This window comes from Saimiri boliviensis, chromosome 11 (genome assembly GCF_048565385.1).
Source record: "Saimiri boliviensis isolate mSaiBol1 chromosome 11, mSaiBol1.pri, whole genome shotgun sequence".
Lineage (NCBI taxonomy): Eukaryota > Metazoa > Chordata > Mammalia > Primates > Cebidae > Saimiri > Saimiri boliviensis.
In genome coordinates, this window is record NC_133459.1 from 114,665,113 (window position 1) to 114,914,041 (window position 248,929).

Here is a 248,929-nt window from a genome sequence, read left to right on the forward strand (position 1 = left end):
AACTCTCCACCTGATTCTTATTCATGCTAAACTTCTCCAACACTCCTAATAATAAAAAGAAAAAAGCATCGATTTTTGGCTTCAAAAATCCTAAAATGAAAATGGAATTCTGTCCCTTACTAATACTCTAACACTGGATTCATTGCACAATTTGTCTAGGCCTCAGCTTCCTTGTATATAAAACAGACAAATCCATGCCTGCTCATTTTAACCAAGAGTTGCTTTAAAAAATTTAAATATCAAATGTGATGGCAAATGTTAAAGGAATGTGGTGACTGTAAATCTCTTGACAAATGTGGGGTTTTATTATTATGTACATAAGCCCGCAAGCCCATCTACCCTCAGGCATTTGTACTTTTCTGTACCCACTGCCCTCAATCCCCACCCCTTCATCCCCCACAACTACCACCAATGCTACTGGGTGGGTAAAGACTTGCCCATGAAAAGCTCACAGTGAGTCTGATCTGATTTTGTTCAATTTGGCGCAGAGCCTTGGCATTGGAGACTGCAGCTGGTGATGTGCTGTCATGATATATGTCATACCTGTCCTCGCGTTGGCAGGAAAGACCCTTGCCACCAAGCATTTCAGACTAGGATAATGGCACAACAGAGAGGCTTGCGACACTTAGCCCAGAACACTTCCATCATTCTTTCTATCCCAAAGTATTTGTTACGTTTTATGCAAACGGTACATGTTTGCTTGGTGTATGCAGTGAAGAGAACACTGGGTTTGGAGTCAAAAGAAAAGGGATCCAGCCCCCAAGTTCAGTAGAGGACCCAGAGAGCTCACAGTACCACTCTGAGCTTGCCCTTGCTATCTACTTCCCAAGGGGGTGGGAGTTACCTAAATTAACATACGTGAAAGCTCTTTGCAAAAAATAAAGCACCGTGTAAGAGAATAGGACATTGTTATCACAATCCAGTTCCTCAGTAGGTCAGTCACTCAATAAACAGCTGACAAATATTTACCGAGACCACAAAGTACCTGGCTCTGTGCCAGGCTCTGGGACACAGCAGTAAATGACAGAATAAATCCACACCATGTGTGGCGCTTATATTCCAATAGAAGAACAGAGAAAACAAACACAGCAACAGTAAAACATGTAGTCCGTCCAGTGGTAGTAAGTGCTTTAGAGAACAATAAACAAGAGGAAGCTGGAAGGTAGGAGGAAAGGGATTATAAGGTAGGAGGAAAGGGTAGCTAGGAAGGGCACTGCTGAGAAGGTGCATTTAACCAAAGACTGAAGGAAGGGCTCGAGTCTGCGTCACGGCCGCAAGTTCAAATCATGCTCAGAACGTGTTGAGACCAGTTCTGGCCGTTTGGTCTTCATACACCCATGATTCAGAATACTTGCAGAATTTTCCTTATTTCTAGTCTTTTGTACCATATTTGGGATAATTAGCTGAATATCATCAGTGCCATGGATAATTCATGCAAAGGCGCAAGCCCAAGCCATGTGAACGGCCTATTTGAAAACTTTTTTTTTTTTTAACTGAGGCTTCTGGGACAGTGGCTATTGAATAAATGCCTCTTCTGCCCACCCCAGAATCCAGTGACGTTTCAGCAGCATGAAGATGGGAGCCACATGCTATACTTATAGGCTAGAGATAAACTTCATGTCCTTCTTATTTTTATTGTTAACTTTACTGTTTTGATTCTATCATTCACTCCTATTTGCCGAGCATCTACTATAGGCTTAGTATTTTGCAGCTCTAATGAGAAGAGGAATTATTTTTTTAAAAAATGACTATAGCACTCTCACATTGCAGAGGGAAAGGATGCATATTTAGATATCTAGGTGAATTTTCCATTTCTGCAAAGGTGGACTCCAGAGCCCAGTGTGCAATGTGAGTATTGAGTATGCTATGTAATCAAGTAAGAGAACATTTTTATTTTCCAGTGGCAGATGTGGGGTTTGGGGTTCAGGGAACCCAGAAATAGGAGGATCTAAGAGAAGGTGATAGGGACTATGGGAGCAGGTCCCAAGAAATGGAGGGTAGCCAGAGTTGAAAGAATGGGAGAGTAATGAGAATTCCCTGGGGCCAGAATGGGCAAGAAGTTTAAGAACAGTAGAAATTAACATTTTATTTTAAATGTGTTTTCTATTCCATGCTATAGCTGTCCTCCATCACCAAAACCCTCAGTAAAATCTGCTGTATACAACCTTCCTATTGTCTTCAGGGAATGAAGGAGAATGGAGCTAGATCTGCAACAGAAGCTGCAGAAAACAAGATGGCAGCCCAGGTCCCAGCAGAAGCCAGAGTTGGAAACAAGAGAAGCAGACGAATGTGACCACCCGCCACACCTACCCACAGGGAATCCTAGGGACTGAAATCATTTTGTGTTTGCCTTCAACTTAAGATAGGTCCCAGAGAATTGGAGGATGTGGGGACCAGGATGCCTCATTGCACAACTCCAAGAGGCACATTACAGTCGGTGGGTGTACAGGAGGGCGCGGCACTCTAGTTACATCCACATCATCTCATTTAATCTTCACAACCCTCCTGGAAGAAAGGCATCATGATCCTTGTCTCACAGATAAAGAAACTGAGACTTCGAGAATATGTCATATGCACAGTACTGTATGTCTATTAGGGGGAATCAGTGTTAAGACTCAGTTCATTCCAACCTCAAAATCCACTCCAACTTGTATGTGACCTGTTTCTATGAAGTAGTGAATGCAAGAGGGTCCCCCACAGACAGTGCCTCCCACACTCCCTTCCATCTTAAGATCCTCATGATTCTAGGTTCCCCACACCTCAGTCTCCATATCTGTCCCTAGAAAATGGAAACATTCTCTTACTCAATTTTATGACATATTCAATCCTTCCATTTCACAGAAGGTTCTGGAGTCCCCCTTTGCAGAAATAAATGTAGCTCTGTGACTTCCGAACTATACTCCTCCACCTAAATTCAGGCAGCAAGAACCTACAGAGACTTAAAAGAACCCCAAAATCCAGTAATTTTGAAACACCACATCGCAGCTTACCCAAAAACTTTGCCTGCTTTTTATCCAGACCTATGTGCGTGTAAATATGTGCACATAGGTCTGGCTAAAAAGCAGGCAAAGTGAGGCAGAAGTGTAGAGGAGTTCATAAGTGAAGGGAAATCACGGCCCAGGAAATACTCTGCTTGCTTTTTTCTGCCTTAGTCTCAAATTCCAAATCCTACTCCATTTAAAATACATAACTCAGTTTTTGAAGACAACTTTAAAAGATCATTGTAATCTCCCGTTTCCCTTTCCCCTATGTAAGCTACAAATGCAATCAATTTAAAACATCACCAAGACTGTAGACTGACTGTAGCCAATCAACTCTCAGCACCAGAGGAGTCCTGAAAGCAAGTCTTATTTCCCGAGCTTTTCCAAACCTTCTCCATTAACTTGTCTCCCCAGTAACGTCCTCAGTATCTTCCATTCTGATTGCAGTTAGCACATGAGCTCCAGGCATCAAATACCAGCCTTCTCGACATTTTCATTTTCATGTTTATCTCTTCCTTTCCATTCAGTCCTTAGACCCCTCTGTATGTGACTCAGCCTTCAATCAGGACAAATGTTTCTTTGCTTCTTTGATGCTGTGAGTCCGGTGGAAATCAGGTGGCTGCAAATAAGTGTTCTATGGCTTGTCACTCTGGCCAACAAACAAATAATTTAGACTTGTGACAAGCTGATTAGGTAAGATAAATCAAAATCCACCATGTGCCGGAGCACTCACTTTGAAGGACTCCCTGTCATTGGTTCCAGAGAAGCTTGTCCAGGCTTTAGTCATGATCTAAAAGATTCTTCATCAAGCAAAGACAGAGGATGCTATTAGTGGTAACTGAGAAGATGGACACATCCTTCCTCTTGCGAGGCTAGCTCAGTTATTCTTAGGCCACCCAAATAAAAGTACCAGATCTTATATAAGCCCTGATGCCTGTTCTCTGGAGGAAAATCTGTTTTTGATAGTTCAAGTTTCCCCATTTAAAATTTGCAACATAAAAACAAGTAAGAGGAGAAGAAAAGAGTGCTTTTCTTTTCACACAATGCTGTTAACAATCTAGTTATTTCTCTGCTATAATAATCCAAGCCATGATGTGCCTCGCACACCATGGTGGCATTACTGCGGGGACCCTCACCTTTATCACCTGCACAGATCTTTTCTATTTTATTTCAAGTTAACAGACAAGTCATTGTATCACTTATTTAAGGAAGTTGCTTAATGAAGGATACATCAAGCGCTTTGGAAGCTGAAAGAGTTCCTGTCTCCAGAATTCACTGGTCCTCTGGTCTGTGGACTGCAGTCATCCCAGAGCTAATCAGAACTTGTGGGGAGTTGATCTTTTAGAAACAAAACTATTTAAGGCAAAAAGGACATGTGTCAGTTCATGATAGTGAAAAGCCTAGGGTAGCTCTAGAACGGCAAGGCTGGATTCAGGTGTTCCAACACTGCCGTCAGAGAGCTGTCTCTCTCCAATTCCATCTCACCACTGCACAGCGAGAAAGCTGCCAACAGCTCCACATTCATTTTCATCATTCATAAAGCCTACTGGAAAGAGAGTCTCTTCCCAGAAGTTCCAAAGAAAACCTTAGGATTGTGTATCATTGCCATAGCTTAAGGAGGTGAAATGGCTGGACCTGTGCTCATCCGGGAGCTGACAGTGAGGTTCAAGACTGAATCACAGAAACTGCAAATCATAGAGAAACGTCCCCAAATGTAGTTGAATTGTTGTTACCAGAAAACGAGTGAACGGATACTGGGCAAACAAAGACAAGAATGAAGGTGGACAGCCGACCAGCCAGCAGGCACTGGCTCATTTCCAGCTGACCCTAGGATTGGTCAAGTGGTCCATGCTCGGTGTTTCAGAGGCTCTGCAGAACCAGCTCACTAAACAGAGGAAGGAAACAGTGTACACTACCCAGCAGTGACAGAAAAGAAAGGCATCTTTTGTTGAGGAGTAAAACTGCACACCCAGCCCCAAACCCACCACCATTCCGCTGGTTTTTCTCCTCTTCCCTCCAGCCTGCTCTCCAGCTCACCCCTCTGCATCCCAAAGCTGCCAAGTAGGGTTTTTTGGGTTTTTTTTTTTTTGGTTGCTGTTTTCTCTTTCCTTCCCATTTGTCCTTGAAAATCATCTAAATCTAACATTCTTTTAAAGTAAATAGCCTCTTGTGGATAACTACTGGTGAGTTCAGCTATACCAATAACTACCAGAATTTTACATTCAGAAATATAACACGATACACATCTGAAACCAGTCATGTCAAAATAAAGTTTTATGTGCAGCACCACCAGAGCAAGGATCAAGAATCAATGGGATAACACAGATTTCTAACTGTATAAAATTGGAGGAGACAGGAAAAAAAAACTCAGCAATTTGCTTCAGATGCTGTATCTCCTTAAAGAGGACTCTAGACCTCACAGTCCCTGGAGGATGATCCCAGTGGCCTCCTGTGTTGAACACAAAAGAATCAGAATGTTCCTTCCTCAAGGAAGGCAATCATATACTTGTTGAATGGTTACTAAGAAAGTCCAAATGCTAAATGACAAAAACATAGAGTTGGCTATTATGGTGAAGATTCTAGCTACTATAGGCAGTTTAAGAAGGATGCTACATCATAGGACTGCTCAGAGTTATTCAGGAAGGTCTGCCTCACAATATGGGACAAATGTCAGTGTTACTAGTTATATCTGATAGGATTCTTTGATGACAAACGATTGAAACCCATACTGGTTAACTTAACCATAAAGAGAGTTATCAAAAAAAGGCTGCAATGTGGCCCACAGAACTGAAAGAATAGCTAAAGAATGAATGAATACAACAAGGGCAAGACCTCTCCAAGGATCAAGGCAGCAGCAGAAAATTGGTATCCTAGCAGGGTGCAGCTTTTCCATCCAGATATCACTGCTTAAGAGTTTAGTGTCCCAGAAGAGAAACTGATTGGTCCAGACTGGGTCACATGCCACTACCTGGTTGTCAGGGGTGGTAGTTTGTGGGGTGTGGAGAAGACACTTAGATACCTGGATTGACTGTTCAACCAAGACTGCACCCAATGTGGAGAATGTAATTCCAAATGAAATCAGAGTACTATTACTTGAAGAAAAGGGCAATGGTGCTCCGTAGAGAATGAAGGAAGAAGGAAGGAAGGCAGGAAAAAAGGAAGGAGAAAAGAGAGAGAGGGAGGAATAGAAGAAGCAGAGAGAGACAAGAAGGATGGGAGAGGGAGGGAAGGAAGTTACTTAATCTCTCTATATTTTAGTTTCTGTTCTATCAGATGGAAGTAATTACTGTATCTTCTTCCTAGAAGTGTTACGAATACCACGTAAAGCACTTAGCACAGGGTCTGAAACATAGTAAACGCTCAATAATTTCCGGCATTTGTCCTAGATGGGAAGCCACAGAAGGGACACTTGGCAAAAAGAAACAGGAAACGACGTGCTGCTCTGAAATAATTGATAAATTATTTGTTTGTTATTAACTTAACTTACTGAAAATTATTAAATGACTAATTATCCAAGGGATATAGCAGAGCAATAGAAAGAGATACAGAGTGCAGTGTGTCCCCAAACTGGAAAAACTTAGACGCGTCGTCGGATATAAGCAACGTTAGTTGACGCAGTTGTCTACCCATGAAAGTGGGGTTGTTATCTGAGTTTTCAGCAAGTATTTTAACACATTGGTGAGTACTCAGTCCAGGTAGAAAGTCCTAGATGACCGACATCCGTGAGATGTCCAAAGAATAGCCGCACATTTAATCCCGCAGCCTGCTTGCACTGGCCATTAACATGCCTGCTCTGCGACACCAGCACAAGGTTCCCAGGTCTGTCACGCTTGGCATCTGCTTAAGTCTGCTTGGAATGATGACAGTCAGGGTCCCATGCTGACTGGCAATCCCTTCCACGCAGCTGCACTAAAGGAAACCTCCAGCAGAGTGGCGGTGTTATTAGAGGCAAACCAGCCGTCAATTTGCTCCGTTGTTAGGTTCCAATTACGCACAGCCAATTATGGTGGTGGAGGAGGAGAGATATTTCAGGTAAGAACCCTGAGTTACACATAACCTCCATCGAAGCAAGCCGACCTTCTTGGAACAGTGTTCCTTTGCTGGTACCTCAGCCACGCAGACTGTTAACTAGCCAGTCCTTTCTACGCACAAACCTACGAATATACATGATATGCATCTGACGAGCATTTCCCAGCAGGCAAGTGTATTACTGAAAACGGAGAATTGAGTTGAGCTGAAATGAGAAAGGGGGAGGCATCCCCATCAGCCTGCTATGTTTCCATCACTGGTAGTGGCTGCTCTGTTCCATCCCAAAGGGGAACTGCTCTCTTCTGCATCATCATGTCATTTTTTATTATGCCAGCAAATGATAAGGCAAAAACCCATCATCACAAACCAGCCTGTGAAAAACTAACTAACAATATGAAGTTGAAAATGAAGAAGAAAGTTTTGCATTTCCTTTCACCTGTAGGGGAAAAAATGATGAAGCCCAAAGCAAGTTCCTCACCATTCCGCAGTCCATCTTACTTTAAAATACACGGCATACAGACTGAACAGGAAGATTTCTGCTATGCACGGCAATTGTTCCATTTTCTGTATTTCATAACCTGCAATTTTGAAGCCATGCTTGGTACACACGCTTGTAAAATAGTCATATCAGATAAAAGCAGAGGGATGCTAAACTATTGGAAAATAAATCAAATTCTCAGCAAGCCGTTATATCCATCATGTTGCAGCAAGCGCACGTATAGTTTAAGCTCTGCGCGCACAGTCTATCCATTGTAATGATTTGGGGTCAGGATCCTGCCACATGCATTTAGCATTCACTAAGAAGTAAACCCAGGAGTATAGCAGGGAAAAGTGCCGAACTATAGCTTTTGGTCCTAGAAGTTGCCCTGGGTGCATTTGTTTGAGTACAGCCATTGTATTTAAGCAGCAAGGCAGGGAAGAATTAACACATGCATAGAACGTGACCATTTCTAAGGAGCTTGCATGAGCGTTATCTCACTTGATCCCCAAAAGAAACTCAGAAGATGAATGGAGAAAAAGACTTGCATGTTACAGTAGCACAGACACATTTGGAAACATCTGTGAAATGTTGAGTAAAAAATCTGAAAACCCATCCACACCTAACCCCATTCAAAACTAGGGTGGGAGTGTTAGAGTGATAACGTTTCGGCAGTGTCTTGTCTTAGACAAGCATATTCACATTTCGCCACAAGAAATATTCCAAGTCTTTGATTTTTTTCTTTTGACACAAACATAAGGCTAGTTTACTAGACAATTGCACAAGACTTTGTGAAGCTTTATGTAAGCACCAAATACAAAAATTATTCAGAGAGAAACCAAAACTTACAAATATCATTAAACAGAAGAACTACATATTACACTGTATGCTAATATGGAGTATTAAAAATATTTCAAAATGTTCAATGTAAAAAAATAGAAAAATTTAAAAGCCACAGATTTTACTTGAAAATATATATATAAAGCTTCAAATTCCGTGTCTGAGTATCACAGAAAAGCCACAAGGCTGCATAGTAAGTCTTAACTTCACCAATACAGCACTCTCCCGGCTTCCAGTTTCCACAAGCCTCCTCTTCCTCTCAGGACGAATTCTTCCTGATTTTTTTCTTCCCTGCTTGCCAAGACGCCAAATTTGATCATCCAAATCATTTTCTTTCCCCTGCTTTCCACTTCGTAGTACTTGTCCTTCCCCTTTACCATTAATTGAAAACTCAACCCCGCAACCATGCGGCAAACTGCACATTTCACCTCTGGAGAGGATCACAGGATTCCATAATCTGGCCCCTGTATTAATCAGCCTGACTGCTACCACAAAATATCATAGACTGGGTGGTTTAAACAACGAGCATGCATTTCTCACAGTTCTAGAGGCTGGAAGTCTGGGATTGAGGTGCCAGCATGATTGAGCTCCTGGCGAGGGCTGGCTTTCTGCCTTGCAGATGGCTGCCTTCTACCTGTGTCTTCATGGCCACAGAGAGGACACTCTAGTGTCGCTTTCTTTTCTTTCAAAGGCACTAATCCCATCATGGGGAAATTCACCCTCATGACCCAGTCTAAACCTAAGTATTTCCCAAAAGCCCCATATCCAAATACCATCATACATATCAAACAAGGAGACTGAACAGAGAGACAAACTGAAAGAAAAGGTCTGAGACATGGAGCAGACAAGAGCTGCCTGGACCCTTTCACCTGCTCCGTCCCTTGAAAGCTTTGGCCCCACTGGGATAGCAGCACTCTCACCTTCCTGGAAAAAAGTGCTTTTGATCCCTTATTTTAGAGAATAAGAAAAGTCATTTATAAGTTAGAAAATTAATAACAAGTAGTTTATATAGCAACTTTAGTCAAAAGGGATTCACATCATATAACAAGTCTTTGAATTTGAGAATTTTTAAAATATATCCTCTTTGTGATTATTGTATTCAAATGTGAAATATTTTGCTTACATACTTAAAAATATGCCATGTAAATTATGTTAAATGCTTATGGTAAATATTTGCACTGGAAGGAAAAATCTCTAAGAAATTAGGGCTCGAAATGTCATACAGATGCAATAAACACATGCCAAGTGAATAAAGTGATAGTGAGTATTAATTTGTGCTAAACCTAATGCTACATCCATACCTATTCTCTCATTATGATATGATTTTGCTGCGTCCCCACCCAAAATCTCACCTTAAATTTTAATCCCCATAATCCCCATGTGTTAAGGGAGAGACCAGGTGGAGGTAACTGAAGCATGGGGACGGTTTCCTCCATGCTGTTCTCAGGATAGTGAGTGAGTTCTCACAAGATCCGGTGGTTTTATACACGTTCGGTAGTTCCTCCTGCATTCATTCTCCTTCCTGCCGCCTCGTGATGAAGGGGCCTTGCTTCCCCTTTGCCTTCTGCCATGATTGTAAATTTCCTGAGGCTTCCCCAGCCATGCTGAACTGTGAGTCAATTAAATCTCTTTCCTTTATTGATTCCCACTCTTGGGCAGTTCTTTATAGCATATGAAAATGGACTAATACACATCATTTGGGTGCTGTTCTTGTTCTATGAATGAGGAAAGAGTTATTTGTCCAAGGTTACAAAGCTGATCAATGGAGACGCAAGGACCCAAGAAGAAACTATATGTAACTGGGATGTCGACACAAGACCCGTGTCCAGGAACACAGGTTCTGGCTCCGGCCGGGCTTTCTATAACCTTGAAAAAATGATTCTTGATTTTCCTTATCCTCATTTGCCTTATCTAAGCTTCTCTTCCAATCCTGACATTCTCCAATTCTATAAATTTATGCCATCTTGCACCTGCATTTCAGTTAAAGATCCTTTCAGACAGGGGCTGGATGAAATCCGTCCAGATGTGGTGTAAAGCCACACAGTTCCTCTGTCGTGCAGCTCTCTCGTGTTAGTCATGCCTCGAGTGCACTACCTCGATTTTCTAATCCATGCAAGTGCTTAATTGGTTGTATGCAATTTGTTCTCTTTCAAGTTAATATCCCTGTATTATAAAAATCAATAAACACACATTGAAAATAATTACAAAGCTATAAACCTCTTACTTTGCAAAAAATACGTTGTGATGCATGCATTTTTCTACTCAGCAATATTTACTCTGTGTTAAAAATGATGCTCTGTGCAATCTCAGGCAGGAGAAAATGTTTCCTAGGGAAATTTCAAACATCTACATGAAAAAAAGAGAATACCATAATCAACATAACGATCTCAAGAATGGAATCAACAGAAATAAAATCACCTCCTTTGGTTCTTCTGGGAAAATAGCTAGTTAAAGATAAAATCAATGCTAGCAAGAGGGGTGGCTTCGTTAGCCAGCATCAACTAACTGCTGTTCAGTGGGTACATTTGTTTATAGCTTTACTACTAAAGCAATGCAGGATCAATAAAGTTGTTTGAGGGCCCTGAACTTCTTACTCTATGTGACTACTGATGCCAACCCAGGGTGGGCTAGTAAGGTGGGCAGTTTGGCAACACAGGCCCATCTGACTGGAACTTATCTCACAGGCTCTGACCACTGCCTCTAAGGAGACCTTAAAGCAAGACCCCACTGATTCAGGCATCCACATTACAAATTGCACTTCATGAGACACTCATTCAGGTCAACTAACTGTGAGAAATATTGCATATCTATCCTTTCCTGAATATTTACAAAGCAGATGAGCATATTAAAGTCTTTAAAAAGTATTTTGTGAAGATATGTGCTTAAATTTGTTTAATCACAGTCTCCAAATCCATTGCTCATAGGACCCCTCTTAGCCAATATCTATTAACACCTCACAAAGTATTCCAGGGAACACGTTCTCTTTAGCCACTGCTAGGGCTACTGATTCCATGACATGAAGACAGAGCAAGAGAAAAGAGAAAAGGGACTATTATTCATGGATCACTTACAAGGGGCCTCACTTTGCTCTCAGGGTTTTGAATGCACAATTTCATATAATCCTCACAACAATCTTGTGAAATAATAGCATATTATCTTCATTTGACAGTTAAGGAAACTGAATATATATATGAAATTTATTGGGAAAGGTACTTACAATTAAGTGAAAAAAATCAGATTATAAATATGTTCATAAATATATGCATATATCTATTACCTATAGTCTAAAGATTGTTAACTAGCAGACTGTCGGGATTTTTAATTAAAATATATTGGTTTCCCACATTTAAAACTGGGGAGGTTTCCAGTATTTTTAAAAATCAGAAGCTTAACAATAAGGGGATACTTCTTTTGGGGAACCTTCCTCCAATGCTGAATGGTAGCTGCCTCTTTAAGTGAGATTTGAAATCTCCATTTCCCCAAATTCCGTCTGGCTGGCTTAACTCACACATGCCAGCTTTCCGGTCCACACAAACATTCAGGTGTCTGGTCTAAATAGAGATATGCCAAAATGCTCTAAGAAAAACACTGTGGTTTGACCCTAGGCTACAGCACATCAGAACAGCTCCTACTCTAACAGAGCTCAGACTCTAGCCGGAAATACAGACAATTCAGCAAGCAATTTCATAATTGCTTTGAAAGTATTCAGTTGGAAAGTATTGAGAAAATGACGGAATAACTTAGGAGCTCAGAATGGGAACACCCAAAAAAAGTGCTTTTTGAGCAGAGACTTGAAAAATTAATAAGAATTGTCTAGAAAAACAAAGAGGGTAGAGTATCGAGAGATCCAGGATGGCTGATCACTAGCAGCTCGGGATTGTAGCTCCCAGTGAAAGCGCAAAGAAGGAGAGGACGCCACACCTTCACATGGATTCTTGTTGCTCAGGCACCAGGAGATTCCCAGCGGAGGAGGAACCCCACAGGTCACCAGCGCGACTCTTGTGACCGGCGAGGCGGTTTTGCCGGCGCCTCGGAGCGTCGGTTCTTGGTGCAGAGTCAGAAAAGCACCATCAATCTTAACGCCGCTGATTTGGTCGGCGCAGTGGGTTGCTCAGATTTCGGCGCTGAGAATCAATAAGTTGGACGTCCACTCAGAAACCCGATTACAAAGACGGTAATAATAAAGACCACAGATGGATAAATCTACAACGAAGGGAAGAAAACAGCCAAAAAAGGCTGAGAATACCTGAGATCAGAACGCCTCTCCCTCAGCAGGGGATCCCAGTTCCTCATCAGCAACGGCACGAGGCTTGATGGAGAACGAGTGTGTTCCAATTACAGAAGCAGGCTTCAAAACGTGGATAATAAGAAACTCCTGTGAATTAAAAGAACTTGTGCTAACACAGTCTAAAGAAACTAAGAACTTTGAAAAAAGGTTTGACGAAATGTCAACAAGAATACAAAATTTAGAGAGGAAAATAAGTGAATTGATGGAGCTGAAAAACACAATACGAGAACTTCGTGAAGTATGCACAAGTTTTAACAGTCGAATTGATCAAGCAGAAGAAAGGATATCAGAGGTCGAAGACCAACTCAATGAAATAAAACTAGAAGACAAGATTAGAGAAAAAAGGATAAAAAGGAATGAGCAAAGTCTCCAAGAAATATGGGACTACGTGAAAAGACCTAATCTACGCTTGATAGGTGTACCTGAAAGTGACGAAGAGAATGAATCCAAGCTGGAAAATATGCTTCAGGATATTATTCAGGAAAATTTTCCCAACTTAGTAAGGCAGGATAATATTCAACTCCAGGTAATAGAGAGAACACCACAAAGATATTCCTCAAGAAGAGCAACTCCAAGGCACATAATCGTTAGATTCACCAGGGTTGAAATGAAGGAGAAAATACTAAGGGCAGCCAGAGAGAAAGGTCAGGTTACCCACAAAGGGAAGCCTATCAGACTTACAGCAGATCTCTCAGCAGAAACCCTACAAGCCAGAAGAGAGTGGGGACCAATATTCAACATCCTTAAAGAAAAGAACTTTCAACCAAGAATTTCACATCCAGCCAAACTAAGCTTCATAAGTAAAGGAAAAATAAAGTTTTTGGTGAACAAGCAAGCACTCAGAGATTTCATCACCACCAGGCCTGCTTTACAAGAGCTTCTGAAAGAACCACTACACATAGAAAGGAACAAACAGTATCAGCCTTTCTAAAAAATACCAAAAAGTAAAGAACATCAATATAATGAAGAATTTACATCAACTAATGGGCAAAATAGCCAGCTAATATTAAATCACAGTATTAAACTCACATATATCATTATTAATTCTAAATTTAAATTGACTAAATCCCCCAATTCAAAGATAGACAGGCAATTTGGACAAAAACTAAAACTGTATGCTGCATCCAGACCCATCTCACATTCAAGGATACACAAAGACTCAAAACAAGGGGTGGAGAGAGACTTACCAACCAACCAGAGAGTAAAAATAAATAAATAAAAAGCAGAAGTTACAATTTTTGCCTCTGATAAAATAGTATTTAAAGCAACAAAGCTCAAAAGAAGCAAAGAAGGACATTATATAATGATAAAAGAATCAATGCAACAACAAGAAGAGTTAAAGGTCCTAAATATATACGCACCCAATACAGGAATACCCAGACATACGAGACTTATAAAGAGACTTAACTCCCACACAATAATAGTGGGAGACTTCAACATTAATATTAGACAGATCAATGAGACAGAAAAATAACAACGATATCCAGGACTTGAACTCAGATCTGGAACAAGTAAACGTAATTAACATTTATAGAACTCTCCACTTTACACAAAATATACACTCTTATCAGTACCACATCATATCAACTTAGAAGTTTAAACAAAATGTTGGTTGGCTCCTTGTTAGTTACTCTCTTCCCTCATTTTCTTTCATGTCTCCATTATTAAGGACAATTATAGGCATACCCATATTTAGACTGCATTCTAGCCCGGGCAACAGAGCAATACCCCCATTCTCCCTCTTCCTCTTTCTCTTTCTTCCTCTTCTTTATTCTTTTTCTTATTATTCTTTTTCTCTTTCTAAAAAAAAAAAAGAGTATCATGGGAGATAAAGCCTATTGTTGCACAAAGAAACATTATTTATTGAGCACTGTTAGACATATGGAGTAAATGCAGCCTCTACAAGCTTATAATCGTTTGGAAAGACGAGACAACAGACCATCAGAAAGAGAGCACTCAATGGCATTGATGAGCATGGGGGTTCATAATTTGAACTTGGTACTGAGGCAAGGAAGTCTTCCATAGCAAAGTCACTCAGACCATCAAGCAAAAGGCTGTGGAAACAATATAATAAGATGAAAGCAGATTGTCCCAAATGCACTGCAAATTCTCCTTCCCATCACTCATGGCATTCTAGTGACTGAGGAAGTGAGTGTCCAAGGATCACACCCCAAGGGAGCCCACCCACAAGGTGGGCTTTCAGAGAAAGAATGTGTTCAGTGAGCATGAGTGTGGGAAGTCACAGAGCCCATGGGAACGAAGGTTGGCCAGGGAGATTTGATAGTCAACAGGTAATGTATCTGTTGCACCACAGCTTCTGAAAATTGTATCATCTGATCTTTCATTCATGTCAGGACTTACCTTCCCAACCAAAAAGGAAGGTTTTAATCCTTTGGGTTTATGACCCAAGGAAACATGCCCGGCCATTTATGTTATTGTCTCATTTAATTTAGCCACAAAATAGATTATTAGGCAGAAATTAGCATCCCACGTTATGGAAGAAGTAACTGAGCTCGGTGGTTATACATCCTGCAGAATGTGCACGGCAGAGCCAGACTGAACTTAGGCATTCCAAACCCAAAACTCATACCCTTACTCAGTGTTTTGCAAACTATAGATAAAGACCCATTACTTGATAGTATCATCCATTGAGTGGCTTACAATATAAGAATTTTTAAGTGAAAAATGTAAGATAAAACATAGCAAAGTAAAATATTTCACATATGATAACACTAAGTTGAGCTGACCCTTGAAAAATATGAATTTGATCCATGTAGGTTCACTTATACACAGACTTTTTTCAATAAATATATTGGAAATTTCGGGGTAGATTTGCACCAATTTGGAAAAGCTAACAGATAAACTTTGTAGCCTACAAATATTTTTTAAATTAAGAAAAAGTTAAGTATGTAACAAGCACAGAAAATATATGTAGATACTATTTTAAATACCACCATAAAATATACACAAATCTATTCTAAAAAGTTAAACACTTGTCAAAATTTGCAAGACTTCATGACCAAGGACCCAAAAGCAAATGCAGCAAAAACAAAGATAAGTAGATGGGACTTAATTAAGCAGAACGGCTTCTGAGACGGAGTCTCACTCTGTTGCCCAAACTGGAGTGCAGTGGCATGATCTCGGCTCACCACAACCTCCGCCTCCCGGGTTCAAGTAATTCTCCTGCCTCAGCCTCCCCAGTAGCTGGGACTACAGGCATGCGCCACCATGCCTGGCTAATTTTTTTTTTAAAGATGGGGTTTCACTATGTTGGTCAGGCTGGTTTCCCCTTATAAAATCATCAGATCTTGTGAGACTTACTACCACGAGAACAGTAGTAGGAAAACCGCCCCATGATTCAATTATCTCCCACCAAGACCCTCCCACAACATGTGGGAATTATGGGAGCTACAATTCAGGATGAGATTTCGGTGGGGACACAGCCAAACCATACTAAACACTAATAACTATCACAGGAATCATTGTTATGTAGGCCATAGTTGAGGCCAGGAAAATGAATCGGATCTTATTCTATTCCCAGGAGAAAAAAATGCCAACACGTTTTGATAATACGGTGCCTATACTCACATTTCCAAATGTTCTACTAGTAGCTTAAATTTAAAATATTCTGAACCAAACTACTTCTCTTCCCTACAAAAATGAGTTCCCTGTCCTTGTTTGATATAATGTTGATTAATATCATCTCTATTCACTCAGTTGCCCAGGTGAATCACTTTAGATTCATCTTTAACTCCTCTTTGGCCTTCACTGGCATAGCCAATCAATCACAGCTTTGTCCACCCAGTAAATTGCTCATGAATCCATCCTTACTCCTCCATTTCCACTCTCACTACACATCACCTCAACCAATGCCAATTATCCTAAATGAGGCTCTACTGCTTTTATACAATTAACAAACTTGGAGATCTGTCTTATGAAAAGTGGCTGTTATTGTGCCATAAAATTTTTCTAAAATCTTTTTCTTAGTATCTTTTTGAGATTTGACAAATGTCTTATCTCGAAAATGCTTCCTATATTGGAAAAAAAAATCCAGGTATATTGATTGAAGAGGAAGAAAATATTTAGAGAACCCTTGAGAAGAAAAAAACAGGAAAAGGCGGGCAAGAAGAGTCACTTATTTGACTGCTCTGTCTCATGAGAACAGTCATTAGGGGTTGATAGTTTTATTTTAAAGAGAGAAACTGATACCTTATAGAAAGTCTTTTATAGTGCTCCAGGAGTTGAAATTACAAGACTGAATAGAATCTCCAAGGAAGATAATGAAGAAAAAAACCTTGGAAGTGTGATATACTAACGAGGGAGGAAGAAGAAGAAAGTAGAGCCAGAGCAAGGCAGGGAAGGAATAGACAAAGGTGGGAGAAGCAGGACAACCAGGTGTGTGTTACAAGAAGGGTAATCAGCAGAGCTAAACGCAGGCGCAGTCCCGGAGAAAGAGCACCTCTAAAGCTTTTGATTTGGTCGTCGGGTGGTTGCATTCTTGAAGTCGCCATTTACAATTGGAGGATGGGGTGCTGGAATGCAGGCAGCAAGAAATAAGTGGCTGGTTCCACGGCAGCAAAGGTAGCATACTCCACCGAAAGTCTGGTAGTGTGTTAAGAAAGAATGACAGCTCTGTGAGTAACAGGTTTCAAAAAAGGTGTTTTCAAAGGCAAGGAATACAAGCAGCATATTTTTCATGAAGGAGAAAGAAAAGGAGTGAGAATGAAAATGGCAGAGAGAAAGAAAATACTGATGAGAAAGCTTCATTTCCTCTCATCTAGACATTCTCTCCAGCCACAACACAGCACATTGGTATCATAGCCGCTAAGGTTGGGTAAAATCATATTTTTAGCATTTCATTTTTTTCTCCCATAGCCCTTTAAATGTTTCCATTACTTCACTTAAAATTATTGCATATAATAACTTTAAAAAGAAACTAGTTCACATTAACAAGAAAGAGCTATACGTGAAATTTTGGAAAAGATTCCAAACCTTCTCCTATCCAAACTCAAAAAATTCCACTCTTTTATTAAGACTAGAGTTTTGTACTATTAATGATAATAATAGTATCATTATATACCATTAATGATAATAGCAGTAGCAAACATTTACTTTATTCTTATTATATATCAAAACTTTCCCTAATTCTTAACACGAACTTATGAAGCAGGTGTTAGTAGATGAGAAAACTGAGACCACCACCCCATGTTTCCTTCTAGTACTTTCATAACTTCCTTTTTTAGCTTAATTCATTGAACCCTTTGGAAAGTACTCCACCATAATAATTGAGAAGAAAATCTGTGTTTTTTGAATATCTACACAGGTGGTACAAAACTAATTTCAAAACTAATTTTTGAATAGTCCACTTGCAACATGTACTAAAAGCCCACATATATTTAGACCTATTTCTCTGTATATCTGATTTTTTATAGATTTTTAAAATTTTGTTTAATTGATCTGTCTCCATTCATTTACCTACAACACTGTTTTACCCACTTGTTTTAAAATATGTTTTGATACATGGTAATGCTTTCCTCATTTCCCTACCATCATCATCAATATTGCGCTTTTCCAGAGTTTTGTTGGTCTTTATTTTTCATGTAAACTTCTTTTTTTTTTTTTTTTTTGAGACAGGATCTCACTCTGTCACCCAAGTTGGAGTGCAATGGCTTAATCTCAGCTCACTGCAGCCTCAGCTTTCCAGGGTTAAGCGATTCTCCAGCCTCAACCTCCCAGGTAGCTGGGACTTCAGGTGTGAGCCATCAATATCTGGCTAATTTCTTTATTTTGTGTGGAGATAGGGTTTTGCCATGTTGCTTAGGCTGGTCTCAAACTCCTAGGCTCAAAAGGATCCGTCCACCTTGGCCTCCCAAAGTGCAGGAGTTACAGGTGTGAGCCACTGCATTAAGTCTGAACTTTATAATTGAATTGTCTAGTTTCAAAAAACAAATTTTTATTTTGTTGCAGTTAACTTAAAACAAACTTGACATCTTTATGATTATTTCTATCCATTTGCTCTGGGTTTTTTCAATATACTTATTTGGCATTCCTTAAAAGCGTTTTAAAGTTTATTTTGCTGTTTTTTAATAGGTCTCTCACATTTCTTCTAGCACGTATTCTTAGGCATTCAGTATTCTGGGTTGCTACTACTGTACATAGCATATCTTCTCTTATTCTATCTACAAGCTATTAATTTATTTGTACTAATTTCTTCTCACTAATTACCAAATTATCTCACTGTAGTGCTTTTTCAACTAATTCCCTTGGGAATTCCAGGTAAAAGCTCACATTGTCTACAAATAACATTAATTGAATTCTCTCCTTTTCAGGTTATCTGCTTTGGCTCATAGTTAAATAACGTAAAATAATATAAGTGATAATGGACATCCTTAATTTTTTTTCCTTTAAAAGGAATGTCTCTATTGTGTGCCATTAAGCTTGATTCTGGCTTTTTTTAAAAAATTATTTATTTGTTTATTATACGTTAAGTTCTGGGGTACACTTGCAGATCATGCAGGTTTGTTACATAGGTACACACGTGCCATGGTAGGGGTTTGCTGCATCCATCGCCCCGTCATCTACATTAGGTATTTCTCCTACTGCTATTCCTCCCCAATCACCCCAACCCCTGCTATTCCTCCCTTAGTCCCCCACCCCTAGGCCCCAGTATGTGATGTTCCTCTCCCTGTGTCCATGTGTTCTCATTGTTCAACACCCACTTATGAGTGAGAATATGCAGTGTTTGGTTTTCTGTACTTGAATCAGTTTGCTGAGAATGATGGTTTCCAGCTTAAATCATGTCCCTGCAAAGGACATGAACTCATCTTTTTTTATGGCTGCATAGTATTCCATGGTGTACATGTGCCACATTTTTCTTGTCCAGTCTGTCACTGATAGGCATTTGGGCTGGTTCCAAGTCTTTGCTATTGTGAACAGTGCCACAATAAACATACATGTGCATGTGTCTTTATAATAGAATGATTTATAATCCTTTGGGTATATACCCGGTAATGGGATTGCTGGGTCAAATGGAATTTCTATTTCTGTGTCCTTGAGGAATCGCCACACTGTCTTCCACAGTGGTTGAACTAATTTACACTCCCACGAACAGTGTAAAAGTGTTCCTATTTCTCCACATCCTCTCCAGCATCTGTTGTCTCCAGATTTTTTAATGATCGCCATTCCAACTGGCATGAGATGGTATCTCAGTGTGGTTTTGATTTGCAATTCTCTAATGACCAGTAATGATGAGGCTTTTTAAAATATGTTTGTTGGCTGCATAAATGTCTTCTTTTGAAAAGTGTTTATATCCTTTGCCCACTTTTTGATGGGGTTGTTTGTTGTTTTCTTGTAAATGTATTTAAGTTCTCTGTAGATTCTGGCTATTAGCCCTTTGTCTGATGGGTAGATTGCAAAAAATTTTCCCATTCTGTTGATTGCTGGTTCACTCTATTGATAGTTTCTTTTGCTGTGCAGAAGCTCCTAAGTTTAATTAGATCCTACTTGTCTATTTTGGTTTTGTTGCCATTGCTTTTAGTGTTTTAGTCATGGAGTCCTAGCCCATGCCTGCGTCCTGGATGGTATTGCCTAGGTTTTCTTCTACAGTTTTCACGCTGTTAGGCCTCATGTTTAAATCTTTAATCCATCTAGAGTTAATTTTTGTATAAGGTGTAAGGAAGGGATCCAGTTTCAGCTTTCAGCTTACGGCTAGCTAGTTTTCCCAACACCATTTATTAAATAGGAAATCTTTTCCCCATTGCTTGTTTTTGTCAGGTTTGCCAAAGATCAGATGGTTGTAGTTATGTGACATTCCTTCTGAGGCCTCTGTTCTGTTCCATTGGTCTATATCTCTGTTTTGGTACCAGTACCATGCTGTTTTGATTATAATAGGCTTGTAATATAGTTTGAAGTCAGGTATCATGATGCCTCCAGCTTTGTTGTTGTTGTTGTTGTTGTTGTTGTTTCTTTTTTCTTAGGATTGTCTTGGCTATCCAGGCTCTTTTTCGGTTCCAGATGAAGTTTAAGGTGGTTTTTTCCAATTCTGTGAAGAAAGTCATTGATAGTTTGATGGGGATAGCATTGAATCTATAAATTACTTTGAGCAGTATGGCCATTTTCATGATATTGATTTTTCCTAACCATGAGCATGGAATGTTTTCTTTTACCACTCTTATTCAACATAGTATTGGAAGTTCTGGCTAGGGCCATCAGGCAAGAGTAAGAAGTAAAGTGTATTCGAATAGGAAGAGAGGACATAAAATTGTCCTTGTTGACAGATGACATGATTGTATATTTAGAAAACCCCATCATCTCAGCCCAAAATCTCCTTAAGCTGATAAGCAACTTCAGCAAAGTCTCAGTGTACAAAATCAATGCTTTCCTATACACCAATAACAGATAAGCAGAGAGCCAAATCCTGAGTGAACTCCCATTCACAATTGCTACAAAGAGAATAAAATACCTAGGAATACAGCTAACAAGGAATGTGAAGGACCTCTTCAAGGAGAACTACAAACCACTGCTCAACAAAATAAGAGAGGACACAAACAGATGGATTCTGGCTTTTCTACTAAGCCTGATATATTTTATCATAGTAAGGAAAATTTATCTATTCCTATTTTATTAAAAACATAGACATTAATAACTGCTTTTTTAGACTGTAATTTAGATCCCTTAGCATTGTGACATATCTAAAACAAGGTCACAAATTGTTTGACAAATTATTTGTCCCCTAGAAAAGTGAGATCTCTGCCACCTCTCTTGAATCTCTGCTGGCCTATGACTATTTCAACCAATAGAGCACATGTAAAGTGGTGCTCTGCGACTCTGAGGCTAGGTCTGGTCTGAACATTTGTGTCCCCTTTAAATTTATATGTTAAAATCCTAACTCCCAATATCATAGTATTAGGAGGGGGGACGTCTGGAAGATAATTAGGTCATGAGGACAGAGCCCTCAGGAATGGGGTTAGTAACCTTTTAAAAGAGGCCCTAGAGAGCTAGCCCCTTTCACCATGTAAGAACACAGTAGGAAGGTGCCATCTCAGAACCAGAAAGTAGGCCCTCACCAGACACCGAATCTGCCAGCACCTTGATCCGGGACTTCGCAGCCTTCAGAACTATGAGAAGTAAATTTCTGTTGTTTATGGCCATCCAGTTTACCCATTTTGTTATAGTAACCTGAATATACTAAGACTGAAAATTGGTACTGAGAAAATGGATATGGGATGCTGCTGAAACAAATAACTAAAATATAGAAGTGGCTTTGGAACTGGCTAAAGGGTAGAGGCTGGAAACGTTTTGAGGTGCATGCAAGAAAACGCCTGCATTGCCACGAACAGACTATTAATGGCAACTCTATGAGGGCCCGGAATGAAATAAGGAGGGCTGTAGAGGAAGCCTCAGTCTTCTTAGGGAATACTTAAGTAACCCTGAACAGAATGTTTTTGGAAACATGAACGGTAAGGTCCTTCTGATAAGGTCTCAGCTGGAAATGAGGAACATGTTATTGGACAATGGAGGAAAGGTCACCGTTGTTGTAAAGTGGAAAAGAAGTTGACTGAATTTCGTTTATGTCCTAGTGTTTTCTGATGGTAGAACTTGTGAGACTAATATTCTTATCAGATGATTGTTTGGTCACACCTTTGGTGTTCTCTCTCAGCATTCTTTCTTATTCTTTACAATATGATAGGCTGTGAATATCTCAAATCTTTAACTTTTTGCTTCCCTTTTGATGAATGTTCGGATAGCAGACTTATGTGCAGTCTTTTGACCCCCACTTGGCCACACAAGAATGGATATGGAACCTGAAACGCTTCCTTACCAAGAGTTTAAAGTGCTCACACAGCCTTTGTCAGGCTCACCACCTTTTGTGAAAAGATATTTTCCTGCTCCATACTCAGTAAGTATTCTTTTTTCTATTTCAGCATGTGCATCTGTGGGGCTCAGGCCTATCCTCAGCTTTCACTATTTCAGACTCTACTGGGGAGAGGTCTGTCTTCTATGGCATAAGAGGGGTGTGTGCAAGCAAAAGGCCCTGCATTGGCTGCCAGAAGAGACCCACTGCCATGGGGGTGCCAATGCACACTATTAAAGCTGACCTTGCTCTGTATCTTGTCTATGTAAGTAAAGCATTGCTACATCTAGTGCTTTCCTTAGAAATTCCTACGGCACTGTGCTTTCCTTAGAAATTCCTATGGCAAGATGCAAGGGGCAGAAGTGTTTACAGTCCTTTCCGAGGATTGATAACTGGTGCAGTGTTCTTCTCCCTTGGAACTGATAACCTGTACACAGTGTTCTGCCCAATGATTGACATTTCCATCTTTAAATCATTTCTCTCATCTCAGATTTCACTAGAAACAGTCAAGAAGAACCAGGCTACTCCTTCAGCACTTTGATTAAATATTTTCTTAGCCAAATATCCAATCTTCCAGTGCCTTGATCTTGGACTTCCCAGTCTTCAAAACTATAAGTAATAATTTTCTTTCTTTTATAAACTACTCAGTTTTTGGCATTTTGTTATAGCCGCACAAATCAACTAAGACAGTATATTTGTCTGTTCTCATGCTGCTGTAAAGAACTGCCCAAAACTGAGTAATTTATAAAGGAAAGAAGTTTAATTGACTCACAGTTCCACGTGGCTGGGGAGGCCTCAGGAAACTTACAATCATGGTGGAAGGTGCCACCTCACAGGGCATCGGGAGAAAGAATGAGTGCCAACAGGGGAAATGCCAAATGCGTATAAAACCATCAGATCTTATGAGACTCACTGACTGTCACGAGAACAGCATGGGGGAAACTGCCCCCATGACCTAATTACCTCCACCTATTCCTGCCCTTGACAAGTAGGGGTTGGGGGATTAAAATTCAAGATGAGATTTTGGGTGGGGACACAACCAAACCATATCTGACGGTTATAAAAGGCCATGAAGCTTCCTACTTGCTGCCTGAGGACATTTGCTATTGTATTGCCAATGTAAGAAGTCTGGCCAGGCACAGTGGCTCATGCCTATAACCCCAGCACTTTGGGAAGTCACTCTTCCCTGGGACACACGGTGCCTTTTCAGTGTGTGGAGTCACATATTTTATTATCAGAAATTTTTCCTGAATCATATCTTTAAATGTTTGGGTTTTGTTTGATTGATTGTGTTTTTCATCTGCAACTTCAATTGCATATATCTGGGATCTCCTTTTCTTTTACGTCCATTATTGCCATCACTGTGTTTTTATGACATCTCTCTTCTTCATGTTTCTCCCAGTTATGTCATAATTCTGGAATTATATATACCCTGAATTTGAGCACATTTCATATTTTTTGACTCCTCACTTCTCATCTGTGTTCTTGTGTTTCTGCCTTGGGGTCTTCTTGCAAAAGTAATTGCTCAATTATGACCATTCTTGCAGGAGTAAGATGGTATTGCATTGTGGTTTTGATTTGCATTTAGTGATGCTGAGCATTTCTTATAAAAGATGTTGGTGTGGATAAGGTGAAAAGGGAACATTTCTACACTGCTGGTGGGAATAGAAAAACCACTATGGAAAACAGTGTGGAGATTTCTTAAAGAACTAAAGACTAGATCTACTGTTTGATCCAGCATTCCCACTACTGGGTATCTACTCAGAAAAAAATAAGTCATTCAAAAAAATATATACTTGCACACGTATTTTTATAGCAGCACAGTTTGCAATTTCAAAAATGTGGAACCAGCCCAAATGCCCAGCAATCAAAGAGTGGATAAATAATTTGTGGTATATATGTAAAGATATATACATGTATGTGTGTGTGTGTGTGTGTGTGTGTGTGTGATGGAATACCACTTAGCCATAAAAAGGAATGAATAAATGGCATTTGCAGCAACCTGGATGGAACTGGAGACTAGTATTCTAAGTAAAGTAACTCAGTAATGGAAAAACCAAGCACTGTATGTTCTCATTCATAAATGGGAGCTAAGCTATGAGAATGCAAAGGCATAAGGACGATACAATGAACTCTGGAGACTCAGAGGAAAGGGTGGGAGAGGGTTGAGGGATAAAAGACTACAAATTGGGTTCAGTGTATACTGTTCATGTGACAGGTGCGCCAAAATCTCACAAATTACTGCTAAAGAATGTGCTAATGTAACCAAATACTACCTGTTTCCCAAAAACCTATGGAAATAAAAAAAATTACAAACAAATAAATAAACAATGATGTCTCTAAAGTCTTATAAAGCACAACACAGAGTAGATGATCAAGAAATGAATACACTTTTTAAAAAGAAATTGCTCAAGGTAATTGCCTCATTGCATATGTTTTTATTTTAATTTATGGCAAATTGTTAGGACATGGTTTTCACCCATTTATGAGTGTCTTCCATCTGCCAGTGATTTTGCGGCTCTTTCTCACCATTTTTCATATAGGATCTTTCTATCAATGCCCTTTTTTAAAAAAAAAGTTTTCATCACTGAATGAGGTACGTTTTCCCAAACTATTTTCAAGAGGTCTTTGACTGCAGAGGGGCCAAGTGGCCTGGCAGGATTCATTCCCCTTCCTATTGCCCCAGAAATAAACTGCTTCCTTCAAATACAGCTCATCTTTGGTTTCTTTGTTCAGCCCTCTCCTTATTTCTCAGAGCCAAACTAAGATAGGAACACTTTTGCACCAGCCCTGCAAACCTCAATTCCGGAACAACTGTGTTAACGTTAGCACTTCCGGTGGGTCCTGTGCCTGCAGGATGAGTATTTTTGCTGGCGCTCCAGCTGGGTGCTCTGGGTGCTGCTTCCTTTTGCTTCCTCCTCTGCAGCCACTGCAAAATTTCAGTGTCTCCTGGCAGCTTTTATAGATGTCGCAGAGTCTATGGTTGACATTTGCCTTTTGAGCTTTTCCTTTTCAGTTTGTTTTTCGGTTTTGCTTTTGTATAATTTCTAGGACAAGAAGCGGGAAATGCTGCCCTGCATAGCTTGGTTTATAGCAGAAGCCTGACAACAGTTTTAGGAATGGACTCTTGAGAAGCTCTCTGCTTCCCATTTTATCATGGTTGACCTCAGTTTTGTTACTCTGGTTTTAACGAATTTACCCTCTGTAAGAATAGTTTGCTTTTTTCTCACATCATGTGTGTATGAAACGTGCTTTGTCCATTGGAGGCCTTCTTAGCAAGAGGAAGGCATCTCATCTGGCAAAGCATAAAAATAATGTAAAGGGAATGATGAGCCCAGATGCAATAGAATTCTTCCACTCAGTCAATCCTGAAACGGGGGCAGGATTATTGCAAACCAACTTATGATGCCTTACCAGCTGCTGAATTGGATCTTGCTTTAACTCTGCAAGATGACAGGATGAACTTATTTTCTGTAATGTCATGAAACCAGGATCTTTCATGGTCAGTAAGAGTGTGGAAGCATCTGGATTCATTGACTGCAACAGACCTTAATAGTGTGTAACTCGCTGGGGGAAAATTGTATGTATCATATTGTCATTTTGCATCTGTTACTCTGATTAGGATCATTGTAATACATTCAAATTCATTAATGGCGGCTACTTTAGATCCCTAAATAATTAATGGAATCATAGGTGTCTCCCTAAGCAACGACTCAATGGCACTATGTATTAGGCAGCACTGTGAGCCCTGAGTAAACAGCTCTGACACAGCGACATCTGTTTTGTCAAGCATCTCCTCTTGCACCAGCTTTCCTTAGCCGAGCCTGGGAAAATGGGCAGAGGCAAGAGCAGAAATCAAAGGAGACAGTCAAGTGGACTCTGTGAAGTGGTTTGGTGTGAAATGCAGGAGGCCAGGCCCCAAGTCATCTCATGAGTCAGAATCCCTGCGTAGTGGAGCCTGGGAATCAGCCTTTTGATAGACACCCCAATGATTCTTATGTGCCCGATAGTCTGAAAAGTTCTGGATAGAGACACGCCTCTCAAAGAAAAAAAAAAGACAGCAAAATAGGGAAAATGTTATATTGTGGATCCTAGCCCACTGTGGTACTATAATACTGTGCATGAATTTTCCTTTCCCTATATGCTTAATACGGTTCCAAGGCTTGAAGGACAGAATTTCTCCTACTTCTGAAATATAAATAAAACTCATCCCCACCCCGACCCAATTTTGTTGATTTCTGCATGTTCTCTGAGGATGAGCAGATATGAAGCAAAAATGTTAACATTCTGAGACTTCTCCCAGAGTAAATTTAAAGAAATAAAAAGCCAATTTATGAGACTATGATTAAACATGCACACACAATTAACTGTGGAAGTGCTTGCTTCCCAATATCCTGCGGACAGCAATTTTTGGCAGGGTTTTCAACTTATCTGCATTTCATCAAAGTAGGAGACTATACAAATAAATGGCAGTGGCATATCCTGGGGCACTAAAGAGGTCATGAAAAGATCCATAATCCACATAAATTGCAAGTGTTAATAAAGATAACGTCCTACTCAGGAACTGTGAAGTTAATGTGTATTTGTAAATGTCTAAAGAGTAGATGGAGAGAAAAGAAAGAGGGAGAAAGCAAAGTAGAAAGTGAAAGTTGCAGAGGGGACCCCAAGAAAAGATGGAAGAACTCTAATGCAATTTACATCCCAGAAATCAGTCTGCTGGGATTGGGAACAGCCAGCCTGGGTTGTCTTTCTTCCTAGCTGCTCCACAGAATGCCTTCCAGAAAATACCCATAAACGAGCTCAGTAGCCTCCCACTATCGCCATTAGAAAATCAAACTATCAGCAGCATTTCAAAGTAAATGAAGGGAACCAGAGGATGAGTGCAAATTCCAGGTGTCTAAGTTTCTACTCAGACAGCAAAATAACGCCATGGACACAGTGGGGCTAATACAGGGCGAGCAAGAGACATCACCTGCAAATGGAAGTGGGGATTGAAAGAAGAGCAAATTTTAGCAAAATGGTGTTAATAGCCGCCATCTGTCAGGTCTTACAAGGTGTCCGCATTTATTTATTTAAATGTAATCCTCACTGCAGTCTTTACAGATTGCACTCATTTTACCAACAAGAAAACTGCAATTGTAATAAGGATACTCATCTAGTGAGTAGTGGAGCCAGGATATAAATCCTACGTGTCTAAATCTAATTTCCATGCTTTTAACTACAATCTTACTGTGGAAGATGCTGTATCTCTTCAGTGACACAGGGTTGCCCTCCCAGTAAGATACGCAGGAGAGTCTGCATCTATGTTTAGCTAAATGAGAGATGTCGAGACCTACAGGACAACTCATTTGGCTTTGGACGTATGGGCGGCAGGCTCTCTGGATGAGGGCTGAGACCAGAAGTCAAGAATTTCTGGTTTCATTAAATCGTAAGTTACATGTGGACAATAAACATTCATTAAACACATGATTTAATTTTGCTTTTGTCTATCTGTTTTCCCAGTATTAAACATAATATTGCCTGGTACACAGTAAGCGCCCCCAAAAATGCATGATTAATGAGTCAATAAATACATGAACTAGTGAATAAATCAATCAGTGTACAGAGGAATGAGCATTCCCATACTCATCTGTAGGAAATTATTGCACATAGAGCAATACACCAACCCTAGATCATCAATCTTTTCTTGCCATTTGTAGCTCCCAAAATTTTTCACAAGTAAAGGGAATATGGCATTGTTATAGTTACTTGTATAACAGAACGTGTGCTAACAGCAATAATGAACAAAGCCCGGGCCAGGAGCCGTCCCAGGCTGATGACTCACAGGCCACCAGAGCCTTTTGTCCCCAGCCATTATTTTCCAGCATTTTCTTGCACTACCCTTTTGCTACAAGAATCAGTCTGGACTTAATTATTTGCTCTTTGACCTGAGGCATACAGATTTACAGCACACTTTTTAGGACTACGGGATCTTTGTTTTGTATTTTCCATAGTTTAAAGATCAGTTTTAACGAATCAGAACTAATTAGAGATCAACAAACCCTTTCAATCTGTATCTAGGGCCTGTGCAGGTGTTAAAAACCTACATAATTTCTAAGTCAAAATTCATTTCACAGGCAAGTATAGGAAGAACCCGTGTTTGGCAAATAGAATTTCTAGATGCGCAGCTTTCAAATGACAAATACCTTAATGATGGTAAAACGAAGGACAGGAGTCAGACGTTCTCGGTTTCCAACATATTGTTACCCGCTATTAGATGTGTGACCTTAAACAAATCACTAAGCCACCCGAAATCACAGTTTGCCCAACTGAGTAATGAAGTGTTGAACTCTCTGCTGGGTCTATAAACACACACAGGTCATTTTATTACAGTCCATCTTATTCCGTAAGTTTGCCTTGTTTATCACCAAGCTTGTGAATTACTTGAGGATGTGTCACAAACTTTCTTTTGTTGTCTCTTCCATTGCTTCCAGAACACTGTTAAGTACCAAAAGCTGATCAGCAGTGAACTAGATTGAAGTAAATCAAGGTTTCTTATGTTTCCCTACCAAGACTGTGAAAACCTTCCCAAATTTATGTAAAGAAAACTCTCCGGGAATCAGAACAATATGCTGCATTGCTAGAGGATTTTTCTTTATTTCTCAGATATATGTGATCCCTTAAATAGTGCGTGTGTGCATGTATTTAAAACAATCTATGCTTCTTTCACTCTTCGTTAAAAATTCTATTGGTTTTGTTCATAAAACTCCCAAAGTGAAATTTTCATTGAAAATGGAAAATACTCCATTTCTGCTTGCACTAAGTGGTTGACAATTAACAAATGAGTCACAGGCATTCCCTTCCTGTAACTAATGCACTGCAAGCCGAATTCATCAATTACAGCAAGGACACAATACTCCCTTTACCAAACATCCGGGTTTCTTCGATGTTGCACCTTTGCGTGTGTGCGTTTGCTGCCTCAGTCTCTTCCTATGTGTTCTATTCATAAATTGTCTCCAGCAAACTATGGCAATAGTGGCCCCCTTCTCTATTGCCACTTTGCAGTCTACACTTAACCGCAGGGTAACAGCAATGGAAGCCATAACTAACAGAGCCAACTCTCGCCCTCTAAATCTGCAACTACAGCTTGGGAAAAATCTTGTATCGGGGTGTTACATGCTAGATTTAATGTGAATGTTGTTGTCTGAAATGAAAATTATTTGTACAGCTGGAATATAACATTTGCATAAGTTACAATTAAAAGGGAAAATATAATTACAAATTTTCAACTTAATTTGAATGGTTTTTAAAATGCTCATTTGGCATAGGCAACAGCTTGCAGGCAAACGGAAGACACTCTCAGAGTTGCATCCCTTTGTCTGGGTACCAGGAGTGAGCTCATTTTGAAGTGCTTGCTTTAACCCCTGAATCCCAACAGCAACCAGCATTGAGAACCTAAAGTACAAGGCAATGTTTGTTTTCAAAATAGGATTACAACAGGCACAGTGATTCATAAATATTTGCATCTTTTAATTGTTTCTAAAAATGAAGCGGCAAGGGGCATCACACAGGAATGTTATTTCTCCCATGGAGCGAATGAGCAGTGGAATTTTAACTAGTTTCATTCCCTTTCAGTTCTCAGATCTGAGATCTTCGGTCACAACTCCTGTACAATGTTTTCCTCATATCACAGTCTCTTTAATGGCTCCAGTGTCTGACTTTTTTCCTCCTTAATTACATGTCTTTTTCTTGTAGCTACTTCATGCTGAAGGCATGTCATTCTTCTCAGAGACAGTCTTGGCTAGGTGTCCGTGGACCGAGTCCATTTGTTCATTTGTTTTTAGGATTTCTTTTCTAAGAGGCAAAGGAATCCTTTTATTATCCTCAAACACAAAAATTGAAATTTTCATAAAATACTTTGTATGGCATGTTTACTTGAAACCCTGCTTCCCCAAAGTCTTGATATCTGTGATTATTATGCAACATGCATTGTGTTGCATCAATGAGTTTTGCAAAAGAGAGGAAAAAGAGAAAATTATTCCTTTCTGTCTTTCCCAGAAAAAGGCACCCAAAAAGACACATAAACAAAAAAATTACTATTACTGTAAATTACAAAATGAACTATGCCTTTCTGTTTTCCCGATCTTTCTTTTCACAGTTATCTCCAAATAATGAGACACCAGAAGATGCTCTTTAAAAAAAAAAAATTATAAAAATTGATCCTTTGTTCTATTTACCCTGGAATCTGAAAAGGAAACTCCATGCCAAAGAGAGAAACATAAAGTAATAATACAACCCAATTTTATCTTTTTCCTGAGAAACCACAAAGTTCTCAGTTAATCAAGAGTATTATTAAGTAGTGTGATTTTTTTTTTAACTCACAGAAATCCTGTTTATTTTAAGAAGAACAAATATACAGCAATGAGAGGACCACCACACCACCTTCAGGAAAATGCTCCTGACAATGACTTGCTGAAACCAATGAGAAAAGCACCTTTCTCATGCCCTTGTAAATAATCATGTTTTGGGCAATAGACTTAGAATAACATCATCATTCTTAACTGGGATGTAAATGTAATACATATATATATATATATATATATATATATATATATACACACATATATATATGCATATAAATGTAATTGATCTTGAAAAGAATTCCAAGGTTTTAACAAACATTATTCTGGGGTCTATAGCTTCCTTCCTAGTCCATCAGCTTTCCCATTTCTTTCCTCTTTGATACGTATTGGACAATTGTAAACGCCCCTAGGTTTGTATTCAGCCATAAGCCAATAGCAGGCCATTTCCTCTAATGATATTTCCCAAACGGGGGAGATTTGACACTGGTGAGATCATTTTAGTTGCCTACACCCCAATATTTCAGTTATCTGTTATTTTTAAATGTAACACGCTTGTAGTTTCACCAATTTTATCAGTAATAAGAATTTATCAAAAAAAATAAGGCTAAATTATTCCATTCTAAATTGACAGAAAGAAAATATTGAGGAAAAGAGCACAGACGGTAGGCAGGTAGAGCAAAGATGATGAAAGAAGTATGTAGAAGACTAAAGTTTGGGAAAGTGTCCTAGAAAAATCACTTCTTCATCAAGAGCTGAGCTCTTAAGGAAAAAGAAAAATACTTCTCAGAAAATTTTTGGAAGAAAATGGAAGCCCCAGTAAGGAACCAAATACTTCTCATGTTTACTTTTCCCTTTAATTCATGAAAAAGATTTTTCTTAAAGACCAAAAGCACCACAGCACCAAGGACTTTCCTTGCGTGCCAAGAGTCGGCCTGGAGAAGCACTCTGGGGAAGATGCAGGAGTTTTTTGACCAAGGCTCCTCCCAAGAAGGCAAAGTGTAGAGGAGCCCCTCCGGCCAGTTGTGGAGTGATGCTGAGCACCAGCAAGGGTCGCCCACCAATGAGGGGCACTGCGTGGGGCTCCCACAGAGGGAAGAAACCAAGCACGCAAGGCTGCAGGTGCAGGAAGAGCCACCCTTGCCTTCCACGCTCCCGTAGCTCCGTACCTTGAGCTCCCTCTTCCTTTCCGTTCCCTTCCTTTCTTGCCTCCTCAACTGCCTTTCACCAGCTGAGCCGATGATAACTGTGGAATGTCTACTTTTATTATTGAATCTCTTTCTGTAAAGTTATTCGTTTACTCTTTTGAGTTTTACATATATGGGTGACTTCAAAACGTTATAGTCTCAGTTCTCCAAAAAAGTTAGAATTAGGCTAAAAATGGCCAGCTGGTGGCTTTGACTTTATGTGGTTGTGGGATAGATACTTTGTGTGATTTAGTGTCTGCTCCCACCCCCACCGTTGAAAAGAGAGCGAAAATTAGAGCTGAAGAAAAAGAAGAATTTTCCCTTTTTGGTGGAAAGATTATCGTAGCGCATGCGATACATTACAAGAGCAATTTTGAGAGTGAAAAAAGACAAAGAGGATTGTCGAGAAGGATGTATCCGAGAGCCATTGTGTTCTGGTGTTCTTTCTACTATCCTGAAGAAGTCTTTCCATTTCCAGTGGTAACCAAAGGAAGTCCAGAGTTATTCACCATTAAGACAAAATCGGTCATTCTTAAAATGTTCCTTTACATCCTTCTTTATATAGGCTGCACCCCTTAGAGTAAATGTCAGAATCCATGGGTGGGGTAGAGCAGAGGTTTCCACCCCTCTTTCCCCAGAGCCCTACCTTTGATGGAGGGTGGGGGTACCATGGGATAAGGGAAAGGAGCACTAGGCTCTACCACCTCCTTCAACCACCACAGCTCCACTTCCATCTGTTTAATAGAGCCATCACTGGAAATTTCCTTTGAAGAGAAAATGTCCTGCGTTTTAAAAACTTGGAACATCATGGGATTAGAAAAGGTGATGTGCCTGGATTGACCCTGGAAAAACAGGAAACAAGTTATAAGAATGATGAATCTTTCTAACTCCTCACAAGGCTCATGAAATGATATGCTGCTCTCCTGTGGGATCCACTATCCTTGCGCCTTGCGAATCGCTCCCCACTTCCCTCATTTTCTAGTCCTTAGGCTGGGGGGTCAAGGGTTAGAGGCAGTTGAAGCAGGGAGGACACATAAAACAGATGGATTGGGCTGCTCTCCCCTGCAGTCTTTTGTTGTGTTTTGATTTGTTTTCTGAGATGGAGTCTCACTCAGCCACCCAGGCTGGAGTGCCATGGTGCGATTTTGGCTCACTGCAACCACCGACGTCTCCCAGGTTCAAGTGATTCTCTGGTCTCCGCCTCCCGAATAGCTGGGATTATAGGCAACCACCATCATACCTGGCTAATTTTTTGTGTGTGTATTTTAGTTGAGATGGGCTTCCACCATGTTGGCCGGGCTGGTCTTGAACTCCTGACTAGTTGATCCTCCTGCCTCGGCTTCCCAAAGTGCTAGGATTACAGGCGTAAGCCATTGCACCCAGCCTATCGTTTTATATGTACTTGCCGAAGAAGTAAGACCTCTGTTCTGATAAGAGTGAGATCAGTCTAAATATTTCTTATAGACAAAGCTGACAAGATTCAAAAAGTGGTTTAGATAAAAGAGACTCAATTCCAAAGGGGCATTTGATTCCCAAAGGGAAGAAGACATACTTTATCTGGAACATCATGTTATCACAGAAGAACTTCACAAGTGTGCCAGTGAGAAGGGAGCCCTGTGAGTAAGTAAAAGGAAGTGCGAATAACTGCCTAATTAGTGGACATGAAAACTGGACAGTCTCCAAAGTCATCAGAGATGACCATGTTTGCCAGGCAGCTTCCTAGACTAAGGGTGAGTCCATTTGTAATCATCCCACCTGGGAGGTGGCTGGGAGATTTCGGGCCCAGAAGACTGGTTAACCAGGATAAAGCCATTTAAGACAATCATGTATGACATCATCTGCATGGCTGAGGTCCTCTGGAGCATTAGTTCTAGAACTTCTTGGGGCCACTCCGATATAACAGCACTCAGGAATCACCTCCACTCTTGCTGGGGCAGGCGGTGGGAACAGATACAGAGAGGGTAAACTTTATTGCAAGGAATGAGGAACATGGAACTGATTTTGATGAGGGGCATTGTCAATCATTAGTTCACATGACAGCCATGAAGGTAGAGTCCTGTCCCAATCAGTATTACAAGAGGTGAGTCTATAGACCACCCACAGACCAAGAAGACATCAAGTAGCCTTTGAAGCATAGATTCAAAACCTTCTCTCAACAGGCATATCGGGGAGCTGTTTGTGTCTAACTTTCACATGTTAAAATTGTGACTAGTTGCCTCTCCTTCCCACTCCTATGCTTGCCTAGAAAACAAAGTCCAAATTCCTTCACATCAAGCCTCTTCAAAATTCAGCTCATTCTACTTTCTCAGCCTTCTCTCTTGCCATGCCCTGGCCTGTTCTCTGTCTTGTAGAGAATACAGGTTGCACCAGCCCCTTGGTTTGGTTATGTCCATTTCAAAAGTCCCTGGCAAAATCATGTTCATCTTTCGGGATGCAGTTCAATTTTCATCCTTGCCTACATAGTTCATGACTCCTTTGTGTTAAAGACACAGTTCAAAAGTCTACCTTAGCACCTTACTCGAAGAAGAGCATGGGGAGAACAGTCCTTGCTTCAGCCTCAGTTTAGACCTCATTACACAGATCTAGCAAGGCAGTGAGGTGCACTCAGGAGTCACATAGCACCGAGAGGCTTAACTCACGAGGCTTCTGAGCCCCAGGGTGACTGTGGAGTAGAGCTTCGGAGTGTGATGTCAATTTCTTGCATCTATGCCAAATCTAGCCCCATGGACACATGTCTAGGTCCTTGTGGATGGGTGAGTAACATCATGAATCTAACGCCAGTTGCCTGTATTCGGATCCCAATTTTGTTGCTTATTGGTTGCCTTGAGTGAGTCAGTTAACCTCTGTGGAGATGATAACATGGATCTGTTGTGAGCATCACACAAGTTAATGTATGTAAAACTCTCTCAACACTGCCGGGCACACAATGAGCTTCATGTAAGCATCAGGTACTACGTTTAGGAAGAGAGACGGTGGTGAGTAAAAGTTTAAAATTCTTCAGTTTGGGAGCACAAGCCGCACCAATTCAGAACCACTGAGTTGAGGGAAATTTAAAGAGGGTGATCTTCCTAACTCCACCATTGATTAGAAGCAGCTTAGCTCATTGAAGTGGTGGCATCGTGGTGGGACTAGAAGCAAGGGTAGTCCCAGCAGAAGGCTTAGGCACATGAGAGGGCAGTGATGCTCAGACAGAGGTGGCAGCAGGGGCAATGGCATCACCGGGTGGTCTCAGCAGGGGCAATGGCACCACAGCTGGTGTCTCAAGACATTCAAGGTGCTCAGTGAGTGCAGACCACGCAGGAGAAGTGACAGAAGCCTGATGGAGGTGATGACATCCAGTGGGCATGGGACACTGTCCGCAAAGGCAGCGATGAACAGCATGAGAGGTCAACACTCCAGGGACACCATAGAGCAGATGTCAACCTTATTCACATGTCCATGGGAGCAATTCCTTGGGGTCTACCAGAAATGCATGGAGGTGAAGCTTTGCCAGGTCCTCATGAATCCAGTGTGACAAATTCCTCCAATTACCATTAGTGTGGGATCTTCCAGAAGAGGAATACTGGGAAATCACAGAAAGCACAAGCTTTAGAATCAGTCAGGCTTATACTCCATTCAATTGAAAACACTTCCTAGGTACCTACTTCATGCTACAGGCTCTGCTCTAGCTGGTAGAAACACCACAGTGAGTGAGGCAGAAAGCAGCCTCCTCACAGGATGTTCACCTGACAGAGGGAGACACAGTTGCTAAATAAGTCAGCGAGTACATTAATGAGATGTTGCATGTGGTAAGAGCTGTGAAGACAATAAAGCAGGTAGTGACATGTGGAGATGAGTAGAGCAAACTACTTAAATAGAGAAGCCAGGTCAGTCTCTCATTCACAGTGAGGATGCAGTGGCCAGAAGAGGCAGCCCAGGAAGATCCGAGGTGAACCCTCAGGGAGGAAGGGCTTGGCAAATTGGAGGAAAAAAAAAATATATAGTAAGTCTAAAACAAGGATCAAACTACAGTCTACGGGCCAAATCCAGCCTGCTGCCTGTTTATGTCAATAAAGTTTTATTGGAACGTAATCACACTCATCTACTATTTATTATCTATGTCTGCTTTCACACTATACTAGCAGAGTTAAGTAGCTGCAAGGGAGACTGTATTGCCTGCAGACCCTAAAATATTTATATCTGGCCCTGTGCTGAAAAGTGTGCCAATCCTGGTCTAAAACATTGTAAACAAGCTACCGGGAGAACAGTAGGAGATGAAGTTTAAGGGGTCGGGGAAGGGTGACAAACTCTACAGAGCCTTGTAAGCCATGGAAAACAGCTGGGATTCTGTTCTGCATGTAATGGAAAATCACTGGAAAAGTCTAAGCAGGGAGCATGTGATCTGGCTTACGTTCTTACAAGGCTGCCCTGGGAGCTAAAGAAGAGTCGATTTCCAGTGTTTGGAAGATGGACCATAGGGCCAGAAGGCAGCAAGGAAGTCTATGGGGTGGCTACTGCAGAGCGCAGTGAGAGACAAAGGTGCCAGGGATGGAGATGGTGGCAGTGCAGGGCAACAAGTGATCAAGGTGTATTGTTTTAGGTAATATTTTAGGTATAACAGCCATGAGAACCCTTATTCCACTGCGTAACCTTAGGCAAGTTATTCCAACGCTTTAAGCCCAGTTTCTTGTCAATAAAACCCTCAGAGCACTATTGCGCGGATTGAATTACACAATGCATCTGAGGTGCCTGTCAAAAAGTTAAGTGTTCAATAAATGTCGCCTATGATTACTGCTTGTTGCTGTTGTTGTATGCTGACTGATGAGGCCTGTGGAAAGATCAGGTTGCAGCACACAGCTCTTTGTGTCAGTTAGTGGTGCACTTCTCTCTCTGATTAAATTTGTGAGTTTCCCTGGAGACAGGGAAGCGCCATTATTCATCTTTATATCCCCAAAAGTATGCCTGGCACATGGTAGATGTTTAATAAATGTTTATTGATTAAACTATTATTTTTTAAGAAAGGAGGAGTATTATCTATTCTGCCATTTTTCACCAGAAGTGTTTTGTTTTCAGGATTGATACAGTACATTTTTGTGACAGAGAACCATTCCAAAGATACAGAGGTAGCTGTCTCTAAGGAAAGCTGGTATCCAGCAAAGGAAAACTCAGATGCTATTCTTTGGAAAACCTCTAACCTGATATAATATGTCAATGTTTGCACTATCATATTGAATCTGGGCTAAAAATTTACCATGCACAAGAAATCCAATCTTATCAGATACATCTACATATCAGAAATCTCTGCCATAGTGTGGATGAGAACACTGAGTCCAAAAATCATTGTTCTAATGTGTCCAGATGTTTTCAGACTAATTTCAAAGCAGTTGTACATTCGGACACCTTGCCCAGCTATATCGAAGGGTCCTCCATTTTGCATTATTGCCTCCTTCCTTTTAGTGATTCATTATTCTGCCTTTAAAACTAAAATTACTTGGATTAAAATTGAGACTACCGACTTGTCAACTTTTTCTTTGGCATTACCACTTACCAAGAAAGACTAGAAACGTACACTTCTTTAGAAGTTAAATGACACAAATTGTAAAATAAAAAAATGACAACTGTAAAATAGATACATACTTCTAAGTGACATTTTTAGTTTTAAAAAGTGGTTAAATACCACACTGGTCATAAAATACAAAATTATAAAACCTTCAAAGAGCCAAAAAATAAAATGTTACCAGTTGCATTTATCTGCTGGATTCACAGTACTAAATGTATTCTCAATATATATACATGTTGCTATATCTGAAAGTGGAACTCTAATTTATTAACAATTAGCAAATTAGGACTAACTGAGAAATGTATTAGAAGCAGTCACCAAATCATGGCAGTACTACACAAACTTACTAATTTAGCTAACAAACCCTAAAAGAATGAGAAAATGAAAATAAGAAAAATACTTAAAAAACAGGACTCTAAAAAAGAGGATCCCTTATTATAGTAAAGAAAACATTGAAATCCTTGAAACACCAGGGAGAAGCCATGAGGAAGAATTTTTTTTTCTTTTACACAAAGGCTGGCATCTCACAAATAACGTATGTTCTATATTATGTGGCAGTTGCTATGGTAACAACCTTTATTTTCTGAAACAGTACACAGATGTGTACAACATACTAACTTACTGCTTATAAATTACAGCTTCTCCCATAGTTCAATAACTTAAAAATTCCACATTTTTGAAATCTCAGAAGTTCTGTTGTTATTACATTTCTTTTATGAGATAATTTTCCTTGTCTTTTCAAAATGAGAGTGGTCACGAACAGAGCGAGAGAAAGAAGCAATGAGAAAATGGGGTATCTCAGAGGGTAGCGGTGGACTGAGAACTGTGTCTATAGAGTCTGTAGGAAACCCACTGAAAGAAGAAAAAAATTACTTAAATGAATCAGGTATCATGAACGATAGCCATGAGAAATAAGTTGCCAGCAAAATGACGTCACAAATGAAGTTATGAATTGATTTTTTATTATAAGGTGCCATATTTGCAGTTTTAAAACCACTGAAGATTATTTCTTACAAGTGTTACAAACAATATAATTTTACAAGGTACAATAGTGTGGTTGCATGAATTAACCTGGCTTTCTGACTTCAAATGAAATCTTTTGAGTCTTGAAAAGACCCGAGCCTGGGGAAAACTTATTATTACTATATTTAATAAGAGATTTGTATCCTTTTGTCAGGTTATAAAGCAAAAGACAGATTTTTACTTATTAGGACATTCTTATATCCTAACCTTAATCAACAAATACTTGAAAAGCGCCTTCTCCATGCAGGGAGCTAGCTGTCCATGCTTAGATGCATATTGTCATGTGTAGAAACATAAGTTATAGGGAAGTTCCATTCTATAGATGATTTTTCCCTATTCTAAAAATTTATATTTTCCATGTGGATCTGAATATTTTCTTTAAATAGGTAGTTTGCACTGTAGATTTTTTAGTGTTATCAAAAAGAATCATCTCTGCAGCATTTATGAGGTGAGAGTTCATTACCTGGGAAACATTGGAAAAATAAGCTTGTATAGTTAGCATTTACAGTTAAAAAACCATCTGTCTTAAGAAAAAAGATTTCTAATTATACGAAAATTGTAAGTACCCTTACATAAAAAGTAACAAAGCACCCCTGATTTAGAAAGTCCAGAAATTGCCCTGCTAATGGCTTTTCCTAACAAACATAAAACACTGGGAACTGCTATTTCAAGTCACAATACAGTTACATTCAAATTCAAAATTGTCTTATAGCAGCAATGACAATGAGAAACAATTGAATACTGTGCAGATAAGACCGAATCACTTTGAAAAGCCTGCACCATTAAGTGGTTGTTAAAATTTTTGCTAATGCTTTCCACACACACTACTTTCTATATCTTTTAGAGATATATTGAAAATGGGACCATGACTAATTCATTCAAATCCTTACGCTATCAGAGAGAGAGAGAGAGAGCGAGAGAGAGAGAGAGAAAGAGTGTGTGTTAAGTTATCACCTAATGGGGCCTTAGAAGCTAGAACTCAGAACCCAATAGAAGAAGAGTACTTCACTGCTAGGTGAATTTTAAAAGTATTACTTAAATTACATTTAAGTCATCAGATAATTATGAACTTTCTTCTCTTTTATATTTATATGGCATATTTATTGAATTGCACACTATGCTTTTACAATAAAGTGCTTTTTACGTTGCCACCTTTGTTCATCCAAAATAAAACTGACAGTTATCCTTTTATAAGCTATTCTGAGAACATTTTCTCTTCTTTGAAGCTGATTGATGCACTACTTTAAATGTTCCTGCAAATATCTTTTCAATTCAAGTTTTTGCATAATGTAATAAGAAGATAAAAGAATTCTATACTTCAACAAGAGACATTACAAAGCAAGTAGAGACATTATCAAGGGCATTAACATGCTCCTAATAGCAATAAAACCTTTTAACTGTCTGATGTAGAACATGCTCCCACCAAACCACCACATATTATGATAATTGGCTCCAATTTCTGAATCTTACATTGTAAAGTTACAAAGAGTTAGGTAGAACTGAAAAACAAATCTCTAATACTCATCTTGTTACTGTTTCCATTATAAGATGTTTACTTTCTACCTCTGAGGAGGCATGGTCTGGTCTGTTGTGCTGCTCTTTACTGAGCTATCATCTTTCTGCATTCTGTCTCATTTTTATTTCTCCTCATTGATATCAAGACACTTCTTTTCCCAAATAACTCTTTTCTAACTCCAAAACATCACAGTAACACAAATAGCATTTTCCTCAGAATTTCAGTGTAACAAATGGGTTCTCTGTGCATGCCTCTGTCACGTCTCATTCACTTTATGTGTTCTCTCATCACGGGAAGATACAACAGGGAAAAACAGTCCATGAGGACGCTTTGATTTTTCTTTACAACGCGTTACTAAATGACATGAGTAGCCTTTCCATCCTGGCCAAAGGAAATATAATTTCAAACTAAAGCCGAGTTCAGATTCTGTAAAATTAAATCGCAAAGAAACAGTCACTCTCGGCTTTATTCCTCTTCAACAGGGAGCAGGGCAGTGGGGAATTGACATGAGCCGTTCCTCGGTGATTAACCTGCAGTTTATGTTGTTTCTAGGTGACGTGCCCATCACGCAGGAAGCTTCTCCGAGGCTGGGGAGAGCAAACTTGTCTGCTTTGAGAAGTGCAGATCTATCAGGATCCAGAAGCAGACTCTGAAAAAGCTGTCATTTCATGTCTCTAAAACAGCCTTTGATTTAATGTACAAGATGTCAAGAAGTAAAGAACAATAAAATAAAAACCAAAAGGGGGACTATTTCAATTAAGAAGCATTTATATATCAATTCTTGGAAATCACACAAAATAAAAGCTGTCAGAACCAATCTCTGTTTAAAAGGTTGATTTTTTTTGTGGTGCTTATATACAACATGCAAGACTGGGGGAAAAAAATACAAATTATTAGCACAGAGCAATGAAACTTAAAAATTCCTTTCTCATTAGAGAGCTATCTGGTTATTAAATTTTCCTAACGGATCTAGGAAAAGTGTTTTTATGGCTGGGACTGAGGACTGAAGAGAGAAGGAAAGAAATAAACCCTCATACAGAAAAAAAAGTCACACATGTAATCTCCAGTTCTATATGAAGGAGTTTCATGCATTTCCAAAAATTTAATTTTTAATAGACAATAATTAAAAGCCTCATACAACATTCTAAGAATCTGCCTTTTATTGCTATGGGTTTTCAATGATGTTTGAATGCCATTTTCAGAGAAAGATAAATATTTCTTTAAGGATTGCCCTATCACCCCAGTAATCAAATATCCTAAAGGTGAATTGAGAAAAAAATCTTTATAAAATTTGAGGCAACCTTTTAGTTAAGAGTATAATAGTATTAAGTAAAGATATAAGCATTGCCAAAAACAAATAAATAAAGCTCTTCTAAATGTGACTTCTTATTATGAAAGACATCACTTTCATTTTCATTTAGGTTGTTTTGTTTTGTTTTGTTTGGGTTTTTTTCTCAAATTTATTTATTTTTTAAATTAACAGAAAATCATATGTATTTACCATGTACAACGTGATGTGTTGAAGGATATGTACACATTGCAGAGTAGTTAAAGCTAGTTTATTAACATATGTTCATTTGTTTTTAAAGTATGCTAAGAAACATGCATTATACTTCCAACTTTATTCCTGTTTTTAAATTTTTCATTATGCATTTTATTCCACATCTTTTATTGAAAAGGCTATTGGGCAGGAAAAGAAAAGATACATTCATCTGCTGTCCCCCAAAAGGTTTGTATGTATCAGGGGTATACCCCTTTCAATGGCCTATTTCTGCCATCTTTATTTATTTTAAATCAAGTTTTTCTGAAGGGGAATATTTAAAGAAGAAAATTCACTCCTTCATCATCAAATCAAGAACTTTTCTTCCACAAGCAATAAGAGAAACAGCCTAAGAACTTCCTCCAATCAAAAGAAGAAAAATAACAAAATCAGCTCACCCGTGATTTCCTTAATATACTTAAAAGAGATAAAATCCCATTGAAGCCTCTAAAAATAAAAAGGAGGAAAGGGCAACTTTATTGATTCCTTGCAAACCAACGAACGCGTAGCTTCTTGATAACACTAAACACCATCTAAGCCTTTAGTGATTTTCAACCAAAAGTCTGCCTCTGAATGATGGTTTAAATCATCGTATTAATATATTAGGGGAAAATTACCATGGGAGACACTTGGAAATTAATTAAAAACCCTGCACTCAGTTTGTTTGTGAGAGAAGATAAATATCACACATGGGAAAAGATGCCTGACAACCGCCATAGTTCTCAGATCCAAAATTAGAACCTGACAGCTATGTCTTTGTATGACTCTCCTTGGGGTATGATAAGCAGAAATATAGAATATGAAGATTTCTGATAGAAGTATTTATTACTGACACTTCCGAAACATTCCATGTGTGGCATCAGCAAAGCATGCTTCACCTCAGACAGAAATGTCAGGTTTTCTTCCAAGATTTGCTTTTTTCTATTCCTCTGCCCCCATTCCCATCCCTCCCTCCCTGTCCGCCACTACCCTCCTCCTCTTCCAAAAGATGATCTTTTTTTAGAAGTTCAACAGCAACCCCTGGTGGAACTCAGCAGTTGTTTCAGCCTGAGCACAGTTGTTCAAGCAACTCCATTCATCTTGTCAATAAAAAGAAAAGTCTGTACATGTGTATATTACCCCATCAGTGTGCCGTTCCTGCAGGTCAGAGATCAGAATACGACCCTGCATGTACAAAGGCAGTTCTTTGTGATGGTAATTTCAGCCAATTTTGGTAGCTGGAGTTTTGAAAAAATATATATATGTAACAAACAATAAACATCTGTCTCCAGTGTCACATTCATTTTATGCAGGAAGACCAATAATTAACTGCTCATGAATAACGCTTACCACAGAGTGCGTCAAAGTGAAGACGTTCCGCACATATGAGGGGGTGATCGGTATTTTGTTTGGCTCATGTTGTGACAGATTCGGCTTTGTCACTTAGCAAAATGAGCTATACGAAGTGACAAAGAAGGGATTTCTCTGGGTCAGAGCTCAGAAAGCACCACAGTATGCCACTGCACCATCAGAATGGCACACCAGGCTTAACAAGAAAGCCCACCAAAATCCTCTTCAGAGAGGGCATCGCTGTTCCTTTCGGGCTTGGTTGGCAGCCCCAGATTACCATGTGGGGTGAGGCGGAGATGTGTGGCTCTTTGTTTGCACTCAGCAGGGTCAGTCTGTGCACTTCACAAAGGTGCCTGCTAGAGGGGCTCAAAGCCAACTTCACTCCCTCTGGGGCCATCTCCCAAGAGAACAGTTGCTTTTTTCTTAATGCATAAGGCACAATCCTATTGCTAAGCCCCACTCTTTGGGGCTGCATCACACCAAAGGAGCTGCCTTCCCAATTCACACAGAGATGCTATCTAAGTTCCTGGTGGCTCTGATGCCAGGCAAGGAGGAGACTTGCATAGTGAAGAGGATGGCTCTCCTGACAGATTCTCATGTGCTGCAGGGTTGAGGAACACAGCAGGCATTCACCCTCCAGGACACTCTTGTTAGGACACAGGTAAAATGAGAAATTTACTCAAAGACCCAAAAGTCTACTTGAGTAAATTTATTCAATGTGTATTCGCTTGTGTATTTTAACTTTTCTCTTCTTAAATGACGAGTTTATTAAGAGGAAAAGCAAACAGTACTTTTGAAGCTTAAAATAGCTTCATGATAAACACTAGGATCAAATACGTAATATTTTATGTGAAAACAAAATTTGAAAGTATTGTACCGCACATCAGCTCTTCACATGCCCCTGAAGCCACTTAAATCTCTGGACTGATATGTGAAACTGACTCAGGGAGCTGATGTTTTGAGGCCAGAGAGGATCCCATGGTAGGCCACTTACCGAGTGCCTAGTGGGTGCCATGCACTGGGGAATACGAGGGATCAAAAGAAATAAGGCTTAGTCTCTAAGAATTACAATCTATAGAAGAGACACATGTGCCTAAATAATTTTAATATAGTGTGGTAGCAATGTACAGAGTCCTAAGAAATACTTAGACATCCTTAGCTCAGCCAAGGGGTCAGCAAAGGCCTTTTACAGAGATGACAGTTGCACTGACTTCTTAAAGAAAAATTAGAAATTAGCTACAGAAAAGAGGGGAAGATGACATTTTAGGGCAAAATAGGAGAATAATTACTAGGTCACAAGGAGTGAAATTGTAAAACTACATGGTGTATCCAAAGAACTACAGGCAGCTTGATATTGCCGGAGCATGAAGAAGAGTATCAGAAAGATGGGAGTAGAGGCAGGAAAGGTGGGGAAGACCAGACTTGGAGAACCTTCTCTGCCCTCCCAAAGAGACGGGATCTGTCCTATGGGTCATGGAGAATAATTAAAAGACATTATGTAAAGGAGTGACCAGATAGGGAAGGAAGGAGACTGAAAGTCAGAAGACTGACAAGGAGTTTGTTGGGAAAGAGGATAAGGACCTGAATTCTGATAGTGAAGATGGGACTGGAGTGGAAAAGGTAAATATAAGAAATATTCAGAGGTCAACAATGAAAAGAGAGTGATTTATTGGATCTGGACCCTGAGGGATGGGTCTTAATTAACTCCTAGGTTTCCAGCATAGGAAACAGCATAGATTGGAATGCCATCAACAGGGTTAGAGACCGCAGGGATCGGAACAGGTTTGAGGGGAGAAGATGACACTCTAAAGAAGTACTTCTCAAAATACATCCTCAAAAACCCTCCACTGGCCTCCAGACTGCTCCTTGTAACACTGATTATTAACACTGCCCTTGAATGTCACAGCTGGAGAGGGACCTAACAGATCAATAAGCCTGGTCACTTTCAAGTTGTGTGCCATTGAGTTGAGGGGTGCCAGGGTAGGCAGGACTCCAGGATGCCTCCCCAGTGCAATCCAGGAAGGTTTACTTTTACCTATTGTGCACATTATAATTCTTAGTAAGATTTAGATCACAAAAAGAAAATCACAGTTTGAAAACCACCGACAACCTCTTCCTTTTACAGAGAGGCAACTGAGACTCGTGGAGGTGAAATAATTTGCCAACAGACACAAGTCTATGGCAGAGGCTGAGCTAGATCTGTAACACAGAGTCCGCCATATGTCAATTCCAAGTGTCCTCCATGCTGTGGTTTCCTCCATGAAGTAGTTGCTTTTGCTCTGTTTTTTGGAGCTAGCTTCAAAGTTAGCAGTTTCTTCCATTTTATTTATTTAATAAATATTCATCGAACATCTTCCGCAATGCCAAGCCTTCTTTTATCACTCCCATTACCCAGGCTGGAGTGCGGTGGCACAATCTGGCTTACTGCAGACTTGACTTCCCAGACTTAGGTGATCCTCCCACCTCAGCCTCCTGAGTAGCCGAAATCACAGGTGCACATCACCATAGTCGGCTAATTTTTAGTAAAGACATGGTTTTGCCATGTTGTCCAGGCTGGTCTTGAACTCCTGGGCTCTAGAAATCCACCTGCCTCAGCCTCCATAAGTGCTAAGATTGCAGGCACGAACCACCACGCCCAGCCTAACCCATTTCTTTATAGGGGAGAAATCGAAGTGACTCATCTAAGATGACCCCACCCACTGTTCTCACATAATAGTGTTGTTGAGTATAGGAGGCAAATAAGCAAACAGGAAAGTCTTAAAGATGAGGCAAAAGCTATACCTGCTCCACAGGCCTGCATTTCCATCAGTTTCCTTTACACAGGAAAGCATATTAGTGAATGGTCACAGTGAATCTTAGAGGGGACAAGCATGTAGTTAGTGCTTGTCCCCATTACCTCTTGAAGCCCAAGAAAATTCAGAGTTAATGTTCTTTTGAGATGATCATGTTTTGGAAAGTCTCATTTAATAGCAATTTTGTTGATCCACTCAACAAATGTTAATTAGAAGCTTACTCTACAGCAGCTCTCCAAAGTGATGAGCAAGAGAGCCAGGGTCTTTTACTGTCTTGCTTACCTGGTCTTAACCTTGTCACAGCATGGTCATGGTGCTTCAGCCATATTTCTTTTCTCCAACCCAAGCATCTGATCAAATGCCAAAGATCTAAAACCTTTGGTATGACTATGAAACTAGTATAGGCCCACATCCCTAGGAATGAAAAAAAAAAAAAAAAATCACACTGGGCCTAAAACATAGTTGGTTGCCTGTGAAAAAAGCAAATTGTCAAATAAAGAATGGAAAATGTGACCCAGCTCCGAGAGGCAATAGCCCTATAGGTTAAAATGTGGCTCATCTGGTACCTAGAGTAGTCAAATTCACAGAGATAGAATGCAGAACGGGAGTTTCCAGGGCTAGGAGGAAAGGGGACTGGGAAATTATGATTTGATGGGTACAGAGATTCAGATTAGAAGGATGAAAAAGTTTCTATATATGGGCGGTGGTGATGGTTGCACAACAATGGGAGTATATTTAATGCCACTGAACTCTATACTTAAGAAATAATTAAAATGGGAAGTTTTATGTTATGTATGTGTTCACACAATTTAAAAAGTGGAAGCTGGGCAGGAAAGAAGAGTATAATGGATTGTCCACCCGAGTTCATTCTGCCTCGTTCCTAAACCAGCATGTACCCACATGACTTGATCTTTGGCTTCTTCATATATAAATGTTAATCATAGTGCCAAATTCACAGTTGTTTGAAAGGATCAAATTAATTCTTGAATGTGAAAGGGAAAAAAGCATGTGGCTTACGTAATTATTCAACAAATATTACCTCTTATTACTCTATCTCTTCCGGATATTTCAACTTGCCACTTACTACTGTGATTTAAGATATTATACAATGTCTCCAATAAGTTTGTGAAAATTTAATTACCACGTTAGATATAACTTTTTTGCAGATAATGCACCACATGGGAAAAAAAAGCGGTTTTGAAGTATTGTTCTTCTTTCCTCTACTTTTATTTCATTAAATTTAGTTAGGATAGGATTAAAACATTCTATCAACTAGCAGCATTTGACTGAAACCAAAAAAGTCCCATTGGTATGAGAAACTGATTGCAAATAAAATGGGTTAAGGATTCCTTGAAACACATCTTATAATATCCCATGTCTTTCCGAATTAGAGAATGTTCTGCAATACCTGACAAGTATTTGTCAAGACAATGTACATCAGTAAATTTAATTACACATTTATTGAGCTTATATTTTGTACAAAATACCGTGCATGGTGCTCCAAGAAAAGTTACGATGTCACATACGTGTCCCTGTTCTCAAGGAGCTTGCTGTCATGAAGAAAAGTCAATTTCCTCAGCAAGTCTTGATTACATACTTCTCCCAAGACAATTCTGAATAAAGTTAAGAAAAACTAAAGATTTTTTCCAAACTATAAGAAACCTTTGGTTGAATCGCAGTGTCTTATACCGTAGCTTAAAGGATATATTTTCCTTTATGCATTCTGATATTTGAGAATAAAAAATTCAAAAATTACTGGAAAAAGAAGATCTGTAATTGACTGCCTAGGGAAACTATAAAAATCCTTTCAAAATTCCCACCAGGAGTAGAGGAGAAGTGGATTCAGATACAGTCTGAAATCTTCCCAAGCTTCCTCCACTGGAATTCTAATTAGTGAGACCCCTTCAAGCAATTTTAAAGCTGCTTAATTTAAATACAGGAAGTATTTCCTTAGGCTCCATGATACTTTGGCAGAGCTGATCCTATTTCCTGAGATTAAATAGAAGAAAATTCTTTCCTCAGGAGATTGAACCACATACAATAAGATCATTCATTAGAATGTTCATATAAATTCAAAATATTCCAGGGGAAGACCCAATGTCTTCTTCATAAAGGGTAACAGCCTAGAAATGCTAAGTGGAGCCATGACTGGTTTTACTCTTGAGTTTTGGCCTTTGTGGAATGCAGGCTCCCCAGGAAGAATTATTTAAGTGATAACTCATTTTCATAATGAAGCTAAGTACAAGACAGCTAAGATTAATTAATTAATTAATTAATTAGTTAGTTAATTATTAAATGTCTTATTCTAAATACAAACCATCTGTCACTATTATTTGTTTTTTAACAGTATTGCTTCCAACAATGAAAATAAAGCCATACCTTCTATAATGTGATTCTTACTCTACTGCGTACCACTAAAGACTTAGTAATTGGAAAATCTTATAAACTTTAGGAAGTCTGCATTTTGACCTGTCCAGGAAAGGGAAAGCTTAATACCAAAACCTACTACTTAAATGCCTGATTGGTAAGGGGAGTGCAAAAAAGATACTTTTAAAACGTTTGTATTGTTCCATAAAAGACAGGGGAACACTTTGTCATCTCTTGCCATCCTTCTGTAAATTTATATCACCTCACTAAATTTGATGGCTAAATAGTGTTCTGAGGGTTGTGGAGACTTGGGTGTCAGATTTAGAAATGTTATTGTTGAGGTTTACTTTGATGGTGAGATTTTAGAAGCCTACTTCCCTGCTAAACAAATGTATTATGGAGTGATGGATAACAGAGATTTTAAGGATTACAATGAGAGATCAAGGAGTTCACCTGCAATATCTATTGCATTGACAGCCGACTTTATTGAAGTTTCACAATATTAACTGCCTCTCTGTGGACTGGCTTAACCAGGTAGGTGATTATCAATTTATCACCAGTCAAAACACAGATTGCTTCATGTACAGTGTCTGTGGCATAATCATGTACCTTGAATCGCAGCGAACTGAAATGATCCTACTAGGATGATTCCTATAAGAGTGAGAAAGAAACATTAGTTGGAAACTTCTCTAATGAAATTGTGTTTAATCCTCAGTTTGACAGAACATCATTCCTGGAGCCTAGATCAAGAATTCACCATTCCAAAAGAGGGCAAAGGAAGTCTGAGAGATAGAATGGAGAGAGAACTAAGGTTATTCACTTCCTCTTCCTAAGCTTTGCTTCCTTTTAGCAACTCTTCACTCCCACTCCAGGGACAGAAGGCAAGAAATTGACCAGTCCTCAAATTCCACTTCAGATGCGAAGACTTGTGCCCTGAAACTCCATCTAGTGGTATATGAACTGATTGAATTTCATGTAGAAAATTATCTGGGATAACCATGGACCAGCACCGAGATGCCTGCATTACCTCTTTGACTATTTTCAATACAGCAAGAGCTTTTCAGTTTTATAATTCCACTCTATTTTCTGATTCTATCTTTTAACAAAGTCTGATCTTTTCCCACATATTGAATTCCATTAGCTGCCATCCCAATAAATATTTGTTAAAGTCAGGCAATGAGAGAGAAGATTTTGGCCTTAAGTTTTTGTCTGATCAGGGCACAAATAAATAGCTGCACTAGGCAGGAAACAGTGTAGCCTGTAATCCTAACATTTTGGGAGACCGAGGCGAGAGGATCACTTGAGGCTGGCAGGAGTTTGAGATCAGCCTGAGCAACATAGCAAGATATCATCTCTACAAAAATCTAAAAATTAGCCTGGCATAGTGGCATATACCTATGGTTCCAGCTATTTGGGGGGCTGAAGTGGGAGAGTCACTTGAGCCCAGGAGGTTGAGGTTGCAGTGAGCTGTGATTGTGCCATTGCACTCCAGCCTGGGCAACAGAGCAAGATCCTGTCTCAAAAAAAAAAAAAAAAAAAAAAAAAAGGCTACACTAGCAAACACTAATTGACCACTATATTGACCAGGTACTATTCTGAGTAATTTTTCTATATTAATTTGTTTAATCTTTTTAGCCACCCTATGAGGAAGTACTATTAGTTTTCCTGCGTGATTCTTGAGAATTTTGATGAATAGAAATACTAAGTCACTTGGCCAAGATTACCCAGCTTGCAGATCGAGCCCGGGTGGATGACCCTAGAGCCTTATAAATTCTACAACCCAATCTCTTTTCAGGCATACACTGATTAGATTGAGATTGAGTTTCTTTGCCCTTATTCTAGCTGCCTATGACTGTATAAAGTAGAAGTCATCTAGAGCTTCTACAATTTTTCATACAAAATGTCTGGCACTCAATTTAAAAATGCCACATATACCAAGAAACAGGACAAAAAGTAAAAAGACAATAGAAACAGGGCCAGAGATGATCCAAATAATAGAGTTATCAAACTTGGATTCAAATGTTCAAAACACAGAGGATAAGAAAGCTTCGCCAGACAAATGAAATCTTTTAAAAATCAAGTGAAAATGCTGGAACTGAAAAAATATAATAAAGCTAACAATTCAATAGATGAGTTTAATAGTAGACTAAACACAGGTGAAAACAAGATTAGTACTGTAAGATATCTCAGTAGAAAATACTCAGACCAGAGCATGAAGTGAGAAAATAAACATATAGAGAAGAGTACCAGAGACAGATGGGAGGTGGCAGAATGCTAACACAAGTGTACATGAGGTCCCAGAAGTGAATTAGAGAGGAAATAGTGGCAAAACCAATATTGAAAGAGAAAATGTCTGCAAATTTTCCAGAACAGATAAAAGATGTTAAACCTCAGCAGGATAAATACATTACTAGTCACTTCGCGGTAAAACTGCCAAATGCCAAAGACAAATAATAAACCATAAGAACAGCCAGATAAAAAAGCAAATTGCCTTCAAAGGATCTACAATGACAGCTAAGTTCTCAACAGAAACTGTGGAAGCCAGAAGAAAACAGAATAACATCTTAAAGCGCTGAAAGAAATTGTTGGCAACATAGTAATCTATATCCAGTGAATACCTTTTCAATTTAATACAAAATTTTGTAGATAATACAGATTTCTGTCAGCAGATCTATACTAAAAGAAATACTGATGGGAGTTCTTTAGACAGAAAGAACATGATTTCAGCTGGAAAGATAGAATTGCAGAGAGGAATGAGGAGCAATAGAGAGGTAAACATGAGTATAAATATAAATGACTATTGACTACAAAATAATAATAATATTTTATGGAGTTTAAAATACATGTATAATTAAAATGTATGACAGCAATAACTCAAACAGCCAAAGGAAATAAATGAAGTTAATATGTTCTTAAATCCTAGCATTAGCTGAGAAGTGATAAAACTACTAATTATATCAGACTCTATTAAGTAAATGATAATGCATGTTGTTATATCCAATAAGTATAATTCCAAATATATCAGTAATTACATTAAATGTAATGTACTAAATGCCTCAATTAAAAGACAAGGCTTATCCAACTCAACAAAAAAATAAAAATTCAATCATATGGTTGCCTAAATAAGCACATCTTAAGTATAAGGACACAGAAGGGTTGACAGTAAAAGAATGGGAGGAGAGATATGCAAACACCACTGTGAAACATAAAAAAGGAGATCTGATAATGGTGTTTAAAATTAATCTACCAGAAAGACAAGATAATTTCAGATTTGTATTCTCTCAAAAAATGTAAGTAAATACTGACAGAGTTAAAAGTATGAAGAGATAAATCCACAATGATAGTGGATACTTTAATGTATTTTTCTCAGTTACTTACTAAACAATCAACTAGATGGTATCATTGATAAACTTGACTTAATCAACATATTAAAAATTCTGCATCTAATAAGAGAACATGGGACATTTACCAAGATTGACCATATGCTGACCCATAAAACAAGTCCCCAGTTCAAACAAATTTCAGAATATTGAAACCATTAATACATTCTCTGACCCCAGTAGAATTAAGTTAGAAACGAGTTAAAAAAAAAAAAACAACAACAATGGTAACCAAAACATCCCACAAATGTTTGGAAACTGGTCAAAGAAGCAATCACAATGGAAATTAGAAAATATTTTTGAACTGAATGACAATAACATAACATATTAAAACTTATGGATATAGGCCAACCTGTTCTTAGTGGGAAAAGCCAGTGGCAGTGGTCACTTGAGAAAAGAGGGAAGATGACCAGGACGCGACACAGGCAGGGCCCCTCAGGAGCTGGTAATGTTCTGTGTCTTGCAGGAGGAGGTGATTACATGAGTGTTTTACCTTTGTGAAAAATTCCCCAAGCTGCACATTTATGCTTTGGGCATTTTCTACATGCATGCTGTATTTGAAGGAAAAGTTTACTTAAAAACAGATAAGAAATTATTCCTGACTCCTCTTTTTCTCACATTCCACATTCAGTTCATGAACATTTCCTGTTGGCTTTAATCCAAAATACATCCAGAATCTGGCCATTTCCAGCTACCTTCCCAGCTACTAATCTTGTCTGAACCAACAGCACCTCTCTCTCTTCAATTTCATGACTGCTTTCCCTGTTTCTGCCCTTGTTCCCTGTAGTCTTTGGTCAATACAGCCACCGGATGAACTGTTAATGCTGAATCAGATCATGTCACCAATCTCCATCCACCAAATTGTCCAACTGGATTCTTATTTCATGCACAGTGAAATCCAAAGGATTGTTATAATCTTGGTCTCTACATGATTTGAAACACCAACCCCTCTCCTATACCACCTCCTACCACTACCTTGTGTTTGCTCTGCTCCAGCCCTACTGCCTCATCACTCTTCCCAGGCAGGCCAGGCACACTCCTGCCTCATGACATTTGCACTCACCATTTCCTCTCCTTGTTTCTTCTCCTGGATTCACAAAGCAGGTCTCTTCATTAGCACCTTCTTCCATGACCATTATTTATCATTGAAATTCCCTCCACCCCAAACAACCTCCAATCCCTCTTCAGTTTAATTCACCAAATATTAATCCAGCACCAATATGAAGCAAGTACTGTTCTAGGTGCTTGGGACAAAATAGCACACAAAACAAAGATTTCTGCATTCATGGGGCTTACAGTTTAGCAGAGGAAAACAATAAGCATAAATGCATCAATAATTATAGTGTTTTAGAAGTATACAAATGCTATGCATATAAAACTAAAACAGGGTAAGGGATATGAATGACACTGTTAAGAGGCAATGAGAAGAGAGCTGTAATTAGAAATAGGGTGTTCAAGGCAAGCTTTAGTGAGAATGAAATCAGAATAAAATTTCGAAGGTAGTAAGGAAATCAGTCATGCAGATGTAGGGGAAAGAACTTTCCAAATAAGCAGAACAAATGCCAAAGCCAAAGGTAGGAGTGAGTGTGTCCAACATGCCTGAGGATCAGTAAAAAGGCATCTATGACCAGAGTGGTTTGTAGGGCGAGTAACTGTCCAAGTTTTCCAGGGACTCAGGGGTATCCTCGGATGTGTGACTTTCAGTGGTAAAGCCAGGAGAATGCATGGCAAACCAAGATAGTTAGTTGCTCATCTTAGAGAGATAAAGTTTTTGAGGAGAGGTCAGAGAAGTAACAGGAGGAGGATGGGAAATCGGGGTTGGAATAGGCATTCTCATGAAGAACCATGAGAGTCATTTTAAGGACCTCATCTTTTAGAATGAAATAAGTGGGGAGCCACTGGAGAGTTTTAAAGAGAAAAATGGTATGATCTGACTCACCTTTAAAAGACTTGGTCTGATTACAGTGTCGACAATGGGATATAGAAGGACAAGGACAGAAGGGTCACCATCTTGCAATGCTATTGCAATAACCCAGGCAAGAGATGACGCTGGCTTGGAGCAAGGAGCTACCAGTAGAGGTAATGGTAAGTGGTCAGATTCTGGATATATTTTGAAGGTAAAAAATCATAATAATTTCCTAACAGGTTGGATGAGGGGTGGAAGAGAAAGAGAAAAGATAACTTCCAGAGTTTTGATCCAAGCAAATGGAAAAATAGAACTGCCATCAGCTGAGATGAGAACAAATGAACACAGAGCCAGTTTGGAGAGAAAAAAAACTGTTCCTTATTATGTCTTCTTTTCTCCTGTATTTTCCTCCATGCTTCTTACCAACATTGACATACTATATATTTTGCTTATTTATTTGTCATCTGTATTCATCCACTGGAATGTAATCTCCAAGAAGGTAAAGACTCTTGTTTTCATTCACTGCTTTGTCTCCAGCATCTAGAATAAATTTATTCATTTCACAAACATGTATGGAGTACTTTCTAGATGACTGGAACTGTGCTAGGCTCCAGGAATACAATAAGCACAATATATGTTCATAAGATTGCCAGATAAAATATAAAATGACCAGTTACATTTGAATGGCATATAAATATGAATATTTTTTAGTATATGTATTTTCTGCACTCAAATGTTCAAATATGTATGTTCCATATTCAAATATCCAATTATGGAACTACTTATACTAAAACTTACCTGTTGTTTATCTGGAAACTACATTTAACTGGGAGTCCTGTATTTTTATTTGCTAAATCTGACAACCCTACGTGCTTTCTGCCTTCAAGGAACTTGGAGTATGATAGAATATATACACAAAGAAACAATCTGTATATAATAACCTAGGAATCCAGGACACCTTCAGAGCACACAGGAGAAATAACACCGATTCTGAACAGGCATCCAAGAAGCTTCCTGAAAGAAATGATATTGCAACTGAGAGTAGCGTTTTCTAGTGGAAAAGAAGAAGTAAGAATATTCCAGGAAGATGAAACAACATGAGCCAAGCTTGAAGGCAGGAGAGACTACGAGGCATCCAGATAGTTGAAACTGGTATCCTGAATGCACCTAGAGAACATGGCTATGTGAGATGGGAGTTGAAAGAGTTACATCACCACAAAATATTGCTGCAGTGCACATTTGGCTGAGCAATTACTTTACCAGATATTTAGACCGAGGCCAGAAAACATAAGCACCTGCAGCCAAGCAAGAGCAGAGATAGTGACTGTCTTTCCCACCCCATCAGGCAGCTGCAGCAGCAACACAGAGGGTCCTGAGATTCACTGCTCACCAGCGGCCCTCTGTCAGGCTGAACCATCACGACCAAGGGCAAAAAGGAGAACGACTTTTATACAGTTTATTCTGAAGCACAATATTGTGTCCCGGCTCCCTACAGGCAGACAGAACAAAGACTAATTTCCTAACAACAGATAGATATCATGAGGAGTCTGGGGAGGGAAGAAATCCCATGGAATTTAACTTAGCAAAATGGGCAAAGGTTGGAGCCCTTTGTGACCCTATTTTGATTCCACAGGATGGGGAAAGTCTTGTGACGTTTGGGTTTCACTGGAGCACATGTTCTCAACAAGGGTGATCTTACCCAAAGGAGGAGAAAGTGGTCCTTGAGGGGGAAAAAAATCTTAGATAGTATAAGCGTTTGTTGCCTTCCTAAAGGTCACAATGCATAAAAATATATACAAGTCTATCTGCAGCATTAAAATTCCACCAGAGAATGGGGCAAGGGGAAAAGTGAAGAGAATTAAGGGGAGAAAATGTCTGAAAAGGCTATTAGGAAAAAATAATGAGAAAAACTGAGAAACACTAAACTAAAACAAAGTTCTGCTTGAGGGCTGGAGACCAGGACAGCTTAAAAGATGGGTTGTCCTAGGAGAAGAGCAGGGGGCAAGGATAGGAGGAGTGGAATGGAGGGCATTCTGAGTGGCAGAAGCAGCCCATGCACAGGAATGGAGAAGGTAAACAACATAAAATGCAATAGCATGGTCAAATAAGATAAGGTCTGAGAAGAGTTTATTGGATTTAGCAATTAGGAGGTCACTGGTCATTTAACCTCCTTGTGCTTCAGTTTCAATACTTGTTAAATTAAATTGAAAAATAATCTCTAAGGCAACTTACAGCTCTAAAGACTCTTTCACTACATTGGATCTCTTTACACAGAGAGACACACAAACACATCCACACACTTACATGGCACTCCCAACACACAGGCTCATCTTTTTACTTAATCTGATTTTCCTAACTCTCTAACGCTATATTTGTCTTTGGAGAATTCCAGTTCTCTTCGTTTAATTATAACAATGCTTTGAAAAAATCAGTTATGAGAATCAACAGTGCCCTGATAAACTGAGCAGCTGAACAATAAACTGGTCAATATTATTTCTATAAACATTTCTAATGCCTTGTAAATACCTTTTATAATGTAATAAACTCTTTAGAATGTGGATATAAAATTTTATTTCATTAAAAAAAGGATTTTAAAACCTAGATTTACTCAAATGGGGCAAAAAAAATACTTTCACTTAAAGCTGTCACTCATATTTTCAATGTTGACTAAGTGCCTACTGTGTGTCAAATAAGATATGTGTTGGGGAAATATCAGTGTGTAAAACAAACAGTTCATAGCTTCGCGAGCTTAGGAGAAGGAAAGTGAGGAGGGGAGTAATTGATCAGTTGATGACATTTGCACAGCTTAGTCATTGCTATCATGGCTGCATTGGTAACAAATCTGAAGCTTGCATGTTCCTGAAACTACAGCTCTGAGGAACAGATCAAAGTATCACTAAGGGGCAGCACAGACAGCAGTCACTCAGGAAAGGGGGTTCTTAACCATTTGGGGGCCATAAACCCCTTCTTGGAATCTTATTTTTAATATTTAAAATAAAATTACAAATGAAACCAGTTATATTGGAAATAGTCATTTTTTAAAAAATGAACAAGATAGTAATATATGTACTTCTTTATTACATTAAATAAGTCAGGCAGCTGTCCTCATATTTACTATAATTCTGAGGTAGCAGCAAATACAAATGACATGGTGAAGTACTTGCACCTCTATAATGTGTTATGGAAATATCTGTGATTTCCAGAGATGACAAAGTCACAGACACAGCTAAGAATACTATGGTTGTCACCTACATTCATAATTGAATGATGTTAAATTTCAGTTAGAGGTTAATAAAAGATATTTTTCCTATCAAAATTCACAGATTCCCCCTGAATTCCATCCGGAGACCTGTGGAGCTGGAGGTCTGTGGCCCCCTGTTTAGGGCATTAAGCTAAATCAGGATTTTCTTTCTTTCAATAACATAGCTCCATGGTGACTTCTAGAGCTACAGCTCTATCACTGGGACTGTTCAATCGTGTCGCTTGTTCATTACGGGACACACTGCCGCCACCCCATGGCTCCTCTTGAAGAGTTGAGCATTAATAACGTGCAACAAAGCAGCCTTTTAGGGCATTAGACCAAACCTGCAAATTAATGCACCGGTTCATCACAATTCATTAATCAAACTCAGACTGGGTTTAACAACGGATTATTAAAGACTCAAAATTATATCCACACAAAAAAAGCAGCTCCCAGAGGGTCAAATGTAATGTGAATGGTTTTGCATAAAACCATAAACGTGCTATTAAATTAAAAACAGAAAAAATTATGTCCACTCCTTATCTCCAGGCATTTTTTTTTTTAAGGAATGCTACACTAATTTATTTCTTTGCTGTTCCTGGTTACATGGTAAAAGACTAAAAGGTTAAAATGCAATGGTTCTTTGATGTTTGGTTGAGCAACTTTCACTAACATGTACTGATTGAGGTGAAGAAATTAATAAAATTATTTCCATAATTCATTACTAATGGGAAGCTGTCAATGCTTTCAGCTGACAGTTCACACGAATTCTCCCCAGACACTGAGACGCCTCCTGGTGACTGGCTGTTGGAGTCACTCCTTCCAATCGTGTTAAGCAAAGCAGAGGCTGGCTCCCTGGTCCCACCATTTCCTGATCTCTCAGCTCTGTGTGTTTGTTCTTGACAAACAAGTCTGTTCTCTCTGTGAACAAAAACAGAAGGGGGAAACAATGATTTTAATTTTTCTTTCCCTTCAGGGAATTTAGGTAGAGCCTCTGGGGAATCTCGATGACTTGTAAACATTCAGAGTGCTATAATTTGGCAGATCACAGTACTGCAACCAACTGTGCAATGAATTTTCTTAAAAGGTTAATACTTTAGTGTAGTAATCATAGAGAATGAGTATAACAATAATAAGATGTGTGGAACAAACAAATTTAAAGAACTGTATGATTTTGTGACATCTCTGCTCTTTTGCCATTAAAATTGAATCATTAGTTCTTTCTGGTTTTGCAGAAACAGATGCAAAAATTACTAGCACACAAGCTGATTAAGGTAAGTAAGTGACATTTCTGGAAACACAAAATGTTTTATTCAAATTATGTACCTGTTTGATATTTATAGGGTGTTTCGGTCTTAGTGCTGCCTGTTTTAAGCTCCAAACTCCTAAAGGGCAAAGACTGTATCTCTGTTATGTATCTGAAGATAATTAATAACTTCTCTTTGAAGATAAACTCCTATACATTGGTCATACAAAAACAGTATCAAATAATCTTATGGGTGAGGCAAAATATACCAGAAATCACATAATATATGATTAATATTATTATATTATATATGTGTGCATCTACATAAATAATAGAACGGAAATAATCTAAAAACAACATCTTCAAAGCATTTTATAAAAACAATGAGATTCTAATACAACATGACTCAGGTTGAGATCTGGGATAGATTGTTATGATTACATCATGAACAGCAAATACAGAGTCTAATTTTGTCACCTCCCCTCCCAAGCCCCAGCACTCTTTCCTGCGGGCTCAGAATCATAATCCATTTTAACACAATGTAACAGACAGCCTTGCCTAATTGCTAAGTGAACATTTGAAATATATTCACTCTATCCAGGTATAGACCCTGGAACATAGTATATACTCCATAAAGATTTATTCAAATGAAAAATGAAACTCTTTCCCCTCTTTCCAAATGAAAACATACTGTTAGGGTTATTCCTTCAAAATTAACTTAATCACTACTGATTCTAACAAAGTGTTTTCATAGAGATTAGCTGCAAATCAGTTCTTCATTAAGATATTTTGGATTAATGCTGTGAGCCCTGAATTTCATACAGATGTTTATGACTCTATCATGAGATAAAATGTATATGCCAGAAGAAAAAATAATACTGACTTGAAAACACAACTATAAAGCTCATATCATAGAAACTAGGGACATTGCAGGTCACCAAGATATCAAAAATGAAGCAAACCTTAACATTTGAATGATGGCACTCTGTGCCAAAGAGTACTATTGAGATTCCTTACATCTCTAAAGTAAATAAGTGGACAAATTACAGTAATAGCTACAATATATAAAGCTCTTACTCTGTAACAGAAATCTGCTACTTAGATGACATGAGACAGAAGCCCATGATATAGATGGTATGGGTATTGGCATGACCCCTTACTGAGAAGGAACTTCTGAGAGCTTCAGCAGCTCACCTAAGGTCACAAAAGGGAGTTGCAGAGCCAACCCGCAGTTATATCTAGCTGACTCCAATTACTCTCTTCTGTTGCTCCTCTCCGATCTTTTCCCATGCATGCCCTCCACTAGAGCTACCTCAAATGGAAAAAAAAATAAATACTGAAGGAAAGATCTGGGCCCATACATATCTTTGTGCCAGTTTTCCTTAGCCTACAAAATATGTATGGCAGAATAGCAAAGTGTTCAACAGCTTGGACTATGGCATCAGATTGCCCAGCTCAGCTTTCCAGTCCCATGACAGTTTTGTGTGGACGATTTTATCTTCTTTGTGTCTCAGTTTTCTCATAAGTAAAATGGGTGTGGTAACAATAGCAACATTGTGGGATTGTAGTGATAATTAAATGAATTAATAAAGAGCAAGTGCTCAGTCCTGGACACATGGACAGTCCTGAATAAGAATTTAAATGTTGTGTGCTATTTTTAGCTCTTATGGCTATATTAGAAGACAGATTTGGTCACCCACAAGTCAGCATATTAGTTGATCAGCTTCTAGTCATCAAGTTTTACTGAGCATCTAAAAATTGCAACCTAAACAACAAAACAGCCTGAAAGTAGTCCTACTCTAAGACACTGGGTTGTAAATTCTTTGACATAACAGACAATTTGGCCATTCCTCACTGAGTAACTGAAGGATCATTAATGACCTTGGAAAGGAATTTCCTTTAAATATGTTTGTGAAAAGACAAGCTTATTACAGGGGCTAAGAAAATGGAATAATGAAGAAACTGAAATGTCAGTATAGGTGATTCTTCTTGGCATTTTGGTAGTGAGTGGAAGGAGGAAATTTACTCAAGGGCTTGAAACTATACAAGAAATAATAAAGTAACTTCAACATTGGGCATGTGTGACAGTTATAAGAGAGAGTAAGGAGTGGGGATTATGGCAACACTTGATGCATTCCCACAACTGAGTGACCCAGATGAGTTGATCTTTGCTACTAATTTTTATTTTTTAATTAATTAGGGTTTTACCCCAAATCAATCATTTTGTCTTTCTGGGCTTTGGTTTTTCAACTCTTAAATAATAGCGAGGGGTAAGGGTGAGTGAATGGTTTGCAAAACACAACAGAGAAGGAAGAGTCGCCATACATTTTGTCCATGAAATCACTAGAGTTTCCAAATCAATATATTCTTTGATAGTGAAGGAAACAGGGAGCCAATATTTACCCTTGCAATGTGATTTCCAATGTTCAAATGTAAAAATTAAGGCCCAAGATTACCCAGCCAGGAATCACAATATTGAGATTTGAACCCACAATGGAGTCTCTTCAGCAGTCTGTTATTTCCACAACTTCAACTTGCCCTTGTAATGAAAGAATTCAAATAACAGTTTATTACTGTTATCTCTCAGATGTAATTAGTTTTTATACATTATAATTATCAGATACTTTTAGCCAATTGTACATAAGAATAATAAATATATTGATAATATTCCTTATTTATAAAACAATTTGAAATAATACCTTTTATATTGGCTCCAACATATGATACAACTAAGTATCTAAATATTTTAGCATTGTTATTAAAACTGATGCAAACTGAACTAAAAATGACCACATATAGAGCACCCACACCCATATAACCTGAATTTAGTTCTTTGAAACATCACACTCATTGAGTGAATATTAAACACTTGCATTCCCTGCTGTGGGGAATCTTTTAAACTACTACAAGCAAGGGGAGCCAGCAAACTCTCTAGATACTGAGGGAAAACACTTTCTAGATCTTTTCCTCTTGGCTGGAAAGGCAAAGGGAGTTTGTTAGTTTATGGGAGAAGATGATGAGCACAAAGAACACATAGAAGTCTAAAGTAAGCTGAACAAGGTATCAATTCTTTCTTTGTAGGAAAGGAATCTTGCCCTTCATGTCCTACCTAAGTTACTCCCACGTAAAGATGTTTAAGTGACAGAGGCCTTCACCACAAGTCAAATGTACATGGCCACAGGGAAACTCAGCCTTATTTGTAAGGTATATTTCATAAAATCATTCTCTCTGGATCAATAAGATGCAAATGCTAAAATTATCCTGTTAACCATTAAAATAAAAAGGACCTTGAGAATAAAGTTGTCATTCTTAATTAAAATGGTCTTTTTAATTCCTTTACTCTAACTAACTAAAGTAGATACTAATACTGTAAACACTTAATTGACTAAAGAAAGATTCTATCCATACTCCCAATTAGAGAACACTTAATTTATATATGATGCAGCTCATAAGTATTTAGCAGTATGGTTGGGATAAGTCTCTTTGGCCTCCTTTTTAAATGATTAAATACTCTCCATCCAACTGAATGAATGTCTTCTGAGTTGCATTTTGCATGCTAAAACATTCTTTAAACACATAGGCCATCACTCAGATTTAAGAGGAAAAAAACCTTAGTGACAGTACGTTCATTATGTCTTTATTAAAATAGAATTTTTCCATAGAGTTATGTGCAGCTGAAAATGTGGCTCAGTTTAATAACAAAGTAAGCATTCCTAGCACTACAAAAATTATAAAATTTTAATGTTTAATGTGTTGCTTAATTATAGAAAACTCTGAAAAAAATAATATCCTTGGAATTTACTATGCAAATACTCTTAATTTATGACAAATTGCTTCTTAAAACACAAGTATTAAATCTCTATTAGATATGTTGAGGTAATGTACTAATATGCATCACTAGGGTCTTAAATGTCTAAGTAGCAATGCTGTTTGTTAGATGCAAATAAGGATTACCTTAATTAAAATACACTATCCACAGCCTCTCAGCAGATTTAGCTCAGTCTTTATATAGGACAGGTTCATTATCTACCTCAAGTTAATAAACGTATGACCTACTGTGGTTATTTCTTTTAAAATTTAATTTTAATTACTATTTTGTTAATAAAAATAAAGCACAAAAGAACTGTATGATCCGAAAGCAATTTTGAAAACTTAATTAAAATACCTCTCAAAAGCTTCAAAAGGAATTGAGCACTTACATGGCTTGATAATCGATGGTCTTACAAATACAGCGTTAGATACCAATGCTCTAAAAGAATGTTGAATGAAACATACTTTACAGCTATCGCGCTTCCTTCGACTGCATCTTGAACTAATGAGCCAACTAAATAGGTGTAAACATAAAACTTTTAATTCAAAATTTCAACATTAGATAAAGGCTCTTAACAAAGAAATGAAATGAATAACCATTACACAATGCCTTTACAATACATAAACCTTAAGTGCATTCAGAGTTTTTACGTAAAACTATAATAGTTTAATCCAGAAAATTGCAGATGTGTTCAGTTTGCCTTCTAGTCCTTTGAGACCTGAATACAAAATTAAAAGACTGGTATAAGTTGTGTAAAATTCAGCACCAGAGTTTTATTAGGCAGCTTCCACTTCCATCTAAATTTCAAAGGTTTACACTTATATTATTGATCTTATCTGTGAACATATTGGTTCAGTTAGGAGCCTTTAAACATAACACAACCCATAGATTTTATTGAGATTCACTACTCCTCATGAAAAAGATAAGAGTATGAGACGGAGAGTATAACAAAGACTATGCTCCAGGCAAGAAATACAGTCTTTGTGACATTCAAAATATATTTAGCAGCTCTTATATTACAAACCTAGCAATGTTATGGTTCTTACTGCAATGCGTATTTCTGTATCAGACTACTTGACTACTTCCAGTAAGCAAACTCCCTGAATTCATTAGCAATAATAATTTTTTTATTTTATTATTTAATGGAAAAGGCATTTTGCCAGACACCACTCCCAACCCTATCCAAAGGAGAAACAAATCCAGTATGCCCTTCTATTTAGCATAGAGTCATGAATCTAACCTTTAAAACATTGGAATCCTAACTTCAGAAATAAAAGAAATTGAATTTAAAATGAAAAATGAGAACATATGACTAAAATAATGAGGTACCAATTAAGCTGAGATACTACTGAATTTCCGTAATTCTATATTAAGCTAGAAATGTGATTTAAATTCACACTCACAAATTCGACCTAATCTAACTAACTAAAGTCTGTGAATATAGGAGAATATGTCTTATGGTATTTCTTTTTATTCACCACACAGAAAATTGCCAATTTATAAGTGAGTTGTTTTCCCAGAGTTTATTTGCATGTCATATTTTTGAAACTTAAAATGAGTATTACCCTAGAAGTAATAAATGAAGATTAGGTTTATCCTGAGAAAAAGGATCTATAAAAGCTCAATTTAGGCTTATAGAATATTTGAAATATTTGCAAAGAAATATAGCAGGAAACAAGACTGTTTCATACTAGCAATTAAAGAAAATAGAAAGTCAAATAGAATAAAAGATAGTTTACTACCCTTAAATGCTCTAGGTATAATAGATTTAATTGGCTGACAAAACAAAGATCATAAGATGTTTGTGAGCATTCTTAAGAGAACTGTTGAGCTTTTTCAAGGTCTTTGGAGGTGGTTACCACCAGATCTCTATTAGGTCCTAATTTCACGTGAATATGTAACAACATGTATTAGCTGTACAGTTATGTTAAGTTTTAAAACCAGTGCCTTTTCCTTCCCTTATTACTGGTATTCCCTAATGTTAACTTTGTTTTCCTCAATAATGATAAGAATGATTTTTAACTTCTAGTTGGGGTGGAAAAATGAGCAATAATAGAGAAAAATTTTTCTGGAGATAGTTAAGCATGCGTTGGAAGAGAGGAAAAGGGAGAAGGAAGAAATAATGGAAAGGAAAAGAAGAGAGAAGGGAGTTAAGAAGAAAGTGTGTACATGTGAGAAAACAGTAACATGAGGTCCATTGGTTGATAGAGTTTTTTATTAGGTTGGCTTTTACGTTTTTGTTTGGGGTGTGTGTGTGTGTGTGTGTGTGTGGTGTGTAAAACAGAAGAAAAAGAAGGAGCAAGAATAACATGGTTTCCTAACACCATCCTTCCATTAAGTTAGTTTTTTCATTTCAATTGTTTCTTTTGAAGGCAAACATGCTGAAGTAGTGAATGATCCATCAGATCTGTTAAATATAAAATGTAGTGGCTTACGTTTCTACAGTAAGAAGCATTGAGAAGGGGCATAATAAATAAACCTTAGAATAATTCAGCAGATTTTTTGCATAAAACTGGAATGGTTTAGCTATATTACTGTAAAACATTTTGTTTGTATTTTGGCCCTCCAGGACCCATGCAAATTATTGAACTGATAATGTACTGCATAAATTCATTACCAGAGCTATATTAGGCAAGACAAAATAAAAGTCTCAGAGCCTTTAACGTGTTTAGGTGCATTGAGACTCCTTAAGAGTGTGCAGTGCTTCTGCACGAGTTGGAACTTCTCTCAAGGGGTTAACTCTCTGTGGTAGTATTCTGTGAAACACATTTGGAGAAAAGCTGAGTTACAGTCAACAATGAGACAAAGATTCCCACTAGCAACCCTGTTGCCCAATGATCCCCACTAACACCCTATTGCCCAGTAATTCCCACTATCACTCCCATTGCCGAATGATTCCAGTTAACACCTCTATTGTCCAACAGTGTTTTGGAGAATCTAGCCAATGCAGTAAAACAAGATAAAGACATGTGACATAAACTGGAAGAGACAGTATTACCATTCTGTGCAAATGATATTAGAAAATCCAAGAAAATCAACTAAAACCTATTAAAACTTATAAAAGAATACAGAAAAACACAAACTCAATAATTTTCACTTATACTAACAACAATCAGTTGGAAAACATAATAGAAAAAATATTCCACTCATCATAGGAATTTAAAAGAGAGAGAGATCACCCGAAAGAAAAATGGGCAAAGAATATTAATAAGCAATTAACGAGAATATGCAAATAGCCAATTAACATATGAACAGATGTTCAAACTCAATAATAATCAAAAAATATAAATTAAAACAAGATGCCATTTTCTTCTTATGAGAACTGAAATGATTAAAAACATGGGTAATACCATATCTTGACATGAAATGTTGAGGGAAAAGATGTTCATACAAGTGGTATTACTCAGCGTCCAGACAGGAAACAAAACCACATTAAATAGGGTAATATGAAGAGCGTTTAACGAAAGGATTATTAATATGCAAGCTGGTAGGGTGGAGAGAATCTATAAAGGACAATGCAGTCCCCAGGGCTACAAGCAGAGGACAAAGGTGAGCAGGCAGGCCCAACTACCAGGAACTGTGACACTGGGTCAAGGGAGGCAGCCACCATTCATCAACCCTGCAGAGAAAGACTGGAAAAGCAATACCTCAACTTAACTCTCCTCTTTCCTTCTCATCTCCTGCCAGTATCCCTCATTAACTCAGCACTACCATAAGGGAGAAGCCAAGGGGCCTTTCCTCCCAGGCTAGCCACCCAGAGCAGAAAACAGGCTGGAGTTGATATGGATGGAAAAGAGAAGTGCACCTGGAGAGGCAACAGAAGATCTCCACTGTGACAGTGTTGGGGCAAGCACAAAATAGTAAAGCCAAATTGGACGACAATTTGGCAATAAGTGATAAATTTAAATATTTATGTATACTGCAATATTTGCAGAGTCATTTTGAAAACTAAAGGTCAGTAATAAGAAAAATATCAAACCACTAGCAGTGGTTGTCTCTGAGGAAAGGAAGAGACGCTCAAGGCTCTATGGTCAACCACATATGGGCTTACATCCTGATTCTAGCTGTCCAGTCAATAATCTTTTGACTGAAAACATACACACACACACACACACACACACACACACACACACGGAGAGAGAGAGAGAGAGAGAGAGAGAGAAATAAAATCAACTCAAGGAAAAAGTTGTGGTCAAGGCTTGTACCATCAAACCATAAGGAATGCCTTCAGAAATGCCTGCATCCTGGGAGCCAAACATCATCAGGTTTTTCTTCCCCTTCCCAGAGTCTACCAGCACTGCTTCCTCATATTGGCTTCATTCTCTCAGGCCAGCTGTTCCCACAAGTTCAATCCATGGCTTCAGGTAATACTAAACTTATGTTGCCCAAGATGTGGCCAAAGAGAAAAGAGGTTCCCTGGTGCTTCAGTTAATCCTAGAATAATTATTCCAGGAAATGCTGCTGATTGGGCAATCCTGGCTCACATAGTCAACCATGGACAAATTATACAGCAGGCCAGGGCAGCAGGGCATGGGGTTAGACCCTGTCTGACACACGTCTATCCTGTAGCCACAGGTTGTAAGAATCTGATTGATCACCCACCAGAACCACGTTTGGGAGAGAAAAAGCACAATTCCCCCAAGAGATAAACTTATTTAGGGGCAGGAAAAGGTAAGCAAACTAAACAAACATTATATAAATGGTAATCTTAGGCAATATCTAGTATCTCTGAGCCTCAGTCTCCTTACATATGAAGTGAAAGAGGTGGTCATATCTACATACTAGGGTTGTTGTGGGATTAATCCTGTGGCTTAATCTTATTCTTATCATTTTATTATTCTTATCTTTCTATTTTATATTATTTTTAAAAGAATATATATTACTTTTAACCGTGAATAAGAAAGATGTTTCCATTTGAGAACAAAGAAGTTAACAGTATTAATTGAGGAAGAGTCATCAAATAATCATTAATGATTCAAAATTTGTATTGCCCTTGTATTTGCCATTTATAAATTACTATTGATAATTACTGCACTATGTGTTTTACATACATTACCTAATTTAATCCTCACAAATACTTCACACACAAATTCCTATTTTATTGACAAAACTGAAACTGAGAAAAGCAAACTAACTTACCCAAAACCAGAAAGCCAATAATTAATGGAGCTGCTAGGTAAAGCCAAGTCGGCCTAAAGCAAGAGGGATCTGCAAACTACAACCCATATACTAAATGCCACCCCTCATTTTTCTATGGCCAGTGAGCTGAGAATGACTTTTACAGGTTTGTTTTGTTTTTTTGTTTTTTGTTTTTTGAGACGGGGCTTCACTCTGTCGCCCAGTCTGGAGTGCAGTGGCGCGATCACTCTCTCAAGCTCACTGCAACTTCCGCCCCTCCCTCCCTCCCCGTGTTCCAGTGATTCTCCTGCCTCCCAAGTAGCTGGGATTACAGGCGGCCACCACCATGCCCAGCTAATTTTTGTGTAAGTGGAGATGGGGTGTCACCACATTAGCCAGGCTGGTCTCAAACTCCTAACCTCAAGTGATTCACCTGCCTTGGCCTCCAAAAGTGGTGGGATTACAGGCATGGCCACCACACCCAGCTGACTTTTACATTTTGTAGTTGTTGAAAAAACTGGAAAAAAAAAAAAAATACTCTGAGGGCCGGGCACGGTGGCTCACGCCTGTAAACCTAGCACTTTGGGAAGGAGAGGCAGGCTGATCACTAGGTCAGGAGATAGAGACCATCCTGGCTAACATGGTGAAACCCCATCTGTACTAAAAACACAAAAATTAGCCAGGTATGGTGGCCCATGCCTGTAGTTCCAGCTACTCAGGAGGCTGAGGCAGAATTGCTTGAACCCAGGAGGCGGAGATTGCAATGAGCCAAGACCATGCCTCTGCATTCCAGCCTGGCAACAGAGCGAGACTCTTCTCAAAAAAAAAAAAAAAACAAACAAACAAAAACAAAAAACCTTGTGACACATGAAAATTATATGAAATTCAAGTTTCAGTATCCATAAATAGCATTTATTGAAACACAGTCATGCTTAGTTGTTTAAATATTTTCTATACCTGCTTTAATGCTACAGTGGCAGAGTGAAGTAGTTGTGACAGATATATGGACCACAATAACTAAAATATTTACTATCGGGTCTTTTGCAGAACGTTTGTCAACATCTGGTCTAAATCAAAAACACATCATCTTTAAAATACATCTCACTGTCTCTCCAGATACTGCCTAAAAATTATACATTGGATGCTAAAAATTATACATCGGATATTGAGAGATCTCTGAACTAGCAAGAGTAGTTTAGTGCAAAAAAATAAAAGAGGATGAGCAAGTTCAACTTGTAACAATGAAGAGAGTTAGATGATAATGTCTGCTCAGAACGAGGTAGAAGGAAACAGTGTATTGGTTCTCACATGACATATGGACTGACCATTCTATTACATGAAATGTTATTAAGTTGAATACCTGAGCTCAGTATCCCACAACATTCACAAAACCTAATGATCAGGAAAACTTTTTTGGGAAAAGAAAGTTTAAAAGTAAACCTTACCTTCCATTCTGAATTTATTCAATTCAAAAGCAACAGGTAAAAGGGACAGAAGTAATGGCTTATTCAAATTCTTAAAATGGAAATAAGAAATTTGAACTGGTTTGTAAATTTCAGAAATAGTCTGCTTTTTCACTATACACAAAAACTATGGACTTCCAGATTCGAAGCAATTGTAGAGGTTTTTTAAGTGTATTTCCTGATTTATTATACCATGACTATCTTAAAACATCCTTGGAAATTATCTACTATTTTCACAAAAATCTCTTTAAGACTGAACAATCACATGTGTTCACAAAATCTTGTCTTATATCCTTTATACTTAAGCAATGTTTTCGATATAATCAAAACATTAAAAGATTTTTCATCAGACAGAATAGTAAATTTATGACTTCCTTTTATTATACTGATTTATTGTGTAGCTTAGATGTGTATGGATTTTAGTAGGTTTTAATTGACACACAGCAATTGTACATGTTTATGGAGTACATAGTGACGTTTTGATACATACAATTAGAGTGATCGATTCAGGGTAATTAGCATATCCATCATCTCAAACATTTATTATTTCTTTGTGTTGGGAACATTCAATATTCTCCTTCTAGCTATTTGAAACTATATATTTTTGTTAACAATAGTTATTCTACAGTGATATAGAATACTAGAACTTATTCCACCTACCTAGCTATAATTTTGTATCCTTTATTACATCTCTCCTTATTCCTCCCTTTCCCCTCACCTTCCAAACCACTAGTATCCTCCATTCTACTTGCTACTTTTGTGAAATCGATGTGTTTTTTTTTTTTTTAATTTCGACGTATGTGTGAGGGTATGCAGTGTTGAATGTTCAGTTTCTGGCTTATTTCACTCAACAGAATACGCTCCAGTTTCATCCATGTTTCTACAAATGACAGGATTTTATTTTTTTATGGCCAAATAGTATTTCATTATGTATATATACCACATTTTCTTTACCCATTCATCTGTTACTGGACACCTAGGTTGATTCCATATCTTGGCTATTATGAATAGTGCTGCAATAAACATGGGAATGCAGATGTCTCTTCAATATATTGATTTTTTTTCCTTTGAATAAATTCCCAGTAGTGGGATTGTTGGATAATATGGTAGTTTCATCTGCGTTTTTTTTGAGGAACCTACATACTGTTCTCCATAGTAGCTTCCCTAGTTTACATTACCACCAACAGTTTATAAGAATTCCCTTTCTCTGTATCCTTATCAGCATTTATTTTTTGTCTTTCTGATAATAGACATCCAAACCATGGTGAGATATCTCTGTTGTTTTTATTTGCATGTCCCTGATTATTACTGATGTTGAGCATCTCTTTATGTGTTTGTTGTCCGTTCATATTTCTTCTTTTGAGAAATGTCTGTTCAGATCATTTGCCCACTTTTTCAACAGAATTTCCTTGGCTTTTTGCTATTGAGATGGTTGAGTTTCTTGTATATTCTGGATAAAAATCTCCTGTCAGATGAACAATTTGCAAATATTTTCTCTGATTCTGTAGGTTGTCTTCACTCTGGTGGTTGTTTCCTTTGCTGTGCAAAAGATTTTTGGTTTGATATAATCCTATTTGGTGGTGGTGGTGGTGGTGGTGGTGGTGGTGGTTTTGCTTTTGCTGGCTGTGCTTTTGAGGTCTCATTCATAATGAGTCTTTTGCCAAGTCAATGTCCTGAAGTGTTTCTATGTTTTCTTCTAGTAATTTTACAGTTTTGGGTCTTACATTTAGATCTTTGATCCATTGACAGTTAATTTTTGTATAGAGTAAGAGGTAAGGGTCTAGTTTCCTTCTTCTGTATATGGATATTCAGTTTCCCTAGCACCATTTATTAAAGAGATTGCTCTTTCCACAGTAAGTGTTCTTGGCACCTTTGTCAAAAATCAGTTTTTTGACATGGATTAGCTTATGTGTTCTCTATTTTGTTCCATTGGTCTATGTGTCTGTTATTATGCCAGTACCATGCTGTTTTGGTTACTACAGCATTGTATTATGTTTCAAAGTCTGGTAATGTGATGCCTTTAGCTCTGTTCTTAGGATTGTTTTGGCTCTTTGGGATTTTTCTGTCGTTCTGCACACATTTTAGTATTTATTTTTCTATTTCTATGAAGAATGTCATTGGGTGTTTTGATAGGGATTGCATTGAATCTGCAGATTGCTTTAATATGGTCTTTCTACAGTATTTTTAATTCTTCTGATACATGATCATGAGATGTCTTGCCATTTGTTTATATCCTCTTCAATTTCTTTCACCAGTGTGTTGTAGTTTTCCTTGTAGAGGTCTTTCACCTCCTTGGTTAAATTTATTCCTAAGAATTTTATTTTATTTGTAGCTACTGTAAATAGGAATACTTTTGTGGTTTCTTTTTCAGACTGTTTGCTGTTGGCCTATAGAAATCTTACTGATTTTTGTATGTTGAATTTGTTTCTGGCAACTTCACTGAATTTGTTTATCAGTTCCAAAGTCGTATGGTAGAATCTTTAGGTTTTTCTATATATAAGATCACATCATCTGCAAATAGGGACAAGGTGACTTCTTTTTTTTCCAAACTGAATGCCCTTTATTTCTTTCTCTTGCCTAATTGCTCAAGGTAGGATTCCAGTACTAAATTGAATAAGAATGGTAAAGCAGGAATCTTTGTCTTATTCAAGTTCTTGAAAGCTCCTTTCCATTTAGTAAGATGTTAACTGCAGGTTTCTCAAACATGGCATTTATTATGCTGAGGTACTTTATAACTAATTTATTTGAGAGTTTTAATCATGAAGGGATATTGAATTTTATCAAATGCTTTTTCTACACTTAAGACAATTATATGGTCTTTTGGCCTTCATTCTATTGATGTGATACATGACACTTTATTGATTTGCCCGTGTTTAACTATCCTTGCATTCCTGGAATAAATTCCACTTGATCATAGCGTGTTATCTTCTTGAGGAGTTGTTGGATTGTTGGATTTGCTTTGCTAGTACTTTCTTGAGAATTTTTGCATCTGTGTTCAACAGGGATGTTATTAGCCTGTAGCGCTGTCACTCGCTCTCACTCTCTCTCAATCTCTCTCTCATGTCCATGTATGATTTTTGCATCAGGGTTATGCTGGCCTCACAGAATGAGTTATCAAGAATTCCCTCTGCTTTAATTTTTTTTGAGTAGTTTGAAAGAATTATTACTCGTTTTCCTTTAAAGGTTTGATAGAATTCAGTAGTGAAGCCATTCAGTCCTGAACTTATCTTTGCTGGGAGACTTTTTATTATTGATTCACTCTTGTTACATGTTTTTAGTCTATTCAGGTTTTCTATTTTTTCTTGGTTCAATCTTTGTAGGTTGTCTGTGTCCAGTAATATATCTATTTTCTTTATGTTTTGAAATGTATTGGCATATAATTGCTCATAGTACTCTCTAGTGATCTTTTTTACTTAAGTGGTATGCATTGTGATGTCTCCTTTTTCATCTATGATTTTATTTATTTGGGTCTTCTTTTTTTCTTAGTCCGTCAATTTTTTTATCTTTTTCCAAAAAAAAGTATTTTTGTTCATTGAATTTTTTTGTATTTTTTAGTCTCAATTTCATTTATTTGTGCTCTAATCTTTATTATTTCTTTTCATCTACTAATTTTGGGTTTAGTTTATTCTTGCTTTCCTGGTTCCTTCAGATGCATGATTAGGTTGTTTTAAATATTTCTAGTTTTTATGTAGTCATTTATTGCTATAAACTTGCCTCTTAATACTGTTTTTCTAAACTTGTACAAAGTTAATATTTTTTTAAATGCTGCTTTTGCTATATCTCAAATGTTTTGATATCTTATATTTGTATTTTCTTTTGTTTCAAGAAATTTTATAAATTTTATTCTTAATGTTTTTCTTCACTAAAGAGCATGTTGTTTAATTGTCATGTATTTATTTTCAAATGTCTCTTATTACTGATGTCTAGTATTATTCCATCATGGTTTAAATAAAATACTTGATGTGATTTCAATTTTTAGAAAACATTTGAGACTTGCTTTGTGTCCTAACATAGGGTCAGTCTTGGACAATAGCCTATATGCTGATGAAAAAAACATGTATATTCTACATTCGTTGGGTGAAATGTTCTATAAATGCCTGTTAGGTGTATTTGATCTGTGGTATGGTTTAAATCCAAAGTTTCTTTGTTGATTTTCCATCTAGAGGATCTGTCTGATGCTGAGAGTGAGGTGTAGAAGTCCCCAGCTATTATTGCATTTCAGTCTACCTCTTTCTTTGGATCGAATAATATTTGCTTTATATATCTGAGTGCTCTGATAGTGCATATATATTTACAATTGTAATATTCTCTTGTTGAATTAATCAATTTATTATATAATGTCCATCTTTGACTGTTTGTATACCTTTTGACTTGGAGTCTGTTTTGTCTGATATATGAATCGCTATTCCTGTTCATGGAATATCTATTGGTTTCCAGTTGCGTGGAGTATCTTTTTCCATCCCTTCTCTTTTGGTGTATGAGTGGTTTTCCTGGCAAGGTGAGTTTCTCATAGGCAGCGTATAGTTGGGTCTTAGGTATTTTTTGTTTTTGTTTTTTAATCCATTTAACCAGTCTATATCTTTTAAATGAGAAATTTAATCCATTATATTCAAGGTTATACTTAAGATGTACATACATTTTATCTAAGCTTTAAGTTATTTATTTATGAATTTAAGATAATATGGAATATTTTTAAAATGTGACTAGAAACTTTATAAATTCCCTTATGATTTCTGACAGAGGTCAAGTAAGTACAAGGCATTCTCCTCATGATATATGCTATAGATTAAATGTTTGTGTACTTCCCAAATTCATGCTGAAATTTAATCTCCATTGTGCAGCCTAAGAGGTGGAGTCTTTGGGGAGTGATTAAGGGTTTTGCCCTTATTAATGGTAAGATGCTGTTGTAAAAGAGGTATCAGAGAGCTGCCATTTTTTTTTTCAATTCCTTCTACCATGTGAGGACACCACATTTGACCCCTCTAGAAGATGCAGCAACAAAGCACCATCTATAAACAGAGAGCAAGACCTTACTAGGCACCAAATATGCTAGCCCCTTAATCTTGGGATTCCCAAAACTGTAAGAAATAAACCTCTATTACTTATAAATTTTCTAGTCTAAGACATTTTATTATAACATCAGGAAAAACTAAGACAGTATCACTAGACTCTATTTCTCACAGTCAAAAATACGAGGTCCCCCAAAAGAACTAAGGAGTGAGCTACTGGGCTACAGGAAAAGGTGCATTAGCCTGAAGACAGAATGTTAGCACTAAGCACCACTTGTTAGCTTCATCATCTTGAGCAAGTTACTTAATCTTTCAGCTTCTGCTTTCTCTATTATCTGAGCATTTATATATATTATGTGTATTAAAGGCCTCTGTAGATGAGGTGAAGTGTTGTAAGATATGAAATTTTGTGTTATTGCCCTCAATAAGTTTCCTTAGAGGCTCAAAGGAGACTGATTTAGGAACATAAAACATTGCATAGATAGAGCCAGATCATTTTTAAGCAAGTTTTCAATGACTACTTACAGTTAAAAAATTATGGCATATATGTCACATGCACCATTACAAGTATGAATTAAAGGGCCAGGCAGGGTGGCTCATGGGGCTGGGCACAGCGGCTTACGCCTGTAATCTCAACACTTTGAGAGGCTGAGGCAGGCAGATCATGAGGTCAGGAGTTTGAGACCAGCCTGGCCAATGTGGTGAAACCTGTCTCTACTAAAAATACAAAAATTAGCGGGGGATGGTGGCAGGCACCTGTAATCCCAGCTACTCAGGAGGCTGAGGCAGGGGAATCACTTGAACCAGGCACTCCAGCCTGGGCAACAGAGGGAGACTCTGTCTCAAACAACAACAACAACAACAACAACAACAAATGAAACAAGAATTAAATAGGAAAATGTTCATGGGTTGAGGGAAATAGAGTACACATTGCTCTAACTCACACATATTTTCTTTGTCTCATTGAGCTTGATAAAACTACTACTCTTTATTGGAGATTGCATATAACCTGGCAAGTTAGCCTTTCTGCACTACAGGATTTGAGTTCAAAAGCTGATGACAAAAACACCCTGGGTCTAAAAACTGATCTCAATTTTACTGATTAAGCCAGCTGAAGTTGCTATGCCTATTAATTAACCCCTGAATCCCAACAAGGTAATTAAAGCATAAACTTAAGATGAAGACAGATGAAGTAAAGAATTTCAAAGCATGCATCATCCTGCCTTATGTCCTCTTCCTGTATCAGTTTAAGAAAAAGCAGATTCCATAGCATTAGCCGAGATCCACTAAAAGGAGTAAAGGGTGCACTTTGAAAACAAAGAAAAACATAGCACCTCAGACAATATTGCCAAATATATATTTTATACATGTCTGGTCTTGCAGAATCTTCTTATTCTCCTTTTAAGTGTGTATTTTTCATATAAGGAAAGGATAAACAGGTTTCATCGCTGAGTTTTCTTAATTGGTTAAACATTGTAGTATTAGACCAATGATAAGATATGAACTACTGTTATTTAGAAATTATTTTAGTTACAGAAAGTGATCTGTTTGGCTTTGTTGAAAATCAGCTCCAGGATCATTCTTCTTATATTTCCATTAACTATGAAATTAAATAGAGGAGGCAATTTTTAAAAAGAGAAATATTGCTTTTAGCCTGAAACTCTAAGTGTTGAATTTCTGCCTGCAGTGAGTTTTTTCAATTAAATTATAAACCATGGGTAATAGAGATTTATAATAGGAGTGCTGATACAATCTTAACTATAGGGAAACCATCCGACAAGCTCTATGCAGTATATGGATGGATTATTTGCATTAAATTATCTTTAGAAAATGCAAACAAAACAAAGAAAAATGTAAAGCTTGTCACATTATTAGCATAAAATTAAAGTTCTCGAATGCATAATTGTTCCATACCCAAAGCATTAACAGATTTTATTCTTAGAGTTCAAAGACCTCCTAATTAATATGCAAAATGGTCTCATTTTATAAGCAAAAATCTTTTTCCCACTCAGAAAAGAGACAGTTCTTTGCTGGAGGAAAAAACTATGAAGTTTAAAAAACACTAACTAATATTGATATAAAAGCCCACATATCATATTGCCAGAAACAATAACCACTAGAAGCTATTACAGTATTTATAGTTCTTCAGTCTATTATGAGTATAAATTGTATGATTACCCAAATAATACCTAGCTTAGGAAGATATAAGTTCACAAACCATAAAAAGAAAACACAATCTTTATCTGGAAATGTTTACCCATTTGAATAAAAATGTTTTACTATTAAAAAGAAAGTAAATTCAATAGAAACGGCAATTCTGGACCTACTAGTATAAACTTAAATTATATGACTCCAAATCTAAGTTCACAAAGCAAGTAGCCTCTAATTTACATTGCTCTAGTTGCCAAGATTTGTCAAAAGAAAAAAAAAAAGAGTTTAAACTGCACAGTTTTTTTAAAAGTGTGACAAAAAATGGATGATTTTCCAGAATTCAAATATTATCTTTTATTACACATTTAAAAGTACTTCACATGTAAAAGTGATTCTACTTATTACAATGTCTTGTCAATAGAAGATTCTGCTATTATCTCATTAAACAAATATGTACAGGTAAAAAATGACATTTATCATTTCTTTCAAAAAATCATATTCTAAAAAGACTATTTAAAATTTGTTCAACTTGCCAGGTGCGGTGGCTCACACCTGTAATCCCAGCACTTTGGAAGCCCAAGGTGGGCAGATTACGAGGTCAAGAGATCAAGACCATCCTGGCCATCATGGTGAAACCCCGTCTCTACTAAAAATAGAAAAATTAGCCGGGCATGGTGGCACGAGCCTGTAGTCCCAGCTACTCAGGAGGCTGAGGCGGAAGGATCACTTGAACCCGGCAGGCAGAGGTTGCAGTGAGCTGAGACTGAGCCACTGTGCTCCAGCCTGGCGACAGAGCAAGACTCTGTCTCAGAAAAAAAAAATATTTTTTTGTTCAACTCATGAAAGGGCCCAGTAACCCACAATAATGGCTGAAATTTAAAGTGTTTTTCTACTTTTCCATAAACAAACAAACAAAAAAACTAGCCTTTTTGCTAACTATGGAGACAACAGTTGAAATCAGCCCTATGTAAAATGCTATAAAGAATGTGTAAAAAAAATTATTCTTTGATTATTTGTTGTATTTTAAAGTCATCAATGGGACATAACAAATGATGTCATCTGTAAAGCACTCTACAGTTTACCAAGTGTTTTCCTACAAGCCCCTTTATACAAGCCCCTTTCTTTAAAGGGGCTCAGTCTATCTCAAGAATGAGGCTTCCTTGAGAAATTACTACCCACAGATCATTACCTGTGACAGTTATATTGTATTTCTGGCTAGTTAAACCAACTCTATAACATAGAATTCAATTCTGGATGCCACATTATAAGAGGGACATTGACCAATTAGAATGTAATGAAAGGCAAATGTCCAGGTGAATGGAAGAAGCTATAATTTTTGATAAATTATTCAAGCAACTTGGGAGGTGAAGAATAAAAAAAAAGGTATAATAACTACTTTCAAATATTTGAAGAGCTGTCATGGAGAGAAGAGTATACTAATTCTGTGTTGCTCCAGGGACCAGAACTAGAATAAAAAGCCATAGGTTAAGAAATGTAGATTTTGATTAAATCCAAGGAATAACTTTCTGTCTACTGTGCTGTCTAGTAACATCAGCTGCTTCATGAGAGCGATACTAATCTCTGGAGTTTTTCAAGCAGGAGGTGATGGCTATCACAGTTATAATTTTTAACAATTACTGTGCTGGTTGAAAAATTGGACCAAAAGTCTCTAGGTTTCTTTCCAGGTTTCAAATTCTATTTGCCTAGATAAAATGAAATGCATAAATGTAGCTCAAAAGGAGATTTTTATTGTATGCTCATTTATCTGACAGTAAAATATTTTGATTAGTTTTTTAAAATAAATATTAGATTTTACGATACGTAGAATGCTTACTCCCTAACAAAAAAAAAATCATCTGGTCATTTAAAACTCCTAATATGTATGAAACAAAATATAGCATGTTTCAGATATCAGGTACTATATGTTCTATTCGTACATAAATAATTGCAATGTTAAGAAAATAACTTTTATTTGTGAAGAAACTCTATGAATTCACTGTGAGTATAAATGCAAGGATAATTTTACAATTCAATAATAAAGGAAATTGGCCAGCCATGGTGGCTCCTACCTGTAATCTCAGCACTTTGGGAGGCTGAAGCAGGTGAATCACTTGAGGTCAGGAGTTCAAGACCATCCTGACCAACATGGCGAAATCTTGTCCCTACTAAAAATACAAAAATTAGCGTGGCATGGTGGTACGTGCCTGTAGTTTCAGCTACTAGGGAGGCTGAGTCATGAGAATCACTTGAACCCAGAAGGTGGAGGTTACAATGAGCCAAGATCATGCTACAGCACTCCAGCCTGGGTGACAGAATGAGACTTTGCCTCAAAAAAAAAATTTTTTTTTAATTAAAGGAAAGCATCTCCCCTCTCTAATGTGCCAGAAGAGAATGGAGCAGATATTTTCCCCTGTAATTATTAGACAACAATTGTTCACTGGCTCCTTGAGTTATCTTTTCCCTATATATGGGACAAAAGAGCTCATATAATTGTCTCCCAAGTACAGACCTATCTCTTAGTTGTGGTTCTGCTACCAGATATATGAGTGGCCTTGGATAAGTAACTTACCTTCAATGGCCCGACTTTTTTTAAAAAGCAGATTCGATGATCATTTTAGTTCCTTCTAGTTCTCAGGTCTATGATTTCTACATATACAATGCCCCACTTACGCAGTCAAGCACTGTCAACCTTCAGGAACAAACCATGAACTTAAAATCGATTTCTGAAACCTGCAATTGTACCAAGGGAAATTTGTTGTGATCAGTTCTTGTACTGACTAAAAGAAGATCTACTCTCATTAGTGATGATGGCTATAAAAGCTAAGCCCTGCTACCATAAAATAAAATCATAAAATTTGGAAGAAGTGGCAAGAAAGGGAAAGAGAAGACAGCAAAGAAGCAAAAAGACAAAAAAGAGAGAAGAGGCAAGAAATCAGTAAGCAGCCGGTCCCTACAATGGCAGAGATAGCATCAAGAATGGCAAGCAGGGGAAAACAGATAGATAAATGAAGGAGAGGTAGCAAAAGGAAAAGAGTGTCAAACACCTGCTGGAACCTGAAGACGACAGAGCCATTCAGAAAATGTGAAAGCTAAGGTTCTTCTCCCTCAATAGAATTGGAGAGAGCTTCTTCATATCACCACAGGATGAAATTGGGGATGTTAGTGCTAATCCCCAGGTGCACTGCATTGAATAAATTCTATCTACTCTGCTTATCAGATGACTGCAAAACATGGAAGCTGAGGTTCTTCTACTTCAATAGAACTGCAGAGAGCTTCTTCATATCACAACAGGGTATAATCGAAGCTGTTAGTGCCAACCCCAGTTGTATCATACTTAGTATATTCAATCTACTTTGCTTATCAGAAGACTGATATGGCTTGGCTCTGTGTTCCCACGCAAATCAAATGTCGAATTGTAATCCCAGTGTTGGAGGAGGGGCTTGACGGGAGGTGACTGAATCATGAAGGTACGACTCCCCACTTGCTGTTCCTGTTAGTGAATAAATTCTCACGAGATCTAGTTGTTATAAAGAGCGTAACACTTTTTTTTCTCTCTCTCTCTCGCTCGCTCACTCACTCGCTCACTCTCTCTCTTGCTCTTGCACTCTCTTTCTGTGTCTCTCTCTCATGCTGGCCATGTAAGATGTGCCTTCTTTCTCTTCACCTTCCATTATGATTGTAAGTTTCGTGAGGCCTCCCCAGAAGCAGAAGCCTGTGCAGCCCACAGAATTTGAAGCTGATTAAATCTCTTTTCTCTATAAATTACCCAGTCTCAGGTACTTCTTTATAGCAGTACAAGAGCAGACTAATACACATGATCAAAATATTTTAAAATATTTTCATCTCCAAAATGTTTCCAAAAAGGCCTTGCTAATTAAGGGACTGATCTTTGGATCATGGGGAACTTCATTCATTCAAAGTTAACTGAGATGTTTCCTTACACATGAAGTTCGTTTATGAATATAGATACATAAATGATTTATAAATAGATCTAAATAACTTCATACGTGAGGGCCTAGAACAATGCTCTCACTATAAAGAAATCAAATGTATTCTGCCCTTCTCTCTATTCTCTTTCTACTTGGATTTCTTGGGAATTCACATTTGTGTGGGCTGATACGGTAAATCCAGAAGTGGGCCTAATGAAAACCAAAAAGTGCGCATAAATTAAATTAAATTCCCAGCAAACTTTTCTCCTTTTTCCTCCCTCTGTGTGTTGTTTTAATAGGAATCTGTGTCTTTAGGAGAAATCAGAGCCCAAAGTTTAGTGCCATTCTAAGTATACTATCTTAACACTATGGAAATTACAAAAAATTATTAGCAATAATTCTAGGAAACAGATTATAATAACAAAAAAGCATGCCAAATTGTCTTGTACTTTAGTAGAAACATGGGAACATAAACTAAAAATGTGCTAAGGTGATATTTTGCTACATATAGTCAAAGAAATATTTATTTAATATGACATGGGATGGTATTGTAAAATACTAACTTACTTGTCTTTTCCCCTTGCAATTTTTTGTATCCTTTCCTCAGCCCAAACCATAAGGTCATCTCGCCTTCACTGCAACAAAGAATGGTTGTTAAACCTGGGCACAGGTAAGGAAAAATTAAATTCTTGGATATTATGTTTCAAAAGCTTACTTTAAGAAAATCTAGGTTTGTAAGAACTCTAGGCAAAAAGTTTAAGCCATAAATAATAGATTTGGAATGACTCAGAGCCAGTCACATTTTATACTCTGTTACCTACAGTAGGTACCAAATTTGATATATGTATATCAGGACTAGATTTGGTGATATATGATAGAAAACTTAAAATGTGACTTAAAGCCACAAATTTATATTATTTCACATAAAAGATGTTCAGAGAGTAATTCCTATTGCCTGCTCCACTTTCACCCTCAAGTTCACCTCATCATCCCAGACTGCCTTTGGAATGTCTGGAACCATGTCCACATGCCAGCGGGTAGAAGGGGAGGGCAAAAGAGACAGCTCCCAGTGAGCCAACACCTTCAAGAAGCCTTCCTGAAAGTCACATTCAGGACCCAGAATTTGGTCTTATGATTCTGTCTAGTTTAAAGGAAATCTTTAAAATATGGATTTTATTCTATATATTTTTTTATTTTTTTGAGATGAAGTTTTGCTTTTGTTGCCCAGGTTGAACTGCAGTGGCATCATCTCAGCTCACTGCGAACTCCACCTCCTGGGTTCAAACGATTCTCCTGCCTCAGCCTCTTGAGTGGTTAGGATTACAGGCATGCACCACCACGCCTGACTAATTTTGTATTTTTAGTAGAGATGGGGTTTCTCCATGTTGTTCAGACTGGTCTTGAACTCCCGATCTCAGGTGATCCACCTGCCTCAGCCTTCCAAAGTGCTGGGATTACAGGCACGAGCCACTGCGCCCAGTGGGATTTTGTTCTAAATGGCAATGTGCCTAGGTAGAAACTGGGGCTCATTACTATAAAGGAAGGTTACAATGGAAACTTTGTAAACACCTAGTGATCTCTATCATCATTAGCTTTTCTTCTACCAGAGAACATAATTTTTTCTGGGTTGGGGATTAAGAGGCTTTAGAGGAATTGTTTTGAGAGGGTGAGACAGTAGAACCTGAAGATAAGGGGAACCAATCTGAAAGGACCAGGTGGACAAAGACAGAGGTGGCATTCATAGACCACCTAGAGTGAGCCCCAGGAAATGATCTGGGAACAGAGACAGTGCCCTGCCACTACCCAGGATCCATGCAACGAGATCTCAATGTGCAGAAGAGTTTCGTTAATCATCCTGACTACTAGTTTCCAGCAAGGTAACCCCAAAAGCACAGAGGCTTATTACTGCACCAGAAGTATATATTCTGCTATGCCCTGAGACTTGACATGGCCTGCATGGGCAATCCCCCATACAATGGCTCTGGACATTCAGAAGATCACTGAAACAGAAATTACAACACCAACCATCAAGATGCTTCCTGACTATATAAAAAAAGCACTAGCACACTTCACACCAGCACAGGACTAGCTCAAGATTGCTCAGAACCAAGATTGCTCAGGTGAACAATATCCTCTTTATAGATGTTATCCCACCAGCAGTAGTTCCTAAAATATTTTATTCCAAGCTAATTACTTGTTTCAGACTATTTGAGAAAACGTACAGATAGCTAAAAATAAATCTTGGTGTAATATCCCACCCATTAGAGTGAATAAAATGAAAAAGAACAGCAATACCAGTTTTTGATAAAGGAACGGAGCACCTGGAACATAGGTAGGATGGTGCAAAAGTAATCATGGTTTTTGGTCAGTGCTGTAACTCACATCTGTAACCCCAGCACTTTGGGAGGCTGAGGTGGGCAGATCACCTGAGGTCAGAAGTTTGAGACCACCCTGGCCAATATGGTGAAACCCTGCTTCTACTAAAAATACAAAAATTAGCCAGGCATGGTGGCACGTGCCTGTAATCCTAGCTACTTGGAAGGCTGAGGCAAGAGAATCACCTGAACCCAGGAAGCAGAGGTTGCAGTGAGCCAAAATCACACCATTGCACTCCAGCCTCGGTGACAAGAGCGAAACTCCATCTCAAAAAAAAAAAAGGCGTAATCGCGGTTTCTGCATTGAAAGTGATGGCTAAAACCGCAATTACTTTTGCACCAACTCATGCTTTGCTAATGGAAGTATAAAATGTTGACAACCACTTTGGAAACAATTTAGCTATTTCTATTAAAAAGACGTATACCTAAATATTTATGCAAATTTATTCATAATATCCATCAACAGGTGAATGGCTAAATAAATTCATATGGTGGACTACTGGCCAGCAATGAAAGAGAACAAACCACCAATACACATCATAATGTAGATGAAATCACAGACAGTGAAAGAAGCTGGACACAGAAGGGTACACATTATTTAATATCACCTTTGTACTAGAACAGGTAAAGCTGATCTACGGTGATAGAAATCAGAACAGTGATTCCCCAAGGAGAGGAGACTGCCTGCAATGGGGCTGAGGGAACTTTCTGGGGAGGTGGAAAGGTTCTACGTGTAGATTGGTTTTCTCTCTGGCCAAACCCAGCAGCTGGAGTCACCCCAAGAATTGTGGCAGGGGAATTCCTTCAAGGGACTGCCCCAAACCTTCCTGAGATTGGGCTGTATTGGGTTTCAGAGAAGGAAGCACTAAACTCCAGGGTGACCAATCTGAAGTATTTATTAGGGGAACTTACATATTACACAGCAGGAGACTCCAGCAGGTCCACCTGAGTGACAGTGAGGGAGAGCTGTTCTTCCTGGGTATGTCCGCAATGAGGGGGTCAGGTTATGGAGTTTATGTGGGGGCTTAAAGAATTTTTCTGAAGGTGGGGCTACCTTCTACATTTTTGGTAATATAATCAATCTCTGTGTTTCCAGCAACAACCTAAACAGCTTTATCAGTAGCTAGGAATGTTCAACGTCCTAGCTTGGATTCAAGAATGCAGGAAAAACATGTAGCTGGCCAGGTTACAGAGAGGTAAAGGCACTCTTAGTTCCTTGGTCAGGACACAGGAAGAAAGCAGAGAGGATGTTGGGGGACCCAACAATTGGAGTAGTGGTTAGTGATTACAGATGCGTGCATGAATCAAGTCACAAAATTGTAACCTTAAAATGAGTGAATTTTATTTTTACACTCATATTATTTAAAAAAAAAGAACTTCTGTTCATCAAAAGATAAGATGAAAAGGCAAATCACAGAGTGAGGGAAGCTACTTGCAATACATATATCCCACAAAGGGCTCATAACTAGAATGCATAATGAATTCTACAGCCAATAAGAAAACAACAGACTGCCCAGTAGAATAATGAATAAAGGATTTGAAGACACAATTCACAAAAGAGGCTGTCCAAATGGCTAAGAAACATATTAGAATGTGCTCAATCTTAACTGATATCCAGCACCACTAGACATACACTGTATAATGACTAAAATTAAAAAGACTATCAGTACCAAGTGTTGGCAGGAGTGTAAATTGCCCCAGCCACTTGGGAACACAGTTTAGTGTCATCCAGTGAAGTTAAAGCTATGCAAACACTAAACACCTGTAAACACACTACCAGTTATATACTCAACAATAATGCATATTTACATGTACCAGGAAATATCTACAATATTTATTGCAGCATCATTTGTGACAGCAAAAAAATTAAATATTTAGATAAATAACCATCTATACTAGAATTGATAAATTGTGCTATATAAATATAATGGAATACCATATAACAATGAAAACGAATGACTTATAGCTCTATACAATAAAATAGATAAATCTCACAAATAAAAGAATGAGCAGAAAAGATTCAACTTTTTTATAAAAAGTTTAAAAACAAAACAACTAAATTATACTGTTAGCTTACTTAGGTAGTAAAATAAAAAATAACAAGAAAATGACTGCATAATCATCTAAATAGGGGATTCAGAGTGGGAAGTGTAAAGATACTAGCAAAGTTCTATTTCTTGAACAGGTGACATTTACACAGATTTTGCTTCATAATAACTTCTTAAACTATACAATTATATCTTATTAATTTGTGTATGAGTGTTATATTTCACAACACAAACAATTTTTTAAAGAGGCATGGGAGGTGATTACATAATAACAGATAGGAGTTCAATGAGCAAAGCAAAGTGGGAATGAAAGAGAGGATGCTGTTTATAAGAGGAAAGATTGGAACATTTTTACTATTGAAGATGAAAAATGCAAGAGGGAATTAATGTTATAAAATCTCACAGAAGACAGAGGATGGAATCAACTATATAGGCAAGTGGTCTTACATTTAAAAAAAAAAATCATTCTGTCTCCAGATTAGGAAGGAAAAGGGAATAATAATAGAAAGAATATTTGAACCAGAGGAAGTATATAGAAGTATATAGAAGGTCATATTGGGTGATCTCTGGCAGTTAGAATGTTGTTGATGGAGATTTTGAAGTCTTATATTTGGGATAATAGGTTTTGTTTTAAATTTTCAGTAACATTCATATATACACAAATGTGTCTTTCTAGAATCCAAAAGAGGAGTTTAACTTTCTCCAGTAATACCATTTGTATTCATTTCACATAAGTCAATATTTACTGAGTCTCCAATAAGTAAGGTTCTACTCTCAAAAAATTTCCAATCTAGTAACGGGAAGAACAAAGTACATTTAAAATGATAACATGCAGTATATACTAAGAAAAGGACAGGGAGGAGGAAGAGAGGAAAAGGGAAGAACCAATGTCAACCGAATTCCTACTGTATGTGTCAGACCCTGTGCTGAGGTATTTGTGCATTAGTTCATGTAATCACAAGCCTAAGAGGAGAGAAAGGGGTAATATTCTGATTGATTGTACATATAACAAAACCGAAGCTTGCTACAAGAATTCAGACCACAGAACAATTATTGATCCCATCATAGGGATCAAGCAGTTTATACAGGAAAAAGCTCTGAAAATGCAGAGAAGAAAGATGTCAACAGATAGTTTGCAGAAGAATGGACAAGAAAAAATAACATTTCAAGAGGAAGGACAAATTTGAGTATATGCAGAAGAAAGAAAAATAAGCAATATTTATACAGTTTCAATGAGGCAAAAAGGCTAGAGGATGAGTAGAAAATAAATCCAGAAAAAATAATGATGTGGGGTCAAATTAAGAAGGTATTTGAAGATGCCAGAGCGAAGAGTTTACAACTAATTCAGTAGAAAATGGGAGTGATACCATTACTTGAGGAAGATTTATCTAATCCAAGTCTGCCATTCCTAAATCACAATTCCAAAATCCAAAAAGTTCTAAAACACCAAAAATATTAAGGCATTTTTCTGACCATTTACTTTTTAAAAAGCAAATCTCATCTGAATTCACTTAGCATCCAAGTTTAACCTGAATCAGAGTGAGACCATTTATACTCTTTATTTATCTTAATGTGAATATTCATGTGTTTCACTGAAGAAATAACTGTGTCTGATTACAAGATGTTGCCCCAGCTCCACTGGATGAATTTTAAAATATATGGTACAACCATATTACCTTTCTAAAAATGTAAAAATTAAAAAGAAAAATCTGCATTCTAAAAACACATTTAATCCCAAGAGTTTTAGATGAGGCATTATCAACTGTAATGATGTATAGAATAAGGTAAGTGGAAGAACAGAGGTGAGAAAGCCAATTTGGTAACCTCCAACAGTCCTGGCCTAGAAAAAGTAAGAACTTTACATACAGTGGTGGCAATGAAAATGGAAAAGATGGGTGAATATAAGAATCAAGAGAAACTATACTTGATAGCTAACTGGATATAAGGGAGTAAGGAAAAAGTCAAAGGAAAATCCACGATTAATCCTGGAAACCTAATAGTAATTTTAACAGTCAACAATAAAAAATGAGATCATTAATGGGTTCACTTTAATCATGATGGACAGGACATGTAGGTTGTAATGTGAGACAGAGAGTTAGAAATGAGTGTTTAGAGTTCAGGTGGGAGGTCAGGACGTGAGGGGTAAATTTGAGACTCAACTACATAGAGGGAAATAACGAAAGTTATGGAGATGGATGGAATTCTCAAAGAATCAAGAAATTCATGCATAGAATTTTGGTAAATCACTAGCACTTTATAGCATAGCTTTCTTGGTTGCATGAAAGGTCTCTTGCTAAAGATTAACAGAGGCTAACCATGCCTTAGTGATGGAGGAGCAGCACTGTCAGATGTACCAGGTGAAGGCTGGTAGATGTACAGAAATGTACCAGGTAAAGGCTCACACAGATAAAAGTACAATTCCTGAATTCCTTCTGAATAACTACTGCAGGGTGTCTTGCCAACAGTGAACTGAGCAAACACAAGTTTACAGCTCTGGAGTGATATCCCAAAGCAGATGAGCTTTTTTTAAAAAAATCAATATATGTCCTTGAGTCAACATTTGTTACACTCCTAGGCTAGCAGAAATGTAGCTTTTTGTGGAATCTGTTATCATGGTTAGTTCTGACTCAACAGGAGTCACTCAAGCCAAAGTAAACTACAGTTTGTCAAAGTGTTAACTTGTTTTGTAAACAGTATCTGTCTTACCAATGCTACTATGAATTCATATCAGTATTTAATGTTTTATAGCAATGAAAACATGCTAGGGAAGAGATTGCAATGAGTTAAAGCAGATATGAACTGAAAGCCACATTCCTCACCTCTAAAAGCAAAGCAACTGACAGGACATTTCTTGAGAGGTGTGATAGTTAATTTTATGTGACAACATGAATGAGCCCAGTACTTGGTCAAACATTATTCTGGATGTTTCTGTGAGGGCACTTTGGATGAGATTTACATTTAAGTTGGTGGACTCTGAGGAAAGCAGACTGATCTCTACCATGTGATTGGGCCTCTTCCAATCAGTGGAAAGCCTGAATCAAAGGCTGACCCCACCCTCCAACTCTACCCCAGAGCAAAAGGGAATTCTGCTAGCAGACTATTTTCAGATGTAAACTGCAACATTAGCTCTACCTTGGGTGTCCAGCCTCAGAGTCTTCAGACTTGAACTGCAACGTGGGCTCTTTCTGAGTCTGCAGCCTGTCAGCTCACCTGCCTCCTCCACAAATGCCTTTCTGACACACACACACACACACACACACACACACACACACACACACACACAGTGGTTCCATTTCTCTGGAAAACCCTGACTAATTCAAAATGGATGGAAGGAATAAAGCAACCTAACCAAGTGATCTGAAGAAACTGAAAGCTATGATCCAGTTTACTTAGAAAAAAGCAATCTTGTCAAAAACAAAATGGCAGAAAGCACACTGACTGAAATATTAAATTAGTTAAAATGATTAACTTATCAAAAATGAAGATTCCATTCCCCAAATGTTTTCAGTTCTTGGTAATTTTTATGCATCACTGGCAGTTTTGCATACTTTAGTTTTTCATAGTATGAAAATTGCTCCTAATCTTTTAATTTCAAATTCATTTTCTTGTCCTATGCATTTTATAATAGTGAATACTTTAAAACCTTTTTTATTGATCAAAGTTAGACTGTTGTGCATCAACTGGCAAAATTAAGCTACTTTGTGATGGTTCCAAAGTTTCAACAGCATCTTCATCTTACGTAGCTGTATGTATTATTTGAATGGTCTATTTTCCTTTTTTTATAGAAATAAGTGAAAGACAACAAATTGAAGGGTTAAAAATTGTGCTAACAAGAAAAGGTCTCACAGAGTTAGCATAATTGAGATAAGATGGAGATCAGTTGGCTTAACTTCTATCATACAATCATTAATCTTTACTCACTTGAGGGTTCAATCATGAAACAAAGAACAAAATCTAAAATAAGTAAGAATGCTATAGCAATATGATGAAATATTGTTTGATTGATAGACAAAGGGTAATTAGGAATTTTATATATTTTTAGCTTTCTGGGACTGGAATGCCCTTCATAATATGTATGTCTATTGTTCAACTTTTCACATTCAATCTCCTCATATGTTTATGAATATGTAATTATAGGATAGTGCTTCTCAAACTTTAATATGCACACACACCACCTGGGAATCTTATTAAATCGTAGATTCTAATTTAGTGGGTCTGGGATAGTGCTTGGTATTCTGTGTTTCTAACAACAGATGATGCTGGTCCATGAGCCACAGCTTTAGTAGCAAGGTTACAGGAGACTCAAAAGCGCAAACATTGCAAAAAAAAATACTTAGTCTATGATTCACCAAAATTACCACTAGGTAGAAAAACAGTGACTGATACTCCCCAATTCTACCAGTTGATTTTAAACCAAATTGTCTTCAACTTTGCTCATCTTCCTGTGGTTGGTCCCTTTTCATTCAGGTATTGGTTCAAATGTCATCTTCTCAGAGATTTCTCTAACCACTCTACTTATAATAGCCTACCCTTCTGCATCTACCTTACAATTTCATCTGTGGCTAAGCCAAATTTTAGGATTGAAGTATTAATATTAATTACAAAGATTTAAGAATTATCTTTAATATTTTTATCAACTAAAAATATCGTTAGGCATTTTTAAGCCCAGCTTACTTTTACTGGAGAAGAAATACAGAAAATATCTTAAAGTCATCATATAGCTTAATGAATTATTAGAAACAAAATATCTGATAAACCAGCATCCTGGTCAGGAAATAGGACACAGCCATTTCTCAAAAAATATGTTTGCATGCCTCTCTCCAGTCCCAACCCTTCCGTGCCCGGATATGTAACTGACATCCTTTTAGTGTAACAACTTCCTTGCTCGTCTTTTAGTTTTTAGCACTTAAGTATGTGTCCCTCATTATAATTAAGCATCATTTGCCTACTTTTAAATGTTTGGAATCAGACAGTATATATTCTTTTGGATTTACTTCACTTGGTTCAATGTTGTTTTAAACACGTTTACCCCCATGTTGCCCTGTGTGGCTGTAGTTCTCTCATTTAGTTTGCTGTATAGTATTCGACTGTATAAATATATGACAATTTACTTGTCCATTTTATGCTAATAGATGCTTGGGTTGCTTCACTTGGGCTTTTAAAAATGATGTCACAAACATGTTTGTATATGTAACTTCCTACACATATGCACATATTTTTGTAAGGTATGTACCTAGAAGCAGAATTGCTGGGTTATAGGGTATAGAAATCTTGAGGTTTTTCTGTATAATACCCAACTGTTTGTTCAAAGCAGATGGGTCAATATATACTCCCACCAACAGTATATCAGCATTAGCATTGCTCTTCTTTGCCAACTCTTGCTGTTATCCATCTTTTTAAAATACATGTACATATACTTTATCTCTCTACTTCAGTGGATGCAAATATTCATCTTTCAATTTTAGTTGTTCTAGTGGGTGACTAGTGGTATCTTACTATAGTTTTATCTCTGCATTTCCCCTGATTACTAATGAAGTTGAACACCTTTACATATGTTTTTTGGCTATTTGGATATTCTCAGTTGTTAAATACTTGCTCAAAATTCCTGTGCCCGTTTTTCTATTAGGTTGTCTATTTCTTATTAATATTCGAAATATTAGAACAATAGCAATTAAATACATTCAAATAACTTCTCCCTTTCTGAGTTTCGTTTTTCTATTATCTTTAATATCTTTTGATGAGCAGTTGTTCTTAGTTTCGATGTAGTACAATCTATCAGTCTTTTCTGCAAGCATTATTGCTTTGTGTCCTGCTTAGGACTAGAACCCAAAAGTCAAGAAAATATTCTATATTCACAGAGGCCTGTAATCCATCTGAAATTAATCTAGTGTATGTGAGATAGGGGCAAAATTTAATTGTGCCAGGATCATGCGTTGAAAAGACTGTTCCTGCCAAGTGTGATTCCTATAACATCCCCATTTAACTCACCTTTTGGGCTTGTCCAGAAGCAAGTTGGTCTTAGAAGGTAACTGCAGATTATCAAATTTAAATAGCGAGTGGCTCTAACTACAGCTGTTCTTCCAAATGTAGTCTTATACTGAAGAAATCAACATATCTCTGAGTACTTGATATCTAGCTCTTGATCTGGCAAATGCTTTTTACCATATACTAATTTGCAAAGGCCACTAGAAGCAACCACAGCCCCACACTTCCACTTTAGGACTATACCTTACTTTAGGACTATATCAACTTTCTGAATCTGTGTCAAGGACTTCATTCATTTTAACATCCCACCAAACATGCTGATTGAACCCAGTGAAAAGAATGTAGCAAACATTCTAAGTGCCTTAGAAGACACTCATCAGAGGGAAAAAGATGAAACCCATGAAAATTCAGAAGCCAGTTATCTTAGTGAAGTTTTTAGGGGTCTAGTGTTTTAAGGTATATTCCAGAATATTCCAATGTGAAAGGTTACTTGCTTTACCTTGCACTCCTACCATTAAGGTATGATGTTTCCTAGGTATCTGGCTTTTGGTGGTAATATATCCCATATTTGAATGTGATACTCTGACCTATTTACTGATTAACTCTTGGAGTTACCCGTTTTGAGTGGGGCCCAGAGCAAAATAATAGGCTACAGATCCAGACTGTAATGAAGCTGCCCTGCTACTTGGGCTTTATGACCCTTAAGATCCAATAGTGTTCAATATAGTTACGGCCTACAGTGATGCTATATTAGAGAACTCACAAGCCCAATCGAGCCTTAAGATTTTATATCAAAACCATGCCCTCTTCTGCAAATAATTATCCTTCTTTCAAAAAAGAGCTCCTAGCTTGCTACTTGGATCTTAGATAAAATAGAACAATTGACCAGGAGACACCAGTGGAATGTAGGACTGGAGCTACATAACATGAACTGGGAATTACATCATTCATGAAATTGTAGAGTTGGGCATGTACAAATGAAGTAATATATATGAGATCAGGCACAACTGGGTCCCAAAGATACAAGTGAGCTGCATGATCAAGTGGCTCAGTTACCTATAGTAGCTACTCCTTCCACGTAGCTTCCTCTTCCTCTGTCCACACTGAGGATCTTATGGGTAGTTCCCATAACTTGATAACCATGGAAGAAAGATTTCAGTTCTTGGTTTATGGGTGGTTCTTCAAAATATGCTGTAGCAATTTCCACTCCAATCTGGAGTGGCTCTGAAAGACAGAAGTCAAGAGAAATTTTCTCAGTGGGTAGAACTTTAAACAATGATCCTGGTTGTGTACCTTTTCTCTAGGTAGAGATGCCCTGACATATAGATTTACAGTATTTCATGAGCAGCAGTGAACAGGTTGACCAGGAGGTCACAGACTTAGAAAGAACAAAATAAAAGGACTAATGAAATGGAGATCTGGAGCAAAGGTATATGAATGGAGTTCTCAGGCTGAGCACAAAATGTGAGGATATCTGTGCCCCATGTGATGTTTATCAAAAAGCAACAACTGCAGAGAAGGCCTCCATTAATCAAATAGATTAGTTGAATTCTCCTGTGGATATTAGCCTCTTTCCTTAGCACCCCAGCGCTTGCTCAGTGGGCTCAGGTACAAAGTAAATATGGCAGCAGGGCAGAGGTTATTCACTGATTCAACAACAGGAAATTCCCCCTCACCAAGGGTGATCTTGTTACCAGCACTGCTGAGTACCTAACCTGCTATAAACAAGGACCCATAGTGAGCCACCAAAAAGGCCTCTCTGACTCAAAAACACCAGCTACCTGGTGGCTGATCAATTACATTGGATCCCTTCCCTAATGGAAGGGCCAGCAAATTGTACTTACTAAACTGGCACTTCTGGATATGAATCTGAAGTCCCTTCCTATAATACAACCAACCATGATCCTATAGACATGATATCCCTCACAATATAACTTCTGAATCAAACTCATTTCACAACAAAATTAATGTAGCAATGGATAAAATTCATAAGCCTCTCCATGTACCTAGCCACCCAGAAGTGGCTGGCTTGGTAGAATAATATAATAACCTATTAAGACTCAGTTATGCTGTGTGCAGTGGCTCACACCTGTAATCCCAGTGCTTTGGGAGGCCAAGGCAGGTAGATCACTTGAGGTCAGGAGTTCGAGACCAGCCTGGCCAACATGGTTTAGTAGAAACCCTGTCTCTACTAAAAATACAAAAATTAGCCAGGCGTGGTGGTGTGCACCTGTAATCCCAGCTACTCAGGAGGCTGAGGCATGAGGACTCACTTGAACCCATGAGGCGGAAGTTGCAGTGAGCTAAGATCGTGCCACTGCACTCCAGCCTGGGCAACAGAGCAAGACTATCTCAGGAAAAAAAAAAAAAAAAAAAAAAAAAAAAAGGACTCAGTTATTTGTCCTGGTGGGAGACAAGCCCCTAAGAGATTTAAGTGCTATTATACAAAAGGTAGCATATGGTTTGAACCAGTGATCAGCATACAATTTTATTTCTCCCATTGCCAGAATACATGGGTCCAGCAATCGAGGAATAAAAATAGGACTGATTCCTCTCAATATTATACTTAATAACCCTCTCACAGAATTTCTAATTCTCATCCCTGTGAACTTGGACTAGGCTAGTTTACAGGTTTTAGTTCACAAGGAAAGCAAGCTTCTACCAGGGCACATAAAATGATTCAAATGAATTGAAAATTGAGACTGATGCCTAGATATATTGGGCTTCTTATGACACTGAACTAAAAAAAAAAAAAAAAAAAAAAAAAAAAAAAAAAAAAACAAAAACAAAGGAAGAGATTCCTTTGTTGGCTGGGATGACTACAGGGATATTGGGTCGCTGCTACACAAGGGAAACAAGGGCCCCAGGGGAATCTCTGGATTGCCTCTTAAGACTTATTTCACAGCGAAAATTAGTAAGCACCCCAACTACTAAGGGCTCAGACCATCCAGAATGAAGATTCAGCTACTCTACCAGGGAAAGAACACTTGCCAGCTGAAGTGCTGGCCAGGACCAACAAAAAATTAAGTAGAGGAAGAAGTTACAAATATCAACTGCAGCTTCATGACCAGTTACAGAAACAAGTACCGAAGTCGTCGTGTAAATGTGCTTCACTGCTTTCTACATATCTTTGTATATAGTAACTGCTTTTTCCTTCCCCGCTCAAGCCGTAAGAGAACAAGGAATGCCACCAATAGTAGTGATAGTGAACTTTAGTTTAATCTTCAAGCTACAGAATACCCAGGTGGGACTGTGACTAAACTAGAAGAATTAACACCAATAAGAACATTAGCAACTGGTGAGACTTGTGTCTCCCCTTTCTGAGGGAATGGTGAGTTTCATATTTAAACAACAGAGAGTTAAATCTACATAGACAGAAGCATAAAACTGTGATACTGCCGCAGAGAAATTTAAATATGGATAGAAGGATGTGTGGACACTTAATATCCGAAAGGAAGGGTCGTGCTGGTTGGTTGTTTTCTGTGGGCACTCAGCCCTCTCAACATTTCACACGCATAGCCATCCTTCTATAGCCAGCTCTGTTCTCCTGAGGCTGAAATTCTGCGATCTACATTCCCCAGACTTCTTTGCCAGCTTGATTCCTGTTAGGCTTGTCAATAGAAGGCACTTCTGGGAGATCAGAAGGTAGCACAGATAGTGCTGTGATCCTTGTTGGCAGCTGGTACAGCGGCAGCCAGGGTGGAGTGATTTCGGATTCCAGCGGACTAGAGACAGCGCCTATTAGCAATTTTAGCTCTGGTCTAGGCAGCGCTTGAGCAGTTTCCAATACTGCAGTAGCAAATACAGGCTATTACAACAGTCTTCAATAGTGCAATAGCAGATGTAGGCTCTTAGCAGTTTCTGAACTCTGAGTGTCTCATTCTCCTTTTTTTTTTTTTAATCCAGCACCCCTCCCTCTCCTTTTTACTCTTAAAGCCTGTTTAATTTGTAATTAATGTCTGTTTTAAATTTACTGTTTGAAATGCCTAGACTAGTTTTTAATTTCCTAACTGGGCCTTAACTGATTAACCATCCCTTGAACTCTTGCATTTTTCAGTTCCAGAATTATTCTTTTTTTTGAAATAGTTTCACTCTGTCACCTAGGCTGGAGTATAGTTGCACAATCTCAGCTCAGCTCACTGCAACCTCAACCTCCTCAGTTCAAGCAATATTCCCACCTCAGCCTACTGAGCAGCTGGGACTATAGGCGCATGCCACCACGCTCAGCTAGCGTTTTATGTATTTTTTTAAAGAGATGTGTCTCATCACACTACCCAGGTTGGCTTCAAACTCCTGAGCTCAAGCAATCTACCCGCCTCGGCCTCCCAAGTTCCTGGGATTACAGGTGTGAACCACCACAACCAGCTGATTTCTATTGCCTGTTTTCTCTGATGTTTCTCACTACTATCTTGTCTCTTCATATATCCACTTACCTCTGATTGTTTGCTAGATACTGAATTTTAAAATAATTCTATGTAATTTGAGGCGTTAGGAGGATGTTAGCTTCCTTCAAAGAAGATTTGGAGGATTTGAGAGCATTAGAATCACAGAGACCTTCATCCAAGTTAAAGAGTTAAGACTTTCTAGACTCACCAGAATCCTCAAACCTTACCTATAGTCTAGCACAACTGGTTTATGTACAGTTCACCTTTATTAACACAGTGTAGCCCTTTGGGGGTCCTAACTCTTGGCTCCATCTACTTCTTCCTCCAGGCCCCATGTTTACTCCCTAGATCTCCAAGCTGCAAAAACGAACTCAGCCCTTCAGCTAACTATTGCAGAGTGGCAAATGTACCCACAGGAAAAAATAGCCCCAGGTGCTGGGTTTACTACTCTGGATTCCTCTTCCCTCCAGAGTTTAGCCTAGCAATTCTCACTGTCTAACTGACTTTGATTCTTTTAAGAGGATGTGTTTTATATTTTGTTTTTAGTTTTCTTCAGTGAAAAGCTGGTCCAGCATTACCGAAGCAGAAGTCTTAATTATCTTTTCATAAGTATCTCAAGCTGAAAAGAAAGCAGCAGAGTTTGAGGCAAAAATATCAACGTAACTAATTAAGAGCCTCTTACTCTAATAATGAAGAAATACCAAAGACAAATAGCCTTGTGGTATATAATTTTAAATTTTATTTTATCCAGAGGTCAAATTACTTTTATAGAAACCGTTAACTCTGTCAAGGTTTACTTTCATTCTGATGTGTATGTATTCGCCAAAGACTTAGATGTAAACATCCAAGAAAGTAATAATAAGCAATACTTTTTAAAAATAATTTTAGCAGACAGAAATATCATTAAGTTAGAGAAAGTCATTACAGCAAACATTCAAGATGATCTGATTCAAACTCTTCTGTAAAGAGTCCAATTTGAAGATGAAAGGCTAAAAGTGCACCAGAAAGCATAAGCAGAAGGATATTTTTGCAGAGAAGAGTCCAGGTAAAATGTTATTATATTATGATCACCCTCAATCCATCTCAATCATATGGCCAATATTCTCCACTCTGTTCCTTTTCATTATTTTAATTTTCACTGAAACTACAGGAAATCAAAGGAAGGGGTAATAATGAGCAGCCCCAAATTTTCAGACCTATTTTCTCAGTTCTGCATTCCAGAAGGGAAGCTTCTCCTTGCTATTCATGCTCTTCCCATAGAACAATCTAACCACATTTACCAGTTCTCAAAAAAAAAAAAAAAAAAAAAAAAATCATAAATACACCAGAATGAGATTAAATAAACTGAGAACCTCTTCATTAAAGAAACTCCATAAAATAATCAACAGATAGGTACAATTAAATTACAAAGGTACCTGAAAATAAGACAATCAGGTTGAACTGACATCACCACAGACAAGTACTATCAGGAAACACTGCTCAGCCGGCCACAATGTTCTCCTTACTTCCCTCCCCGATCAGTTATAATTGTATAATGTTATCACTATACTTCATAAGCGGCAGTGAAAGGGATTCACTTGGCCTTTCTTCCATGACTCAGCCCCTTATTTTAGCAGGCCAAGTGGCTTCATGCATACCAATATCCTTTATGAGATATAAATGTCTACTTACATTTTTATTACAGATTTTAATATAAGTTTTATCTTATGGCTTCTTCTCTCATTAGGTCATGATAAATATATTTTACCAGGTTTTGACAGATTTCATAAGAAAGAAAAAATAGTATTGGTAAATAATTTCCTCTAGCAAGCCAGGTTCATTCTATATGAACATTTTTCTTCTTATAAAACAAGAAGGTCAGTTTTTCAAATAAGAATTTTAATTGGAATCAAATCTCTAGTCCTAAGGCTAGCAAGTACCATGCTACTCTAGAACCCTCTCAAAAAGAAACTGTAAATCTGGTTCTATAGAACTTTGTATTTAAACTAACAATGCAGTTCCATAAAAAAAATCAGTGTTGTATTTTTCTTAACATTTATTAAAACATTAGACATAAGCTGAGTGGGGGGAAATGGTGATCAAATGCTAAAAATATAAACATAAAAAAGTAAACATAAAAACAAATCCCTTTTTAAAAAATCATTTAATTACAAGAAAATTCGCCAGAAAATTGCATAGTTCCAAACAAATTTTGTCTATAAAAACAAGTGTTCATTTGCCATCTTTTAAAATTTATCTTTTAAATAACGTCTCATCTACTGAACCTAGCCTTTCCTGGCAAACATTATAATATACAAGTTTTCTTCATGTTAATATTTCATAAAACAACTGGCTTTTGTTCCTGAAGTTAGGAGGATGCCTATCATTTTATTTTCAGAGAAACTTTAAAATTACTCCCTGGTGACTATTTCAATTAACTACTCCCAAAATCCAATGCAAAAACAACAAAAAACACTGCTATTTTACTGAAAGATTTCTGTCTTCCATTTCATTTTACCAGCGCAACTACAAATTCGGAGAAAAGCTTCTGAAGTCCTGCAGTTTCAAATTCCTTTTGTAATTCATCCAACGCTGAATACTCTTTGACTTCAAATGCCAGAAACCTGCATTATACAAGAGAAACTCATGAATATGCCTAGATTTGTCAGAGTATAATTATCGATTCAGTTGCTTTTCCATCTGCAATAGTTCTAAATTATACCTTTTGTGTTCTGTCTGTACTTTTGTTTCAAACAGTACACTAATCATTTTCTCTTTGCATTTCTTTCCACTTGAGTCCACATCTACTTTGGAGGTTTTCTGAAGAATCAGGTACTCCTAAATAATAAATCAGTACATTAAATACATATCTTACTCTGAATCTCACAGTCCTCATTTTAAAGGAGCCATAAACCTATAGGCTTATTTTCATGCTTAAAGAGTGCTCTCTTTTTTAATCAAGCAGTAAGAATTTTTACATACTTGTTTTTACATACTTGGCAGAATAATGTAGTGGTGGATACAGGAGTAAAGAACAATATAATCCAAATCCTCAAGTTTACATCTGGATTGAACTGCCCACTAGTTCTTACTCTGGACTGGTTATTTAAATCCTCTGTGGCTCAGCTGCCTTCTCCATAAAATGGGAGTATAACATGTTATACTCATGGGGAAGTTGTACTGATTAAATGAGATAATACATGCAAAGCACTAGAGGAGTACCTGGATATAGCACCACTGCACACTTGCAAGCACAAGCTACTGTTCTTACGGTTACAAATTCAGCAGCTAAATGACATTGCCAGGCACACAGCACTTACCATTCCAAACTGACAACATCTATAAATATGCACCTATTATACATTCTCGATCCTAGTATACAATCTTACAAAAATATAAGAGAAATTTATATAAAATGATATTTTAGAAACAGCTAAAAAAGATCTCCTAGAAAAGTATTATTTCTCTACATTGGCAGAGTTCTAGTAAATATGAATAAACACTTGTTAATTAATTGATGTTTCAATCTGAGTAACAACATCTGCAAAACAGCTGTGTTTAGCCTAATATTCCTGAGCTGGCTTGAAGAGAAATCTGAGCCTAAAGGTAAAGATGAGCAAGAAAATTAATTTTTATTTATTTTATCCAATAGTCAGCTACTATTTTACCCAAAAGGGTCAAACGTTATAGATATACTACAAATCACTTTAAAACAAGTGGCTCCTCAGTCAGCCCCTTGTATATATTGTATCTATAACATATATAGATACAATAATAATTCAGATAGATCTTAAATCTGAATTATTATTGTATCTATATATGTTAACACAGCACGAGTGTGGTTAACCACATGCCAAAGTAGTTTTGTGGTAAAAGCCCATCATGAAAAACTAGGTCATTATTCTATAAATCTTTAAGATTACGGGCTGTTCACCCTAAATTTGTCTTAAATAAATTCAAATGTAATTATTCACGACCTAACCTATCTGAAAGTATAAAACCTATTAAGTGGTTTGTAGCGCTTCTAAGATATAATAATAAACAGCTTTCCGCATCTTGTCCCACCTAAAACAGGTCAGATGAGTTTAGAATAAGAACTTGAAAAATCTGAAGAAGATGATGACTTTGAAAGCAACTGCTGAGACAAGTCAGGTGGAAAGCAAAAGTTAGGTAGGAGGTGACAAGTTGACAGTCCTAATGATTCTACTTCTACTAACATGAAATCTCGGCTATAACAGACAAGCTCCTCTTTCCAGGTATTATAGATACCAAATTAGAGTGTCAGAATGTATTTTTAACAGCCAGAAAGTTACAAATCTTCCAGACTATCCACAAATACATACTTTGCTGTGCCTCGCTATGGGAAGAAATATTAATATGCACAAACTTTTAGTGCACATTTATAAAGTTCAGGCTCATAGCTAATTACAGAAACAAACACTCATGTGCCACAGAGCTTTTAAAATAACCTGTCACTTTATTAAGTGACATGATTTTTACAATATAATCTTATTCTTCAAGCTTTGCAAGTTTGTACTTGTAATTAGCAGTCAGACATTTTTTTAAAAAGAAAATGAAGATCCATTAAGATGGTAATAATGAAAGCAGAAACATCTTAATAATTAGTCTATCCTACTGTTATAAAACACACTTAAAAACACACCATTTTAAGCAGAAAATAGCCAGATTCATACTCAACATTTAACTTTTTGGCACCTTGAGGTTGTTTCTGTCTCCTTGTAGTAAAATCAGTATCATTTTACCCATGAACATCAGTCTTCCTGTCAGCCTTAAATCTGAAGCCCACTTCTCCACAGTTTTGACATATTTAGTCTTTGCTCTCATGTGATCTAAATGCAAAAGAGTTATCCACAATCCATCATCCACGGTCGTGCTTGTTGAAAAAGTACATTTTGCATTGCCACTTCCAGTTTCCGGTTGGTTGAGGATATGCCTGAGATTCTGCTGAATCCAAAGAACCAGCTCATGAACCATAGGCTCTGACAAAAGGCTCTCTGCTTGCTCAAGTAACTTATCTTTCACAGTCACACACTGGGCCCTGGTCAACTGTTCAGAGTTAACCGAGATACCAGGTACACATGAAGGATAATTGACTGGCAAATGGAACACCAGTTCCAGAGGTATATCTGCATCCATCAATCCTTCAGCTTTTGTGTGAATTCTGAACACGGTCCCATCTGTCTCTGGAAGGGATGCAAAAATAATCATTAGCTGTATGTACATTATTCAATTTTAAGGGAACACTAGCAAGTTCAAACTTTTCTTTCAAATGTCAATTTATTTTTCATGAGAAAACTCTGAGCTATTTTATGAAGGAACATGTAATACTAGGAAAGCTATGATTTACAAATTATTTCCTTCAACTATACCCATATATTCATGTATTCACACACACCAACACCCTCGACTTAACTGGCATTTACACTTACTATCATCCCATTTTTATTAAGTTACCAAAAAGGCTTTTCATCATATAATTTTTTCTTCTAGCCAGACTTAGGTGATAATTCTGAAAATCCCTAATAAACTCATATAAGCTTTCAAAGATATAATACCATGTATATATAAAATCAGTAATTAATTTAAAAATTACACATGAAATCCAATGAAAGTCATTTTATGGTAAGTCCAAGCAAGTCAAAGCAAACAATGCAATCCCACGTGATTGTAGGGTTGCAGAGAAACTGATGACTGCATGTGACACAGTAACTGCCTGGCCCGCTCTCTTCTTATTTCAAATATATTAGTATCAGTGTAACATGAAGGTAGCAAGATGAACTGAAATTGAGTAGCCATCAGTTCTGCCTCTTCCGGCTCCTAAGAAGGAAGGGGAAAGCACACATAGGATATCAGATGAAATCCTCTGCTCTCTTTCAGATTTGCTCGGCTTCACCCTCTGATGTGTTCCACACCACTTCACGCCACTTTTCAAAAAGATGATAAAATGTCAGGCTGAGTAGAACAGAACTGGGTGCAAATAAATCTCTCTGAAGCTAACTTGCCTCTCTCCATCCCTGCTTCTCTCTGCACGTGCCCTTGCTTTATTCCTCTGCATGAGAGAAGCAGTCAAATCTTTCCCATTTTCGTACCTGGATTGCTGCTCAACAGCCTCAACGCCTGAAACCTGACTGTATCCCCATTTTAAAGAACCTAACTGAACACTAAAATTGCTTCCCAGCCTTCTGATTCCACATATATAAAAGCCATTGCTACAGACATTGATTCATACAGGACCAAACACATTTGTTAGAGTTTTTCTTTCATATACTCTTCAGTACCACCTTCAAAGAACTACTATTTTAGGACATCATCTGAAAACACAGACAATTAACTGTTATAAAGAACATATTAAAATGATACAATTTATATTTGTATTACATAAGTAAAATGTATACTGTATACCGCATAAAGAAAAATTTTCCAGATCTAACTTTGTACATTCCTCTAAAATCCATCATGTTTCTTAAAACCTTTCTTTCTTCTAACTAGTAACTTATTCTTTTTTTTTTTTTTTTTTGAGACAAAATCTTACTCTGTCACCCAGGCTGGAGTGCAGTGGCATAATCCTGGGTCACTGCAACCTCTACCTCCCAGGTTCAAGCGACTGGTCTCAAACTTCTGACCTCAGGTGATCCTCCCATCTCGGCCTCCCAAAGTCCTGGGATTACAGGTGTGAGCCACTACACCCAACCTAACTACTTATCCTTTTTAAAAATACATTTTATTGTTAAAGTAGGCTGCCTATGTTAAATCAGTGCATTTCAATAAGTAAAACAGACATTACAAATAGAACTACAGACAACACATGACCATTTGGGCAAATAAACTTTCTAGTAATCATCTAGAGAGTTAACATTCTCTCTTCAAGGAGGAGGAGAACTTTTAAAGATCTTCATTCATGCATCATTCAACAAACATTCAGTGAACACCTACTAAGCTCAAGGCACTACTAGCCTCTGAGAGAAATGATAGGTAAGATACAGATCCCATCATAGTGACTCAATCCAGTGTTTCAGAACATGAAAGGGAGGACATATCCCAAGTGTCCTTCCTTGACTTCTCTTCTACATCTAAACATTTCTTTATTCATAAATATGCATACATATACACATACATATAATTTATATAAACATAAATGCATGGTGGTAGATAATTCTCCAGGGACCTGGCATTTCTGAATGCCTTCTGAGCAAAGGGCATCTATGGCTTTGTTCAAGAACATCTGTGTAACTGACAACCTTGGAAGCTAGAGTTTCTCCCTCCAGATCAGGAGGTAGATTTGTTTCCTAAGCAATATAAAATAACATATTCCTCAGGACAAAGATTGAGCAGGATCACTAACAAACCCCTCATAACACCGGAGGGTTCCTAAGTTCACTGCTCCTCAGGTATAACAAAGACCCACTGAGCGCATAGTGTGTACACCTCAGTCTACCTCCACATCACTCCACCGGACTTGGGGGACAAGGAGAATCAATGTGAATATAAAGCTAATGCTGCCTGCTGTGCAATAAGCGGTAACTGCCCAAATCTTTCCAGGTTCACTGTCTCCTTACTAGCTGAATCATGGAAGTGTGCTAGTGACCAACGACATGCAGCTGTCACTGCTGCCTAGCAATGGCTGGGCCACTTGATAATATATACTTTTTAAATTTAGTCATCTTGCTCCTTTTCACTGTTTAATCTGATAAAGAAGTGTCTTCCTCACTTCCACAGGAAACGCTATCACTGTTCTTGTGCTTGATTTTTGTTTTTGTTTGCGTTTTGAGACTGGGTCTCACTCTGTCACTCAGGCTAGAGCGCAGTGGGATGATCATGGCTTATGGCAGCATCAACCTCCTGGGCTCAAACAGTCCTCTCACCTCAGCCTCCTGAGCAGCTGAGATTACAGGCATGTACCATCATGCCTGGCTAATTTATTATTACTATTTCTTGTAGAGATGGGGGCCTTGCTATGCTGCCCAGGCTGGTATTGAACTTGTAGCCTCAAGCAATCTTCCCTTATTGGCCTCCCAAAGTGCTGGGATTACAGGTGGTATGCCACCACACCTGGGCAGTGCTTGCATTTTCTATCCCTCCCTCTAATTATTCCTCTCCTCCACTAACAAAATATTTTCTCCTTGCATAAAAAAAATTCAGTGCTACTAATTCCCTTAAGCTACGGACCTATCATTCTCTATCCTTTCATCTGCAGTCTTCTTAAAATATAATTCTCTCCACCTGCATCCATTTTCCCACCAGCCACTCTCTCTACAACTACTTGTACTGTGGCTCCTGACATAACCTTCTCTCTGAAGCTCCCATCTCAAACATTACCAATGACCTCCTAATTGCCACTGTGCAAGAAAGAGAAAACTCAACAGGAGTGGGTTGCTCAAATTCTGCACATTCCCATGATCAGCCTGTCTTTAGAACTGGCCCATGGCTGGCTCCTGAGAGCTGAGCTCAGAGTCCTGGTAACATTCTTCCTGTTAAGAGTATGGCCAGGCACAGTGGCTCAAGCCTGTAATCTCAGCACTTTAGGAGGCTGAGGCGGGTAGATCACGAGGTCAAGAGATCAAGACCATCCTGGTCAACATGGTGAAACCCCGTCTCTACTAAAAATACAAAAAAATTAGGTGGGCATGGTGGCATGTGCCTGTAATCCCAGCTACTCAGAAGGCTGAGGCAGGAGAATTGCCTGAACCCAGGAGGCGGAGGTTGCGGTGAGCCGAGATCGCGCCATTGCACTCCAGCCTGGGTAACAAGAGTGAAACTCCGTCTCAAATGAAAAAAAAAAAAAAAAAAAAAAGAGTTTTGGTTTGTTTTTTTGTTTTGTTTTGTCCTGTTTTTGTATGTCTGAAGTGTGGGACCACATAGTGTCTGTTTGATTCAATGATTTAGGCTAACAATGTGATTTATGGTAAATCTTCTTGCTCTAGAAATGAGTCACATAGGTACTACATGCTGAAAAGATTGACCCCCAATTAAAATTCTCACAAGGAGGCTCAAGTGAGCATTCCTGGTTGGGAACACACCTCACGTGTTGTCACACTTGATTGCTAAGAAAATTAAGCATGTGTGTGTGACTCTTCTGGAGGGGACATCTGGAGCTTGCTCCCAGTTTCTCCCAGACGTCATTCCATGCTAGTCTTTTCTTTGCTGCTTTTAGTCTGTATCCGTATGACATAATAAACTACAACCATAAATATAGCAGTGTTCCTGAGTCCTATAAGTCCTTCTGGCAAATCACTGAGTATGAAGGTGGTTTGGGCACCCCTGACATAGCCGCATTCGTGGCTACCTTTCTACAGCACCCGAACCTGCTGAACCCATCTCAGAATTCTCTCTTCCCTTAGCTCCCAGACACCACGGTGTCCTGATTCTTTTCTTATGTCTCTGCTCATCACTGAACTGGTTTCTCTACTTTTCCTAAACCCCTAAATGACAGGCATTCTGTAAAGCATAATACCATGAATAACTTTCTTCCTCCAGTTATCTAGACATAATTTTTTTTTTATTATTTGAGATGGAGTCTCACTTTGTTTCCCAGGCTAGAGTGCAGTGGTGTGATCTCGGCTCACTGCAACCTCCGCCTCCCAGGTTCAAGCAATTCGCCTGTCTCAACTCCTGAAGAGCCAGGATTACAGGCACCTGCCACCAGGCCCGGCTCATTTCGTATTTTTAATAGAGATGGGGTTTCGCCGTGTTAGCCAGCCTGATCTTGAACTCCTGACCTCAGGTAATTTGTCCCCCCCCCCAGCCTCCCAAAGTGCTGGGATTACAGGTGTGAGCCACCACACCCAGTCTAGGCATAAAATCTTAAAGCTGGCTCCCACTTCCCCCCCCCGCCCCGCCCCGCTTCTTGTTTCATACTTCACATTCAACTGCCAAATCCCACAAGTCCTCCAGAATTTCTCTCCCTTCCACTCACATGACCACCCTCCTAATTCAGGCCTTTCTCTGGCTTCTGCAATAGTGGTCTCCTCACTGTCTGCCTCTCCCCACACCAAATCATCCCAATACCACTCTCCCAAACTGACAAATGAATTACAAATTCTTCCATGCAACACCTAGGGCCAGCCTACCACTCTGACTTCCTCTCTCCTCACTCTTGGCTTCAACTACCCATTTTACACCATGTCCTCAGTCTTGGGTGTCCCATCTCTGCCTCTTCCTCCTACTATCCTGTCTTCCAAGAAGGCCCTTAACTTTCTGTCTACTAAAATTTTGTCCAGCTCCACAGTTCCTCCCTAAGTCCCGCCTAATGACTTCCATGGTATTTCAAACTTATTTTATGGTATTTTCATGCCCAGAGTTATTGTGGTTAAACTAAATTAACATTTTCTCCAGCACTGAAATATCTCAATTTTCTTCTTAAACAAACACAAAAATGGGGGGGGGGGGGGATACAAAAAACTTTTAAATTTTACAGTGATACACCTCTTGGAATTGTGCTAGTAGCCTGTAATCATGGATCTCACAGGTGCAGAAATCCCTGGTACCTGTGATAGACTAAATAATGGGCCCAAAGATGTGCATATCCTCTTTCCCAGAAGCTATGACTACATTCCCTCACATGGCAAGAGGGCCTTTGCAGACATGATAAATTAAGGATTTTGAGAGGGGGAGATTATCCTGGATTACCCAGGTGATCCCCAAATGTAATCACAAGTGTCCTTATAAGGAGGAGGCAGAGATTTTACTACAAAGGCAGGCAACGTAGCCATACTGAAGCGAGAGGCTATGCTGTAAACGTTAAAGAATCCCTTTCTCATCAAAATCCTGAGATCCATAGTGTTCTCCAACCTTTGCCACGTAAACACCCACCAGGTCCTCTCTAGTGCAGGGAACCACATGAAAGAAACATGTTGGTAGCCCAGGGGAAGAGTCTTGAAAGGCTATTGAGCCAGCCATGTCAGTCCTTACCAATTTTCATTTTTCTCTGTTATTTTCTGGTCCTAGTCAGCAAACAGAATAGCAATGGGGGAAAATCCTGACTTTCACCTTAGAAAACTGTGAGAAACTACTAGTTATATGTTCGGAAGAAAACTGCCTTAATTCTTTTAAGAATTGGAAAGGATTAGCATTCTTCCTGATTGGCCTTGGTAAATCCCCTGCCCACCCACCCACATACTGTAGCTGCAAAATGAGATTATACAAAATGATACTATCATCTCTACAAGAAACTGAAAAGCCCAATAACACACTCCATTCTGCTAGTATTTAATGTGGCGATAAAATTGTGTACTTTAAAAGCCCATTTTGTCCCAAAAACTCTAGAAGTATGTATGTACTCTTCCATTTCTCATCTGCCTGAGATTGTACAAGCAATTAAACTGGCTCCTTTTTGCCTCAGAATTTTTCACATAAGACACACACTGTAAGTCTGATTTTTTGTTTATTTTTTGCCATAAGAAAAAAGAAAACAAAGTTGCCCCTATCTGCTTTAAGGTTATTAACAGCTTATAAAAAGAGTAATTAGCAGAAAAATAATTATGCTCTCAATCTAATACTGATCTCTGCCCCTCCTTGGCCCCCCCAAAACTTTGGTTAATAAGCTTAATTCACAAACTGATCATTCTCAACAAACAGCTATGCCCTAGAAAACGTAAGGCTTGCCCCAGAAAACTAAAATTTCCGTAAGTCCAAGGAAAGACCCTACCAAAAAACTGTGGGACGCCCTCTGGTCGAAGTTGATACAAACTGACTAGTTGTTGTTTCTAACCAAATCACGCTGCCTTACAGTAAGGGTATCATTTTCATAACTAAACCACAAACTGAAACAGGTTTCAAACATACTTCCTTACAAACATCCGAAAGTATGATCCTAACCACATTCCAAACAGAAATTCAAACTAGAGAAACTAAACTTTTAGAACTCCAAATCCACACTAATGCTATTTTTTAGGTTTCATTCTACTTCATAAACTACAACACACAATAGAAACCCTATAAATACAGTCAAATAACATAAGACACTGAAAAAGATAAAGTTTAAGAGAATGGGTTCTTCAGGATTCACTAAGAGCCCATTAAGAAGTTCTTTACATACTATATACATCTGACTTTCCCTACACTTGTATTTTTCCTTTGCAGTTGTTACATATTCTCAACATACAGCTTTGAAGAAAACCACTAAGAAGTCTCCAGCCCCCTCTCATGCTTTATGAGATGAGACTGTCCTGCCTCCTGCTCCCAGGCAGCTCCCAGGCGAGCACACACCAGTGCTTGTTTGATGCTTCAGCTGTATTTTTACATATGATTCAATGTAGCTACAGAAGAAAAAAAAAAAAAAAAAAAAAAAAAAACTAAAAATAAACGAAGCTAAAAGTGGCAATCTCATGCTATACAAGTGAAGTTCAAGGCTAAATCGGTTTTATAGACCTGAGCTCAATACTGACAATCAGTAGAAAACCAAGCTGAGCAGATTTAGAAGGGTCAACGTGTGACAGTCATGATTCATTTGATAAGAGGGCCCAATCTAATCTGAACATTAGCGTTGATAAAATACAAAAATTCACTCTGCAGATACTGTGAAGACATATTACATGATACTGGGTTCTCCCATCGTACAACTTTTTTATCTGTGAGATGATTTCCAGAAGCACAACTCCCACCTATAGTGAACATTGACCATGCCCACATAATCTCTGTGTTGCTCAATTTCCCCATCAAGAAAATGGTGAAACAATACCAATCTCACGCCTCTCACAGATACACACACATACACAAACACTCCCCTTTGGGACTGTTCTGAATATAAGTTGGCTCACACATCTTTTCTCTGGGTGCTCATTATTGCTCTCTGGACAAGTATTTCTTTGCTTTCCAAGAACTATTTTCCTGATGCAACAGCCCCATCTCTATGAAGGATCATGATGCAGTGCAAAGGCCCATACACCTGGAGCCTGATGGTTATTTAACCAGTCTGAGTATCAGTTGTCTCCTCCGTAAAAGAAGACCAATAGTAGTACCTTCATAGGGTAAGATGCATTTAAAGTATCATGTACATGGCAGGTCACCCCATCAAATCTGGCACCTGGACTGACTACAGAAAAACAGAATATCCCTAATGTAGTCTACCCACAGCCCTTCCTTGTAGATGGGAGTGTCGGGACTTACATAATCTGTACTCCTAAGAGATGGTTATGCCTCTTACTATGAGCTTAGTATAACCACGATACAGAGATCAAAAGGCAGATAAAATCCCCTGAAATTCTCAGCATAAAATTAGTCCAGCTAAATGGAATCCAATTATTCAGCTTCTTCAATCCTACAGCCTCAATACTTGACCCTTGGGTTAGCAGTCTGAGTCTTCCTCGGTCATCTTGTTACCAGAAATGCAATTCCTCTGCAACATTCTCCTGATTCCAGTGGCAAAAGGGAGAACCTGATCTGGGGGAAGCCAGAAAAGAACTGGTGTTTGGAGTGTTCTAGTATGAAGCTTGTATCCTCCAACTAAGACTGACGGAGATGGTGAGTGTGTAGCCAGCAGCCTGCCACATGTTTACTGTGGTCCCTTAAAGAAGTCCTCACTTCGTGAAAAGATGTTACAAAAATCATGAGGAAAAAAAAAAAAAAAAAAAAGTCCTTATCTTACCCTTCATTCCCAGTTGTGAACATCAAACATCCCTGTTTCAATCACTGAATTGTTCTACCTCTCAGCAACAAAATGCCCTAAGTTGTTACATTGAAGTCTTTTATAATTCAATTACTTATTGATGCCAGAACACTGAATTAAATTAATTAGGAGGCATGGCTTGAAAGTCATGCTCAATTTAACAGCAGATAAAGAGTCCACAGTGTTCTCAAGATTAAGAAACTATTTTCTTTCTATGCTTATATTTTTGGGTTTTCTCTGACCTTTCGGCAGTGTTTTATGCTCAGCTCTGTACTAATGACCCAGACTATTACCAGTTCTTTAAGGTGTGATGGGAAATCACGGGTTCATTTTTCCAGGACATTCCCAACTGAGCCATAATAAAGGAATTTAGGAAAACTGATGATCTCTTCAAATAGCTGCCTCAGGCAGAAGTAATTATCAATAAAGAGAACAGTGGAGCCAGAGAGGGAGATGGTGAAGAATTACCCAATCAGAAGAGGGATGACAAGAAAACACTAAAAGTGAGTAAATCCCTTCATATGGATTTTAAACAATTGTTTCAAAAAGATACAAGGCAAGCTAGGCACTAAAAAGCAAGCAGCTCCATTGCACTAATAGATGCATAGGGCCTGGAACATAACAGGGCTCAACGAGTGGATGTAGGTGGATGAATGCAAGAAGGATTAAATGAAGTCAACTCCTGTTCTTCAGGGAATAACATACCTGATGGATACCATGAAAGATCTTAAGCTTAGATGGTTTTCTCACAACATCCAGCTCATTTTTAGACTACCTTCTTCAAGGGAACCTTCTTAAAGGTTAACCGATTTATGGTCAAAAAGCCAACATAACATTAGAACGATCAATCTCGTGCACCAAAAGTGTACATAATGTATCTAAAAGCTAAGTGAAAACTGAGGATCACCTGCATCGCTGCGCTTTCTCATCAATGGCAGTTTTTATTTTTTGGTTTGGTTTTTGTTTTTTACTCAACAGAAGCCACATACAGGGACAAAGTAAGTTTTGCCTATCATCAAAAATAGTCAAAAGAACCTCTGTACACTGTAAGCTCCTAGAGGCCATGGGTAGCAGTGCCTCTGAAACCCTGTCAAAGTCTGCAGGGAGCAGGGATTCAATCAATGTGGGCTAAATGACTAATAGAACCCTCAAGAGCTTGCTTTTTTAAAAAAAGTATCTGAAGGCCTGTCGCTGGTGGCTCACGCCTGTCACTCAGTGCACTTTGGGAGGCCAAGGCAGGCGGATCAACTGAGGTCAGGAGTTGGAGACCAGCCTGGCCAACATGGTGAAACCCCATCTCTACTAAAAATACAAAAATTAGCCGGGCATGGTGGCACGAGCCTGTAATCCCAGCTACTCGGGAGACGGAGGCTGCAGTGAGTCGAGATCGAGCCACCACCGCACTCCAGCCCGGGCAACAGAGAGAGGCTCTGTCTTAAAAAAAAAAAAAAAAAAAAAAAAAAAAGTATCAGAAAGCAATTAACTTGTTAACAGAATGCAGGTAAAGTTAAGGTTGAGCACTGGCTAAATTAAGATGTTCAGTCAACAAACATTTACCAACTACATACCATGTGCCTGGCCGGCACCGTTCTAGGTGCCTGGAGTTATTACCAAACAGACAGGGTCGTTGCCCTCGTGCAACTTAAGATGTCCAAATACCCATGAAGGGTCACAACGGGGGAGTGCTCTCGAGGGCCCAGGGCACAGCGCTTAGGAAGGACCCAGAACGCCGAGGGGCGTCGGCACAGGCTTCTTTCCAGGCTGAGATCCGAAGGGCGGGAGGCTGGCAGGGCCTGGGGCCGCGCAGCGCAGAGGCCGGCGGCTCCGGGCACGACCCGCGACGGGGGCCCCCGGGGGCGGCGCCGCTCTTTCCGGGTTTCCGGGGTCTCCTCACACTCCCGCCCGCTGCGACACCACTCCGGCCTCCAGGGCCTGTCACGCCATCATTCAACTAATCCGGTCCCCAAACGTGAGCCCAGGCGGGGTGCCCAGGCTCGGCGGTGGGGAGGAGCCGCAGAGACAACGCGGGCGGCCCCTGAGGGCGCCCTGTCTCTCGCGCGCGGGGGTAGTCACCTGAGCGGCTCAGCACCTCCCACTCGTGGGGCCCGCAGAAAATCGCGGCCAGGGCCGAGAGCTCCTCCCGCACCGGTTCCGCCATGGCTGTGGGCCCCGCCGCTTCGGCGCTTCCCCTTCCGCCGCCGCCGCCGCCGCCGCCGCTGCCGCCACCCGCCAGGAGCAACACCGCTCGCTGCCACCCGGGGGCGCCCTGCGCCTCCGCAGCCGGGCGGATCAGGGGCGGGGCGAGACGGGGCGGGGGCGGGGCGAGACGGGCGGGGGCGGGGCGAGACGGGGCGAGGGCGGGGCGAGACGGGCGGGGGCGGGGCGAGACGGGGCGAGGGCGGGGCGAGACGGGGAGGGCCCTTAAAAGTTCCGCCCAGACGCGCCTGCTCGTTAACAACTGACGCGAGGCTCAGCCCCTCGGTTTGGGGGTTTTCTTGGAAGCCTAGGTCCAAAGCCTCAGTCTGCCACGGAGGCGACCGCCCAGCTTCCCCGCGGCTCTTCTGAGGAAAGGGAGGCCTCCCAGCAGAGCCTGAAAACCTGTAAATTTGGCTGCAGGCTTCGAACCCTGACCGTCCCCGCCCAGCCTTGGGCTGCTGGGTGGAGATGAACTGGGCTAAAGACACCTGAGAGTGAGGCAGAAACAAACAAGCAGGGAAGTGGCCGGGAGACGAGGTGAGACCTTGCCCGGTTCCGGTTTGAACTGAGTGTTTTGGAGAAAACCACAGTTAACAAAATAAACAGAATTCTCCGCCCCCTGCAGCTGTTAGCCACCCAGGCGTCTGGAGGTTGTTGCTAACCCGGGAGAGGCCTGGGATAGTCACAACCTGAGGATGCCTGCCCCAGCTGGTACTGGCGCCGGGACTCGACGAGGTCGGGACTCCAGGGCCTCTTTCCCCTTTCGGGTGCAAAAGGGGAGGAGCAGGACCTGGCAGTTCTGGCTTCAGGATTTTGACTGGACGGAGCTGGACCTCTTGGGAACTGTGCGCCGAAGTCCTGGGAGCAAGGCCGTAACGCTCCTCGTTTGTCTGCTGCCTTCACAGGGGACAGCCCTGCTGACAGCGGCCAGTGGGAATCCTTGGCCACTGAGGGTATGATTCAAGAGCGTAAACGCTAGCTTTTCAGTGTTTTAGATTTTGTGATATTCGATGCATATAACACAATGTGACTCTTGAAACTTAATAATGAAATTATTATTCTTGAGTCCAGATCCTAAATTTTAAAATGTGAGCAATACCAATAGGGTAACAGGATGAGCCATCCATTCTGTTTTCATTATAGTGAACAAGACTACAATACTTACCTGCAGTAGGTCTGTCTCTAGGATGTTTGCCTGGTCTTTTTGCTTTTCAAGTAACAATCTAAAATTTGGCAGCCCCCAAAAGCAGCTGGTCTTGCTCATGGAGTTCTCACAACTTTTGTTTGTATGAGAAATCACATTTCATGAGATAAATCAGGGAATTTAGATTGTTATGCAGTGACTCCTGTCATTGACCTCCAGAAGTCATGACAACGTTGGCTGATTTTAAGACCCTGCATCCATTCACCATTACCATTCCCACTGTTGGTAAAAAAGGAATTTGATAAAGGAAAAGATACTGGCTTCCTGGAACAGAAAGGAAACCTAACAAGATGGACTACAGGGAAAATGCTTTTCAGAAGATGCCATGGGATTTCAGTGACCCCAAGTAATTAGGAGCACATAATTGGGAAGATGAAGTCTTATTTAAACTCATAGTTCTCTCTGATATGGCCAATTGGCTTAATGAAAATTTAAAAAAAAAAAAAAAAACCCTCCTTTATTTCCAAAATAACAGACATTCCAGCAGTTTAGTAGGTTCGTAATCAACTGCTAAAGAGATTGAACAAAAGAATAAATGTTTAATTTAAAATATTACTAAGTTAACTTGAAGTACAGTGTTACTATTAAAAGTCAAACAATTTGGTTTTCGACTTATTTATTAAAAATAATCTATAAAATAGGCCAGCACAGTGGCTCATGCCTGTAATCCCAGCACTTGGGGAGGCCGAGGGAGGCAGATCACCTGAGGTCAGGAGTTCGAGACCAGCCTGACCAACATAGTGAAACCCCATCTCTACTAAAAATACAAAAATTAGACCAGGCATGGTGGCTCATGCCTGTAATCCCAACGCTTTGGGAGGCTGAGGAGGATGGATCACCAGAGGTCAGGAGTTGGAGACCAGCCTGACCAACATGGTGAAACTCTATCTCTACTAAAAATACAAAAATTAGCCAGGTGTGGTGACGGGCACCTGTAGTCCCAGCTACTCGGAGGCTGAGACAAGAGAATTGCTTGAACATGGGAGGCAGAGGCTACAGTGAGCCAAGATCATGCCACTGCACTCCAGCCTAGGCGACGAGCAAGACTCCATCTCAAAAATAAAAAATATTTAAATATCTTTTACTTATTTTTAATTTTCCAAATTCACTGTGAGATGAGTGAAATAACATGAACAGCAAAATTACAGCTGTCGGAAGGATTAGGAGGCAAATGCCGAAGCCCACTGTCAGCAAGGGGTCTGTGAAAATTGAAGAGTACATCAATCTATTATTTAAAATCTTGTCAACAGGTTTCTTCTTTGCTCTTCCTTTCTCAGTTGATTTCTTAACCTGCCCTTCATACCTCATTTAGCATGTTTAAATAAAAAAGAAGTCAATGTGAAATGTCTTTTAAATTGACACTATCCTAAGGCACTGAAGTCCCATGAATAAGTTTCTGCACTCTGACATTTGGAAATAATCATCTCAGAGACAGCATAATGTCAGCTTGATATTTCTCGCACTGTGAAAATATCAGCTACATGTCAAATCTCTAAAGTCTACCTTAATGTAATAAGTTTTCTTGTATTCACAGGCTACTGAAAATTCAAAATATTTAAATGTAAGATGAATGTCTCCAGTTAGAGCATTGTCTGTGTCCATCTCTATCTCTCCCTTCTCTCCCTTGCACACACAAAAGTATGTGATTTGCTAGAACAGTATTATTTTTACATGCAAATTTTCTAAATAGTTGCTTCCCCAAGACCATAAGGGGAAAAGGTTTAAAACCTTTCTGCTTCAATTAAAACCACTAACCCAGAAGATAGTTCTTTTCGTTTTGGAGGGGAACAGTTCTATTTACTTTCTCATGAGTAGTATGTAGATTTGCACAACTCCGAGTTTGAACTCTTAAGTCAAAATTCACACGAGCGTAGAAATGAGAATGCACAATATCAAGAATATTAGGAGAGGTTAAGTGTTATGTCACAAAAAGGTGAGGATCCTAAGACTGGAATGGAATGGAGTGTGATAAGAAAAAATATCAAATCAGCCAGGTGCAGTGGCTCACATTTGTAATCCCAGCACTTTGGGAGGCTGAGGCAGGTGGATCACCTGAGGCTGGGAGTTCGAGACCAGCCCGATGAACATGGAAAAACTCCGTCTCTACTAAAAATACAAAAATAGCTGGGTGTGGTAGTGCATGCCTGTAATCCCAGCTACTCGGGAGGCTGAGGCAGAAGAATTGCTTGAACCCGGGAGGCGGAGGTTGCGGTGAGCCGAGATTGTACCATCGCACTCCAGCCTGGGCAACAAAATCAAAACTCCATCTCAAAAAAAAAAAAAAAAAGAAGAAGAAGAAAAGAAAAAAAAATATCAAATTAAAACTGAGAAAAATAAAAGTGCTTTCATGAGCCACCAAACAAACAAAAGAGGACTGAAATGCCAGCTTTCTAAATAAATCTGAACTCCAAGAAGCTGTGCTACTGGTTCTGTCTAAAGAGTTTCTGCATTCGCATACTCATTTCACAGAATGTTCCTGGAGACTCACTGACTGTTGGCCTGGCTCTGCAGGCCGAGTGTGGAGAGGTTAGAGATGAAAACAAGTTCATGTTTCCAGTAACTACAGCCGTTGGTCTAGACAAGTAAACACAATATGCAACAATGACAAGTTCTTCCACCAAGCTGAGGGTGCAAGAATTATCACATTTCCTTAGTGGTCTGAAGTTCAATATTATGATGTAGGTTAAAGTAACAGTGAAAGTAGCACCCCACAATTTCCCAGAGGAGGAACAATTTGGAAATGCTCAGGAACATGGTAGGCCTTCAAAAGTACGCAGACTCTGGGACGTTAACTGGTCATAGTTCTTTTGTTCTGGTACAGTATACAGATCATAAATTTACTTCTCATCATATCATAATAACAAAAGCAAATAAAATCTATGAGAATTTGCCACCGACTCTGTGATCAGACCCTTGTGTGGAAAGATCTGCCTCCATCATGCCCAAGTAATCTGTACTCCCTCCAAAATACTGGCTGCATTCTGCCATGCTTGATTTCTATGCATGAATGATATCAAGACAGTTCCAGCTTGTTTATGGGAACCCATCCATATGGCCCAAATCCACCGATACGAAAGCTCAATGCCTTCTCGATGTTATAAAAACAAGTCACTGGTATCATTAGGGTTTTTGAGTTTTCCTAGTTAAAATAGTATCCAATACTTAATTTTGGTGACTACTATAAATGGATTCTTCTTATTCATTATATCTTCCCATTGTAGTACTAGTGTAGCCAGTTTTTATTCTGTAAAAGAGGGTTGAGGATTATGTGACTTTTTAAATGTCCCTTTATCCAAACTCACAAAGGGACTATCCGTGAGTAAACTCTGCCATTTTAGCTAAAGTGATTGAAAATGGAAAGAGAGATGTATATCAAAAAACCACAGGTATAATGGGGAAAATTAGACCTGGATTTCCTTTTTAAAAAAATATACTGGAAGGAGGGAACAAGGTAGGAAGGGAAAGAGAAAAAGAAAAAAAGACGAGGGAGGAAGAAGGGGCAGGGGGAAAGGGAGTATAAACAAGAAACGAAAAGAATGATTTTTACGAGGCAGAAGAAGCCATGAGTTAAGAAATTTGTCTTTATGTCAGGAGAAAATAAAAAAGATTGACTTGCCTGCTTCTTAAATAAAGAAGTCTGAAACTTGATTTAATATCAATAAGAGATCTGAAATTTGATTCAAAATAATATAGGATGTGGAAACAGGCTACCGTCTGAGTGGGGCAGAAGCTGATCATAGGTTAATGATTGATGGCGGGGAGTGATGGGTACGTAAAGATTCAGTATTTCATTCTCTCTACATTTGTATATTTCATATTCTCTTTAATAAATGTGAATTTTTAAACTGTGTTCAGTAGATACTACATCAGGCTATTTGAGTTTTGCATAATGCTCAATTAAGGGAAAATAGACAAAAAACAAAGAGGTGAAATAGGAGGGAAGAAACAAGAAAACCAGGGTCAAACAGAGTGAATAGAGTTGGCAGATGATATTAAGAGATGGAAAAAGACAGGTTCTAAAGTGATATGTTTAACAAATGTATGATTTAGGATTAGTTCAGGTGAAAAAGGCACAGAGCCTAACCGTGTAGTGGCTTTAACAAGATACAATTGGTTTTCTCCTAAACATTCAAGTCCCGAGCTAAGCAGAGCTTTGGTGCTCCCCCGTGTCAAGAGACATGTTCTTTGTATTCTGTGGTTCTGCTCTGCACAGATTTTATTCCCATGGTTATGCTGTGGTCCAGGGTCACTATTGGAGCTCCAGCCACCAGTCAAAAGAATGGAATTCAGTCCAATTTCATTGTCTAGAACTCAGTCCCCATGACTGCTGCCAGTTAAAAGGGAGCTTGAAAAGTTGGTTTTAATCTGAGAGGCCCTGTAGTCAGCTTAAAATGGAGGAAGAAATGAAGTATAATTATTGTTCCTTTCTTATTACAGAGAAAGGAGCAACCCCATTGGGAGGCAGCTGGTAGTCCCACCACATCAAGGTGAGTGTGGGTCAAGAGATTAAATTGCCACATAAGTCTGTAGAGCTCAGACTGTCCCCATCTCTTGACCCCCATCCCCAAACTCCTTACTCTTTATCTCATTGTCCTATTTTATCTTTCTGATAACATTTACCATTATCTGAAATCACCCTGTTTGTTTACATGTGTCTTGTGATTCCCGGTGCCATGGCCTAAATGTTCGTGTCTTCCTAAAATTCACATGTTGAAATGTAATCCCCAATGTGATGATGTCAGGAGATGAGACCTTTGGGAGGTGACTAGGTCGTAAGCATGGAGCCCTCATAAATGGGACTGGTGTTCTTATAAAAAGAGGCCTGAGAGGAGTTTGTTGGCCCCCTTTCACTATGTGAGGACACAGCAAGAAGGCATGACCTATGAGGAAGCAGTCCCTCACCAGACAACACCAGTGCCATGACTCAGACTTGAAAGCCCCGAGAACTGTGAGAAATACAATTCAGTTGTTTATCAGTTACTCTGTCCAAGGTATTTTGCGACAGCAGCCTGGACAAGCTAAGCTGTTCCACAGAGAGCAGGATCAATCCCTTCACCACCACCACCATCAAATTGATCCAAATGTCCAGAGAGATGACAAATGCACCAAGATCTGAAAAGGTTTGTTACCTACATGCCGAGGCTTTCTGGAAGGAACAGTGTAACTGAAAATGACTTGAGTGAAGGGGCAAATGGCTTAGATGTTATTGTGGCTAGGAGATTAGGCCAGGTTTAGAGTTCCACACCCCCCCAGGATTTCTATGGTCTGAACACCCTACCATCACCAAGGGAGAGAGTACCCAGGCTTTCTGACCTGCTCACTCAGAGATAAGGAAAAAGGAAAAAGGGAGGAGTGGGGCTCAAAAGCTGTCAAAAATGCCTTTGACAAATATCAAAAATGAAGTCTGACGTGCTTATTACCTGTCTCCACTAGAATTTTTTTTTTTTTTTTTTTTTTTTTTTAGTTTTACTCGGTGTAATTTTTTAGATTCTTTGTAAAAATTGATGCAGAATTGTACATATTTATGGGGTACATGAGTTATATAAATATATGTCTACAATGTGTTGTGATCAAATCAGGGTAATTGGGACTTTTCTCATCTCAAACATTTATCATTTCTTTGTGTTAGGAACATTCAAAATCTTCTCTTTAAGCTATTTAGAAACATACAATTATTACTCACCATAGTTCTATGTGTGGTATAGAACACTAGAACACATTCCTCCTATATAACTGTAATTTTGTACCTATTGACCGGTCTCTTCCTATTCCCACTCCCCCTACCCTTCCCAGCCTCTGATAACCACGATTCTACTCTCTGCTTCTATGAAATAGACTTTTTCAGCTCCCACATGTGAGTGAGAATAAAGGCTTTGTCATTCTGGGCCTGGCTTATTTCACTTAATGTCATGTCCTCCAGGCTTAGCCATATTGCCACAATGACACAATTTCATTCTTTTTTCTGGCTGAGTAATATTCCAGTGTGTGTATGTACAACATTTCTTTTATAATTCATCCATTGATGGACACTTAGGTTGATTCTATATTGGCTATTATGAATGGTGCTGCAACAACCATGGGAATGCTGATGTCTCTTCAACATTCTGATTTCCTTCTTGGTGTAGGTATATACTCAGAAGTAGGATTCCTGAATCATGTTGTATTTCTATTTTTAGCGTTTTTTTTAAGAACCTCCATACTGTTTTTCATAATAACTATACGAATTTACCTTCCCACAGCAGTATATGAGTTCCTTTTTCTCTGTATCCTCACCAGCATTTGTTATATTTTGTCTTTTTGGTAATAGCCATTCTAACTAGGGTGAGATATCTCATTGTGGTTTTGATTTGCATTTCTCTGATGATTAGTGATGTTGAGGATTTTTCTATACTTGTTGGCCATGTGTATATGTCTTCTTTTGAGAACTGTCTATTCAGGTCATTTGCCCATTTGTTAATCAGATTATTTGGTTTTTTGCTATTGTTTGATTTCTTCACATAATATGCCTACTAAGCTCTTGTCAGATGGATATCCTGCAAATATGTTTCCCCATTCTGGAGGTTGCCTCATCGCTCTGTCGATTGCTTCCTTTGCTGTGCCCAGAAGTTTTCTAGTTTGATGTAATTCCATTTGTCTATTATTGCTTTTGTTGCCTATGCTTTTAGGTTTCACCCAAAAAATCTTAGCCTAGATTAATGTCCCTGATGCATTTCCCCTCTGTTTTCTCCTAGTAGTTTCATAGTTTCTGGTCTTAAATTGAAGTCTTTAATCTATTTTGAATTGATTTTTGTATATGGTGAAAGATAGAGATCTAGTTTGTCTCCACTAGAATTTAAACTTCCATTAAACTTCCAGGGGCCTTATCATGCTTGTTCACCTCTGTATCTTCTGCATCTAAAACAATGCCTGGCAGATTAAAAATTCAATAAATATTTGTTGATAGAAATAAACTCATTGTAAAGTTCATAAATTCTTGATGAAATCACTTAGACTTATCAAGCACCTACCATATGCTAGTCATTTTATAAAATTTCAGGCATTTTAGTGAATGAATAAGCGTAGTGACTGCCCTCCAGGAACGTGGAATCTAATCCCAGAGGAGAAAAAGCATTTCCTGGGATGAAGTGATAAAGGTCCTGCCAAAGAAGTAAAAGCCCACTGAAGAAGGCCTACGATGCCTGGTTTGGCCATTGTGATAGACGTTCCCCATCATAGGTAAGGGGAGGAGGAAGAAAGCTTAAGGAAATGTGGCTGGAAAGATAGATCTCTGCCTTCATTCTTCAACAACCATTTATTGAGCACCTTACTATGTGTCAAGTATTACACCAGGTCCCAGAGAAACTGGTTTGCAACAGGAACCTCTTAGAAATTGTAGTGTAGTGGGAGAGACAGGTCTTAAGAGATCATACACGTGGTTATCTGCAGCCTGTTGAAATAATGGAAGTAGATGATTGCTAGCCTGAATCTCAAGAATTTCACAATGACGGTGATGTACTTCCTGGCAATGAAACAAAGACGCCCTATTTTGCTGGTGTTTCCAGCACAATCTGGATCAAAACAATAACCCTTTTGTGTGAGTGTTTCTGCATTTCCCTGTTGTTTTTCACTTTTTTACATTATTTCCTTCTGTTTTTAGTGGGGAAAAAGTCAAGAAATTAGAAGAAAAATCTCTTTGTGGCACAATTGCCGCCCGCTAATATCACACTGGTTTTTGTTCCTCTCTGACTGCCTCTCCTCTCTCTCTCTCTCTCTCTCTCTCTCTCTCTCTCTCTCTGTGTGTGTGTGTGCGTGTGTGTGTGTGTGTGTGTTTCTGTTTTTGTCTCTTTTAGTGATATAAAAGCTATCTAAGAATAAAAGGCTAGGCTATAATACTTTGTCTTTTGTTGTTTTTGGTAAAATCCTTGTATATTTGTGTGATTCTCATCGCCCTCCAAAACATTAATCAGCCAGAATTTTTTCACTGATAGCTTCATTAGTTTCAAAATGAACATTACACTTCTAGATAAAACACAGCCAGAGCTTCTACTATTGGGATCATATTACCACATACTTTGTCATTATCTCTGTCCCCTTTTTCCTAAGGTGATTCCTTACTTCTCTACCTGGTGAACTCTTACTCATTCTTCAGGTCTGAATCGCACTCCTCCTATAGCTCCCTGTCACTTATCGTATGGAACTGTATTTGCTTACATGTCTGTAATCCCAGTAGATCATGACTTTCATGAGATGAGGGTGCATTTCTGTGTCATCTTTGGTTGTATCTCCAACTCTTAGCAAAGGGCCTGGCGTATAAAAGGCATGCCCTATTTGTAGAATGAGCCAAGAATGAATGAACGCATGGTTATAGTATGTAAGTAAATAGGTTATGGTTCACTTGTCTTATTTTTTTTTTTTTTTTTTTTTTTTTTTTTTTTTTTTTTTTGAGACAGAGTTTCGCTCTTGTTACCCAGGCTGGAGTGCAATGGCGCGATCTCGGCTCACCGCAACCTCCGCCTCCTGGGTTCAGGTAATTCTCCTGCCTCAGCCTCCTGAGTAGCTGGGATTACAGGCACGCGCCACCATGCCCAGCTAATTCTTTTGTATTTTCAGTAGAGACGGGGTTTCACCATGTTGACCAGGATGGTCTCGATCTCTTGACCTCGTGATTCACCCGCCTCGGCCTCCCAAAGTGCTGGGATTACAGGCTTGAGCCACCGCGCCCGGCCGGTTCACTTGTCTTATTACCTCCACTCTGATTTCTGTCAGATTTTATTATATCTTGAACATGTTGACACACATCAGTGTGCAGATTAATACTGGTGTCTTTACTTGATTTGCGTTGAAAGTAGTGAAGAAAATACAAATGGGCAAAGGAAACAGTGGATTAATCCTAACAAAACCCCACAGTTTCATACAGGGAGCCCAAAAGAGGAGAGCATGTTGCCTTTACAGTAACTTTTCACATTTTACTAATAGTTGCTCACAGTTACACTTCACTTGATTGCATTATGTGCAAAGAAAAATTGCTTTTAAAGTAATTTAAAGCTACTACACAACAGAAAGTTTTGATATTACTGAGTTGAGTCTGGAAGTCATGTGGTAGGTAAAACTATATAGTGTTTATGTTCCAAACATGAGACACCCCATGGTACCTGATCCAGGCTGGCTAGAAATGTATCATATTTCCACCTGAATAAGTGAGTAGGGTATAATGTTTTGTTACTATACAAGTTACTATTAATCATTTTTAAAATAACTATCTCACTCAAAGATAGGCGAGTGATGTATAACAAGGTAACCATAGTAAATAAAATTAAGAAGAGGCTCTCAGACATCTTACTCTGTAAGTCATGATCTCTTAAGTAGTTTCTTTTTCTTTTCTAGTCTTTTATTCTTCTAATGCTTCTCCTGTTATTTTTCTGAACCTTCAATATGTTGTTGACCCTGACTTAAATTAATAAATCAGATTATGTTGAAGAAGGCAGAGATTTACTGGACAGGGACTCAAGGAAACTTTTTATTGTTGATTAAAATGCTCTATTTTTTAATTGGGGTTGTAGTTACATGAGTTTAAGCCATTTAACTGTACTTTTAAGATCTGTACAAGTTACTTTATATAAATCTCATTTTTAAAAAAGTATTGGGGGAAAAAGACACGTTAGCGAGTTCATAATATTTTCATAAGATTCCTGGGTTTTTTCTGTATTTGAGCTGAATATGCTCTCAGCTTAAAAATTAAAGGGAATTTATTCTTTCATAAAATATGTAAGCCTTGTTACTGCTTCATTTTTATGCTATAACAACAAATATTGGCAAGGAAAAAATATAGGTTTCAAGTGTCTTCAAATGGCAACAACCTGTCTCTGTCAATGAAATGACAACAGAATGGAAGAAAACCAAATCTTCACTTAGGAAAGATTGTTTTTAGCCTAAAAGCTCAGCCTACCATTGTCTGTTAATATTAACCAAAAGAAAAAAAAATGATCAATTCAGGTACATCTCATTTTATACAGAGTGAGTAGTTACTCAAATATATATATATATATATATAGAAACAGAGTCTCACTGTCACCTAGGCTGGAGTGCAATGATGTGATTTTGGCTCACTGCAACCTCCACCTTCTGGGTTCCAGTGATTCTCTTGCCTCAGCCTCCTGAGTAGCTGGGACTACAGGCGTGCGCCACCACACCTAGCTAACTTTTTGTATTTTTAGTAAAGACAGGGTTTCACCATGTTGGCCAGGCTGGTCTTGACCTCCTGACCTCAAGTGATCCGCCTGTATCAGCCTTCCAAAGTGCTGGAATTAGAGGCGTGAGCCACTGAGGCCAACCGTTATTCAAATAATTTTTAATGACTAAACAAACTCACTATTTCAAATAATTTTATGATGATACTTATTTTTGGCAAAGTGAGGGATCTGTAGTGATAGGGGCAGTCTAGTATTCTTTATATATCACTTTTTATTTTATTATTATTATTTGCAGAAACAGCATCTTGCTATACTGCCCGGGCTGGTCTCAAACTCCTGGCCTCGAATAATCCTCCTGTCAGTGTCCCAAAGTGCTGGGATTACAGGTGTGAGCCACCATCCCCAGACTGTGTATCACTTTTTAGATGCACATTTTAAAAAATATTGTAACATCTCTGAAATCAAGATGCTCCATACCATCAATGGCATCTTACCTTGGCATTAGCCAGGCAGCAAACAAGATGACTTGCATATGCATTATTTCATCGTTTTCCTTGATGATTTGATTTCTGAGATCATGAAGGCCCCAGCATGAAATCTTATAGAGTGGCAGAATGACTTAACATCTTGGAAGGAAGTCTTGGAGGTATTAGTAGAGTTTTTTAGGGGGGTTGTTTATTTGTTTGTTTGTTTCTTAAAAATAGCAGTTTCACCTACGCTGTCAAAGAAACAAAGGATGATACATATGGAATAATACAGACATCAATGGCTCTGAGCTGAAACATGGTTCACAGACATGGAATGTTAACAAGTTTTGATAATACTTTAGCTAAGTATTTGATATCTTCCTTTCTATGTATGAATAATAGTGCTATTTGATCAAATACATCTAAATAAATCTTAAAGAGCTTTTTCAAGAAGTATAAAATAAAAATTTCAAATTCTAAATAAGCCAGAGTATAATTGGCAGCTATTTTCTTTTGTAGTGCTACATAAAATAGTGGTCCATCTCACAATTGATGGCATCTTAGATTATATGAAAACTTATATTTGTCAGTTGGCTTTGTGTCTGTTGGCTTTTCAGCCAGGGTTATGGTGAAAGGGTGGGGAGGAAAAACTTGTAATTAAATAATCTCTTAAACGTATAACAATAACACTTATTGAGTAGCTCCTATAGGTCAAGTTATGCTAAGTGCATTATGTACATTACTGCATGTTATTCTCCCCAAAAACTCTGAAAGGCAGTTATTATTGAACCTTTATTCCATCAGAGGCATTCAATAATATGTTCAAGGTAAAGTTGCAAAGCAGAATTGGAACCTAGTTTTGAGTGACCCCCTAAAGCTCTTAATTTCTGTACAGTAACTTCCCTTACCCCACCCGCAACATTCCTAGTAGTTCAGTGAAAGCTTAAAGAAGGTGCTAAGAGCTGGAAAGAGATAGAGAGAATGAGAACCCCAGCAACGCTCAGTCGCCGTTCAGGTTGTTCTTAAAGTCAGCTTTATCCCTGATTTGGTGGTGCAGCTCTTTCTCCAATTATGTGAGGCACGTTAGAATCCTAATATCAAAGTATCCTCTTTTTTTGCCTTAGCTAGTTCTATCTGGGATTTTATACCTTGCAACCAAAAGCATATCATTGTAATAACTCACAGCTTTAATACATCTATATATTTTACTAGTAATATTTCACACACCTCTAACAGCCAGGTTTGAGCCCTGCTGTCTCAATGCTTTAAAAGTGCAATAAATGAAGCTGCCTGTTTCCGTTACAAGTCTGTGGCTTTGGAAGCATCTGATTCTCCGTAGGATTAAACTTGCCCTAATCAACACTGGGAAAGAAGCAGTAAAATAAACACAAAGAACTTGGACCATGAGTCAGCTCAGTTTTCCTGAGCAGCTCTGTTTTAGTGCAAGTTGCTTAACTTTGATGGAACTCAGTTTCCTCCATTGTAAAAGATGTAAAAGATGCAAATTGCACAATGATTTTTGAGAACCTTTCTAGTTTTTTTAAATTCTTTCCTCTTGCACAGACTAAAGTCATCCTGACATTGCATGGGTTACATGTGAGTATATCCAGTGGATTTCATGGCCCATTTTGCTCCCAGCTTCTTTGGTCATATGTATTTTCTCCTTAATAGAATTCAAATTCAGTATTATCTAGTGATATGTTTAACAAAATTAAATGAAGACAGTGCCATTTTGCTCAGTGGTGAGAATGTCTAAGAAATACAAAACACCTATGGATGAAATAAAAGAATAAACTAATGTTATAAATCTTATCTCCAGGGACTACTTCATGATAGTTTTTCTTCTACAAGACTTGTGACTGGGGAGAGGAAATATCACTAAGTTCTGAAACGGTGCAGAGAGTTTCCGTTCTTACCCCGGAATAACAACATATTTCCCTGCAGTTGAAGTCAGGTCTTCAAAGCTAGACAATGAGAAGGAAACTGAAATGTTCTTGTTTTTCCTTATGGACTATGGATTTGATTTTGTTTTGTTTTGTTTTGTTTTGTTTTTTGAAATGTAGTCTTTCTCTGCTGCCCAGGCTGGAGTACAGTGGCACAATCTCAGCTCACTGCAATCTTCCCCTTCCAAGTTCAAGCAATCTCATCTCTCAGCCACCTGAGTAGCTGGGATTACAGGCATACACCACCATGCCCACTAATTTTTGTGTTTTTTGTAGAGACAGGGTTTTGCCATGTTGACCAGGCTGGTCTCGAACTTCTGACCTCAAGTGATCCGCCTGTCTCTCAAAGTGCTGGGATTACATCAGGCGTGAGCCATAGCACCCAGCTTGATTTTAACTTTTATTACCAAAATCGGATGTGTGATTGCTTTTGTCACTAAAATAATGACCTTTTTAAAGCCCACATTCATAAGTAATTTGAAATTATAAAAAATGTTTGTGTACTCAATCTTAGCCAATTGATACAATTTCACAAATCAAAAACTAAACTCCTTAGCCAAAATGTTGACTTGGAAAACAAAGCATAGGATGCAATTTATTGGAAATTATTATATTATTGTTTCTCTCAAAAGCACAAATCATTTTTTCCAACAAAAGTAGAATTGATTCAATAAAGTACCTTAAAGTTATAATTTATTTGAGGAAATATGACTTAATATATTTTTATATTTAATGGTGTCATGTAATTTACTGAAAGAACCATTTCCAAAGTCAGTAACAAATAGGGCTTGGAGTTTTTTATAGCTTTGTATTGATGTCTAGCCTACTTATACTCAAGCAGTTATTCAGGGGTATGATTTCCGTCATGTGTTCATTAGTTTGGGTAACATTTTAAGAAAGGGAAAGCAAGGAAAAGTACAAAACTACATTTACTGAATGCTAATATGTCCACTGTTTTAACTGTTTGCACCAGCAGATGGGCATCTACAGAATGAATACAGGAATGTCTGTCTGTCTGTCCGTGCATACTCTGTGAAGGGATACACCAGCATTACATGCTGACTCAGGATAGCCAGTATGCCTTCTGCAAGAGGAAAGCTTGCATTTCAAAATCCACCAAGGTAAATCCTTGGCTGCCCACACTCATATCCTCAGACATCAGGGAGTGTTCGTCATCCACATGTAGCGAGTCCCAGCTACGGTGCTAGTTCCAACAGTACGTAAATGGCTGTGACTGCCGGGAGAAAGCTGATTCAGCATGGCTCCCCAGTCGCTAGCAGTGGTGATATTCACCATATTGAACAGTGCATGCAGCTTGGGGCCTGACCAATCTAACAAAAAGAGGTATAAACATCTCTGTCGGCTGCTGGAGTGCACCCTGGCTGAGTGTCAGCCCCAGCAATTGCATGTCAGCTTGAGCAACCAGTGCAACTTTAGAGTTTACAAATACACTTAAAAGCATATTATCTCATTTAGTCCCCCAGAATTCTATTATGTAGGTATTATTACTTTTCTCAATTTGTGGGTGAGAAAATTGAGGCTTACAGAGCTCAAGTAATTTGCCCTAGGGTCACACAACTAGTAAGTGGTAGAACGTACATGGACCGTGGCTGACCAGCACAAACAATTTGTTTTCTTCTGCAGTTTCTCTTCCATTCACAATGCTAATTATAAAGAAAAGAAATTCTCTAATTTTTTACACTATACTACCTATTCAGAAGTCAGAAAATGAAAAGTCACAATTAGGCCAGGTGCAATGGCTCATGCCTATAATCCAGCATTTTGCGGGGGCCGATGCAGGAGGATCACTTGAGCCAAGAAGTTCAAGACCAGCCTGAGCAACATAGCAAGACCCTGTCTCTAAAAAAAAAAAAAAAAAACATTAAAAATACACATACACCTGTGGTCCCAGCTATTCAAGAGGCTGACTTGGGAGAATCACTTGAGCCCCAAAGGTTGAGACTATAGTGAACTGTACTCACACCACTGCTCTCCAGCTTAGCTGGCAGAGCAAGACCCTGTCTCAAAAATAAAAAATAAAATAAAATGTTGATCCAGTACTACAGCTCTGTGTTATTCAAATAACTCAGTTACGAGGAGTTTCCACTATATGACTTTTTACTTGGCCTGTGGAAATGTTAATGACTGTGCAAAGAAATATGTGAATAAGGCACTTTCAATATTATTTTCGTGAGGTTCTTCCTCACTGCTCTCAACTTCTGCTGCTGTCAGCATGTTAATCTGTATTGAAAAAAAAATGAACCAAATAGCTAGCTTCCTGGATAAAATTTATCCTATGAGTTTAATCTTAGTAAGCAAGGCATGAAGTCATTCAGTCTTTTTAAGGATTAAAAATCCATTTATCCTGGGGAGACAACATAAAACTCTGATGCATAAAAATTCCAAATAATTTATGTAGAACCTCACCCTCAAGGAGGTCGAATACAATGTCCACTCCTTAAGGACAGGCTTTAAATGGTGACTTCCATCCATGAGGACAGTATGAAAGAAGGGGGAAGGGAGAGTAACTTCACAGTGGATAAACCTGACAAAGAGTACGTTGACCATGTGATCAAGGTCAACATCAACAGTGGTAAGTCACGCTGGCAGTATGTACCCTTGATGTGAGGGGATTAAAGTGGTACTTCCATGGTCTTCCTTGCCCAAATCCATAACCCCAGTTTAATTGTGAGAAAAGCGTCAAATTCCAATTCAGATACATTCTACCTGACCAGCTCTCCTCCAAGCTATCAAGATTATCAAAAGCAAGAATAATCAGAGAAATTGTCACAGTAAAGAGGAGACCATGAAAAGATAAACTTAGGCACATGATAATTTCGGAGTTTATTTGAGCAGTCAGCAATTCATGAACCAGGCAGCACCATACCACGTGTGGCTGGGCTCCATAGAGGGGATGTGAGGGGAATGCGTTTATGAAGTGTTCACAGAAGCAACACAAAGAAAACGTTTGACCGGTTAAAGTGAGACAGTAGCCTTCAAGTCTGTACTTGGCAGTTTCTGATGAGTAAAATTACTCTGAGTTGGGTTTCAAGGTTTGCTTATACAGAAACCCAGAACATAGATCCCTCTCAGCCTAATGGCTTCCCAGTGACTTTTTTTTTTTTAACATAACTAAATGTTACGTATTCTGGATGGGATCCTGTAATAAGGAAAGGATATTAGGTAAAAACTAAGAAAATCTGAATTCAGTGTACATTTTAGTTAATAATAATGTATGAATATTGATTCATTAATTATAACAAAGGTATCATATTAATGTTAAAATGTTAATAGAATGGAAAATTGGGTGCAAGGTGTATTAGAATTCTTTGTACTGACTCTGCAACTTTTCTGTAGATCTAAAATTGTTTTGAGACAGAAAATTTATTTTTAAAATGATTCACTTAGCATTTTGGCATTTCAATAGTTGATCATGATATACTTGTCCCTTGGTTAACCCAAAATTCCTAAAGAGATAACTAATAAAAGTGAGGCTGGAATTCCTCAGAGCCACACTTTCTTCTGAGGAAGTCTACCTGTGACATCTCCCCCCAAACCCCCCACACAGAGTATCCCCTCACAGTATCCTTTCACAGCCAACGTTCCCACAAGACAAGTACAGCTGTTCCTCCCTATCCCTGGAGGACACTGGTTCCAGGACCTTCCTGTGATACCAAACTCCAAGGGTGCTCAAATCCCTGATATAAAATGGCATGGTATTTGTATATAACCTGTGCATATCCTCCCGTATACTTTAAATCACCTCTAGGTGACTTATAATGGCTAATACAATGTAAATGCTATGTAAATAGTTGTTAATACTGCATTGGTTAGGGAGTAATGAAAGAAAAAATGCTGTACATGTTCAATATAGGCACAATTTTAAAAATATTTTCCATCTGAGGTTGGTTGAATGCATGGATGCATAGTGCATGGATACTGAGGACCAGCTGCAGTCTCTACTTCACCTCTCACTCACTTTTCAATCCACTGCAGTCATGTGTCCACCCAACAAGCACGCAAAGCCCACATCCTCAGTCTTCATCTTACTTAACCTGAGGAAGATTGAAAGTACTGATCACTCACTACGTTAAAACTTCCAGTTTCCTTACCAGTCTCCTTAGTTCTCCTGTTATCACTCCTTCTCATTGCCTAACATAGCAAGATACTCACCTTTCACCGTTTTTTATTTTTGCCTATTAAAAGGTAATCGAAATTGAGCTTCTTGTTCAGAAGTGTTACATTAATAAACCTCTAAGTTATACAAATGGGTGAGTGTCAGCATATGAGGATGTTCCCCATGGAATGCCTTCTTCCTTTCTGCCAGAGTAATAGATCCAACTTGATCAATCACAAGTATGTTCCTGGTGGCCTTTGGCTAGAGAGTGTTGGCAATTTTTGTCCTATATATAAGTAAAATACTAAACACATTTATTTTATTGCTTATGTGATTAAGTGACTTTAAGTAAGGTAAAGAATGAGAGGAAGTTACCTGATATTTGATCTGTACATTGGCACACAGCCGGTACTTACCAAGTAATTAAACATTGCTTTATGTTGCCTATTATCCCGTTGAATCGTTTCAGCATGTTTTTTGATATTACTTATGTTATTACATATTAAACATTTACACTAAACTAGGGATTTCTCCAGGCAGAAGGAAGATTTTGCCTTGTTTTAAGAGAGTGCAAATAGGAGTCTGATTAGATGTAGCTCAGGGGCTGCTCTCACATACATTTTGGAAGCCTGAGCTTAGGGATGGCATTTGCAGTGTGTATTGCAGGATGGATACAGCACTTCAGACAGTGAGAAGATACAGATACTGAGCTAATCTGTGGAAGCAAGAGCCCATGGTTCCTTTCAGAGGGGTTTGCCCCGGTTACATCAACTCTTCCTTTATCATCTTCTACCTCAGTAAGTCTACAAATAGATATAGACAGCATCTTTGTGCAGGTGGGTTTTCTGTGGAAATTAGAGAAGGATCAAGTTTCACCTCTGGGTTCTTTCAACAAACTGGGAAAGTTTGGATTTTTGTAAGCTATTGAACTGGAGTTGTGTTTCAAGCCAATTCTGTCTAGATCTTAAAAGAAGGGAGAAATTCTAGGTTGGCATCTGTGTTGTACATGTCATCTGAAAATCAATGGAAACTTTTTGAACTCAGGTGGAGAATGGAAGTGGCTGCAACTTGACTATGAACTCTTTGAGGAGGAACTCTTCTGGTATGGTTTGGCTCTGTGTCCCCACCCAAATCTCATGTTGAATTGTAATCCCCATGTGTCAGGGGAGGTACCTGGTAGGAAGTCATTGGATCATGGAGGCAGATTTCCCCCATGCTGTTCTCATGATAGTGAGTTCTCACAGATCTGATGGTTTAAAAGTGTGTGGTGGTTCCCTGCTTGCTCTCTCTCATACTACACCATGGTAAGATGTGCCAGCTTCCCCTTTGCCTTCTGCCATGATTGTAAGTCTCCTGTGGCCTCCTAGCCATGCTTCCTGTACAGCCTGTGGAACTGTGAGTCAATTAAACCTCCTTTCTTCATAAATTACCTGGTCTCAGGTAGTTCTTTGTAGCAGTGTGAGAACGGACTAATACATCTTCCCAATCCTTGCTATTTAAATTCTAGTCCAAGGTGCAACAGGCTTGGCATCACCTGGCAGTGTATTAGAAACACAGATTTCCAGGACCAACCACAGACCTACTGAATGAGAAGCTACATTGAGTAAAATCCTCAATGCACATTGAGAAGCACTGCAAGTCCCTCATGCACCTTAGTCACTGAGGGAGAGAAAGGACAAGAGAGAAAGAAGGAGGCAATCTTATTTAAAAACTCTTACATTAGGGTTGTAAATAAATATCTTAAGTATTATTATTTTAGTAAATAAGTACTGATTTTAATGAGTAGTTTAAGACTTCATAAACAAGAAAATATTTTGAAAATTTTAAAAATTTTATGTAGTACATATGTTCCTTTTCTGTTCATTTCATTTGTTCTTTAATATATCATTGTCCCAATATTTCCCCCAACCAATTGTGTAACCTAAGTACGAGTATAGATGAAGTAGCATATAAAATTATTCTTTTATTGCTTAAGTTGACATAAAGATCCTGTGAGCTTTGACCTAAAGATAAGAACATTCATATTTTCTCTTAACTAGCTACTCAGATAGCACTGCACTGTTAATAAATTATTTTTTTTAATTTACATTTCAGGGTGTTTCTGTTGTTTGTTATCATTGTTATTTTTAATATTCTCCACCAGAGCTGAGCACTAGCTTTAATTCATTCTGTTTGGTAGAAAATAATTTTTCAAAAATCAAACTGTGTTAAGTCCATACCCAAATTTATAATTTGAGCTCCCTTAAAGTTCTAAAAAAAAAAAAATTATAAGAATCCTCCAAAACTTTTTTCAGCCTTAGGTAAGCTTAAAGAAAAACTAGAGGTCAGAATTATATGTGATAATGAACCTTGTGAGGAAATAATCTGGTTGATGTAAGTACTTTGGGAATTCTAAGTACTGGGTTGGCCCTTATCCTTCTTAGCAAAGATAAGTGAATGTTTGAAGTGCTCACATGCCTGTGACCTCAAAAACACAATAAACAAAGGGCACAAACCTGGAAGGGTAAAGAACTTACTGAAATTTAATTAAAATTCTCCTTAATGTTTGCTGAAGAGCAAGAATTTCTCCAAGATATTCAACTATTATCTACACATTTTTACTTTCAGGAAATCAAAAGTTATGTGAGGACTTCACATCTTATAAAACATATTTGTCATGGAAAATTCTATTTTTGATTGAAACTGTTGAATATTTTTATTTAAATACATATCATGTAAATCACTGAATCTGGACGTTCATCGGCCTTGTACAAATTATCCTGCCACAGTATTTGGTGTGAAGGGTCTCATTAGTTAGACTTTGGGCTTAGAATTCTATTTGTAGCCTGCATAAAATAAAGAGTGCCCCTAGTAGAGACAATTCCAAACACACCAGAAAGCCTTGTTCTTCCTTCCACAGAATCATTACTAGGCAATTGTTATTTATCCTTAACTTATAAAGACTTCCTTTCCAACCTAGATTACTTACCCACAATTAAATAGTATTTTTAAACACTAGCTTGAAAATTAATGTGTCTTGGAGGCAGAGAGGTTAATAAGTAGACACATAAAGCAAGTGTTTCAAATGTATTTTAGGATAAAACTTTATATCCAGTATTCTAAAGCCATGGAGAATTGTTGGCTCTTTTTTTGGGCAATGGATCCAGAAGGACCCAGCAGGGGATTTTGCTCATTGCTTTCCTTCTACAAGTTTATATTCTTTAAGTGAAGCTATTGTGAGTACCACCATTCAGATCAAACACATTCATACAATTTTAAGTAACATTTTTATTACTATATAACATGCAGAAGTTTGTACGATTAATATGAATTTCCACAAAGTAAACTCACCCATATATCCAGCACAGATCAAGAAATACGACATTGCCAGCATCCCAAAGGTCTCTATTCCGCCCTCTCCCAGTCCTTACTGAACCCCCACCCCTGTCCAAGGTAACTTTTAACATCACAGATTAGTTTTGCTTATTTTTGAACTTTATGTAAATGCAGTCATATGGCATTAACTCTTTTGTATCCAGCTTCTTTCCAGCAACAATGACATGAGTTCAAGCAATTCATCAACATTACTGCATGCAACTGTAGTTCATACATTCTCACTGCATGTAATATTGCAGAAATATATAACGATTTCTTTTCCTACTCTATTATTGATGATACTTGGGCTGTTTCCAGTTTAAGGCTATCATGAATCATGCTGCTACATATATAGTTTCAAAACAAAAGTAATCTAATCAGTTTCAATAAGAAAAAGTTTGGTAGATACTTTTTTCATCATTAATTTCAACTAAAAAAAAAGAAGCTACTGGATTAGACAGAGCAGAGATGAACCTTTAAATCTAATAGTCTATACTGCTACAATATCTAAATACCACATCTTTCTTTTCATAAAAAGTAGTCTCTACAGAGCCAGCTCATTAGTTTCCTATTTCTGCTGTAACAAATTACTACAAATTTAGTGGCTTCAAACAATACAAATTTGTTCACTCATCCTTCTGGACGTCTGTGGTCCAGAATGGTCTTGTGGACCAAAATCAAAGCATTGGTCGGGCTGCATTCCTTCTAGAAGCTCTCAGAGAGAATCTGTATCTTGCCTTTCCCAGCCTGTAGAGGCTGCCCACATTTCTTGTCTCCTGGCCTCCAGCCAACAATCCCATCACACTGCCAGCTGCATCTCCAGCCACATCTCCTCTGACTCTTCTGCCTCCCTCCTTTCTTTTTAAGGACTCCTGCGATTACACTGGGCAAGCATTATGAAGATCCTTAATCACATCTTCAAGGTCTTTTTTGCCATGTAAAGTAACATATCCACAGATTCTAGGGATTAGGACATGGACATCTTTGGGGGTCATTATTCAGCCCACCACTCTAACTCTCTGAAATTACATTCTGCTCCCATTCCCCAGTACACTCTGGCCTTGACACCTCACCAAAGTAACACGGTAACTCAATGTCCTTTCGTTCTATGATCTCAACTCCCAGACATTTACAACATACGCTCTTTGAGGAGAGGAACTGGCCAGGCTCTGTGCTGTTTCCCCACCACCAGCACAATCGCTGATACTCAGTGTTTACCCAGTAAATGTTGGTTGGTTGACTGGAGAGACAGCATTCCTCACATCCTCATATCTTCTCCCTGGTAGATGAGAAGCAGCAGCATGTGACATTCAGTGACTTGGGACAGCTGCCTGCAAGTACAGTTTTTTCCATATTCTGGTTATAACCAAACCACTTGAGAACTCTCTGTGCCTCAGTTTCCTCATCCAAAAAAATGAGATGGCTGGCAAAGGTAATATCTAGAGTATCTTGCCAGCATTAATATCCATTTTAAATGGAAACAATGCTTATGATACATTGTAAAGTGAAAAGGGCAGAATGCAAAATTCTGTAAATTGTATGATTTAAACTGACTATAAAGTTATACACCAAACAGACCTAAGATGTTAACCAAAGGAGAAACTGAGGGTATATAGGGTATTCTGGCACTCTGCACTAGGTTCCCAATTTTTCTGCAACTTTAAAACAGCTGTAAAATAAAAAGGTTATTTTTTAAAAGTTGCTTGGCAACAAGCCTAGATTATAAACTCTTTGAGGGCAGGCCTCATGTTCTCTCTCATATTTGTTTACATAGAACCTACAATAATACTTCACACAAAGTATCCAATAAGCATTGACATATTAAAAAAAAAAAAAACAAAACTATTTCTGTGGATTTCAGATTAGTACAGACCCAGTCTTTAGCACTCTTCTTGGAAATGTGAAATAAGCTTTGCTGTATGTTAAGGTAAAGGCCCACTGGGCTTGATGAAATCACTGGTCATCAAGGAATGAGATCATGGTTGTAAAAAGATGCCTCAGAAGAGGAGTGAAAGGGACCAGAAAGGAGACATGTAGTTTGGACAGGCATATTTCATCATTTTTTATATATTTGAAAAATGAAAATAAAATGTATTCATGATTCTCAGTGGGGTAAGGATGGATGTCGAAGGCATGTATACGGAGTTCATATGTATAAGTCTGGATGCATATCCAAAACTGGTTGGAAATTATGGCGTTATCATTTGCACGGATTTTTAAAGTTTGAAAAACATTTGATTAAATTATTGAGTTCTCTAGTAAGACCAATTACTTACAAGATTAAGCTACCTATTAAGCAGCGATGATTATGAATTTCACTGTCTCTAGATCCACTGATCATCTCTAAACTGTTTGCTATGGTCTGAATGTCACCGTTCCTGACAAAATTCACACGTTGAAATCCTACCCCCCAAGGTTGGTAGGATGGGATTAGGAGACGGGGACTTTGCAAAGTGATGAGGAAGGTGACCTTGTGAATAAGATTACTGCTCTTATAAAATAGGCCCACAAAGGCTCATTCACCCCTTCGGCCATGTGAGGATGCAGTAAGACATCTTCTGTAAACCAGGATGTGAAACCTGGAAGCAGGTCTTCACCAGTCAGTGAATGTGCCAGCCCCTTAATCTTGGACTTCCCAACCTCCAGAACTGTGATAAATAAATTTCTATGGTTTATAAGCTACTCAGTCTAAGGTATTTTGTTATGGAAGTCCAAACAGACCAAGACAGTGTTTATATAATCTCAGTCCTAATAAATTAACTTTATAAATGCTTAGGTAATGATTAAAGAATTATGCATAGAGAAAATTATGCATACATTAAAGAAATTGAACAACTAAGCATCATCATATTTGTGTGGCAAGACCATGGATCACATTTCTTTCTCTTTTATTTCAGTAAGCAAGTTATATCTCTATGATGAAAATAAAATTAATATTTAAGATCTATTTAAGAGTCTATACATAAAGATTTTTTATATATAAAATTGTAGTTTGAGCAATTAATATAAATCTGTATGCATAATAACATTTATAAGATTTTTAAACAGTGTTTAGAGGCCATTTCTTGATTTCTTCTCCACCCCTCCCTTCAAACCTGCTTCTTAGTCTTTCCCATGTTACGACCACCATTATCCCATTTGCTCAAGCCAAAATCATAAAAAAATCATCATTTATTGAGCCTTTTCCCTCACTTCCCTGTAAGCAGTCTATCAACAACTACTGTCGACTCTACCTGTAAAATGTGTCCTGAATCCATCTAACTCTCTTCATCTCTACAGTCACCACTTCTGTTTGAACCAATGTTTTACAAACTGTAAACTGCCACCCATTGCTGAGTCACAAAATCCGTTTTGTGGGTGACAACCAGCATTTCTTCTTTTACAGTGAAAAAGAACAGAAAAATTCAGAGGGCATCATTCATGGTAAGGGTATTGTCTCATTAAATTTTTGCTACGTATAATGTGTTCATGTGTGGAGTCACCACACAAAACATGTTTCCTCCTGTGGATTGTGGAACAAAATGTTTGAATCCCTAAATTGAGGTCCACATCATTTCTCACCAGGACTGCTTAAAACCTGGAATGCTTATTCTTGGCACAATAAGAAGCCAAACACTTTACTAATGGCCTAAGGACCCAGCGTAGTCTTATGCCTCCTTCCTCTCCACCCACGTCTTCATCTCTCATCCTCCTCACGCATGCTCCAGTCACACAGCCTGCGTTTCATTGAACGCACCAGTCTCCCCACCTCCAGGACTCTGTACTTGCCATTTCCTCTGCATAGACTGTTCTTCACAATACTTGCCGATGCTCCTGCCCAGTCTTAGCACAAGTGTCCTCTCCACAAAATGACCTGTTTAAATGCCCCAATTTCCACTTTCTTCTATTTATGTCATGTTACCTATTATTATCTGGAATTGTGTTATGTTTATTTCCTTTTTCAGATTTCTTTACTGCCCATCTCTTTTTGCTAGAATATTTAAGTTCAAAGAGAGCAAAGTCTTCCTTGTCTGCCTCCTTCACTGATAAATATTCAGAGACTAAAATAAAGCCTGGTACATAGTACATACTGAATACATATTTATTTTTCACTTTTTATTACTGAGTAAATATTTTTGATTGACTTCCTCTCTGGTGACTCACTAAATGTGAAACACTATGCCATACCTAAGGATCGAAGATGAAAGACACTCTGCAGAATCATTTGATTTGCTTTTCCTTGTTCCTGTATTCGGGCTGCTATCACAAACTATCATCAAATGGGTGCTCATAAATAATATAAACAAGCAACAGAAATGTCTCACAGTTCTGGACGTTGAGAAGTCCAACATCAAGCCTCCGGCCAATTTGTTGTCTGAGGACTCACTTCCTCGTTCACAGACAGCTGTCTTCTCACTATAATCTCACGGGGGTGAGGGATCCCTCTAAGCATCTTTTATAAGGGCACTAATCCCATTCATGAGCGCTCATCCTCATGACCTAATCACTTCCCCAAAGCCCTGCCTCCTAATATCATTATCATGAGGGTTAGAATTTAATATATGAATTTGGGGGAGATATAAGCATTCAGTTAATTGCAACCTCTATTCCCTGCCAGACGCTAAGCTCCCTGTGGGCAAAAACCCTGGCAGTTCACCATTTATACCCTTTCCCTTGCATGGTGCCTGATACGTAGGAGGTTAATTTTTTTAAGTGAATGAGATCTTGAATTTGCGGTAGCCCCAAAACACAAGAGTTGAACAATGTTCCAGCAGGTCTCTGTATCCTGGTTTAAGCATAGAAAATGTAAACATTTGCTTTGATCTAGGGTAAGGATATTTAGGAGTTGAGCTAATGGCTAGAAAGTCACGAAAGGGGTAGACGATGGAATGTAGACTTCTAGCTTCACTTTTTAAATAAACAGCTTAGATTCCTTTTCAAAAATAATGGCTCAAAAATCGCATTTAGAGTAGTGATTTTTAAAGAAGAAAATTACAGTATTGTTACATCTATTTTTTCACTCCATTCTTTAGAACATAAATCCTAATTAGTATTTAGTTTTGCTTATTACAAAGCTAAGGAATCCTCTACATTTTTCCCTAGAACATGCAGACATCTCACTTTCCTTCATGCTATGGTGCCTTAGAACAGGGGTCCCCAAACACCAGGCCAATTCGCGGCCTGTTAGGAACTGAACTGCACAGCAGGAGATGAGCAGTGGGCCAAAGTGCATTACCACTTGAGCTGTGCCTCCTGTCAGATCAGCAGGGCATTAGATTCTCATAGGAGTGCGAACCCTACTGTGAACGGCACATACGAGGGATCTAGGTTGCGTACTCTTTGTGAGAGTCTAACTAATGCCTGGTGATCTGCAGTGGAACGGTTTCATCCTGAAACCATCCTCTCTATCCTGTCCCATGGAAAAATTGTCTCCCATGAAACTGGTCCCTGGTGCCAAAAAAGGTTGGGAACTGCTGCGTAAGAGAGTCAATTGTAAAAATCAGGAATGGATCTACTATCGATAATTATCGCCAATCAGATAAAGACCAATAATGTTACAGGAAACAAGTATACCAGCCAAGTCACAGACAATAAACATTGTCATCATAACGTGCCCATCTGATTTCATCCTGGCCTTGACTCTCCATAAAGCCCGCCAAATAATCCCAGCAGTCTACACATAGGGTCACAAAGAACACTGAAATCTTATAAAAAGTCCTAATCTCGTGGAAAATCCTAATACTGAGTCAATCCAGGTAATTGACCCATTAGTGATGGACTGGCTTCTCAAGATAATTAGAGGATTCAGATTGGTTTTGGTGAGAGGAGGCTAAATAACATCATTTACATTTCTGTTAATCATCTATTTTCTGATGATTATATTTAATTGTGGGAAACAAAGAAAATGAGTTCTATATTTGGATGCCATGAGGAAGTTTACATCTTTTAAAGGTTAACACTAGGGAGAATATTAAAAAATTCAACTTGGCTTCAAGTACTGTGGGAAAGTACATCATTAAAACTTTATCTCTTTCCCCTAAGAATGTTAAAGCACAGAGCAAATATTACAGCCTTTTTGGCTAGGTTCATTGATTGCCACTGATACTGTCTCCTCTTGCAAGAGAGACAGATGGAGTCATAAACAAGTGGCCTCATTCAAGGGCATACGGTCACAATCAAAATTGGAATTTACACCACCTCCAAAAATGTACACACTTGAAATTAGTATTCTGGAATTGGCTGATAGGAATTTGCGCATAGCCTACCATACCCTGGGCTACATGCCCTAACCTTGATTCTAATTCCATAACTTTTTCTTTGCTTTGCTTTTTTTTTTTTTTTTTTTTTTGAGATGGAGTCTTGTCCTGTCGCCCAGGCTGGAGTGCAGTGGTGCGATCTTGCCTCACTGCAACCTCTGTCTCTCGTTAGTTCAAGTGATTCTCCCACCTCAGCCTCCTGAGTAGCTGGGCCTGCAGGTGTCCGCCACCCCACCTGGCTAATTTATTGTGTTTTAGTAGAGACGAGGTTTCACTGTGTTGCCCAGGCCAGTCGCGGACTCCTGAGCTTAGGCAATCCACACATCTTGGCCTCCCAAAATGCTAGAATTGTAGGCGTGGGCCAGCCCATAATTATTGAATGATAGAATTTGAAAGAAAAGTGGCCTTCAATTCAACCAGTTCAGCTCCTCACTTTCCAGATCAAAAAACAAAAGCCAGCCAGGTGAAAGCACTTGCCTAAAATGCCTACTAGGAGGTAATGAAACCAGAACTGGGATCCAGGTTTCTAGAGTCTCAGATGAAAAGACTTTCTATGTTATTATTTAAAACATCAAAGTCTGTTCTAAAGCCTGTAGTGGGCTCTGCACCCACTACTTGCCCTGTTCAATGCAGGTGAGAGGAACTAATTTCTTTGACCTCTGCGCTGAGAGAAAACACAGCAGCTTGGCCACGGCCCTACTTATTTGGGACAGGAGGTTCTGAGATCCAGGTTGCCAATAAATAATGAATTTATTTATCTTGGTGGTTCCAGGAATTCATGTGATGATCTAACAGGTAAGTACTCAATAAATGTTAAAATAATTTAATGAGAGCTTTTTTCTCTCAATTCTATCTGAACATTTTTGTTTCATTTTTAGTGAAAAAATAAAAAGAACCAATTCCCTCACCATGTGGTCCTAAGAATGAATAGAATACAGACCATAAGGAAAGAGCCTCTAGGCCAAATCACCGCAAACACAAGTGCCTGCAGCTGGATGAACATGGAGTCGACAGTGACACCCATCTGGTGAACCGTGAGGTTGAATAGATAGGGTAGGGTTATAAATATCAAGAACCTTAGATCCGGCTTAAGGAATTCAGACTTGGGAGTGGAGTACTGGAAGTTTTCAGCAGGACTATGATAAAAATTTCAGATGCATTCTAAAATGGTGACTCCATTGGTAGCATATGTGATGGAGGGAAGACCAATTAAAGTTGAAGACCAATTAAAAGACTGCATGGGGCCAGGTGCAGTGGCTCACGCCTGTAATCCCAGCATTTTGAGAGGCTGAGGCCAGCAGATCACTTGAGGCCAGGAGTTCGAGACCAGACTAGCCAACATAGTGAAGCCCCCTTCTCTACTAAAAATAACAAAAATTAGCCAGGTGTGGTAGCGTGCACCTGTAGTCCCAGCTACTCAGTGGCTGAGGCAAGAGAATCTCTTAAACCCAGGAAGCTGAGTTTGCAGTGAGCTGAGATCATGCCACTGCACTCCAGCCTGGGAGACAGAGCAAGACCCTGCCTCAAAAAACAAAAACAACAAAAAAATCCAGCGTGGTTGTCCAAGAGGGAATGTTTCAAAGTGCCTCTCCCTTTCTGTTTCTCCTCTTAATTCATAAACTGAAACTGGGAGCCTAACAGAGTCCCTGCAGCCTGCACCCCTGCTCCGGGATCACAGTTGCTTCTGCTCCACCCTTTAAGCTTCTGCCCTTTCTTGCACTATCCAAAGATCACCTCATGGGATTTCCAGCTCTCTGGAATCCCCTCCCACATAGTGGGAGCTCTCTTTCCCTCCTGGATTTCCCCTCTGGGGTCCCGCTTCCATATACTCTCTCGTGGAAGCTTTCTCTCTTCTCCTATTTCTCTCTCTATATATAAATCACTTTCCTGCAAGCAAACAAACAAACAAACAAAAAACAAAGACCATCTCACACAGGGAGCCAATCCTGCTGCAAGGCTGAGGTCTCCCCACTCCACAGTAGCCTCTAGCTACTGGACTTCAGAGAAAGGCCTTATTCTTTGGGCCTCTTGCTATCATCTCTAGACCTTTCTCTAGCTCCTTGACTTGACAGGGCTGAGCTGGGGAACAGTGAATCATGGGATCAGCTCATTGGAACCTGAAAGGGTGGTGAGGAAACCATGGGTCAGCAACCAGTCAGGAACCCGGAATATCCAGATGCAAGGGGTCAAGGCAAGACATTGGGTCAGAAACCTGAAAAGTAATAAAAACCTCAACAGTGTGGCACTTGGAGAGAGCTTTTTCTTTCTTCCAGATTTTTTCTTTCTGGGAGAAACTGCACAACACTGCCATTATGTTAAAAGTCTATCACAGGCGCTACCATTCTTCTAATTATGATGCCTTCTCTTTTCTCATTCATGGCAAATGACTGCAGCTCCCCACATTCTGACATCACAGCCCAGTGGCAACTGTCCCCTCTCCATGCCACAGCCTTATTCGTTAGATTGTTTTTCTAAATTTCTTCACCTCTCTCTCTCTCTGATATTTCTCAGGTCAGCCCTTTTATTTATCTTCCTTGTCCCAGGCCAGCCGTCAGGCTTAACTACTTTGCAGGTCCTTGGTAGTTTCTCCATCACTTAACCTCTTCTGTACTCTCATTCACCTAATTGGACAGTGAGAATCTTCCTTGAATGTCATTTAAATCATATTACTAAGCCTTCAAAGCTACACTTGTTCCTTCCTTAATTGCCTTTTAAACTAAAGCTCTTGCTAATACGATGGAGAGTTGGAAGGAACGTCACAGGTTATTTTACAGATAACAAAACTAAGACTCAGATTAAGATGCTTCTTCATGGTTACTGTAGGCTTTTAGGCACCTCACTCTTTCCAAATTGCTCTTTTCTAATTTACGATTCAACCTAAATCCTACCTTCTTATTTCCATTCGTACATCCTTTCTCCACAACACAGTGTACTTTAGAAACTGTTCATCCTCTGTACCCTCTCATGACGAGCCTGCTAGCCAGCACAGATCATGCCCGGTAGCAACTGTTGGGCAGTTTGGTTTTTGGCCTTCGTTAAATCAGGACTTGGACTCTCCTACAAGCTCATGCCCACCAGGACTACTGCTCTGCTAACGCTGCCTCCTCACGCCTGCCTCTGCACAGAGGGCAGGGTAGATGAAACACTGGTAAAACATGCTCTTGCTCAGACAGAACTTATTTTGAAACTGTGACTAAAATCATGTTCCCCACAGGTGTTTCTTCATGTGCATAGAGACAGGTGTATGTATATATGCATACACACCCACCTACCTACTTACACATACAGAGAAGCATATATAATGAATATGTACGCATTGCATTTTAACACACAAAAGTCATAAAACATTTTTTCCTTAGAGATAGGGTCTTGCTATGTTGCTCAGGCTGAACTGAAACTCCTGGGCTCAAGTGGTCCTCCCACCTCAGCCTCCCAAGTAGCAGGGGCTACAGGCACTTGCCACCATGCCTGGCTCTGAGAAAAGTTGTAACTTTTTACACTCTTGATATCATCTATAGGAATTTTACTATATTCATTTTTCCCTAAGTTCCTGTCGCCCAAAATGTATATATACATAATATTTTCTTATTTTTCCTGTTCTCTGAAGTTCTTTCTTCTTTCCTTTGGTATCATTCTTTCCAAATTTCCACCTGTCCTTTATCCTTAACAGAAATATGGCCCATCATCCAGCTTATCATCCCTCTTGCGTTTTTCTTTTCTGTACAAGTCCACTTTGAAAGTTCTCCACAGGTAATTTCTGCTGATATAATCCACGATCTGGTAAGATGACAAGACGAGATATGGTAACTGAATTTAGCCGGAGGTAAATGAAAAGAGGAAAGGACTATCTAGCAATGGCAGAAGGATCTAGCAGCAGCTTGCCAAAATTGACAACGGGCATAGCTACTCAAGCGAGAGTGGTGTGCATCACCCTCAGATGAAGAGTCCAATTTGCGGGGAGCATCCAGGAACGTCTGTCAGATAACTGGTTGCTAGCATAGGGAACAGTTACAGATTTGTCAAATCACTTATTTTGTGCATGCTGAAGGACCGTCAAAAGGGAGGGAAAGCTGTAAGCAGACTTTTAGAAAAAGACTAAAGAAGAGAAGAAAACATGGGCTGTGTTTGAGACAGCCTGAGGTGTGGCAGAGACCCCATTTACGCTTGCTTCGAGTAGCTCTGAATACTTGTAACGTCACCTGTGGTGTATCTCCACTGACAGCTGTGACTGCTAGTTTCCTTTTGAAATCCAGCTGTTCCTTTGCAAATCTGGACACAACATTTTAGGCATGTTCTAAAGCGTGACTCATGGTCCTCTCCATAGGCCAAACCTCTTCAGTATTCTATTCAATGAGTGCTCTGCTTCCTGACCTACTGGATATTCTCAGACCGAGATGCAAGACTAAGACCACAGGCAATTTGAGAAAGTAGGAATCCCAGCCAAGACATTCGGCAAAAAGCACTAGAACCATGAGAGGCCTAGGGAGAAAGGTACGGAGATTAAAAACACAAGTGCCAAAGTTGTACTTAATATAAAGAACATATCCATTAGACAGCACCATTCCTTTCATTAACAAGCATGACTAAAATGTTTGCAACTCCTGCTGGTTTGCTACCAAGCCGGGACCTCAACGGGGAGAAAGGGAAGGAAGGAGATAAGTAAGCTCTACAAGCATCCTGAGAAATAAAAATTCACCTTCAGGATGAAGGTGCTAGATCATTTGATTTGCAGAACATAATTTTATAATTAATTACTTACTATTAAAGTATACACCTTGTAGACAAACTTTTGCACTAAATAATTGTGATTTTATTGTTTTCTTCCACAAATACAAAGCTTTGCACCACACTGTGGTAGTGTTCTAGCACAAGAAAAATCCCAAGGTTTTCATGGGGGGGAGGAGGAGAAGGGTGACTTACAGGGTGTTGATTTCATCATTCTTAAAATATTAAATAAAAATTTCATGACAAAATATGCCAACCTTGTATAACATGCAGATTATTGCTTAGAATTGCATATACTTTAAAATGGCACACATAAAGTATACAAACATTTCAAAAATGTTAATGGAAATAACTTAGACATTTAGTATCCCTCCAAATAAAACCACCAGGAAACAAAGTACAGAATGCTAAGTTGCTATTTTAAGAACTGATAAGTCCTAGTAACACTGATTCATAAATTAGTCATACATTTTGTAAATAAAAGTTCTTCAGCCTTATGGAAACAAATTCGAAAGTATGTTCTCAAAATATGATTAAGTATACTTTAAAAGACTTCCAAAAATCTTTGACAATTATATATTATACATTCTCAGAAAAAAGTATTTTTTACATATATATATCTATATCACTATAGCTCTATTTACTGGTTTCCAAGTAACTTTTTCAAATAAAATCTAAATGTCATTATTACAAATTCTAATACCAAAAAAAATCTCATAACTTATCCTATTTACAAGTTAGTGAGAGTATTATTTACACAAAATTCCTTAAGTAAAAAGTGGACACAGAAGTCATACCAGAAACAAACCAAGCAGGACACAGAAAAACAGAGCACATTCCATGTACAGCTATACCTTCAGGCTTGTTAAGTAACAGATAACCCTAATGTACACTTAATTACAGAAAGAATTACATAAAGATAGAAAGAAAAAAATATATAGAGGATGTTTAACGAGTTTTCAGCCAGAGGTACTGTACTTATAAATCTTTGAGATTTAGAAATATTTCTGGTTTTGGTCTTACGTATAGGGCCTGATATCAAAACGGTCTGCTGCTGAGAGTGATTAGGTGTAAATGTTTTCAATGCAAACAAACCAATCTTTAGGAGCTGCCTTCAGTTCTCCACTGCTATCCAAAATATCTACCAATAAAGGTATGAATTATTATCAAAGCAAGTAGAAGCTGGCCTAGTCGGGCCTAGAAAGGGGTAGGGTTCAAATCCTTGGGTGTTGTACTTTGGAAAACACCAAGTAACGCAGTGGCTGATAAATTTGTTTTCAAAGAAACATTACCATAGCAAAGTTTTCCTGAAGAGCAGGACTCTAAAGTAATTCTGCCACAAGCCAGCACCCACCCTCTCATAACACAGCGTTATCTCCATTCCTCTGTGCTTCCGTCATGTGGTCTAAAAAGAACATTTAGGTAATTTACAAGCCTATAATAAATCTTCAGCTGAAACACATTATTACAAAGCTCTGATTGTTATACCAGTTTAAGAAAAAGAGAGATGACAGATGTCTCTTAATAAAACCATAACATTATTAGCTTTGCCTCATGTTGTAAACAGGTATTATTAAATGCTGAATGACTTCCTGTAGTCTCTTAATAAGTCATGGTTGGTCTGAGCTCTAAACTTTACTGTGGTTTTTTTTTTTTCAATGAGAGAACCTATTTGTAAACTTTTAAATTTGCCATGAGACTGGGAAGCTTACAGATATATGGGGAGGTCACAAAAGTTGACAGAAAGGTGTTAGCATGAAAGAGGGAGATGCAGATGAAGTCACCTGGGATATCAGGAGGAACAGATGGGAGGTTTCAAAGAGAAAACTTCCAGATCCAGGGAATACTATCAGGGCGTTTCAGGGAAAAGCACTCTCAATGCCTCCTCTAACTCTCGGTCCTTTAGCTTTTCATTGTTCCCACACACATCACATGTGTTTTGCAGCAGAACGCACTTTCAGTAGCTTTTTTATTTCAATGAGCTGCGTTTAGGGTTGGGAAGGTCTATGTGCACCCAGAGACACAGGAAGGGTCTTGCTGTATGCTGGCTCGCCCTTGCTGAGAAACACTGTGCTATTTTTGATAAAATTATCTAAGTTCATGTCTTATGGAATCCAAAACACATAAAAATACATAAACTTTTATTAAGCATTATTGATGTTTCCATTTCAGCTAACAGACTAAACCACTTAAAGCCATTCAAATGCACATCTATTTAAATGTCTGGAATTAAGAACAACCTAGAAACAGAAAAGTTGTTCAAATATTTATTTTAATAGCATCTTTTGGAACATGTTTATTTCCCTTAAAAATGACACAGAGGAAACATGTACACTGCAACAACACTTTCCCCTGTTTCTCCAGAAGCAAAATGTGTCTGCAAGCCTGACAACAGATGGTGCAACCAATAGTAAACCCGGCTCTCCATACCAGTGAGGAACCATTCTCCAAATGCCCAGTGTGCCTTAGAGGAAGTATATACAATTTAAAAGTTGCCCCTGTAGCAAAAATTGTGAGTCAAATTATTAAAATTTAAAAAAGAACTGGATTCAAATACTTACAAACTAGGCGGTTTTTAAAACTAGACCTTTAAGACAGTCCTGGGTCATCCATAATATATCAGAGTCACTCTTAAGGGTGGTAACAACATAACTATTATTTCATTTAACATAAGGCTAGTCCATGAAACAACAACAACAAAAAACAGTTGGGATAAAAATTTAATCAACTTAGTAGAGGGTATCAAAACATACTTGAGCAGAAGTTAATTTCTTTGCACTCACATATAACTCCATTTCGAGTTTTATATAAATGCAAATAATCCTTTAAAAGACTTTAGACATACATAAGAAGGCAAACTTTATAAGCTAAAGCTCATAATTTTTAATACTTCACAAATAAAAATTTAATGCAGGATCTATGATCTTGCACGCTATTAGTTGGTTTTCATTCGTTTTTAAGTTTCACAAGAACTTTTATTTTCTAGGATACTACACATTCAAAGAACTTTATAATTATCGGTTGTCATTTTTTTCTACAAAAATAGAATTGCTTAAAAATTTATATCAATTTGCTTTAATTTTTCTATAAATATTTTGTTTTTAAATATCAGAATGCCTGAATCATTTAATCTGTGTAGTGAAAATACTTAATATTTAAAATGTCTAGCAAAAGTTTTTAATAAATGAAAAATTCATCGTTTAGTAAATGATATGTTCTGTCTTCATTTGTATTTTAGGTAGGTGAATACAATCATAGAACAGCAAAGTGTACCTTTTGCAAAGGTCAGACTTGAAGTAGCAGGGCAATTTGTGGCGGCATTTCCATTCCGTGTCTGTTGTATGAGGAAATATATAGAACCCACTTTAGAATATTTAATCTGGATGTTGAATTAACTGTCATGCAGCCAGCATAAGATAAAGATTGCTGAATAAGGGAATCACAAACTTTGGTTCAAAATGTTGATATTTTAAAGATACTTATTTTGTGAGTAGCTACACCAGTGAAGGGTAATGTTAATGAAAGTAAGAATAAAGTTTTAAGCATGAAACAGTAACTATAAAAACAAACTGTTACATGGAGACTCACTAAGAGTATAGCTCTATATTGTCTTCATTTTGATAGTGGATTTAAAATCTGTTCAGAACTATAGAAAAATCCAGAGTCAAAAAATATTTATCTCAAGGTCTCTTTCTAAAAGAATGGATTTCCAAAACAGTTTTATTATATAAATATTTTCCTTTTTTCAAAAGCCACTTTTCCTGCAAAAAGGTAAGAACAAGATAAAATCACCTGCTTTCCTACCCCCCTCTAGATAACCAGTATATATTTAAGTGTCTATGATGTGGACAGCACTAAATTTAGCAACAAATTATCAATGTACTATTAGCTGCTTTAAAAATAACTATATTTTACACTAATTCTTTCACAAATAAATGTACCTAGTATAAGCCAATCAATCTCATTTTATCATTTAGTTATTGACTGAGATTTCAATCCTCTTTAAACATTTAAAACTTATCAGGCTCTACCTTGATTGGATAATCAAATCAAAGTCTTGATTATATTTGGCTAGCATGAACAATGAAAGTGAGTCAAACATTCTCTTTCAAACTGAGAAACTAAATGGATTAGATCTTTTCGTATGAGTTCAATTAATTTCAAGTATTCATCACTGGTTGAATTAAATTTCTTTCTCAAGTAAGAATAATCATTAAAGTCAAGTGCTTAAAAAATAAATAAAGGCAATAATAGATAAATATGTAATTCTATATTTGGATTGCAAGAACCAAAGTAAAAGCAAAACACGTACACACATGAGAGTCGCCAGTCATTTATCTTCATATAATCAGAAAATAATTTTGATGATAGGATACTTGGATTAAATTACCTTATTTTTTTTTTCTGTGCTTTAAGATAGACAGAAATTCAAAGCACTAAAATGCCAACTAAGCAAGCACGGGAGTAAATTGGGAGTAAAATATGAATACTGATTTTTTGTAATAGTTAGGGTCTCATCAAGAAGAGGCCTATTTCAGGAGCATATTAAATATGTATTGCATAAGACTTTGGTAGTGATGATGCTGGGTTCAGAACTCAGGGAAGATTGTGCAAACAGAAAAGGTTTTTCACAGAAAAAGTGCAAGGAAAGCAGATAAGGATAGTGTTAAAGCTTTTTTCCTTAATGATTCCTGCTATTAGCCTAAATAGTCCACTATCGACATGCATTTCTAGAAGAAGAAATTCATCTCTTAAGGAGGTTTTTAATCTGTGTTAAGCCTGACTGCAAAAGAAAAAAGCAATAATTTGATAAAATGCTAAAATAGAAATAAGAAAGTGATATTTGAAAACTCTTAAAATGCAGGAAGTATTTTCCATGACTAATTAAATATTCCCAAAGTGGTAAAATATTTCATCATTAATAGGTGATTGCATGTCTGAAATGAAAAATGTTATTACTTCTGAATAGCCTGAGAAGAAGAACATGCCAACAATTTATAGAAATTAAACCCCACACAGGTGTTGGCAGCCATAGTAAGAAAAGAGTGCATACAACAAATGTTAAGAGCTATTTACAGATTTAAAAGCAGTTCCCATTCTTTCAGCAAAATTGGTTACATAAAACCAATTGTACCAGATTATCATAGTCATCTTTCACAGAGAAAAATACCAATACGGGTTAAGAGATTTCTCAAAAGATTCACCACGATATTTATCATTTTTATTTAAGCCTTTAGGATTTTTATCCATGCTTATAAATTAAGCAAAAGAAAGGCAGAAAAGACATCTTGGGATGAAAAGTAAATTTCAGTTTCTCTTTTCTAAAGGTTAAAAAAATGACACTGAAATCCTGAATAACAATTATAATTAATAAAGATACACAAGAACATGCCAAGAATTCATCCAATCAGCAGTTATAATGCTGGGTAGTAACAAAGTTTGCTTATCAGTAGCATTCCTTTAATCAAGTTTTCCATTCTGAAGACTATTTTTGGCCTTCTCTTGTCTGATGAGAGAGATGACTTTGATGCAACCTTTTGAAATTTTGATCATCCACATGACATTCATCACATCCAAAACAACACAACTAATGATCCAGGAACACTGGATTAAAAATCCAAGCCTCATGTAAGGTTCCGTTCCATACACAGAATATATGAAGCTGTAAAGAGGAGGCATTGAGGCAATCCGCACGATGAAGAACACGACTGTCATGAGTATTCCATTGACAACGTTAGCTTTGGAAAACTTGGGATACTTCAGAGCTTCAAAGAACCACCTGAAAAATGAATTAAAGAACATCACATTTATACTGCATCTCTGAGGATTAACCATTTTTATTTTAGTTATTAATTTTTTAAATTTAGTCGAGGAGCAAAGGGCCTAGAATAGCATATACAATGCTGAAAACGAACAGAGTTGGAGGACTCACACTACCTATTTCCAAGACTTACTATAAAGTGACAGTAATCAAGTCAGCATGGTATTGGCAAAAGAATCAATAAACCAACGGAAGAGAAAAGAGCTCAGAAATGGACCCAAGCAAGTATACTCAACTGATTTTTGACAAAAGTATAATAATTCAGTGGAGGAAAAAAAAAGTCTTTTCAACAAGCTGTGCAAAATTGTATATCCACATGCAGAAAAATGAAGTTAAGCAAAGATCTCACACCTTAAACAAAAATTAACTCAAAATGGATCATAGACCTAAATGTAAAATGCAAAACTATAAAACTTCCAGAAGAAAACAGGGAAAAAAATCTGCATGATCTAGCATTTGGTGGTGGTATTTTAGATACAACACCAAAAGCAACATTCATGGAAGAAAAAGTTGGTAAGCTGGACTTCATTAAAATTAAAACTTGCTCTGTGAAAGACACAGTTAAAGAAAAGACAACCACACACTGGGAAAAAAATATTTAAAATATATATAATAAAGTACGTGTATACTAAGTACACAAAGAATTCTTAAAAATCCACAGTAAGAAAACAACCCAATTAAAACACTGGTAAAAGAGCATAATAAACACCTCAGCAGAAAAGATATACAGATCAAAAATAAGCATACAAAAAGATGTTCAATACTGTCATTAAGAAAGTGTAGTCTGGGCGCAGTGGCTCACACCTGTAATCCCAGCACTTTGGGAGGCCGAGGCAGGCAGATCACAAGGTCAGGAGTTCGAGGCCAGTCTGGCCTACATGGTGAAATCCCATCTCTGCTACAAATACAAAAATTAGCCAGGCATGGTGGTGGGCACCTGTAATCCCAGCTACTCAGGAGACTGAGGCAGAAGAATCGCTTGAACCCAGGAGTCAGAGGCTGCAGTGAACCGAGATCGTGCCACTGCACTCCAGCCTGGGCAACAAGAACAAAACTCTGTCTCAAAAAAAAAAAAAAAAGAAAAAAAGTGTAAATTTCAGTGGCTCACGCCTGTAATCCCAACACTTTGGGAGGCTAAGGCAGGTGGATCATGAGGTCAGGAGTTCAAGACCAGCTGGCCAAAATGGTGAAACCCCATCTGTACTCAAAATACAAATATTACCCAGGTATAGTCGTAGGTTCCTGTAATCCCAGCTACTCAGGAGGCTGAGGCAGAGAATTGTTTGAACCCAGGAGGTGGAGGTTGCAGTGAGCTGAGATCATGCCACTGCACTCCAGTCTGGGAGACAGAGTGAGATTCTGATTCAAAAAAAAAAAAAAAAAGAGAGAGAGAGAGAAAGAGAGAGAAAAGAAAAAAAACCAGCCTGGCCAAGATGGCAAAACCCTATCTCTACTACAAATACAAAAATTAGCTGGGCGTGGTGGCCCATGCCTGTAATTCCAGCTACTTGGGAGGCTGAGGCAGGAGAATCTCTTCAACCTGAGAGGTAGAGGTTGTAGTGAGATGAAATTGTGCCATTGCACTCCAGCCTGGGAAAAAAGAGCAAGACTCCATCTCAAAAAGAAAAAATAAAAAAGAAAGAAAGAAAGTACAAATTTTAGCAATGGGATATTACTACGCACCTATTAAAATAGTTAAAATCCCAAAAAAACAGACAATAAGATTTGCTGGCAATGATACGGAACAAGAGGAACACTCATTCATTGCTGGTAGGAATGCAAAATGGTACAACCACTTTCGAAGGCATTTTAGCAGGCATAAAACTAAACATATTCATAGTACACAAACCAGCAATCACATTCCTAGGTATTTTTCCAACTGATTAAAAAAATTTATGTCTGCACGGAAGCCGCACAAATGTTTATACCAGCTTTATTCCTAGCTACCAACAACTACGAGCCATGAAGATGGATAAACATTGTAGTACATCCATACCATGGAATACTATTTAGCAATAAAAATAAACTATGAATTCATGTAATGGCAAGGATGAATCTAAAGTGATAAGTAAAAGAAACCAGTCTGAAAATCCCATATACTGTAGATTCCATTTACAGACATTCTAGAAAAAGCAAAAGTATCAAGACAGAAAACAGAGCAGTGGTTGCCGGAGTTTCAGAAAGAGTGGAAGAGGGCTGAGTAGGGATATTTTAGGGTGGTGAAACTATTCTGCCTAATATTATAGTGGTAGACACATGACATTATGCACTTACCAAAATCCACACACGTACACAAAAAGTGAACCTGATATAAACAAATCTTTAAAAAAAAAAATCAATTAGGAGGTTGGGGGATGCCAGGATGCAATGCAGGCTGTGACAATAGATTGTTAACTATTACAAATGCATGACACAACATCCCTGAAAGGAGTAAGGTAAAAAGAGGTGCTGACCTAAGTGATTTCGAAGATGAATGGAACTGTAAGACAAAGGCAAAAGAAACTGTATACAGGCATGCACTCTCGCTCATGGCAAAAACAATTAACAATTCTGAAACCATTATACATGTATATCAGGACTGAAAAAATAAATAAATTTGATGAAAAATAGCGGGAACCATATTTCTCATTGTTGGAGTAAAAAGTTTCAGATAAGCAAGCGGAAGAGGCTAGATTTTTTTCATGAGATACTGGATTAGATTTGGAAACAGTGGATTCATTTTAGCTTGATATAGCTATAGATGCATACATACAGAAATAATTATGGATACATGTATACACACAGGTTAGCACATTTTCAAGTTCTATCAGCTAGGAAGTCACAGAAACGATGATGCCTCAGTAACAATGAGCAGACACAGCATCCACATGTTGGTTTCTAATACCATTCTCCACTAAAAGAAACTAGGGCTCCTTGAGAAATGGCTGATTTTAGGGCTAGGAACAGAGAATACACAAAATACAGTATGAACCTGTTGGAGTATCATTTAAGGCCAGAGATTAAGAAAGTACTCAAAAAACAAAATTACGTTTCTTTATATCAAAGGAACACAGAAACCAACTGAATTAGCTCTCCAGGGGGTCCAGAATTCACAATTTGAACAAGAAAACAGATAACGTTGTATCAGATTATAACCTAAAACATAAAATAAATATCCGGAAGTCAATATTGACAGGAATGAATGAATGAATGAATGAATGGGAGAGAGGAAACAAATCTGTTCAGAATAACTGCCAATAATTATGTAGAAGACATACCTTCAACAAGGTAAAGCATAAACCCCTACTCCTCAAGTGTGGGCTATGTATACTGTAATGTGCTGAACTGCTTCCCCCTAAATTCTTAGGTTGAAGCCCTAAAGCCACAAAGTAACTGTATTTGGAGATAGGTCTTTTAAGAAGGCAATTAAGGTTAAATAAAGTCACAAGGGTCAAGCCCTAATCCACTAGGACCAGTGCCCTTAAAAGAAGGGAACAAGAAACCAGTTCTCCCTGTTTCCCTCCATGCACACACAGAGAAGAGGCCACGTGAAGACACAGAGAGAAGTTGACTTCTGCAAGAGGAGAGGCGCCTCACCGGGAACCCTGCTAGCACCTTGATCTTGGACTTCCAGCTTCCAGCCCTGTGCAAAAATACATTTATTTAAGCCACCCAGACTGTGACATTTTTTATGGCAGCTCCCAGCAAACTAATATACACAGTGACTTCCTCCCAAAGAGTACCACATAGAAGGGGAAGGGGGAGGGCAGGTGTAAACCTGACAAATACCACCTCAGTCAGGTAAACACACTTAACATCAACAATCGTTAAGTCACGTTCGCAGCAAGCAGTCCTAGTATGTATGATGAGAATGGTACTGTTCCTCGGTGGTCTTCCTCTTCCAACCCCATAACCGTAGTGTAATCACAAAAAAAAAACATCAGACACACCCAAATTGAGGGACAGTCTACAAAACACCCGATCAGTACTCCTCAAAACCATCAAGGTCACCAAAGACAAGGGACATCTGAGAAATGATCATAGCCAACAGGAGCCTAAGCAGACATGAAACTAAATGTAGTGTGGTATTCTGGAAGGGAAACAGGGACAGAAAAAGGAACCTGGGAAAAAACTAAGGAAATCCACATGAAGTACGGACTTTAGTTGGCAATAAGAGATCAACACCGGTTTGCTAATTGTAACAACTGCGCCATACTGATCTACAATGCTAACAACAGGGGAAGCCAGGTGTGGGGTACAGGAGGACCCTCTGTATCATCCTTCCGATTTTTCTGTAAAACTATTCTAAAGATAAAAAGGTTTTTAAAAAGTTCAGTGAATATTTGCTCTATTCTATTTTCTCTTCCTTAAAAAAACTGCCTTGCCTAATTTTACATCATTGTTTTAGAGATCAGATTGCAAAGGCAGTAAAACACATCCATGTATCTTAAAATTCAACTTAACTGAATTAGTCATGATTAAGCTAAAATTCTTCAACCTAAGAAACTAAAAATTAACAGTTAAAAAGTCTGAAAAGATTTTGAGTGATTAAAATATTAAATATAAATAATTTATATAGGATGACAGATGTATTACATTTTGTAAGTTTATGTAGGATAAAAAGGGCTAAATTATCCAAGACAATTAAGAGAGACTATTTAGACAGCAATAGCCAAATTATTAAAACAATATTGCAAATAGAAAAAAAATCACTAAAACAGTAATATCCACATTCTTTGGTCTATAATTCAGGTCTCTTATCCTCCAGCCTTCTCTTCTCCAAAGACTTACCTTCTCCTTCAGCCATTCATCTCTTTGACTACATGGCAGCCTTGGAGTATCATACCTCAACGAACACATTCCTCTCTAATTGTAAGCCTTCCATATTTCTCTTTACCCAATCTCACTTGAACTACTTCTTTGACCTTCAAATCCTCATATCCCTCTCTATCGGCCTCCATGTTTTCACTTCCTTTCCTACCTAATCCAAACTCCAAGTTAACTTCAGAACACGCATCAGCACCCTCTGTTCTCTTGCCACTTCATCTAACCCACGCACTTCGCCGATTTCCAATGTTTCATCAAGCCATCTTTCCTTAGGCAATACAGAATTACGTGAAGAGTACGTAGGGTGCTCTGCATTCAGGCCACCTGGGTTCAAAGCCTGGTTCTGCCATGGAGCAACTGTGTGGTCTTAGCTCTCTCTGCTATTGACCTCTATGTTTGTTTTATCTCTATAAATGGGGATAAATGAAATTACTTCCTTTTTGCTATGAAGCTGCCATGACACAGATAAGATCTCCCCCATACTGTAACGTCACTAAATATTATTACCCACACCAATCTTGATATATTAAGATAAATAGCACAAATGTAATTTTAAAAGATTTGAACGTCAGCAGAATTCTCAAATTGACTTGACATTCCTTTAACTCCATGGTCTCCATACAATTGCTTCCAAACCTGTCCTGTCATTCAAGTCAATTCCCTTCCTCATTCACTTCTATCTCTCAGTCCCATCAGGGTATCTAGTTTCTTCTACTACTGAGATACAGTTATTCTTGAACACCACCAGGGTTAGGGGTGCTGACTCCCCACACAGTTGAAAACTGCTTAACTTTTGACTCACCCAAACTTATCTACTAGTTTGCTGTTGACCAGAAGCCTAACCAATAACATAAAGTCAGTTAACAATATTTTGTCATTTGCATTATATACCGTATTCTTACAATAGAGTAAGCTAGAGAAAAGAAAATGTTATTTTTTAGAAAAAAGAAAATTATAAATAAGAGAAAATATATGTACTACTACTAAGTGAAAGTGGATCTTTGTAAAGGTCTTCACTCTCATCATCTTCACGTTCGCTAGCCCTGAGTAAGCGGAAGGGTTGGTCTTGCTGTCTAAGGGGCGGCTGAGGTGGAAGAGGAGAAGTTGGAAGGGAAGGCAGAAAAGGCAGGTACACTGAGTGCCAATTTTATTGAAAAATATCCATGTGTCAGTGGACTCAAACAGTTTAAACCCAGGTTGTTCAGGGGTCAACTGCGTTAGAGTCCATCAGCCATGAATTCCTTCACTGTGACCTCAAGATCTCAACACTTCTTCTCAGGCACCTTTACCTTTCAACTCAGAAGAAGAGTCCTCACCCTCTAGGATTTAGTCAATAAACTACCCACCTTTCCCTTGCTCTGACAAGTTCCCCATCTATGAACCGATTCTTTCTTCTTTTACCAACATGCTCAATTCCTCCTCATCCAAAAACCTCCCTTCCACTGCTTCTCTTCTCTGCCAATGTTTTTAAAGGGGAATCAGACATATTCACAGACATTCTTACTACACTCCCAAACCCAATACGATATGACTGCAACTCTACAAAAGAAACTGGTCACGTGTAGCTTCCTCATAACCACAGGGTTAGCTTCTGCCAATTTTTCCATTTGATCAGTGTCTCGTCTTTAAACCGGTTTCTTTCAAAGGAAAGAACCCAAATATTAATTCAAGGTGAAATAATAACATAACTGTCCTCCTCACCTTCCTCTTCCATGGCAGAAAGATCACTTATTTTTTTTGGAATCTACCTCCTTACCTAACTAGAACATTCTTTCATTCCAACAAATAAAGGGTAACAGTTTGTGAAGCTGTGTATTGAATCTGAGAGGAAAGAGGGCAAGGGAGGAAAACATGCATGTGGGAAGGAAGGACAGAGGAGAACAACACTTTCTTTTATCCACCATCTACTGTTATGACTAACACAGTCATAAAAGACCGCAATTTATATGTATTTATTACTACAATCCTACCTCAATTCCGAAGAGAAAATCCTAACTTTGGTCACTCAGCATTTCCTCTTCCTCCCACCCATCTAAAGAAACTTGAACCTTCCCATTAAGTTGACTGGGAGTTAATCATGTAGAGGTATCGTACTCACTAAAAAAAAAATTGGGTAAAAACTATAAATAGTGTAAAAACTAGGAATTATTTGCTGTAATTCACATTTGGGGGGAAAATGGAGGGCTATTTTCAGGTACAGAAAAAAAGAAAAAAGTGAGAAAAGGGGACAGGGACAAATAATTTATCCTTGATGGCAGTAGTTTGTTGAGTTTTAGAGGAGTTGAGAGTCAGAAGTTCGACAGCGTCTTGGGAAAGCTGTGGGGTCCAGGAGAGACTGTGCGTCCAAGGGGAATGAAGGGAATTTTAAGAAGTACTCTTGTGAGTAACAAACTGGATCTTTGTTGACATCCTTGGAAAAATTCCAATAAGGATTTGGATGCTGTACTGTTTCTGGGACTCTGTGCAGGGACTGGGCTGTGAGCTGACCCTACTTACATCTTAGTTGCAAATGTAATTCCCTCAGGCATATAAACATTTGTACTTAATAAATATTAACCCTGGAAGATTAGGAATTTAAGAACCGAATTTTAGACAAGTTTCCCTCCAGCTTCATATTACTTTGGTTCTCCTACTACTCCTAAATTATTCCTTCCTTTATCTACTCTTCTTTCCCCGATTCTTCAATCTTTTTTATTTTTTATTTTTGGAGACGGAGTCTCGCTCTGTCGCCAGGCTGCTGTGCAGTGGCACAGTCTCTGCTCACCGCAAACTCCGTCTCCCAGGTTCAAGCGATTCTCCTGCGTCAGCCTCCCAAGTAGCTGGGACTACAGGAGCATGCCACGACGCTAGCTACATTTTTTGTACTTTTAGTAGAGATGGGGTTTCACCATGTTGATCACGATGGTCTCAATCTCCTGACCTCAGGATCCACCTGCCTCAGCCTCCCAAAACGCTGTGATTACAGACATGAGCCACCGCACCCGGCCGATTTTCCAATCTTAAACATTTAACGGTAACCTTCCAAATACCATCTTTTCTCACGGGTTAAAATATCGCCTCTATTCTGATCATTCCAACATTCCTCTCTCTAGCTCTTCCTAAATGTCCACTCAGATGAGCCATTTGTCCTCTTATCCACGATCTTCAAACCAAATTCATCACCTTCCCTCTGAGTCTTCCTAATTCCCTGTCACTTTTAATGAGCACATTTCTCTGGATCCAGTGTAGGATTTGTCTTAAACTTGTCCATATTCTTTATCTCTAATTTTTTATCCATTCATTACTAATTTCATTTTCTGTCTTTAAAATCTCTCTTTTGTCATCTTTCTAGGCCTACAGCCTAATAGACTCTTATTTACTTTCCGACCTAATAAAATTATACTGGTCATTCACACAACTAAGAACTGGATAACCTAACCCAAACTTTTGTCTCCAGTGTTACAATCTATCCTACAAATATCAAAACTTATAATCGCTCAATGGTCTTTCCAGAATGTCTTTCTCCACTCTAATCTCAGTGTCCACTGGGTCAAGTTCATTCAGCTCTCCCAGGCACTCAACACCCTCTATGTCTATCCACCCTCCTCCTAAGACATACTCTTTGATCCTACCAGTCCTATACACTTTCTCTTTCCCAAAGCATGTTTATTTCACTTTTCAAAATCCTATGTTCCTTCTTTTCTTCTTGAAGGCCCTTCCCTTTCCATCTACTTAAAACATTTTAAGAGTGCGTGCCACATTCTCTGTGAAGCCTTACATGACAAATATCAATCAATGATAGGTCTTAAAATGTGGTCTATGGACCCCTGAGTCCTTTTTGGGAAGTCTTCAAGATAAAATTATTTTAATAATAGTATTAAAATGTTATTTGCCTTTTTCATTGTGCTGACTTTTGTACTGACAGTGCAACGCACTAGTAAATAAAACTGCTGGCATCTTAGCACAAATAAAGAAACAGTATCAGTAGCCACTGTAACCTTTCCCACCACAGGCTTGAAGTTAAAAACAAAACCAGAAAAAGAAAAATAGAAGTTTCCGTTAAAAATACCCTTAATGAAGCAGTAAGAATTGTTAATTTTATTATTTTTATTAAATGACCTCTAAGTTACATGTCTTTTTAATATTCTATATGGTAAAATGGGAATTCTTTTTATATTAAAAGAATGGGAATTCCTTTTATATTAAAAGAATGGGAATTCTTTTAATATTCTATATGGTAAAATGGGAATTCTTACAGAGTGAGACACAGAAGGGATTTCTGCTGCAAAGTAAAATGGTTGTCTTCAGGAAAAACCCTCAGGTGATGGTTTGAACTCTAAGTTAAACTACCACATTCTTCCATAGAATGCCATTTTTACTTGGAAAAACAAACCAAAACAAAACAAAACAGGAAACTACGATTGAGCCATCTGGTAGGCACTCTCTCAAAAATAAAAGAAGTGGGCTTGTCACATAATGAAAAGCAACTGACAGTTTTGATGCCAACAACAAAATTTGAACTTTCAAATGAAAACCAGAATATTGGAAAATTTGTGTCTGCAACTGTGAGCCTGACAGCCTTTCAATACTTAAAGACTTTTCTATGAGATCTGCAGTGATATTAAATAATGTGGGTTATTTTAAATGTCATATAATAAATGTTCAAGATTTAGAAGACCTACATAACTCAATGAGCCAATGTTTCCCCAATGACCAAAACATGATGTATCAAAATTATGCATACGTAAAAGATTGAAAGCAAGCCGGGCACAGTGGCTCACACTTACAATCCCAACACTTTGGGAGGCCAAGGCGGGTGGATCACAAGGTCAGGAGTTTGAGACTAGCCTGGCCAACATAGTGAAACCCCATCTCTAATAAAAATACAAAAAAATTAGCCGGCTGTGGTGGCGCATGCCTGTAATCCCAACTACTAAAGAGGCTGAGGCAGGAGAATCACTTGAACCTGGGAGGCAGAGGTTGCAGTGAGCCAAGATCGCGTCACTGCATCCCAGCCTGGGTGACAGAGTAAGACTCCATCTCAAAAAGCAAAATTAACTCATTGAATACTAACAGTATTACATGTTAACACAATATTTGTTAGCATGTAATATTATTTATATATACAGTTTCTCAAAAACAGTTAAGAGCATTTAGGCAAGAAAGAAGTTAGCACCATTAGATTACTTTATACAAAAGCAACCTGTATCTGGGCATAACTCAGCAGCAGCAATTTCACTGAAGCCCAGGCGTACCTTTTTCACTCTGTACCCCAGCACATTTTGCCATGTGCCTTCTTAAATGACACAAAGCTCTAAAATGGAGAGAAGATAAAAATACTACAAACTATAAAGAAAACAACTTAACTATGGAAACTCTGAAAGTGACTAAGAAGCTGTGCTCAGTCTCTTTACTGCCCAATGATGCCACTTCTTATTCATATTTTAACCCCAGTTCTCATTTTCTTAACTTAGGATTCAAAGCTTTTAGATAAAGGTATAATATAACTTTTTGCTATAAAATTATAAAATTAAACTACCTCTAATTTTATAATTTCTCTAAAAGAGTTTCAAACAAAAACAAATGGAAGTTCCTGTTAGTGTCAAAGGTAGCTTTCTCCTGCTTCAAAATCTCATAATCAGAATCATATCAAGAGAATTTGCTGAAGCTTAACTCATCACCTCTTGGGAGTCATTCATTCAAAAAGTACTCAAATGGCTACTACACGCCAGATGAACACTGGACCATGCAAAGTCTAACAAAATTTGGCCCCTGACCTAAGGAAATGTAAAGATAAATAGGAAACATAAAAAAGAGGGAGAACTCTGCAATAAAATCCAGTAACTATAGTAATATAAACATATGTTGTCATTATGAAAGCATACATAAGAGGCACCCAACTCTGCCTGGAAAGAGATGGGGTTTAGTGATGGAAATGATCTCTGAATTGAGTCCTAAATAACAAGTAAGAAAACAGGAGGCGTTGCCAGCAAATGGACAAGTTGGTGTGACACGAGAGTCTGAGGGGACATGTGGCAGACGGAGATAAGACAGCTCTTCTTGCAGAGCTTTCTGTGTCACACTGAAGAGCTCATCTTTTATCCTGTAAGCAGCCAGAGCCACTGAGAGGTTTTAACAAAGGAAGCTACATATATTTTTTTTTCTTCTTAAGCTATGTTGTAGGTTCCTACAAAGCCATATATTATATTTACTGTGGAAGATAAAAATATGGAAGAGAGATGAAAGGGGAACAGGATGGGTGGCAGGAGATGGTCTATGTCAAGAGCTGGAAAACTATTTGCATTAAGAGCCAGATAGTGAACATTAAAGCAGTAGCTGTTGGAAGCCATCTGTTCTCTGTCAGAACTGCGCAATTCTGCCATGGTAGAGTTAAAGCAATCAGCAGACAAGTGAACATGGCTGTGATCCAGTAAAACTTTTGTTTACAAAAACAGGCAGTGGGTCTGGCCATGAGCTATGCACGGTTTGCCAACGTGGCCTAGAGCAGCACTGCCCCAAAGAACTTCCCACAATAACGAAAATGTTCTACACAGGTATGTGGCTCACAAACATCTGTAGTTTCTGTGTATGGCCACATGGAGCCATAAAGCACTAGAAATGCCAAAAGTCAAACTAAGGAATTGAGTTTTAAATTTTATTTCCTTTTAAATGATTTAAATGAAACAGTCATATGTGGCTTGTGGTTACTCTACCAAACAGTACAGAGTTAGAAGCTGGTAAGGTAGCCAGGAAGAGATGGTGAACCAGGGCACTGAAGGTAGAGAAGAGGTGGCAAAGGCAAGAAATATTTAGGAGGTGATATGGTAGTACCTAATGCTGGACTAAATATAGTGGGGGAGAAACAGTAAGAAGGACTTCATCCATGTTGAGCAGGAGTAACCAAGTGGACAGCTGGGCCAGGCACTGAATATAGAGGGAAACACGTTGTGTTACTTTAGACATGTTGATTCAACATGCCATCTGAGAGAAGAAAACACTTGACTACAATACAAAGTAGGTAGTATTAAATATGTTGTTTTTATAGAGACAATGACTGTAATATAGGGATATTAAGTAACTTGTCCAAGGTGACAGCAAGTAAGTGCAAAGTTGAATTGCTACTTGAGTTTATCTGATTCCAAAACTAAGGCATAGTGCCTTCCACCAAGATGAGTAAATAGTTAAGAGCTGAAACCTTGGGAGGGAAGAACTCACCCAGAGAGAAGCAGGGAGAAGATCAGTGAGACTGTCTCAAAAAAAGAAAAAGAAAAAACGGCCAGGCACAGTGGCTCAGGCCTGTAATCCCAGCACTTTGGGAGGCCAAGGCGGGTGGATCACCTGAGATCAGGAGTTCAAGACCAGCCTGGCCAACATGGTAAAATGCCATCTCTACTAAAAATACAAAAATTAGCTGAATGTAGTGGCGGACAACTGTAATCCCAGCTACTCAGGAGGCTGAGGCAAGAGAATTGCTTGAAGCTGGGAGGTGGAGGTTGCAGTGAGCTGAGATAACACTACTGCACTCCAGCCTGGGCAACAAAGGGAGACTCCATGTCCAAAAAAACGAAAAAAAAAAAAAAAGAAGAAGAAGAAAAGACAGCTGATCCAGGCTAATCACCTAGTAAACACACTAATGCCAGACCTCTTGAGAGACTAATAAAGTTTGTAGCACAAGAGTCTTCATCTATGGGATGCTTTTAGAAGAACATACTTAGTCTAGGATTGCTTATGGTAAATGACCCATGAACGGATGGATTTATGAGATCTGACCCCCTCGAGAATGCCACATAAGCTATGTAACTCAAGATTAAGTGGAGGTGTTTTGTCACCAAGAGAGCTCATTCTATGTCAATGATATGAACTGCACACATCACTTAGACACCTCACAGGTTCCCAGGTGGTCTAGTGGTTCAACAAAAATTTTAATAAAAAATAATTTTTAAAAAGAGACCTCACAAGTCATCTCGTTCCAGAGTGTACCCTATGCACACAGACCTGGCGATCCCATCAATGGCCCTGAATGTATTTCTTTCTGCTTTGCCTGTGCCTCCGATGGCCAGCATCTTCGAAATTTTTCATGAGTCTTAATTCAGGGTAAGCACTCTAACTCATGTATCTCTGATGTGAAATACTCCAATTTTCTGTGTTATCCCTATACTAAGTAACAAGAGACAACATATAATCATAGAAGCCTTCCCTGGGTTTTAGATTTTGACTAAGACTTGAAGGATACATAAATTTTTCAAAGATGGAGAGAAAATGGAGGATATAAATGAAGAAAGAAATATGAGAAAAACCCAAAGGAACTTAAGACAGTAAGAATACAAAACGGATTCTAATGAATGGTTTAAAAAAAAAAAAGGCTGAAGACATATGGAGCACATCACAGCAAACTTCAGAAGTCAGAGAGATATGTGTATAAACAGGATGCAGTTTTTAGTGAAAAATAAGGTACTGAAAGTGAAATGTAAGAAAGATGATTCTGGTAACACTGTGAGGAAAGGACTGAGAGGACTGGAATTAGGGAAGTTAGTTAGAAAGCTGTTGTAGAAATCAAACCCTGGCACATACGGCCAAATGACTTAACAAGAGTACCAATGCTATACAATGGGTAAAAGACAGTCTCTTGAACAAATGTGCCAGAAAAACTAGATAGCCGCATTCTAAGAATGAAGCTGGACCCCTATACCATATACAAAAATTAATTCAAAATGAATTAAAGACATACACATAAGACCAAACTATGAAACTCCTAGAAACAAATATAGGGGGAAGGCTTCAGGACATTAGACTTAGCAATGATCTTTTGGGTATGATACCAAAAGCACAGGCAACAAAAACAAAACGAGACAAATGGGACTTCATCAACTTTAAAACTTCTTCACGTCAAAGGAAACAATCAGCAGAGTGGAAAAGCAACCTATGCTTTTTTTCATATATTTGATAAAGGATTAATATTCAGAATACAGAAGGAACCAATACAACAAAATAAATAATGCAATTTAAAAATGGGCAAAGGGCCAGGTGCCGTGGCTCATGCCTGTAATCCCAGCACTTTGGGAGGTCAAGGTGGGAGGATCACTTGAGGTCAGGAGTTCAAGACCAGACTGGCCAACATGGCAAAACCCCATCTCTACTAAAAATATGAAATTAGCTTGGCATGGTGGTGTACGCCTGTAATCCCAGCTTCTCAGGAGGCTGAGGTACAAGAATCACTGGAAACCAGGAGGTGAAGGTTGCAGTGAGCCAAGATTGCGCCACTGTACTCCAGACTGGACAACAAAGCAAAACTGCATTTAAAAAAAAAAAAAAAAAAAAAAAGGAAAAAATGGGCAAAGAACTTGAACAGGCAATTCTTCAAAGATATACAAATCAAATGGCCAATACATGAAAAGATGCTCCCCATCATGAATCAAAGTAAAATGTAAATCAAAACCACATGACCAGCTGGGCACAGTGGCTCAAACCTGTAATCCCAGCATTTTGGGAGGCCAAAGTGGGAGGACTGCTTGAGCCCAGGAGTTGGAGACAAGCCTGGGCAACACAGCGAAACTCTTATCTCTACAAAAAATACAAAAATTAGCCAGGTGTGGTGGCTAATTTTCTAAGCAGCTGGCCTATAATCCTAGCTACTTAGAAGGCTGAGGTGGGAGGATCCTTTCAGCCTGAGAGGTTGAGGCTACAGTGAGCCAAGATCATGCCACTACACTCTAGCCTGTGAACCAGAAATGCTGTCTCAAAACAAAACAAAACAAAACAAAACAGAAAAGAAAACACATGAGTTATCACCTCCACCCATTAGAATGGCTACTATCAGAATAACAGAAAACAGCAAGTGCTGATGAAGATGTGAAGAAATCAGAACCCTTGTACACTGTTAGTGGGAATGTAAAAAGATATACGCATTATGGAAAACAGTATGAAGCTTTATCAAAAAATTAAGAGGGCCATCATATGATCCAGAAGTCCCACTTCTAGAAATATATCCAAAAGAATTCAAAGCAAGGTCTCAAAAATTATTTGTATGTCCATGTCCATTCCAGCATTATTCACAACAGCCAACAGGTACAAGTAATCTCAATGTCCATGGATGGATGAATACGGAAAATGGGTTATACATACAAGAGAATATTATGCAAACTTTAAAATGAAGAAAATCCTGTCACATGCTACAACATGATGAACTTCAAGGATATTAGAGTAAGCAAAATAAGCCAGGCACAAAAGGATAAACACTGTATGATTCTATTCATGTGAATTATTTAATCAAATCATAGAAAGAGAAAGTACAAAGGTAGTTGTCTAGGGCTTGCAGGAGAGGGATTTAGTATTTAATGGGGGTAGAGTTTCAATTTTGCGAAATGAAAAAGTTCTAAAGATCTGTTACACGATAATGTGAATATACTTAACACAACTGCACTATCTTCTTAAAAATGGTTGAGATGGGCCAGGTGCAGTGCCTCATGCCTGTAATCCCAGTACTTTGGAAGGCCAAAATGGGCAGATCATCTGAGGTCAGGAATTCAAGACCAGCCTGGCCAACATGGTGAAAACCCGTTTCTACTAAAAATACAAATATTAGCCAGGTGTGGTGATGGGCACCTGTAATCCCAGATACTTGAAACGCTGAGGAAGGAAAATCACTGGAACCTGGGAAGTGGAGGTTGCAGTGAGCTAAGATTGTGCCACTGTACTCCAGCCTGGGCGACAGAATGAGACTCCATCTCCATCAAATAATAATTCCCTAATGATGGCTATCAATATTACAAATTGTTATTTACATTGTTATATATTTAAATTAAAAGTAATCTTTTTAAAAAATAATTTTTTACAGATAGCGTTTCTCTGTTTTGCCCAAGCTGGATCTCAGCTCAAACTCCTGGACTCACCACTTACTCTCTTAGACTCATGCAATCCTTCCGCCTTAGCCTCCCAAACAGCTAGGACTATAGGCACGCACCATCACACCCAGCTAATTTTCTTTCTTTTTTCTTTTTTTTTTTTTTTGGAGGGATGGTATCTCACAATGTTACCCAAGCTAGTCTCAAACTCCTGGCCTCAAGTGATCTTCCTGCCTCAACCTCCCAAAGTGCTGGGATTTAGAGATGTAAGCCCCTGAGCCCAGGCAAAAGTACCCTTTTACATTTAAAAAATAAAAACATTATGTTTTTCAATAAGGCACTAAGATAATCTCGGTATAAGAATTTGGGGACAGGAGGAAGTTAGTGTTAAGAATATGAACTAGACCCAAAATGAGCCAGAGTGATATTTATCCTTTTCCATAAACAAAATTCTAAGATTCAGTGTGTACTGTTCATCTTGAAGTGTACAACATGGAGGGACAAAGAATGAGCTGGAAGCAGGCATCATAAAGCATCACTGTCCTGCAAACAGCAGGGTTTAAAAGGTAGCACCACCACTTCCTAGCTAGGGAAACTTTAGTAAGTTACTCTAACTTTTCCAAGGCTCACTTTCCTCGTTTGTATGATGGTGATAACAATTCATATCACAGATTCACAGATTGCATCTTTTTTTTTTTTTTTTAAGAGACCGAGTCTCACTCTGTCACCCAGGCTGGAGTGCAGTGGCGCAATCTCGGCTCACTGCAACCTCTGCCTCCCGGGTTCAAGTATTCTCCTGCCTCAGCCTCCCAAGTAGCTGGGACTACAGGTGCATGCCGCCACACACGTCAAACTTTTTTTGTATTTTAGTAGAGACGGGGTTTCACCGTGTTGCCCAGGCTGGTCTGGAACTCCTGAGCACAAGGCAATCCACCTGCCTCACTCTCCTAAAGTGTTAGGATTACAGGCGTGAGCCACTGAGCCTGGCCTCCGCATCTTTCATAAAGTAACTTTAGGATCACAGAAAAGGATCTGTCCAAACTAAAAATGAACAGCATGACTTTAAGATAATCAATAATATCAATATCATACCGCTGATTCACAAAAGGGCTGGAAAGCTCTGCAAGCAGGCGAAAATTCCCAATGTATGCCAGCACTCCATCTTTCTGGATGACAAACATAAAACACAATGTCAAGGATAACATTCTAAACAAAATTCCCAAATACCACAGAAATATCCAATAGCTTCTCAGCATAATATAATAGTCAGTACCAAAACAGATCAAGAAGTTTTCTACCTTTTACTGTCAAACTGATATTCTTCATACAGAAAGATCCTTAGAATTCTATAGTATTTGTAAAAAGCAGTAAATTATACACTTCTGTTCACTTATGTATACAGTGTCCACTTGTGAAAATAGGCTTCAAGCAGTTGTTTCATGTTAAACAAGTTAACTCTGTAAATAACCATTAGTGATAGCATTTTGAAATTACTGTAGAAAAGAATGATCACAAAGTACTGTGAATTTCAGAAGGTGAAGAGTTTTAAAACAATTCAGTACCTAATAAGAACTCACTTTTATATCCATTACTAAGTGGAAGCATCTTAAAAATCTCAAAAAAACACTTATCCTAAATAACAATACATAAGCCTGTGAGCAGAGGTATATTTGCCCACTATGACAACATATGCCACCATGTTTCTTCTGAACAATATATTTGCCAATCAGAAGATCCTAGAGCTAAATTTAGGATCTTTGGGATCTTTCTAAATTTAAGCATAATACCCAATACATCCCACCAATTTAATAATATGAAAAGTTTAGCACAGTTAATAAACATGGGAAAGAAAACCAAAAGTATGCACTCTAAAAATTTTACTTAATATACTTTAAAAATTGCTAAGTAAATGGAGTCACTCTAGCACTTGCAATTAAATCAGAATTATGATTACATGCCAAAGAAAATAGTCCTCCCCATCCCAGTACATTAGATATACATGAAAGTTTGGCAACGATTTTTCTACTGGCTATGTCATGCTGTCTTCCAAATGAGAAGAATATGAAACATTTTTTTTAAAAAACAGGTGAACTTTTTAATTGATGATTTTTAATATTTATCCATGAAAATTATTTTAGGGATTCAAAATTATAAGTTAGATTCTAAGAACTACCTTTAACAAGGTTAATCTAAAACTTTTTATAATCACAAATTCATTATCCTTAGCAATACTGGAATGTGTGATAAGGCAGAAGGAAGGAGGGATGGCCAAAGACAGAGACAGCAGGCAGGGGGAGTACTGCGCGCACAGCGGGTGACCGACTTTTCAGAGTCAACCAGGGCACTGCCCATACCAGTCCAGAGATATAACAACTTATGAGAAAGAATTGTGCACAGGTTTTATTACTGTAACACAGAAATATAAAGAATAGGTATTTATTTGAAATTATTAGTCTATACTAGTTTTCTGTTATAATACATGCTTTTATTTAAACAAGATGGAAGAAGTACAGATCAATTTAGATGTGCTTGCCTGTCTTACTCCAGACTTGTGAGACACAGTCTCCTTAGGTACTCACACATCTCTTCGACCAAGCCTATATTAGTTTGCTAGGGCTCTCATAACAAAGTACCAAAAACTGGGTGGCTTAAGCAAAGAAATGTATTGTCCCACAGTTATGGAGGCTAGAAGTCCAAGACCAAGTGGTTGACAGGGTCATGCGCTCTCTGCAGGCACTAGGGAAGAATCTGTTCCAGGACTCTCTGCCAGCTTCCTGCAGTTCCTTGGCTTGTGGCAGCCTAACTCCAATCTCCATGTGGTATTATCCCCATGTGCATGTCTGTGTCCAAATTTCCCCTTTTTGCAAGACCAGTCAACATAGATTAGCGGCCCACCATATTTTAATACAAACTCATCTTAACTCACTACATCTACAATGACCCTATTTCCAACTGAGGTTACATTCTAAGGTATGAGAAGTCAGGACTTCAACCTATGGATTTTGGAGGGGACACAATTCAACCCATAACAACGCCCAGTCCCAAATTCTTTCCTGTCTGTTGTGCAGTATGTTCCGTTTTGCTTATCTATCTCCCTAATTTAATTTTCTGTCTTTCCATCTGTCTATAACATACCATTATATACTAATATATATAAAATAACAGATAGATTTCCATATTCAATAACTTTCCTTGTAAGTAATGTCTGGGACACTCTGGTGTTGATATCGTAACTGTTCTCATTTTCATTATCTGAACTCTGAGAAAATGCAGTCACAGTATTCACAGTGTGGAAAGTTAAACTAACACTATGTCAATACAAATCACAGCAGTTAATGCAATGGGCAAAGTCAATGATAGACTGTTACTGCTCACAATTACATCACCCTTGCATTGCATCAGTGGATGATCCACTATTGTAAACTGCAAATCATAGCTGCCATGATTTTTTTGTACCACAGGAAGGGGTCTCCTGGGCTACAGGATTTTCAGTGGTAAAAATGGTACAACCAGGAAAGCTCTGAACAGGCCACTCTCATCTTTGTTTTATTATGAATGCATTTAGGCTGGGCATGGTGGCGCACACAAGTAATCCCAGAACACTGGGAGGCCGAGGCAAGAGGATTGCTTGAGCCTAGAAGGTCGAGACCAGCCTGGGCAACATAGCGAAACTGCATCTCTATAAAAAACTTAAAAATAATAAATAATTCATTTTAATATATTTTAGAAATCACATTTGCAGCTAAAAAAAACAGAAGGATGAGAAAAGCACAAATGTCTGAGCCCTCTAATTTATTCAGCATAAAGAAGCACTTTGAAGATAATAAGGAACAAATTTCCATTTACATTTCAAACTCCTTAGGTATTTGAGTGCGTTTTTAATTTAAAAATTTGGTGATTTGTTCAAAGTTTAGGTGAGTTTTCTCAAAAGAATTGCTTGGAATATTTAACAAGAAGTTAAAATAACAAGTAATTATGTTCAATTATAGACAATCCAAGTAAAGTAAGAGAAATAAAACGTTCTGTTTTTTGCTACCTTTAGTTAAATTCAATAGTGAATTAGGGCAAGGTAGAACTTTGAAAATAGTACACAACTAGATATGACTCTTGAGGGGACAAAAAAAAAATGCAAGGAAAAGGTTATTTTAATGAGATTCTTACTTGAGCCAGACATAAACATCTTAGAAATATTTGTATTATAATCCCTCACTAAGATAGATTCATGTATGTAATAAACATGAAGCATTAAAAAAAAAAGGTGAACTTTTTATTCCTTAAGTATAAATTCTCTCATTCATAACATTGACTTTCTCTCCTCAAAGGTGATTTTTCTTCTGATCTATTTTTTCTAACAATTCTCTTTAGTTATTCTAAGTCTGTGGCATTCTACATAACTATGTTCAATGTTTAGAGAACATGACAGACCAGACTACTGCAAAATGTTATGAGTTAATATGTCCCTAAGCTCAGCCAAAATCCTTGCTAAATTTCTTACCGTATCCTTCAAATAAATAGTTTTTCCAAAGATGAGACCAAATACCAAAATTTATTTTTATACAACTTATAAAGAATGTTAAAGCAGACTCCCAAAAGTCATGTAAAATATCAAAATAATATAGCAGCAACAGCCTTAGCCTTAAATTTCAAAAACCATTTTAGGCTGGGTGCAGTGGTGCACACCTATAGTCTGACTCAGCTACTCAGAAGGCTAAGCAGGAAGATCACCTGAACCCAAGAGTTTCCGGTTGTTTCTGTGAGCTACTGCACACCAGCCTGGGTGACACAGCATGGCCCTGTTTCTCAAAACAAAATTTTAAAAATTTTAAAAATTTCTCTATAGTTAATATTAACTTTAAAAATAAAAAAATACATGAAATATAATACCTTTTTGGAGAGTTTAAAAGATTACTTCTTCCAACTCCTTAAAAGATAAAGAATTAAAAGTAACTATAACTATTAACCAAAGGACCAAATTAGTATCAGATAAAACCCGACTTTATTATTTTCATTAAGTATCAAAAGAGTCACTGTAAAAATGATAAATTTGATGTTATGTTCATCTAAACAACTTTGGACAAAGTGCAAATCTTCCATGCTTTGAGGAAATTGTCTTTTGAATTTAAAAAAATTGGGCATAACATCCTGGCCCTTCTCATTCCTTTCTCTTCTTCCCAAAGAGAATGGTTAGTTCTAGTATTTCTAGCCCAGTGGTTTTCTATGTGTAGTTCCCAGAGAAGCAGCATCAGCATGACCTGGGAACTTGCTAGATATAGATATTCCTGGGCCCCATACAAGACATAATGAATGGGAAACCATGAGGAGAGGGACCAGCAACTGTGTTTTGAAGGCCCTCCAGGTGATTCCAAGCTCTATTAAAGTGGGAGAAGTGCTTTCCTAGCCTACAAATGGCCAGTGATCTCTCAGCCACAAAGAGCTAGAAACTGTGCTGAGCAAAGGTTTACAAACACCCACCTCAGACTACACAGTATTCTTAACGTGGACCTGCTACATTCCTCTAGAAAAGTTTTTCCTGACCCCTTAACTCTTAGCTGAGAGAACACTCAGTCAAGTGTCTCCGCAATCTCTTTGCTTATCTGTTAGAGTACTTAGCTCCTTGCAAATATCTACATTTCATGTGCCTTACTCACTATTATACCCATAAAGCCTAGCACAGCGCCTGCCCCATGTTTCCTGAGTTGAACCTTGCCTTCTCAGTGCTGTTAAACAAGCACATCACCTCTAAAGTCAAAACCCCAAGAGTCCTTCAGGCATATTTCCGAATGGGTGAGAGGATTATGAGAATATTAGCCTTTGGCTGGACGTGGTGGTTCATGCCTATAATCCCAGCACTTTAGGAGGCTGAGACAGGAGGATCACTTGAGCCCAGTCAGGGCAACATTAGTGAGACCCTGTCTCTTAAAGAAAAAAAAAACAAAAAACAAAAAAAACCCTCACATTTCATTCCAAAAGAAAAGGAGAAAACCATCCAGATTTTAATGTCATAAAGATATTAGTGGAACAGAATTAGAGGTTATCAAATTTGTTATGAGAAAAAAAAAGTCTAAAGATTTAATCTCCAACACCGATATATTTAGATTAGTGAAGCAAGGCTGGTAAAAGTGGATAAGCAAGCAGAAGACGTAGGGGAATGTGGGGCCTGCGTAACAGAGGTAAAACATCTGGAAGCAGGCGGTTAGCGAGCACACTAGCAAACTAAGGAGCAACAGGATGTAGCGTAAAAGAAAGACAAACCAGGGTTATAGCTCTGCCCTTACTGGCCATGTGACCTTGTGCCTATTACTAAATTCCTCTGATCCTATCCCAATAAATCTATAAAGGGGTAATACATTTAAATATGGCCACCATTACTACCATCATCGTCTTCATCACTTCATAAAATATAAAATGAGATAATTAAAATTAACCAATAGATGGAAGCATCTAGGAATGCCACTTGATCACCACTACTATATCCCAATGCTGACAGTAGAACTTCCAGAATTATTTATTGGAAAACTGACTAGCTTAAGTCTTTTTAAAACTTTGGCTGGGCGTGGTGGCTCATGCCTGTAATCCCAGCACTTTGGAGGCCAAAGTGGCTGGATCACAAGGTCAGGAGTTTGAGACCAGCCTGGCCAAGATCGTGAAACCCTACCTATACTAAAAATACAAAAATTAGCCAGGCATGGTGTTGGGCGCCTGTAATCCCAGCCACTCAGGAGGCTGAGGCTGGAGAATCGCTTGAACCCAGAAAGTGGAGGTTGCAGTGAGCCAAGATGGTGCCACTGCACTCTAGCCTGGGCGACAGAGCAAGATGCCATCTCAAAAAAACAAAAAACAAACAAAAAACAAATAAAAAAACCTTACTCTATTTGAGCAATTCATTATTATAATTAAGCAATTATGTCTCAGGAGGTGGGGACAGTTAAAAGCAATTAAGTTTTGAGAGGCAGAGACAGTTAATGACCATAGACCTGTGGTATGGAGGACAGCATTTGAATCCTAGCTCTGTGGCAACTTTGGGTAACACTATAATTTTAGTTTCTCCATTTGTGAAATGGGCAAAATTCCATCTTTATAGCAAGACTGCTGTGAAAATGAGATGCATCCTGATAGCAATCAGGAAAAAGACTAAAACAGAAAACAGAAAGGGCACTCAAAAGAGGGAAAAGGGCTAGGTGCAATGGCTCGCAGATATAATTCCAGCACTTTAGGAGGTTGAGGCAGGAGGATCACTTGAAATCAGTAGTTCCAGGCCACCCTGGTCAACATAGTAAGACCCCACAGCTACAAAAAAAATAGCATGGTGGCATGTGTCTATAATCTACTCAGGAGGCTGAGGCAAGAGGATCACTTGAGCCCAGGAGTTAAGGCTGTAGCAAGCTATGATTGCACCACTGCACTCCAGCCTGTGTGACAGAGTGAAACTCTGTCTCTAAAAAACAAGTGAACCAGGTAAATGTTCTTATTACAATTATAAAGAAAAGACCTAAATGGGTCTATTCCTTCCTGCCTAGGTACAATCATTCACATCTAGTTACTGACACAGGGGTGACCACACAGGTCTGAATCAGGCCTGGGTGATGGGAAGGAATGGATGATTACACAGATCATTACAGTCAGGAAGGACCAGATGCACTGCTAATGAACACTGCTAAATATTTTATTAGAAAAGATACCTCACGTGAGCACATCACCCCAAAAAGCAGTTAATGTTACTTTCTGCTTGTTGCAGAAAAACACTCAGGATGAAAAGGAAAATGAATACTTCTAAGGGTAAACTCAACTGTTTTATTGACCCCATGGTTTTTGTCAGCTTTGCATCTCATTTTGCACAACTATATTTCACCCAATCCAAATTTAGTTGTGTTCATAATGACTTTATGTTCATCATACCACAGTGTGGCACGGTTGAAATGGCCTCTGAAAATTACCTAGTTTCTATCACCCACAGATTTTTAAATCCCATCCACAAAAGCTCTTCCAGTTTGCCTTCAACTTAGGGTGGATCACCCCATGGTGAGGAGCACAAGCAGCTCACTGCATCGTGGGATTGCTATTCAAAAGTCCCAAAACTACACCGCTTTCTCAGATTTCCACCTGCCTGTCCTACTTCTGATCCTCGAGATCCAAAAAACTTAATTGAATCCAATCTCTTTTTCATATAAACCTTCTGATATTTGCAGACAGTCATATGTTTATCATTTTCACATTGCGCAGGTAAAGATGCTTCTAGCCAACCCTTTTCAGAGTTCCTGAGCCCTATTAACTGCAGTCTTCACAAAATAAAAACAAAACAAACAACAGAAATCAACCAGCCTCTTGATGAAAAGAACCACTTACACAATGGTTCTCTGAAGAGAATTTTGGCAGAATGAATCAATATCCTCAAAACATACATATATATGCCCAAGAATTGCACTCAACAAAATTATTCTTTGAAAATATTCACGTGCACAAATGGGAAGATATATGGATATTCACTCAAAGTTACCTATGCCACTGAAACATAACAATAGGGCATTGGTTAAATGTTATTACATATCCATATGCCACCAATAGAGACGATGCCACCAATAGAGGCGATGCCACCAATAGTCTGACAATGAAAACATCTTCAGAACTTGCAAAAGGCTCAGAGTTTACTTCCTTCACTTTCTTAGATATCATTTGAGGATATGCTGCAGCAAAATAAGTGAATAAACAAGAAAGTCAAATACATGGAATTGAGGAAACAGTGACTTCAGCCCAGGACTGGAATGACCGGGCAGCAGCCCAGAGAGCAATCTGTTCAGACTGCGGCAGAACAGCGAGCTCCTGGAGCAGGTACGTGGGAGCTGGGAAAAGACGGTTGCAGAGATGTAGTCGTATCCTCGAGAATATGAAACTACTCAAATATGCAGTAAAGGCAAGTGATGGAGAAAAAAAAAAAGGAAGGCAATTAAAACTCCAAAAAAATGACACAGGAAATGTAATCCGGGTCCTGCAGCAAACTAGTTTAATGCAGTCATAATAAATACTCTACTGATTTTCTATGTGTAGATCAACTGGCTGCAAAGAAAAACTTATATGATTACAGACTACAAAGTAGATATTTTTAAATCTCAGCAATACACAAGTACAAGTGATAAAAACTGAGAAGCAACGCCGAAGTTAGAGAAGTAGAAGAAAAAATAGAGGCACTAATACCTTCATTTAAAAAAGTATCAGGCCAGGGGTGGTGGTTCATGCCTGTAATCTTAGTATTTGGGGAGGCTGAGGCAGGAGAATCACCTGAGCGCAGCAGTTTGAGACCAGGCTGGGCAATGTAGGGAGACCCCATCTTTATAGAAAATTTTTCAAAAATTAGCTGTGGTGGTGAATGTCTGTGGTCCCAGCTACTCAGAAGGCTGAGGCAGGAGGATCGCTCGGCCCTGGGAGCTCAAGGCCGCAGTAAGCCCTGATAGTGCCACTGCACTCCAGTGTGGGCAACAGAACGAGACTCTGCCCGCCCCCAAAAACAAAACAAAACAAAACTTGTTTTAAGTATCAAGGGGTGCTGTAGGACCAGAAATAAGAATACTAAAGGTTTTAAAAGGAACTGAAAGACAACTAGCATTCCCTAACTACATTGGAAAGACGAATGAAAGGCAAATAGGGGTATGAAAGTTAAATTCTTGTCCACCATAGTAAGAAAATACTATCTAACATTATTATCCAACATTAACGAATCAAGATGTGGATAGTCTCTGAACATGGCCACATCAATTCCTTACCTCCCTGTATGTGCAAAATGTTCCTCATATCAAGAGGAGGTCTTATTTCCCACCCCTTAAATCTGAACTGCCCTTAGCAACTCACTTGATGAATAGAACATACTCGAGTTATCTATGTAGTAAGTCTTCTGAAGCCAGGTCCTAAGAAGCCTTGCAGCTTCCTCCTGGGTCACTTGGAACAATCACTCTTGAAATGTTCTTCAGAACACAATGACAAAGCTTTGAGATGCCCAAGCTACAAGGAAGGACCACATATAGATACTCTCCCACTGAACTCCCACCAATGAGCCCTTCTTAGACATTCAACCCTGTTGAGCCTTTAGATGATTCCAGACTCGACTGCCATTTAATATCACCTACATGAGACATTAAGCCAGACTGCCCAGCTGGCTTGCTTTCTCCCTTCATTTTTTAAAAATATTATTAAGAACTCATGAGTCAATGGATTTCAATCAACCACAGTCATTATTCTAATTGATAAAGTGTCACATTTTAAGCCAACAGAAGAGCCTTCATATTGGATCTTACGTCTTTTTGACACAGTCCCATTAATCTTTGATAGATTCCTTGCTTTCTGACCCAAGATCGCCAGAACCACTTCAATACGTAAAGTGAAATTTTAAATTTGAGTTTTGGCCAGATGCGGTGGCTCATGCTGTAATCCCAACACTTTGGGAGGCCGAGGTGGGTGGATCATTTGAGGTCAGGAGTTCAAAACTAGCCTGGCCAACATCTGTATTTTAGTTTCTACTAAAAATACAGAATAATAAACTGGGCGTGGTGGTGGGTGCCTGGAATCCCAGCTAACTGGGGAGGCCGAAGCAGAGAATTGCTGGAACCTGGGAGGTGGAGGTTGCACTGACCCGAGATCGTGCCACTGCACTCCAGTGTGGGCAACAGAACGAGACTCTGCCCGCCCCCAAAAACAAAACAAAACAAAACTTGTTTTAAGTATCAAGGGGTGCTGTAGGACCAGAAATAAGAATACTAAAGGTTTTAAAAGGAACTGAAAGACAACTAGCATTCCCTAACTACATTGGAAAGACGAATGAAAGGCAAATAGGGGTATGAAAGTTAAATTCTTGTCCACCATAGTAAGAAAATACTATCTAACATTATTATCCAACATTAACGAATCAAGATGTGGATAGTCTCTGAACATGGCCACATCAATTCCTTACCTCCCTGTATGTGCAAAATGTTCCTCATATCAAGAGGAGGTCTTATTTCCCACCCCTTAAATCTGAACTGCCCTTAGCAACTCACTTGATGAATAGAACATACTCGAGTTATCTATGTAGTAAGTCTTCTGAAGCCAGGTCCTAAGAAGCCTTGCAGCTTCCTCCTGGGTCACTTGGAACAATCACTCTTGAAATGTTCTTCAGAACACAATGACAAAGCTTTGAGATGCCCAAGCTACAAGGAAGGACCACATATAGATACTCTCCCACTGAACTCCCACCAATGAGCCCTTCTTAGACATTCAACCCTGTTGAGCCTTTAGATGATTCCAGACTCGACTGCCATTTAATATCACCTACATGAGACATTAAGCCAGACTGCCCAGCTGGCTTGCTTTCTCCCTTCATTTTTTAAAAATATTATTAAGAACTCATGAGTCAATGGATTTCAATCAACCACAGTCATTATTCTAATTGATAAAGTGTCACATTTTAAGCCAACAGAAGAGCCTTCATATTGGATCTTACGTCTTTTTGACACAGTCCCATTAATCTTTGATAGATTCCTTGCTTTCTGACCCAAGATCGCCAGAACCACTTCAATACGTAAAGTGAAATTTTAAATTTGAGTTTTGGCCAGATGCGGTGGCTCATGCTGTAATCCCAACACTTTGGGAGGCCGAGGTGGGTGGATCATTTGAGGTCAGGAGTTCAAAACTAGCCTGGCCAACATCTGTATTTTAGTTTCTACTAAAAATACAGAATAATAAACTGGGCGTGGTGGTGGGTGCCTGGAATCCCAGCTAACTGGGGAGGCCGAAGCAGAGAATTGCTGGAACCTGGGAGGTGGAGGTTGCACTGACCCGAGATCGTGCCACTGCACTCTAGCCTGGGCAACAGAGCAAGACTCCTTCTCAAAAACAATTTTTTTTTTTTAGTTTTGATCACATTTTTATAATACACATATATGAGAAATGCTGTTTTTGACTTATACATTTTGACTTATACACATATGCATATAGGAAAAAAGGACATTCCTAAATGTAAATGTTAAGTAAGTAAATAATATGATAGTTATATAGGCTGTGAGATTGGGGCATCATTTTCTCTTTCTGCTTGTCAATGTTTCCTAATCCTTAAATAAAAATGAATTACCTAAATAACTTTTAAAATATTTATCACAGCTTTTTATTTACAATGTTGCTTTTAGGGAATAACACTTCCAATATTGCTTTTGGAAACCACTGATTTCCAAATGTATACCTTTATGGTTCTCTTTCTACCTTCTGAGTTGCCTGATCATCCTCCTTCTGGTCCCTGACCCTGACTGACTGCACTGTCCTTTAAGTAAAGCTTCATTTCTAATGGCATATGGGCCACTTTCCCCTGGGACAGCCATATATCTCCAAAAACCTCTTAACATCTAAAAGTATCTCCCTAAACTGTTTCTCCCATTTCCTTCCACGGTGTCATCTTCCTCTAGTGCTCTGGGTCATTTGGTCTTTTCTTTCCCTTCCTTCTCTGAAGTCCAAATTAGATACTGTGCTCTACTCACTGCAAAATGACTCATTTGTTTCTTCCTCATTAATATAACCACTGCTATAACCATAAAAATTAACTTCTTTGTAATCTGTCACCTATATTATACTTCAAATACCTCCTAAAAGATATCCTCCCCCCACCAACCAGATTTTTTTCTGCATATCATGATCAGTTTTATCCTTCTAACATGCCAACTGTATGAAATTATTTTCTGGCTAAATATCCTACAACTATTCCGTGAAAAGCAAAAATGCAAGGCTAGTGAGTTTGAATTTTCACTCCACCTATCAGGTGGACCTACCTTACTCATCCAAACGTACAGCCATCACCCATGTCTACACCAATCCCATACCCTGACAGCCCAAGTCTTCAATATCACCCGTGAAGATCTGACATCTCCCCAGTGACTTTCCTCAAAATGTGTTCTGACCTAGGAAGCTTTCCCTACTTTTTTTTCCAATACAAATATGTGTATTTTTGAAGGCTTAGTTTAAATCCTGCCTAGCTCAAAAGCTCTCTTAGAAAATTTAAAGGCATAAATATACATATGAACATTTATGTGAAACTCCAAGAATCTACATCAAGTACTATCAGCAGTTATCTCTGGAGAATCAGACCTAGAAAACATTCTATTTACTAAGCCCTGTATTTCTACAAACTCAATTTTTTTAAACTAATACCTATATCCAAAAAAATTTTAACAGAAATTAACACAACGATCTTTCCATTCCTTAAATTACTATGGTATTACTGATTGATCCCTGGATGACATTTTAATTTTTACATAGTATCTTATATTTAATTCTTAAATCCCTAATGGAAAGCACAGGTTCTATCCTATCATTATTCCCTACCTCCCACCTGCCTTAGTTCACAACCTCTGTCATACCTGGTTGATCCGGGCAGTCGGGGAAAAAAAGAAAAAGAAAAGAAATCTTTAAAAAAAAAAAAAAAAAAAAAAAAAAAAAAAAAGTCCTGTGAGTTTGATTGGCAAAAAAAAAAAGAAGTTAAAAAAAAACCCTCTGTGAGTCACACTGGGGTGTAGAACTGTGCTTCAGTAATCTTGCTTCTATATTTTCTAATCCTGTACACCATCAATATATCAATGACTCTGGGCTCATTTAATCTAATACACCCATGACAGATAGCATCGTATGTGACATATACTTCCATCGGCATCGGCATAGGTGGCCATTAGATAAGATTCCGGTTATGCGTAATTCCTCATTACTTTATCCTTTTCTCTCCTATTCAAGAAAACCTGCTAAAATACAATTGAGATAGATGCTATTAAAGGCGTAAGATTAAATCTTTCTATAATATATTTAAATAGTTACAAATTCTGATACTTTATTGTTGGTGAATTACGACGAAACTCACAACTGACTCATGGTCAGTGTAGTGTATCTGCTCTGTCATCTACCTTTAAGGAGCTTTGCATAGACTAAAATCTACATTTGCCATGGCCTCTGCATGACTATGAGGGAAAACAAAACAGGATTTGTCGGATCCCTTCCGAAGCTTAAAAGAAAATTCTCCTTCTGCTAAGTAATTACGGAAGTCTGGATTTTCTTACTATGGGAATTTTTTCTACCAGCTAAGAGTAGCTAAGACCAGAGGTTTAAAAGAGAACTAAATTATGCACCTACTACTGCTAGTATGGTGCTAAATACTGTTCTAAAGGCCTGGACAACGATGAGCACCCTTTCCCTACTACACTACACTACGCTACATTACACTCCGCTGCACTACCCGACACTACATTACACTCCGCTGCACTACCCGACACTGCACTATATGTTGGTAGGAAATAAGTTCAGGGCCTCCCAAACTGGAATCCTGTGTAAAAATGTGACTGTGTTCTAAAGTGGCAATGATAGGGCATTTTTTAATAGGTAACAGACTGAGCCAGAGTCTCAGCATAATGGAAATGTGCTGAGACTCTGGGCCAGTCTATTAACTATTAATGGAAACTGTTTCAGAGTACCAGCAACCTAGAATTGAGGTTTGGAAACAAAATCTATTAATATATTTAATAACTATTGGCTTAATTCTAATCATTCAAGGTTTTTTATTATAAAACAGAGATGAAGGTTTGAGCTAACACACAGCCGTGGACTGTCAAATCAGACTTATGTGAAACAGTGTTCTTATCTAGCATTAATTAAGCTCTACTAAATGTTACAAAGATAGAGACCATCAAATAAATCAAGTGGAGCAGAGAGAGGTCTGGGACATCAAGGGCCCCTGGCAACCCAGGCCTTTCTTTCCTTGCTGTGTGCCTACATGACCTTCTCCCAGGAGCTGTGCCTTATAGATACTGGGTTCTCTTTACTATAGGTAGTCCTTACCCAAGGACACCCTGCTAAGGGCATTTTAGAGTTAAAGTTTCTTCTTCCTAACACACATCAGTACTCTATTTATCCTAAGTCCTGTTGACAAGGAGATTCGATTGGGCCACGTGCCTTGTTTTTCTCCCCTTCTGTTCCCCAAAGAAGGGAATGGATTGCCAGGCCAGCTGCTTTCACCCCTTCCTCCTAGGGTCACTTAAGAACCTGGTGACATAACTTGGCTTATTGTTAGTTCCCCCACTGCCTAGTTCTCTTGCATTAGTACTAAATCAAATCGTTTCAACAAAACAGTTCCATCACAGAATCTCAGAATTCGAATAGAACCTTAAAGACTATTTAATGCAAGCTCCTACCTACAACTTCTGTTTATTGTATCTACTTGTATATCTATCCAATGAAAGCTATCTTATGGTAGAATTGCCACTCTAAAAGGCCTTTCTATTGTTATAATCTTCCAATCACTGAGGATGCCTTTCTTCTATAAAAGAGAAGTCTCCCCTACCTCTCTTTACCACCACATTAATTAAGATGTTGGTCTTAGTCCCAACATCTTAATTAATCCAGAGTAAGTCTACTCCCCCTTCCACTTAGTAGTCCTTTCACATTTCCAGGAACATTTCAAAGCCAGCATGTCCTAGTTCTTAGCTTTTCTAGGCTGACATCTCTAGGTCCTTCAGCTATTTGTTATAAGACAATAGCTACCTAATCTAGTATCTCCTCTCTACAGTTAACTGGCAGCTCTCTCACAGAAGTTGAGGGACTTCAGATGATGATGGTCCTGGATGTGGTCTGACCAGGCAAACTATGTGTGAATTGGGTATCATGGCTCCCGTAATAGCATCTAAATTTGAAACAGCTTTCTGTTTTAGCAGATGTGATATACTATTGGCATAACTGAGATGCAGTCATCTACCACCTCCAGGTCATTCTTTATCCTTATGCTTTGTTGAACCTAAATGCAAAACTTAACATTTATCACTATTAAGTTCCACCCATTTGTTTCAGTTTACAGTGCCAATATGAAGCCTTTTTAAAAAGGTAATACCTTGTCCAATATGTTATTAGTTTTCCTACCTTTGTTTCAGTTATCTGATAAGCTTGCTTTAACTTTTTTATTATGGTAAAGTATATATGACATAAGATTTATCCTTTTGACAGCTTTTAAGCATACAATTCAGTGGCATTAAGTGCATTCATTTTGTTAAACAACCACCATCACCATCCATCTCCAGAACTTTCCATATTCCCAAATGGAAACTCAGTGCCATTAAACAATAATTCCCCATTATCCCTTCTGCCCTGTCCCTGGCAACAACTATTCTATTTCCTGTCTTTATGAATTTGATTATTCTAGTTACCTGATATAAAAAGATTCATATGATATGCTCGTTTTTAAAAATCTACTTAAAAGCAAATTATTGACTTAGGTGGACATGGCGATCTTCTTGGCTGACATCTATCTTATTGCACACCAAATCTAATCTACAACCTATTTTCTTTTCTGGCATTGAAAGTTAAATAGGATTCAAAAAGCAAACAAGATTAGAGGAAAAAAAGCGGAACAGCTCTGCTAAGGTAATTCCACTACACATATCCGAGAAGACACCCTATGCCCATAGAGGAACATAAAACAGTAACCACAGGGTAAAGAAGGTAGGTAGAGCCAGACTGGAAATCTTCCTACACCAACAGTGAGGAAGGCCTTACAGGAGTTTGTTACATTCGGAAATTATGGGAATGGTCACATCAGATATTTTATATCAAAAAGTAAATTTTTTAAAATTTAAATTTTAATTACAAAACAAAAAACCACACATACATGTATATATGTGTGTGTATATAAATACATATATTTTGTTGTAAATATATAACACATATACATATATTTTTGAAACTGACCACCTAACAGTTTTGCCATGCTAATCCCTCCATTAGTAGTAAGAGTTACAAACTAACTGTACATTTGTGCTTTTATATAGACTTCTATAAGTGAGCTATAGAAATACTAACAAAATAATTAATTATCAACTTAATTCTGCCAGTGTATTGCTCATTACTGTATAAGAAAGTTGAAAATCTTTTGTTTCAAGAAGAAAAGGATTGTTATTTGAGTTTTTAAAATATTTTTCAGTAATTAATATTTAACATGTCTTATTAAATATAAAATTAGTGGTAATTAGAAATCACACAGACCTGAGTATCAAATCTTGCTTTAGTAAGCTATATTAGGTGGCTATTTTTAAATCTACCTAGTTAATTTTTGAAATTTTGTTATCGTTTGAGATACTGCTACAACAGTTAATATAGTTACCTAAAATTTATTTTTAAGGCTATCTGAATGGAAGAAAAGGAGGAAATATAGTAGTTGTGTGTAACTGCGAACAATCAATGCTATTAAAATCTTTTTAAAACAGGAGAGTTTTTTTAACACTGTTAATAATAAAAATGTCGGCAAGTCATGGCATTTTTTTTATGGCATTTCTATGGAGAGTTTCCTTTAAACTAAACATAAGTCCAATATTTTTCTAATGCTTGTCTCCTGTTAATTACAACTTTGCTGAATCTAAAATGACAAATCTTTCATTTTTAATACTGCTTCATACATATTTGCTTGCCAAATGATTTTAAAATACACATATTGGGGTAAAGCATTAAACAAGAAACAGAAATTTCACCTTTAAGGCATCACAGTGCACCTAATAACCCTAAACGAATGCACTAAGAAGCATTTGAACCAAGTTTTTTCCTAACTTGCAGCAGAATGATTTAATGCTCAGATTCAGGGGTGGTGTAATAATACAGTGGACTTGGAAATGGAAGCATATTCAGTGACTTTCAAGTTTAAATGTTTTCCAAATATATTCTAACTCATTATCTAAAGGCATGGTTCAACTGGAGATAGAAGGTGATTCACAAGAAATAAATACACACACAAAAAAACGAACGCTACCGAAGCAGTCAGAAAGGATGTACAAAGGATGGTAGTTTGTCCTTAAAACTTGAAGATTAAAGCATGAATGTGTTCCTTTCTCCTAAAATAAGAGATCAGCTTGTCATGCTTTCCTTGATAATTAGTATCCTGCTCCAGGGGTGAAAGGTGAATATCAGGGAAAAAATGCTGTAGGATTTGTACCTCTCTCTATAGACAGAAGAAAATTCCTTAAGCTCTAAATTACTCTGCCAGAGAATTTTAAAACTTCAATAAATATAGAGAGATACAAAAATAGCAATCAAGACATTACATAACCTATAGTACCTTAAATTCCAATGAATCTTACTTTGCAACTATTTCTTCAGCAGGGATACATTTTAAACCTACAGGGAACTTGCTTCTATTTGTCACTTTAAGTTTTACTTTGTTCTAATAACAAAATCATTTAAGAAAAAAAAAGCTTCCTGCAAATAGCTTAAACGGTTACATAAGTATTAAGTCAAAGCCTTTTCCAAATACAAGTTCTCATTATTACATAAGTGATAAGAATTTCATGACCATTTGTCCCTAAAAATTATAATGATTATTATTATTTTTGTTAGCCTTACTTAGAATAACAAAATGCACAAAGTAACCTGGGAATTCACTGCATGGAAAAAAAAAAAAAAACCTTCTTATAGTCAATGAGTAACTACTGTTAAGATTGGTAAATACCACGGGATCTTTACAGCATCTATTAATATTCATCATTTGACCTAATTCTTCTGTTTGGTTTCCCTATGAATAGATTCACCTAAAAAGATAAATTTTATACTATAACAATGGAACATAGAATGACACATCAAAAATGCAACCATCTTTAGGAAAAAAATTGCAGTTGCAGTATCTATGTTGAGCTTGTTGTTTTATCTATGTTAAAAAATAACTGATTCTAGAGAAACCTAACAAACACGTAAGGAATATAGAGTTGCTAGTTTATAAATGTATATGTAGAAAATTTTTTAGATATATAATTTAATATGTTTTACTGCCTGAGATCTGTTAGAGGAATCCTCTAATAACCTTGGTTTTGGAATTCTGATAAAGTCCCCACTGCTCCAACCTACTTAAATGTAATTATGGATATACATGTAATTGCACATGGAATTAAGCGGAAAAGAAATATTTTCACTGGCTCATCTCCCTGGCTGTTAAATCATAAATGCATCTAGAAAGACAGACAAATAACTATAGCTACACAACCCTGAAGGTTTTGAATTAAAATTCAAGGAATTAGGGTCATCTGCCTGTCTCAAAATCTATGAATACAAACAGACACACCAACACAGACACACATAAAGTTATTATTTTAGTTAATTACACAAGATAGCATATCACAAAAGCAATCCCTGAAGGCATCTGGAGAGGGTCATTAAAAACTAAGAATTATATGTTTAGATTTATGTTCACCCATACATCACAATTCCCAATCTTGTCTGCTAGTTAGGCTACAGAAAATCCTGAAACTTACCAGTATAAAGTAGTATGCATACAGGGCCGCACAATGATGTACTATAAAAAATTTGTCACCAATCACTTTCCAATACAAAATTATAATGGACAAATCTGTAAGAAAAAAAAGTGAGTAAGGTATTACCTAAGAAGAAAGTTGCACTGTTTTTCAAGTATATTGAACTCTTTCTCCTGCCAACTCATCACTGTCCACTCTGAGCCCAGGGCACTTTGTTCATGCCTCAGTCAGTGTAATTATCTACTTTGCCATAAAATTTCAGCTCCTATATGCCTGTCGCACCCACTCTCTTGTGGCTCCTCCAGACCAAGGACTAGGTTATGAGCATCTTTATACTCTCAGAATCTAGCACAAGGCCTGGCATATAGGTTGGTGCAAAGGTAATTACGATTTTTGCCATTATTTTTAATGACAAAAACTGCAATTACCTTGTACCAACTTAATTATATGTAATACAATATTTGTTGAAAACATAAATGAATAACTTGCTTCCAGAGTAAAAATAAACAAAAAACAGTATTGAATAGAAATAATTTTAAATAAGCTTAAATGACTGATTTTTGTCACTACAATAATTCAAACAGATAAGATGGTCATAGGGAAGGTACAAAATGATCAACTCATAAAACAAATTCTACAAAAAATACTTTAAAAATAAAAAAGAATGCAACTAAATATTAATTCAAAATAATGATGCCACCAAGAACTATAACTACTAAAAAGAAAAACAAAGAAAAAGGTTCTAAAGTTAAACACTATTACTCAGAAAGTAATTAGTTTACTTTAATAAAATAGAAATTGCTCCATAAGGCAGAATATGGTGGCTCACACCTGTAACCCCAGCGCTTTGGGAAGATGAGGTGGGTGGATCACTTGAGGTCAGGAATTCAAGACCAGCCTGGCCAACATGGTAAAACCCTGTCTCTACTTTTTAAAAAAAAAAAAAAGGTACAAAAATTAGGTGGGTGTGGTGGTATGCACCTGTAATCCCAGTACTCTGGAGGCTGAGGCAGGAGAATTGCTTGAACCCAAGAGGCAAAGATTGCAGTGAGCTGAGATTGTGCCACTGCACTCCAGCCTGGGCGACAAAGCTAGACTCCATCTCAAAAAAAAAAATTCCTCAATGTTAACAAAACTATTTTTTTTTAACCAAATAGTTAAACACAAAATGTAGACATGGAAACAAACAGCTATCATGAATGGATATCAGGGAAGGATTCAGGTTTTGTGGGGTCAGAATTTATATGAGGACCTTCTCATTACTAATACAAACCTAGACATGATATTTAGAAAGAGAAATCATCAAGATTTTCTTTTAGAAAGAAAAAAGAAAACCTGCAAATGTGAAAAACCAAGAAAAGTAATATAACATTATTAGTAATTAACTGCCTGATACATCCTCTCTAAATATATTTATGTACATATTTTGGCTGTATATCTTTTGGTCACCAATTCATAAGACAATCATTTTGTAATATCTTCTACAGAAAGAATTTTTAAAATTTTCATTCAGCTTCATTTAGAAAAGTTTGTTTCAGTTCATAACTCGTTTCTAAGTTTTTGGGGATTATTATCTTATCTGAGAAAACCTTAAGTTTCTTTCATACAAGATTTACTGGAGACTATCAATTCTCTGAATTGATAATACTTATTAACCAGCGTGTGTGGCATATTATGAGTATTGTGCTGTCCTTGGCAATGACAGCATTTTGTATCAAATGAGCAAATCTTTTCCCAATGTGTTCACATGATTCATTCTTCTTTGGTCTAACAAATAACCCAACAGCATTTTCCTTATTTGATTTATTCACTTATTCATTTACATATTTATTTAGAGACAGCTCTCATTCTGTTGTCTAGGCTGGAATGCAGTGGCACAATCTCAGCTCACTGCAGCCTCTACATCCTGAGCTCAAGCAATCCTCCCACCTCAGCCTCATGAGTACCTGAGGCTACAGGCATGCATCACTACACTTGGCTAGTTTTTTAACCAATTATGGTGTTTTGGCATAATTTAATTTTTTGTTATAATTCACTGCTTAATGGCAGGCAATTTTCTATTAAGTTCACTACTTATCACTTTCATTTCATATTCCATTATTTTTATTTGTATTTTCTTTCAGTTATTTAACATGTTTAAAAATTATAAAATAGGGTTCCCTATAAAAATGTCCAAATCAGGGATCTGCTATTTCTCATGTTTTACTGAAACAATCCAAAATGTCTTTTCAAATTCCACTTAAAATAACATACTCTTAACTTCTCGTTTACCTCGTTGTAAAAAAAAAAAAAAAAGGCAACTCCAACCCCATCCAACATGAGGTAAAATAAGAGGAGAATGTGGAGTAGAAAAAGTTCATCCCCTTAACTGACTACAGCTGAAATGGCTCACTTTCGCAAATTTTACCAAAACACAAAACCATGACTACTGGAACACATTTCAAGAACTCTTGCAAGTGAGGGACCCTAAAAGTCAAACTTCATTAGCCTCACAGTCACTACACTTGAAAGCCTTGTTACGACAAAAGGGGACCATGTCCTTGCTGATAAAAAATGTCCAGGCCTCAGTTGTTTGAGGCCTCACTCTGTGACTCTGATCTTAAGTGAGAACCAGAAAGCCATTTCATGAAAAGACATTTCATGTTCTACCATCATGGCAGGTACTTGTTCCTCTGCATGTGTCCTAAAAGCTATGTTTCAAATAAACCAAAAGCACAGAGTCTGTATTCTTTGTATAATTCTGTGAGTAGTTTAAAAAGAATGAGGTAATAAAACAACATCTCACATACCAGAAATGAGGTAGCCTGAAGCAATAGCAACATTTGCATTTGCAAGTGATGGACCACCCCTGGAGGAAAAAAAAAAAAAGATTCCTTTATTAAGTATATAGGTTATAGATAACTGCTACTTCTTTTTTCTATAGAGATTTAAACATAACGAAATTGCTTTCTATAGATTCTCGAATGGTAAGCTGACATTTTCAAATAACACTGGAAAACACATAATGACAGTTTAACCAAACCGTGACGCATCCTATGCTACTGGTGTTAGGGGAAAGATGCTGTTCCCAGGAAATCTACCAGCCTTTTTGTCCGAGATGAACTGTTTTAATGAAGAGATCTTCTAGAGCCCATGCCTTCCATGAATTTTACTCTGGCACTAAGCTAGTCTCCAAATTTTCCTTGAGGATAAATCTTCAACTCAGAATTCAAACTAGGCTGAAATCTTCTAAAGTATCTAAAGTCAATTCATATTGAGGTCCCCAATATTAGGAACAGACCTCTTGGGAATGACTAATAGTATCCAGTGCATTTTCCCAACTTAAGTTTTTAGAACTATTCCCAGAATCCCTAAATCCAGGGCACAGCATAGCATCTGTTTTGTTTTAAGTTGGGAGGTCATCCTTCATACCACCAGTGGCATTTATAACGGATTTAGAGTATACCTAAGGGCCAACTACAGTGGACACTCCAATGTATTAAGTTACCTAAGAAGTGTCTCCTATCAATTCGGGATCCTATTCTAAACCTATCAATGCACAAAGTATTGTTTTAACTATGATAATGCTTCTAACCACATGGTTACCATAATTTCTTACAAATATTAGCTAAAAGTTTTACTAAAATAATTTTACCAGGCTGGGCACAGTGGCTCACACCTGTAATACCAGCACTTTGGGAGGCCGAGGCGGGCGGATCACAAGGTCAAGTGATCGAGACCATCCTGGCCAACGTGGTGAAATCCTGTCTCTACTAAAAAAAACACAAAAATTAGCTGGCTGTGGTGGCGCATGCCCATAGTCCCAACTACTTGGGAGCAGAAGAATTGCTTGAATCCGGGAGGCAAAGGTTGCAGTGAGCCAAGATCGCACCACTGCACTCCAGCCTGGCACCTGGCAACAGAGCGAGACTCTGTCTCAAAAATAAATTAATTAACTAATTAATTAAAAGGAAAAAAAGAAAAACAGCATCCCAATGAAAATGTATCAATACTGATATAATTCTTATGGGAATAATTTTATATTTTTGAATTTTAAAAGTCCTTGCAGTCAAATGGTGGTGGTCAAAAAACCAGGCTAAATCACTCTATATCCCTGAGCCCACAACAACTACATCTCAATGCAGTGCTTCTTCAAACATGCCTCCTCTCTCAAACTAAGCTGAACTAAGCCTTCTCATGTAACACCAGGAAACAGTTTGCAAAATGTCTGCCATTGGAATGACATTTAAGTTTTTCTAAAAGAACCATCTTACATGTTATCCTATTACTGCTGAACATAGTTATCAGGGCATGTGCTTCATATCTTGGGGTACTAAATTCCTCTCACATGGCCATCTGTAACTCTCATCTCTTTGATATCAAACAATGAGTCAAACATAAATTGGAGGCAAAGAAGTCTTAAGTAGACATTATCCAAGTTGACTATCCTATCTCAATCATTTATTTTTCCTCAGAACCGTGATTATAATAACTTTGCTTTACTCATCAACACAGTAAAAATGTTTAAATTATCATTATATTCTCCTTGTTTGGGATAACAATTGCTACACTGAGGCAAAATGGCCTTCATTTGTATTCAAATCTAAAATAAATCATTTAAATGCACTTTGCTGAAATGTCTGAACACAAGCATTTTAATAACGCATATGCCATCGATGTTTTCAGTTTTAAAGTAAGTGATGTTCTTATAAATAATTAATATCAAAACATAAATCAAATTGGCAATCTTAGAAAAAGAAACGGCTTACCAAAGTGGATCAGCTTTAGTAGCCTCATCAAAGAAGAAAATGTACAAGCCAAAAATACCAACCACCAAAGAATGGCATGTGGATACTACCCTGAAATGAAACACAAAGATTTTACCTTCTTTGCAATAAAATTCAACTAATTCTGACAAGACATAGAACATTCTGAACAAGTTACACCTTGAAGCACTTATATACCAGAGTGGAGTATAATGGAGAGTCTAATGCAAAATCGCCATTTAGAAAGCCAAGGGCCACAGTTTTACTTTGGAATAAAGAAGGAGGAAGATACCGAGGCCTACAATTTCCTGCTGGAGAATAGCTGAATCACTTCTTGGTTAAAAGTCCTAAGACAGACAGATGCATACATGATGATGCAGCTGACAGACTTCTGTGTGGGCAGATGGCAACTGGCAAGCCCACTACCCTGTACCCTGCTCCAAGCTCCAGCCCCAACAGCATCAATGCAGGATAAGTTTCCTGCTTCCTGCTCCAATCAGCTTCCAATCTACTGACCTTAACAAACTCCGTATCCTTAAAACAATTCAAATGGATCATAACATGAAGATATATTTTTTGGGAGACTTCAGTTTTTAAAGTAAATTGACATGCACTATTGCACTTGATTCTTGTAACAAATTTGTAAGAAAGCGAGGGAATTGTTAGTGCCTCTTTATCATTATTATGAAAACACTTCTAAATAGAGAAATTGAGGACCATGAATTTATACAGAAAATTTGTTTTTAAAAGAAACACCCAAGTAAAAGCACAACATTCTCAAGATCCAGATCAAGTTTTCTTTTACAGAAGGAATAAGTTTAACATAAAAACCATCAGTTTCTATGAATATATCTTGTTAATAAATTTAATGATGTGACCAATTCTCAAACTCTATATTATGTTACTTAAAGAACTATATTCAGGAAACTGTATTTATCCACACAACGAAGTTTTTTACCCAACAATTTCAGATTTCTCACATCTTTATAAAGAAGTTCACAAATAACGAAGCTTCTTTTCTCTTCATTAGGATAAAAGATGAGAGAAACAGCAAAGTTTTCTCTCTAAAAATTACAGGTGTGCAATAAATTTTTCTCTACAATATGCTCGCAGATCTTTAAAAGTAAGTAAAATATATCAACTAATATTAGGATTGGTATCAGAAAATTTCATTGCAACTTGAAAAACCAATATACTTGACCTAATAGATGACGTGTTACAACATAGATCTATCATGCTAAATCAAGCCATATTTTAAATATGGAAAGATTCTCACTAATTTAAAGGCATTGACCAAGTAACATTTATAATACCTAAGAATCATTTTGAAACGTGAATAATTAATACAATTTATCTGATTTACAAGTCTATAATTTTCATGCCAAGCAATGCAGTATTCTGTTTGAGCACAGGATAATAATGTAAATTCCTTGGCCGAATGTGGTGGCTCACGCCTTTAACCCCAGCACTTTGGAAGGCCAAAGCAGGCAGGTCATCTGAGGTCAGGAGTTTGAAACCAGCCTAGCCAACAAGGTGAAATTCCATCTCTACCAAAAATACAAAAATTAGCTGGGTGTGATGGCACACGCCCGTAATCCCAGTTACTTGGGAGGCTGAGGCACAAGAATTGCTTGAACCTGGGAGGGAGGGGTTTCACTGAGCAAAGGTCACACCACTGTACTTCAGCCTGGGCGATAAGAGCGAGACTCTGTCTCAAAAAAAAAAAAAAAGTTAAGTTCCTTGATATCAAACAAAACACTCCATCTAAATGATCATACAGCCAGCTCTCTATTATTATTCAAAAGTTCTATAAAAGAAAAAATATATAACCTCTCTCACTAACTTGTTTTACTGTTTCGTAACCATAGTCAGAAAGCTTCCTTTTTAAAAAAAAAACCCTAACTTTTAATTTCTGACACTCAGGCCTCAGATTCACTTCTCTTTTGAGAAGTTATATGGTAAATGAAAAACATTCTAAGCCCTTAGCTGATAGAAATGGTATATAACTCAGGATAGAAAACTTAAATGTTACTTGGTCCGGTCAAATACCTCCCTCTACAATGAAGAGGAAAAACAAATACCCTGTTCTCACTCATACACTATCCGTATTAAAAGTCTATATTTTCAGAAACTTCTGTTAAAAAAATTTTATATTTTAAGATCAGTCCTAGCAAATGAAATATCAGATTCCTTAGTATCTGAAAAGAAATTCCAAGATGCTACCCAAGATAAAATATTTCAGTTTTTTTCAGAGGTTAGAAATGTTTGTACACATAAAGAGACAACACACTAAAGAAATGGTTAATGACCATTTTAGAAGAGCAATTTTAAGTTACTGATTTAATCACGAGTAGTGTAAATAATAACAACAGAAATTATATAGCTCAGTCAAAAAGAGTTCAATTTTAGAGAAAGATTAAAAAATTAGCAGTATTTCAACACAATAAGACTTTTGATGTGATAGGTAAGAAACTGGATATAAATAATTAAGAAAAATTTTTAATAAGATCTAACACCTGTAAGTATATACCTTTTCAGAAAAAGTTGCAAGTAAGTACAGAAATTTCTCACTTTTAATCACACTGCTGTCTCTCAAGTGATCACTTCCAGTAGTTGATTTTCCTCCAGTTCTTTGTATACTAGATGGCTCGGATCACTCATTGTTCAGAGACTCTTTCCTGATTACTAGAAAGAATTGTGTGTGTTTATCTGTACTTTTCAAACTGGAGGCTGATTTTTAAGACATTTATACATACTTTACACAAAATATAGCCTCCTTTTCCTACTCTGGACTCCACCTCACAGCTTAAGTCCTATGTAAACAAAGCTGGAGTGAGAAGCAGGAACAACCTTCAGAGAAAGAGAAAACACCATTGAATACCTAAATGAATTTTATATAATCCCAGACTCCTTTTTCAAATAGAAACTCAGTTTCCCAAATGGTATTTCCCGTATCACAGAATGGCAGTGGTAAGACTAGATAACGCGAAATATTTTTTCAATTTCATTTCATTTTCGTCTTGGCTTCTATCTCTCTGTACCCTCCCTATTGCTTTGACTTGCAGCTACCTAACATTCAAATACCTTTCCCTATCCTAACCACAGTAAAAAGGAAGTGAAAATAGTTCAAAATTTAATCAGAGAATTTATGTACCCCCTTCTCCTTGCTACCATTCCATCTACCTTCATATGTTAGGAAATATTTTTTAAAGTAATGGTATCTCTAGCATAACACATTTGAACAATATTTTTGTGCTAGTCTTCAGACAAAATAATCATACTGCTTTTTTTTGAAAATATGTGAAGAAATAATTTTTGCTTTCTGGCTGAAAAGAACTTTGGCATGTATGAACCTGATATATCATTGTAAAGTGCAAAAGAAAACAACTAGAGTCTTCTTAAATTCACAGTCTGAGTTATAAAAGTAGATGCCTGCAAACCAATTTGGTTCAAAAAAAGGGAATTTCAAGTCAAATATGACCATTCTCAAATAAATATTCAGATACTAACAATTTCTTGAATTTTAAAAGGAAATTTCCAGGCAAGATAATTACAGCAAACTTTAGAGACTTGCATTTTATAGTTAGTATTAACTTCAACTAAATAGCAACAACAAAAAATATGGCCACAGCTCCTCCAACTCACCGAAGTTTACAAATGCGCAGCAATGTTTGGGCACATAAAATGCTCTAAAGCAAGTGAAGCAGTCATCTGAGCCATTTTGTGTTGGAAATCTTGTGAGATGAATGAGTCGTACACACACAAAAATATTGCAACCAACTTTTTAAAACTCTGGCAGAGTGTGGTGACTCATGCCTATAATCCCAGCACTTTGGGAAGGCAAGGTGGGTGGATCACCAGAGGTCGGGAGTTCAAGATCAGCCTGGCCAGCATAGTGAAACCCTGTCTCTACTAAAAATACAAAAATTAGCTGAGAATGATGGTGCATGCCTGTTGTCCTAGCAACTCAGAAGGCTGAGGCAGGAGAATCGCTTGAACCCAGGAGGTGGAGGCTGCAGTGAGCCAAGATTGCGCCACTGCACTCCAGCCTGAGTGACAGGGCAAGACTCTGTCTCAAAAAAAAACATAAAATAAAAATAACTAAAACTCCAGCAGATTTCTGTATGAATAGATGTCTAATTCTTTCTCCATTTACTTTTTTGTTTTAAAAGAAATCTAAAAAGCAATTTTTACTTTAAAATTATGTAACAAAATAAATGCTGGAGGGCTCTAAATTATAATGCAAAGCTCATGAAAAGATTCATATGTACTGCACGCTTTGGTCACCGGTGTGTAGAGTTTAATTGCCCCAGGCCTGGCTAAGTTGGCCAATGCTATATGGTATAAGCTACTTAAAAGTACAACTTTTTCTTCCATCATCATTTTCAAAGAAGATGTTTGTTATGAATATTCCAAAGAACACGAAAGTGCTAGTACTCATCCGCAGTCAGCTGGAGTCTAGTTCATCTTCACACACCTCCCCAGAAACTTAAATACATTTCTCCTAACATCTTTCAATATAAGAATTCTTAAACTAGTTTGTATGAGATCATCTATTTGTTTTTTTCTTTTATTCTTAAGATCAAATAAAAATTTGGCCTTACATTTTATTAGATCCTAAATGAAAGACTTTTCAAAATATTTTAGATAATTTTATCTAATAAACTAGTTTCTTTTCATCAATTACATTTTCATATGCTTTACCTTGAGTTCCATTCAATCTTCTTTTCAAAGCTGAGACTATTGAAACCTGGAGAAACTTTTGCTGAAAACCAGTAACTTACAAAGTAGAAGAGAAGCTGAAAGGTAAAAAAGCTGGTAGAAATAATGCTGATGAGCAATTTCGTGTTGACATCCATATTTCTTCAACCTGTTAAGATAAATGACAGCTATAAATTGTCATCTCATGATAAACCTAGAATAAATTCTTTTTAAGAAATATGTGTTGTAATTTTAGTAATTTTCAAAATTTAGAACAAATGTTAAGAATACAAAGAAACTATAAGAATTCTTGGCCTTTGTATATTTCTTCACCTTTACCATCTGTCATGTATCTTATGTTTGTATTCAGAATAAAAGAAAAAAAATCTATCTTAAAGATCTCAATACTATAGGTGTCATTTATAATTTTAGCATCATGATAGTCAAAATTATCGTCTCAGAGTTTAACATTAACAGAGAATTTCAAACAGTGTAAGTGAAAAGTATTCTTTTAATATTTTAACTAAATTTAGGACAAATCACCTGCTTTCTTTTTTATTTATTTTTTCTTTTTTGAGACAGTGTTTCACAATTGTTACCCAGGCTGGAGTGCAATGGCGCAATCTCAGCTCACCGCAACCTCCGCCTCCAGGGTTCAAGCAATTATCCTGCCTCAGCCTCCCAATTAGCTGGGATTACAGGCATGCACCATCAAGCCTGGCTAATTTTGTATTTTTAGTAGAGACACGGTTTCTCCATGTTGGTCAGGCTGGTCTCAAACTCCCAACCTCAAACTCCCGCTTTAGCCTCCCAAAGTGCTAGGATTACAGGCATGAGCCACCACACCCAGGCATACCTGACTTTTTTAATCCCTCTATTTCTCATATATGAAATGAAAGGCTTGGTTAGATAATTTCTAAGAAACAATCAAGCCAAAAATCATAGAACTAACATTGCCTGCAATAACAAAATATAATTACATAATTAAAAAACAAAATGAAACGAATTTTGCAGCAGGACAAAGAACATTTTTTAAAAAATTAAAATCTTAAGAAGAACACAGTCTTAGAAAAGGGTCATACCACTGTTAAGGCAAGAGAATGGAGTCTTGAAGCAGGGAACCTGAGGCCAATTCATGCTGACTTCCTAAAACTAAATCAAAGGGAAAACCCCAACTTTCGAAACCTAAGTAATAAAAGAACTGGAAGTTACTCCCTTTGCAAACCCCTCCCACTTTTCTGAGTGGCAAATGAAAAATTGAAAGTACCTATGATTGGCTGCTTTCCTCAACCAATCAAATGTTTACATAGGAATGTAACTTTATAACTTCATTTCAGCCTCTATTGCTTTCTCCAATCAATCTGACCAACTGCCAGCTAAGTCTTCATTTGCACACAAATGTAACTTTTTTTTTTCAACATAGAATCTTGTTCTGTTGCCCAGGCTGGAGTGCAGTGGTGTGATCTCCGCTCACTGCAACATCCCAGGTTCAAGCAGTTCTCCTGCCTCAGCCTCCCAAGCAACTGGGATTAGAGACACATGCCACCAGGCGGCTAATTTTTGTATTTTTTAGTAGAGACAGGGTTTCACTATGTTGAGCCAGACCAGTCTGGAACGCCTGAGCTCGTAATCCGCCCCACCTGTGCCTCCCAAACTGCTGGGATTCTAGGTGTGAACCACCACACCTAGCATAGAAGTGTAACTCTGTAACTTCAGCCTCTGATTGGTTTTCCTCAATCAATCAGTCTGATTTTGGGGCACTACTTCATTTGCATGGGGTGTTCACCAAGTGACCAATGGGAAACCTCTAGAGGGTATTTAAACCCCAGAAAATTCTGTAACCAGGCTCTTGAGCCCCTATGGTAGGACCCTCTCCCACTCTGTGGAGTGTACTTTCATTTTCTAATGAATCTCTGCTTTTGTTGCTTCTTTCCTTGCTTTATTTGTGCATTTAGTCCCATTCTGTGTTCAAAACGCCAAGAACCTGAATACCCTCCACAGCTAACACTGTCCTGCATAAATGAGAATTTAACTTTAAAAACATGTTCTTCAATCACACATATTCTTGGAGAAAAAGGACTACAGGACTTTTTATCCCTTTTAAAAAAAAAAAAAGAGTTTTATAAAAGAGCTTCAGGTCTTAACAATAGAGTTAGCAGAGAGAATAGTACTACAAATCTATGCACAGTCAAAGTGAGTTTTCTATTTCATTGAGCTGAACTTTATTTGGCTCCTAAAAATCTTAGGAACATTCAGACCAAGAAAAAAAAAAAAAAAAAGGCACTAAAACATTTGCTCATATCCAGCAAATATAACATTTCTATGGCTCCATCTTTGATAGAGCTGATCCTCCAATGAAAAGGAAATAAATCAATACACATTTCCAGCTGCCTAACGCGAAGAAATAAAGTCACCTACTGAAGTCAATTCACCAGAGAAAAGGCAAATCATTGACTGCACTAGCAATAACCCCACTTCATTCCCTTCCAACCAGGATATGGTAATAAGAATCAGTCTCCCACGGGGCCCCTTCTGACAGAATTCGTATATCTATAATGAATTCTTTCCTCATTTTTGTGTGTCTGTGCTTAATAAAAATATTGGTATTACAATTCTTCTCTATGAGACTCCATTAACTTTATTGCTCCTTTACTTTTTAATAACATATGTTTACTGAGTATTAAAATTTTAATTTGTGACCTTTTAGTCTAGGTTTAATATTAACCGAATAATACATAACAGTTTTATAGATAAATTAAGCATCACCATAATTTGTTAAGTGGGATGTAAGGAGAATAATGCTTTTCTAAGATTAAAGCAAATAGGAAGCCAGATAGACACAAAGTTGGAAAAATATATATATAATCAGTAATCAGAAGAGAATGGAGAATCTAATCTTCAATGTGAGGAGGTTTGCCCTGAAAACTTTTGTATGCTCTCTGCTGGTCCCAGAGTAGTAGTTGGGTATGGGCTGCTCATTTAGTTTTGTTAAAATTAAATGTATACAAGCCATTTATTTCATGAATGCTAAAAGCTGTCATAAAACATTTATATCATACCCTACCCATTTTATAAATTGTTCATTTAACTAATATATTTAAAAGCACTCAAACAATTCTCCATTAAAAAATGTACTTCATCGCCCCTGCCAAAATCAAGTTTTTAAGTCTTTGTTATACTGGATGAATACTATTATTCTCAACAGAATTATTTTCAGGTTAGACTTTGAGATATATGTTGAGAGTCTCCCTTTATTTAGTTTCATTTAAAACTAAATAAAGAGCTCCATATATTCAAGCTGTGGCTTCCATTTAAGGCTTGACAGAAGCTAATTAAATTGTTCTACTCTCAGCTGGGCCTCTTAGTAAACAGCTGCTTGCTTAATCAGTCATGCCAAATCAAGAACTAATCTAGAGATCTTTACAAATTTCCCCAGAAAACCAAGGCTTCTGGTAGGAAGCAACTGGCCCTGTTGATTCAATTTAGTGCATGTATCAGGCAAGAAAATGGTAAAAAGTGATAAAACCGAAAGATGCTCATTACTAACATATATTAAGGGCCTGCGAGAGTTTGGTGATTATTAAGTATAGGAATATACAGAAAAAGTGGAAAGCCTAAGATCTACTTCATATACCTCTACATGTAGCTAGTAGCTGGCAGAAGGCTGGGATACTAGTTTGCCTAGAGAGGAGCAGTTGAAACAGATATGGGAAATACTGCTGCAACAATTTTCAAGAGTGTCTAGACATGAACTCAAAAATATAATTAGTCCATCTTGATTCACAGGAATTGTGGACATCAAAGAAACTTTTCCAGAGACCTGTTGAATGAAATAATGTTTATACTTTTCACTCAAAATGGTTGACATAAACTTTAATTGATGTTGATTTCTTAGTAGGGAAAAATATGAAAAAGTCTGAAGTATAGTCATGCACTGCATAATGATGTTTCAGTCAACGACAGACCACATACACAATGACGGTCCCATAAGATTAAAATGGAGCTGAAAATTCCTATCACCTAGAAACACTGTAGCCATCATAACACCATAGCACAACACATTACTCATGTGTTTGTGGCGATGCTGGTGTAAATAAAACTACTGCAGTGACGGTCATGTAAAAGTCTAGCACATACAATTATGTGCAGTACATAATAGTTGATTATGATAATAAACGACTATGTTACTGGCTTATGCATTTACTATACTATACTTTGTCATTTTACAGTGTATCCCTTCTATTTATTAAAAAAAAAAATACACACACACAATTAACTGTAAAACAGCCCCAGGAAAGTCATTCAGGAAGTATTCCAGAAGAAGGATTGTTCTCATAGGAGATGACAGCTCCATGTGTGTTATTGCCCCTAAAGACCTTCAGTGAAATAAGATGTGGAGGTGGAAGACATAGTGATATTGATGGTTCTGACCCTATGCAGACCTAGGCTAATGTGTGTGTTGAGTCTTTTACAAAAGTAAAAAAAAAAAAAAAAAAAAAAAAAAAAAAATTAGAAAGTTTGTAAAATAAAGATATAAAGAAAATCTTTTTCTGTAGCTGTACAATGTGTTTGTTTTCGGACAAGTGTTATTAAAAAGAATCAAAGGCCAGGCGCGGTGGCTCACCCCTGTAATCCCAGAACTTTGAAAGGCCAAGGCAGGCAGATCACCTGAGGTCAGGAGTTTGAGACCAGACTGGTCAATGTGGTGAAACCCTGTCTCTACTGAAAATACAAAAAATTAGCCAGGCATGGTGGTGCGTGCCTATAATCCCAACAACTGGAGAGACTGAGGCAGAAGAATCGCTTGAACCTCGGAGGCGGAGGTTGGAATGAGTCACGATCACACCACTGCACTCCAGTCTAGGTTACAAGAGGGAAATAGTCTCAAAAAAAAAAAAAAAATCAAAGGTTTAAATTAAAAAGTTCATAAAATAAAAAAGAAACTAAGGCTAATTTATTGAATAAAATTTTTAAATAAATTTAGTGTAGCCTAAGTCTAAAGTGTTTATAAAGTCTTCAGCAGTGTTCAGTAATGTCCTAGCCCTCCACATTCACTCACCGCTCACTGATTAACCCAGAGCAACTTCTAGTCCGGCAAGTTCCATTCACAGCAATTGCTTCACACAGGTGGTATACAATTTTTATCTTTTTTTTTTTTTCTTTTATTTGGACACAGGTTCTCTGTCATCCAGGCTGGAGTGCACTGGCACAATCATACCTCACTGTAACCTCAAATTTCTAGGTTCAAGTGATCCTCCTACCTCAGCCTCCCATGTAGCTAGGACTACAGGCATATACCACCACATCCAGCTCTTTTGTGTTTTTTTGAGACGGAGTTTCGCTCTTGTTACCCAGGCTGGAGTGCAATGGCGCGATCTCGGCTCACCGCAACCTCCGCCTCCTGGGTTCAGGCAATTCTCCTGCCTCAGCCTCCTGAGTAGCTGGGACTATAGGCACGTACCACCATACCCAGCTAACTTTTATATTTTTAGTAGAGACAGGGTTTCACCATGTTGGCCAGGATGGTCTCAATCTCTTGACCTCATGATCCACCCACCTCGGCCTCCGAAAGTGCTGGGATTACAGGCTTGAGCCACCGTGCCCGGCCTTTTTTATTTTATTTTTTGCAGAGACTGAGTCTCACTATGTTGCCCAGGATGGTCTCGAAGACCTGGCCTCAACTAATCCTCCCACCTCGGCCTCCCAAACCACTGGGCTTACAGGTATGAGCCACTGTGCCTAGTCCAATTTTTAATGTTTTATACTATATTTTTAACTGTACCTTTTCTATGTTTAGATATACAAATACTTGCTATTGCATAGCAACTGCCTACAGTATTCAGTACAGTAAATGCTGTACAGGTTTGTAGCCTAGGAGCAACAGGTTATGCCATATAGCCTAGGTGTGTGGTAGGCTATTCCGTCTAGGTTTGTGTTAAGTGCACTCTATGATGTTTACACAATAACAAAATTGTGTTAAGGACACATTTCTTAGAATGTATCCCCATCGTTAAGCAACGCGTGACTGTACATGTCTTAACTATCAGCTATGAGAGCCCTTCTCTTCCAGCAGGAGGACTCCCAGAGGCAGAGCCCCAGGAAACAGCACTGCCAGGACTGATGCAGTCTTCACATCAAAAAACAGTCCATCAATCTGTCTCCGGTCCACCATGAGCCAGGCGCTGTGCTGGTGCTTGGAATACAAAATAGGATGACGTGCTTACAGCCAGTAGGGTTACAAAGAAACTGATCCTCACCATACAAAGTGGGAAGTGCAGGGTGTTAAGGGAATGTTCCCTGCTTTCCAAGGAATAAATACTCAGGAGAGGTGACACATAACAGTGAGGAGGTATCCAAAAGTATTTGAGATGAACCAAGAGGATATCTTCTCTTCCATTGAAATCCCAAGAAGATGCTTTGAGGTTGGAGCCCAAAATACTCAGTTCTCCGCCAGGCTCATGCCTATAATTCCGGCACTTTGGGAGGCCCTGGTGGGAAGATCGCTTCAGGCCAGGAATTCAAGACCAGCCTGGACAACATTAACGCGATCCTGTCTCTACAAAAAATAGAAAAATTAGCCAGGTGTTGTAGCACATTCCTGAAGTCCCAACTACTCAGGAAGCAGAGACGGGAGGATCATTTGAGCCCAGGAGATTGAGACTACAGTGAGCTCTGACTGCGTACCACAGCACTCCAGCCTGGGCAACTACTGTGCAAGACCCTGTTTCAGAAAGAAAGAGAAAAAAGAAAGGGAGGGAAGGAAAGAAGAAAGTAGAGGAGGCGGGAAAGAATGAAGGACAGGAGGAGGGAAGGAAGGGAGGAAAAGTCCATTTTAAAGGAAATTGACTTTAAAAAAAAAAAAAAAAAAGACTCCATTCTACTAGGTGAGGTTAGGATTACCAGCCTTTCCTCACCAAAACACAATCAAAACACTCTCATTTTCCCCATTTGTGATTCCTTTGTAAATACAGAGATTCCTTAGAGAGTATCTCAAAATCACCAGTGCCACTTCCATGCACATACACAACCGCACTCCTTCATTTTCTGATATAATCACCCAGTGAGAACCACTGCCGTAGTGTTTTGCAGTTAAAATCCTTAAAAAGAAGGGGAAGAGGTCTGTGCGTCTGTCTTTAAGGGCAGCAAAGAAGGCGGAAGCTGGGAAGAATGCCCCGCTTACACTGAGCGTTCCTTTTCCCGTCTCTGGCAAGCTCCCTTTCCTATTCCCCACATTGATTCCAAATATTCACTGCTCTCAAATCTCTAGTTCTCCCTCTTAAAATAGATGAGGTTTCTTCCCATTTCACAAAGAAAATGAAGGCTATCAGGCATAAACACCTTTAACTTGGCAATGTTTACTACCTCCCTCCGACCCCACTACCTGAACCTCTTCTCTGCACACTATAGGTTCTGCCTTGCCGCACGCGCTGTACCTTCAATAGTGCTTATACTGCGTGCAACTAGATTCCACCACCTGCCGCGCACCAGCCCTGAATGGTCAGCCACCCTCTGGATGGGCTCCATTTGGGCATCCCAGAGGCTCTGCAGGTTCTACTTGGCCCAAGCTGAACTTAACCTCAACCAGCCCTTCTTCATGGTGTCATACCTCAGTGAATGACATGGACATCCACAACACTGCCCCATCTTCCAACCTGGAACAGTTCAGTCATCCTTGATTCCTTCCTATACTTCACCTTCACAAATAACTGACCAACAAATCCTGATAGATCAAAGGATACCAAGTGATGGGCAGTTTGATTCCAGCAAAGCTCTGAAAGTTTCTTATGAAAGCCTTATCAATAATACCAAAAAAAGTGGCTAGATTAACAAAGTTAGTGAACCCCACAGCTAGCTGAAAAACTAGAAGCAGCATGTAAAGCAATGATCCAAAGTAGAAATGAGAAATATCTGTTGATATTTTATACAGTTTTCTCTTTTTGGCCCTGTTTTAGTAAATATTTTTTGTAAGTATTTGTATGTTTATTTAAGCTGCATATAACACAGAGCTGGGAAAGACAGCTAATACATTAGATTAACAAAAATCAGGTTTCAATATTATCTTTGTTAGCTGAAATAATGAATCCCAATCATAAAAGCAAAATATAATAATTTGTTTAAAGGCAATACCAAAGAATAGGACTTGGCACAACAGCCATACACACAAGACCATAGCATTGTAAGTGACAGAAATCAAAGAAAGACAACAGTAAAATGAAGACACTAAACACACACACCAAAACAAACAAACAAATTTCAGGTGCATTTATACTCAGATAGTGTGAAAGTACATCCTTTGATCAAGTATCAGTCCCACTTACTCCCAATTAATCACATACCAAAGTACCTTTAAAGTAGGGTAAAGATAGTAATCTTTAGAAATGGTATCATATCACAAACAGCCAAGAGGCCAAGTAATGCTAGCTTGGGAACAAGATTTCTTTAAAAAAAAAAAAAAAAAAAAAAAAAAACTTGAGAGCAGGCCAGGCTCCATGGGTCATGTCTATAATTTCAGCACTTTGGGAAGTCAAGGCCAGTGGATCGATCACCTGAGCCCAAAATTCAAGACGTCAAGACCAGTCTTTTGCAACATGATGAAACCCTGTCTCTGCAAAATATACAAAAAGTAACCAAGCGTGGTGGTACAGACCTGTAATCCCAGCTACCTGGAGACTGAGATGAGAGAATCACTTGAGCCCAAGGGGCGGAAGTTGCAGTGAGCCGGGATCACGCCACTGCATTCCAGCCTGGTGACAGAGTGAGACCCTGTCTCAAAAACAAAACAAACCAAACATTCCTTGAACATTTAAAGAGGTGTTGTGGCTGGGCGTGTAGCTCACACCTGTAATCCCAGCACTTTAGGAGGCCAAAGCCGGAGGGTCACTTGAGATCAGGAGTTCAAGACCAGCCTGGCCAACATGGTGAAATCCCACCTCTAGTGAAAATACAAAAATTAGCGGGCGTGGTGGTACGCACATGTTGTCCCAGCTACTTGGGAGGCTGACGCACAAGAATCACTCGAACCCAAAAGATGGAGGTCGCAGTAAGCCAAGATCACGCCACTGCACTCCAGCCTGGGCCATGGAGCAAGACTCTGTCTCAAAAAAAAAAAAGTATACAGAAAAATGAGAGCAGGAACTTACTCCACATCACTCAAATTGGCACAAGTGGGCAGTTTAATTTAAAGAACCACCTTCTAACCCTTTGGAAGTATCCAAGCATCTATCATGGAAGTGGTAAAAGCACAGCTGGGAGGGTTGCCTGTGGAAGGCGGGGTTCTAGTCTAACTTTCAGAGGACTCTGGAAACAAGATTTGGGGCCTAGGATTGAACTTAATTTTGGTATTCAGAAAGACAATTTCTTATTCCATTAACTTCTTAACATTCTATCAATTATGTCAAAAATCAAAATCTCATAGGGAAGGAAATGTTAAGAAGATAAACCATGATGGAAAGTACACAGGCCCATCGAAGTCTTGATTTTGAGTCTCAGTTCTACCATTTGCTAGCTGTGTGACCTTGGAAAAATTACTAAACTCGCCTTAACAGAACCTCAGTTTCCTCATCTGTAAGGTAGAGATAACAATAGTACCAACCTGACACGGTTGTGATAGGAAATAAATGACATAATGTTTCTTTGGCACTTAGTACTCTGCATATGGTGTGCACCCAGTCTCTGCTTCTACCACCGTCCACCTCCAGCAACACACACGACATGCAATCTCTGGGCCTGTAGTCTCTCCAGTCAGGGAAAACAAAATCATCCTACGGCCACCAGCTCCTAGACCCCTAACTCATGCCTGTTTTCATCAGTCAACACTTAAAACGTAGGCAGTGCCCACTGCAGAAATCCATCCTCTACCACGTTGAGTACCTCTTGTGCTTCGAAGTTCCTTCCCAGCACCTCACCCGCTCCACTTCCCACAACCTTCCACTAGGGCCCTTGGAAATGCTGCTCCACAACCAAAAAGTACTGCCGTATCCTTGGTCTCTCCTCCGAGCATTCTCAAGACACCCCTCTTCTCCCGCAACTCTCAAGGAGCAGCTGCCTAGCCTCTCATACTTGAGAGTCAGGAAATGGCCCTAGTACCTCTTCCCCCTCAGGCCTTATTCCTCCATTCCCCTACCCATTGCAAACACCCATCTTCTTTTTCAGTCCTGCCATTCAGTTATACCACCCTTCTCTCTTCCTGTGATCACATTCTAACTTTCCAGTCACTTCTGCATATTCAAAGACAGCCCTGCCATAGTCCTGAATAACTTCCTGCCCATCTGATGGTTCTGCATCTCCTAGACAGCTCAGTCCATTATCTTCACCTGGAATGGCATGTCTTCCATGCCACCATACCCACCCACGAACCTTTACTGTCCCCTCCGCATCATTTTTCTGCCTCCAAAATAACGTTTCAAGTATCCCCTTTGTTGACCAGGGCCTTCTTTCTTTCAAGCTTGTGCAGTATTACAACATTCTCTGCCTGCTGACCTCTCAGCTTTTTCCCAACCCATTAGCCCTATTCTCTCGGTACATCCGTCTTTAATCGGCTTACATCCCAATGCCCATCATTTCCACAGCTCTCTAACACTCAAATTCCCTTTCCATTGCCAAGAGCTGGCAAAATCCTAATCCTGGATGTGCCCAACTATTTACTCAGCAATGAGTCCGGAACAAGCAGAGCTCTGTTGCAGAAAGTCACACACCAGAAGAAATTGAAGCCACTGTGTGTGAATTACAGAGGGATCAGACAGCCCTCAACACCACCCTGCACTCCAACCATTTGCCACTCCAAAAAGCCTCTCAGAGTTCACAATAAAATTCCCAAATTGTCCTTATTCTTTTCAAAACACCATCCATCTACCCCATGCTCAGGAAATGACCCCCATCCTACTTCACCAAAAAGTAGAATGTTGGATATGAAAACACTCAATATCCCACACTACCAACTACACAAACTGCCTCCACCTGTAACCGTCTGTCTCCTCATCTAAGATCGGTCTCTCTAACTTGTGCACTTTAGATCCACCCTTTGCGGCATTCTTGCGAACCTTCTGCTCCACATTATCCTTTACTCGCTCCCTCTCAAATGGCTCTTTTTCTATTGGTTCTTAAACAGGCTCAAGTTCTCAGCAAAAACAAAAATCAACAGATTCACCACCTCTTCTTCAATCTTCTTTTTTCTTTTTCTTTCTTTTTTTTTTTTTTAATAAAGACAGGGTTTCACCATGTTGGTCAGGCTGGTCTTGAACTCCCGACCTTAGGTAATCCGCCCGCCTTAGCCTCCAAAGTGCTTGGATTACAGGCATGAGCCATCACGCCCGGCCCAATCCTCTTTTTCATAGTTTCCCTCTCTTGCTTGAACTTTTACACTTGTGTGCACTCTCTCTCCACTCTTTTACAAAGTTCTAGAAATATTTGCCTGTATTCTGTCATCATTTATTACCTGACACTTCATCACACTCCACTCTTGTCCCCATCCTCATCACTCTCCTGGAATAGCTGTTGCTAAGGTTAGCAATGACTTCCACGTGCAGCTTTCATGTTACCTGACCTCTCCGCAACATCAGATGCCGACCATTTTCTCCTTGAAATGCTTTCTTCCTGTACTTCCATAACGCCACATTTCCTCTACCAACCACTAAATAATACAGTTCTTTAAGACTCCAGACCATCTTCTATCTACTTGTTTCCTATGTAATTTCAATTATATTTGTGGCTTCAGTTACCACTTAGAAGTAGAAAATTCTAAAGTTTAAATTTCATCCTAGATCTCTCCTCTGAGCTAATGTATACAGCCTACTGCTACTTGATACTACTACATGGCGGCTCAAAGGCATCTCAAACCAAGCTCATAACCTGACCCCTAAACTTGGTCCTCAGCCAGATTCTTCAACTCAGTGAATGGTTATCACCAATTGTCTTAGTCTGCTTTGTGTTGCTATAACAGAACATCTGAGATTGCATAATTTATTTTTGTTTGTTTTTACATGGAGTCCCACTTTGTTACCCAGGCTAGAGTGCAGTGGTGCAATCTTGGCTCACTGAAACCTCCACCACCTGGGTTCAAGTGATTCTCGTGCCTCAGCCTCCAGCACAGCTGGGATTACAGGCGCATGCCACAAGGCCAGGCTAATTTTTTGTATTTTTGGTAGAGATGGGGTTTTGTCATGTTGGCCAGGCTGGTCTCGAACTCCTGGACTTTAGTGATCCACCCACCTTGGCTTCCCAAATTTCTGGGATTACAGATGTAAGCCATCACACCCATCCTGGACCGCATAGTTTATACAGAAAACAGGCTTATTTAGCTCATGAGTCTGCAAGTTGAGAAGTTCAAGGGCATGGTCCAGGCTTCTGGCAAAACTTTTGTGCTAAGTCATAGTGGATAAAGTCAAAGAGGAAGCAGACATGTGTGAAAAGACAAAACCTGGGTGGCATCCTGGCTTTCTAATAACCTACTCTCAAAGGAACTAATCCACTCTCGCCAGAATGAGAACTCACTAGTGTAAGAACACCACCAAGCCACTCATGAGGCATCTGCCCCAGGATTCTAACACCCCCTACTAGGCCCCACCTCCCAACATCAATACATTGCAGATCAAATTTCAACATGAGTTTTGATGGGGAGAAACCATAGCCAAACCACAGCAGCATACATTCAGATCTGACAGCCAGAAACCCAGGAGTCAGCCTTGATAACTTGCTTTCTACACCTTCCTGCTCTGCCAGCATATCCAATCTGCTACTAAGTCCAGTGAATTATACTTCTTAAACGACTGTCAAAAAGATGCATTTTCTTCTCAAGCTACTACCATCACACTCTGGACTGTCTCCAAACTGGTCTCCTTAGAGTGGAGAACAGACTGGAGGGCTACAGGGGAATCTTTTCTAAAAGCTGTCTCTGATCATGTCACTTCCTTACCTACCCTCAACTTAAAACCTTCATTGATTTCTCAATGCTCTTATAAGAAGGACTCCACCTTCTGCAGCCTCAGTTGGCACCTGCTCTCACTTAGTGCATTCCAGCTAACATGGCCTTCTTTCTTTTCCTTAAAGATGCCATGTTCCCTTTCTCCACAAGGCCTGTGCACATCCTATTCCCTGACTCCCATCCATACCCCTCCACTCCCAAGTTAACACCCATGCTTCTTCAGCTCTCTGAGCTCTGTCAACAGGTCAATTCCCCCATTCTCTGCCCTCATGCTGCATGTCCCTCTCCTTTGCAGCTGTGACCTACACATATGTTTCCTTCCCACAGTGGAATGTATGCCCCATAAAGGTGGGAAAATATGGCCACTTTTCCCCTCGCCATTAAATCCCCATGCCCAACACAATGTCTTCCATGTAATTTACGCTCAATAAACATGTTAAATAAAACAGTTATAACAACACAACACACATACTCCTACATGTGCTTTCCATTCTGCCAGTGTCTCATCAGTTACAGATTCCTTGTTCTACCAGTGTAATCATGATACAGAAAAAGAATTTTCTGAACTGACAACTATAGTATTACAGCATGAAAGTATATTGACCTCAAAATTATTCTCACCTCCAAATATGTCCAAAAGCAAAAGGTTTACAGTATTTATCTATTATAAACTCCTTGTAACATGATACATATTCAAAAGTTTCATGTATAACCTGTAATTGTACTTTGACATTCTTATCAACTATGAAAGTACTGATTTATTGACTTATTTACCATCATCAGTAGCCCTAACACTCTAGGATGTAAAAGTCTCTAGATGCAAACTCTAAGTCATTTGTAAATAAGCACATCACTGCAGAAGATGAGCTATTTACCAAGCCAAACAAACAAAAAACCCTAGTGAAAAAAGGCATATCATCCCACACCCATTCTGAGTTTTGTCTGCATTTTCATATAGGTAGTACACTGTAATTATCTATCTCAATGTTAATAAAATGTCAAAAAAATGACCAAAGACATTGAAATCTTAGTAAAGACTAACTGTCACACCACCCACTTTTGACTTTTCAATCATGTAAAAATTGTAAAGCATCTGAAGGAATGTATATAAAGCTCTCAGCTAACTGCAGGTATGGTTTTTTGCTTTTTGTTGTTTTAACTGTATGTGAAGAGATATACAGGGAAAAAGAATTAGGAGGATAAAATGAAGGAAACACTCTACCTCTTTTTCTTTCCTGAGCATCAAGTTCAAGAACCATTAGCCTAAGTGTAAAAGTCTACAGGAAGCCAGCTGCATAAAAGTCAACCCAACTTCTATAAATCCTCTAATATTCTTGGCACTGAATAGGTCTTTATTTTTCTAATAGGCCTTTATTTTTCTCATAATTCTATATAATTATTATAACCCTAGCACATTAGATTAGGAAGGAGGCTAACCCCTGTTCTCTAAACTGGGTTCTGTAAGTGTCATCCCTTCTCAGCAAAAAAGTATCCATACTCAAAGGCTGGGGGTGGCCCCACCTTGCTACCAAAGCTCAGAGAACCGCTCTGACAGCTGAGTCACAACGCTACTACACATTTCTTTAATCTAAGACTTCTCTTTAGTATAGGATGCACAAGGAAAGATGTACCTATGCCTTCAAGGAATCTTTCTCTGATCCAATTCAGCGCTTTTCAAATTTTCATATCCCAGGCTCCCCACCACCCCCACCACACACACACACACACACATTCTGCTTATTCCTACAAGTAGGGAAGATTTTGTAGTCCTTCTATAGTTTGTTTTGTGAGGGCAAAATCGCTCCTTTGATATTTTTCAAGCAACCCAGAGTCCCCACGCCAAGAGATTCTAACACACCAAGGGTAAGAGGCTATCCCACCTCTTTAACACCTCCCTGAAAATTTCTGCTCTTCCAATAAATCATTTCTCCCACTGGTATCCACAACACCTAACTAGTTCTCCCTTCCATTATAGGTACAGTAATTGAACAAAACTTTTATTCCTATTTTCCTAGCTTACATTTACATGTTCTAGCTTTTAACTTAAAAATTAATATAATTCACCTATTTTGCATCAACTTTTTATCTTTTGTCTTATTTTAAATTTTTTTATTTCATTTTACATTTATTCCTTTACTTAGGGTTTGTTTTTATAATGCTTAACAAGCAGGAGACTGATAAAAGAAAAAGGCCTTCTTGGCCGGGCTCGGTGGCTCACGCCTGTAATCCCAGCACTTTGGGAGGCCAAGGCGGGCGGATCACGAGGTCAAGAGATTGAGAACATCCTGGTCAACATGGTGAAACCCGGTCTCTACTAAAAATACAAAAAAATTAGCTGAGTGTGGTGGTGCACGCCTGTAGTCCCAGCTACTCAGGAGTTGAGGCAGGAGAACTGCTTGAACCCGGGAGGTGGAGGTTGCAGTGAGCCGACTGCACTCCAGACTGGTGCCTGGTGAGGGAGTGAGACTCTGTCTCAAAAAAAAAAAAAAGAAAAGAAAAAGAAAAAGAAAAAGGCCTTCTCTATCTCTCTCTTCAGCTCCTCTGCTTCTCAATTCCCAGCTTACTGAAGAAAATACCCTTGGAAATTCAGGTCATTTTCTAGGCCTTATGGCTCAGAGTACACATGTGATTTACATGACAAACGTTGCTTTCTAGCATCTCACTCCACTTAAAACTTTGTTTTTTGGTTTTTTGTTTTGTTTTGTTTTTTTGACATAGAGTTTGCTCAGTCACCCAGGCTAGAGTACAGTGGCATGATCTCGGCTCACTACAACCTCCACTTCCCAGGTTTAACCAATTCTCTTGCCTCAGCCTCCCTAGTAGCTAGGATTACAGGCTCACTTAAAACACTTTTATAAGGATGTCTTTGTTTTTAAACCTATGAGTTACAATTACAGCCACTGAATTTTTGATAAATCAGAATGCCTTCAGCCAGTAAACAATAGTAATTGGGAAGTCTCATTAATATAGTAACTGGTGCAAACAGAAAGTAAAGGTTTTGAAGCTTATACAACTTGAGAGCCCAGCTTCAAGAAAATCAACATTTCAAACACAACAGTGGACTCCAGCCTCGGAAGGAGTGTATGCTAGGAAGAGTCCCTGAAGCTGAAGCAGGAACCAAGTGGTTCTCTACTGTCTGGGGGGACTCTTGGGAAAGAAGAGAGAGGTTCTGCAGCCCGCCTTTTCTACCTATAAGCATCTAATGTACTTATTTCCGTATCAATGCTCTTCCCTTCCTGGAGGGATCTCAAAGGAGCTCTCGGCTGGGAACATCTCTTGGCTTTTTGCCAACTCTCTAGACAAAGTATGATTTTCCCCAAATATATTTTGTTCTTTTTTTAAAGGGATCACTCAGTCGCCTGCCAAGCTACTTAGGAAGTAAGAACCGACGGAGTCAGGGAAGTGCTTCTCACCTTCAAATCATGGATCTCATTACCCGGGAAAGTCCTTAGGATAAGGGAAGGGACTAAGGTAGGGCTTTGCCTGCTGCCTTATACTTTCTTTTCCTTCTTGTGCCTGTTCCTCACAGGAAACAGAGTGACGTTAAATGGGTTAGAGGGGCTGAAGAACAAGTCAGCCTATTTCTCCCACTTGTTGGGTTCTCAAGACAAAATCCACTCAGCTAGACAGAGACCTAGAATCAAAACCCAGTTCCAATACTTACCAGGTAGCCTTAAACAAGAACAACGCAACCTGTGTGACCTGCAGGTGCTTTAAAATGGGGATGCGAATGCCTGAGGGAAAGACAGTTACGTGGCATAAGTGAGATAATCTGTTAAATGCACCTAGCACAGCTCCTGGAACATGTAGTCACTTGTGGTAAACCATTTAGTGGCCATAAATTCCTTTGCAACCGTGACACTGCCACTCCAATCCCCCAATCCAGGGTGGAGTCTATGTCTCTGCACTGTGAATCTGGGTTGGCCTTGCCAACTGCTGACAAACAGAAGTCAACAGAAGAGAGGCTTGCGGGGTTCTAGAGCCCAGGTGGGACGTTAAAGACTCTTGGAGAACTGCCCTGAGACCATCATGTCAGGAGCCTATCTAGTCTGTGGGAGGATGAAGGCCACAGTGAGAAAACTGAGGTTGCCCAGCTGACGGCCAACACTCAATGTCAACTACCAGCCAAGCTGGCAAGCCATCTTGGGTTCTTCAGCCCAGCTAACCCTCTATCTGAAGGCACCCACTTGAGAGAAACTGTAACTAACACAGTAATTACCCAGCCAACCTACAGAAGCACAGGAAATAATAAATCACTGCTTTAAGCTACTAGGGTCTAGGGATGGTTTATTTGGCAACGGATTAAAATACCGCTCAATAAAGAATAGTTCTTAATATTACCAGCCCCTCCCCTCTTTTTTTTCTTGAGACACAGTCTCGTTCTCTCACCCAGGCTGGAGTGCAATGGAGTGATCTCGGCTCACTGCAACCTCTGCCTCCCAGAATCAAGCAATTATCCTGCCTCAGCCTCCCGAGTAGCTGGGACTATAGGCATGCACCACCATGCCTGGCTAATTTTTGTATTTTTTGGTAGAGATGGGGTTTTGCCATGTTGGCCAGGCTGGTCTTGAACTCCTGACCTCAAGTGATCGACTTTCCTCAGTGTCTCCCAAAGGGCTGGGATTAGAGGTGTGAGCCATCACATCTGGCCTTTTTTTTTTTTTTTATAGAAATGGGGTCTCACTATGTTGTCCAGACGATCTCAAACTACTGAACTCAAGTGATCCTTCTGCCTCAGCCTCCCAAAGTGCTGGAATTACAGGTCTGAACCACCATGGCTGGCCTACTAGCCCTTTCTTAACTAAGAAATGTTACACCTATTTAATAGTTCTCCAATGGTGCCAAATCATACGGGGATATGATATTCTATATTTGAAGGAATGTAATCATTTCCTTCTTCATTCAATCCTTGGCCTAAGGGCCCTGTAGGTTGTCTACACTTATGATCTAACTGGACAATTTGGTGGCTAAAATAAGAAGACAGCCAAGGAGTTTCTAAATTCTCTAGGTGGCCTTTTATCTTCTTACCTAGGGTCCACTCGACCCAAGGGCTAGTCTCAAGGTAGCAAGTTGTCTCCATTGACTGCTCACAGTTACACATGGAACTCCTTGATCTACTCTTTCCCTCCTTCTCATGACTAGTCTTAAAAATGCTACTCGAACTACTTTGACAGTGGTTTCTTTTCTAAGCTCTTCCCATAAGACTCATTGCCTAAAACTACTTCCAACTGCACTACTTCCTAATAAACATCATACTTATCTACCTGATTCAGGTTTGACACTGCCAGATAGTCAAATAATCTAAATATGGCAACATGTTTCCTTGAACCACTTCACAGCCACATTAGATAACGTGCAAAACAAATCAGATGAGCCTTCATCACATCACAAACTTCAGGCGTCCTCAAACTCATGTTTAAATTCAGGTGTAGTAAGTCACATAAAAGAGCCTAAGCTTGGCCCACAGACTTTACAATTAAGAACTGTTTTCAGGCAACGTTCCAAGCATTTGGTGAATGTGGTCATGGAAGTTCAGAACCAGATGACTCATGGGAAATGAACTTTCACTGGCTTTATGAAACAGAGTCAAGCTGGCCCAACTTGGAGACCTCTAAGCCCTGGTGACATTCTCACACTGTACAACCTATTAACAAGTTTAGGCCAGGTGTGGTGGCTCACGCCTGTAATCCCAATGCTTTGGGAGGCCAAGGCAGGCGGATCGCAAGGTCAGGAGTTTGAGACCAGCCTGACCATTATAGTGAAACCCTGCCTCTACTAAAAGTCCAAAAATTAGCCGGGCATGGTGGAGCGTGCCTGTAGTCCCAGCTACTGGGGAGGCTGAGGCAGGAGAATCGCTTGAATCTGGGAGGCGCAGAGGTTGCAGTGAGCCAAGATCGCACCACTGCACTCCAGCCTGGGTGAGACAGCGAAGCTCTGTCTCCCAAAAAAAAAAAAAAAAAAAAAAAAAAGCAACCTTAACCTCTCAAGACTTCTTAGCATGACGGCTCTGAGTCTTTCTAACTTATGGGATTGATCAATGTGAACAAGTACCATCCTTTTTGTGTGGAACAAGTATAGGGTGGTGGTTTTGTTTTTTGGGGTTTCTTTTTAAGAAAATATTTTGCCCAGCCATTATTATAATTCTATTAAGTTAATGCCATCTAAAACATCCTCATTTCTGATTTCAAAAGTTACAGACCTAGTATTCTGTGGGTTTTACCTATAGCAATTCCACTCAACTTGTATATTCTGTACTACTTTGTGGAAAAAACATCCAGAAACAAGATCACATTGCTGTTTGTCATTGGCCATGTGTCCCTTTAGGTCTTACAGCTATTTCTGGATTAAACCCATGAACCTACACCTCACCCTACTGACCTTTCACTGAGCAGTTCCCAGGCATGATACCCCTGGCTAGCACTGAGCAACCTGATATGTGGTGGCATCGTACAGCAAAGTCACTGGGTTTTATTGTAAGATACTGGGAAGATTGTTTAGATGCTGGCCATTGCAAATGCAGTGTTTTCTTAATGAAAACCCAAAAGAGAAATTTTTTCTCACTTCCTGGAATCAGGAATAGGTGGGCTTCTCTGATTTGGTTTCTCTTTTGGACACCCTGAAACTTGTTACGGATCATTCTCCTCTTCTCTTTGCTGCTGGAAAGCTTATATCCAGAACTTTCAGCAAGGAGAAATCAGGACTTCAAAATACACTAACCAGCCCCAGGTACATTTCCATCTGCTTTTCCTTCTTTACACTAAGTATACTTTATCTTGTCATCATGTGCATCTTTGTAAACAATTTCAAATCCTATTTGAAACAAAGGGGAATATGCCTGTAATCCAAGCACTTTGGAGGCCAAGGCGGGCGGATCACCTGAGGTCGGGAGTTCAAGACCAGCCTGACCAACACGGTGAAACCCCGTCTGAAAAAAAAAAGAAAGAAAAAGAAACAAAGGGGAATACAAATCAAACTAAAGCTACTGTAGTCAATGTGCATGCCTAATCCCCCTATCAGACAGTGACCTCTAGTAAGCAAGAAGGATGCACTGCCCCACCTTGAAATCCCTATAACATCCACTGCTGCATTTTCACTGCTGAGTATTTGGGGGATCAAATAGTAGAATATGTTCAATGTTGATAACATTGTGTTACTTGAATTATAAAATAAGCAGTATACTAACCAATTGGTCTTTTACCCTCAAACTTTCAAACAAGTTTGAAAAGATGTGCCGTATTTACAAGAGTGTTTATTAAAGCATCATTAGAAATAACCTCAAGGTCCACCAACAGAAATATGGTTAACTATACATATACTATCACATTACTGACATTTAAATGAAAAAGGTGATAAAGAAGCAAGCTGCAAAATAATAAATTTTTCAAAACTAAATAACTCTGGACACATTTTGCCACTTGTAGAGAAAAAGTCTAGAGGCCCTAACCCCCAAAACTGATAACTACACGTGTTTAGGAGGGAAACTAGCCAGGGTGGGAGCTGGAGGAGGAGGCAGAGGTGAATTTTCATTCTCTTAAATATTGACTGCTTAGAATTTAATAATGAGCTAGTCTTACTTTTGCAATTAAAAAAAAAAAACTACAGAAAACATTTAGAGACTTGTGGCTATAAAGCATTCTCAAATCTTTAAAATGCCAAATGTCTTGAGGGTTTGGTTCTTTCTTCTGGCTCCAGGTGATCAAGCCTTCCTCTTGGCCTCACCCTTTCATCCTTATCTTGCCCTGGATTCCTCCACTTTTCCATAGGCCATGTAAGAAACTGATGTTTGGGATCACTCACACAGGTTTGAAAAATATGAAAAGGGCCAGGTGCAATGGCTCACACCCATAATCCCAGCACTTTGGGAAGTGGGCAGATCACCTGAGGTTAGGAGTTCGAGACCAGCCTGACCAACATGGAGAAACTCCGACTCTACTAAAAACACAAAATGAGCTGGGCGTGGTGGTATACACCTGTAACCCCAGCTACTAAGGAGGCTGAGGCAGGAGTATCACTTGAACCAGGGAGGTAGAGGTTGCAGTGAGCTGAGATCACGTCATTGCACTCCAGCCTGGGCAACAAGAATGAAACTCCATCTCAAAATTAATAAAAGTAAAAATATGAAAAGGGAAGGAAACCTCATTCTAAACAAAGCTGTAGTCTTTATAAGTCCTTACATGTAACAAATTATAAAGCATTTAAATTCATAACTGTCTCAATATTTTTACATGTAATGGAGCAAAACATGTTAATTGAGCAAGACTAGTTTTAAGAATCATGTCCCAGGCTAGACACAGTGGCTCAGGCCTGTAATCCCAGCACTTTGGGATGCTAAGGCAGGAGGATCCCTTGAGCCCAGGAGTTCAAGACCAGCCCAGAGCAACATACTGAGACCCTATTTTTTTTTTTTTTTTTTTAGAGACAGGATCTCGCTCTGTTGCCCAGGCTGGAGTGCAGTGGCCATTCACAGGCGCAATCCCACTACTGATCAGTATGGGAATTTTGACCTGTTCCCTTTCCAACCTGGGCCAGTTCACCCCTCCTTAGGCAACCTGGTGGTCCCCCGCTCCTGGGAGGTCACCATATTGATGCTGAATTTAGTGCGGACACCTGATCAGCATAGTGCACTACAGCCCAGAACTCCCTCAGCCTCCTGAGTAGCTGGAACTACGGGCATGCACCACCGCATCTGGATTTTTTTTTTTTTTTTTTTTAAAGAATCACGTCCCTAAACACTTTGTAAAGAGAACTTTTAAATTTGTTCAAATTTTTTCATCAAATGAAAATTCCTTCCTCCTCCCATTCCACTAAATACATATACACCAAATAGGGAGTTTAATTTTCAAAGATATTTTAAGCCTATTTTGAGAAAACTAATCAAAATTAATTTGACCAAGAAAGTTTCTCTGTCTCCCCAAAATTTTAAAGTTAAATTAAAATAAATGTATCAACTCAACAGTGGCATACCATTTGCCATGGCAGAATTCAATGAACAGTAACATGGTACAAGCCGGGACTCAGAATTGAGCTCCATGGACTCAGGTGGACACCACAAAACAATTGGTGGGGGACGGAGGTGGGGTGGGGAGACTCGGGGGAGAGTGGGGCTTGTCAGAGGTAACAGAGAAACCAGAGTTGAAAGCATTCAATAAACACAAGGGTGATGAAGGGGGAAGTCAAACATTGAAAACATCAACTAAAGTAAGAAAATCTGGCAAGGCAGGGTCAAGGGGAGGCTCCAACTGGGTCAGAGTATCAATGACAAAAGCAAGCGGTCATTAAGCCACTCTGACACCTGTATACTTTTTTTTGTTTGTTGTTGTTTGTTGTTGTTTTTCGACAGATGCTCTATTGCCCAGGCTGGAGTGCAATGGTGCAATCTCGGCTCACTACCACCTCTGCTCCCCGGATTCAAGCAATTCTCTGGCCTTAGCCTCCCAAACAGCCGTGACTACAGGCACACATCACCACTTCCGGCTAATCTTTGTATTTTTTTTTTTTCAGTAGAGACAGGGTGGTACCACGTGGGTGGGCCGAGCTGTTCTCAAACTCCTGACCCCAGGAGATCCGCCTGCCTCAGCCTCCCGAAGTGCTGGTACAGGCGCGAGCCCACGTGCCCACCCGCCTGTGTCCTTTTCCTCCAGGCTTTGGTTTACTCGCTGCTAGGAATGTCAGGTGCTGTAGCCAGATGTCGATAATGACAAAAAGGAAATCAGAAGCGCACAGATAGACTCTGCCCTTGATTAACGCCAGGGCAAATACTGGAATTCACTCACAATTGCTGGTTGCCTCGCCACTTTCTCCAAGAAGCTGTTTAGGTGACCCCAAAGGCTATGAATGATGATTGGAATCTGATCACAGATCTTGAAACAGACTTCTAAGGAAGTCCCGACAGTCTAACTCTTTTATAAAACGTGATAAGAATATTTTTCAGGCCGGATGCGGTGGCTCACTGTGATCCCAACATTCTGGGAGGCTGAGTCGGGCAGATCACAGGAGTTCAAGACCAGACTGGCCAACATAGTGAAACTGTCTCTACTAAAAATACAAAAATTAGCTGGGGGATGGGGTGGGGTGCAGGTGCCTGTAATCCCAGCTACTTGGGAGGCTGAAGCAGGAGAATCACTTGAAGCCAGAAGGCGGAAGTTGCAGTGAGCCAAGATTGTGCCACTGCACTCCAGCCTGGGCAACAGAGTGAGACCCTGTCTCAAAAAAAAAAAAAAAAAAGAAAAGAAAAGAAAAAATACTTTGCAAATTCTCTGAGAGGCAAGCAGCCAACTTACTAATGAGTTTGATCAGCAAATGGGATTTCAAAACACATTCCATCCGCTGCTCTCTGCTCAGACTTCTCAGAGCTGTACGGATGTGTGGGCCTCCTCACTGCCCCTGCACTATGAGCCCCTCTGCTCCTCATCCAGCCATGAAAGCGGACATGACCTAAATTCATCAGCCAAATTGGTCTGGGTCCATTTGTCTCCTCATTAAACCTAGAGAGAAAGATCTTACTGCTCTCAAGAAATCTGCTTACATCTCCAGGTTTACTCCTTGTACATTTCCTCTTCCTTAAAACCAATCATTTTGCTTTGAAGTGCACAGAACTGGTGGAAAGTCCCCTCTTCTGTATCTGTCCCATCATTTCATCTGTGTGAGTTCTGCACCTGTCAGAAACAAAATGATTCTCCATGCTCCCTTCTGTCCCACCGACAGGGATCCACGTTGTGCTCAATCAATTCTATGCCCCCCAACACCTCCTCCAGTATCCAATCCCCCACCCAGCCTGATGCACTGCAACCTGTTTTTCCACCCATTGAGCAAGTAGTTTCCAAATAGTGAACTGTGATCCACTAACACGTTATGAGTTTTTAAGAACACAGACTAGAAACAAATAGAATAGAAACTAGTTTCACATACACATATTCTTGCTACATCCTGGGCCTCAGTGTAAAAATGAATTTTGTACTGTTGTAGTCTGAAAATGTTTGAAACACTGCTTTAGACAAGCCTTTGTCCACCTAATCAAACTCCACCCATGATATTGGTCCCGCTGTCCAGGACTCCCTTCCTCCAGTACTGGCTCAAGCTCTGAACAGCATTCCATGTGTCTTCTTCATTAGCTGTTTTCAAAAGCTTTGGCCTTTTGCATTGGTTCAGAAGCTCCTTCTTATCTATCCACAGGATTGCCTTCTCCTTGAACAGACCAATGTTCTGAACAAAGAAACACCTTTTGCTATTCCTGCCTTATCCTGCCTGATCAAATCTGGGATCTGCTTGCAGCACATTTAACCGTCTCACCAGGAATAACAAGCCTCAGAGCAGTAGGCCTCCATTTCTTTGTGTGCAACCTTTCATCCTCAAGAAAAAACATCACCAGAGTCACTCTGAAAATACCTTAGACTTTCTTACAAAATTAGCCTTACTCTCCTGCTGTAATGAGTCTCTGGTGTAATCCATCCAGCGCCTGATACCAATCAATGCCAGGTGAATACAGCTCATCCCTGATGTTCAGTTAAAGTCTGTTTCCCATCTTTGAGAACAGATGGTGACTCCACCTCCATACTGCTATCTTCTTCTTCTCACAAGGCAAATGGAAGAAAAAGCACAACAAGGTGACTGCACTAGTTTGGTGGCATCCTTTCCTCTCTCAGGGATGAGGGTGCAAGCTGTCCAGCACAACTCCACCCCAGTTTGGCCCTTTGTCCAAATGCCCACAACTCTCACCCAATTAATTATCTTCCTCAACAGAAAAGCTAGCTTTTCACATCTTTGTGTAGACTGTTCAGCTTACTCTTCTCAAACTGAGTATCTCAGTTTGAGATAATGAAGCCTAAATGAATCTTTAATCTGTAAGATGCGGGATTAATTGGAAAAGAAGGGTGGGGAGAGACACTGTAGTCTAAAGAGTTTCTCACAAACTAAACTGCTTGTTTTCCTCTAATATGTGTTAAGGCCAGCTTTGAGAGAGGAACACGAATGCTGAGCCTCCTTTAGAGCACCAAGGAGGACAGTAAACAGGTCTGAAACTGTTACCACAGCTGTGCTTGACTCTGAGGAGCCAGAAACACCCAAAGAGCAAGAGGGAGAAGGGCCCATCCAACCTCAGGTACATTCCTAAACCTGCCTATAATTTGTATCACTTCCTTTTTGAAACCCAGCCCCTTTCCCATTTCTCAATTGGGAATCTAGGGATCCTTCACTTCCTCCTAGTTACAGGGAGGACTCTCCAACATCTACAAAGCCACTACTTCTTTCTCCCCACTCCTTTGCAGGGAAGGCTCTTAATCAGTCTAACACTCAGATTTCTGATAGCCCCCTGCTCCCAAGACTTCCCTTGGCAATGAAACGAATTTACCCAGTGGAGACCAGAAAGTCAAGGAAGCCAGGCCAACTCTTGCATCTGTACTCCAGGACCTAGTCAAAAGACTCCAGTGAAGACCTAGCTTCCCCGGAGCTTGCATTAGTCTCAGCCCCTTGAACATGCCATTCCTAGTCACCTCCAAGTATACAGCATTAGTAGCAAAGACCCATTATTCTTCACACCAGGGTAAAGGCGGCTTACAGTGAAATGAATAGAAATGGAAATCTAATACTGTAAATAAATAATGACTGATTGGGCAGCTGGGTCAGAGGCATCCAGCCCAGACAGGTAAAACTCAGGCAAAATCACACAGTAAAGATCCAAACTCCAGGGAGAGGTAATGGGGCAAAAGGGGTGGCAGGTGTAGGAAAAAAAGGCACCCTAAAATAATTATTCTCTGGGTCATCAGATGGCACAGGAGGGGCGTGGTGAATAAACTAAAATTCATGGTTCCTCAGCCATTCTTTCAAATTTTCTAACACGGCAGGAATACACTTTTCTAATTTAGTTTCACCCATACAATTTAAGGAAAAGATAAGCAAGGATAAAAATTCCTCATATATAGCACACTTAAAAGGCATCTGGGATTCGCTAACTTATTACCTTAATCGGCTATACAAAGATGAAGCTACAGTGGAACCCACACCATGTGCTCTCACGGGAGTATCTCACTTAAAAACACCACAATCCGAGGTCCATTTTTTCTCAACTCTCCATTTGTGACTGCATGAAGATTTTACTAAAATGACAGCTTTTTTCCTATTTCGCATATCAATCCCTAACGTCCACACCATCTCTTCCATCTTCTCCAAACTGGTATTTGGATTAAACATTATCCAAGATTAGTGTTTCAGGTCAATTTCGTAATTTCACATAAAGGTGTGCACCCCATTAACACTCAAGTGTGTGTACAATTAAAAATACACAGACCAGCAACAATATCTCGTAAATGAACTGCAAGTGTTGTCACAGAGATTTTCCTGCCGTCTTGGAGGGGTAGGAAAATGCTGGCATTACGAATCCCAGTTCATGGCTGGGTAAACCGAGGCACTTAGTTTAATAAACTTACCAGGGGTTACAGTGGTGGAGCTGGAAATAGAAACGAATCCCTCCCTCTGACTCTCCGCCTGGTCCCTTCCTACCAGACTTTGCAGTACTCGGTGGCTAAAAATGGGACCCACTTGAGAACTGCAAGGGTAAATAGGAGCTACTCGTTTCGGAAGGTGGCGGCGGGGGAGGCGGACTTACCCACTTGATGCGCCTAATTGTGTGTGGGCTCTAACAAGAAAGCTCTCCCCGGATGCCCAAACGTTTGCACCCACCCGCTTCAAGCTCAAACCCGCACCGCCAGGCAGACAGGGCAGCCCGAACTGTGCAGCCCGAGAAACGCCGGAGGAACGCAGGGCGCCCAGGCGGCGCGGGGGCTGCGGGCCCCGGGACACCCTCTGCTCCCGGAGCGACGCCGTGGCCCGCCGGGCGGGGACGATGCCGCGCCGGCCGCACACACCTGCCGGAGCCCGCCCCGCAGCCCCGGGCCGCCTCCCGCGCGCCGGACGCCCACCCAGCCTCCCGGCGCAGGAGCCCTCGGCCGCGCTAGGCCAGGGGCGGGAAGCCGCGGCGCCCGGCTCTGCGGGCTGCGCTCGGCGGCCGGCGCCGGGGAGCCGCGGGGCGCCGCGAGCCCGCCCTCCTCCCCAGCCCCCGCGCAAACGGCGTCACCTGTGCCGAGTCCCGGGGCGAGGGGCGCGCGGGCGGCGGCGGCGCGGAGCCGGGAGAGGCGGCGGGTGGCTACAGGCGTCCGGTCATCCGGCCCGGCTCGAGGGCTGGCGCCGGCCAGGGCCGCCCCGCGAGATGCTGGCGGGAGCCGGGGAAGCCGCGGGCTCCGGGCCGCTCGGAGGTGCAGTCGCCGAGGCTCCAGCTACCGCCGCGGCCGCCGCGCCCGCCTGGACTGCGGGCTCGGGTTACCGCAGAGCGGCTCCTTAAAGGGGCCGCGGCCGCTCGGGCTCCGGCTCCCGCTCCGCGCCGCTCAGACCCTGGCCAAAGTGGGCGGGGCCCGAGGCCGGCCGCGGGGCCGACCTTCGTGTGCTGGAACTTGGGTCCCGGAAAGGGCCCGAAAACGCTAACACCCGAAGTCGCAGCGGAGAGATCCTGGAAGCTCACTCCTTGCCAAGGGCAGAGGGTGCAGTTCCCGGGTTTGCCAAAGCAAGTCACAAAACTTGCCAGTGGGGAAACTGTGCGAGCCCGCCCCCGCAGCGGTCAGTACCTGGGCTAGCCACGTAACCAAAAATCTTCTTAGATTATGAATTTACATTCTGCCTTAAATGCTCAAATACTGCGTGAGTGGACTTCGTGGTTAGATCATCAGAAAAGAGATGAAAAGGCAACTGCTGGTTTTTCTTGCCACGTCTGACACGCTCGAGTCCCGCCAGTTCTTGTTTGGGGCTGCAGGTGCTTACCAAACTGGGTACGGGGCGTGTGTGGAAGAAGCGTGTTCTCTGGAGCACCACCTCCGGAATTCCTGAAAAACACTTTTATGGGTGCACCAGCACTCCACCTACACCCGGAACCCCTCTGCTGTCGGGGTGTGGAAATTGGATTTGAATATTTGGTGCTGGCTGAGAATTCCAAGTTGCCTGGTAGATAAAGTTTGACATTAAATAGATCTTCTGACCTGTTCTATACAGCCTTAAAAGCTTCTGCATTAACTAGATATAATTGTTTGAAACAAAATAATGAAGAGGGACATTCAGTCTATTATAATTCGCAGAAAGCAATCACAAAGCCTTTTCTTGAAAAGAAGTAAGTTCTAAATAAATAATTTGTAAACACTATCATTGATAACAGGATATTTAAATGTAAGAAATATCAATAGAGCTAACAAATTTCCCCTACTATATACATGCACAGAAAGACACACATACGTGCTGCAGATTTAGACCAGAAGATACACACAAGCTCATATAAGCTGTCCCTGTATTTTCAAAGGAGAGCAATAGAATTTAAATCAGAACCTGAAATTCTGTGCGTTTATTATTAAAGTTGTGTGCCTTTCGCTAACGGAAGCTCACTGAGGCTCAATTTCTTCATCTATAAAATGGGAATAATAATTCGTAGTGACTCTGAAGAACTGGACTGACATGGAAAAGACAAAATCTATGCGACGAAACAGGGAGGGACAGAAAATGCCCTGCAGTCAAGCAGAGAGAAAAATCCTGCAGGTCCCCAAGTGCATGTTCCCCTTTTCCTCCTCAAAACTCTCAGGACTTACCGGGCACCAGTGCTCTTTGACCACACCCTGTCCCATCATAGTTCCTTCACGATATGTGCAGTACCTGACAACTTGGGTTTGCCCAATAGCTACCTTGTGCACTCACATAGCTATTTCAAAACTCCCCGTGGGCAGGATGGGTATATGGGAACATTTGTGGAGTCAACCCAGAAACTATAGATTTCACAGTGTCATCTCAAGACTCTGTGTCAACACTAACTCCTATAGAAACTCTCCCATGCTTGTCTCTGGTGGCCGATAGTAGTAGCTCTGTTCTTTCCTGATAAATGCACCATCATTATCTTTGGTATGCATAATTCTCTAACATCAAGAGCAGTAACCAAGGCCAAGTAATACAGAAATCCGCTATACTCTATTTCGCAGTATATTTCTTCATGTTAGGCCTCTGCAAATGCATTAGGAAATCTGTAAGATTGTTTCTGAGATTATACAGAACCTGTAAATGAATATCTCAAGGATAAGGCTTGAGCTATGAGAGGAATTCAGTAAATAGTAGTTGAATGTTGAAACTTTTAAACTAATTAAAACTCAGTGACCTTAGGAGTCAAATATATACATTAAACGTATATTTTTCCTGAAAATTTTAGGGTAGCTTAACCTCTGTAAAAACATCCAGTTCAGGCCGGTCAAGGTGGCTCACGCCTGTAATCTCAGCACTCTGGGAGGCCGAGTGGGTGGATCACCTGAGGTCGGGAGTTCAAGACCAGCCTGACCAACAGGGTGAAACCCCGTCTTTTTTAAAAAATAAAAAAGGGGAAAAAAATCCAGTTCATTATTAACATTTAAATCTTTATTATCAATTGTTTCACCAGTATTCCCTTTCCAAGATACATTCTCAAAATTCTGTATTTACCATACGAAGTTTTTCTGCATTTTAAATTGGATAAAGACTGAATTGCACTTTTCATATTTTTATTCACTGAAGCAGTTCAAGCAAACAGATCAGAGAAATATAAGCATTTATCTACACTTGAAATGGGAAAAAAATACATAAACACCATCATGCTGCGTTAATTTTTGTACGCGCTTTTTGCATATTTTATTATCTGTGATATCTTTTCTATAATGTATGTGTATTGTTTTTGTTTGCATTTTTATTTTTAGAGAAAGTAATACACATAAGTGAAAAATCAAATGATTCTTAAAGGCTTATAACAAAAAACATCAGAGTACCATCAGCCCCCTGCCCTGCTTCTCCTCGCCTGTCTTCACCCTACATTCCACACAATCCTACCAGGTTCTTCATCTCCGAAATGATAACCTTATAACAGTATTTCTTGATTTTCAGTTTTACACATTATTTATTGACATCCTTATGGTATTTGAGGATTTAGGTCTTTTACCCACCACCGCAACAACTTTGCCCTCATGCTTCCTTCCAACATAACCATATTACAATGTTCACTCAAATCAACAACTAGGGGGCAGGTGCAGTGGCTCACGCCTATAATCTCAGAACTTTGGGAGGCTGAGGTGGGCAGATCTCCTGAGGTCAGGAGTTTGAGACCAGCCTGGCCAACATGGTGAAACCCAGTCTCTACTAAAAATGCAAAAATTAGCCAGGTGTAGTGGTGCACACCTGTAATCCCAGCTACATGGGAGGCTGAGACAGGAGAATTGCTTAAATCCAGGAGGAGGAGGTTGCAGTGAGCCGAGATCACACCACTGCACGCCAGCCTGGGAGATAGAGCAAGACTCCATCTCAAAAAAAAAAAAAAAAAAAAAAAAATAGGGTTTATATCATCCTGCTAATGTAAATATAATGCATTACTGAATCAAATACTATGCCATATTAACACTTTTTTTTAAATCTCCTGTTCTTCCTGGAGTTAATAATTGTCTGCTTTTTTACTTTTTAAAAATGTAGCTAAGGTTGGATGCAGTGGCTCATAACTGTATTCCCAACACTTTGGGAGGCCAAGGCAGGAGGATTGCTTGAGGTCAGGAGTTTAAGACCAGCCTGGGCAACCTAGTAAGACTACATCTCTACATACATACATACATAGGTACGTACGTATCTAACCTGAATTTTAGATACAGATGCTTCACAGCTGGGTAAAACGGCTCATGTCTGTAATCCCAGCACTTTGGGAAGCCGAGGTGGGCGGATCACGAGGTCAGGAGTTTGAGACCAGGCTGACCAACATGGTGAAATCCCATCCCTACTAAAAATACAAAAATTAGCCAGACATGGTAGCATGTGCCTGTAATCCCAGCTACTCAGGAGGCTGAGGCAGGAGAATTGCTTGAACGGGAGGTGGAGGTTGCAGTGAGCCAAGATGGCACCACTGCACTCTAGCCTGGGTGACAAAGCGAAACTCAGTCTCGGTTAAAAAAAAAAAAAATGCTTCAACATATCTATCAAATGCCAATCAATAATATCTTCCAATGCCCAAACACACAACTTTTTTTTTTTTTTTTTTTAGACAGAGTTTTGCTCTTATTGCCCCGGCTGGAGTGCAATGACGATCTCAGCTCACTGCAACCTCCGCCTAGCCTCCCAGGTTCAAGCAATTCTCTGGGCTCACGGCAACCTCCACCTCACAGGCAATTCTCCTGCCTCAGCCTCCTGAGTAGCTGGGATCACAAGCATGTGCCACTACGCTTGGCTAATTCTGTATTTTTAATAGAGACAGGGTTTCTCTATGTTGGTCAGGCTGGTCTCAAACTCCGGACCTCAGGTGATCCACCCACCTGGGCCTCCCAAAGTGCTGGAATTACAGGTATGAGCCACTGCCTCCGGCCACAACTTTCAGTTTACTCTTTTATTTTGCGGCAGCACGGATTCCAGTAGCTTACTCAGAAGAGGTACATAGAGGGTAAATTGTAGTACTTGTATGTCTGAAAATGTATTAATTCTGTTTTTATTCCCGACCGATAATTTAGATGGATTGAAAATCATTTTCCCTCAGCGTTTTGAAAGCATTTTTCCAGAGCTGCCATTGAAATGTCTAATGCCCTTCTAGTTTCCACTCCTCTGTATCTGATCTGTATTTCTTTTCAGAATCTTCCATTTTCCCTAGTAGTCTGAAATGTCATATTGATGTACTTTACAATGGGTCTTTTTTCAGTGATTGTGCTGGATACCAAGGGGTCTTTTTAATCTCATTAGCAAATTTTGTCTTTCATTTATTTGCTATTTTCCTCCCTTCCATTTTCTCTATTCTTTTTGTGAATTCTTGTCAGTAGGTTATTGGAACATCTATATTATCCTCTAAATTGATTGTCCTTTTATCCTATTGATCATCTCTGAATCTTTCTTGTCTATTTTCTGAGACAGGGGTTCTCAAATGGAGCAGAAGGGAGAGAGGGTTCTGCCCTCTGGATAGTCCCCTGCTCCAGAAGACATGTGACAATGTCTGGAAATATTTTTGGTTGCCACCACAGAAAAGAGGGGGTTGCTCTGGCATCTAGTGAGTAGAAACCATGGATGCTGCTAACCAGCATACAGCGCACAGAGCAACCTTTCACACAAAGGATTTTCAGCCCAGATGGCAATTGTGCCAAGATTGAGACATCCTTGACCAAAATAATTCCTTAACCTGATCTTCCACTACTAAAGTTTCTATTTCAATTACATCCAAGGGCTCCTTCCCATTCTCTGGTTAGACATTTTGTTTATGGGAACTCTTCATCAAGGATAAACTCCTTTCTCCTGAGAAGAAACTTGTAACCTCATAGAGGGATTGCACCGATGGTGGTAGTGTTAGGGTGGAGAACATGAGTGCGGGCTGGCTGAATGAGATGGAGAAGGGACCCAAGAGTCCAAAAGCCTAGTGAACTGTTGTAGGACAATCTTTCTTTCTCAGCCTGTGCCCTGCCCCTGCATTCCACAGTATACCGCACCACCAAGTGCTAAGTTTCCTACAAGCACTGAGGCTAGCTCCTCTTCCATTTCGCCAAGTCAATTATCACTACTCTATCCAATTTCTGGCTTTTAAAACTTATTGTAATCTCTTACATGTTGCAGACTTTTCTATTCTCTTTTTCCTTGTGGCTTATATCTTGTAAACATCTTTCTGCACTATCATTTTCATGTCATTTTGCAAAGAATACATGAGACACACCTCCGGTCATTCCATTATTAAACAGGAGGGGCTTATTTTTTGCATTATGGATAAAAACTTGCATATACTTTGGGTTTTATTTCAAAGACAAAAAGATTAAAACTACATATTTTGTAAATGCTCTGTTATAGTCAATGAATTTGACATAATGTATTTCACCAGTCCCTTATTGTTGGACATTTAGGGATCTTACTGTTGAACAAATTGAACAAATTTTCCATTTCTCACATAAAGCAAAGTAGTCATGTCTGACTAGAAATTAGTTTTAAAATTCAAAGCCAGCTTCAAATTTAGTAGGGAAATGTCCTATTCCAGAAAATTGCCAATTAGTGTTTTAATGGACATTGTAATAATTTTAAAAATTAGGGGCAGGTACAGTGGCTCATGCCTGTAATTTCAGCACTTTGGGAAGCTGAGGCAGGCAGACAGCTTGAGCTTAGGAGTTTGAGACCAGCCTGGGCAACACGGCAAACCCCATCTCTACAAAAAGTGCAAAAACTAGCCAGACCTGGCGGGTGTGCCTGTAGTCCCAGCATTTGGGAGGCTGAGGTAGGAGGATCGTTTGGGCCCAGGAGACTGAGGCTACAGGGAGGGAGATCTCATTTAGGCTGAAATTGTGCCATTGCTCTCCAGCCTCGGCGATAGAGTGAGACTCTGCCTTTAAATAAATAAAATAAAATTAAAACTTAGGGAGAATTTACATATATTGAATTTTTCTATCCAAAAACATGGTCTGATTTTCATTCATTCAAGTCTACTCTTGGGTCCTGCAGGAGTGTTTTAATGGTTTTCTCATATAAGTTTTGCTTTTTTTTGAGATGAAGTCTCACTCTGTCCCACAGGCTGGAGTGCAGAGGCATGATCTTGGCTCACTGACACCTTCACCTCCTGAGTTCAAGGGATTCTCTCACCTCAGCCTCCCAAGTAGCTGGGATTGCAGATGTACACCCCTAGACTGGACTAATTTTTTGTATTTTTAGGAGAGACAGGATTTCACCGTGTTGGTCAGGCTGATCTTGAACTCCTGACCTCAAGTGATTCAGTGATTCACTGGCCTTGGCCTCCCAAAAAGGCCAAGGATTTGGGATTAAATGTGTGAGCCACCACGCCCAGCCAGTTTTGTATATTTTTTGTTAAATATCTCTACATACTTTTTGTTGCGATTACATGGGTCTTTTTCTTCTTTTATTTTGTAAGAGTATTGTTTATCTGTGTGCTTTGTAATACATACACATAATGTGTGCAGGTGTGTATATATATATATATATATATATATATATATATATATACACACACACACAAACACAATTTTAGTAAATTAATTTTATTTCCTGCTCCTGCACTTAAATTTTTTATTTTTTTTTAGTTGATATTTTGGGTATACATATATACGTACATGTGAGAATATATATGTATACCAAAAAATTAACTGAAAAAAGTATAAATATTAAAATGTATATATATTTCACTTGATTTTCATATAATATAGAAATGACAACTTTACAGTAGTTTTTTTTTTTTTCCCCCAATTGTTATAGCTTTACCTTCTCTTTCCTCTAGTTCCTTTGACTGACACTTTCAGTACTATATTAATTAGTAGGGGAATAGTGAGCAAAACTTTTGTTCTCCTGTTGAGCTGAGCAGGAATCCCTATCCTGTTCCTATAAACAAAAACTTTTAAATTAAGTTGATAATTATTCATAAGTAGTTTACTCACAGACCTTATAGCTAAATACAACTTCAGAATTTAGAAATATTCCTTGGTACAAACAGCCTCTGCTCTACTGCTAACCCCTGCTAAAATATTCAATTCCAAAAGAATCATATTTTTGTAGTGATATAAACCAACCACTTCATAGAGACCAAAAACACTACCCTAAAAATAATTAAAAATAAAAAGAGCAATTTTTATGACTATTGTAAAATATGCGAATATATTATCTGCCTTACAAATTTATTATCTCCCAATCAAATTTACCTAATGTCACTGCAACTATCATTCCTGCAATGGTGTTACTACAAGCAGCTCAACCCAAACATATGAATCATGTGCATCGCTAACTGAAGTCCCTATCTTAGACATTCTATATGAGAAGTCAGAAGCATCTAAAATGGCACTTATTATTTATATGGAAAATGCATATGCTGCCTTCAGATCTCCCACTTAATCTTGACCTGTGTTCTGTGCATTTTAATTAAAAAGCATTTCTTGTTCTCCAGCAAGTAACGGTTTTGAAAATTTACCCATTGCCATCCCTTTTCAAAATATTTTTGTTATACTTTGCAGTATACTAAGAAGTTTTTCATTTGTTTTTTGTCGTTGTTGTTTTGTTTGTTTGTTTTGAGATGGGTCTGACTCTGTCACCCAGGTTAGAGTGCAGTGTTGCCTTCTCGGCTCATGGCAACTTCCACCTCCCAGGTTCAAGCAATCCTCCCACCTCAGCTTCTCGAGTAGCTTGGACCACAGGCACGCACTACTACTCCCATGCCCAGTTAATTTTTTGGTAGATAACAGGATTTCATCATTTTGCTCAAGCTGGCCTCGAACTCCTGAGCTCAAGCAATACACCTGCCTTGACCTCCCAAAGTGCTAGGATTACAGGCACGAGCCACCACACACAGCCCCTTTTTTATTTTAAAAAGCAAACAATCTAGTTTTAGGGAAAACCATATTTTATGGGGATTGATTTACAATAAGGAAAATTATGTTTCAAGTCTCAGATTTTTAAATTCTCTGTGGTAGAAAATACAAGATAACTTCACAAACGTATCAAATTGAAATGAAGTTGAAGTACCTGTCAGAATTTTTGCATTGCAATTGTTTCTTTTGCCACAGGTAAGAAACTCACTTTACCTTTTAATCTTTATAGATAGAAGTTGAAGCCTTCAGAATTTGAGCCTTTCGCAATAACCAGTTCTTTTTTTTTTTTTTTTTTTTTTTTTTTGAGACGGAGTTTCGCTCTTGTTACCCAGGCTGGAGTGCAATGGCGCGATCTCGGCTCACCGCAACTTCCGCCTCCTGGGTTCAGGCAATTCTCCTGCCTCAGCCTCCTGAGTAGCTGGGATTACAGGCACGTGCCACCATGCCCAGCTAATTTTTTGAATCTTTAGTAGAGACGGGGTTTCACCATTTTGACCAGGATAGTCTCGATCTCTTGATCTCGTGATCCACCCGCCTCAGCCTCCCAAAGTGCTGGGATTACAGGCTTGAGCCACCGCGCCCGGCAATAACCAGTTCTTAAATGGAATATTATCCACTGTGATTCTCTATCTCGACACATGGCTACAAGATCCGCTAAGCCATCAGAAAGGCCTAGGAGTCAGCACTAACTTCCTCCCGGTCCCACAGAAGCATTCGGTGTCTGCATTAGCACAACTGCCTCCAAACTAGTCTTCTTTGCTGTAGTCTTCTTTCTGCACTCATCCTTTCTAATTAGTCTCTATTGTTGCCACCAATAACAAATAATAAATATTTTCTGAATTTAGAAACAAACAAAGTAATATATTCATCCAAAACCCAACTTTTCTGGACAAGTGCCTAATTATCAAAACCCACCACCCATAGAGGAAGCAGCATTATGGTACGTTAGAGTCCAAGGCTAAGTCTCACAACCGTTCACTGAAAACACCTGATTATAAATTACCCGAAGACAATCTAGTTTTAGGCAAAAGGATATTTTAGGGGATTTATTTTCAATAAATCTGTCTTATGCAGATAGTCCCTGATTTACAATAGTGCAGCTTAACAATTTTTCTACTTTACAATGTAGTGAAATGCATTTCTTCAAGATTTTTCTACCGAAGGCATTTCACTGCATTGTAAAGTTGATCTTTTCCCAGGCTGGTGATATGTGGTACAATTATGCTCTCTCCTGATGCTGGGCGAAATAATCTAACACAAAGCCTATTTTATAATAAAGTACTGACTATCTTATATAATTTACTGACTACTGTACTGAAAGTTTTTTGTTTTTTTTTAATTGAGTCAGAATCTCACTCTGTCACCCAGGCTGGAGTACAGTGGCGTGATCAGGGCTCACGGCAGCCTTGACCATCTGGGATCGGTGAATCCACGCCTGCCTCAGCCTCCCAAGTAGCTGCGCCACCAGACGCCTCCCCACTATGCCCAGTTAATATTTTGTTAAGATGGGGTTTTGCCATGTTGACCAGGCTGGTCTCAAACTCCTGGGCTCAAGCAATCCACCCACGTCAGTCTCCCAAAGTGCTGGGATTACAGGTGTAAGCCATGCTAAAAATGTTCTGAGAATGTTTAAAGTAGGCTAGGCTAAGCTATGATGGTCAGTAGATTAGGCATATTAAATGCATTTTTGACTTAGTGTATTTTCCATCTATGATGAGTTTAGCAGGACACACCATCCTAAGCAGGCGTCCCCAAACTTTTTACACAGGGGGCCAGTTCACTGTCCCTCAGATCATTGGAGGGCCGCTGCATACTGTGCTCCTCTCAGTGACCACCAATGAAAGAGGTGCCCCTTCCTGAAGTGCGGCGGGGGGCCGGATAAATGGCCTCAGGGGGCCTCATGCAGCCTGCGGGCCATAGTTTGGGGACGCATGATCCTAAGTTGAGGAGCATCTGTACACCTTGCAACTTAACACTGCACCCTACATAGGGTGATAGCTATGGGTTCCCACTGTTCTCAGTTTGCCAAGGAACTCGTTTAGGAAGCTCAAAGTTCTGTGGCTGGGGGAGAGTCTTACCTGATAACCTACATTCTAGAGAGAATGATATGTTTCCCCTCTTTTTTTATCCTGAGCAATTACCTAAAGTTAATAATAAAAGACAGCCAAGGGATGTAAAGGGCTGCTCTGCCTCTCCTTTTACGGCTCCTACAAAGCCCTCTGGTTTGTTGATAAAATCCTCTACCAGATGATATTTTAAGATCTATCAGGATTTGGCTTTTTAACACTGTTTTAGGCACACAGTGTTCTGTTAGTACAGAAACAGAAAGTTGTCCTCTTAATGTACCAACATGGAGGTGAAATTAACTTGATTTCAATTCACTTTGTCTTAATCTAAATTATCAATTATTTTAACAAAGCATGCACATTATAAGAGTGTCATGGGAAACTTTGAAAACGATTGTGTAATTTCTGATTGCTAGTCATACAAGACATTCTTGAGAAAGAAATAACTATAACCAATAGCTAAATACACCAACTGTAGAATTTCAACACTTGTCATATTGATTTGTGGGCAATGGGATGAACAAACAGTGATGAAGTTCAAAATCATGTCTCCTAAATAATTTAGATGTGGTTTTAGTAATTTTGGTCTTCTCTGGATTGTACCATTAAAACAGTAAAGCCCAATCATTCTATAGAAAGTCAATATAAAAATGACTCACTGATATCCCTCTTATTGCTTCATCTCTCTGAGCCAGAATTCAGCCCTTCCTCTGGTTTCTATAGGAAATGATCTCTAAACATTTCATGATTCTCCCCAACTTTACATAAGAGTAAGGGGTTCCTGAGAAGTTGAGTAGAACTCTTACCAGCTCTATCATCTAATCCCTCTCCTTTCCTACATAGGTGCTGAAGAAGCATCTATACCAGGCGTCCCCAAACTACGGCCCACGGGCCGCATGCGGTCCCCTGAGGCCATTTATCCGGCCCCCCGCCACACTTCAGGAAGGGGCACCTCTTTCATTGGTGGTCAGTGAGAGGAGCACAGTATGTGGTGACCCTCCAACAGTCTGAGGGACAGTGAACTGGCCCCTTGTGTAAAAAGTTTGGGGACACCAGATCTATACAGTGGCTTAAATCCAATGGATTTTTCACTGCCTCCCTAAAGTAGTTCTTCTGGCCTGGTGCAGTGGCTCACACCTGTAATCCCAGCACTTTGGGAGGCTGAGGTGGGTGCACTACCCGAGGTTAGCAGTTCAAGACCAGACTGGCCAATGTGGTGAAACCTTGTCTCTACTAAAAATACAAAAATTAGACAGGTATGGTGACGCATGCCTGTAATCTCAGCTACTCGGGAGGCTGAGGCAGGAGAATCTCTTGAACCTAGGATGCAGAGGTTGCAGTGAGCCAAGATCACATCACCACACTCCAGCCTGGGCAACAGAGCCAGAATCCATTTCAAAAAAATATAACAATTTAAAAAAAAAAAAAGTAGGTCTTCCAAACGAGTACAGTACTCTCACTAAAAGAAGTTCTGCAAATATATATGTATGTACATATATGTACTACTTTGTCCACTGCTTTTGCTCTCATTTCTCAATGAGCCTTTCATCTCAAAGTTTTGATAATTCCTTGAATCTAAGAACATACTGGATTTTCTGCTTCGAATCTTAGCTCTAAATTTTGCAATTAACCTTTTGCTCAATTCACTTCTGCCTGCTCCAGGTTCTTACCGACTTTGAAGTCCGTCTTAGCTTTGGCTTAACCCTGTCCTCCCCGTTCCCGTAATCCTCTAAGGTGTATCTGGTGTCAGTTCCATTTATGCCATCTAAAACTCTCATTCTGGAGCTTCTGACCTATATTTCTAAGATTCTACTATGTCTTCCCAGGTTCTTCAAATGATAAAAGATATAACTCATTATCCCTCCACCTTTCCATACTCTTCTTTCTCTGAGCTCATGAAGTCATCATGTCTCTGATCACCCAACCTAGAGACCTCCGTTTTCCTAGACTCCTCCCTCTTGCTCAGCTCTTTATAGCCAAGTACGTGCCCAATTCTGTCTGTTGGACTCCCTACTCAATTTTCACTTACTTCCTCTACCCTTACTCTCACTCACTGAATTCAGAGCTGTATACCATCCTTTTCCTCGCATGTCTCCCTGGCATCATACCAGGTTAATAATCTCCTTTCCATCTTCTCCCATTACTCAGTACCACATGTTTCACACAAAGTAGACCCTCAATAAACATACATTGGTCTCGATCTCTTGACCTCGTGATCCACCCGCCTCGGCCTCCCAAAGTGCTGGGATTACTCCCTGCCCCGAATTTCTAAACCTTTGTTCTCCTTATTCTCTTGCTTAAAATCCTTCATTGTTTGCACATCTTCTCCTGGGCAGAGTCTACGTAATTTGGTGTGGCACAGTTTATTTTTCGTAATCCTTAACTGCATTAGTGGCCTTAGCTTCTCCTGCTGTTTCCATAAATGCATATTGAGTTCCAAACATTTATGATCCCTGGGGACATGCCAAGCTCCTCCATACTTCTGTGGTTTTGCATGTTCTCACTCTTTCTGTAGTAGTCTTCCTCCCCATCTGCCTGAGTTTTAAAACCAGAGACCCAAGTTCTAATAAATCTCTTTTTTGAGATCTCCTAATCTCTCTGGGTTTTGATTCTCCTGAAGGATTCAGAAGTTCTTTCCTCAGTTTGGAAACAGGTTATTTATGATGAATTGTGGCTTTGTGACTCAGTGGCTGTATCATCTTGGGAAAGTTGCTAGGCTTCTCTAAGCCTCAGGTTTTTTTCTTTGTAGAACAGGATAATGATGTTTCTTTCTTTCTTTTTGAGATGGAGTCTTGCTCTATCACCAGACTAGTGTTACTGAGATCAAGAGTTTTGAAGTCAGCCAAACCACCAGTTATCATGACCTTAGGAAAGAGAACTCTTTCAGCCAGAGTCTTCTCATCTGTAAAATGAGTATAATAATGGGACTATTATGAGGCCTGAACGAAAGAACGCAGATCGTTGTGCTATATAGAACTGATAGTCTGTATCAGATCTAGTGGCGTTCAATCAATGATAGTGGTAACATTGTTTATTATTATTAATGTTGTTATGATACAAAAATACTGAGAGCTAGTTTCCATCTTTTTGAAGGAAAAATATATTAAATACATTTACTGATGCTCTTTTGCTTAATTGAGAAATAAAACTAATGCCGCTTGGTTTGTTCAGGGGTAGTAAATTGATCTGTATCAAAACAGCAAAGCCCCAAGAGCACGAGGAGAACTGGATTTCAGGAATGGCATGAAGTTAGGAGTTCAGTTTATCAAATATTTCTTATGTCCCTCCTGTGTGTCTAATACTCTATTAAGTGGAAAATATATAAAAGTTACGACACCATCTCCTTTCAAAAGGAGGCAAGAGTCTACAATACAGTTCCTTTGGTTGATTTCCTCTGTTCCTGATTCCTGGCCTCCTCTCTCTTACAACCTCACACATACTTCTTAGGTCTTTACACTACTCCTGTGGAGGTGATCTGGGTTTCCCCACTTCATTACTCCAATCGTGGACTAACTCCTTTCCTGGTTCCTCCAGCTGGATGAGTTGGATTACACGTTTTCTGATCCAAACCAGTATCTTATTGTGGTACAAGAAACCTTGGACTGCTAGAGTAAAGTTAAAGCATTTCTCTCATAGCTGACAGAAGTCTTCTCAGAGGAAAACATCTTGAGTCATTATATATAGATGGTGTGCCCTTTTTACAGAATTGGCTTTAATAAAAAAGAAAAAAAAAAAGATGGTGTGCCTTGAGAACTTGGGTTGGTAAGAGATAGGATAACAAGAGGGACTGTTCTATATCAGAAATTAACTTGAAATCAGTAGTGTGACTACAGTTTACAACAATCTATTGTATATTCTAAAATAGCTTAAAAATTTTTTGATTTTTTAGCATAAAGGCAAATATTTAATGTGATAGATATCCTAATTACACTAATTTGATCTTTACAAAGCCTATAAATGTATTGAATTATCATATGTACCCTGAAAATATGTACATCTATTATGTAGCAAGAAATTTTTTTTTTTTTGAGATGGAGTCTCGCTCTGTCACGCAGGCTGGGGTGCGATGCCATGATCTCGGCTCACTGCAACCTCCACCTCCCGGGTGCAAGCGATTCTCCTGCCTCAGCCTCCCGAGTAGCTGGGGTTACAGGTGCCTGCCACCACGCCCAGCTAATTTTTGTATTTTTAGTAGAGACAGGGTTTCACCATCTTGGCCACGCTGGTCTTGAACTCTTGACCTCGTCATCCACCCGCCTCAGCCTCCCAAAGTGCTGGGATTACAGGCATGAGCCACTGTGCCCAGCCAAGACTTTTTTTTTTTCTTAATACATAATAAAAAACATTTTTAAGGAAAAGAAAACTAAATTAACTTGAGGATATGGAAGTAGTTGGGGACAAGACAGAAGAGATAAGAAAGAGAAAAGTGGAAGGGATGGCAGAGTAACTTCATGGTATGCCTAAAATACTTTTTAAAAATGTATAATACTCTAAGTGACTTGTATTTCTTTAACTCCCCTCATTTCTTTCAAATTTCCAGTAGGCTTTCCATTACCCCTAAATTCCCATACGTCTGCAAGACACACACATGGTGTGAGGGGGGTGGTGGTGAGGTAAATGAAGAAATCACAGATGGGGCCAAGTTGCACTGCTAGATCAAAAAGGAGCAGAAAGGAGACAGCACACCTAGAGTCCAGTGAAACAGTCCATAAACTGAACCCATCAACGAGGGCCTGAGATAGTGCTGAAATCACGTGTTGGAAAATTGGCAGTATACTTCACAAAATTCTGTACAAGGTAAGAGTTGTGCAATAGGGGCTTGAGTCAATATTATCTAGTTTAAAAACAAAACAGATGATCCCAACTGACATCTGGGTCACGATTTTCTCGGAGTCACTGACTATTTGGCACCATCTATAGGTTTGCTGTTCCAAAGTTCTTACTGTTCCTTCCCCAAAGCTATCCACTGTTGTCTTACCCCAGGTTACTGCAACAGTCTCCCTGGGATCAGCAAATACCATCTTAAAGAATCACACAGTGAATAGGTCAGGCTTTCTGGGCCAGATGGTCACAGTTACTCAACTCTACACAAGGCCTGGAAACAGCAATAGCCAATACATAAGTGGGTGTGGTTATGTTCCAATAAACACTTATTTACAAAAACAGGCAGTGGACCTTCTGCCCTGCTCTTCCTGTTCTCCAGTTGCTGTCAAGGTACTCTTTCTAAATGTTACGCCTCTACTTAAAACTTGAATGGCTAATTGGTAGAGAATAACCTCAATTGCTTGAACTGTTACCTACAATCCAAAGCCTGATGCTAGTATACCTTCTGCTTTGCTGCTGTAGCTTGGAAAGAGATTGAGGAAACATACAACTCTGAAACTTTCTGATGCAGTGACCAAAGTCTTGAATGTTTTCCAATCTGCCTTCCTCTCTAAATTTAATTGTTTAGCCGGGCGCGGTGGCTCAAGCCTGTAATCCCAGCACTTTGGGAGGCTGAGGCGGGTGGATCATGAGGTCGAGAGATCGAGACCATCCTGGTCAACATGGTGAAACCCCGTCTCTACTAAAGATACAAAAAAATTAGCTGGGCGTGGTGGCACGTGCCTGTAATCCCAGCTACTCAGGAGGCTGAGGCAGGAGAATTGCCTGAGCCCAGGAGGCGGAGGTTGCGGTGAGCCGAGATCGCGCCATTGCACTCCAGCCTGGGTAACAAGAGCGAAACTCCGTCTCAAAAAAAAAAAAAAAAAAAAAAATTTAATTGTTTGTTTGTTTGTTTTCTTTAATTTAAAGACAAGGTTTCACCATGTTGGCCAGAATAGTCTCGAACTCCTGACCTCAGGTAATCCGCCCGCCTCAGCCTCCCAAAGTGCTGGGATTACAGGCACGAGCCACCGCACCCAGTGAAAATTAATTGTTTATCTTCCCTTTGGCTCGTCATCTCTTACCTCATATCTTGTTTTCAGTCTTGTTTACAGTGCACTTTATATTTGGTAATTTTTCTCTTAAAGCAATTTTGGTTTGCCTTTCGGACCAATATTCACTTTTCAAATATCATGCAGTGCAAATATTCCATGTGGCAAGCCTACAGGACTTAATCATTTAGTCCTTACTTAATCCTCACAATAATGCTATGAGAGCTTTCCTTTTATTATTCCCATTTTACAGTTGACATAATTGAGACCTAAAGAGGTTAAGTAATGTGCCAAGAAGCAGAACAAGTGGCAGAGCTGATATAAGAAGGAAGAAAGTCTGACTCCAGAGCACAAGTTTGTCCCCTTACACTAATTTGTGGTTTCTCTAGGACCATGTCTGTTTTTGACCTCCTTGAAAACTGTTCCTGTGTGACTCCAGCAGTCTTCTGTAGTACTCCTGCAAGATTCATTCTGAGTTTTATGTACAACATAGTTGAATCCAAAGCAATCATAACATTTATTAAGCATAGCCACCATGCTAAGTGTTCATTCGTTGTGTCATTTAACCTTCACAGATCCTCATAAGAAAGATAAGGTTATCTTCATTTTACAGATGAAGAAATACAGGCACAAATAACATGTTCAAGGTCACATTCGAAGAAGAGCTAAAATATAAACTCATGCAGTCTGACTCCACAACTCATACTCGTGGATGCCCAGGTAAATAGAAACCCTGAAGAATTCCTTAGGCCTCAAAGGATTGGTGAAGTTAAATGACTCACTCAGGCTTTAATTATCCAGGATAGGAGATAAGGGGGTAAGTATGTTTTAGTTATTTATTGCTGCCTAACAAATGATCACAAAACTTAGTTGCTTAAAGCAACAACCATTTATCGGCTAACAAATCTGGGCGTTGGTATTTTGGCTGGATTTAGCTGGGTGGTTCTTCTGCTGGCTTCACCTGAGCTCCCTCACATGGTGACAGTCACCTGGAAGGTTGGTTGGGGCCTTGATGGTCCAGACAACCTCTCTGGTGATTAAGACCAATTCACAGATAGCTAACCTATGCAGTTGCATAGAGCACTCACTTAGAGGGGTTTATCATTCTTTTGTTGCCATTTAATAATTATGATACAAGAGATCTCACTGGGCCTTGCAAGTTATATTGCCAGTCCTGCTGGCAGTTGGTGCTGGATGTCAGCTGGGCATCTTTCTCCATATAGACTCTTATCCTCTAAGAGGCTAGCTAGCCTGGCATGGTATAATCCAAACACTTTGGGAGGCCAAGGTAGGAGGATCACGTGAGCCCAAAAGTTAGAGACCAGCCTGGGAAACAGTGAGACTCCATCTCTGCACACACACACACACACACACACACACACACACACATATTTTTTTTAATTAGCCAGGTGTGATGGTTTGCACTTGTAGTCCCAGCTACTTGGGAGGCTAAGGTGGGAGGATTGCTTGAGCTACAGAGGTTGAGGCTGCAGTAAGCCATGATGGCACCAAGGCACTGCAGCCTAGGTAACAGAGTGAGACCTTGTGTCAGAAAAAAGGGGGGTGCCTCGCCCAACTTTCTTCACATGATAACAGGAACTTTCCAAGAGACTGAGAGCAAGGCTTCTTAAGGTCCAGGTTCAAAATTCCCATATTGTTATTTTTGCTGCACGTTATTGGTCAAAGCAAGTCACAGGCCAACCCAGACACAATAAAGTAAAGATCTGGTGTCCATCTCTTAATGAGAAAAACAGAAAAGTCACATTGCACAGGAGCATATATAGAGTGATGGGACAAGATTGTGACTATTTATTGCAATCTACCACAGAAGAGATACGTGTTTAAGGTAAAAAAAGATTTCAATTTTGGGACATGTTGTAGTTGAGGTCTCTCCTGTGGTAAATTTATGCAAAAGTATCCAGTATTTGGATAATATGGGTCTAGAGCATAGAAGAGAATCCTGGTTGGACATACAAATTTCAGAATTGTCAATATGCAGGTAATAGGTTTCTGAATAAACAGATCAGTACACCCAAAAAGACTGCATTACATTAAGGAGAAGACTAGCAAAGAGATATAGTTAATCCCCTGGAAAACCCAAATATCTGAGTGGACTCTTCCTCACATAGAGCTCAATCTCCCTCTCCACTTGTGGTCCTATCCACTTTTTGCTGCCAGCTCAAGGTCAGTACTTCTGGGGGAAGTACAACCTGCTCTGACACATTCAGATATGGCTACTTACAGTCCCATTACCTATAATATAAAAGAAAGATACTCAATCCCAACTTTCACCCCAATATGCAAGGTTAGAACAGAAACAGAATTAACCACAATAAAAAGTTCCATTTGAGAAAGAAAAGAATGGAAACCTCAAGCAATCAGTAGTCCTTAATTGCTTGTTTGTTTATTTGTTTGTTTCTTTTCCAAGCAGAAATCTCTCCAAGGGGCATGAAAGAAATTCCTTGATTAACCTCATCTAGGCTCCTGGGTTTGCCCTCTGGGAGGTTCGTCCTTGTCCATTATTCTTCAGGTTAAAAATTGAAGGGGATGTTGGAGAATACGTTTTCTTAGAGACTGCCTTAGGATATGAACAATGACTGTCATTTCCAAGTCAGAGTTGTGATTTCTTTAGCAATAGAATTTCTTCAAAAACTTAGTATAAGGCTAGGTGTGGTGACTCACGCCTATAATCGCAGCACTTTGGGAGGCCGAGGTGGGTGGATCACCCGAGGTCATGAGTTCAAAGCCAGCCTGTCCAACATGAGGAAATCTTGTCTCTACTAAAAATACAAAAATTACCTGAGCATGGAGGCACTAACCTGTAATCCTAGCTACTCAGGAGACTGAGGCACAAGAATCTCTTGAATCCAAGAGGCAGAAGTTGCAGTGAGCCAAGGTAGTGCCACTGAACTCTAGCCTGGGTAACACCACAAGACATCACCTCAAAAAAAAAAAAATAGTACAGTAGTTTCCCCTTTTTGGCAGATGATATATCCCAAGACACTCAGTGGATGCCTGAAAGCGCAATGGTACTGAACCCCATCACCATCACTCAGAACATGTTTAGATGTTCATGTCTGCCACCCACAAATTTAATGCCTTTTTCATTATAACAAGGCGCTAATCACACACTGTGGCTGTAACTTTTGCAATTTGAGGTGCCACAGCAAAACTAACATGAATTTTTTTTTCCTTCTTCACAATGTCATGAACAGAAGATTCATTCTTATGAAAGATTTGATCTTTCTTCATAGTCTCACTGTACAATTTTTTTTCTTTCCTTATTAAATTAAGAACTTTTGTCTTTTTATTAAAAGGAAGCACTTTATGGCTTCTCTGTGATATCCGAATAGCCAGCATCACTACTCTTGTACTTTGGGGCCATTGTTAAGTAAAATAAGGGTTACTTGAACATAAGCACTGCCATACCACAACAGTGGATCATAACTGGGAGGGCTACTAAATGACAAACAGTTGGGTAGCATATATAGCATGGACATGCTGTAAAAAGGCAGAATTCACCTTCCAAGTGGGATGGCTGGGATAGCATAAGATTTCATCATCCTACTTAGAAGGGTGTACAATTAAAAAATTGTGAAATGTCGATTTCTGGAACTTTTCATTTAATATTTTTGGAAACCATGAAAAATGAAACCGTGGGGGGTACTTGTAGGCATCCATGCCATTTGTCACCCATTCATTACATGTGCCAATCATAGGGACAGGAGGTGGGGAAATTCTGGGCAGAAAAGGGCAGGTCCCTGGTGAGGGTCCCACCCCCAAGCCTGGAATCATGGCCCAAAGTGGGAACGTGCATTCCTGTTTTCCCACTCAAATATTGCCTTTTCCAAAACTACCCATGGCCTGCCCAACCTCTATCCTGTTCCCATAAAAACCCCAGGCTCCACCAGCAGAGAGAAGCAAAAAGGAGAAGCAGCTGGACATCAGAGAGAAGCAGCTGGACTTCAAAGGGACAGCTTGATGGTGTGGCTTTGGAGAGGAGTCTGACCAGGGATGGCCAGACTCCAGGAGAAGATCACTTTCCCATTCCGTCCCTTTTCCAGCTCCCCTTTCCTGTGAGAACCACTTTCGCTGGCAATAAAATCCTCTACATTCACCACCCTTCAATTCGTTCACGCTACCTGATTTTTCTTGGATGCCAAATGAGCTGGGGTGCCAAGGGTGCAGACCCTGAAGACTGTCACACTGACTCTCTGCCCTTGGTGGTGGAGAGTAGCCACCTCATGCAAAAAGGCAAAGGGCCCACTGAGCTGTTTAACACTTAAGCCAACCACAGACAGCACAGCTAAAGGAGCACTGTAACACACCACCCTCTGGGGTTTCAGGGGTCACAGGTACTCCCCGCTAGACACTGCCTTGGGGCCCACACAGAGTTTTGCTTCTGCCAGCACCCAAAAGCCCTCACCTTGGCTCCTATACCTGCTCACCTGCATGCTCCCTCCCATGAGGGGCTGAGCACCATGGGTTCAAGTAAGTAATTTACCCCTGCTAATGGATAAGTGGCTGGCTAGCCCCGGCACCCACACTCCAGGACCTACCCATGAAACAGTCAGGGAAAATTTCCTGCTTCACCAGGAACTACACTCCAAGTTATTTTTTCGATCTACCTCTTAAATTTGCCCATTCTCTAGTTCCTATCCTCTACTCATTCATCTTTTCATTGTTTTAATGGTGGCTATTTTAAGATAATCTTAAAAATAACTGAGGGCAACTCCCTTAATCTGATCTTTGCTGCAAGGCTAGAACTCTTTCTTTTTCTTTCTTTCTTTCTTTTCTCTTTCTCTTTCTTTTCTTTTCCTTCGTTCTTTCTTTCTTTCTTTCTCTTTCTTTCTTTTCTTTTTGAGGCAGAGTCTCGCTCTGTCACTAGGAGCCAGGCTGGACTGCAATGGCTCGATCTCGGCTCACCGCAACCTCCGCCTCCTGGGTTCAAGCAATTCTCCTGCCTCAGCCTCCCGAGTAGCTGGGACTATAGACACGTGCCACCATGCCCAGCTAATTTTTATATTTTAGTCGAGATGGGGTTTCACTATGTTGGCCAGGATGGTCTCGATCTCTTCACGTCCTGATCCACCCACCTCGGCCTCTCAACGTGCTGGGATTACAGGTGTGAGCTACTGCGCCTGGCTGGCTAGAACTCTTTCTTTGGCTGAAGAATCTTAGCGGGAGGATTTGAAAAAAGTCTCTGAACAACATTCTAATTCCTGTTTGAACTGTAGAAATAATTGAACTTTCCAACGCTGTGAGGCCCCAATATTCTGTAAATTCTTCCAAAATCAGACAAAATCAGGCGCATTCAGGGTGGTGTGCCCATAGGGTGTACATTCTTTACTTTCTTCCAACCTGCTTGCAAACCCATCATTTCTTATGTGAGCTCATTTCTTTCTTGAAAAACCTTGCTAAATGTTGCCAAGAGAAACCATTATACATCCATATTCTGGTCCCTTCCAAATGCTTCCCCTAGAGTTCCCCGACAGAAGGAACGTGATCAGCCTTCTGAGTTAAGTAGGTAAAATTTTTACCAAATGTTTTGTCACAGCATAGCAAGGAGAAACAGTTTTCCAGCCTGAGAGGTCTGTTTCCTCATTGCAAATTTTCTGACTGATTATTTTTGGATTTTAGAAGTTTTCCATTTCCAAGTTATCAATTTCTGTATTACTTAGAGTAAAGGCTAAGAGATTGCAGAATCCAGTAACATAAAGAAAACAGATGTTTCTCTTCCTCTCACCTAACAGCCAGGCCTAGACTAAAAGAGCAGCTCTGTTCTAGTTTTGCCTTTCCAAAATTCAGGTCATAGAGGAACCAGGTTCCTTCCATCTTGTTGTTCCACCCGCTTCTAGAATGTCTTCCTCATCTTCATCATCACAGCTGGTCACAGTCATGTCCATGAAGGAGAAAGAAGGCAGTCCAAGAAAAACCATCTTCCTTTAACAAAGTAAGGCAAAAGTTGTATTCTTTGCTCCTAGGTATATTTCACTGGCAAGCGCTTACTCACAAAACCACACCTAGCTGCCAAGGAGGATAAGAAATGTAGTTGCCAGCTGACTGAACATGTGACCAGCAAGAAGGAGAGAAGTTTTCAGGGCGACAACTATTTATCTGCCTCAAAAAGTAAAAAGGCCATGGCTAAGAATCCTTAGAAATGCAAAGACAAAAAGGAGATAAATCAGTTTCTTAGAAGAAAAGAAAATGAGAGCCTGAAAAAAACGTACGGCATTAATGCCATTTCTTTTTTTTCCTTTTACTTTAAAATCTGTTCTCTAACAATTAATGCCATTTCTTACCGTTTGTACAAAAAAATAAAAAAGTATGGCAAAATCTGGCTGGTGGGTAACCAGTTTCCATTTTATGCTTTCAAGTACTTTTCTGAATCTATTTTATAAATAGAAGTTTTATTTATTTATTTTTTAAGCGTCAGGGTCTCACTCTGTCACCCAGGCTAGAGTACAGTGGCGCCATCATTACTCACTGCAGCCTCAAACTCCTGGGCTCAAGTGATCCTCCCATCTCAGCCTCCTGAGTAGCTGGAACTACAGGGATGTGCCACCATGCCTGGCTATAATTTCTTTGTAAATTTTATTGTAGAGATGGGATCTTACTATGTTGCCCAGGCTGGTCTCAAACTCCTGGCCTTATGCAATCCTCCTGCCTCTGCCTCCCAAAGTTTTGGGATTACAGGTGTGAGCCACTGTGCTCAGCCAACAGAAGAATATCAAGATAAAACAATAGTGATATGAGGAGAATCAGAAGAAAATGGTACACTAGGCTGGGCACAGTGATTCATGCCTGTAATCCCAGCACTCTGGGAGGCTGAAGTGGGTGGATCACTTGAGTTCAGGAGTTCGAGACCAGCATGGCCAACATGGTGAAACCCCGTCCCTACTAAAAATACAAAAATTAGCTGGGTGTGATGACAGGTGCCTGTAATCCCAGCTACTCAGGAGGCTGAAGCAGGAGAATCACTTGAACCCGGGAGTCGGAGGTTGCAATGAGTGGAGATCATGCCACTGCACTCCAGCCTGGCAGACAAGAGTGAGACTGAGTCTTAAAAAAAGAAAAGAAAAGAAAATGGGTTCAGTGTGATATTGGTTGTAACAAAAATTAAAGAAAAGAAAATGGGATACTAAAACTCAATGTCAAAATGCTTGTCTAAAAGAAAAGAAAAAAGTCAGTGGAAGAAAAAAGTTTTTTTCAGTTGGCTAAGAGAAGACAAGAAAGGTAAGAAAGGGACATATTCTTGCTTTCAGATGTCTTATTGTGGAAAGAAAAAAATAATAAAATAATAAAATACTTTTTAAAAAAGGCAATAGTCTTTGAACTTGAAAATCCAGATGTTACTAGAGAATAATTATGATAAAAGTTAGATTTCAGTGAATTGGGAAATTAAAATGAACAAAGAAAAATGAGACAGCAAGTGTTGCCTGGTCTTTTAAGAACGCTGGCTTTCGCACTTTGGGAGGCTGAGGCGGGTGGATCACGAGGTCGAGAGATCGAGACCATCCCGGTCAACATGGTGAAACCCTGTCTCTACTAAAGATACAAAAAATTAGCTGGGCATGGTGGCACGTGCCTGTAATCCCAGCTACTCAGGAGGCTGAGGCAGGAGAATTGCCTGAGCCCAGGAGGCGGAGGTTGCGGTGAGCCGAGATCGCGCCATTGCACTCCAGCCTGGGTAACAAGAGCGAAACTCCGTCTCAAAAAAAAAAAAAAGAAAAAGAAAAAAAAAAAAAAGAACGCTGGCTTTCTCAGCAAGACAGTTAAGATGACAATTAGCAATGACTAATGCCATTTGCGTGAGTACCACTCTCAGGGGGCTGAGCTGGGGCAGCAGTGATAGGTTGTAAGGTCAAAGAGGGAACTCTTCCTCTTTGCCCTCTGAAAGTTTGCTGAAAACTGAACTGAAAACAGGCAGATTAATAGGAGAAAAAGGCATACATAGTTTATTTAACCAGCTGGGGACTGGAGGTAGGGAAAATCACAGGAGCGTGGTTAACCAATAACTCAATGAAGTCCAGATGTTTACATACTCTTCTTCCTAGGGTAAGAGGAGATCAGGGGTGAGGGTGTAGGGGAAATGAATGAGGTCAAAAACCAATGGCCTGGAATAAAGCTCCTCTGAGCTCTGGGAAAGGTAGCCAGAAGGCAAGGGGCAGAACTTCTCTGAGAACAAAGGCTGTCTTTTTTTAAAAAAAAAAAAAGAAAGAAAGAAAGAAAGAAAGAAAGAAAAAATAGGAGTCTTGCTTTGTTGCCCAGGCTGGAGTACAGTGGCACAATCTTGGCTCACTACAACCTCCACTTCCGGGATTCAAGCAATTCTCCAGACTCAGCCTGCCAAGTAGCTGGGATTACAGGTGTGCACCACCACACTTAGCTGGTTTCTTTTGTTTTTAGAAGAGACGGGGTTTCACCATGTTGGGCAGGCTAGTCTCAAACTCCTGACCTTGTGATCCGCCACTGTGCCCAGCCAAGTTTGTCTTATCCTACAGATAAATTCTGCCAAAAAATCTCTTGGAGCTGCTCTCAGAAGAATAAATGAATAATCTGTCTGGGCATGGCAAAGATTCCCAGTCTTTTCTTTTATGCAATGCAACGGCACGATCTCGGCTCACTACAACCTCTGCCTCCCAGGTTCAAGCAATTCTCCTGCCTCAGCGTCTCAAGTAGCTGGGACTACCGGCACATGCCGCCATGCCAAGCTAATTTTTTGTATTTTTAGTAGAGACGGGGTTTCAATGTGTGATCCGCCCACCTTAGCCTACCAAAGTGCTGGGATTACTAGCATGAGCCACCGCACCAGCCGGACAATTGCATTTCTTTTGTAAAGAAATTTCACTAGTCAGATAAGGAAATTCTAGAGACAGAGTCCCCCACTGTGCTTAGAAGAAAGAGGATCCCAAAGACAAAGGGCAGGGAAAGGTGAGAGAGAGACCTTGGTTCTGAGCCTTATTTCTGAAGCCTTTCAATTTTCTTTAATTCAAAGTACCATATTTTGAGTCATTGTTTTCTAAGCCCCAACAGAGTTCCAAAGATGGATTGTCCACAGTTCTTCTAGCTACCCAGCATACATACAATGCACATCTTGGCTGGGCACAGTGGCTCATGCCTGTAATCCCAGATCTCTGGAAGGCCAAGGTGGGAGGATCTCTGGAGGTCAGGAGTTTGAGATCAGCCTGGGCAACATGGTGAGACCCTGCCTTTACAAAAAAAAAAAAAAAAAAAAAAAAAAAAAAAAAAAAATTGAAGATTAGCCAGGCCTGGGCAACATGGTAAGACCATGTCTCTACCAAAAAAAAAAAAAAAAAAAATTAGCGAGGCATGGTGGCACGCAAATGCAGTCACAGCTACTCAGAGGACTGAGGTGGGAGGATTACTTGAGCTCAGGAGTTCAAGGCTGTAGCGAGCTATAATCATGCTACTGCACTCCAGCCTGGGTGAGAGAAAAGAAGAACCCACATCAAAAAAAAAAAAAAAGAGAGAGAGAAAAGAAAAGAAATTGCATCTTGAACAGCTGGAAAAACAGACTGCTCTGTATTTTAGGTTGAAAAAGTTTTCCCAGAGTTCAACTTCTCTTGAATGTGTTGGTTAAAACTTAGAATAATGAGATCCTGGGGCCACCACAGATAGTACCTTCTATCTCCACTCTCATAGTCACTAATTGCCACTTCTGCATGAGACAGATAGCTTGTTCCCTGGAGAGTCAGGGGATCCAAATTGGCTGTAGAGATGAAGAAGAACCAGAAAACACCTTAGCCACATCTGGAGTTCGGGAAAAGCCCAACTCTTTCAGAACTTCAACTGAGGTAGAAGGGGTCAATAAATCAATGCATCTGAAGAGGCATATGAATCAGCAATAGTAAATCTTGTAAACTTCAGGCACCTTTGTTTGGCAGACTAAACTGGAATATTCAACTGTCCCCTCCCCCACCTTCCATTCAAAACTCCCATAAGAAGAGACTTACAGTCAACAAATTCTAAAGTTGGCTCTATTTCTTCGAAGTGGTAGAGAAAGCAGGAATCTCTTGTTCTTATATAATAAAGCCAAAATTCCTTTAAGAACATAATATTGGCTGGGCGCGGTGGCTCAAGCCTGTAATCCCAGCACTTTGGGAGGCCGAGGCGGCTGGATCCCAGGTCAAGAGATCGAGACCATCCTGGTCAACATGGTGAAACCCCGTCTCTACTAAAAATACAAAAAATTCGCTGGACATGGTGGTGCATGCCTGTAATCCCAGCTACTCAGGAGGCTGAGGCAGGAGAATTCCCTGAACCCAGGAAGCAGAGGTTGCAGTGAGCCGAGATGGCGCCATTGCACTCCAGCCTGGATAACAAGAGAGAAACTGTCTCAAAAAATAATAATAATAATTCACAGAGAAAGGATTAGATTGTGTTGTCTCTGAGAAAATTGAATTTTTTTGCTTATTTGTTTTTTGAGACAGTCTCACTCCACCACCAGGCTGGAGTGCATTGGTGCAATGTTGGCTCACTGCAACCTCTGCCTCCTGGGTTCAAGTGATTCTTGTGCCTCAGCCTCCAGAGTAGCTAGGACTATAGGCACATGCCACCACACCCAGCTAATTTCTGTATTTTGTATTTTTAGTAGAGATGGGGTTTCAGCATGTTGGTCAGAATGGTCTCGAGCTCCTAACCTTGTGATCTGCCTGCCTTGGTCTCCCAAAGTGCTGGGATTATAGGTGTGAGCCATTGCACCCAACCACTGAATGCTTTTTATTACGAGTGCTTACATTCTAAGTAACACAGCTTAAGTCTCACAGTGGTAGGATAATTAAACCACGATTGGCTAATTTACTGTCAACTTTATTCATGGGGCTTGAGCTCACAGTCCTCTGAAAGCCCCAGTTACGGATGTACTCACTCAGATGAAGTCTTACACAGAAGAATAAACCAAGAGATGAAACGTCCTTTGGCGGGAAGTGGCTGACTATTTCTGAAGGAGGTAGACAGGGCCATAAGACTGAGGTTTGGAAGAAGGAAATGCAAGAATGAGAGAAGCCATCCGGGAGTAAAGAGAATGTTCTCCTTGTGAGGCCTGAGACTGGAAGATCCCCCTCTTGAGTGGTTCCTCAATGCTTTTAGAAAGATCAGTGGAGAGCCACCTAGTGGTAGCTGACAGGAAAGGTTGTCCAAGATAGGACAAACCTAATATGCAACTGTATCAGAGAAAGGATCTGTTTCTGTTAGTATTCAACCAAGCCCTCAGACACTCTTTGAGTCAGTATATTATAGAGGTATCCAGCCTGCACAGGACAGTGTCATTCTAGGGCAAGTCTGTGTCAGTATATGACTTCTGAGTCATTGGGAGGGCCATGCTTCCTCCATATGCTGACAGGACCACCCATGTAATTCACCAAGAATAGGCTGGCTGGCTACATGTTCAGAATGCTTATCTCTCAACATCTGAAATATAACTTTGCTCTGTGCTCAGCAGAAGGCTTCAGTTCCATGACATAGTCCAACTGCATAAAAATAGAATGGGAGTGGAAAGGCACTCTGGCGAAGAAATAAAAGGTGTGGTTAAAGACTGGAATGCCATTTTAATGTGGCCGGGCTGTCTGGTAGTTTAAAGGAGCTTTGCTGAGCCAGACTGACTGAGGAAGGGTTTTATTGGTTTTGCTTTTATTTTTTTAATAGGAAAGAGTTGAGCTTGTTTCATAGGCTAAGGGTAACGACACAGTGAGACAGAGTCAGTGGTTCAAGATTCCGGAAAGGATAATTGATGGAGGAAACTGACCATTAAAGGGTTTGTTTAGATTACAGCATCTTTTCAGAAAGGGAAATTCGTTATTCCACAGTTCCATATGCAAACATGAATCCAGTATTACAAAAGTATGAAGACTTTTTCAGATTCATTTAGGTTATCTTTCAACTCAACCTAAACAAATATAATCAGCAAAGAGCCCACTGGAATGATGGTTTAGAGGAGAAGGGACTCAAGTTTGCGAAATAGCTAAGTCACTTGAGGTTTATATCAAAAAAGTCTGTCAGTAAATTAACAAACCTGTTTTGTTAACAAATTGAGAAGGTATTCATGAAGATTCACAAAGTCAATCCTTTTCATCAACCTAATGTTGATGAAAGATGAACAAGATATTAAAGAAATCATGGAAATGCTGAAAAGAAACCAGCTTAAGAGGGATAGCTAGAGCTATCTCTCTACTGTTATAAAGTGTTATTACTTATTTGCACAAAACTTCCAAGAGAAAATAGTATTAACCTTTAAGCAGCATATCTGTAAATTTCATGTTGCTATCTCCTCCTTCTTACTGTAAAATGTGTTTTGTTAAATACATTCCCCCAAGTAACAACGCTCTATTCCTGAAGTCACTAGATGGCCACAGTACATCCACAGGAAGTTAGGTCAAAGCATCAGCCATGTTCAATTAACATGGTAAAGCCTCCATTTCCTCACCTACAAATAGATAATAATAGTACTTAAGCTCATAGGATGGTTGTGAGAGGTAGTTGAGAAAGTACGTACATGCTTACTAAGTGGTAGGCAGCCTGTTATTGCGCGTATGATTTTCACAGTAGGTTTGTCATGCTTTTTCTTCACATAAAGTTAAGAAATAATGAATAGATGAAAAATGGAGACACAATTTGTGTGTTTCTATCAAAAACAAAAGGCTCTGTGGCAGCAGAAAAGAATTTGAGAAAAAAGGGCAATGTACACATGAAGGAGAAAATAAAAAGCCTAATGGAGATGCCAGACACAGGCTTTGTGGGGACTGGGCTGAGGAGAAAATCAATGTAGCAGATTTCGAAGCTAAGCAATGTTTAGTGCAGAAATATAATTGCCTTTTTTTTTTTTTTTTTTTTTTTTTTTTTTGAGATAGAGCCTTGCTCTATCACCAGGCTGGAGTGCAATGGCACCATCCCACCTCACTGCAACTTCCGTCTTCTGGTTTCAAGCGATTCTCCTGCCTCAGCCTCCTGAGTAGCTGGGATTACAGGCACGCACCACCACGCCCGGCTAATTTTTTGTACTTGTAGTAGAGACGGGGTTTCACCATGTTGGCCAGGATGGTCTCCATCTCTTGGCCTCGTGATCCACCCGCCTCGGCCTCCCAAAGTGCTGGGATTACAGGCTTGAGCCACCGTGCCTGGCCAATTGCCTCTATTTTACTTACAGCTCGAAAACTGTAAAAACGGTCACTTTGGAAATTAAAGAAGCTGCTACTATTGTGGTTGTCGTTAATAAACATTGTAATGTGGTATGAATAATGCATCCCATGATAGTCCAGGAGTGTTCTTTTAAATAAGACTTTCATGTTTTGTTAAATTTTGAACTGATGAGCCATTTGGGCTGTAAGGGGCCAGGGCA

At 39.1% G+C, this 248,929-nt stretch overlaps 2 protein-coding genes and 1 long non-coding RNA gene across 18 annotated transcripts; 1 reads left to right on the top strand and 2 right to left on the bottom strand.

Annotated features, from left to right (window-relative positions):
• Positions 1–42,594: 42,594 nt before the first annotated feature.
• On the bottom strand, positions 42,595–109,952 carry RWDD3 (RWD domain containing 3). Of its 12 annotated transcripts, none has more exons than XR_005577002.2 (7): positions 109,825–109,952; positions 98,844–99,331; positions 96,850–96,965; positions 96,646–96,751; positions 90,820–90,987; positions 77,496–79,990; positions 61,422–62,403 (listed from the first exon to the last, which is right to left on the bottom strand). XR_005577002.2 is itself a non-coding variant. In XM_074381389.1 (5 exons), the coding sequence occupies exons 1-5, from the start codon at positions 109,907–109,909 to the stop codon at positions 90,931–90,933; spliced, it is 852 nt and encodes a 283-aa protein (XP_074237490.1). In that variant the 5' UTR covers positions 109,910–109,952; the 3' UTR covers positions 69,015–90,930. The 12 variants fall into 12 exon arrangements, 5 of the variants coding, with proteins under 5 accessions (XP_074237490.1, XP_039316834.1, XP_039316835.1 ...); XR_012512577.1 differs by having other exon boundaries at positions 77,496–78,156; positions 79,923–90,987; XR_005577001.2 differs by lacking the exons at positions 61,422–62,403; positions 77,496–79,990 and adding an exon at positions 42,595–57,549.
• Positions 109,953–110,203: 251 nt separating this feature from the next.
• LOC104652223 (uncharacterized) lies at positions 110,204–172,902 on the top strand. Its single transcript, XR_745554.3, has 4 exons — positions 110,204–110,484; positions 124,707–124,851; positions 134,587–134,624; positions 172,273–172,902. It is a non-coding gene; the product is annotated as an uncharacterized LOC104652223 (long non-coding RNA).
• On the bottom strand, positions 146,511–220,967 carry TLCD4 (TLC domain containing 4). 5 transcript variants are annotated; one of them, XM_074381393.1, is made up of 7 exons: positions 220,863–220,967; positions 192,330–192,495; positions 187,629–187,718; positions 185,670–185,728; positions 182,881–182,975; positions 164,702–164,775; positions 146,511–147,941 (listed from the first exon to the last, which is right to left on the bottom strand). In XM_074381393.1, exons 2-7 carry the CDS (start codon positions 192,482–192,484, stop codon positions 147,623–147,625), a joined length of 792 nt encoding a protein of 263 aa, XP_074237494.1. In that variant the 5' UTR covers positions 192,485–192,495; positions 220,863–220,967; the 3' UTR covers positions 146,511–147,622. The 5 variants fall into 5 exon arrangements, with proteins under 5 accessions (XP_074237494.1, XP_039316837.1, XP_039316840.1 ...); XM_039460903.2 differs by lacking the exon at positions 220,863–220,967 and adding an exon at positions 219,314–219,643; XM_039460906.2 differs by lacking the exon at positions 220,863–220,967 and adding an exon at positions 218,846–219,061.
• Positions 220,968–248,929: the final 27,962 nt, after the last annotated feature.

Bases quoted from the DNA above. Each gene is read 5' to 3' on its own strand.
- TLCD4 (XM_074381393.1), bottom strand. From the start codon at position 192,484: ATGGATGTCAACACGAAATTGCTCATCAGCATTATTTCTACCAGCTTT. The intron at 187,719-192,329 runs GTAAAGCATATG...GTTTCATTTCAG, and splicing joins AAGATTGAATGGAACTCAAG to GGTAGTATCCACATGCCATT. The intron at 182,976-185,669 runs GTATGTGAGATG...TTTTTCTTACAG, and splicing joins TTCAGGCTACCTCATTTCTG to ATTTGTCCATTATAATTTTG.
- RWDD3 (XM_074381389.1), bottom strand. From the start codon at position 109,909: ATGGCGGAACCGGTGCGGGAGGAGCTCTCGGCCCTGGCCGCGATTTTC. The intron at 99,332-109,824 runs GTGACTACCCCC...CATCCCTTCCAG, and splicing joins GGAGGTGCTGAGCCGCTCAG to AGACAGATGGGACCGTGTTC. The intron at 96,752-96,849 runs GTATAATTTAGA...TGTATAATGCAG, and splicing joins GTACAGACAGAACACAAAAG to GTTTCTGGCATTTGAAGTCA.